This window comes from Amblyraja radiata, chromosome 6, assembly GCF_010909765.2.
Source record: "Amblyraja radiata isolate CabotCenter1 chromosome 6, sAmbRad1.1.pri, whole genome shotgun sequence".
Taxonomy (NCBI): Eukaryota; Metazoa; Chordata; class Chondrichthyes; order Rajiformes; family Rajidae; genus Amblyraja; species Amblyraja radiata.
This window is the reverse complement of record NC_045961.1, coordinates 76,283,774-76,572,131: the sequence shown is the minus strand read 5'-3', so window position 1 is coordinate 76,572,131 and position 288,358 is coordinate 76,283,774. Positions and strand designations below refer to the sequence as shown.

Here is a 288,358-nt window from a genome sequence, read left to right as displayed (position 1 = left end):
AATATCCAAGAACAGCAGTTGACTATGTTTTAAAGCTGGCTATCCTCCTTGGAGGCAAAAACAAGAGTTATTTGCTGCATCAAGTGCTGAGCTAGTCTCGGATATCACTGAAAAGGTGAAAGTATATTTTAGTGACCATACTGTTGGCCTCATGATTTACTGGTTCGTCTAGTTAGCCCAAACATTTTCCCAAACATCTAATAATTTTTCTAAGTGAGTCTACTTGTGTGACAAATGGTGTTGTAAATTTAACTGAAAACCATGCATAGCTGACAGCTCCATTTTAGCTGACACAGTTTATTTAACCCTTATATTACAGCATGACATTATGGATAATATACTGTTTGGATCAATGATGGTAAGAGTGGAAATTAGTGTTGGGATGAGAGACTATGACCAGAGGGTGTTGGAGGAACAGTACTGGGGCAGCAATATTTAACAATCCCCATCAATGGTTGCACAAGGGGATCAAGTATAATGTATCCAACTTAGTTGATGTTACAAAACTAGGTAGCAATGTGGGCTGAGAAGAGGATACTGAAAGGTTTCAGAAATATATTAGCAGTCTAAATAAATGGGCGAGGGTGTCAGATGCAATATAATTTGGATAAATTAGGTGTGACCCAGAAAAATATAGTAAGATTAAGATCTATATACATCACCTGCAGCAGATCACAGACAATCTGTACAACCCTTCATGACGCAAACTCTTCTGTATCCGATTCTGTGGCCGATTAGGAAAAGGGGAGTTTCAACGAGACCTGGGTGTCATGGTACACCAGTCATTGAATGTAGGCATGCGGGTGCGGCAGGCAGTGAAGAAAGCGAATGGTATGTTAGCATTCATAGCAAAAGGAATTGAGTATAGGAGCAGGGAGGTTCTACTGCAGTTGTACAGGGTATTGGTGAGACCACACCTGGAGTATTGCGTACAGTTTTGGTCTCCAAATCTGAGGAAAGACACTCTTGCCATAGAGGGAGTACAGAGAAGGTTCATCAGACTGATTCCTGGGATGTCAGGACTTTCATATGAAGAAAGACTGGATAGACACGGCTTGTACTCGTTAGAATTTAAAAGATTGAGGGGGGATCTTATGGAAACTTACAAAATTCTTAAGGGGTTGGACAGGTTAGATGCAGGAAGATTATTCCCAATGTTGGGGAAGTCCAGGACAAGGGGTCACAGTTTAAGGATAAAGGGGAAATCCTTTAGGACCGAGATGAGAAAAACATTTTTCACACAGGGAGTGGTGAATCTCTGGAACTCTGCCACAGAAGGTAGTTAAGGCCAGTTCATTGGCTATATTTAAGAGGGAGTTAGATGTGGCCCTTGTGGCTAAAGGAATCAGGGTGTATGGAGAGAAGGCAGGTACAGGATACTGAGTTGGATGATCAGCCATGATCATATTGAATGGCGGTGCAGGCTCGAAGGGCCGAATGGCCTACGCCTGCACCTATTTTCTATGTTTCTATGTTTCTATGTATCCTGAGTTCAGAAGGTCATGTCTTGTTCTCTTAGAGTGGCCACTTATATTACAGAAAGGAAAGTGAAAAGAATGTAGTAACTAGTCAGAATTAAATTTATTTTTAGCATTGTACACCAGAAAATGCACTGAAAATCAAATCAATCCTTATACGGATATTTACAAATATTATGGACGGGAAGCAAATACCAGATGTGGTAAATTATATTTTTTGCATCAATAACAAATGCTGTAGAAAATCCAGAAGTAGTCAAGCAACATTTGTAATCTATAACATGTGTGGCTATCAGGAAAATGTGTACAAAGCAACTAAAAAAAAACATGAGCCAGCTAAGATACACTTCAGAAAACAAGAAAAAAATGTAGATGATACTTCCAAGTGCTGTTAGTTTAATAGCACTGATTACAATGATGTGCCAGAAATGTCCTTGAGTTATGGTGCTGACAATTACGCTAAAATTGTACCTGATGTATTACGAGAAATGGGAAAAAGGTGGGTTTGTGAGCATAGGTCATGGATTAATCATAATCTTATTGAAAGGAGGAACATGGCCTGAGGGGCTAATGAGTGTCAACTATTTTCCTCTGTTCTAAAATATTCCCATGCACATGCTGTACTACTCCAGCGATAATCCTCCAACAGTGTCAGTGGGCAGGCAACTGTCTGTCATAGGACTGGGTGTTTGCACGGATGGTGTCTTGTGGTTCCCCAGGAAAGAACTATCACAAAACCCCTTCTGACCTCTCACCCTCTCACATCTCACATCTCTGACCTCTTACCCTCTGACCTCTCACCCTTCTGATCTCTCCACCCATCTGATCTCGAACCATGAGGATCAATACTAACAAATGAAAATTATTACCTCTATTTTCAGAAATCTGGAACCATCTCACCGTGAGGCTACCTGTATCCTTCTTTTCACTTCTTCTTTACACTATTTCCCTGAGGATGGGGAAAGAGGAAGTTAACTTTAAGAATCTCATCCCTCTTAACAATAAGAAATTGCCATTCAACTCTCCCAAAATTGATCTATCATTCAACGAGAACCTGGCTGTTCTATTTACTTCTGTAATACTAACCCTGTATATTTTTATTCCCTGCAACACTAAGCCCATATCCTTTGGATCCCATAATGTTAAGAAATCTGTTGATATTTGACGAATATACTCAGCAACTCAGCATCTGTAGTTTAATGGGTAGAGATTCAATACGTTCGAAGTGAAGAAATGCAATCTTGAAGGCTAATCCTTTCATTTGAGACTGTGACCCACATTTTCACATCCTATATTCCTTAGGACATAGAAAGAGGCCGAATTCAGTCTATCAAGCACACAACTGCTTGCAGGGCAATCTCATTCATCCACTATTTTTACTTATTCTCCCCACATTCCCTTTAACCTCTCCAGATCCTACCACATACTTACATTAGGGGCAAAGTACAATGGTTAATTAAACTTCCAATCCTTACAAACCTGAGATGTGGCGGGAAATTGAGCACCCACAGGTAACTCACACAGTCCAAAATACTAGGTGCAAACTTCTCATGGACAGCACCTTGAGGTGCTGCATTTCTTCTGTCAAGTACCATAAAAATTGTGTATATTTTAATGAGATCTCTCATTTTTGCAAACGTAATGGCCTATCAGCTCAGATTGATTAATCTGTCTTCATATAACAATTTACCCACACCAGGAATCAATCTGCTAAGTCTTTGTTACGCATCATCTTACCCAAGGATATCCTTCCTTAGGTAAGGAGACTGAACCTGCACACTATATCCTACGTGTGCCCTCACCATATAAGGTTCTGTACAATTTCAATACGACAGCTTTATTCTTGTACTCAAGTGCACCATCAATAAAGGACAATAGATCCTTTTCCTTTTTAAATGTTTGTTGATCCTTCATGTTAACTTCCACAGATATGTGTATAAGGTCACCCAGATGCCTCTGAACATCAGCATATTTCCATCTCTCACCTTTTATAAAAATACTTTGATTTTCTACATTTTCTGCCGAAGTGGATGACTGCACTTTTCTCCACAGCTTGTTGTATTTGCCACATTGTCCCGCAGTCATTCAGCCTGTCTATATTGCCTTCTTCCTCTCCCCATCATCTTGCATCAACACCATTTATCTTTCCATAGCTTTATAAGGGAAGATCAGAGAGTTACAAGCTGACCCGCGGTATTCAACTTGGTGATTTCCAAGCATATCTCACGTGATTGGAAATTTTTGCAGACATTGATCACAGTGAGCGAATAAAATCGGTGTGATGTATTTTTGTCCAATTATGAGTTTTTTTGTTGGTCTCTCGCATGTTAAATAAACTGAGTGAAAGTGAATTCTACAGTTGAATAAAGATCTGACTGACCCAATATTTCAATGTTTACAATTGTGGGCTGGAAATTGTAACAAAGCTGCAAAGGTGAGTTAAATTCTGCACAATGTATGGACCTGTGTCAGAATTATTCAAGGCATCCAAAAAACGATGAGCTGTGCCATGACAATTTGTGGCATACGGTGGGCTGTACACAACAAACATGGCCCTTTCCTCGCCAGCACCTACTGTTGCAGAATGTGGGGCTCAACTGAGCAGCAGATGGATGGTAGAAGAGAATAGAAGAGAGTGTTGTGGGGACAGGAAGGCCTTGGCATTGGTGTGGTGACGAGGGGGGGGGGGGGGGGAGATGAGATAATCATGGGACGGGGATATAGACCATTGTGGGGGAGAGATCAAAGGCAAAGATAATCAAAGGGTTGAGTGTGGAGATCACCAGGGAGATGTTCTAGGAAGAGAACCAGGAGGGAGGTGGTAAGAAGATCATTATCATCAAGTAAGGGTGAAGATGGGGGATTAGCTATTCAGAGAATGTGTTTAGAAAGTGTATTGTTAGTGACAGGGTAAAATTCATCGACTGGGAATATTAGTAATGGTATTCGTTTATTTTAATCATGTGCACCAAAATACAGTGAGAAACGTTGTTTCCATTCTATCCAGTTCATACTATGTGAGTACAATCAAACCATACACAAGTGCAACAGGTAGTGTAACAAGAAAAATACCAGCATGCAGAATATAGTGTTGCAAAGTTACAGAGAAGATACAAAAAAAAAAGTCCAAGGGCCACCGTGAGTCAGGTTGGAAGATAGGGAGTTTATCCTTAACTTATGTAGGGATCTTTCAGTGATCTGAAGTGACATGAAGTAATCAGGAAGGACACTGTTCCTGAATCTGGTGGTATGTGCTTCCATAAGGAAGTTCCATTTTGAGATATTCCTGTAGATTTTATAAATTGATTACCCCAGCACATAACTCTGAATTTTCAGGTGAAATGCTATACATCCTACATTATTTTCTTTATTTATCTTTAATGGAGGGAATACTTGTGAGGTTTAGTCACCACTATAGTGATATCAATAGCTAAATCACTGATATACACCAATGCTATAGAAAGAATGAGGATTCATCCACATTTATTCCACTGTGACCATTTGAACCACTTAAGGGGTTGGACAGGCTAGATGCAGGAAGATTGTTCCCGATGTTGGGGAAGTCCAGAACAAGGGGTCACAGTTTAAGGATAAAGGGGAAATCCTTTAGGACCGAGATGAGAAAAACATTTTTCACACAGACAGTGGTAAATCTCTGGAACTCTCTGCCACAGAAGGTAGTTGAGGCCAGTTCATTGGCTATATTTAAGAGGGAGTTAGATGTGGCCCTTGTGGCTAAAGGGATCAGGGGGTATGGAGAGAAGGCAGGTACAGGATACTGAGTTGGATGATCAGCCATGATCATATTGAATGGCGGTGCAGGCTCGAAGGGCCGAATGGCCTACTCCTGCACCTATTTTCTATGTTTCTATGTTTCTATGAATACCTTAACTTGAAGGTGATGAAGGTGAGAAAGAGAAAAGCAACCACAATGACTGTACATTTCTTGAAACACAACATTATGAAAATACGAAGACAGACACAAAAAACTGGTGTAACTTAGCGGGTCAGGCAGCATCTCTGGAGAAAAGGGATAGGTGACGTTTCGGATTGAGACCTTTCTTCACGAAATTACGTTGATCAAACTAGCACAAGATCAGGATGTGTAAAAAAATAATAAACTCTTGGAAATTGAAGATGTAAGCAGGTTACCAAAACATTGTAGGACTTTAGTAAGTACCGAAAAACTTCAAGCAAAGAATTTTACCCACAGGATAGTAGATAAATGTGGAAATCATCTACTGCATATGAAGATCAGTGTGTTTACCATATTCTTTCAAAGCAGTATATTCTGCCCCAATTTATTTCTTTAGAAACCAAAGCAGAGAAACATATCTGTTTCGAAGCAGAGAAGGTAAATGCAGGTGTAGATGATTATTTCGATGCACATGGTCACAATTTTCCTCTGAGTGGTAATTGTGTCAAGCTGCTGGTCAAAGCCGAGTAATGTTATCCTGCCATTCCTTTGCTCCATTAGTTTCATTGTTAATGACTTGTATTTTGTCCTTGAACAAAACAATTGCTCATTGTTCAACGAGTAATTTCTCCCTACTTTATGCAATGTTCAGAGATGAAGTATCTTTTAATACAATGCATGAATGCAGTGATAAATTATTCTCTCTGTTGTTCATAGTTATTTTCAGAATAATATTTGTGAACCATGTTGTGACAATTTAAACAGGCCTTAAAGAGGTCAGTTTCCAAAGAACGGAACATCGGAGTGGGAATAGACCACTCAGTCCCTCGGGTCTGTCCCATTCTTCATTTTGATAAAATCTGTTAACTCTGCCTACCACCTGGAATTTTAAGACAACAGAGTTGTCTTATAATGGCAGAGGAAGGGATGCATTGAGGCTATCACGTCAAGCTGGTGGGATTGTTGATATATATCTAATCTAAATCTTCTCCTGATCTGGCAAGGTTGCAGTCTTTAGTTACATGAAAGCAGAAAAATAATAGAACATAGAACATTAAAGCACAAGAAAAGGCCATTTAGCTCACAACGTCTGTGTTGAATATGAAGCCAAGACTATCATGCATCTGTCTCCACATCACTGATATCCTCCATTTCCTGCATATCCATTAATCTATCCAAAAGTATTTTAAATGCCATGAATGTATCTGCTTCAACCACTACCCCGGCAATGCGTTCCATGTACACACCACCCTCTGTGTAAAAAAACCTGTCCTCACACAGAATCCACTTCAGGGCTATAATTGCCAGTTCAACTTTGATGCAAACCAGTCTTGGTGTCACCAGGTTCCTGTTTTGGTAACCCTGCCAATGAGTTCAACCAAAGAATAACATGATTGACACTGACTGAATGCAGTTATCATTCTACAGACTAGGCAGCATTTTTTCAGACCACGGGCATGGATTGATCCCTCATGGTGATCCCATTTCCTGTTAATATGAGTATCCAATTTAATTTTGTCCCTGTCTGATGAATCAAAATTGGACAGGGAAGAAAAGTCACCCTAGCTCCCAGAAAACTCAGAGCTAGTCTCCTTAGTTGAAGCCTGACTGCTGGGATAATGATCTCGAAAAGATGTCATGGAACTTAACTATGATTTCTTGATTAGTAAGGGTGTTGGGGGTTAAGTGGAGAAGGCAGGAGAGTGGGGTTGAGAGAGAAAGATAGATTGGCCATGATTGAATGGCGGATGAGCCAAATGGCTTAATTCTGCTCCAAGAACTTATGAACAAGAAATTATATCACTCAAATAAAAAACAGCATCTAAGTTTAAAAAAAAAGAAATGCAAACTTTAATTGAGCAAGACTAGACTTAGAAGTAAAATTAAGAAAAACATATAATGTGACTTCTATTAGCAGAAAGAAGCCAAAGTAGTCCTGGACAGAAAACACATTGGAATAAATGTACAAACTGTACTGTCATTGTGGTCCAACATAAAACCTAGTGAGAAATTGATCTGGCCCTGGAAAAAAAGCCCCAAGAGAGGTTGGGGCTCACTTTGCAGATTCCAGCTATTGGACTGTACATTTTAATTGCTGCTTGGTGCGTTATGCTTATTTCAATTAATTACTCAGATATGATTGCCACATTTTCCTTTACATTTTCTATATATACTTTCTTTAATTTCTACACTTGTTCGTCTTTTACTTGTTGTGGAAGGAGCAGGCACAGTGAACTTTGGAGACTGAGCTAAAGTAGTTTCAAGAACCAATGGGATTCAATGGGATGGGTGGGCAAAAGTCTTTTAACCACAGGAGTGGTGATACTTTGGATCTTATTACCGGAAGCAACAGTGAAGACGGAGTCAAACTGATTTGGGAATTGGACGTTAACTTAAGGGATGTAATTAGCAGGAATAACAGGAAAGAACAAAGAATGGGACCAGCTGGATTGCAGCCATGGACTGAATGTGTCAAATGTCCTCCCACTGTGCTGAAGCTATGTGATGATCCAATGATCAGGAAATGCAACCCCTCCCAGGAGATAACAATAGTGAGTCAGGAGGAAGCAATAGTGTGGCTGGGAATGATGGAGTGTGTAATGAATACAAATAAATTGGGCAGGATAGGCCCAATGGATCAGCTGGTACTATTTCAAATGCTTTCCAAGTACATCTTTCACATTGACAAATGTGTTTCTGGTTTTGTGCAACAAATGTGGAACAGAATAATTTGTGCTCTCCATAAATCATTTTCAAAATTTTGCTTTAGTGAAAACTTCCCAAACTAAACCACAATCAGAGCATTGACTCCATTGCACATTTAGTGGGTGTGGCGGTGAATGGATGAGGCTCAGTAATTATTGGGTTATTTCCTGTTTACTATGTTGGGCTGGGTAGAATTTCACGACTATTATTAATAATGTGGTGCTTACTATCACAGGTAGTTATTGATAAAATACAAAGCTGTTAGCAAGTGGATACCAGGGAACAGCAGAAGGAAGATTAGATCAGACTGAAAGGGTGAGATGAAGTTGGAAATTTCTGTGTGGAGGTCCAGTCAATCAAATAGATTCTTTATCAGCTGTTGTTTCCATGAGAATTTACATGAAAAAGAGATGGCGCAGGTGGAGGATGAGGGTACAACTTCGAAAGATTTATTTTGCAGGGATAAACTCTAGTGTCAGTTTACAATTCTGAACAGTTTCATCGTGAACAATACCATTCCCTATTGGGGCAGACAGTGTTATTTGGTTGCACCAAATAAAAACACCAGTGGTATAATGGACTAATTGACTAGCTTCTTTACTAAAACATCAATCCTTTCAATGGAACTTAAATGAATCATTGCTCAAATGATAGAATAGCTTCTGCTCCTGTTTTAACCTGCACCAAATATTAGGTGCCAATATTTTTGCTACAGAGTGTCAAAATCATACAAAAAGGAAACAGGCTCTTTGTTTCAACAAGTTCACATTGACCGTCAACCGCCCATTTATACTAATCCTGCATTATTATTTTCACTTTCCTTTTAGCTCACCACATTCAGCATTCACCTACACACTAGCAGCTACTTACAGTGGCCAATTAACCTACCAACCCGACGCATTTTAGATGTGTGAGGAAACTGGAGCATCTGGAAGAAATCCAGTCATAGAGAGAACATGCAAGCTCCACACTGACAGCACTGGCAGTCAGGAATGAACTCAGGTCCGTGGAGCGACAAAGTTACAGATTTATCAGCTGCAAAACTGTACCGCCCAAGTCTAGAATTTTCTGAGATGTGTTTTATCCTGTTACAACGGAAATAGCAGAGCATAAATCCTAACCATTTTATAGCGGACTTGGATACAAAGCATAAAGATATTTATATAGTACTTCAGAACATCCCAGGGCTCTTCACAGACAATGAAATGTTATGTGAAATGCAGTAACATGGCTACATAGTAAAAGTTGACCATCTTTTGAGAGTTTTGACAGTCAACTTGGGGGCATGGCTTAACCAGGTGTTAAAAAATTACCAAGGGTGAGAATTCTCATCTGCTATTGAGATGCCCTGAACTGACCACAATGGAGACAAGTTTTGATGAGGAGGTTACCATTGGAAGTTCTGCATCAAGTAAGTGGTAAGCGGGTCAAGTAGCTGCTTAATCTATAGTGCAGTACAGTGAAATTCCAGGTCACTTTATCCATTGCTGTACCTCTGTATCGAGAAGGGAAAAACAGCCACAACGGAATACCACACTCTGAGGAATTTATGCTTCTGCAAATGTTCATCCATTTGTGTGCATGTTACATCTATCTGTCACTGCAGCATTTGTAAAAACAAATTGAAATGACTGGGTCATCAGTGACACTGATGTAAATGATGTCCCTTTTGTTTGAGGTTCAGTTCTTCATGGTTTCATTCTTTTTTGTTCCGTTCTCTGTGGAATTGAAAGTTGCAGAGAAACATGCAGGAAAAGGGTGTCGATAACCTCCTTCAGAAAACATGGTATAGGTATGTTGCAAAGCCTACCTGAAGCGTCGCTGAAAATCTGTCGCTGCGGGTGTGCGCGATTTTGGCGCCGTTTAGAGGGGGGCGGGTTTAAAACGCGATTTTCTCTAGGCTGTTCAAATCGAAGATGTTCAGCCTTGTTAATTATTAATGAAAAATCGCTGGAAGACCCCGTCGCAAAAGCTATTATTAGTTTTAAAGGCCTTGGATAATAGTTATAGTAGTTTAAAAATTAATCTCTAAACCCGCGACCACCGACAGCCGTCAGGGTCTCATAGAGCAAACCACAGAAGGTATGTAGCTTATTTTTACATTAAAAAGGGCTTCTTAAGATCCCTTTATACAAAGTTTAATATTGCGAGTAGCTCATTTTGGGCCCATTATATCCCGCAGCATTTTTCTGGGCATTTGAGGGCACAAATCTACCGCAATGTGAACGTTCTAAACCAGCGCGTTCACAGGATCCCACTGGAAAGCTGATTTAAAATGGACTTTAATTTACAGCAATTGAACACTAAATTCCTTCCATTTGGCCTATAAATTAATGTAAATGAGATTTAAAAATCATGTTTTATTGTGAATTATTTATGAATATTATTTGCACACTTAGGCTATTTAAAAATGTTAATCATTTATTAAGAAATGGATAGATGTTTAGATCTAGTAATTGAAGTTTGAAATTAGCTACACTTGGGTAACTAACTAATTATATGCTTTAATTTCAGGTCATCCAAGTAAGATTATTTTATATTTGTTTCAGAATGGTTCAATCTATGACAACTGAAAATTTAATTCAGTTCTCTTAATTTTTAAGAAAGTTATGGGCTTTTGACTGTCCACGATCACAGCTTTTTTGTTATGTCCATAGAAAATCAATAGGGAACAAGATGCTAATTTCCGAGTATTAAAATGGCCATAACTTTTTAAATACATGAGATATGAAAGTGAATTAGGTGTCAAATTAAACTTATTTTTATGCTTTATCTGATGGGATAAATTACAGACTTGATTTTTTAAATCTCAAAATTTTGTAACATTGCTACATGGTATGGCTCTTCAAACATTTCTACATTTAATACGTTGTTTGTAGGTCAGAGGTTTAAGATGTAACAATTTGTTAATTGTGATTCCATTTTTATTTTTCAATCTATATAAAGTGAGCGTACTATTCTGAAAATAAATTCACCAACAAGAAATTCCACAGTTGACAAGATCGCCTGGAATTCATTTATTGTGAAGAATACATTTTCCCTTTAAAGACCGTAATTATGCACAAAATAAATAATTTGTTAAACTATGTTCTGATAAAGACTAGTCCAGGGAACTGATACCAGGGAAGCCTTATTCAGATTTAATAGCTTTCTAAAGGGCCTGTCCCACTTGGCCGTCATTCGCACGCCATTTACGTGACCTGCTAGCGTGTGAGTAGCATGTGGGTAGTGCATGGGTAGCGCGGGACGGGCGCATGGAGTGGTGTGGAGGAGTGTGGAGTGGAGGAGTGTGGACTTCGTCCTGCACAAAATCTTCGCGCGCCTCCGGCCTGTTGCGTAACTGATGGCCATAGTGGGACAGGCTCAACACCCTGGCGCGGCGCAACATCTCACCTCCAACAGCAGAAGAAGCAGGCAAACGATCGCCGAGCGCGGCCTGGGGCTCACGGTCGTTGCGGATCTGAATCCGCCCCCATTCCTACTCCCAGAGCGGGGCCAAGGCGATTGGAGATAGACACAAAATGTTGGAGTAATGGGTGACATTTTGGGTCGAGACCCTTCTTCAGACTGAAGAAGAGTCTCGACCCAAAACCCATCCATTCCTTCTCTCCAGAGATGCTGCCGGTCCCGCTGAGTCACTCTTGCATTTTGTGTCTATCTTCAAATGACGTCACGCGCTCCAGATGGCTGTGCGGACGCATGATGACGCACGCGACCGTCGCGTAAATGACAGCCAAGTGGGACAGGCTCTTAAGGGAAAAAAATCTATTGATACAAAATCTGCTTTGAGACATAGTTGCCTATGTTACTGTTTAAAATCAGTTTCTTCTCTTTTTGGTTATATATTATAGAAACATAGAAACATAGAAAATAGGTGCAGGAGGAGGCCATTCGGCCCTTCGAGCCAGCACCGCCATTCATTGTGATTGTGGCTGATCGTCCCCTATCAATAACCCGTGCCTGCCTTCTCCTCATATGCCTTGATTCCACTAGCCCCTAGAGCTCTATCTAACTCTCTCTTAAATCCATCCAATGACTTGGCCTCCACTGCCCTCTGTGGCAGGGAATTCCATAAATTCACAACTCTCTGGGTGAAAACGTTTTTTCTCAACTCAGTCTTAAATGACCTCCCATTTATTCTAAGACTGTGGCCCCTGGTTCTGGACTCGCCCAACATTAGGAACATTTTTCCTGCATCTAGCTTGTCCAGTCCTTTTATAATTTTATATGTTTCTATAAGATCCTCCTCATCCTTCTAAACTCCAGTGAATACAAGCCTAGTCTTTTCAATCTTTCCTCATATGTCAGTCCCGCCATCCCAGGGATCAATCTCGTGAACCTACGCTGCACTGCTTCAATCACAAGGATGTGTTTCCTCAAATTAGGAGACCAAAACTGTACACAATACTCCAGATGTGGTCTCACCAGAGCCCTATACAACTGCAGTAGAACCTCTTTACTCCTATACTGAAATCCTCTTGTTATGAAGGTCAACATTCCATTAGCTTTCTTCACTGCCTGCTGTACCTGTTAGCCAACTTTCAGTGACCGGTGTACAAGGACGCCCAGGTCTCGCTGCACCTCCCCCTTACCTAACCTAATCCCATTGAGATAATAATCTGCCCCATTGTTTTTGCCGCCAAAGTGGATAACCTCACATTTATCTATATTATACTGCATCTGCCATGCATCTGCCCACTCACTCAACCTGCCCAGGTCACCCTGCAACCTCCTAACATCCTCTTCACAGCTCACACTGCCACCCAGCTTTGTGTCATCCGCAAACTTACTAGTGTTGCTCCCAATTCCCTCTTCCAAATCATTAATATATATGGTAAACAGTTGGGGCCCCAACACCGAGCCTTGAGGCACTCCACTCACCACTGCCTGCCATTCTGAAAAGGACCCGTTCACTCCTACTCTTTGCTTCCGGTCTGCCAACCAATTTTCTATCCATGTCAACACCCTACCCCCAATACCATGTGCTCTAATTTTAGTTACCAGTCTCCCGTGCGGGACTTTATCAAAGGCTTTCTGAAAGTCTAGATACACTACATCCACTGGCATCCCTTCATCCACTTTACTTGTCACATCCTCAAAACATTCCAGAAGATTAGTCAAGCATGATTTCCCTTTCATAAATCCATGTTGACTTGGACTAATCCTTTTACTGCTATCCAAATGCCCCATTATTACCTCTTTAATAATTGACTCCAGCATCTTTCCCACCACCGAAGTCAGGCTAACTGGTCTGTAATTCCCCGTTTTCTCTCTCGCTCCTTTCTTGAAAAGTGGGATAACATTAGCTATCCTCCAATCCACAGGAACTGATCCTGAATCTATTGAACATTAGAAAATGATCACCAATGCATCCACTATTTCTAGAGCCACTTCCCTGAGGACCCTGTGATGCAGACCATCAGGTCCAGGGGATTTATCATCCTTCAGTCCCATTAGCCTACCCAATACTATATCTCGCCTAATGAAAATTTCTTTCAGTTCCTCTACCCCCTTAGATCTTCTGTCCTCCAGTACATCTGGGAGATTGTTTGTGTCTTCCTTAGTGAAGACAGATCCGAAGTACCTATTCAACTCTTCTGCCATTTCCTTGTTGCCCATAATAATTTCACCCGTGTCTGCCTTCAAGGGACCCACATTTGACTGTTCTACTCTTTTTCCCTTAACATATCTAAAGAAGCTTTTACTGTCCTTCTTTATATACCTGGCCAGCTTCCCTTCATACTTCATCTTTTCTGCCCGTATTGCCCGTTTTGTTTCCTTCTGTTGTCCTATGAAAGTTTCCCAATCCTCTGGCTTCCGGCTACTCTTTGGTGTGTTATACATCTTTTCTTTTAGTTTTATTCTATCCCTAACTTCTCTTGTCAGCAACGGTTGCAACCTAATCCCCTTAGAATCTTTCTTCCTTTTGGAATGAAATGATCCTGCGTCTTCCGGATTATTCTTTTGGACTGCCTCCAATACTACCATAAATAGACAAGAGTCACCTGTATTGGCAGATAACCCTAGGGTCTTCACCATAATAGGTAGTGTTGAATAGAACTTGTGTGACAGCACACAAGAAAATTACTTACCTTGTTACACATAATGGAGTTAAACCATGTCACAAACAAGTTCCTGTCAACACAACCAGCACTTCTATTGTATGCTAAATGTAAAATATTATCAGGTGCCTCACATGAGCATTAAGAGGCAAAATGTGGCAACAAGCTAAATGCAGAGATACCTGAATCAAAGTAGTAGTTTTAAGGTAATAAGGTCATCAGGTCACGAGATAGGAATTAGGCCATTTGACCCATTCAAATCATGGCTGATCTATCTCTAACCTCCTAACCCCATTCTCCTCCCTTCTCCCCATAACCACTGACATCCGTACTAAGAATCAAGAATCTATCTATCTCTTAATAGTTATAGAATCTGCCTTAAAAATATCCACTGGCGGCCTCCTCAGCCTTCTGTGGCAAATTCACCACCCTCTGACTAAAACAATTTCTCCTCATCTCCTTCTAAAAAAAACTTTAATTCTGAGGCTATGACCTCTAGTCCTAGGCTCTCCCACTAGTGGAAACATCCTCTCCACATCCACTCTATCCAAGTCTGTATGTTTAAATGAGGACCCCCTCATTCTTCTAAATGAGGGGATCCTCAGGTGTTTAAGGTGTTCTTTAAGGAGCAGAGAGATCTAAAGAGGGTTAGGGATGAAACTCTAGAGCATGGGCTTTAGGGACATGATTGCATGTGATCAGAAATGGAGATATTAAACAGGGCACCCAGAGTCAGTTGAGTTCACAAACCTTTAAAAGACATAGGGCTGGAAGAGGTTACAGAGATGGAAATGGAATTCTTTCTCTCGGAGAGTTGTGAATGCAAAATATCAGGCCAAATAATGTTGGAACATGTTCCAATCTGGACAAGCGGGACATAATGTTCCCACTTACATTTGGTATTGTTTTTAATATTCACTATATCGTGTTTGAACTCTCTTGGTACTAACAGTTCTAAGTGCTCTTGGGGTGGGGTCTCATGATGGTCTTCCTGAGGCCTCGTCATTGGTCTGATCCATTGAGACTCATTATACCTCACAGGTGTGTAGGTCCAACTTGTCCAGGCCTCCGCATCCACAAAAGTAGGTGCAGGTTGAACCATGGGCAGCAAGTCCAGAATGGAACAGTTCCAAGATTATTTGGCCTGATATTTTGCATTCACAACTCTCCGAGTGAAAGAATTCCAATGATTTGCAAACCTCAGTGTAGAAATCCATTTTTATCTTTTTGACTAAGTCCACTGGTTCTAGATTTCCCCATCAGAAGAAACATCCTCTTAGGACCTACCTTGTCAAGGCCCTTCCAGGTCAAAATCTATCCAAATGGATGCACTTCTTGATTGTTTATTCCTCAAAATCTCAAACTGACAGCCCATCAAGAGAGAACATTTACCATAAGGAATGGAGCCATTTAAGAAAGACTGTGGTCTTCCTCAAGGAAGAGCAATTGATTGGAGCGCAGGAGGATGAGGGGTGATCTTAATGCGGTGTATAAAATCGTGAGAGGAATAGATTGGCTAGACGCACAGAGACTCTTGCCCAGAGTAGGGGAATCGAGAATTAGAGGACTAAGGTTGAAGGTGAAGTGAGAAAGTTTTAATAGGAAACTGAGGTAACTTTTTCACACAAAGGATGGTGGGTTTATGGAATGAGCTGCCAGGGGAAGTAGTTGTGGCAGGGACTATTGTTACATTTAAGAAACAATCAGACAGGTACATGGATAGGACAGGTTTGAAGGGATATGGGCCAAATGCAGGCAGGTGTGACTAGTGTAGATGAGACATGTTGGTCAGTGTGGGCAAGTTGGGCTGAAGGGCCTGTTTCCACACTCTATGACTCTATGACTCTTTGACTCTATGATGCATTCACATACAAAGAAATAGCACTGTGGTTACCACACCACATCTGAAATTGGCAACTGCTGGGTGTGGGAAAATCACTGATGGCACTTCCAGAGCTGGTCAGTACTTCAAAGATGTTCCAATATTTTACAGCCAAAGCTCCCTGAGAACGAGATATAAAAGCATTAGCATGGCCAGTTACTGACACAAGAAAGCAGAGGAATAAAATGAAGGTTTTGAAATGTCAGTTGCTGCTCAGATTGATTAAATGTCACCAGGTATAACTAATCAAACACCATATGTTTCAGTTACTTCAGTATTAAAATAATTCTGAAAACATAATATGACCTACAACAACCACTCTTTTTCCCTATTCTTTAGCTCTCTGTTACCATTTTTTGCTGACATACAGTAAGTCACATTTCCCTGCAACATTATTGCAATTCCATTATGTTCACTGAGATTGTGCTGCCTAGCCTAAATCATGCCTGGTATTTTTCCCATAAAGTCAATGATGTGATTATAAATTTCTTTGCACCTTACTTTTAAGCTTAAATTGCTGACATTATTTGCTGAAATATGAACTTCTGACTAATATTTTTACTGAAAAGTCAATATTGTTCAGTAATCTGTTGTGACACTGATGAAATAATACAAGGGACAGCACATTTTTATTCACTTGCTTATATCTTTTATACTCTGTTGAGATCCGCTAAATTTAAGGAGACAGACAACAATCTGTCTGTGCAAGAGATTGCTTGGTATATAATTCTAAACTAATTCTGCTTACTTTGTTATTGCTGGTGTTCATAGGAAACACTGAATTCTTCAAAGACCATTCCTTTACCAAACTATGCTCTACAAACTAATGCGTTTCAGATTTTGAAATTACTCGGGAATGGTGAAATATCGAAACTGATTTGTAAGCAGATATTATAAGATTAGTTCCACATATTCACCTTGATCGGTTGTATGCAATCTAACAGTGAAACTGACTGACCCAGAGCAGATCTGATAAAATCAGATTGAAAATAATTACTAGGCTCCCAATCAGTCTTGTGCTGATAGTACAGGGAGTTCAGAGAGTGACCAATCATAATTTTGGCCTAATTGTTCCAACATTGCAGGCAGAATAGTTACCCTTTATTCAAATCTGATGGTTCAAGAGATAGGTTTTTTGCTAAGACTGAGAATTATTTTCCCTTGAAATTTCTAATGACGAATTATAAACTTTGAGTTTAGCCAAATGTTCATTTTGTAGCTGAACCAAACGATGATTTAAGTTCTAACATTGAAGTGGAGGAGTGAGGGGTGCTGAAAGGGAGTTGTGGAGGAGAAAAGGAAGCGGGAGGAGGGCATTGTAAGAGTTTACCAAAATGTGCAAAATTCAATGTTCAACATTTTGAGTTGAGACTCTTCATCAGAACTACTTCCTTGTGTTGTATCCAGGCATGGTGAAGAGCCAGTATGATGTAATAAATATATGTCTATCTTTAGCACACAATCGTTTCAACAACTGTTTTTCAGGCCAATCTACATCCCAAATCAACAGACAAAGTTGTTAAATCAATTCAAATAGGGATTTCCATGTTTCGAGACTTGATTGAAAATGCAATCTGGTAAAATCCCAATCCAAATCGTCGCCTATGTCCTCCACTGATGCTGCCCAGCCTACTGAGTTACTCCAGCACTTTGTGTTGGAGTAACTCATCTCAAGATTTGAGATGGGTCTACGTTCAATTTGTTAAATTTAATTTGCATTTTTAATCACTATTAATTTTTAATCGCTGACAGGAGGGAACAGACCCCACTGGGGCCGTCATGGGCTAGCTACCCATGATAGCAGTCCCCAACGCTGTTTCAGTTAGTTGGAGACACCCGCTAAATGCTACTAAAAGTAAATTAAAGAGAATACCCCTGCGAGAGCGGGGGCGCAAGATGGCTCACCGATTGATAACACGGTTACAGACCCAGGAACGGAAACGACTACGGACAAGGAGAGCATGGCACATGAGACATCCACAACAGCTGCGGGACACAAACTTCAGGTGTGCATTTGTGGTTGGGAGAAAATTACATCAGTGAAGGGCTTGAAGATCCACCAAGGGAGGAAAAAGTGCTTGAGAGAGCAGAGACATGGGCCTCGGATTGACCAGTACTTCTTACGAAGCAACCAGTCAAATCAGTCGAGTGAAGCACAGCGACAGGACTCAAACCAAAGTTCGCAGAGCATCAGCACCCATGTCACTGAAGAGGATGATACAAGCACAGAAATGCCGGTGGAGGAGCCCACGCAACAACGACAAAGACCTCCATTGGAGGGAAAGATCAAAGGGCACAAACCTGGAGTGAAATGGCCCAAAGCTGTTGAAAAGAAAGAGTGGGAGACGGTCAACAGTCAACAGTGACCTTATACATATCTTGGAGCAACAAGCGGGCACAGCAGTGGAAAAGCTTGAAAGGATGGGCAACACAATCTACAGCTATGGAGAAGAACGGTTTGGGGTGAGTAAAGGGAGAGGTGGAAAGAAATTACCAACACCAATCAAGTCCAGGAGGCAGCAGGAGATCGAGAGGCTAATCAGAGAGAGGAGACAGTTGAAAAAGCAATGGAAAAAAGCAACTGAGGCAGAGAGAGAAGGTCTCATGCTACTCCAAGAGGACATCAAGAGCCGATTGGCAACCTTGCAAAAAGCAGAGAACTTGAGGAAACTTCGCAAGAAGAAAGAACACACAAGAACACGGTTCTACAAAGACCCTTTCAAGTTCATCAAAGACCTCTTCGCAAAGGAAAAAAGTGGAACTTTGAAAACATCAAAACGGGAATTGGAGGAACACCTGGAAAAGGCCCACCAAGACACGAAAAGGCATGAGCAGTTAGTCATCCCACATGACATCCCGCCTATTCAACCACCTGAATTCAACCTGGACACCAGCCCTCCAAGATGGAAAGAGGTAGAGAACACTGTCCGGCGAGCAAGAGCAGCATCAGCTCCGGGGCCAAACGGTGTACCATACAAGCTCTACAAGAACGCACCGGATGTGTTACGCTTTCTATGGAAGCTCATGAGGGTGGTGTGGAAGAAGCAAGCAATACCTAAGGCGTGGCGAAGGGCCTGCGGCGTGCTAATACCTAAAGAAAAGGATGCGTCAGACATCAGCCAATTCCGGCCAATATGTCTCCTCAACGTCGAGGGAAAAATCTTTTTCAGCATTGTATCACAAAGGCTGTCCACCTATCTGGTAACAAACAAGTACATTGATACATCTGTACAGAAAGCAGGAATTCCAGGATTTTCGGGCTGCTTGGAGCATACAAGCATGATCTGGCACCAGATCCAAGCAGCTAAGAAGGAGAAGAGAGACCTACATGTGATCTTCCTCGATCTGGCCAATGCATTTGGTTCAGTTCCCCATGAACTCCTTTGGGAATCTTTTGCCTTTTTCCATGTACCAGAGCTCATCACCACACTGGTCAAGAGCTATTTCCAAGACCTGCAGCTGTGCTTCACAACAGCTGACTTCAGTACAACATGGCAGCGCTTGGAAGTAGGCATCATGGCAGGCTGCACAGTCTCACCCTTGGCCTTTACAATGGCCATGGAAGTCATCATCAGGGCCTCAAAATGGGTGGTGGGCGGTGAACGAACCAGGGCTGGGCTCCGTCTGCCACCCATCAGGGCATACATGGACGACATGACCACACTAACCACTACTGCAGCATGCACCAAGCGGCTACTTGGAAAGCTGCAGGAGAACATCAAGTGGGCCCGAATGAAGATCAAACCAAGTAAATCTCGAAGCATCTCCATAGTCAAGGGGGTGCTTAGAGACACAAGGTTCTGCATCGGTGATGACCCAATACCAACAGTGTCTGAACAGCCAGTTAAAAGCCTGGGCAGATGGTACAACGCAAGTCTCAAGGACAAAGAGCAGGTGCAACAACTAAGGCAAGAAATTGTCAATGGCCTGGAGAACATCAATCAGACCCTACTGCCTGGGAAACTGAAGCTCTGGTGCCTACAGTTTGGACTCCTTCCTCGGACAATGTGGCCACTGACCATTTATGAAGCCCCAATAACAACTGTGGAGAAGATGGAGCGAACCATAACTTCATACGCGAAGAAATGGCTCGGGGTCCCACGATGTCTAACTAACATCGGCCTATATGGCAAAGGGGTCCTGGAACTACCTCTCACTAGTCTAACAGAGGAATACAAGTGTTCTAAAGTAAGACTTCAGATGACACTGAGGGACTCTAGAGACAAGACCATCAGTGCTGTTGCGCCGCCCCTAGTAACTGGCCGGAAGTGGACACCATCTGATGCAGTACAGCAAGCTTCATCAGCCCTGAGACACAAAGACATCGTGGGGCAAGTCCAGCAGGGAAGAGGAGGCTTTGGCCTTACGACAAGTAAACCAACTTGGCGAAAGGCCACAACATCAGAGCGGAGGACATTGGTGGTCGAGGAGGTGCGGCGACAAGAGGAGGCCGCAAGAAGTGCAAAGGCGGTCTCTCTTGCCAAACAGAGGCAATGGATGCAGTGGGAAGGTGTGGAGCGGAGGAAGATCAGCTGGAAAGAACTATGGGAAATGGAAGCAAGCAAGATCAGCTTCATCATCAGAGCGACTTATGACGTGCTTCCATCACCAAAGAACCTCCATCAGTGGTACGGCGAGGATCCAACCTGTGCCCTCTGCCCAACTCCAGCGACCCTCAAACACATCATGGTAGGCTGCAAGACCAGCCTCACGCAAGGGAGATACACGTGGCGGCATAATCAGGTACTAAAAAGCCTGGCATCAGCCCTTGAGAACAGGCGGTGTGCGACCAACTCCTTGCCTCCGAGAGCAAGCAACCCCCTCCCCCTAAGGGCAACAACCTTTGTCCGAGAAGGACAGAAAACATCTAAACATCCTTCCACCAGATCAGAAGAAGGAAACCTATGCAGGGCCCGCGACTGGAGGATGCTGGCGGACATCGGCCGACAACTAGTTTTTCCACCTGAAATTGCTTCCACCAACCTCAGGCCAGACTTGGTGTTCTGGTCCCCTTCACAGAAGACTGCTTACATCATAGAGCTCACAGTTCCATGGGAGAACTCTGTTGAGGAGGCCTATGAGCGTAAGAAGCTGCGTTACGCAGAGCTTGCAGCAGAGGCAACGCAGCGTGGCTGGAACACCAAAGTCTATCCAGTTGAAGTGGGATGCAGAGGATTTGTTGCGTCATCTACCATCAGACTGCTGAAGGAGCTTGGAATCCACGGTCAGGCTCTGCGGAAGACCATAAGATCACTCTCAGAGGCGGCTGAAAGAAGCAGCCGGTGGATTTGGCTCAAGCGGAAAGACCCATGCTGGGCCCCAAGTATTTCAGGGTGAATCTTTGGGACGGTTTGACACGGGACACGCGCTGTGGGCTGATCATCCTGCAGCGGGCCGCCCTTGTGGAGGGTGTATAGTGTTAAAAGGCCGAAACACCCAGTGATGCAAGGGTACACTACTGATGATGTGTCCTGTGCCCAACTGTCCTGAAGGTTACCCAGGCCAAGATATACGTATCCACTCCCCCCCCCCCCCGCCCCCCCACCGATGTTGAGCGTCTACCACTCTCAACAATCAACGAATGTCGTGAAATGCTCCCCACCTATTGGCACAAGGGACTTCTTAACATCTTGTCCTGTGTATTTGATTCTTCTCACTATGACATTGTAACTGTAATAGGAATCAAATACTAAATGCAGGACTAACAGAAGTTCAGAAAATACCGCTGGGGTAATCAATTCAATACTTCTGTCTCATCGTGATATGCATCATATATATAAATTCCCTCCAACTAATTCTTGATCGATATTCAAGGTTCAAGGTTGTTTACTGCAATCCACAGTTATCCTTTTCAGCACCGGAGTTTATTACTGGGGCATTTGTGGAAAATCTAAGACAGCTGTCAGATGTATGCTGAGCGTTAAACAATTTTACCAGATTTTGATTTGAACCCAAGGGGTCATTTTCCTCAGATTATTATATTTCCTGGATTTGAAAGTTTTGTACACTTGTTTCCAATCCAGTAGAATCACACCAACCCTCCACAGCTCTATTGAGGTACTTTTAAACAGTTCACACATTTTACTCCCACATTATTTTGGGTGCCATCTGTGTCTATAAATTTGATCATTTTATCCTAGGTTTCCCTTCATTGATCTCTCCACCTCACGTTCTCTATCTCACTCTCTCTCTCTCTCTCCCCACTTCTTTCAAGTAAAGTCTTTCAGGTAAATCAACCTGTTTCATCAGGCAAAATCACACAAAGTGCCAAAGTGCCGGAGTGACTCAATGGATGAGGCAGCATCTGTGGAGGGAATGGATTGGTGATATTTTGGTTCAGAGCCTTCTGCAGACATTTGTTTCACTTATCCTCATTGTTCACGTGAAATGTTGTTTGATTCAGCGCCTGTGAAGCTCCTTGGTCCATTTTACTATATTGAATAATAATGCAAATACAACATGTTATTACTGATATTTGTAAATTTACATGGATTATTGCCATTGATGGAGGACATTTCATTGCAATCTTCTCTAATGAATAGTTAAAGTTTCAGGACTTGAAAAGTCGAGGCATGTCTTTATTTCTAGTTTTATTTTTGCTTTCTTATTTTCATTATTTTTGACTGGATAAGTGGCATATAGACTTCTTTATAAAACACGTTTGGAGCATGTGGAAGAGTCATATTGAACAGAGGTTCCAGTCACTCATTAGTGCATGTGATGGGAACCTTTCAGCCTCAAATGAAACATTTTGGGGGAAGATCAAACCCAAATTATGTTTTATTACATTGGCTTCTTTTGGATGAACTGAATTCAATCACGATCTTAGAGGTTTGGAATTTAAGCTGTGTATTACTGCATTATTTATGGGATGATTGGAGCTCCAATATCAGGCAACACTTTGAAAGGTTTTCAAAAATCACGATCAGATAACAAGCTCAGTGCTGCAGTTAGTTCTTGTGTCATTCACATTGTACAGCAGTGGTTTTATCATTTTGTTCCAGCAACAATATGCAGTCATAGCAGTGATTAAATTAAGCTGTCAAACAAAGCTGCTGCTTGCCAGATTGTTAACTAACGGAATGAAAACATTCTTCAGACAACTACAACTGAAGGTAGAGAAACAACAGATATTGGATATTGCACCGTTAATAAATGTTCATTCATGAGTGTGAAAGACTGCCTTTGGAAGCTCTGCAGTTCCTGAACCAATTTATATTAGATGTGTTCTGCTTGCCACTTAAAAGTCATTCTGTTGTTTGCAATAAAAAAAGGATAATACTGGAGACACTCAGCAGATCAGGCAGAAGATCTAGAAAGAAAAAACTGAGTAAATATTTCAGGTCAGAGACCCTTTGGCAGAACTGTTTGTAATTACAGGTTGTAAGAAATAAAGTATAGTTTCATAGATATTTTCCTATAAAATGCAGGAACACTGTGATGATCTTAATGTTGTTATATTGGAGTTCCCTGATTGTTTATCCACTGCCTGTCAGAATAATACAAATCCAGGGTTCATTGCTGATATAATGCTGCTACTTTGCCTGAGGGAGAAAATAGTTCTGCAAATGCAGAGACAGTGTGCATCCAAGTGTTTTAATGTTATCAGCAAATCTAGAATTGGATCTGTTAAAACAAACGAACTTCCATTTTTAAATATGGGCTATCACCACATGAAATTCAAGGTGCAATAATCAATCACAGTTTAACAGTGACTGCTCCACATTTGTACTCAGCTCAAAAGCGAGTCAGGGCATTCTGAGGTTATGAAAGGTGCTGTATAAATAAGTATTTCATTCTTTCATCCATTGATCTCGCCATCCAATCATTTCAAATTTAATGATTTTACTTCGGAGTCACGTGAGTGACTACGTGAAGAACCCGCTCAGCGCGCATGCGCGGCATTATGCCAGCAGTGCAACAAGCGGCGGCAGCTGGAGTCAGGCTCTCCAGCTGCAGGTTTAAAAAATGGATCGTTAGGTAAGTACACTGAAGGTGGAAACTAACGGAGAGGAGAGTTGTGTGTGTTCTTTCTATTTTACAGAGATGAGTACACTGAGGAAAAAACTCTCAAAGAGAACTGCCCCCCGCAAAACTCCACCAGAGGAGCGTTCAATCTCAGGGGGACAGCAACAGGCGGCGGGACCGCTCATAGAGCGGTCCACCATCCCTGACACCGTGCCAAGCCCAGTCCCACTAATGCCTGAACAGCGGACTGGGAAAAAATCCGCCAGTAAAACCAACTGTCGGTGGTTTCCGACTCGTCGGACGGGGACACGTCTCCACCTAAACGGAGGAGACACTGCCGCATAAGCCGCATGGAACGGCTCTTGGAGCAAGTACTCCAGCGAGTGCAGGAAAAGCGCTCTCGCGGAGGGAGGTCAGGCACCCCCTCCACAGTGTTCTGTACACTGCCCTCTGCTCCCTCATTACTGGAGGCTAGCATTGGTGACCAGGACTGGGCTGGTCTGCAACAGGGGTTGACGGACGAGATCGGGAGTATGCAGGAGGTGCAGGAGCAGGAAGAGCTGCTGGGTGTGGTGGACCGCTATGTAGCAACCCCACGTGCTGGAAGACCGCTGGAACCGAAATTAGCGACATGCATTAATCAGCTTTCAAATAAGCCCTTGCAGGACAAGGTGCTCTCTGAGGCAATGGATCTCTACAAAACACCAGAGAACTGTGAGGCCCTCAGAGTGCTGACTGTAAACAGCCAAATCTGGGGGCACGTGGGGGCACACATGCGCAACTATGAAGTTAAGCTACAGTGGATCCTAAGGCTCCTGAAGTCGGCCATCACAGCCTTTGCTCGTTCTGTGGAAGACACGGAGATGGATACCTGCCAGCAGGATGTACTGGCATTAAGGTGCAACACGCAGTACGAAATTAACAACTTCCGGCGGGAAATCATAAGACCTGCCCTCAATCCCAAGTTTGCTGGCTTGTGTAAAACCCCAGCCGCAGAGACGGACGCTCTGTTATTCGGGACGGACCTCAACAAAAAGTTGAAGGACATGGAAGAGGCATCAAAAACTTTCAACCTCATGAGGGCAGGCCCCGGGACGAGCAAACCAAGACTTACAATACCCAAGCGGCAGCACCCCACGGCATCCACCAGTCGACGTCCTCAATATGGGACTGGTGAAAGCTCAAGGACCGCATTTTATCCCCAAAGATCTTTTTTAGATCAGGGCCCAGAGCGGACCCCATGGAAAATGCGCCAACCCCCAACATCGCCAACACGTCAGACAAGAAAAATCTTCACGAACACAAGGAAACAGAACAAACGACAATAACCCTGGAGGTAGGTGGGTCTTTACTAACAGGAGGGAGATTACACTTGTTCAAAACAGCATGGGATAATGTCACGAGTGACAAGTATATACTCAACAGCATTAGTGGATATAAAATACAATTCATGTCAGAAAAATCGCGGCCAGTTCAACATTTGCCACAAAGGGTATTTTCTCCCTCCGTCAAAGAGAAACGTGAGGGACAAGCTGAACTGGCGAGACTTATCACAAAGGGGGACATCGAAAAGACCAAACATGAACCTTTGGAATTTGTATCGAATATATTCACTAAAACTAAAAAAGATGGTGGTTGTCGCATCATCATTGACTTAACATCACTAAACAAATTTGTTAAGTATATACATTTCAAAATGGAGACATTTGTTACTGCCAAACAACTGATTTCCAAAGGATACTTCATGGCAAGCATTGATCTTAAAGATGCTTACTATCTAGTACCCATACACAAGGATCATCGCAGATACCTAAAATTTATCTGGATGGGGCTCAGTCCATATGACTGTTACCTTGCCAAAGGCAAAAATGGTTGAATTAGCACAGTCATGCAACAATCTAATGGTCAACGAGCGACCAACTATCCGACAAGTAGCAAGAATAATTGGGGAAATGGTAGCAGCATTTCCGGCTACACAATTCGGACCTTTGCACTATCAAAATTTACAAAGAGCAAAGGTACAGGCACTAAAACGACATAAAGGTCACTATGATCGTATCATGAAATTACCCACTGCAGCAATATCAGAGCTACAGTGGTGGGCAGAAAACGTTTGGCATAGTTTCAGCCCTATCATTATCACTAACCCTACTTTAGTTATTCAAACGGATGCCAGTGCTCAAGGCTGGGGAGCGACTAACTCCATATCCAGCACAGGTGGGAGATGGACTAACATAGAGTCATCATTACTACTCACACTGGGCATTAACTATTTAGAGATGTTGGGCGCCTTTTATGGTTTAAAAGCATATGTATCTAATATGCGGCACTTGCATGTTCGGTTACAAATTGATAATACTACGGCGGTGGCTTACATTAACCATATGGGCGGCATAAAATCATTATCATGCGACAAATTGGTCAATATAATTTGGCATTGGTGTGTCGAAAGACATATTTGGCTATCAGCTACTTACCTACCAGGTAAGCTAAACACGGTGGCCGACACCAGGTCACGCAAATTCAATGATAACATCGAATGGATGTTAAACCCTAAAGTATTTGCGAAAGTTATTAAGCAATATGGAATGCCAGATATTGATTTATTTGCATCAAGGCTAAATCACCAGGTACCTATGTATGTCGCATGGGAACCAGACCCAGAGGCAGCAGCGGTAGCTGCTTTCACTCTGGATTGGGGAAATCTCGTCTTCTATGCTTTCCCTCCCTTCTGCCTCATCAGTCGGGTACTTCGCAAAATACAGATGGACTCTGCTTCAGGTATTTTGATGGAGCCAGACTGGCCTAAACAGCCATGGTTCCCAGTCCTGCATGACATGGTGATTGAATCACCAATGGTTTTTCCCAGTGATCCAGGATTATTAACTCAACCAGTATCAGGCATAAGCCACCCATGCCATGAGAAAATCAATCTCCTGGGTTGCAGGTTTTGAACAGACCTTACCTAGAACTGGGACTGTCCGAACAAACCATCACCACCATGTCAGCATCCCTTCGAACATCCACCAAGAGGCAGTACCTAACCAACATCAAAAAATGGGAGAAGTACTGCCAGGAAACAGGAACAACGTATGCAACAGCCACAGCCACCAATGTACTGGAGTTCCTGGCCCATCTACACCATGATGAAGGGATCAGCTACAGTGCCATCAACACAGCGCGGAGTGCGCTTTCTGCTTATCTCAAGCCACCGCCGGGACAACAGGCGATGGGATCCCATCCACTGGTGGTAAAGCTGATGAGGGGCATTTACAATATCAAGCCCCCTAAGCCTAGGTATACCCACATCTGGGACATCAGTGTGGTCCTGACATACCTCAGGGAATGGCCACCAGCCAGATCCCTCGGCCTCGAGCAAGCTACACTAAAGACACTCATGTTGATGGCACTGGTATCCGCTCAGAGGGTCCAGTCTCTACACATGCTAAGGCTGGACAACATGGTGACCACCCCAGATCAGATTGCATTCAGCATACAGGTTCTGGTGAAACAAAGCAGGCCCGGAACAGCCAATCCAGTAGTGGTATTCTGGGCCTACCCACCAGAGCCACAGTTGTGTGTGGTGACCCATCTACAACATTACATCGACACAACCTATAATATCAGAGGGAGTGAAAAAGCCTTATGGGTCAGCCACAAGAAACCTCATGGCCGGGTAACGAGCCAAACCATTTCAAGATGGCTCAAACAGGTGCTGAAGGCTGCCGGAATAGATACTAATACATTTAAATCTCATTCCACTAGGGCAGCATCTACATCAACGGCAGAGAGAATGGACGTACCGGTTGACCATATTCTGAATACAGCAGGATGGTCGAGGGAAGCGACATTCAGAACTTTTTATAATAAGCCGTTGACGAAACCTGATTTATTTGCAGCCAGAATATTACAAGCTGCAAATATTTAATTTAAGGCCGGGGGAGCAATTATTTTTTGTTATTGTTAATAAATACCTTTTGTTTCTCGAAAAACAGATTCATTGGTTGGTTACGATAACACTTCCTCCCTCAAGAACTTCGGCAGTGACTGAAATAAAACTGTTACACGGTTTGAAATCACAGAGCTTTGAAGTCTTCACGTAGTCACTCAGGTGACTCCGAAGTAAAATAGTAAGATTAAACGAGAACTTACCAGTTTGAAGTTTGATCTGTATTTTATGAGGAGTTACGATGAGGGATTACGTGCCCTCCGCTCCCACCCTCATTATATGGATCAAACTAAATAACTGATGTCTCCTTTTCTTTACTATGTTTACTTCAAATAACTGTGTCTATCTGTGATTCCACACCGCTGCTTGGAAGTATGCCGCGCATGCGCACTGAGCGGCTTCTTCACGTAATCCCTCATCGTAACTCCTCATAAAATACAGATCAAACTTCAAACTGGTAAGTTCTCGTTTAATCTTACTATTTTAGTGCATCCTTATAACTAGCAATTGATTTCTTGAGCGGTCACATTAGGGTTGCCAACTGTCCCATATTAGCTGGGACATCCCGTATAATGGGCTAAATTGGTTTGTCCCATACGGGACCGCCCTTGTCCCGTACTTGACTGCTGCTACTCGGGTTGAGGGGGCTGGTGGGTCGGAGCGCCGCATCTGGCCACACCTCACCAGTCCCGACGTAGTGCAGCCCATGGAGTGCAGCAGCAACGCCTCACCCGTGGCCCCATCGGTCGGCAGCCCGGTCAGCTGTCCGATCTTTGGATCTTCGCTCACCCCTCCTTCTCATGGCCGATCATCGGTTCATGGGTTGGATGGGGTGCTGGACTTTACGCTCGATGTCGCGTGGGCCAAAACTCCTCAGCTGGCCCGCCAGCTGGGCTTTGTGTGCAGTCCAGCACCTGGGCCAACTCATCTTTCACCCAGCCACGGCCGAGTCGGTCAACAAATTGCTGTCGGGAATTTGTCCCTTACTTTGACCTTTTGTCCCTTATTTGGGATTGAGAAAGTTGGCAACCCTAGGTAACATCAAGAGGCGGTGGAATATGCTTCTATACCAACCAGGACTGGTGCAGCGACATCACGGTACTGTCAAACTTCTGCTCTCCCAACCTAGAATCCTTCTTTATAAACTGCAAACCCTTCTATTCTCCGAGGGAATTTAACTCCTTTATTCTTGCTGGAGTTTACATTCCCCCCCCCAAGCCTGCGTACGTGAGGCGCAAATGTAACTCGCTGACCAGGTAATGAGGATAGAGAGTGACTTCCCGGACTTCCCGGTCATTGTTTTGGAGGACTTTAACAAACACGACCTCAGCCGTGACCTTCCAAAGTACATTTCATGTTACCAGCCCCACGATCACTGTTATACGGCAATCAAGAACGCATATCGCTCTGTTCCCCGGGTGGGTCTGGGTCTCTCTGATCATTGTCTAATTCACCTTATTCCGACCTACAGGCAGAAACTAAAAGCTGCTAAGCCTGTGGTCAGAACAACGAAAAGGTGGACAAGCGAAGGCATTGAGAACCTACAATCCTGCTTTGACTGCACGGATTGGAATGTGTTCAGGGAAGCAACCACAATCCTCGATGAGTATACGGACACTGTATCATCATATGTCAGCTTTTGCGAGGACAGTTGCATTCCAACTAAGACCCAGACATGGTTCAACAACAACAAGCCCTGGTTCACTGCAGAACTCAGACAGCTCCGACGATCTAAAGAGGAGGCCAACAGGAGTGGGGATGCAGACCTCTACAGACAGGCTAAGTACAAGCTGAGAAGAGGAATCAGAGCTGCCAAGGAAAGGTACTCTGAGAAGTTGAGGAGCAAGTTCTCAGCTAGTGACTCTTCTTCAGTTTGGAAGGGCTTGCAAGAAATTACCAGCTACAAGTGGAAAGCCCCCCGCTCTTTGGACAATCGTCAGCTGACCAACGACCTGAATGAGTTTTACTGCAGGTTTGAAAATCAGAAACATAACACTGGTACCCCCTACCCCCCTCCCCAACCAATACAGCCAGACCCCAGTGTACGAAGAATGGACCCTGCATCCTCTCCTACCCATTCACCACTTCACACCTACTTAAGGCAAGACTCCAGTATGAAAAGACTGAACCATTTCCCACCCCAACCAACACTTTACACCCACTCACAGCCTGGCCTCAGTCTGCAAAGACTGTGCCATTCTACACCCACCCCCCTCCAATCACCACTTCACACCCAATCACCCACACCCTCCATGCTGCACAACATAACTTATCCAATATCAACAATAAAAAGAGAGGAGGTGGAGAGGCATTTCAGAGGACAAAAGAGCCGGAAATCTCCAGGACCTGACAATGTTGCCTCCTCTACTCTTAAGCTCCATGCCAAACAGCTGGCACCGGTCTATACAAACATTTTTAACCAGTCCCTGCAAACATGTACTGTCCCTGCCTGCTTCAAAGTCTCCATTATTGTCCCTGAACCCAAAAAGGCAAGGATTACTTGTCTTAATGACTACAGGCCTGTCGCACTGACCTCTGTAGTCATGAAGACACTCAAAAGGCTTGTGCTGGCCAAGCTGAAAAATATCACAAACTCCCTGCTGGACCCTCTGCAGTTTGCATATCGGGCCAATAGATCTGTGGATGATGCAGTCAACCTGGGCCTGCACTTCATCCTACAGCACCTAGACCACCAGGGGACCTGTGCGAGGATTCTGTTTGTTGATTTTAGCTCTGCATTCAACACCATTGTGCCAGAGCTACTACACTCCAAACTTTCCGAGTTGACTGTGCCTGAACCCCTCTGTCAGTGGATCACCAACTTCCTGACAGACAGGAAGCAGAATGTGAGGCTGGGAAAGCACATCTCGGACCCGCAAACACTCAGCATAGGAGCACCACAAGGCTGTGTACTCTCTCCTCTACTCTCTCTACACCAACGACTGCACCTCCACAGACACCTCTGTCAAGCTTCTCAAGTTTGCGGACGACACAACCCTGATTGGACTGATCCAGGATAGGGAGGAATCTGCATGCAGACAGGAAGTGTCACAGCTGGCATCCTGGTGCCATCGCAACAACCTAGAGCTCAATGTTCTTAAGACAGTGGAACTGATTGTAGACTTTAGGAGAGCCCCCCTCCCCTCACCCCACTCACCATCAACAACACCACAGTCACATCTGTGGAGTCTTTTAAGTTCCTGGGAACCATCATCTCCAAGGACCTTAAGTGGGGGGCTACCATCGACTCCACAGTAAAAAAGGCACAACAGAGGATGTACTTCCTGCGGCAGCTGAGGAAGCACAATCTGCCACAGGCAATGATGGTCCAATTCTACACGGCCATCGTAGAGTCTGTTCTCACTTTCTCCATCATGGTCTGGTTTGGCTCAGCCACCAAGCACGACACCTGGAGGCTGCAGCGAATCATCCGATCAGCAGAGAAGTTTATTGACTGCAACCTTCCCTCCATTGATGAACTGTACACTGCAAGGGCCAGGAAGCGAGCGGGCAAGATAATCTCTGACCCCTCTCATCCTGGCCACGAATACTTTGAATCACTTCCCTCTGGAAGGCGACTCCGGATTGTCAAAGCTGCCACAGCCAGACATAAAATCATTTTTTATCCACGAGTAGTTGCTCTACTCAATAGCCAAAAATCTGTAGCCTCCCTTTGATCTGGTATTTTGTTGGTTCACATGCTTGATCAATGGTGTTTTATCATTAATGTTTTATTATTATTAATGTTTAGTGTTTCTGAGTCATTCGTAACTGTCACTGTATGTCATGTTGTTACTTGTGGGTGGAGCACCAAGGCAAATTCCTTGTATGTGAATACTTGGCTTACTTACTTACTTACTTACTTACTTACTTACTGACTGACTGACTGACTGACTGACTGACTGACTGACTGACTGACTGACTGACTGACTGACTGACTGACTGACTGACTTACTGACTGACTGACTGACTGACTGACTGACTGACTGACTGACTGACTGACTGACTGACTGACTGACTGACTGACTTACTGACTGACTTACTGACTTACTTACTGACTGACTTACTGACTGACTTACTTACTGATTTACTTACTGACTTACTTACTGACTTACTTACTGACTTACTTACTGACTGACTGTATGAAGAAGGGTCTCAACCCAAAACGTCCCCATTCCTTCTCTCCAGAAGCTGCCTGTCCCGCTGAGCTATTCTAACATTTAGTGTCGGTTATATATATATATACACACACATACACATAAAAACACAGACAATAGTAGTGCAAAAAGACAGATCCAGTGCTCCCAAGTCTATGTAGTTCAGAGCTTATTTGGAGGTTGTAATGTTTAGTAACCTGATGGCTGTCGGGAAGAAGATGTTCCTGAACCTGGCGTTACAGTTTTCAAGCTCCTATATCTTCTTCTCGATGGCAGGAGAAATACACCATAAGAAAGTCTGAACAATTGCACCACAATTCCCAACAGTAAGTCAAAGTGGTACTAAAGTTTTCTATCCCACATAAAGAAACAAGTGGAAATTGGAACATTTTAATTGCCATTACGTAAACATGTAGCTCCTCCAAGGGTAAAAGAAAATGTTCGTTTTTTGTGCGATGTAATCACAAGAAAGAACACTTTTGATAAAACTGCACAAACTGTTCATTATGCCAGCTTTGTAAGCAAGCCACTGCTAGTTAACCACTGTGTATTCCTCTTGTCTCATTGAGCTAGTTGACTGCATCTGTCACAACAAATATATCTTGACACTTATAACAGCACCAACTTTACAGTAACTCTATTCTTTCTTCCCAGCTGTCTTTCTTTTCTTTTAAAGAATTCTTTGTCTTGATAACATACTTAGAAATGAATGAATGGTTGAAATTTGGTTCTGGTCTAATTGACGGGCGATGTTTTGCTGAAAAACTATTGAATTGCTTTTTAGTTGAGACTGAGGATGTGAAAGGCAGTGTTTTGACAGCATAGAAATGCATTTCTCGAAAGGGGTAATTCATTCTAGACTCATACAAGGACGTCACGGCAAGCAAATATGTTGTATTTTCAAAAAGAATTGGTACTTAAAAGCATAAGTAAAATAATCCCAAAGAAAAGGAACTGAAATATAAGTTATAAATGAACATAAAGTGGAACTCAGATTTGGAAACAAGTGAACAAAACTATAATTAACAGTTTATAAAATTGAACTGTAAACACCCTGGGATGGCGGGACTGTCATATGAGGAAAGATTGAAAAGACTAGGCTTGTATTCACTGGAGTTTAGAAGGATGAGGGGGATCTTATAGAAACATATAAAATTATAAAAGGACTGGACAAGCTAGATGCAGGAAAAATGTTCCCAATGTTGGGCGAGTCCAGAACCAGGGGCCACAGTCTTAGAATAAAGGGGAGGTCATTTAAGACTGAGGTGAGAAATAACTTTTTCACCCAGAGAGTTGTGAATTTATGGAATTCCCTGCCACAGAGGGCAGTGGAGGCCAAGTCACTGGATGGATTGAAGAGAGAGCTAGATAGAGCTCTTGGGGCTAGTGGAGTCAAGGGATATGGGGAGAAGGCAGGCACGGGTTATTGATAGGGGACGATCAGCCATGATCACAATGAATGGTGGTGCTGGCTCGAAGGGCCGAATGGCCTCCTCCTGCACCTATTTTCTATGTTTCTATGAGTCTTTCAGGCAGTCTTTTCAGAATGACATCTCAGTTCAAGTGATGTGTGATGTCAAGCATTTTTACTCCTTATGATGTTTTTTTTTAGAAAAGCTAATATTTTGTGGTGGTAGCAGTAACATAGAAAATACCATCGTTTGATAGTCCCATCAAATGTTCTTAAATTTAGTTTATCCCATGATCATGTGACTTGTATGGTGCTTTTAGATGTATCATATTGACACCATACCATAGACAACATAACAAGTAAGAGTATAGAGGAAATGACCAATGAAGTTACCATGGCTGAACAGTTATAGTTATGAAGAACTTCTTGCTAGTTCAGGATTTTGTTTCTAGAATACAGGAGATTGAACAGAAGATAGACACAAAATGCTGGAGTAATTCAGCCGGACAGTCGGCATCTCTGCAGAGAAGGAAGGTGACATTTCGGGACAAGACCTTTCTTAAGACAGTTGAACAGAGATTTGACTGAGATGTATGGAATTATGAAGACAAGGTATGTAGTGAGGACAATAGTTAGAGGGGCTTAGATTTACATTGGAAAAAAACTGCAGATGCTAAAAGTCTGAAATAGAACCAAAATGCTGGAAACAATCAGCAGATCAGGCAGCATCTGTAGATAGAGAAGTAGTATTGATGTTCCAGGTAGACGGCCCTTTGTTGGTTTTAAGTTATTTGGTTCATTCATAAAATGTTATAAATATAATGGACCAAAAGACTAATTGTTTATACTATTCTTATAACAAATGTAAAGCACTTTGGCCAACAAGAGTTGTTTTTTAAATGTGCTATATAAATAAATGTGACTTGACTTGACTTGACTTGGTAATAGGATTTTAAGGTTTAGGATTTAACTAAGGAAATATATTTTCTTCATTAAGGAATGTCTGAAAGGGTGGTGGAGGAAGAAATCTTCAGCGTATTGAAACACTATCTTGATAAGCACTATAACTGCTGCAACCTTCAAGGCCATAAGTGGGATTTCAGAATATATTTTCATGACAAGCGTAGGAGCAATTTTACACAAAGGTTCCCTTGCATGAAAGAAATTCAAACATTCCAACAAACTGGACTCTACACAGGCTCTTCAGTAAAGGTGCACCATTACTACCTGTACTATCATAAAAGCTATAACTTGTAAATAATGCATGTTTACCAATACAAAAACAGGTTGAAAATGTAAAGATTGCATATTACAGATTGCAATATGTTTGTATTGGTATGTCCACTGAACAGAAGAGGGGAGGTTATTCTATTCAGCTCTCAATACATCCAAAATGAGAACATTTGTTTCCAATCAATGGGTTAACTTAAGACAGTTTTTCACATTGGTTTCAGTAAATTTGATGAAGCTGCATTTGCCGCAATGGCTAGCTATCTGTTAATTTCCCCCAAGTATGCAGTTTCATATCAATGTGTACTGCCAATAATTGTTCCTCATTTAAAATATAATTCTTAAAGCAGTTTTCTGATAAGTACCATTTATGATTGGTTTTCTGCCTATAGAAAGTGTATGATGTTAGTTCAAGGATTTCTACTAAATTGTAAAGTAAAACTGCATGAATAGTGAATAGATAATTGGGCAGAGTGAAACTGAAAGCACCTCTAATACAATGGTTATTGGCAATATTAAAGTCAATGCTTAAAAACGCTGCCTCATATAATATCCTTTGTGTTTTTATTTAAAGGAGTTGTTACAGATACGGAATAGGTCAACAGCTGTGGTATTGATTTTATTTTTTTGTTTAAACAGATCTTTCCAGTATAAGTATAACTGTTATGGAAAAGAGTTTTCACGGCAGATCTGAAGGATTTATATTTTAGATGGATAGTACATTGCAAAGTGTTTCCCTCAGGGTACTTCTGTTCTGCTTTTCAGAAATGGTTATGAATCTGAAAGAATTTTACACAGAGGAACATTAATGCATGTCACATAGCACAGTGATCCATCATAAAACTCAGTAAATGGACATTATAAATAAATTAACACACTACTCTCTCTTCAAGACATTTTTGCCAAAAGGGCTCTAAAAATTGCAGAAGCTTTCAGAAATAGTTGCACATACATTTTTATCCCACTCTTAACAAAGCAAGTACTGAGTCTGTCCTCAGCCTATAACACATTAAGAAATGAATAAATGAAAATGATAAATAAATGAAAATGCAAGTCTCCTTGAAATGGAAGATTTGTAAAATATGGAATGTGGTATTTCAATGAAACAGAAATCTTCCATTAATTTGGCTGCATGGCATATTTTTCTGGAATTTTTCAAACCACTTCAGAGACAACAAATTACTTTGAAGTGCAGCAAATGATTGTTATATAGGGTAAAGAAAAGAACTTTTATATGCAGAGCTGCAATCAAAACATCACTTCAAAAGTGATTTCAAGTTGGTGAAGTAGCTGGATCTGCAGTAAACTGTCAGCGTAGAGATTTGTTATACTGGCCAGAGTCCATCAGAGGTGTCATTTCTTGAATGAGGCAATGGGGCAAATCTACCACTGAGCCCCACAATGGATCTGCTGAGGACATGTGCCTACAGCAGGCCATTCGCACGAATTGGCTCTAGTGGAACCCTCCACTCAACAGAACACTGTTTGTGGGTCATCTGCACAGCCTGGCAGACTCCTCATGGGACAACAGGCACCCGGTACAAAAGGCTGAAGATTTTCCAGCTCTCATCCGACCATCCATGCACTGGGACCATGTAATAGTCCTGTCACACTGTATCTAAAAGTTGTAAGTCATCGCTCATTAATCTACAATCATCATTATTAAAAACAGATTATCTACCCATTGTTGCTTAAGGGATCTTATTATGCACAAATTAATTGCTATGTTAACTATATTACAAAAGCTACAGCACTTCAAAAACTTCATTGAATAGAAAGCACTCTTGCTGCATCGTGAAACAGATACACTGATGCAAGCTGTTTTTCTTTAACTATGTAACTCCCTTTTCAAGGGACTACTTTCAAGAGAGAACCTTCCATTCAACGTCTCCAAGTGAAGGAATTTCTCTTTTCTGTGCTGATCTTTTGCTGATCATTTTAAGACGGTGATATATGGTTATTTGCGCATTCAATAGAGGTTAAAACTTTTCCCTCACGTTTTTGTTTTGTAATCATATTATTAAGGAAGCTCAACCTTTTTTTCCATTGAAGATAGACACAAAATGCTGGAGTAACAGCGGGACAGGCAGCATCTCTGGCTAGGGCAGCTTACATCCAGTGGCTAGGGTTGCCACTGCCTGCCGCTGAGTTACTCCAGCATTTTGTGTCTATCTTTGGTGTAAACAAGCATCTGCAGTTCCTTCCTACACTTTTTCCCCCCATTATAACTGATTCTTTCGTCCTTTTGAACCTCTTTGCCTCTTATTTTATGTGGTCCCTGTGACCTAGCTGAGGTCTAACTGGTGATTTACAAAATTCCATCACAATCGCTCTGCTTTTACATTTTATTCCTCCCTTTATTTATTTATTTTTCTTATCAAATGAGTTTAATTTGCATCGAAGGTGAAGAAAAAAATGTCATGAGTCATCATATTTACACTACACATAAACAATTTAAATATTGAAACACAAATCTGAGGTTAAATTTAGATGGTCATTTAAAAAAAGTCTGCAATTATCCAGAGCTGCTGATGTCGTAATTGTGCAAAGGACACACACACAGATGAATGGAAAATGGCAATAGAGCAAGTAAGTTTGGCCAAAAATTCCTCCCTTTATAAATCCAAATAATCTGTCTTACCTGCAAGAAGAAACAAACTATTGGTGAAATTCTACAAGTCGTGTATCATCAAGGAGCCACACCAGCCTGGCTACGCTCTCATTTTATTCATGCCATCGGAAGGAAGGTTTAGGAGCCTGAAAACTGTAATGTTCAGCTTCAAGGACAACTCCCCCACCAGCTGATTATTTCCATATTCTGATATCTTTTTCCGTCAATATCTTCTACTTTCTCAACACTTGCATCATCTGAAAACTCTATAATGCTGCTCCCTGCACTTGAGTTTAGTTCATTCATAAAACTTTATAAATATAATGGACCAAAAGAATAATGAAGCCATTTGGATACTGCTTCAAACTACTACCCAGTCTGAGAAAGGTCTGCACATAATCACTTTTTGCTTCTGGTCAGACGTTAATTTTGCATCACCTCTCCCTTTAATTCTATGGGCTTTCAACTTCTTCAAAAATTCCATGTGTGATACCTTGTCAAAATTCTTCTGAAGGTCCATACTCATAACATCTGCTACGAAATGTTGATCAACCTTCTGTGACCTCATCAAAGAATTTATTCTGATTAGTCAGAAAGCTTTTGCTTTTTAAGATTGGTTGTCAGAGGAACTTTAGTGGTTGCAGGACCAGAGTAGTGGTGGTGGTTTGGTGGTTGGGGGGAAGTGATGACTGGGAGGGAAATTGATCAGCAAAAGGCTTGGATGGAGAGGTCAGACAAGGTTTGCAACCACAAGAGTGCTGGAGGTTGCTCTAAGTTGGAGGAGTATGTCCACATCCAAAAATATGAGGAGTCTAAAGCGAAACCAGTTTTGTATCTAACGTAAGGTTCTTCTTTGGGCTCACAGTGCTGTCTGGGATTTACTACAGCAGTTAATTTGCACAGAAACAGACCCCACAGGCTTGAATGTGTGTTTAGGGAAGTACAATCATACAATTACTACCTCTGATTTACTTTTAATTTCTCATCTAAATTGGTCTGTTGATATAAGCACATGATGCTTATATCAACAGACCAATTTCTGGTCAAATATTTCCTCAGTATGGGCAAGATGAGCTGAAAGGTCTGTTTCCATGATGTATGATTCTATCTGTGTTCAGCAATATATTCATTGGATAACAAAATAAGTTCCAGATTATACCCAGCACCATCAAGAAACAAAACAGATAAATTCCTGCAGTGGAGCAAACATATTCTTCTGATTTTAAATGCAGAAATCCTAAAGGCATATTTTATTGGAGTGAGTTGGATAATATTTTTTTAAGATGTTATCTCAGAAACTTTACCCAGTGCAGCATCTTAAACGTTGGTCTTCCACCGCACTACTGAAGAATTTAAACCTTATCTATCCCCAACATGTTTGGACAGTTTATATTAGGCAGGGATCAACACGGTGGTGCAGCGGTAGAGTTGCTGCTTTACAGTGCTAGAGACCCGGTTTCGATCCTGACTATGGGTGCTTGTCGGTACAGAGTTTGTACAGTGACCTACGTGGGTTTTCCCCGGGAGCTCCGGTTTCCTCCCACACTTTGAAGACATACAGGTTTGCAGGTTAATTGGCTTGGTAAAAGTGTAAATTGTCCCTAGTGTGTGTAGGATAGTGTTAATGTGCAGGGATCACTGGTCGATGTGGACTCGGTGGGCCAAAGGGCCTGTTTCCATGCTGTATCTCTAAACTAAACTAAACTAAAAGCATTTGGCAAAGTCCCACAAAGAGGTCTCAGGATGACTAATTTTGGAAATGAAAAAATATTTACAGATTCAGCTTATTTAAATCCTGGGGAGAAAGTCTCTGGGCTGAAACTTTAGGCTGACCTTTGGTGATCCTCCCTGTGGTACTTGTGGGAAACACCAGGAGGATTCTCCGTGCTGAGTTACTGCATTATACAGTTATCGTCAAGTGGCATCTGATGAACCACCTTAAACTATCACCAACTCCTAACAGAAAAGTCAAAAATCAAGTCATGTTGATTTTCATATGTACAAGTACCATATGGAGGATCGTATGTCCACATCCAAAATACAGAAACAATGAAAAACTTTCTTGCAGAACATAAGTTCATGTTAGTAAGTGATAGGAGCAGAATTAGGCCATTCGGTCCATCAAGTCTACTCCGCCATTCAATCATGGCTGATCTATTTTTCCCTCTCATTCTCCTGCCTTCTCCCTGACACCATACCAATCATGAATCTATCTTTCTCTGCCTCCATTGATTTGGCCTCCACAGCCTTCTGTGGCAATTAATTCCACAGATTCACTACCCTCACAGGCATATAGATGCTGACAACACACAGAACATAAATTATGCATACGTTTCACGTAATATTCTGCAAGACTTTAAAAGGAAAAAAAACTCAGCAAAAACCAATACATTAATGCAAAATACACTTTTGGAAAACAAGTCCATGGTAGTGCAGGAGGCGGTCTATAGTGTTCTGTTGTCAAGGTGGCCTTGAGCAGGTTCATTCAAGAATCTGATGGTTGTAGGGAAGTACCATAATGAGACTTTTGGAAATGCTCCAGTATTTTTAAAGACTTAAAATTTAAAATACTTGAAATACTCAAACACTTTCAAACACTTCCACTTATTAAAATTAATGTGCCATTAAAGATGTGCTTAAGGACTTTTGGAAAGGTTTAAAAGAATACCTTTAATTTTTAGTTTAGTTTAGTTTAGTTTAGAGATACAGTCGACCAGCGATCCCCGCACATTAACACTATCCTACACCCACCAGGGACAATTTTTACATTTACCAAGCCAACTAACCTACAAACCTGTACGTCTTTGGAGTGTGGGAGGAAACCGAAGATCTCGAAGAAAACCCACGCAGGTCACGGGGAGAACGTACAAACTCCGTACAGACAGCACTAGTTTTCTTGTTAATCTAATAACTAACAAGAGAAATTTGTTTAAGCAACAATTTCTCACCCAAGTTTCATGCAGCTGTTGTATTGAAATCAAAGGAGAATATCTCCTCAGTCTTGGCACCGATTGCACCCTTGGCTCCATTCAGTACTTCAGTGAGTGAGCTTATAATATTGCATCTCCCATACTGAACCTCACGCAGGAATGTACAAAGGTATAGACCAGCTGGGGATCTTGCCCCACCCCCATATCCCATGTCAGGGATGTATGTGAATGTGTCCATGTGCATCTAAAATTCCTTTCCAAACGTGCTCAGATTTAAATCCATATGCATGAGGAATCAGAGTGATCGGAGGGAGGGGGAGGGGGAAGGGGAGGGAGGAAGAGTTGTTGGGCATGTGATAGAGAGTAGGTTGCAAGAAAATAAGTGATCCAAGAGCCAAGATAGACTGGATGGGCTGATTGGCCTCTTTCTACCTCTTGAAGAAATACAAGTATGAGCCTGCTGTCCAGCAGTAAATCATTGACCGTAACCTGGATTTCATGCATGCATGTGTGGAAGTTTAGGATGCTGATGCATCCTAAACATTGATTCATTGGTGTTGCTGGTCGACTAGCACGAGAGCTTACAATTCTCTTCATTTCTAATTTCATTTCATGACGCTACATTAGGTCTCCAAAGGGACAATAGCAAAGAAGCACAATTTACTCCTCATTGTAGGTAGACAAAAAATGCTGGAGAAACTCAGCTGGTGACGGAGCATCTATGGAGAGGAGGAATAGGTGACGTTTTGAGTCTAGACCCTTCTTCAGACTGAGTTTCACCCACTGAGTTTTTCCAACAATTTTTGGCTACCTTCGATTGTTCCAGCATCTGCAGTTCTTTCTTAAACATTTCCTCCTCATTGTGCTTTTCACACACATTTTGAGCACATTTACTTGTATACTTCCAATGGTCATAGAATAGCAGTTTAAAATAAATTCACTATCTGAACAAAATCAAGATTTCCAATGTCTTTGCAGCAAACACAATTGAGGGTAGTAGCCTTGGTTTCCATTGTTTGTCTGTACTTTATCAAGTGAGATCATTATCCACTAACTGATCAAAGCGCATTAAGGTGGAATGTAGCAAATCCATGTACTTGAATTCTCTTTTGCTGAGGAGAGAAAGCAAACGCAGCAGTACATAATGTCAGTCTGAAGGAGTGGGAACAAGACAAGACAAAACAACCAAGAGTTCTGACCCGAGACATTACCTATCCATGTTCTCCGGGGATGCTGCCTGACTCGTTGAGTTACTCCAGCACTTTGTGTCTTTTTTCAGCATTACATAATGATAGACCAAAAGACTCTGTGGGAGAATTTATGTGTGCACTCTTTACAGTGTACCACATGAAAATACATCACAACAAGAAGGTCTGAAGAAGGGTTTCGACCCGAAACGTTGCCTATTTCCTTCGCTCCATAGATGCTGCCTCACCCGCTGTGTTTCTCCAGCATTTTTGTCTACCTTCGATTTTCCAGCATCTGCAGTTCCTTCTTAAACATCACAACAAGATGGTCTTTTGCAAAGAAAGCCATTTAAATTATCACCAATTTATTAAATCGGTGGTCAGAATCGACGGATGCATTGCCGTTACTTTCCAAGGTACTCTGACAGCAGTCCTCTCTCCACCCTCCGAACAAGGACAAAGGCAAGATGTGAATGGAATGGCAGCATTTGCAAGATGCCATTGTTCATATCATGCACCATCCTGACTGGGTAATTTATGAGGTTTCAGTGTATATAGCAGCTTTTGTCTTTATTTCCGATTTACATCTAAACTTTTCTTTAATTTTTGGGCACCCATTCACATTAATCCTATACTAATCCTATTCTATTCTGCACATATTTGCAATGTATAAAGAAACTGGAACATCTGGGGGGGAAATCCACGTGGTCATGGAGAACATGCAAACTTCACAGAAAGAGGACAGGAAGTCAGGATCAAACTTAGCTTTACCAGTTGCAGACACAAAATGCTGGAGTAACTCATTGGGTCAGTCAGCATCTCTGGAGTACAAGGATTGGTGATTTTGGGTCGTAAACCTTAAAGGGCAATCAGTCTGAAGAGTTCCGACCCAAAACATCACCTATCCATGTTCTCCAGGGATGCTGTCTGGCCCGCTGAGTTACTCCAACATATTGCGTCCTTCCTTGCTAACCAGCATCTGCAGTTCCTCGTTCCTACCAGTTGCACCACTGTGGCTATCACACAATGGTTCCTGATCTTTTTCTTATGACAAATAAATGAAACAGATGCCAGATTATGAATATTTATATTAACTAAACATTACTATTGGTATTGCTACTGCTATTGGTTTATTATTGTCAGATGTACCGAGATACTGTGAATAATTTTGCACACTTTACAGTTAAATCATGCTACACATGAATACAATCAAGTCATACACAAGTACAGCAGGTACTGCAAAGAGGAAAATATCAGACCTCAAAAGTCAGTGCCCTGGAAAGAATATGAGGGAGGGGATAGATAGATTATTGATTAGTAACGGTATCTGGGGTTTTGCTGAGAAGGCAGGAGAATGGGGTTAGGAGGGAGAGATAGGTCAGCCATGATTGAATTGCAGAGTAGGCTTAATGGGCTGAATGGCCTAATTCTGCTCGTATCACTTATGAACCTGTGAACATGAGATGGGATCATGCATTGACCTTGATATTGACAACAAAATCCTCTTGAACTTCTCTGCTACTTTTAGCATCTTTCAGGGTGCAGTATTGCTCTGGTAGTTTGGTTCCATTCTCAATGATGAAGCCCAGTAAAGAAATGTGAGCCTACGTTCTGCTGTCTTGTAGGATGGCTATGACAGCTGGCAAGAACCTAATTGTCCCTCAGCTCAATGACTGTCAAAACTGTTACTGGAATATAGCAATGTGAATTATCTCTGGCAACTACAAACATTTAGAAATGAAACACCTGGCAATTATTACAAATATATATTTTTAAATAATCTGATAAATATACACATGAAAACAATTAAATACATTAAAATTAACTGAATTAAATCAAATGTAAAGTTTGCTTACTGTTCTCGTGATAGCCATTCAGGCTGCTGTGCCCACACCAAGTGCAGGTCCAATGGACAGGTTTACCAGCTGAGTTGCTTTGTTCTGTGGAATTCCTCATATAATTCAATTAGTGGAGGGGGAGCTGACAACAAAAGTGACATAATGGAAGATACCTTTGACATTTTTGCACAATGCTGAACTTGAATGTGTTTTTTTATTGATTCAAGGGATGCAGGATCCGCTGTGCGGGCCAGCATTTAATTGCCAATTCCTAATTGCCCTTGAGAAGGAAGTGGTGCTCTGCCTTCTTCAACCACTGAAGTCCTTGAGATATACCCAACTTGATGTTGGGCAAGGAGTTCTAGGATTTTGACCCAACGGCAGTGATGGAATGGCCAGTTTGGTGTGTGTTTGGAAAACAACTTCCAGGTGGTGTTGCTCTTATTCTTCTAGCTGGCAGAGGTTGTAGGTTTGGAAGGAGCTCTCTATGGATTCTTGGTGAGTTGACGCATTGTATCCTGTAAATCGTACAAACTGCCGCTACTGTGCGTCAATGGTGGAGTGAATGGATGATTGTGGATGACTGCCTTTCAAACAGGCTGCTACGTCAAAAATGGTGTCGAAAACAAAGAACTGCAGACGCTCGTTTATACCTCAGCAAGTCAGGCAGCATCTCCAGAGAAAAATGTTGGGTGACGTGTTGGGGCCCTTCTTCAGACTGTAGAAGGGTCTGAAGAAGGGTCCTGACCTGAAATGTCACCTATCATTTTTCTCCAAAGGTGCTACCTGACCTGCTGAGTTACTCCAGCACTTTGTGTCGATCTTCGAGCTTTTTGCATGTTGTTGAAACTGCGCTCTTCCAGGCAAGTGCAGAATATTCCATCACACTTCTGATTTGAGTTTAAGTTCTACGAATGTGCTGGCATCCGTATAGAAGACCAAACCTAATATTTCACTCAGCTGGGGGAAAGCTCTTTGCCAGTGTAGTGTCTTTTATAAAGAATAAAAGACAGAGAGATTCATGAAAGGTACAACATACTCTGGCTCTCTCAGCTGGAATTTATCACCCGAGTCCCTTTCTGATTTCGATTTCATACAAGATCATTAGTCACTGCCAAGTCACATCCAAAGCTATCCATTAAGAGAAAAATAAAGTTAAAATCACAGTCCTACATTTCAGCATTAAATTGGGAGTATACTGTCCTTAAGCAGTGTAAAACATCTGCTTTGACAAAGCAATACGTAAGCTTAGATCTTACTAAAGCAATTACTGGTGCAATCCATTGTGTTACCAGATTGGTTATGACCTCTTTGAATTAGACAATTTATTGCCAAGCATTGCAAAAGTGAGTGCAGATACCGTATGTGTTGTAGGCTCATGTCAGTTATTTAGGAGTAAAAGACTTTCCAAAGCAATCTCATTTAAGAGCCTGGCTAGCATTAGGAAGAGCACATTATAGCCCAAATTACCCATGATGGAGCTGATAGTTATGTTAAAATCTTGTCACAGATAGTTTTATCCTGGGTATTGACGGGTAGGCTGGAGAATCATCATCTCCAGCTAAGAAACCCTATCTCTACATCTCACCTCAAGGTATGTTGTTAAGTTTATCAATCAGAATGTTAAAGAAGATCAATATCTCCTTTGCCATGTTCAATTAATGCAAAATTAATAAAATAATTGAAAAAGAAACACAGTTTGATATAGTGAGTTATTAATTATATTGGTCAGTACAGTATTAGTAGGCGTGATTATTTATTCTTCCAAAACGGGCTTTCCAGATGTCCTATGAATGTCCTAATCTTCTTAGCCAGTCGCATGGAATTGAGGATGCGTTACTTCCATTTCAGTTCTGTGAATTCCAAGGTGACACAGCCAATGTGGGAATTGTAGACTCTTCCACAAGTGGTGTAGGAGGCTCGTATGGGGCTGGCAGGTAGATATTTTATGAGTTTGAGCACTTCTTCCATTACTTGCACAAGGCTTCAGTGAATACCTGATGCAAAGATTCAGGGCTTACACTTCCCTCCCGAATGCACCTCACTGTCAACACATGCAACTGGGACTAGCTTAGATGGGGCATTTTGTTTGTCGTGGACAACTTGTGCTGAAAGGCCTGTTTCTGTGCTGTATTACTCGATGACTCCATGACTTTACTCCGCATTGAGTTGTTGTAGGCCAGGAATTCCCAAGAGTTCGTAGGAATATTACATTTCCACTGTCTACCTGATAATCTCTTCTTGAGATAAAACTAAAGTATGCATAGCACAGTGGGAAAAAAGAGAACAGCTCGAGGAACTCAGCAGGTCAGGCAGCGTCTGTTGAGGGAAATGGACATTTTGAGTCGAGGCCCTATATTTAGACTGAAAGTCCAGAAGGGAAGTTGCCAGTGTAAAGAGGTGGGAGGGAAGAGTAGTGTGAGAGCTAGCTAGTGATATGTGGATAGGTGGGGTTGTTTGACAGATAGCATTCAAGTAAGGGAAGGAAGGGTGGATATAGAAACAGAGGCTGGGAAGTGATGGATGGAGAACAAAAGGCTGCTGATTTTGGAATGTGAAAGGAAAGAACTGAATGGGGGGTCATGGCTGATGGAAACAACAGAGAGCCGAGCAATGGAGGGAAAGGGGATCCAGTGGGAGGAATTTGTGGTGGGTGGGGAGAAAGAAGGTGTGATATGGGGCTGGGTGGGTAAGGTGGGAAGATGGGAATGTGAGGGAGGTCCATGTTAGATGGGAAGAGAGGGAAAGGGATAGATGGGGTGTGGCTTACCTGAAACTAGAGAATTCAATGTTCATGCTGTTGTAGCAGACTATCCAGGCGGGATATGAGGTACATTTTTCTAGTTTATTTTTAGCCTCACCCTCCACTATCAGGGGTTTGCATGGATAGCATTTACGGTACTTTGCAGTGACTGCTGTAAGTTTGCTTCTAAGATTATTTTTGTAAATCTTAGGTGCATTTATAAGGAACATATTTACAACTTTGCTACAAAGCTTGCAGTTATAGTCAGAGTCATAGTCATAGAGTGATACAGTGTGGATACAGGTCCTTTGGCACAACTTGCCCACACCGGCCAACAATGTCCCAGCTACACTAGTCCCACTTGCCTGCACTTGGTCCATGTCTCTCCAAACCTGTCCTATCCATGTACTTGTTTAACTGCTTCTTAAATGATGGGATAGTCCCAGCCTCAACTACCTCCTTTGGCAGCTTGTTCCATACACCCATCACCCTTGGTGTGAAACAGTTACCCCTCGGACTCCTATTAAATCTTTTCCCCTTCGCCTTGAACCTATGTCCTTTGGTCTTCGGTTCCCCTACTCTGGGCAAGAGACTCTGTGCATCTACCCAATCTATTCCTATCATGATTTTGTATACCTCTATAAGATCCCCCCTCATCCACCTGCGCTCCATGGAATAGAGACCCAGCCTACTCAATCTCTCCCTTTAGCCCACACCCTCTAGTCCTGGCAACATCCTCGTAAATCTTTTCTGAACCCTTTCATGCTTGATAATATCTTTCCTATAAGATGGTGCCCAGAACTGAACACAATATTCTAAATGCGGTCTCACCAACATCTTATACAACTGCAACATGACCTCCCAACTTTTATACTCAGTACTCTGACAGATGAAAGCCAAAGTGCCAAAAGCCTTTTTGACCACCTTATCTATCTGCGATTCGACCTTCAAGGAATAATTTAGAATAAATAGATTATATATAAATGTGTGGCGGTCCCTGGATATTAAGCCACTACAAATGTAAACTAATATGAAGTTAATCCATTTTGTTAAATAGAAAAGCAGAACATTTTTAAATGGGTCACAAAGTGCTAGAGTAATTCAGCAGATTAGGCAGCATCCCTGCAGAACATGAATAGTTTTGTGTCGGGCCCATTCTTCAGACTGATTGGTTTTCCTCCATCCACAATCTGTCTGAAGAAGGGACCCAACCCAAAACGTCGCCTATCCCTGTTTTCCGAGGATGCTGCCTGACCCTCTGAGTTACTCTAGAACTTTGTCTTTTTTTTGTAAACCAACATCTGTAGTTTCTTGTTTCTACATTTTTAAAAGGGTGACAGACTGAAAATTACAAGTAATCAGGAAAGAAAATTGAATGTATTATAGCAAATGGACTGCAATATAAATTATGTATTTCACAAATATGTAGGGTGCTGTTAAGACTGCACCTGAATTGCAGTTTTTTCACGTAATGAATCGCCTTTGTCACATGACATATTTTATTGATGAGGGCGACACAATGGTGCAGCAGTAGACTTGCTGCCTTATGGCACCTGTGACCCGGGTTCGATCCTGACTACAGGTGCTGTCTGTACAGACTTTATACGTTCCCTCTATGACCACGTGGGTTTTCTCTGGGTCGTCCGGTTTTCTCCCACATTCCAAAGATGTGTGGGTTTATAAGTTAATTGGCTTCTGTAGATTTTCCCTAAGGTGTAGGATAGTACTAGTGTACAGGGCAATTGTTGGTCGGCGTGAACTCGGTGGGCTGAAGAGCCTGTTTCCAGGCTTTATCTCTAAAATACTTAACTAAATTAAACTAAAAGGGAGAATTATCTTTTTCCCTCGAAGAGGAAAGCTTGATTAATTTCTAGGAGGAGAGACTGAGTAGGTGTATACTCGGGAGTTTTGACTGTGATGTGCTATTAAACATATGAAACTTCTAAGTATGCTAGGATATATCTGGCTGGGGAGTCTTGAAGTGGAGGTTGCAGTCACAAAATGAGAATTGTGAGAAAGACAACTTCTTTCACTCAGATGGCTGTGAATAAATATTGTGATTTTCTATCCTCTCCACTGCTTAATCACTTTATTCAAGAAATAATAATGGAGAAAAATGATTTGGAAGGACTAAGTTAAGTGTTATCAGTTTTAGTTAATTTTTAACTAAGTTTATTTAAATGTTTAAATTTTGTTTTATTTTAAATTTATGAACTGCTAAATTGAAATGGTATTGCCAGCAGGTAAAACTGTATTGATGTGGCATAGAGTCATGTCATACTGCATGGAAACAGGTCCATTGACCCACCAAATCTGTGCCGACTATCATGTAACCTTTTACATGAATCCCATTTTAATCTCTCCACATTCTCATCAATTCCCCCTAGATTCTATCACTCACCCACACACTAGGGGCAATTTAGAGTGACCAATCAGTCTACCAACCTTCACATCTTTTGAAATGTTAACTCTATTTCTCTAGATTGCCCAACTGAGTACTTCTAATATTTTCTATTCTTATTGGCACAGCAACAACAACCCACTAAAACATTCAACATTTCGATTGTATTTCTTCATTATCATCATATTTCTTCATTGCCCTATAAAGGGTTTTAGAATAATTGTTTGTTTATGGATAGCAACAACTATCCTAATGGATTGCTTAAAATGTGTTTTGTTGGTCAGAAAGAAAACAAAATAGCTTTAAAACGACATGGATTGAAATGTCGTCTGGCTCAATGCCGTTTTTAATCTTTGGTTCCTTTTATTCAATTTATCACCTGCAGAAGATGTTGATATAAAGAATGATCCATTGTAAATACTTTACAAAGATCTCATGCTGTGAACAGCTGCTTGTTATGCTGAACCATATGTGAAATATTATGACCTGTAATAAAATACAAACACCCAGTCAAATCTATATGCACACGTTAATGTGCGACATAAGCATTTTTTAATGAATTTGTAATCCGATTCTAATTTAGGTAGCATTTGTATGAGGTATGCCTGTTAAATGTCTGATTATAAGCCAGTTTACTTCATCTTGACTGATTCCATGCAATAGGATTTCTTTGTGTGCACATCTGTTAAGAGGAAAAGAAGAGCTCAAATATGCTTGAACAAGAGGCAAGGCTGCCATCACCAGATTGCATTCAGTAGTTCAGCTTTTAATATGTATGTATTTTGGTATAGGACGATGACAAATGAGTTCATACATGTTTCTGACAGACTCAAGAACATTCTGTATGAGCTTTGTAAAAGCTGAATCTGAACTCTTTCAAACTGTTGCAGTGCTAACAGAGTCTTCTCAAGGCAGCACAGGTTGATTGATGAGTGAGTGAGTAAAACAGTTTTAAAAGAGCAATGTTTGACATTTATAAGATTGTAGGCATTGTTCTACTTAATTAAGGATGTAATAAACCTCCCGAATATATAAAACATATGGATTTTTCCATGAAAAGCAATGAATATATATTTGTCAATGTCTCCTCCTGTCACGTAATGTGGTGCTGTTGTGAATATTGACAAAATAACAAGTCTCTCAAACAGGTCTTGCCACATCCTTTTTCCTTGTTCATAATATCACTTGAACTATATTATATATTGACAAACTTTGAGCAAAACCTTGTTGGGGTTTGTGGGTCCCTTTGTAACAGACAAATAAAATATTGCATTTTTGCAGAAATTTAGAGACAGCAAGAGATGTTCAAAACCTTAGGTCATTATTGGACCTTAAATGTTTTGCATCACAGGTAAATCTCAGGTAAAGATATGTCTCTGCCACAGGTAACATCCCTGCACTGATATTCTCATCCAAGTGCTAACCAGGCCTGAATATCCTTAGTTCTTGAGATCAGACCATAGAGGACATAGATTTCAGGTGAGGGGGGAAAGATTTAATAGGAACATGAGAGGTAACATTTTTACACAAAGGGTTATGGTAGTATGGAATGAGCTGTCAGAGGTGGTAGTTGAGACAGGTACTATTGCAACGTTTAAGAAACATTTAGACAGGTACATGGATAGGACAGGCTTAGAGGGATATGGGCCAAATGCAAGCAGGTGGGACTAGTGTAGATGGGACATGCAGGCAGGTGGGACTAGTGTAGATGGGACAAGTTGGGCTGAAGGGGCTATTTCCACGCTGCAAGTGTGACTCTACTCTAGCAGACATCTCCAGATTGGTGTCAATGTCAAAAGACATGGATAAATTACCACACGATGTTAACAGGACAAAAGACACACTATTTAAAGCTATCTGCTCTTTTCTCATCTCTAAATGGTTGTTGCAAAAATGTTCTTCACATATTTAGCATGTGTTTTAATGTAGAAGGTGAATTCATACAGCACATTTTCACATCTCTGATCTTTTCATGTAATAACTTGAAAGTCCAATGAAAACAATACAGTAATTATATGCACATCAAAATTTTGCATGCATGAGATGAATAACGAGCTCATTATTATTTGTTGGTAGTCTTGCAGGAGCAAAAAGTCATTAAAACTGTTGTTCCTTTTCTAATGTTTTTTTGTAGCCTGTCACACTTGGAAGGCTTTTAAGAGTGAGGTGAAAGGTTGGCAAAAATAATCTTTGGGCAGAGGGTTGTCGATGCATGAGGTGCCTTGCTATGGGGCAAAATTGACTCCGTTACCTTTGCATTTTAAATGGTTAATCGTTTGAAACAACAAAGCTAGAGATTTGTTATAGGAAAGGGAGGTAGTTCATTTGCTGTGGACTGATCCAGCAAACATCAAGCTTACATCAGGTGATCTGAATGGAGTATTAAGCTTTGTATGGTTCAGAAGTGAAGAATATCGTTTAACTCACATAAGTGAACAATGTGTCCAGAAATGGCTTTTCCGATATGACATTCAAGTAAACAAGAAGACAAAAGAGATCACTGATGCTGGAATCTGGAATAGATAAAACAGAACGCTGGAAGAATTCAGGTCAAGCAGTATCTGTGGAACAAAAGATGTATGTCAATGTTTGGGGGTCAAGACCTTGCATCAGGAGCCTAGGCAGGGTCCCAATCCAAAACGTTGACTTATACCCTTTGCCTCCATGGATGCTGTTTGACCCGCCAATTTCTACCAGCATTATGGTTTTTTTTTGTGTTTAACTTGTGTGAGCAGCACATTGATTCAGCAGTAGAGTTACAGCCCCAGAGGCCAGGGTTCGATCCCGACGACGGGTGCTGTCTGTACGGAGTTTGTACGCTCTCCCCGTGACCACGTGGGCTTTCTCCAACATCTTCGGTAGCCTCCCACACTCCAAAGACATACAGGTATGTAGGTTCACAAAAATACTGGATAAACTCAGCGGGTGCAGCAGCATCTATGGAGCGAAGGAAATAGGCAACGTTTCGGGCCGAAACCCTTCTTGTTTCGGCCCGTAACGTTGCCTATTTCCTTCGCTCCATAGATGCTGCTGCACCCGCTGAGTTTCTCCAGCATTTTTGTGTACCTTCGATTTTCCAGCATCTGCAGTTCCTTTTTAAACAGGTATGTAGGTTAATTGACTTGCTGTAGATGTAAATTGTCCCTAGTGTGTGTAGGATAGGGTTAGCGTGCATGGATCGGATTGCTGGTCGGCGTGGACTCAATGGGCCGAAGGGCCTGTTTCTGTACTGTATCTCTAAACTAAAATAAACTAAATAAATTGCTGCAACATCTGGAAATGGGAAGTCAGGCAACATCTGTGGTGAGAAGAACATTGTGAACCTTTTGGGTTCAATTATCGTGCACTGGATTCATATGCAGAACTTAATCAAAACAGATTTGAACTGCTTGCAATCTTCTTGCAGAAGGCTGGGGTGGTGAATCTCTGGAATTCTCTACCCCAGGTGCTTGTGAAGGATAAAACATTGCGGGTACTTAATAAGGAAGTAGACAAATCTTTGAATGATCAGGGAATTGAAAGCTACACAGAACCGACACAGAAGAGTAGATGAGGCCGTGGTAGATCAGCCAAGATCATTCTAAATGGAGGGGCAGTCTTGATGGGCCAAGTGGCCTACTGCGGTTCCTATTTTCTCATGTTCTTGTAAACAACTCTTACTTCAGTTCGGTTATGGTATTAAATTCCTCAAATAGAAAATTGAAAACTTCTTTCATCACTATGCCATTGTGACTCTTGCCTATTCCTCCATTCCAAAGCCATTTAAATTCATATGTTCTAAACCCCCTTGGTCCATTTTGAGTCATTGTATTTTAAGTGTATTTTTTTTTCAAACCGAGGCAGATCCACTTCAGTGTCCAAGTCGCACTCGTTTTCACCCAACAGCTAACAATGGCATGTTCCCTTTATCTTGTTACTTTTTTGCATATCTTTCATTCATTGTCCTATATCTCTCTACATCATCGTCTATATCTCTCATTTCCCTTTCCCGTGACGTTCAGTCTGAAGAAGGATCTCGACCCGAAACATCATCCATTCCTTCTCTCCAGAGCTGCTTCCTATCCCACTGAGTTACTCCAGCTTTTTGTGTCTATCTTCAGTTTAAACCAGCATCTGCAGTTCTTTCCTACAAGATCCACTTCAGTGTGCGGTTTACAAAATTGGAAGTAATATCGTTTAGGATCTCCCACGGTGAGAGGGTGAGTCAGGGATGAGAAGGTTACATAAACAAGTTATATAATTTCATTGAGAAAACTGTAAGCTGTGTAGAGCGTGTGGAAGCAGGGGAGGATAGAGGGAATAGAATGCCAATAATTGACAGTAAATTAAGATGCAGTAAATTAGAACGCATTTTAATATGCTTGTGCTATTAATTCTGTTTTGCTGTTGCCATTGCTGTTTTAATAATGAGATTCAAACCAATGTGACATAGGTTTTGTATACCAAATATAATAGGCACGGGCATACATTAAATTGTACATTTGAAAGGTCCAATGAAAACTATTTAAACCTGAAATGTTAACCACATTTTTCTTTCCACTGAAACGATTTCCAGTTCCAGTATCCTTTGGCTTTATTTCAGTTGTTCAGCAAAGATATTTCTGCTTTTAAACTCTGAACAACATACGATGGAAACTCATGAAAGACAATGCAAATACAAAAACAGAACTACTGGAAGTTATGGAACTTTCTCAGACACACTTTGGTCGTGGCCAAATAGGACTCAGCTGCTAACAAAAGCATTCCATTGAATGTATTCAGACATTTCAAGATCATTGTCTTTCATGCAATGAAGCAGAATCTGTAACACCATGTTTTCCTCATATACCATTATTCAAACTGACAACTAACAAAGCATTTTACTGTAAGGACTTATTAGGATCCTATGTTCATCCTCAACAACTTACCATTAATATTTTACATGATGAAAGTAAACAATATACTTGCATGCAGCTTAAACCAACAATACAGGAATTCACACTGATTTTGGCTGACTGGAAAGCTTTATTACAGCAACAAAAACTAATCATCTAAATGCCTTGATGTTTCTGAACAACACAAAGACCCATAGAAAGTCACACAATGAGGTTCCTATTTTGTTCTGATTTTTGTTGCCCTCTAATCAGTTGCACATTGAAAGCACGGATTTATTTTGTGCAGAATGCCATATTGAGTGCACCTTACATGAAAGATATTGAAAACATATAGTGGCGGAAAGAGATACAGGTTATGGATGAAAAGAAAACAAATCAATTTATTTTCAAAAAGATGGTGCCATCATTCAAAATTATGTGTTTGCTAAGGAAACATAAGGTTGCATTTCTTCTGAGTGCAGAACTTTCAAATCTTTTGATAATTTGAGGTTGCAATATGTGAGACCTTACCTGTTCTTTTACCTATAAGTGAAGCTAAAACAGTCAAGTCAAGTCAACTTTATTTGTCACATACACATACAAGATGTGCAGTGGAATGAAAGTGGCAATGCCTGCAGATTGTGCAAAACTACAGAACAGAATAGAACAGAATCAGTATTTACAAGTTAGAATTTTTTTTTTTTTTAAAAGACACAACACAACAGTAAATTAGTACAGTAAATTAGTCCCTGGTGAGATAAGAGTTTACAGTCCTGATGGCCTGTGGGAAGAAACTCCGTTTCATCCTTTCTGTTTTCACAGTATGACAGCGGAGGCGTTTGCCTGACCGTAGCAGCTGGAACAGTCCGTTGCTGGGGTGGTAGGGGTCCCCCATAATGTTGCTGGCTCTGGATTTGCACCTTCTGATGTATAGGTCCTGCAGGGGGGGCGAGTGTAGTTCCCATAGTGCGTTCGGCTGAACGCACTACTCTCTGCAAAGCCTTCCTGCCCTGGGCAGTTCCCAAACCAGATTGTGATGTTGCTGGACAAGATGCTTTCTACAGTCCCAGAGTAGAAGCACTGAAGGATTCTCAGAGAGACTCTGAATTTCCTCAGCTGCCTGAGGTGGTAAAGGTGCTGCCTTGCCTTACTCACCAGTGCGGCAGCGTGTTGTCCATGTCAGATCCTCTGTGATGTGGACTCCCAGGTATTTAAAGCAGCTCACCCTATCCACAGTAGCCCCATTTATCTCCAGTGACGTGTACGTCCTCGGATGTTGTGCCCTTCTAAAGTCCACAATCAGCTCCTTCGTTTTTGTGACATTAAAGAGGAGGCTGTTGTTCTGACAACAGTGCCAGATCAGCCACCTCCTCCCCGTAGGCCTTCTCATCGTTATCGGAGATCAGGCCCACCACCACAGTGTCATCAGCACACTTGATGATTGAGTTGGAGCTGAACCTGGCCACACAGTCATGTGTGTACAGGGAATACAGTGGGGGGCTAAGGACGCAGCCCTGGGGGGGATCCTGGGTTCAGGGTGAGGGTGTGGGATGTATGTCTTCCCATCTTGACTACCTGGGGCCTGGCTGTGAGAAAGTCCAGGACCCAGGCACACATAGCGCGCCCCCCCCCCCCCCCCCCCCCCCCCCCCCCCCCCCTTCTGGCTGTCAAGGTGAGAGAGAGCGGTGTGCAGAACCTGGGAGACCGCATCGTCCGTGGATCTGTTCGGACGGTATGCGAACTGTAGCCGGTCCATGTTGCGAGGGAGGAAGGCGCAGATGTGGTTCTTGATCAGCCTCTCGAAGCATTTCATGACCACCGATGTGAGGGCCAGCGGTCGGTAGTCATTCAAGCAATTGGTACAGGTACAATGATGGATCTTTTGAAGCAGGCACACTAGGGTGCATTTTCAAACAGCAAGAACGATAAAAAGATTTTAGGCTGGGTAACCAATTGATTGGTCAAAGAGATTAAAGGGGTTAAAGAAACATTTTAAATGAAAAACACCAATAGAGATTTATGCAAAGCATTTAAAAGGACAACTGAAGTGTAAATATATGTTCACTAAATGGTTAAAATTATCCATTGCAAATCGAATCTGCTGACAGTGTAAGCCATAGCAATGGACTAGGGCCTGAATATGAAAGTTCCTGCCAGGAAAAAAACACTGCTGTAAACCTTCCATTTTACAGACCTCTGAATAATGGTAATGGCGGACAGAACTACCAAACTTCACTGCCAGGTCGGAATGCCGACGCCATCCCCAGCTGCTTCCTTATCCGCACCTGTCAACGCCGGCACCCCGGTTTCGCAGCTTCCTTAGCCGCGCCTGCTGATGCCGGCCCCCGTCTCCTCCTCATCCATGCCTGCCGCTCCACCCTCGGCTCACACCTTCCTCGGCCATCCTGCCACCACTGCCTGTATTACTGTATTGAGACCTTAGAGCTCTGTAGCTTGGGGGCAAGTAAGGCTTAGCTTTAATGTTTCAGCTGTAAATAGGCACATCTGTCAGTGCAGTTCTTGCTCAGCCTAAATTCTATTGTTGGGACTACAGAAGAAATGCCACATATTACACTTGGTTATAGCAGACAATTAGCAATAACAGACACCATAGCCTGTTGTAAAGAGGGTTTATTGTATCACAATTTGGCAAACAATGATGATTTTCTGCCACCTAGTGGTGTGTCTAAATCTAACATCATGTAAGAGAAACAATAAGGCTCCAAATACAGTAATTATTTGATAGTCTGAACATTCTGCATTGTGTGATCTTCAATAACTGGAAAAAACAAAACCCTACTCCCTAATTTCAGTAAAATTGATATGGCTCCTTTATGAACTCGGTGACTGCCAATCACCCCCCCACCCCCCGGACACTTATTATCACTTATTATTATTTATTCAAATCATTTGCTATGTCGCTCTTCCAGGGAGATGCTAAATGCATTTCGTTGTCTCTGTACTGTACACTGACAATGACAATTAAATTGAATCTGAATCTGAATCTGAATCTGAACTCACCAACACCAAGACCAACTAATGCTACATTCTGCCTGTTTTTTTTTTTACAACTATAAGATGTCTTTGAATCTGATTCATAAAGATTTGGGCTTCATTGTGATGTAGTGGTCCTGAGTTGCAACTGTCTGCAAAATCCAGTCATTTGAACTCAATTAAATCAAATTGCAGAACCAAAGTTTCAACATGGAAGCACTCCAAATCGTAAAAGTACACATCGCGGAAACAGGCCTTTCAGCCCACTTTAACACCCAATTACATTAGTCCTTTTCTCCCTACATTCTACCATTCACTTAGGGCCAATCTGCAGCAACCAATTAATCTACTGACTCGCACATCTTTGGGAAGTTGGAAGATAAGCACGTTGTCACAGGGAGAATGTGTAAACTCCCAAATCTGAGGTCAGGATTGAACCTGGTACCTGGTGCCACTAAGCAGAGACTCAATCAGCTGCATCTCTGTGCCGCTCTCCAATACTTATTGTATCTTTGGCAGATGAGATAAAAAGATAAATTGCTATTCCTGGAGCTGGGCCATTTTAACTATGGCTTTGCCTATTGAATAACCATATAACAATTACAGCACGGAAACAGGCCATCTCGACCCCTCTAGTCCGTGCCGAACACATAATCTCCCCTAGTCCCATATACCTGCGCTCAGACCATAACCCTCCATTCCTTTCCCATCCATATAACTATCCAATTTATTTTTAAATGATAAAAACGAACCTGCCTCCACCACCTTCACTGGAAGCTCATTCCACACAGCTACCACTCTCTGAGTAAAGAAGTTCCCCCTCATGTTACCCCTAAACTTCAGTCCCTTAATTCTCAAGTCAAATACATCCCAGGCTCAGATATTTCTAACTCGAGTGAGACCACTGTGTTCAGTAGAATGTTTTCAACAGCCTCTTGCAGGGCTGTTGTTCTCTTGCAGGGTAAGTATTGCTAAAGACAATTGTAGAATAGATTGCTGAGCTTGGAAGAGAGGATGGGGAAGGGTTGGAGAGAAATGGTGTCAAAGACAAGATCAAGACCAGGGAGAAGAGACAGGATTGAATCCCTCTTTGTGGGTTATTGGTGAGAGAATCAGTGGGCAACAGGGAGGTCTGAGATGGGAGGAGGTAAGGCAAGTGAAAAGGATGTGGGAAGGATTGGAGAGGGCAGCGGGGTGGACACCTGTTGATGATATCAGTATAAAGGTTGTGGGATGATGGATGGAACGTAGTCTTCATGAGAAACGTTAGAGAGGCACCAGGAAGGATGAAAATTAATTCCACTCTCTAGAATAATGGCTTTTTATAATGCTAAAGCAGCACTTAACTGATTAAATCTTGCTTCAGTGTTTTTGAGGCCTAGTGTTTATTGTCTTCATATTACCACCGGGTGGCGCTTCGATGACAGCTTCGTCTGTCCTTTTTGTCTTTTTTTTGTTATTTTTAGTGTGTTTAAAAAGTTTGTGTTAATGTTCTCTGGTTTATTTTATGTGGGGGATGGGCAGCGGAAACATTTTTTCAATCTCTTACCTTGCCGGAGGTGCGATTTTTTTCCGGGTCATATTTCCAGTCACTCTGCGGCCTAACATCATGGAGTTGGAGGCCTTGCTTGGGACTGACTTTGAGCCACACCACGGACTTATCATTGGAGCCAATTCCTTGCCTGATATTGGCGCTCCAACTGCGGCCTGCGGACTTTAACATCAAGGGCTCAGTCTCGGGTTGAGACCGAGTCGGGAGGCTCCAATGACGCAGTAGGTTCGATTAGCCCTGACCCGGGTAGATCGCCCGGCGCGGGGGAGCTGAGATTTCCCCCCCGATGCAGGAACTTGATCGCCGTGACGAAGAGGCCCGCCGCCGGCCACGGGAACAAAATCGCCCTGTCAACGGAAGGTTGGAGATCCACGACTGCTGGAGGACCAAGAAGGGAAGAGATTTAACTTTTTTTCGCCTTCCATCACAATGTGGAATGTGGAGGAGTCACTGTGGTGGATGTTTATGTTAAAATGTATTTTGTGGGTTCTGTTGCTTTTTATTAGTATGACAAATCAAATTCCTCGTATGTTGTAAAACATACTTGGCTAATAAATTAAATATGAGTATGAGTATATGAACTGCAGCAAATGGTGCAAGTGATGTAAACTGTGTTGCACACTACTTGACCCCACTGTGCGACCGGGTGGCCTTTGTGCATTGGCCTGAAAGTGCCAGCCTCAATCTTGGCCTTTTTTTTTTTGCTCGAATGTGAAATTCGCCTTGCATGCAAAAACCACTGCTCTTAATTCATACCTCACAGAAGAAAACCATTTGGTCCAACATACCTATGCTAGCTCTTTGAAAGAGCTAATTAAATTCTGCTACTTTTTCCCAATTACCTGGAAATCTCCTTTTTCAAATATGTTAACAGAGTCCCTTTGAACCTGACAGTGGAATCTACTTCCATCAGGATCTTAAAAACTTACTTCCTCATTCTACCATAACTCCGTCTCAGAATGTTTGACTATAAACCTAAATATGTGAATATTTAAATATGTGAATATTTAAGTCTAAGGAAACAGTTCTCTCTATCCATTTCATCCAAAATCATAATCAAGTTAAACATTTCTATTAATTCTCTCTTTCACCTTTGTGATTTACTAACAAAGCCACTTTCTTTAAGCTTTCCTGTAAATAATTATTTCTGGTACCATTAGGCAAATCTCACAGCTGTCTCTCCAAGATAAACAATGATAAAAGCAATATCATTACCTCATTGTACAGTGAATTTGGTTTCATCCACTTTCCGAGATTTTGGAACGCTGATCTGTTCAATTTAGATTGCAGAAAGCTGAAATAAAATCTAAACAATCCCAGAGTTTATAAAGTTTTACAAAATACCAGGAACCAAGGTTTTATGTTGGTGCCAATGCATATACCAGTCTAACTTTAGTAGTAAAATACCACAACATAGAAACATAGAACATAGAAAATAGGTGCAGGAGTAGGCCATTCGGCCCTTCCAGCCTGCACCACCATTCAATATGATCATGGCTGATAATCCAACTCAGTATCCTCAGTATCCAGCGGTGCAGGTTCGAAGGGCCGAATGGCCTACTCCTGCACCTATTTTCTATGTTTCTATGTACCTGCCTTCTCTCCATACCCCCTGATCCCTTTAGCCACAAGGGCCACATCTAACTCCCTCTTAAATATAGCCAATGAACTGGCCTCAACTACCTTCTGTGGCAGAGAATTCCACAGATTTACCACTCTCTGTGTGAAAAATGTTTTTCTCATCTCGATCCTAAAAGACTTCCCCCTTATCCTTAAACTGTGACCCCTTGTTCTGGACTTCCCCAACATCGGGAACAATCTTCCTGCATCTAGCCTGTCCAATCTCTTAAGAATTTAGTAAGCCTTTGTTAATTTAAACATGATAATAATGATAGATTTTACCTTTACATTTCATTGGGAAACAAGTGGTTCTATTTTTTTCAATATTAATGAATAAATAACCACATTGGATCAGTTTTACCACAAGCACTTCCATACATTTGAACCTTCTATAGTCATAGTCTTATATCCCAGACTGGTCTGCCAATAATACAAACATCCTGCATAACTGATCCAATTCCAATCTTTAAAGTTGTGCCTCCTCCACCATGGCATCCGCTGCCATCAAAATTGTTACTCCAGAAACTCATGGAGGATTCCACCATAAAGAGAATAGGCTGCAAGTTGCTACACCTTCCGTTGGCCGTGTTGGCCTCTTTATCATGGCATAAGGCCAAGGTGCTTTCAACCTCAATCAATAGGTTCTCCTGACAACCCAGACAATGGTTGGGAGAAAACACATACACTGCCCTCCATAATGTTTGGGACAAAGACCCATGATTTATTTATTTGCGCTGCTTGAAGACTGCGATTCATGCACATCACCAGTTGCTGGGTGTCTTCTCTGGTGATGCTCTGCCAGGCCTGTAATGCAACCATCTTGTTTTGGGGGCTAGTCACCTTCAGTTGTCTCTTCAGCATATAAAAGGCATGCTCAATTGGGTTCACATCGGGTGATTGACTTGGCCACTCAAGAATTGACCATCTTTTAGTTTTGAAAAACTCCTTTGTTGCTTTAGCAGTATGTTGGGGTGGAAGATTGCAACCTTTACGTGGTCCGCTCTGTTTCAATGAATGCAATCAACCTGGCATGCACAATCAAATAAGACCACATAGAACAAGTAGGATGTGTCTATACACTTCAGAATTCATTATGTTACCACCATCAGCAGTTGTATCATCAATGAAGATAAGTGAGCCAGTACCTTCAGCAGCCATACATGCCCAGGCCATAACACCCCCACCACCGTGTTTCACAGATGAGGTGGTATGCTTTAGCTCTTGGGCAGTTCCTTCTCTCCTCCATACTTTGCTCTTGCCATCACTGATATGTTAATCTTGGTCTCATCTGTCCACAAGACGTTTTTCCACAACTGTGGTTGCTCTTTTAAGTACTTCTTGGCAAACTGTAACCTGGCCATCCTATTTTTCCAGCTAACCAGTGGTTTGCATCATGCAGTGTAGCCTCTGTATTTCTGTTCATGAAGTCTTATGTCAACAGTGGTCATTCACAAATCCACACTTGATTCCTGAAGAGTGTTTCTGATATGTCGGGCAGGTGTTTGGGGATTTTTCTTCACTATATAGAGAATTCTTCTGTGATCAGCTGTGGAGGTCTTCCTTGGCCTGCCCGTCCCATTGTGATTAGTAAGCTCACCAGTGCTCTTTTTGTTCTTAATGATGTTCCAAACAGTTGATTTTGATAAGCCTAAGGTTTTATTCTTGTTTCTCAGTCTCATAATGGCTTCTTTGACTTTCATTGGCACAGTTTAGATCCGCACGTTGATAAACAGCAATAAAAGTTTCCAAAGGTGATGGAAAGACTGGAGGAAAGACTAGGTGCTGAGAGCTCTCTTATACCTGCATTAAGGAGGCAATTAAACACACCTGAGGAATTACAAACACCTGTGAAGCCATGTGTCCCAAACATTATGGTGCCCTGAAATGGGGGGACTATGTATAAACACAGCTGTAATTTCTACATGGTGATACCAAAATGTATAAAAATACCCTTTAATAAAATTGGACAATGTGCACTTTAACCACATGTGATTTTTTTCCATTACAAAACTCAAATTGTGGAGTACAGCGACAAATAAATAAATGATGGGTCTTTGTCCCAAACATTATGGAGGGCACTGTAGCATGCCACATATAAAAATGAATGATTTTAATTTACTTTTTCAAAATGTAATCTATTTTTAATCACATTTAATTATTTTTTATTAATAATATTTATCGTTCTAAACCAGCAAGCCTACATGAACTGGTTTTAATTGTTTCTATCAAAGATGACTCAGGGTGGGGGGGGGGGGGAAGTTTAATAATTGCAGGGAACTATCAATAGGTCAAGAGGTCATTGTAGACTGATTTTCAAGTCTTAGTCAACCATTGTATGTCCCCAGTTACACATGATACAGGTATATCCAAGGTATGGAGAGTGAGCTCAGATGGTTGTCTATATCTGGAAGAGATTGGCATTGGTGGGCAAGCACTGGGTTTGAGCATTGAGCTGGATCCAGAGCAATGTGATCAGGCTGTCCACAGCCAACTTTCAGCTTTGGGTTGTAAGAACTACATGTGGTCAGTGAGAACACTGTAGCACAGTTCTGTAACTATGCTACACACACAGGTCGCTTGATTTAAAATTCAATATGCATGCAACTTTGACATCCAATTGCACAGAGGTGCAATTTCAGGTGAAATTGCTGTTTACAGCATTATATTTTTTCATGATGCATTCTCTGCAAATTTTTTCATGGTAGGCTGGTAAAATGCTCTTTGATCATTATCAGTGTTATTCCATTTTGCATTCTGAATTAATCATAAGGTACGAATGTTACTATTCACATGGGAAATCAGCATGCAAAACCAATAATTCAAGAAAATCAGTTCATAAACCTCTGCAAAATGTGGCAAGTATTTTTGACATGACATCCGCAAAATGAAAAAGAGCAGAATTTCACATTCTCCCTTCAACTCCAAAGAAATAATGGTCATAATAGTGCCAAATATATTCAGCTAAATAAAAAATGATTACATGTATCAAATCTTTAATGATGGAACTAGTGCACCATATAACACTTTGTAACTGATACATGTTCTTTATTAGCTACTTACAATTGCTAACATATTATCGTTTGTGATATTTAAACTGCAATACAATACATATAATGGAAATGATTCACTAACCGTTTTGCTGAAATACCAGGCAAAAGATAAAATATTTTTCACAAAGTAACATTCAGGAGATAAAGGCTAGAAAAGCGTGGGTGAAAAGAGAATTTTTTTTAGTTGTTAAAAGGCAGTCCATTTTGAGCGATTAAGGTATAGAAGTACTAAACGAAGACTTTGTATGATTTTCACTGGCAAACAATGCTGTATTTACACATTTTGGAGCACCAGATGTTTGATCTTTTTCCTAAGTGTTAGCAGTTGGCCACAGCCTACATTTGTTAGAAAATTACAAAATGCGATTCATGGACATCACCAGTTGCTGGGTGTCTTCTCTGGTGATGCTCTGCCAGACCTGTATTGCAGCCATCTTTAGCTTATGCTTGTTTGGGGGCTAGTCCACCAGTTTTCTCTTCAGCATATAAAAGGCCTGCTCAATTGGGTTCAGATCGGTGATTAACTTGGCCACTCAAGAATTGATCATTTTTTAGCTTTGAAAATCTCCTTTGTTGCTAGAGCAGTATGTTTGGGATCATTGACTTGCTGTAGAATGAACCACCGGCCAATGAGTTTTGAGGCATTTGTTTGAGCAGATAGGATGTGCCTGTACACTTCAGAATTCATTATGCTGCAGTTGTATCATCAATGAAGATAAGTGAGCCAGTACCTTCAGCAGCCATACATGCCCAGGCCATAACGCCCCCACCACCTTGTTTCACAGATGACGTGGTCTGCTTTGGATCTTGGGCAGTTCCTTCTCTCCTCCATACTTTGCTCTTGCCTTCACTCTGATATAAGTTAATCTTTGTCTCAATTGTCCACAAGACCTTTTTCCACAACTGCGGTTGCTATTTTAAGTACTTCTTGGCAAAGTGTAACCCGGCCATCCTGTTTTTGCGGCTAACCAGTGGTTTTCATCTTGTAGTGTAGCCTCTGTATTTATGTTCATGAAGTCTTCTGCAGACAGTGGTAATTGACAAATCCACACCTGACTCCTGAAGAGTGCTTCTGATCTGTTGGATATGTGTCCGGGGATTTATATTTATTATAGAGAGAATTCCTCTGTCATCAGCTGTGGAGGTCTTCCTTTGCCTGCCAGTCCCTTTGCGATTAGTAAGCTCACCGGTGCTCTTTCTTCTTAATGATGGTCCAATCAGTTGATTTTGGTAAGTCAAAGGTTTGGCTGATGTCCCTACCAGTTTTATTCTTGTTTCTCAGTCTCATAATGGCTTATTTGACTTTCATTGGGACAACGTTGGTCCTCATGTTGATAAACAGCAATAAAAGTTTCCAAAGGAGATGGAAAGACTGGAGGAAAGACTAGGTGCCGAGAGCTCTCTTATACCTGCATTAAGGAGGCAATTATTATGCACCTGAGCAATTACAAACACCCGTGAAGCCATATGACCCAAACATTATGGTGCACTGAAATGGGGGGACTATGTATAAACACTGTTGTAATTTCTACATGGTGAAACCAAAATGTATACAAATGGCCTTTATTAAAATCTGCCAATGTGCACTTTAACCACATGTGATTTTTTTTCTATATCAAATCTTAAATTGTGGAGTACAGAGGCAAATAAATAAACGATAGGTCTTTGTCCCAAACATTATGGAGGGCACTGTAATTTCTCCCAGATGCCTATGAAAGCAGCAGCTGGTGGTCTAATGCAGTTAGAAAGTCAATGAGAAATAAAACAACTTACGTTAAACAGACATTTTAACATGCCAGTTCTACATAGATGATGGGGCGACACAGTGGTGAGGTGTGCAAAGGTGACAGCTGTGGGATTGGGGTGGGAGACAGTTAAGCAAAGAATTGTGCTTCTTCGTTATTTTCACATCCAAGTGACACCAATTCCAATTTCTGTCACCCAGTCTACCTTTCCTTTTTCCTTTCCTAGATCTAATCATCTATCCATTTCTTAAGAAAAGGTTAACATTTTTAAATAGCCTAAGTGTCCAAATAACATTCACACAAGAATTCACAATATAACATGATTTTTAAATCTCATTGTCATGAATTTATAGCCCAAATGGAAGGAATTTAATGTTTAATTCCCGTAAATGAATGGCCATTTTAATCATCTTGCGAGTGGGTTTTTGTGGAACGCGATCGATTGGAATGTTGCGGTTGCAGTGAATTTAAACCCCATATCGGCAGGAAAAACACTGCCGGTTCGTATGGGACCAAAATCACATTTTCGCCAAGGAAATGTTGATTAAAGTAACATTTACTCAGAGAGTGGTAGCGGTGTGGAATGAGCTTCCAGTGGAAGTGGTGGCGGCAGGTTCGTTGGTATCATTTAAGAATAAATTGGATAGGCATATGGATGAGAAGGGAATGGAGGGTTATGGTATGAGTGCAGGCAGGTGGGACTAAGGGAAAAAAATTGTTCGGCGCGGACTTGTAGGGCCGAGATGGCCTGTTTCCGTGCTGTAATTGTTATATGGTTATATGGTTAAAGTCATCCTAAGAAGCAAGTTTATATGTAAAATACACGACTTACATTATGTTTAGTCCCCAACGTGAGATCCGTCCCGTTGTCGGCTTTGACAGCATTTTTATTTTACTCCAGCGATTAAATTGACCCGCGATGTTTTTTTTAAACTTCAGAGAACGCAAGTTGGAACGATTTTTCTGCAGCAGCTGGCAGGCCGAGAAAATATCTCGGACAGGCAGGAGAAAACGGCATTTTAATCCCGCCCCCCCCCCCGCAAAGGCGCCAAAGTCGCGCACACGGCAAAAGTACAACATTTTGTAGTTCATCAGTGCAAGCATCAACCATTTTATCAACCTTTCTGCTATATTCAAGGATGATCCAATCTTCTTCAAATACTAGCTATCAGAAAACAGGTATCTTTCCCCCAGATGCATTAGACCAACAGCTGGTGGATTAATGCACAGAAAGTCAATGAGAAATACAGTAAAACAGCTTGAACTGAACAGACATTTTTCCATTCTAGCTTTACATAGATGTAATCAGAAACATTAATCATGGCTTATAATACCTAGCAAATTTGGTTTCTATTACCCAAGGATGTATTCACTTCATCATTTTGGGACTAGAAATGCTATATTTTCAAGACTTATCAAAAATGGTTTTGTGTTTGAAAGTAGAATTTCTGAACTATTATCTTTAGACCTTGACGCCTTAAAGATATTTTGTAAGAGTACAAATTCATATTTATGCATAGAGATGCACCAAATGATATGAAAGCAGAGATTATTATGTTAATAAAATTATCTCTGCCCATTTGAGTGCAAACCATAAATATGTACATCTGGAGCCATGTATGTGTACAAATTATATACTTTATTTCAATCAAAAGCATTTTTAATTGTGTTCTTGACTCTAAGTGCCAAGTGGAGTTGCAGTTCAATGTTTCCTTGGAGATAATGCTGAAACCATACAGAACATGATACATGGCTCAGAGCATCAGAGAACAAAATAAACATTTAAATCTTTAAATATATTTCAAGCTGGAAGCTTCAATTTTGTTTAAAAAAATTGTAATTAATATGTATTTATTGAAGACATCATGAAATACAGATGCTGGTATACAAAAATATCAAACTGCTGGAGTAATTCAGCTGGTGGGGCAGCATCTCTGCAGGACAGGGGGGCCTAGATTAGCAGGAGGGTGGGATCCCGTACAGGACAGAGGCACGAGAGAGGCTGAAGTTGGTATGGAGGGTGGTGTTGGAAAGATTAGTGGACAGAATAGGCAGGTGAAAGGCAGAGAGGAAGGAGGGCTGTTTTAAACTGCATGGATTTTAATGCAAGGGGCCTGACAGGTAAGGTAGATGATATTAGGGCATGGATAGGTACGAGCGACTGGGACGTTGTAACCATGACTGAAATCTGGTTAAGGGAGAGGCACGACTTGCAGCTCAATGTTCCGGGGTACAGGAGCTTCAGAAGAGACAGGGGTGACGGAAAAAAAAGGAGGGGGGGGGGGTGCAAAAAACATTTTTTTTTTGTGTGTTTTAAAACATTGCGGGACCAGGGTTTGTTTTTAGAAAGAAGGTAGACACAAAATGCTGAATTTACTCAGCGGGACAGGCAGCATCCCTGGAGAGAATGAATGGGTGGCGTTTCGGGCCGAGACCCTTCTTCAGACACTTTGTTTTTAGAAAACTGTGTATGACCTACAAAATAAATGCAACACTCCTGTGAAGGGGGAATAAACGGAGATGTGCAAGTGTCGGGATCTCTCTCTCTCTCGCAAACACATCCTGCACATGAATTCGCAGCTTTATCCTGCGCTACTTAATCCAAGGGCGAGCGAACAAGCAGACAGACGGACAAAAGCAACGATCATAGAGCAGAAAAGGTGACATTTCGAGTCGAGACCCTTCTTCAGACTGAGTCAGGGGAAAGAGGAACAAGAGATATAGAGGGTACTAAGGACAAATGAATGGAAGATATGCCGATATCTCCCATTTCCCTTTCCCTTGACCGTCAGTCCGAAGAAGGGTCTCGACCGGAAATGTCACATATTCCGCTCTATGATCGTTGATTTTGTCCGTCTGTCCGCGCGTTCGCACGCTCTTTATGCCAGCGCTTCTCCCCTCACTCTGCCAAACACACACACACACACACAAACACGCACACAGCATGTCCGGCAGATCGGTGCGGGCTGAGACCAGGAGCAGGATGAAGGATGACATCAAACGGGTCATGGCAGCTATCGAAAAAGTACGGAAATGGTAAGGGGGAAATAAAAACCACCCGAAGGAAATCGATGTTTAACAAAAGAAAAGGGGCCGGCGATTGTTCCGTGTCGGAGGGAAGGGAAGGGGGGGGGGAAGGGTAGGATGGCGTGCAGGATTTTCTGGAACTCCTTCGGGAGACTAGGCAGGAATATCAAAATGATCACCTGCAGCTGAGAAACAAAAAGGTGATTTGTGTATGAAGACACCATGACCAAAGGAAAGATACTAGAGCTGAGATGGAAGCAGGTTAAGGAAATGGCGCTAAAGATTACCCATGAACCTATTACGGCTTTTTCATCGAGTGGACTATCTTGCTCCGCTATAGGATCTTTGCTACAGACTCCCGAATAGTCAACGGGCATTAGAAGCACAAATATGTTAGGAGATTGCAAACAGCTGCAGGTCAAATCAGGTTGTTGTAGTAGGGGATTTGAACTTTCCCCAATATAGACCAGGAAAAAAACAGTGTGAAGGGTTAAATGGCGTGCAATTCCTCAAAAGTGTTCAGGAGAGTTTTCTTAAGCAGTATGTAGTGGCCCCCACACGTGAGAGGGCAACGCTGGATCAAGTATTGTGAAATTGGGAAGGGCAAGTTAATGAAGTGTTTGTGGAGGAGCCTTTTTGGGACCAGTGACCACAGTTTGATTAGATTTAAGATAGTTATGGATAAGGATGGAGAGGGTCCACGTGTTAAAATGCTCAACTGGCCATGGAAATTGGAGGAACAGCACTTCATATTCCGCTTGGGGAGTCTGCATCCTGGGGGCATGAACATTGAATTCCCCCAATTTTGTTAGTCCTTGCTGTCTCCTTCCCTTCCTCAGCCCTCCTGCGGTCTCCTCCCATCCCCCAGCCTTCGGGCTCCTCCTCCTTTTCCCTTTCTTCTCCCCACCCCCCCCCCCCACCGCCCATCAGTCTGAAGAAAGGTTTCGGCCCGAAACGTTGCCTATTTCCTTCGCTCCATAGATACTGCTGCACCCGCTGAGTTTCTCCAGCTTTTTTGTGTATCATATCCTTCCATTCTCTGCCTGTCTAAATACCTCTTAAACATCATTATTATTTCTGCTTCTACCTCCACCCCAGCAATGCAGCCCAGATTCCTATCCACGCTGTGAAATAAAACTCAACTCATACTCCTTTCAACTTACCCCCTCTCGCATTGAATCTATGCCTTTTCGTATTTAAAATTTGTATCCTCAGGAGAAAAAAGGACCGTGGTGACCAGAACTGCACACGATATTCACAATGTGACCTAACCAGCTGCAGCATGACATCCTGACTTTTGTACTCAGTGCCTTGTCTGAAGGCTTGCTTGTGTTGTCACCATGAGGGAACAATGAAAATGTGCATCCCAAGATCCATCTGCACATCTGTGCTGTTATGTTGCAGTCATTTACAGTATATATTCCTTACCTCCCTAAGTTGTCTCGATTAAACTCCCATCTGCCATTTCTCCACCCATAATCGATAACTGATTTATATTATTCTGTATCCTGACAACCTTCTTCACAATCCACAACTCACCATTTTTTATGTTGTGTGCAATCTTAATCAGCTCATCTAGATTTTTGTCGAAATTATGTTTTTTTATTATAAACAGGCGATCCCAAATCACAGACTTCTAATCAGTGAAACACCACTCCATACTATCCTTTGCCTTTTAAGGACAAGCCAATTTTGAATCCTATTTACCTAGCTACCATCTTGTTTATAATTTACGCATAAAATGCCTCGGTATTTTTATACGCACCAAATTTCATGGTCTCTTTGAACCCTCCTGATTCGTTATTTGAGATCTTTCCTGTTTTCTTTATATTGCTTTAGGGTTCTGTCCAATTTCAGCTTCCAAACCCTTACATACATGTCCTTTCTCTTTTAGACTAAATCACCCATCATATAAAGTTCCTTGCTATCTATGTCATCCTCACATGCCAGACCTGAAATCTGATCAGTTGTTGGTTTAAGTTGTGTCACGATGTGAACTTGTTCAATAACAGTCGTTTCAAGCTGCTCTCTCCAGCTTTCCTGCCTAAGACTGTTGTAATTTGCATTCCAGCACCAGCACTCCACGGTCCAGATTTATTCTTATGCACAACTACCATAAAACTTAAGAGTTGTGATCACTATTGCCAAAATGCTCTCATACTAAAACCTCACGCACTTGGTTAGACTTGTTTCTCAATGAAATGACGCCTTCCCCAATTTCACTATCTGCACAGTTTCTTGAAGTCACCCTGGAGGTATTTGACATTTGTGCCCCATCTCAGTTCCTCTTACTAAGGATACTGTGGAAATTAAAGACAACCTTGTTGCTTTTGCATATTTCCACAGGCATGTACATACGGAATGAACAAAGGTTCACCTTTGAAACCATTTTTATATTTGCTTTACATTTGAGATGAACAACAAAACTAACTATAAATCAAGCAACATAATGAATGCATTTACAATAAATTGTATCACTTTTACTTCTATTATTAAACTGTAAGTCTTGTACCATATTTTTCATCAGAACTTTAATTCTGGTGAAAAAATGCACCCAAAATTCAAGAATAGGAGGCATTTCAATGTAATGTAACAAAATAAAAAAAAAAAAAATACTAATCACAAATCTAACACACTGTCAATGTTATTAGCTTATCAACAGATGTTTTGTCCCTAAAACTTTAGATCAAATGCAATAACACAATCTGGATTTTGAAATTATAACCTGATATAAATCATTGTATTAGCAACTAACAGTCCAGAATAGCACACATTTTCTAAACTAAATTTTAGAATTGCTTATTTTCAGCAGATTGTGATTGTATTGTTTATAATTCTGGAGGGAGAGACACAATAAATCACATTTTAATATACAACAACAATTGCATTCCAATTATGATTTAGCTGATGTGTAGTACAATAAAAAAGCTCGTAAAGTGGCAGATTCAGTAAAATCTATATTAGTATTGCCATTACATGCCTTGAATAAGAAATATATATTTTAAACTTTCTTTCAGTAGAGAAGATGCATGAGAAAGCATAATTACAATTCATATCAGCTCTGGTCAAATGCAAATTGGCACTTCCAGTCACATAATGAAACTTAAAATATACTGAATCCGGTTTAGGAACTTCTCCCCCTGTAAGAGGTTGGTGTTTTAACACCGTTATTTTTTAAACAAGCATCCCCTGAAAACAATCCACAATAAGCAATACATTTAAAACACGTTAAATTCAGTGTGGTTCTATTTAACAAGTGTTTGCATGTCAACATCAATAAATTATTCCACAATTTACATAATTTAACCTGGAGTAACAATCATTCCTATCTGCTATTGTACAAAACTATGTTTTTGCCAACTTTGTATGTTCATTCATGACAATGATTTTCTGTGTGACCTAGCGTAGATACCCTCCGCAGAAAACTTCATCACCAAGAGGATGTCAACCAGTCATATTCTCTGTAGTCTAGGAAGGAAAAATAATGTCTAAATTGAGTACAGGTTCTGAGGTGTGGTATTTTGACATTACTTTATGGCCCATATTTTTTTTAAATTGCAGCTGGTATGCCAATTCTCACACAGGTTAAGTTAGTGTTTCTGAAGTTGCAGTATTTCTTTAATGAATCCAGATCAAAGAGAAACAGACTTTATTCATGTGAAGTTTAGAAATAGATACCAAGTACTCACTACATTCATTGGCTTAGCAGATGGCATCAATTTTGAACACTTTGATTATATCTTCCATTAACCTCTGTTCACAAACCTATGTAAATGCTTTGCACCTGATGCTACTTTAAAATAATTTGCTAAGATTGGCCTTTTGAAGTTTGACCTCTATTCTTTACTTCATGTCATCTCCAAGTTTAAATAAGTGTTAACTCCCGTTACAGAACATTTTGTTGAAATCAACCATGAACATCACCCATCTAAAAGGTTTGTTTCCATTGATGCATACTATGCTGCCATCCTATATGCAACTCAACCTGTTTTTAAATATTTAATTGCAAAGCTATATCCTTCAGGTTTTCCAATGCAATATCCAAACGTCTAAAGCTAAATTTCAGTATTAACCAAATAATCTGTTTAAACCACCTCCTTACATACAATTGCAAAATAGTAATCATGTCCTCCTTAGTTACTTTAAGACACTGGAGCTCAAGGATATAATTTGGCATGTAACAAAAAGAATTTAAACGTGTATAGAACAGTATATGTATTTGCTAAACTAGCAAATTCCTTAATTCATTAAATCAATCCCAGGATTTCTGTGGTAGACAAAAATGCTATAGAAACTCAGCGGGTGAGGCAGCATCTATGGAGCGAAGGATATAGGCAATGTTTCGGGTCGAGGCCCTTCTTCAGACTGATGTGGGGGTGGGGGCCGGAAGAAGAAAGGAAAAGGCGGAGACAGTGGGCTATGGGAGAGCTAGGATGGGGAGGGGAAAGAAGGAGAAAGCAGGGACTACCCAAGTGAAATTTGAGGTGCTGCTCCTCCAATTTACAGTGGGCCTCACTCTGGCCATGGAGGATGCCCAGGACTGAAAGGTCAGATTTGGGATTGGAGGGGGAGTTGAAGTGCTAAGCCACCATGAGATCAGGTTGGTTATTGCGAACCAAACTGAGGTGTTGGGCGAAGCGATCGCCAAGCCTACGCTTGGTCTCACCGATGTAGAGCAGCTGACACCTAGAGCAGCGGATGCAATAGATGAGGTTGGAGGAGGTGCAGGTGAACCTCTGCCGCACCTGGAAAGACTGCTTGGGTACTTGGATGGAGTCGGGGGGGGGGGGGGGGGGTAAAGTGGCAAGTGTAGCATTTCCTGCGGTTGCAAGGGATAGTGCCAGGTGTGGGGGTGGTTTGGGACAAATTGACCAGGGAGTTACAGAGGGAGCGGTCTCTACGGAAAGCCGAAAGAGGAGGAGATGGGAAGATGTGGCCAGTGGTGGGATCCCGTTGGAAGTGGCGAAAATGTCAGAGGATATTTTTGTTGTATGTGACAGCTGGTAGGGTGGAAGGTGAGGACAAGGGGGATTCTGCCCTAGTTACGAGTGGGGCGGGGGAGATGGGGAGTGAGAGCAGAGTTATGGGGTATAGAAGAGACCCTGGTGACAGCCTCATCTATAGTAGAAGAGGGGAACCCCCATTCCCTAAAGAATGAGGACATCTCCGATGCCCTGGTTTGGAACACCTCATCCTGGGTGCAGATGAGGCGTAAACAGAGGAATTGGGAGTAGGGGATGGAGTCTTTACAGGAAGCAGGGTGGGAAGAAGTGTAGTCCAGATAGCCATGGGAGTCAGTGGGTTTATAGGAGATGTTAGTCAGTAGTCTGTCACCTGCGATGGAGATAGTGAGGTCTAGAAACGGTAGGGATATGTCGGAAATGATCCATAGTTCCTTTGCTTATTCTCTTTTCTAAATAGGGTCCATCACGTGGAATTCAAAATGTAGATTATCCTTGAGCAAAAGATCACTGGGAGGTCGAGATAACCCATTTTCATAGAAACATAGAAAATAGGTGCAGGAGTAGGCCATTCGGCCCTTCGAGCCTGCACCGCCATTCAATATGATCATGGCTGATCATCCAACTCAGTATCCCATCCCTGCCTTCTCTCCATACCCCCTGAACCCTTTAGCCACAAGGGCCACATTTAACTCCCTCTTAAATATAGCCAATGAACTGGCCTCAACTACCTGTGGCAGAGAATTCCACAGATTCACCACTCTCTGTGTAAAAAATGTTTTTCTCATCTCGGTCCTAAAAGACTTCCCTCTTATCCTTAAACTGTGACCCCTAGTTCTGGACTGTCCCCAACATCGGGAATAATCTTCCTGCATCTAGCCTGTCCAACCCCTTAAGAATTTTGTAAGTTTCTATAAGAACACACTATCTTCTATCTATCTAATCTTATCATATATATTACTAAAAGTCTGTTCTTGACCGTTTTTTTGCCATCTGTGCTGCGATTTCCGAGAGAACGCCACCTCCTACGGCCGTCATTTTTGGCCACCTTGCTCAGAGCCCCCCTCTGCCGCATGTGTGCTGAGGATTTTTCCCGTCGATTAAAAATGACAGAGATATTAATGTTTTTACAAAATTCCCAATTCTCTTTGCTGCCCCCGATGGCGGCAGGGACTATAAAACCAGGAAGTGCTGTGCCTCACTCACTCTTCAAGATGGAGGAAGGCAGAGGGTCACGTTTCTCTGAGCTGTGAATAACACTGAACACAGGTCTACTCAAATGTAAGTGCCCTTAGTGGTTCTAAAATGCTTGCAGAATGTGTCTATTGGTTCTAACGCTTGCAAAAAAATGTCTATTGGTTCTAAAGCTTGCAAAAAATGTCTATTGGTTCTAAAGCTTGCAAAAAGTGTCTCTATCGGTTCTAAAGCTTCCAAAAAATGTCTCTATTGGTTCTAAAGCTGGCAAAAAATGTCTCTATTGGTTCTAAAGCTGGCAAGAAATGTCTATTGGTTCTAAAATGGTTCATACTAGCGCTCCAGAAAGCGACCTCCCCTCCCCTCCCCTGGTTGGCTTGGGTGTGTCTTGAAATTGAAAGGCACTACTTACTGCAAATGGTGGCATGAAGTTGAAAGGCACTACTTACTGCAAATGGTGGCTTGGGAGCTTTGGCTTGAAGTTGAAAGGCACTATTACTGCAAATGGTGGCTTGGTTGCTTTGGCTTGAAGTTGAAGGGCACTACTTACTGCAAATGGTGGCTTGGTTGCTTTGGCTTGAAGTTGAAAGGCACTACTTACTGCAAATGGTGGCTTGGATGTGGCATGAAGTTGAAAGGCACTAGTTACTGCAAATGGTGGATTGGTTGCTTTGGCTTGAAGCTGAAAGGCACTACTTACTGCAAATGGTGGCTTGAGTGCTTTAGCTTGAAGTTGAAAGCACTACTTACTGCAAATGGTGGCTTGGGAGCTTTGGTTTGAAGTTGAAAGGCACTATTACTGCAAATGGTGGCTTGGTTGCTTTGGCTTGAAGTTGAAAGGCACTACTTACTGCAAATGGTGGCTTGGGTGTGGCTTGAAGTTGAAAGACACCACTTACTGCAAATGATGGCTTGGGTGTGGCTTGAAGTTGAAATACACCACTTACTGCAAATGGTGGCATGTAGTTGAAAGGCACTACTTACTGCAAATGGTAGCTTGGGTGTGGCTTGAAGTTGAAAGGCACTACTTACTGCAAATGGTGGCTTGGGTGTGGCATGGAGTTGAAAGGCACTACTTACTGCAAATGGTGGATTGGCTGCTTTGGCTTGAAGTTGAAAGGCACTACTTACTGCAAATGGTGGCTTGGGTGTGGCTTGAAGTTGACAGACACCACTTACTGCAAATGGTGGCTTGGGAGCTTTGAAGTTGAAAGGCACTAACTGCAAATGATGGCTTGGGTGTGGCTTGAAGTTGAAAGACACCACTTACTGCAAATGGTGGCATGAAGTTGAAAGGCACTACTTACTGCAAATGGTGACTTGGGAGCTTTGGCTTGCAGTTGAAAGGCACTACTTACTGCAAATGGTGGATTGGTTGCTTTGGCTTGAAGTTGAAAGGCAATATTACTGCGAATGGTGGCTTGGGAGCTTTGGCTTGAAGTTGAAAGGCACTACTTACTGCAAATGGTTGCTTGGGTGTGGCTTGAAGTGGAAAGACACCACACTGCAAATGGTGGCTTGGGAGTTTTGAAGTTGAAAGGCACCACTTACTGCAAATGATGGCTTGGGTGTGGCTTGAAGTTGAAAGACATCACTTACTGCAAATGATGGCTTGGGTGTGGCTTGAAGTTGAAAGACACCACTTACTGCAAATGGTGGCATGGAGTTGAAAGGCACTACTTACTGCAAATGGTAGCTTGGGTGTGGCTTGAAGTTGAAAGACACCACTTACTGCAAATGGTGGCATGAAGTTGAAAGGCACTACTTATTGGGACGACAGATGGCACAATGGGCTAAGTGTTCGGCTGGCGACCGGAAGGTGGCCGGTTCGAATCCCGCTTGGAGTGCATACTGTCGTTGTGTCCTTGGGCAAGACACTTCACCCACCTTTGCCTGTGTGTGAATGTGTGTGAGTGATTGGTGGTGGTCGGAGGGGCCGTAGGCGCAGAATGGCAGCCACGCTTCCGTCAGTCTGCCCCAGGGCAGCTGTGGCTACAGAAGTAGCTTACCACCACTGAGTGTGACTGAGGAGTGAATGAATAATGCGATGTAAAGCGCCTTGAGTATTAGAAAGGCGCTATATAAATCCCATCCATTATTATTATTATTACTGCAAATGGTGGCTTGGGAGCTTTGACTTGAAGTTGAAAGGCACCTCTTACTGCTAATGGTGGCTTGGGTGTGGTTTGAAGTTGAAAGGCACTGCCTACTGCAAATGGTGGCGTGGGTGCATTGGCTTGAAGTTGAAAGGCACTACTGTAAATGCACTTCCTTTTTGCACTGTATATTGATTTTAGATAAAACGCTACCACTTACGGCTGTGAGTTTTGGCCATCTTACTCAGTCCCCCCTCCGCTGAGCAGGTGCAGAGAATTATTCCCATCAATGAAAAATAAAAGTGTTGTTAGTTTAAAAAAAAATGTTGAGAATCTCTCTCCTGTCAATCACTCCATGAAAGCCACACCTTTTCCGGTGGGGTGGGGGGGGAGGGGTTATAAAACCCGGAAATGTGGGTGTGGCTCAGTCTCTGCAAGATGGAGGAGGGAGAGGTCACGACTCGCTGTCTTTAGTGGCTTTGCACCCTACTTCAAATGGTATGAAACTGCACTTGAATTTGGTGGCCTTGCACCCTGCTCGAAGTGGTAAGAAACTGCACTTGAATTTGGTGGCCTTATACCCTGCTTGAAATAGAATTTCAAGGATTAGCCGTGAGTCAACTACCAGCCCACCAGCCGTGAGTTGCCAGCACAACAGGCTTGATTGACTGAGATGCCAGCCCAAAAATCCATTTGGCGCACAATTTGCATACTAGCCCTCTGAAAACCAGTCCCTTCAGCCCACAACACCCATACTAGTGCTCCAGAAAGCCCCCCCCCCCCCCCGACTGGCCACCAATATTAGAATTGGTGGAGAGGTGGAATATTGCGTTGGATGACCAGCCCTCCTGTGTGATGCTGGGACCCAACGGGTCCCACTTAGTCTAGTATATTCTATAATTTTCAGAAGTGGAGGAGAACGCACAACCATTGTATGTGCTTTGGCAACACTAGGTTAAGAGCGCTTTAGACAGGAGAAACCAATTATAAGCATACAGGATCACGTCGCTTTCCCTGCTGCAAAATTCAGACTGCTTATTGCAAACAATATTTTCTTACTTTGAGTGATTCGGTAGCCTTGCGCAGTTCTTTAATAACTGATGCCAAGGCTTCAGGATTGATTCCTTGTTCACAAAGACGGACACAAATCGAGAGGGATTCCATGTCAAGACCAGTATTCAGCAATCTTGAAATTTCAAGCAGGACTAGGAAAGCAAAAAAAAAAAAGTTTTTTTAAGATATTTGACAAATAAGACACTTGCATTTTTAAGGTAACTTCAAAATCATCAGGTGATCCAAAAATAAACACCATTGAATTGTAATAAAAGTCAGTAGAATCTCACACACGATGAGGTCTCATAATCATGTCATTATCTTTATCTTTTGGGGTCAGGACACCAGGGCAATACTATTTCTATAATTATAAAACTCTGATATTGGATGTGGTGTATTTATTTGTGTATTTGTGTGTGTGTTCGTCTGTGATTCACATCTCCTCGAAAACACGACGCGCTAACAGTGAAAGTTTTACGCCATGATGTCAAAAATCGCCTCATCTGAAAATTCACATTATTTCCCGAGTTATTTATGAAAATGTCAACAATTTCAAACAACTTGATAAATAAACGAGATGGTCTCACTGATGACGTCACAATGGCTCTGCCTGCCTGCCTCTGCTCGCGCTGCGAGTGACGTCACCCCTGTTCTGTCTTCTGTACTTCTTGTCTTCTTAACTTTCACTTCTTTAAATTTGTCACTTAGCGTTTTAAAACTGCTGCGCAGGTCGAGCTGCGCGCTCCGCTGGGCTCCTTGAAGTTCTAGAGCATTGAGGCCGCGGCGACAGCACGATGGGAAGTTGATCATGGCGGACATTATTCCCTCTGGGAGAGGCCGTCTATGGAGACCTGCGATTCCTCCGTCGATCGCAGGGACTGGGGGAATCGCAACGCCTTTCCCTCGCTGGAGATCCCGATCACACCTGACCGTCACGGAGGACAACCTCCTCTCTGTCTCCCCCGCCCGATCGTCTGTCAAGCGGGTGGGTGGGCTTCCCCTCGCAGAATCCACGATCTGCCGGCCCTCACTCAGATCCACTACGGCCGCAACCTAGGTCGGGCCCGGCGCCTGGTGGGGAGTCTGCTGCTCTACGACCTGGGTAGGTGCATCTACCCCCTCCCCCTCCCTCTCTAACCCCTCCCCGGGGCAGCAAAAGAGAGAGGGCAGGGGGAGGGAGTGGAAGGGGGGGGGGTTGGAGAGGAGGAGGGCCTCGCTTGGGTCCACGCCCACCCGCAGCCTCGCTCTGGCCCGGAGCCTGGTGGGGAGGCTGCTGGTCTGCGGCCTGCCCCAACCCCCTCCCTCTGTGTTTCCTCCCTTTCTGCAACCCCACTCTCTGCCTCCCCTTTCCTCTCTGCTCCCCCACCCCCCCTCCTCTCTGCCCCCCCCCCCCTTCCTCTCTAGGGAATGGTGAATATCGGGACCTATGGGTGAGTGGTGGAGGATTGCGTTCGGGAACCAGCCCTCCCCTGTGACGCCGCGCCCCCCCCCCCACCAAATCTCTAACCCCCTCCCGCTCAACCCCCCATCTCTAGCCGCGCCTGTGCATTTGGGGGTTATGCGTGAGTGGATAGGGCGAGGGATGCGGTAAAAGGAGCGGATTAATATTTATATATTGTGTGTGTGTGGGGGTGTGTGTGTGTGTGTGACACCGCCCCCCACCCGCATGTTGAGTGGACTGGATCCAACGCGTCCCCCTTGGTCTAGTGGGTTTTTAAATCCACAGAAATGTCAACTGGTATTCAACTGACTGTTTGAAATTTCAAGTTTTGAAATGCACCTGTTCAGGTTCACGCATAATTGTTCATGCATAATTTACCAACTAAGAATACAAAATAGATACTTGTGGATGCCATTTAAAATACTAATGAGTAAACACACCAACACACCAGTTTCGACGGGGGGGGATTTCTGACTCCACAGGATAAATCTCTACCGGAACATGTAAAAAATTAACCGTTAGCGCGTCGTTTTCTCGAGAAGATGTGATTATAGACACACACACACACCCAAGATCAGAGTTTTATAATTATAGAGATGATATCGAAGATAGATGAAGTATTAGGTGTCAGAATTAATACATTGGTCGTTCAAAGGACAAGTCCTCGAAAGATATGATTAAAAGATTTAAAAGAAGCAATAATTCAAAAATATAGAACTTCTTTACAAACACCTACCTGATTATTTGCATTTCTGCGATCAAGAGGGACTGTAGAGTAACATTATTCAAATTTTAATTATTAGTCGCAGGAAAGAAGTGACTAAAGAAATTAGGAACAAGGCCATGCATCTTTTCTTTATGGATGAAGTGCAGTTAAGGAAGAAACAAAGAACTGCAGATGCTGGTTTAAAAAAAAGAGACAAAGCGCTTTAGTAATTAAGCACGTCAGGCAGCATCTCTGGAGAACATCGATACGTGATGTTTTGTGTTGGGATCCTTCTTCAAACTGAAGCGAGCAGTTTGTCTCTTTTTCAATTAATTAAGAGTTTCCTTTGATCTATGTTCACAAAAGTTATTGAACCATTTATGAATGCTAATAATACATGGCTCAATTTTGTTCTTCAGAAACAGCATCTATAACTACTTTTGCAAAGCACTGCCCATCTGAGGCTTTGCAGTCCTGTTAGTTTGTATAGTGTTCTTCATCGAATCATATAGCGCAGAAACAGGCTCTTTGGCCCAAGTTGCCCACGCTGACCAACATGCCCCATCTGCACTAGTACCCACCTGCCTGTGCTTGGCTCGTAACTCTCTCAATTTGTCCATATACCTGTCCAAATGCCTCTTAACTGTAATAATAGTACCTGCCCCAACGACCTCCTCCGGCAGCTCGTTCCATACACCCTCCACCCATTGTGTAAATAAGTCACCCCTCAGGTTCCTATTAAATCTTTCCCCCCCTCATCTTCTGTCCTCTGGTTCTCGATTCCCCCATTCTGGGCAAAAGACTGCATTTACTCGATCTATTCCTCTCACAATCTTGTATTCTATAAGATCACTCCTCATCCCCCTGTGCTCCAAGGAATAAAGTCCCAGCCTGCTCAACCTCTCCACTATAGCTCAGGCCCTTGACTCCTGGCAACATACTTGCAAATCTTCTCTGCACCTTTTCCAACGACGACATCCTTCATATAACATGGCACACAAAACTGAGCACTATATTCCAAATGTGGTCTCACCAATGTCTTATACAAAAGCAACATGACCTGCCTACTTCTGTGCTCAATACTCTGACTGATGAAGGCCAATGTGCCAAAAGCATTATTGATCGCCTTATATGTGATGCCACTTTCAAGGATCTATGCACATTGGTAGTCTTCTTGATGTTGGCACATTTATTCTCTCTACTTCTGATCTCATCATTACGTCTAGGTCAGTCATATTGAGTTGAATACACTTATGTATCTGGTACCTCAGCTAAATGTCAGGAATAACTGGCACATGTAGCTTGGCATTCACTTGTATGGAGTCATCAATCTGGATGAAAAATTGAAGATGATACTTTAATTAATGTTCTAATTAATTGATTGCTCGCTTTTTTAATTTGCTTCAAATATGAAGAAAGATTTGAAAATGTATTTGAAAACCTAAAATGTCAAAAAACGAGGACTGAGAGACAATCTGTGTTCTGCAGATAGTTAATGTGGAAGCAAGGGTGGGTAGTGCAGCGATTGGATTCATGTGGAGTGGAAGTTTGAAGCAACTCATATTTAGAATTAGCATGATCCAACCATTGACAGTTGAAAGCTTCAGCCGATTTGGGTGATGGGTTCAAAATAAAGAACAAGAAACTGAAAGACAATTTAGTGATGCACCTGTAAACACGTTCAACATATAATATCTGGGTATATGCAGGACGTAACCTGCAGCATTTGTCAAATATGGTAGGCAATTTTAGATTAATTAATTTTGGTTTCTATACACAAATAATCTACACTGACATTTTTATCAAAGTGCTTGCAGCAAATGAGATTCCCGAGCCTTTATGACTTGCGGAAAGCCATGTCAAGCACATAAAAAAATTAAGCATTATTATCTGTGCGAATCAAATAATCCTAACCCTAAGCAAATGTAATTTAAAGTTTCAAATGATTGGGCAGTATTTTATGAAACAGACAGTCTTGCCATCGGAGAGTTGGATACAGGTTTCTGGAAAGGTCATGCCATATCAAATGTTTTATTCAGGACAGATAAGGGCAATTATGAAAATAACATATTCTGATGAATGGATTCAATGTCTATTAAAGACCAGCTCAAAACACTGCTCAGTTAGTCACTTTGATTTGTTTATAAAGTTCTGCTGCCAAACAAGTAACAGGACCAACATTATTAATATTATGGTTAGCAATGAATAATACTAGGTGAAAGCTAGATGCAAATTATTAATGCATCTATTCATTGCCAAATAATTCCTACTCATGCCTTGGAGGTTTGGCGTCAACCTATAGGGTGATTTCACGAAAGGTCACTGGAGCGTAGATCCGCACCCACGTGACCGAAAATTTTAACTGGGGGACAAGCGTCACTTCCGGTACATATTAGTGAATGGGAAAACACGCACTTTCACACCCGTTAAAAACATCGAAAACGGCCCGTTTTTGAGCTGCAATTAACTGTTACCAGTCGGGGTGACCGTGAGGCACAGCTACCTAAATTTACAGTCCAAAAAAAAGATAGAAACTAAGGTAAATTCAAGAGGGAGCTGAAGGTGTAAATACAGCGGAAGTTGTTAGCAGACATTTGCCGTGGAGATTTAAAGATCCAAAATATCGGGAATTATCGCGTTTGCTCGCTGCATTTCATCAAAAGTAAGGCATTATTGCCTTTTTATCTTTATTCATTTGTTATATGGAAAGTATTAAAAGTTAAAAATCTGTCAGTAAAATTGCAAAATCGCCCATGGTTCTCAGGTGGGTTTTAACATGCAAAATGAAAATGCTTCTGAAGCTCATTTACCATTTAAATAATCGTAAACTATCAATGCGTTTTGAAATAAATTTTACTGAGATGCAAGCTAAGGAATGTTTAAATGGAATGATGTCAACAATCCTGATTGGGCACCCACTGTGAGCAGGATAGACAATGTGCACAAGAACGCCATCAACTTGCAGAGCTATAGATGCTTGAGCTGCAACCAAATCTGCTTTAATACTCTCTTCTTGTTGCACGTGCATGGCGTTCTTGTGCACATTGTCTATCCTGCTCACAGTGGGTGCCCAATCAGGATTGTTGACATCATTCCATGCTGCAGGCTTGTCTGTTATTAGATGACAAATAAATAAATAAATAAGTAGTTTGGGTGATTGTGCAGGCTTTAAACAAGAAACATTGAGAAATATATTTTAGCAAATAATAAAATGTCCTGCTTTTGTCCAACTAACAGCTGACAATGATCCCATTCCTTAGCTTGCATCTCAGTAAAATTTATTTCAAAACGCATTGATAGTTTACGATTATTTAAATGGTAAATGGAGCTTCAGAAGCATTTTCATTTTGCATGTTAAAACCCACCTGAGAACCATGGGCGATTTTGCAATTTTACTGACGGATTTTTAACTTTTAATACTTTTCATATAACAAATGAATAAAGATAAAAAGTCAACAATGCCTTACTTTTGATGAAATGCAGCGAGCAAACGCGATAATTCCCGATATTTTGGATCTTTAAATCTCCATGGCAAATGTCCGCTAACAACTTCCGCTGTATTTACACCTTCAGCTCCCTCTTGAATTTACCTTAGTTTCTATCTTTTTTTTGGACTGTAAATTTAGGTAGCTGTGCCTCACGGTCACCCAGACTGGTAACAGTTAATTGCAGCTCAAAAACTGGCCGTTTTCGATGTTTTTAACGGGTGTGAAAGTGCGTGTTTTCCCATTCACTAACATGTACCGGAAGTGACGCTTGTCCCCCAGTTAAAATTTTCAGTCACGTGGGTGCGGATCTACGCTCCAGTGACCTTTCGTGAAATCACCCTATATCAGCAGTGACAGAAATTAATTACCATTCAGGAGAGTGTTAGAGCCAGAGTTTAAGTTTGTTCGTGAAACAAAACATCAGGCCTTATTTTGGGTCCATATTTAGTAGGCTGACATAGAAGAGATGGCAGATTTTTGATTAAGTATTTCAAGTAGAGTGGTTTAACATCCAAGAAATTTGTGTACAAGTAATACATTTTAATTCTAATTTATAAAAAAAAAGCTTCTTATACTAAATCTAGAGAGATACATGATTAGAAGTGGGATCAATTTGAAAATTGTTGCAAAATATATAAACATAGCCCAAGTCTGACAGAAAATTCAATCCGTTTATATATAGAAATGACTCTAATTGAAGGAAACAGACCACACGGTTATCAAGGTAGGAAGCAACTACAGATACTCCTCTTTGGAGATGATAACAAGTAACAAAATACTTACTGCTGATGTTTACTTTTTTACTTACTTTTGGATACTTAAAGGGCTTTCTCACGGTGCGACCTGACCCAATACCTAACAAGAGTTTGACACCTGGGAACCTCCTGCGATAACAGTACGGCATTCGTGGACCACCAAGGACCTCCGTGGCGCTATCGTGTAACTTTGTAAGGTCGGGAGAAAATTCAAACATTTTTGAATTTCTCCAAGAGTGACTTGAGCACCTTTTGGTGAACGTTGCAACATTGTATGAAGCAGATGCCAGTGCGATACCCGTGCGATATCCGTAATGACTCTTGCGGGTACCGTGGGAACTCCTGCGAACGGTAAACCCGGAAGCTTGACAGAGGGGACATAAGGTGAGTAATAGGTATTAAAGGGGGCTTGGGGTGTGGAGGAAGGGAAGGGTGGGGGGGGGGGGGGGTGCTCGGGGTGATTACAATGCTCTCTGGGGTGCGGGAAGAAGGGTCTCGAAAAGCAACTCGCCGCTTTGCTCTTAAGACAAATTGCTTCGATTTGAATCTCCCCGCAGTACAAGGAAGTAGAGGCAAGGTTGCGCCGTGTGTTGGATGGAACTGCAGATGCTGCTTTAACCCGAAGATAGACACAAAAAACTGGAGCACTTCATCGGGTCAAGCAGCATCTCTGGAGAGAATGAATAGGTGACGTTTCGGCTCGAGAGTTTCGGGTCTGAAGAAGGGTCTCCCAACCCAAAACGTCACCTATTCATTCTCTCCAGAGATGCTGCTTGACCCGATGAAGTGCTCCAGTTTTTTTGTGTCTATCTTCGGGTTAAAGCAGCATCTGCAGTTCCTTCCAACACACGGCGCAGCCTTGCCTCTACTTTCTTGTACTGCGGGGAGATTCAAATTGAAGCAATTTGTCTTAAGAGCAAAGCGGCGAGTTGCTTTTCGAGAGCCTTCTTCCCGCACCCCAGAGAGCATTGTAATCACCCCGAGCACCCCCCCCCCCTCCCACCCTTCCCTTCCTCCACACCCCAAGCCCCCTTAAATACCTATTACTCACCTTATGTCCCCTCTGTCAAGCTTCCGGGTTTACCGTTCGCAGGAGTTCCCACGGTACCCGCAAGAGTCATTACGGATATCGCACGGGTATCGCACTGGCATCTGCTTCATACAATGTTGCAACGCTCACCAAAAAGTGCTCAAGTCACTCTTGGAGAAATTCAAAAATGTTTGAATTTTCTCCCGACCTTACAAAGTTACACGATAGCGCCACGGAGGTCCTCGGTGGTCCACGAATGCCGTACTGTTATCGCAGGAGGTTCCCAGATGTTAAACTCTTGTTAAGTCTTGGGTCAGGTCGCACCGTGAGAACGGGCCATTACTTTTACTTACTAAAGGATGTTAAAATCTATAACACAAAAATAAGCAAACCATGTAAACAGATTGACCACCCCTTCGCTACCACAAAATAGATCCTACTCACCCTGCACTTGCAGTCAAACTTTAGCTAGGCTAGGGTACTGACGCTGGTGAAGGATCTCTTAATAACGTTCACCAATTGCTCTTTGACGGTGAAGAACCATACTCGGGTACAAGATAAGAGCGAGGATGTGGAGGGCATGGTCACTGGCTCAGATTGTAAGGTCAAGAATTTGAGAAAGATTTCAAGACTTTTTCCTGAATTAACTAATAATAATAATAATAAACTTTATTACGGACTCAAGGTCCAGACAAAGGGCAACATTACATTAAAAATGCATTGCATATCAAATATCATAAATATATATAAAATCATGGTATATCACATAAAAACATCATAATTTATATTTAACAAAAACCCAAATACTTAAGTTAAAAATCCAGATTAAAAGATGATCAATGTCCTACAACGAGACAACGATACCAGTGTCTCCACAACTGGGATTCGTAGCGTGTAGTGCTAACCCTTATGTTTGTCAAGGCCACAATAACACATTTTTATAGTCATTTATCCTGCAAATGAATTTATACAGGTGCACAACCTTTTATCCGAAAGCCTTGGGACCAGACACTTTTTGTAATTTGGAATTTTTCGGCCTGGCTAGAGCATCAAAATTATACAATTTACATTTTAGCAGCTTGTGAAATCAAAGTCTGCTTCACCTTTCTCTTTCTCCACAATTCTGGATGAGGCAAGATAGACCTTAAGTAAGCAGGTAACTGAATCAGTTGGGGAAGGCAGTTTCAGCTGAAACCAAATACAATCTAAATACATATCAGAAAATATATAGCACTGCCAAGGAGTGTGCATTCCCTGGAAACCCACAAAGAGCTGTGGGATTATGTATTGAAAAAGAAAGACATGCATAGGTGTCGTTTCAGATTAGGAACTTTCTTCAGTCTGAAACATCATCTATCCTCGTTTTCCAGAAACATCCACTTATCCTCGTAGGTAAACATAAATGATTTATCACCCTTACTTAAAAAAAAACTGGAAGTTCTTCTTGGTGATCTGGTTATTATCAGGGAGGGGCCTGTTGGAAGCCAGCATTTTATTGCCCACTTCCCATCTTGCAAGGGTGACCAAGTAACATTTATAAAGAGCATTAGACAATCTTAGAACACTCAATGTGCTTTGCAACCCATTTTATCCTCAGATAAAAATATAATGAAACTATAAAAAATATAATGAAATATAATGACTGAAAAAATTCATTCAAATAGCTGTCAAACTCCAAACCATCCTGGGACTCCTGGCCGGCTGCCACTCTGACTGTTCTCTTTTCTCTCCTTTGCCTTCTGAGAGAAGATAGAAGAGTTTGAAGGCATGGATGGCAAGATTATGAAAATGCTTCTTCTCACTGCTATCAGATTTGTGAACAATCATCTGTTTAACACTGCATTCCTGAAGACATTGTCGTACTCATAACTTTACCTCATTGGTTATACTATTATTGTACTTTAAAATTATTTTCAATTACTTAAGTTATGTTTTCACTCCACAATCTTGGACCATTTTCGTATTTTTCCCATGCCATTGTATTGATCATTTCTGTATATATACATATACACACATTGTAGCTCCATGTGCGCAATAAATTTCATTGTACCCTAGTGTATATGTTAATAAACTGATTTTGTAAATACCAATGCATATTAGAAAGATGCAAATATTATCTTAACTCCCAGCAATCCTTTAAAACTTTATCATTACCTACAATATTAAAGGAGCATGATGAGTACTACTCCACCATCTTAGAGGTTCAACACAGCGTGCTTGATAGGCACTGCTTCATATCTTAATATTAATTCTCATGTTATCTATATCACATGGATAAATTTATCTGAGCACCATGTGCACTGCAGTACCTCATTGAACCCTTTACAAAAATACCACAGAATCTCATCTGAAGGACATTCCAAGAGAAACCAGTAAATTAGATGCGTTGCTAATTCCTTCACCATTCCCTCCTGACCCTTTGTGTGAAACTATGCCCCTTTAGCAAAAAAATCTCAAACATTCTCACAACATCCATGATGATGCAGGATTGTTTATATTCCAGTACATCTTTCATTCTTCTAAACATCAGAGCACATGCCCAATTAACTCATCACATGAATTAATTTAGTAATTTATTGATCATGTTTACATCGCAAAGAAGGCAGCCAATTGTCTACATCGGGTCTAGGCCAGCAATCACAAGTCACTTTCCCACTCTCAACACCCCCACCCCATACCACCACAACCTATCCTCTCTCTCGCAAACGCATTTACTCAATTTTTGATCTTTGCAACCAATGTTGTTCCAGAAACCTGAAGTCCCATACCACCAGGTTCAGGAACAGCTACTTTCCTTCAACCATCAGGTCTTGAACCAACATGTATCACCTCCAATCCAACCCCAGCAAGATAACACTATCTCTTGCACTACAATGGACTTGTTTTCCTTAGTGAAGACAGATCCAAAGTACAACGTAAACTGGGAAAATCAGGTTGGTACTGGACCGCAAGAAAGAGAGTTTGTGGAGTGCCTTCAAGATGGATTGTTAGAGCAGCTTGTACTGGAGTCTACCAGGGAGAAAGCAATTCTGGATTTAGTTTTGTGTAATGAACTGGATTTGATAAAGGGGACTCAAGGTGAAGGAGCCATTAGGAGATAGTGATCATAATATAAGTTTTAATCTCCAATTTGAGAGGGAGAAGGGAAAATCGGAAGTGTCAGTATTACAGTTGAGCAAAGGGGACTATGGAGGTATGAGGGAGGAGCTGGCCAAAGTTGACTGGAAAGAGACCCTAGCAGGGATGACAGTGGAACAATGGAAGATATTTCTGGGAATAATACAGAAGGTGCAGGATCAGTTCATTCCGACGAAGAAGAAATATTCTAAGCAGAATAAGATGCAACCGTGGCTGTCAAGGGAAGTCAAGGACAGTATAAAAACAAAAGAGAAGTATAACATAGCAAGGATGAGTGGGTAGCAAGAGGATTGGGAAACTTTTAAAGAGCAATACAATACAATACAATTTATTTGTTATCATTTGAACCTCTTGAGGTTCAAACGAAATTTGGTTTCTGCAGTCATACACACAAGAAAAAGAACCAAGACACAACACAATTTACACAAACATCCATCACAGTGAATCTCCTCCTCACTGTGATGGAAGGCAACGTCTTATCTCTCCCCTGCACTCCTCCCGATGTCAGAATCAAAGTCCCCGGCGGGCGATGGTAAGGGTCCCGCGGACATTAAAGCCGCGCCGGGCGATGCAAAGCCGCGCTCCGGGTCTTGGTGTTGGAGCCCCCGGCGGGCGCTAGCAAGTCCCAAGGCTGTTAAAGCTGCGCCGGACGATGTAAGGCCCTGCTCCAGGTACTTTTCAACCCCGCAACTCGGGCGGGAAAAGTCGCCGTTGCGGAAGCCCCGAAAAGCGGTCTCCCACCAGGGACCCGTGGGCAGTGTCACTGTCCACCAGACCTGCGGTTGGAGCCTCCGAATCTCCGGGGTCGGGCCGCAGCAGCTCGCAACCACAGCTCCTCCCGCTCCGAACTCGGCCAGCTCCGCGATGGTGGATAAGTCCGCGGGCTCCGCAACTGGATCCCCAGGTCGTTCCGGGTGGAGGCCACCCACGGTGCTCGGCCCCAACTACAACGGAGACCCGACAGAGAAAAGGACAGGTTCTCCGTACAGGGAAAAGATTTAAAAGTTTCCCCCACACATACTCAGTTAAAAACCCCCCACTATAACTACATTTAAACGAGATAAAAAATAAAAAAAGACAGACGGACTGCAGATGCCGCTGCGACGTGAGTCGCGCCGCCCACCCGGACCCAATAGAAGATAACTAAAAAGGAAATACGGGGAGAAAATATGAGGTACGAAGGTAAGCTAGCGAAGAATATAAAGGAGGATAGTAAAAGCTTCTTTAGGTATGTGAAGCGGAAAAAAATAGTTAAGACAAATGTGGGTCCCTTGAAGATAGAAACAGGTGAATTTATTATGGGGAACAAGGAAATGGCAGATGAGTTGAACAGGTACTTTGGGTCTGTCGTCACTAAGGAGGACACAAACAATATCCCGGATGTACTAGTGGCCAGAGGACCTTGAGTGACAGAGGAAGTGAAGGAAATTCACATTAGGCAAGAAATGGTGTTGGGTAGACTGATGGGGCAGAAGACTGATAAATCCCCTGGGCCTGATGGTCTGCATCCCAGGGTACTTTAGAAAGTGGCTCTAGAAATTGTGGACGCATTGCTGACCATTTTCCAATGTTCTATAGATTCAGGATCAGTTCCTGTGGATTGGAGGGTCGCTAATGTTATCCCACTTTTTAAAGAAAGGAGAGAGAAAACAGGGAATTATAGACCAGTTAGCATCTCATCAGTGGTGGGGAAGCTGCTGGAGTCAATTATAAAAGATGAAATAGCAGCACATTTGGATAGCAGTAACAGGATCGTTCCGAGTCAGCATGGATTTATAACCATATATAACCATATAACAATTACAGCACGGAAACAGGCCATCTCGGCCCTTCTAGTCCGTGCCGAACACTTATTCTCCCCTAGTCCCATCTACCTGCACTCAGACCATAACCCTCCATTCCTTTCCCGTCCATATACCTATCCAATTTATTTTTAAATGATAAAATCGAACCTGCCTCCACCACTTCCACTGGAAGCTCAGTCCACACAGCTACCACTCTCTGAGTAAAGAAGTTCCCCCCTCATGTTACCGCTAAACTTCTGTCCCTTAATTCTCAAGTCATGTCCTCTTGTTTGAATCTTCCCTACTCTCAATGGGAAAAGCTTATCCACGTCAATGGTGGCCGACTAGGAAAAGGGGAGATGCAGCGAAACCTGGGTGTCATGGTACACCAGTCATTGAAAGTAGGCATGCAGGTGCAGCAGGCAGTGAAGAAAGCGAATGGTATGTTAGCTTTCATAACAAAAGGATTTGAGTATAGGAGCAGGGAGGTTCTACTGCAGTTGTACAGGGTCTTGGTGAGACCACACCTGGAGTATTGCGTACAGTTTTGGTCTCCAAATCTGAGGAAGGACATTATTGCCATAGAGGGAGTGCAGAGAAGGTTCACCAGACCGATTCCTGGGATGTCAGGACTGTCTTATGAAGAAAGACTGGATAGACTTGGTTTATACGCTCTAGAATTTAGGAGATTGAGAGGGGATCTTATAGAAACTTATAAAATTCTTAAGGGGTTGGACAGGCTAGATGCAGGAAGATTGCTCCCGATGTTGGGGAAGCCCAGGACAAGAGGTCACAGCTTAAGGATAAGGGGGAAATCCTTTAAAACCGAGATGAGAAGAACTTTTTTCACACAGAGAGTGGTGAATCTCTGGAACTCTCTGCCACAGAGGGTAGTCGAGGCCAGTTCATTGGCTATATTTAAGAGGGAGTTAGATGTGGCCCTTGTGGCTAAGGGGATCAGAGGGTATGGAGTGAAGGCAGGTACGGGATACTGAGTTGGATGATCAGCCATGATCATATTGAATGGCAGTGCAGGCTCGAAGGGCCGAATGGCCTACTCCTGCACCTAATTTCTATGTTTCTATGTAAACTCTGTCTATCCCTCTCATCATTTTAAAAACCTCTATCAAGTCCCCCCCTTAACCTTCTGCGCTCCAAAGAATAAAGACCTAACTTGTTCAACCTTTCTCTGTAACTTAGTTGCTGAAACCTAGGCAACATTCTAGTAAATCTCCTCTGTACTCTCTCTATTTTGTTGACATCCTTCCTATAATTAGGCGACCAAAATTGTACACCATACTCCAGAATTGGCCTCACCAATGCCTTGTACAATTTTAACATTACATCCCAACTTCTATACTCAATGCTCTGATTTATAAAGGCCAGCACGCCAAAAGCTTTCTTTACCACCCTATCTACATGAGATTCCATCTTCAGGGAACTGTGCAGTTATTTCTAGATCCCTCTGTTCAACTGCATTCTTCAACTCACTACCATTTACCATGATTTGTCCTGCCAAGATGTAGCACCTCACACTTATCAGCATTAAGCTCCATCTGCCATCTTTCAGCCCACTCTTCCAAATGGCCTAAATCTCTCTGTAGACTTTGAAAATCTACGTCATTATCCACAACACCACCTACCTTAGTATCATCTGCATACTTACTAATCCAATTTACCACACCATCATCCAGATCATTGATGTACATGACAAACAACAGTGGACCCAACACAGATCCCTGTGGCACCCCACTAGTCACCGGCCTCCAACCTGACAAACTGCCATCTGCCATTACTCTCTGGCATCTCCCATTCAGCCACTGTTGAATCCATCTTGCTACTCCAACATTAATACCCAACAATTGAACCTTCTTAACCAACCTTCCATGAGGAACCTTGTCAAAGGCTTTACTGAAGTCCATATAGACAACATCCACTGCTTTACCCTCATCAATTACCTCTTCAAAAAATTCAAGATTAGTCAAACATGAGCTTCCAGGCACAAATCCATGTTGACTGTTCCTAATCAGACCCTGTTTATCCAGATGCTTATATATATTATCTTTAAGTATCCTTTCCATTAATTTGCCCACCACTGACGTCAAACTAACAGGTCTATAATTGCTAGGTTTACTCTTAGAACCCTTTTTAAACAATGGAACATGCGCAGAATGCCAATCCTCCGGCACTATTCCCGTTTCTAATGACATTTGAAATATTTCTTTCATAGCCCCTGCTATTTCTACACTAACTTCCCTCAATGTCTTAGGGAATATCCTGTCAGGACCTGGAGACTTATCCACTTTTATATTTTTCAAAAGTGTCAGTACTTCCTCTTCTTTGAATCTCATAGTTTCCATAGCTACTCTACTTGTTTCCCTTACCTCACATAATTCAATATCCTTCTCCTTGGTGAATACCGAAGAAAAGAAATTGTTCAATATCTCCCCCATCTCTTTTGTCTCTGCAGATAGCTGTCCACTCTGACTCTCTAATGGACCAATTTTATCCCTCGTTATCCTTTTGCTATTAATATAGCTGTAGAAACCCTTTGGATTTACTTTCACCTTACTTGCCAAAGCAACCTCATATCTTCTTTTAGCTTTTCTAATTTCTTTCTTAAGATTCTTTTTACATTCTTTATACTCCTCGTGCACCTCATTTACTCCATGCTGCCTATAATTATTGTAGATCTCTCTCTTTTTCCGAAAGAAGTCCAATTTCCCTTGAAAACCATGGCTCTTTCCAATTTTTACTATTTCCTTTCAACCGAACAGGGACATAAAGATTCTGTACTCTTAAAATTTCACCTTTAAATGTCCTCCATTTCTCTTCCACATCCTTCCCATAAAACAAAATGTCCCAATTCACTCCTTTTAAATCCTTCCGCATCTCCTCAGAGTTAGCCTTTCTCCAATCAAAAATCTCAACCCTAGGTCCAGTTCTGACCCTCTCCATAATTATATTGAAACTAATGTTATTGTGATCACTGGACCCGAAGTTTTCCCCAACACATACCTCCGCCACCTGACCTGTCTCATTTCCTAACAGGAGGTCCAGCACTGCCCCTTCTCTAGTAGGTACCTCTATGTATTGCTGCAAAAAACTATCCTGCACACATTTTACAAACTCCAAACCATCCAGCCCATTTACAGAATGTGTTTCCCAGTCTATGTGTGGAAAATTGAAATCTCCCACAATCACTACCTTGTGCTTACTACTAATATCTGCGATTTCCTTACATATTTGCTCTTCCAATTCCAATTAGGCGGTCTATAATACACCCCTATAAGTGTTGCTACACCTTTCCCATTTTTCAGTCCACCCAAATAGCCTCCCTAGACCAGCCCTCTAATCTATCCTGCCAAAGCACTGCTGTAATATCTTCCCCGACAAGCAATGCAACACCTCCACCTCTTGCCCCACCAATTCAATCACACCTGAAGCAATGAAATCCTGGAATATTTAGTTTCCAATCACAGCCCTCCTGCAACCATGTTTCACTGATCGCCACAACATCATACTTCCAGATGTCAATCCAGGCTCTAAGCTCATCCACCTTTCTTACAATGCTCCTAGTATTAAAATATACACATTTAAGAAACCCACCCCCTCTGATTCTCTGTTTATTATCTTTTTCTTCTTTCTCCCCTACATTTTGGGTCCGAGTGCTACCCTTCTCTGCCTCCTGCCTCACACACTGACTACCAGCTTTCCCTATTTTTGTCATTAAACAGAACACATCTTGCAAAACAATGTGGCTACAACATCAGTCTGAAGAAGGGTCTCAACCCGAAACGTCACCCATTCCTCCTCTCCAGAGATGCTGCCTTTCCTGCTGAGTTACTCCAGCATTTTGTGTTTACCTTCGATTTAAACCAGCATCTGCAGTTCTTTCCTACACACTGGCTGCAACATAATTTAATTAATGAATTCATAAACGTTGTTAAGTATAATCTAAGATCCAACTGGGCTTCCATAGTTATGCTGAATACGATGCCCCATCTACATTAGTCCCATCTGTCCACCAATGGCCCATATGCCTCTAAACCTTTCTCGTCCATGTACCTGTCCACGTGCCCTTTAAAAGTTGTTATGTTACCCGCCTTCTCTGGCAGCTCGTTACATATACCCTCCACCGTATCCTTCACCAGTCAGTCCCCCCATGTTGTCTGTCGTTCATCACTGTTTTGCAGAGCAGCGCCAGCTGATCACGTCAGCTCAGGAAGAGGGAGTAAGGGGGAGAGGTGGAGTTGGGGGAGAGGTGGAGTTGGGGGAGAGGTGGAGTTGGGGGAGAGGTGGAGTTGGGGGAGAGATTGAGTTGGGGGAGAGGTGGAGTTGGGGGAGAGGTGGAGTTGGGGGAGAGGTGGAGTTGGGGGAGCGACACATTTGATGGCGGTGCATCCCTCACTGCCCCCACAACAGCCCCTCTCCCTCCGCGCTTTCGATGATCTCCAGCCCGATTCCAGGCGCCGAAGTAGCGCTTCCCGGGCCATAGGAGACTGGACGGCCGGCGCCGAGAGCCGCGAGTGTCCGGGCCGCCGCCGCCGCTGCTGCCTGAAGAAGGAGGCGCACTCACTCACTCACCGTCCATCGTCTCCCGCACCGCGTTCAGATTCGCCGCATTCGCCATCGCTCCGCCCTCTCGCCCGCTGATAGACTCGAGCGGCTCAAACCAAAGACACTAGATGTCGTATCTTTGGCTCAAACCTTCTCAGCCAAGACACTCCGGGGGAGGCAACATGAGGGTCGGGTTGTCTCCGGCCGGTGGGGCAGCAGCGGCGGCAACAGGGAGGAGCTAAGCTAAGATTGTCCAGCTGTTTACTTCCAATAAAGTTTGTTGCGAGGGCGGCGGTTCGGCCAAGGTTTGAATTTGATTGGCCGCGCTCAGGGGCGGCGCTGATTGGCTGTCGCCGCGTTGAAGGAAGTTTGGACGCTAACGACCTGAGAGCGGCTGTGAGGGTGAAGGAGGTGGGTGTGTGGGTACAGGAGGTGTGTGGGGTACAGGAGGTGTGTGGGGTACAGGAGGTGTGTGTGGGGTACAGGAGGTGTGTGTGGGGTACAGGAGGTGTGTGTGTGGGTGGGTGAGGGGTACAGGAGGTGTGTGGGGTACAGGAGGTGTGTGGGGTACAGGAGGTGTGTGTGGGGTACAGGAGGTGTGTGTGTGGGTGGGTGAGGGGTACAGGAGGTGTGTGGGGTACAGGAGGTGTGTGTGGGTGGGTGAGGGGTACAGGAGGTGTGTGTGGGGTACAGGAGGTGTGTGTGGGTGGGTGAGCGGTACAGGAGGTGTGGGTGAGGGGTACAGGAGGGGGTGGGTGTGGGGTACAGGAGGTGTATGGGTGGGTGAGGGGTACAGGAGGTGTGTGGGGTACAGGAGGTGTGTGTGGGGTACAGGAGGTGTGTGGGTGAGGGGTACAGGAGGGGTGAGGGGTACAGGAGGTGTGGGTGGGTGAGGGGTACAGGAGGTGTGTGTGTGGGTGAGGGGTACAGGAGGTGGGTGAGGGGTACAGGAGGGGTGTGGGTGGGTGAGGGGTACAGGAGGTGTGTGGGTGAGGGGTACAGGAGGTGTGTGGGTGAGGGGTACAGGAGGTGTGTGGGTGAGGGGTACAGGAGGGGTGTGTGGGTGAGGGGTACAGGAGGTGGGTGAGGGGTACATGAGGGGTGTGGGTGGGTGAGGGGTACAGGAGGTGTGTGGGTGAGGGGTACAGGAGGTGTGTGGGTGAGGGGTACAGGAGGTGTGGGTGAGGGGTACAGGAGGTGTGTGTGAGGGGTACAGGAGGTGTGTGGGTGTGGGGTACAGGAGGTGTGTGGGTGGGTGAGGGGTACAGGAGGTGTGTGGGTGGGTGAGGGGTACAGGAGGTGTGTGGGTGAGGGGTACAGGAGGTGTGTGGGTGGGTGAGGGGTACAGGAGGTGTGTGGGTGAGGGGTACAGGAGGTGTGTGTGAGGGGTACAGGAGGTGTGTGGGTGTGGGGTACAGGAGGTGTGTGGGTGGGTGAGGGGTACAGGAGGTGTGGGTGAGGGGTACAGGAGGTGTGTGGGTGGGTGAGGGGTACAGGAGGGGTGTGTGTGGGTGGGTGAGGGGTACAGGAGGTGTGTGGGTGAGGGGTACAGGAGGTGTGTGGGTGAGTGAGGGGTACAGGAGGTGTGTGGGGTACAGGAGGTGTGTGGGTGGGTGAGGGGTACAGGAGGTGTGTGGGTGTGGGGTACAGGAGGTGTGTGGGTGGGTGAGGGGTACAGGAGGTGTGGGTGAGGGGTACAGGAGGTGTGTGGGTGAGGGGTACAGGAGGTGTGTGTGGGTGAGGGGTACAGGAGGTGTGTGAGGGGTACAGGAGGTGTGTGGGTGAGGGGTACAGGAGGTGTGTGGGTGGGTGAGGGGTACAGGAGGTGTGTGGGTGGGTGAGGGGTACAGGAGGTGTGTGGGTGAGGGGTACAGGAGGTGTGTGGGTGGGTGAGGGGTACAGGAGGTTTGGGTGAGGGGTACAGGAGGTGTGTGGGTGGGTGAGGGGTACAGGAGGTTTGGGTGAGGGGTACAGGAGGTGTGTGGGTGAGGGGTACAGGAGGTGTGTGGGTGAGGGGTACAGGTGTGTGTGTGAGGGGTACAGGAGGTGTGGGTGAGGGGTGCAGGAGGTGTACAGGAGGTGGGTGAGGGGTACAGGAGGTGTGTGAGGTGAGGGGTACAGGAGGTGTGTGGGTGAGGGGTACAGGAGGGGTGTGGGTGAGGGGTACAGGAGGTGGGTGAGGGGTACAGGAGGTGTGGGTGAGGGGTACAGGAGGTGTGTGGGTGGGTGAGGGGTACAGGAGGGGTGTGGGGTACAGGTGTGTGAAGGGTACAGGAGGTGTGTGAGGGGTACAGGAGGTGTGTGGGTGAGGGGTACAGGAGGTGTGTGAGGGGTGCAGGAGGGGGGTGAGGGGTACAGGAGGTGTGTGGGTGGGTGAGGGGTACAGGAGGTGTACAGGAGGGGTGTGGGTGAGGGGTACAGGAGGTGTGTGGGTGAGGGGTACAGGAGGGGTGTGGGTGAGGTGTACAGGAGGTTTGTGGGTGAGGGGTACAGGAGGTGTACAGGAGGTTTGTGGGTGAGGGGTGCAGGAGGTGTACAGGAGGGGTGTGGGTGAGGGGTACAGGAGGTGGGTGAGGGGTACAGGAGGTGTGGGTGAGGGGTACAGGAGGTGTGTGGGTGGGTGAGGGGTACAGGAGGTGTGTGTGTGAGGGGTACAGGAGGTGGGTGAGGGGTACAGGAGGTGGGTGTGAGAGGTACAGGAGGGTGGGTGAGGGGTACAGGAGGGGGGTGAGGGGTACTGGAGGTGTGTGGGTGAGGGGTACAGGAGGGGGGTGAGGGGTACAGGAGGTGTGTGAGGTGAGGGGTACAGGAGGTGTGTGAGGGATACAGGAGGTGTGTGAGAGGTACAGGAGGGTGGGTGAGGGGTACAGGAGGTGGGTGAGGGGTACAGGAGGTGTGTGAGAGGTACAGGAGGGTGGGTGAGGGGTACAGGAGGTGTGTGAGAGGTACAGGAGGGTGGGTGAGGGGTACAGGAGGTGGGTGAGGGGTACAGGAGGTGGGTGAGGGGTACAGGAGGTGGGTGGGTGAGGGGTACAGGAGGTGGGTGGGTGAGGGATACGGGAGGCGGGTGAGGGGTACGGGAGGCGGGTGAGGGGTACGGGAGGCGGGTGAGGGGTACAGGGGTGTGTGAGGGATACAGGAGGGGGTGAGGGATACAGGAGGAAGGTGAGAGAGGTTCGGGGTACAGGGGGAGAGGGGGCACAGAGAGATGAAGGGTATAGGAGGTGGGTCAGGTGAAGAGGGTAAGAGGTACAGGGGAGAGGGTGGGTATGGAGGGGAGAAGGGTAAGGGGTGAGGGTGAGATAGATAGCGAGAGGTGAGGGGTACATGGAGGAAGGAAATGGGTACAGAAGGGAAAAAGGGGTGAGAGGTGCAGGAGGAAACGAGGGAGGAAGAGATAGATAGATACAGAAGGGAATGCAAGGTGAGGGAGAGAGATAGGGTACAGGCGGGATATAGAGGGGTGCAGGAGGGAGGCAGATAGAGCGGTACAGGAAGGAACGAGAGGTAAACGAGGAGGAAGAGTGATAGAGGCATAGGAGGGAAGTCGATAGAAGGGTACAGGCGGGAATGAAAGGTGAGGTAGAGAAAGAGATAGTGGGGTACAGGAGGGAATGAGAGGTAAAGGAGAGAGATGGAGGTGTACAGGAAAGAACGAGAGGTGCAGGAGGGAGAGATGGATGAGTAAAGGAGGAAGAAATAACGAATAAAGGAGAGAGATTGAGAGAGGTAAAGGAGGACGAGGTTGAGAAGGGTAATGGGGGATGGATGGAGAGGGACTGGCAGGGAGAAGAGGGTATAAAAGGGAGGGAATTACAACAGGAATTCCATTGTTCCCTTGCTGGTACAAATGACAGTCAAACGCACGAGTGAGAGGAGGATAAAGGAGGGAGTGGAATTGAGAGATATTGGGGAGGGACATGGGGGGGGGGGGTAAAATGGGAGAGAGGGATAAAGGGGAGAGATCAGTAGAGGGGGTTAAACGGTTAGAAACATAGAAACATAGAAATTAGGTGCAGGAGTAGGCCATTCGGCCCTTCGAGCCTGCACCGCCATTCAATATGATCATGGCTGATCATCCAACTCAGTATCCCGTACCTGCCTTCTCTCCATACCCTCTGATCCCCTTAGCCACAAGGGCCACATCTAACTCCCTCTTAAATATAGCCAATGAACTGGCCTCGACTACCCTCTGTGGCAGGGAGTTCCAGAGATTCACCACTCTCTGTGTGAAAAAAGTTCTTCTCATCTCGGTTTTAAAGGATTTCCCCCTTATCCTTAAGCTGTGACCCCTTGTCCTGGACTTCCCCAACATCGGGAGCAATCTTCCTGCATCTAGCCTGTCCAACCCCTTAAGAATTTTGTAAGTTTCTATAAGATCCCCTCTCAATCTCCTAAATTCTAGAGAGTATAAAGCAAGTCTATCCAGTCTTTCTTCATAAGACAGTCCTGACATCCCAGGAATCAGTCTGGTGAACCTTCTCTGCACTCCCTCTATGGCAATAATGTCCTTCCTCAGATTTGGAGACCAAAACTGTACGCAATACTCCAGGTGTGGTCTCACCAAGACCCTGTACAACTGCAGTAGAACCTCCCTGCTCCTATACTCAAATCCTTTTGCTATGAAAGCTAACATACCATTCGCTTACTTCACTGCCTGCTGCACCTGCATGCCCACTTTCAATGACTGGTGTACCATGACACCCAGGTCTCGCTGCATCTCCCCTTTTCCTAGTCGGCCACCATTTAGATAATAGTCTGTTTTCCTGTTTTTGCCACCAAAATGAATAACCTCACATTTATCCACATTATACTGCATCTGCCAAACATTTGCCCACTCACCCAGCCTATCCAAGTCACCTTGCAGTCTCCTAGCATCTTCCTCACAGCTAACACTGCCCCCCAGCTTAGTGTCATCCGCAAACTTGGAGATATTGCCTTCAATTCCCTCATCCAGATCATTAATATATATTGTAAATAGCTGGGGTCCCAGCACTGAGCCTTGCGGTACCCCACTAGTCACTGCCTGCCATTGTGAAAAGGACCCGTTTACTCCTACTCTTTGCTTCCTGTTTGCCAGCCAGTTCTCTATCCACATCAATACTGAACCCCCAATGCCGTGTGCTTTAAGTTTGTAAACTAATCTCTTATGTGGGACCTTGTCGAAAGCCTTCTGGAAGTCCAGATACACCACATCCACTGGTTCTCCCCTATCCACGCTACTAGTTACATCCTCGAAAAATTCTATAAGATTCGTCAGACATGATTTACCTTTTGTAAATCCATGCTGACTTTGTCCAATGATTTCACCTCTTTCCAAATGTGCTGCTATCCCATCTTTAATAACTGACTCCAGCAGTTTCCCCACTACCGATGTTAGACTAACTGGTCTGTAATTCCCCGTTTTCTCTCTCCCTCCCTTCTTAAAAAGTGGGGTTACGTTTGCTACCCGCCAATCCTCAGGAACTACTCCAGAATCTAAAGAGTTTTGAAAGATTATTACTAATGCATCCACTATTTCTGGAGCTACTTCCTTAAGTACTCTGGGATGCAGCCTATCTGGCCCTGGGGATTTATCGGCCTTTAATCCATTTAATTTACCCAACACCACTTCCCGGCTAACCTGGATTTCACTCAATTCCTCCAACTCCTTTGACCCGCGGTCCCCTGCTATTTCCGGCAGATTATTTATGTCTTCCTTAGTGAAGACGGAACCAAAGTAGTTATTCAATTGGTCCGCCATATCCTTGTTCCCCATGATCAACTCACCTGTTTCTGACTGCAAGGGACCTACATTTGTTTTAACTAATCTCTTTCTTTTCACATATCTATAAAAACTTTTGCAGTCAGTTTTTATGTTCCCTGCCAGTTTTCTTTCATAATCTATTTTTCCTTTCCTAATTAAGCCCTTTGTCCTCCTCTGCTGGTCTCTGAATTTCTCCCAGTCCTCCGGTATGCTGCTTTTTCTGGCTAATTTGTACGCATCATCCTTCGCTTTGATACTATCCCTGATTTCCCTTGTTATCCACGGATGCACTACCTTCCCTGATTTATTCTTTTGCCAAACTGGGATGAACAATATTTGTAGTTCATCCATGCAGTCTTTAAATGTCTTCCATTGCATTTCCACCGTCAACCCTTTTAGAATTAATTGCCAGTCAATCTTGGCCAATTCACGTCTCATACCCTCAAAGTTACCTTTCTTTAAGTTCAGAACCATTGTTTCTGAATTAACAATGTCACTCTCCATCCTAATGAAGAACTCAACCATATTATGGTCACTCTTGCCCAAGAGATGGGGAAAGGTCGGTGTTAGTAAACGGGGAGAGAGGGGGAAGTAGAAATTCCCACTGTGTATCAGAGATAACGTTTTTTTTTAAAATCTTTCTTCGCACTTTATAATTTGTTTACTTTTAATGTATATGCTTCTGTTTCACCTAAAGCTGATTGAAAGTGGAAAGCTGCTTTTAAAGAATGGGAGAAGTGAAGAATGAGACAAAGTTGCACATAACTCCTGAAACACCAGGGCGGCCTCCTGTTTTGAACCCTTTTGAGAGTCCCAGCGATTATGCAAGACTGCACAAGTCAGTGATTCCCAGCCCTTCTGTCTTCAGACTGGTGAAAAACCCTGATTCTGACGTTAGTCATTTTCATATCCTTAACACTACTGGGCCATACTGTATTTTATATAATTAAAACATAAAATGGTAAAAGTGCTTGACTGGTGGAGGCAAAGATGGAATTTATAGATATTAGTTGATGATTTTGTATCAGAAGTCAATTACATGAAAATGCTTCCTTTGATTGTCTGATGTTTTGTGGCATTTTCTGTTATTATTTCAAATTACCTGCATCGGCTGTTTTTTTGCTGTACAATTACTTTATTTTGTTTGTATTGTAAGGAAATGTTTCTACAATTTAAAAAAAAAAAAAGCCGCCCTAAAAAGGATTTGCTGTTAGCAACTAAAGTTGTTTTCAGCGGTTAGTCAGCAGAGAGAGAAAATGGATAAAAATTAAGGAAGGCTTGGATGTAAAAGTAGGAGGATTGGTTGATAGGTTTTCAGATGTGTCAAAGTATACAGCGGGATATCGATCGGCTACAGAAGTGATGGTATTATCGCTTAATTTGTGCAACTGTGAAATATTGCAATTTGCATGTGAGAGGTAAATATATAGTTAATGGCAAGATGTTTTGCAGTATTGATGTACAGAGGGATATTGGGTTCCAAGAACATTACTCCCTGAAATGGTTACACAGGTAGAGTGGTAAAGAAGGCGTATAGTATGCTCTCTTTCATCAGTCACAACATTGAGTATAAGAATCAGGAAATCATGTTGCAGGTTTATAGAACTTTGATGAGGCCGCATTTGGAGTATTGTATGTAGTTCTGGTAGGCTGCGGAGGCATTGGAGAGGGTGCAAAAGAGATTTACCAGAATGTTCCCCAGCTTAGAGGGTATTAGAAGGTAGACAAAAATGTTGGAGAAACTCAGCGGGTGAGGCAGCACCTATGGAGCGATAGAAATAGGCAACGTTTCGGGTCGAGACCCTTCTTCAGACTGACGCGAGGGTGGGGGGGGACGGGAAGAAGAAAGGAAGAGGCGGAGACAGTGGGCCGAGTGAGAGCTGAGAACGGGAGGAGAAAGCAGGGATTACCTGAAATTGGAGAAGTCAATGTTCACACCGCCGGGGTGTAAACTGCCCAAGCGAAATATGAGGTGCTGCTCCTCCAATTTACGATGGGCCTCACTCTGGCCATGGAGGAGGCCCAGAACAGAAAGGTTGGATTGGAATGGGAGGGGGCGTTGAAGTGCTGAGCCACCGGGAGATCAGGTTGGTTATTGCGAACCGAGTGGAGGTGTTGTGCGAAGCGATCGCCAAGCCTACGCTTGGTCTCACCGATGTAGAGCAGCTGACACATAGAGCAGCGGATGCAATAGATGAGGTTGGAGGAGGTGCAGGTGAACCTCTGCCGCACCTGGAAAGATTGCTTGGGTCCTTGAATGGAGTCAAGGGAGAAGGTAAAGCGACAAGTGTAGCATTTCCTGCGGCTGACAGGGAAAGTGCCAGAAGAGGGGGTAGTTTGGGTGTGAAGGGACAAATTGACCAGGTAGTTACGGAGGGAGCGGTCTCTGCGGAAAGCAGACGGGAGGAGATGGGAAGATGTGGCCAGTGGTGGGATCCCATTGGAGGTGGCGAAAATGTTGGACGATTATTTGTTGTCCATGACGGCTGGTAGGGTGGAAGGTGAGGACAAGGGGGACTAGTGGGGGGGATGGGGAGTGAGAGCAGAGTTACGGGGTATAGAAGAGATAGGTGAGAGCCTCATCTGTAGTAGAAGAAGGGAACCCCTGTTCCCTGAAGAATAAGGACATCTCCGATGCCCGGGTGTGGAACACCTCATCCTGGGTGCAGGTGCAGCGTAAACAGAGGAATTGGGAGTAGGGGATGGAGTCCTTGCAGGAAGCAGGGTGGGAAGAAGTGTAGTCCAGATAGCCATGGGATTATAGTGGATATTGGTCAGTAGTCTATCACCTGCGATTGAAATAGTGAGGTCCAGAAATGGTAGGGAAATGCTCCGGGTGTATTTGAGTGCCGGGTGGAAGTTAGTGGTGAAATGGATGAAGTCAGTGAGTTGTGTATGGGTGCAGGAGGTAGCACCAATGCAGTCGTCGATGTAGCGGAGGTAGAGTTCTGGGATAGAGCCATGGTACGCCTCGAACAAAGACTGTTCGTCCTACCCTACAATGACGGGGATTGGTTGGTTCTGCGGTCGAGAAAGAAATGGAGGGCTTTAAGACCCTCCTGGTGGGGGATGGAGGTGTAGAGTGACTGGAGAGATTGGACAGATTTGGGTTGTTTTCACTGGTTCATGGGAGGCTGAGTGGGGACCCGACTGAAATATAAAATTATGAGAGGCATAGATAGGGTAGTCAGTCCGAACATTTTCCCAGGGTGGAAATGTCAAAGATTAAAGGCATAGCGTTAAAGTGAGAGGGGCAGGATGTAAAGGACATGTGCAGAGAGTTTTTTTACACGGAGTGGTGAGTGCCTGGAACGCAATGACAGGGGTGGTGGTTGAGCTAGATACGATAGTGGTATTTAAGAGATTTTTCGATAGGCACATGGATATACAGGGACTGGAAAGATATGGATCACTTGCATGCAAAAGAGAATAGTTTAACTTGACATCATATTTGGCATGGACTTTGTGGACTGAAGGCCACAATACAGATGTTGTATCAGAGTGCATCTGTACTGATGTTCTATCAGAATTTGCAAATGTTCTTGAATATTTTGATTTTTCTCAGAATTAAAATCCCTTCCATTTGAAAGTTGTCTATTCATCTTAATCCAGATTCTTGACCATGTGGCTGTAAATAGTCCTGAAAACAATTTATAAAATCTAGATTGAACATACTCTACTTTCCTTATTTAGACTCCTGGAAAATTTAAATGGTCCATTGGTGAGCTTGCCATTTTACATCCAATTGATATTGATCCAGAAGATGTTCACCAACAATCAGCATATATGAGCTGCATCAGGTCAGCAGTTTTATCCTGAAAAGATTTACATCAGATGTATTCATTTGATTAAAGTGTGTGTGAGATGATGTTCTCTACTTATGCAATACTGTTAAAATTGTATACTTTTAGTGTGAAAAGACTTTGGAGACATTTTCTTTCTTATTTTCAAATCTGATCAATAGTTCGAGCCTTCTAGTTCCTTCTTCTGAATTAGTATATATTAGTTCATTTAGTCAACCATAGGATTTTCTGTGTAACATTGTACTTGTTTGTTCTGTGGGATTGCGTAATGGATTGGTTGATTTCCATATTATGTTTACAATTTTGAATGTATTTATGCTGTATTCAACAAATACTGTTATTTCCATATTTTAAGATAATAGAATGTTCTAAAGAACACAATATTCTGGAGTAACTCAGTGGGAGAGGCAGCATCTCTGGAGAGAAGGAATGAGTGATGTTTCGGGTCGAGACCCTTCTTCAGACCTGAAACATCACCCATTCCTTCTCTCCAGAGATGCTGCCTGTCCTGCTGAGTTACTCCAGCTTTTTGTGTCAATTTCTGGTTTAAACCAGCATCTGCAGTTCCTTCCTACACATAGAATATTCGAAGTTCAGATATATTCATTTGTATTTTGCACACACAGAAAATATTCTCATTTATTATTTGCAGTGTAAGGGAGTTAAAGTTTCTAATCACATTTGTGACAATAATAGGCAAAATAGAATAATCTGTAGTTCAGAGGTAGGGTTTAAAGGTTTAAAAGAGCACTTAGAATTATTGGATTTTCTATTGAGGAAAAGTTGATTCAAAATCAGCAAACAAATGTTCTTATTCTTTTTGTTTGTGTGTTTAGATTAGATAACGAGATTGAGGCAAAAAACCAAAAAGCCATTGAAGAGGTGAGTACTTGGGTCAAATTGGTGGAGGGGGGGGGGGGTAGTTGAGATTCATAAACAACCGTGTACTATCATTGTTAAAAAATCTTTTATAGTGACCATTTCTAACTGTTAACAGATTCATACTCGCAGTTTATGCACATATGCGGATATTTTGTAAGGCATAACAATTATTTAAAAAAAAATAAGATCCTTTATCAATGAACGTGTATACAGTTCAGTAATCACTTAATATAGATATTTGATTATTCATTTTAGCTGATTTAATATCTTGGCCTTTAGCACGCTCCATGGGAGGAATGTCATTTGAAATCTTAAAATCATAGGAATTTATTCAGTGTTATTGTTTTATTATTATTTCAAACTTGAAAAAAGTTTAATTCTAACATTTGTTCTAAAATTCTGTTTATCTGACTTGAATTTTTCTAGTTTTTTTCTAATAGTGTCATTGTACCTTCTCCTTGGACTCAAACTGAGGGGAAACCAATTCCACAGTTTCATCGAACCAAATGTGAGTTTTTTTGAAAATAGCTATTTTTTTTCTGATTGTGTCCCTGGTATCAAATTAAAATAATATTTAAAAGCTCAGTTTCTACAAAACCAGAGAACATTGGTACTTTGCATAGTGCTCAAAGTACTAATGGATGTCACGCAAATGGAATTTAAACCAAACTACATCATTACGTTTAGAGTGTAAGATGGAACTGCAGAAGCTGGTTTTAACCGAAGCTAGACCAAAAAGCTGAAGTAACTCAGCAGCATCTCTGAAGAGAAGGAATGGGTGACGTTTCGGGTCAAGACCCTTCCTCAGTACTGCTATGTTGGAAGGCTGCAACAAACGCCAACCCTTTCAGCAGCTCTGCTTGAATCTTGGGTGCCAGAACCCTGGCATAAATCTTTCTGCTACTTGCTGTTGAGCAGGAATCTTGTTATGAACTCCTGCCCTACGTTGGTGCCCCTGCAGCAATGAGTTGCTCGATGCAGGGGTAGCATTCGTGAGCTGGTGATGGGCAGGCCATTACATTGGCAGAATCCTTGTAATACCTTAGATTAGCAGTATCCTTGTAATAATGAATCATCGGGATCTTCTTGTCTCTCCTCATCACCTTTTGTTGAATGTTATGGAAGCTGTCTTTCTTATTCTCAGTTCTCCCCAAATGTCTGTTGAGTTTGTACAATGGAGAAAACACCAGGCTGGGGAGAACTGTGCGGCCAAAGAGTGGGGAGGGCAGCACCTTCTGAGCGCCCAAAAGAAGGAGGTGGGAAAACATAGGAGCCAGCCTCTGCACAAAGCTGGGGGGGGTTGTTTTATTCTTGCGGGACTTCTGTTAGGGGTTCATGTCTGATTCCCAGCATAGCAGATTCAAACACCAGGAACTCTCATGATTCAGAGTTTAGTTGTGAGATACAATGTGGACATAGGCCCTTTGGCTCACCAAGCCCGTGCCGACCAGCGATCTGCACTAGCCACTACACACTAGGGACAATTCACAGTGCCCTCCATAATGTTTGGGACAAAGACACATTTATTTATTTGCCTCTGTACATCACAATTTGAGATTTGTAATAGAAAAAAATCACATGTGGTGAAAGTGCACATTGTCAAATTTTATTAAAGGCCATTTTTATACATTTTGATTTCACCATGTAAACATTGCAGCTATGTTTATACATAGTCATCCCATTTCCGGGCACCATAATGTTTGTGACACATGGCTTAACAGGTGTTTGTAATTGCTCAGGTGTATTTAATTGCCTCCTTAATGCAGGTATACAGTAAGAGAGCTCTCAGCACCTAGTCTTTCCATCACCTTTTGAAACTTTTATTGCTGTTTATCAACATGAGGACCAAAGTTGTGCCAATGAAAGTCAAAGAAGCCATTATGAGACTGCGAAACAAGAATAAAATTGTTAGAGACATCAGCCAACCCTTATTTCTATTACAAACCTCAAATTGTGGAGTACAGAGGCAAATAAATAAATGATGGGTCTTTGTCCCAAACATTATGGAGGGCACAGTATATTTTTTTTACCGAAGCCAATTAATCTCCAAACCTATACATCTTTGGAGTGTGAAAGGAAACTGGAGCACCCACGGAAAAACCACACGGTCGTGGGGAGAACGTACAAACTCTGTACAGATAGCCCCCGTAATCAGGATTGGACCATAGACTCTGGTGCTGTAAGGCAGTAACTCTACCGCTGTGCAACCGTGCCGCACCAAATATGTTCTGCAGGGTAATGGCAAGTGGGCTGTCTGTATGATAATTGGGGATCAGAGATGTGACTGGAGCAGCAACTACTGATCAAGGTCTTGAAGTCCAACTATCCCTTGCATCCCCAGATACAGTTCTGCTGAGTCCCACCAGCTGAAGATGACACAAAAAGCTGGAGTAACTCAGCGGGACAGGCAGCATCCCTGGAGAGAAGGAATGGGTGATGTTTCGGGTCGACCTTTCTCACACAGAGTTTTTCCAGCCGTTTGTTCTTTGTTCCAGATTCCATGTGAATAGAGTACTTAAGAATGCTGCTTGCACTGCCCACAAAATTATTTTTGAAGTCACATACTTTGCTTGAGAAATTTTGCCAAAATCAATATTTATCTAAGATTAATAATATATGATATCCAAATGCAAAGGGAAGTTTTTGTGGTAGTAGTTGTGGGATTATTTCCGGAATTTTCAAACAATGTAACGATATATAATGCATAGGTAAAAAAATAAAGTACCTTTTTGCTTCCTTTCAGGCTCATCCTGGAATAGGAATTCTTCAGTTCACTCGAAAGAATCTAATGTGTTACCTGGGAAGCATAATGGTTAGTGGTTATCATGTAATAGCATGGAGTTTGAACACTATTGATTTAAATTGTGTCCAAAAAATCAATTTTTAATTAACGTTCTGATACCTGAATATAATAACGAATTAAGCAATTACTTCATGTTTACATTAAGTTAGTTTCTATTAAACAATGCTAAATGATACTTTTGAGACACAAAACTGCCTATTTTACTTTGGCCCACAATGTAGACTTCTCCTCACTGATAATTATCCCAGATATAATACTATATGAATTTTCTTAATCTTAAAATACGACTATTTATTTTAAGTTTGATGAATCACAAATTTCCACGTGATGAATGTTGTTAGACCATGCACCCGACTAGTGATTCTTAATACATTGGTAAAATAGTAAGCAATGAAAGTGGGATTGAATTATCATGAAGATAGTATATTTTTAATGTATTTTATAACTGAAGTAAAACACCAACCTAAAATTTACAGCACAAAATTTATCATTCTTCAGAAAAGCTACATAGTCTAATCCCACTTTTATTTTATTTAATTTTTTTATTTCAGGTGACTATCTAGGAATTTTTGGACATAACTGCATCAAAGTTTTTTACTTTTCAATTGCTTTATCTTTCTTCACTTGTAATGATCACTTGGCACCCCTAGTTCTCTGTTAATCCACATGCTTCAATTCCTTTATACAAGTGTATACTCCGTTCTTATTCTTACTTCCAGAAATGTATAGCCTAAGAAATTTATTGCATTATACGGCATTTGTTATTAATTTGGCAACTTTTTACCCCTTTTTAGAAAAGTCCGCATACTCCCCATCAAATCATGTAACTTCATAGTAGATTTGGAAGAAAAGTGCATCAGACTTCAAATATGAAATAGACTACTTCAAACTATTTTCCATCCTAAGTAATCCTCAATATTATTCTGTGTTTCTGGTCAATTAACCTGCTTTTGCATCCTTTTTATGTTCTATTTTTTTAAATCTTAGCTGCACAATGTTTGCTGCATTCCCTTTCGCATTCACTCAATTTTTCATTTCAATCAATTTGTAATAATTCTATTGTAGATATCCTTAATCAACTTTCAATGCTCATTAACTTGATTTTGAATTTGACTCCTAATTTGACCACATAAGTAAAAATGTCATTGTTCCGTTTCGGTACATATGACAATAAAACACTCTTGACTCTTTCCTGACTCGTGTTTTTCGTAATCACGTTTAGTCTTGATAAAAAGTTCCTTCATTTCCTATGGTGCAACTACACTTACAGTAAATTCCGCCATCTAGCATCCACGGGGACTGGGGCTGCTGCTTACATGAATATGCAGGTTGAAATAGAATTATTTAAAATACATTACTGTATATCACACACTTGTACTCGTATATATGTATATATATGTGTGCATGTATATGTATTCAGATAAATCGCTGAACAACACCTCCTTACCCGTTTAAATAATAATGTTTTGCACTGCAATTTTATGCTTTAATGCCAAACAATATGAATGTAAAATACAAGGAAAATGAATGACCACTTCACCACATTAAGTGCCAAATCTTTAAAGACGATGTTGCTGATAATCAGTCTACAGCTGCGCTTCCTTGTATATAAAGGCAAATAAATTAACTGTGTATTTTCATGCTTATTTTGTACAACACTTGAAATAAAATTCGCCATTGCACATTTTATGAAAGATCTTATTATTTATGCCAGTTGCATGATAAATATGGATGCATAAATAATGGCTAAACATAAGTTTACCTGAAAAATTGGAAAATTATGTGCCTCTGCAATATGTTCAATTTCTATACAATGAGAATAAAACAAAATTATCTTCCGACTGCAAACACAAAATAAGTACTTGCTGTAAATATGAATAAGCACTTTAATGCAATTCGTTTAATAATCATGTTTCTATTTTCCTTTGCAGCAGCTTGTCAAACCTTATTGTCATTACCTGTGAACTTTGATCTAGAACAAATGATAGGTAATACTTAAAAAAAGCATTAGCTGGTTGTTAACGTGCAGTTTCTAAAATGTGAAGAAATAAGACTCACTTCTTTGATACCACCTTCACTTGAATGTCATTTATACTATCAAATAACCTTGTTCATTGGTCCATTTTATTTGTAAATAAGGTTACATAATTAGTAGCGAATGTCACATATTTCTATTTGCTGATCATTCATAAAAATAATTCACATGGATGGGATAATGCTGTTTAATTACAGCCTTTAAAACATAGTTTTTCATGTGTGAGTTCCTTTATGGAGAAATGAATTTCCATTTAGCATCAAATTTGAGATACTAAAAATAGGTTTGATTCATTGTAAACAAATTAACAAAAAAATATCTCAGTGCTTCCTTATTTCAATATTAAAAGTTTGAAATAGTACATTTAGTTAATCTACTTGCAAACATGGATAAGTTAATAAGGGTGATTTAAAAAAAAAAGAGTTCATATTACATGTATGTGATGAGAAATTGAACGATTTAATTCTGATCATTGAAGTGATAGAAAAGACATTGGGAAAACTGCTTCAATTTGCCAACCACTTAGATTTTGTTCATTGCAATATAATTTTAATGTATTAATACCACATTTCAAAATGAAGTTGGTTTATGAACCTACCTAGAGGTAAATCAGGTCAGATTCCGATTACTTTACATTTTGTTTATGAGAATTGAGCAGCTCTATCATCCATTCTGAAATCGTCACCGTGGTGTTTTAATGATCTATATAGCACGTATTTGCTTCCTGTAATTGGGATTGTTTGGAAGTCCTGTTAGAGAATTTCCTTGATAGTGAAAAGTATGATTGATCACAAGCACTTTTCTTTAATTGTACTGTATGTTTTCAACAATGCTAACTGAAGTTAACTTTCTCTGTGTGCAGGTGAATACTATAAATCAGAAGAGTCTGCTGACCAGTTGCATGAAAGTTTAAGTGCCTCTTCACTTCGAAGGAAACTATTTATAGATGGTGAAAGAAGTTGCTCTGATGGCTCGTTCCTCCCTTCTCCAGAGGAAAGTCATTGTGCTGGTCTTATCCAATCCCATGGACATCTGTGTTCTTTGGAGTCCTCTCCAGTTCTATGTAAGAGTACTATAAAAACTCCTAGTTCTGTAAGTACTTTATTTGCTTCTAACATTATTTTGAAACCAGACTGAAATGTATAAGGGGAAAGTAATATAGAATGTATAGTTATAATATACTGTGTACGAGGTTAGTGGCTATGGTTCTCTAGCTCTGGAGAACCTCCCCACAAGATTTGACAAGGAATAAGTGGTGCGGGTAAACATAGGTTCATTGTTAAATTTCCTCTTGCCAGACATTTATGGAGCAGCATTCGCAATACCATGGTCACATGTTGCCAACCTGCTTCAGGAGCCTTGCAGGTTACATGGAGATAGATTACAAGCTAACTCAAAGATAGCAAATCTAAATTCATTTTAATTATTTTGGAGACTAACTGAGCTTTACTCTTTTTATTAACTGCATAATTCATAGTTTGATTAATGAAATACTAGACAATGCTAGTTATAGATTATTCTTTCAGTAAAAGGGAAGGAAGTAAGAATGCTGGCAAAGTTAGTCTATATCTTAAAGTTAGCTGTTCAGGTATTTTTGCTTTGGTTAAAAACAAATCTTCTCATTATTACTATCAAAATGTACAATTGAATTTGAAATTCATGGGAAGTGCCTCAGAAAATTATCTGAAAGATTTGTTTTTCACTCAAGCTTGTAATTGATTATCGGGGAGGGGAAGGGGCCATGTTTTTTTAAAAATAATAAATTTTGGGTGAAATAAGTGCTCTCGCCCTAGAAAATTGAAGAACATAAATGCAACACAGTTTACATAAACCCACCCTTGTCAATTTTAGGGGCAATTTTCATCAAGTCCTATCCAAGGTGCAGGAAGAGCGTACAGTTTAGGGAGCAATACAAGCCCCATGTTTCCAGAGAAGTTTTCTCCAAATCCTGTAACACCAGCTTTGTCTCCGATTGGACTTCAGTTTGACAGAATACCATTTCCAGGTTTGAACTTAACATTATTTAGAAATTAAAAGTGGTAGACATAAGTGGTAAATATAAGCAACCATTCTAAGTGGCAACATTTGAAATCTGTTCTTGAATACTCCTCCTATTTGCACAAAAATAATCATGAAAACTCATTTATATTATGATAGCAAAATCATTCCGGTGGATTGGTGTGTTTATTTACAATATAACAGTATTTTAATCTGATTTATCTTGGAGCAATCCAGGTTGCTAAAACAGACTTTAGAAACCCATGACAGGCTCATGTTTCCAAGTTTGTTATTTAGATGTTGATCAATTTGGAATCTTTGCCATTACTATTTACTATTGCATTTACAGTAAACCCTCTCAATTACAGACCTTTATATAATGCATTTTGGTTATAGACGCACAGCAAGACGTGCAGCACAGCGGAAAGATGGTGGTGGGGATTGAGCGAGCAATAAAATGCTCTTGATGATTGTTGCATTGGGCATGGGGCTTGCAGCGGCTGCCACAAAGCGAGGTCCTGGGGTGTTGGATGCAGAGGCAGCGTGCACCACTCTTCCTGTGTCGCCTGGCCATGCGCGTTTCAGTCGCCTGGTAATGGCGCGAGGCTTCCATTGTACCGTCCCCCATTTCTGCCAAGTTCCCCAATGAAGTGGTGGCACATGGCTTGCTTCCGGTTGTGGGAGTGGAGAGAGCGAGCAGCAGGAAGGTGGCTTGATTTCCGGGCCCGTCCCCGGTGCATTGCATGTGGGGCGGCAGGCTCTGCGGCTCCCTGCTCTGAATTCCCACTGGTTTATCCCTTTTTCCGACATCGCGCTTCTTCCCACCCAGCCTTGTGGGTAAACATTAATATTTTTCCCCCCCACACCCGGTTATGGCGGACGATCGGCAATAACGGACACCATTCCCCCCTCGTGCATTATTGTGAGGGTTTACTATATTTTGCTCATTTGGAAAGTTAACAATTTCGTAGAAGTTTGTTATTAGTGCAAAGCTCACGGTGCAAACTTGCACTCAGAAATAACACCAAGGAATTTGGCAGCAACATTACACTTGATTGTTTTTTAACTACTAACCACATTTAAAATTTCCATATATTTATAATGTTATATTGTGCCATTTGAGCAATGCATATCTTTCACTTATTCTCTTTGTGGTGTGGATAATTTTCTAAAATACCTTCTGATATTGGCAAATCTTGTTTATCTCCTTTTCTGCAGGAGGGAAGGATTTTGCTTTCATGTCTCCTGTTACTCCTTCTGCAGTGATCTTGGAAGGGAACTTCGACCACTGCACAGCATCTCCTTTCATAGAAGGATGTTCACCCATTAAAACATGCCCTCCTGTGAATCCCAGGCTGCCTATTCTTTGTCACACGCCTCCCGATAAGATAACTTTTCCACATGAATACAGAGTTGAACAGAGAATCCATTCTGCGGCAGAAACTAACAAGCAGCTTGAAATGGATGCAAAGTTATCTTCATTTCTCAAAGCAGACAGTAAAACAAATTGCATTATGTCTCACAAGCTTTTGATCAGTGAAAACACAATGGCCCTTGAAGATGAGAACGAAGATCATACTGTTGATATGGCAGATCTGGGAACAAATGAAGGGATTGATAGCATTTGGATAAAGGAAAACATAGCAAATATTAGTATCCCAATAACTAGTTCAATGACTGGAATTGCATTTAATGTGGATAGCCCTCATCTGTATTCATCACCATTAGCAGAAAGCAGTGCAATTCCTTTTGAGAGCATTAGTATCCAGGTAAGGATAATGTTTTGAGCAGTTTGATTGTAAGCTGTTGCTCAAGAACGGTCTAAAAATAGTTGCACTTTAGTTTTGTTTTATTTTGTCTGGATTTACATGTGATTGGACATTATAAATATGCATGTTACTGAAATTTTCAGGTAGTTAGCAATTTTACTTGTATTAATTTTGTTTTTAAACTCAACAGGCTGATAGTGGATATAATACACAAGCCACTTCTGCGAGTAACATAGCGGATGTTATTGGAACAGATAGCCAGCTTGATAAAGAGCATTTAGAACCACAGACACTAGTTGGAACTTTACCTCTAAATAAGCTTGATCCAAAACCTCTTCTGGTATGTGTTGCTTTGTTTATTTCTATAAATTGCATATGATAAGCGACTGCATGTTACCAAATGAAAGCTTATATTTTGTTTGGTTTTGAGCAAATTTGATAGGTGATCGAAAGGTTGCATGTTTCAAAATATATTAGAGCACCTTATTAATTTCTACGAGCTTCTTGTTTTAAACTCTGGGAAATTAGTGTTACTATACTTTCCAATCTTAAAATGACCCATGTATTACTATATTCAAGTTTATATCTGTTGACCAAACCTCAATCCATGCCAGTATATGCCCGATTCCTATTTGCTCTAATTTTGTTTCATAATCTCTGATGTGACATTTTATAAAAAGCTTTTGGAGATGTTAGCCATTGCTTGCTTAGTGTCATAACTTCTTAATTAAGTTTTAGAATCACGGGCGGAAATCGTTTTTAAAACATGGAGGGGCACAATGAGGCCTAACATCTAGGACAGGGGTCGGCAACATACGGCCCACGGGCTGGATTCGGCCCTTAACCTGAAATCATCTGGCCAGCAAGCATATTTTTTTTCCCATTAGTTTTCGCAGCCAGTCCCGTGGTACGCAGGCGACCTGGGAACTGCATGCAGTCTCGGGGCACGCAGGCGACCTGGGAACTGCAGCCAGTCTCGGGGCACGCAGGCGACCTGGGCGCTACAGCCGGATCTGCCAGCGGACCTGGGCGCTACAGCCAGTCCTGCCAGCCGACCTGGGCGATACAACCAGTCCCGGGGCAGGCAAGCCCACCTGGGCGGTTTTGCTGCAACATGTTTCACAAAACATGGAGGGGAGGGGGGGGGGGGGATTGCCCCTCACCTCTCAAAACATGAGAGGGATAAGTCAATCATGTGGGGGACCAATCAATCTGAAACAACTCAAACCTCAAACTTTTGCAGTTTGATTTGATACATTTTAAAATCTTGGTATCAGGAAGAAATGTCACGTTGTCTTTAAATACAATTCTACGTATAATCATCACTGATCCCTAAAAGTTCCTTAACTATAAGTTGCCCACTGAAATGGGTTTGATTGTATATATTTGTTTTATTAATTAAGCTATCTTGCCACAAATTCTGTATGCATTCAGATAAGTAGCCTTCAAGTTGTCTTTTTAATAACTATCTTCGTTCTCTTACTGTAATTGGAGGTTTACTCTTGTTTGTATGTTGTCCCATTCTGACACACTTTGATTATGATCTATTTTGCCACCCTGACTATATTCCCTTGTCTTTTGTCGATAACGCTGAATTTCCTTTCACCAGCACCTTCATTTGTACTTAAAACCTTGATTCTTTAATGAGTTTATGCCAAGTTATTATCAGAGCTATGCATCCTCTAACTATCTGAAGAAGGGTCTTGACCCAAAACATCACCCATTCAGGGCTCTCACTTAACATTTTTTCACTGATGCCAGCCAGGCAACCTCGGCAGCTTTTTAGGTTGCCAAATGACAGTTTAGGTGATCATTTAAGACTGCTTGCATGACGCGTGCGATAATGTGCTCGGATGAAGTGTGTAGTTTTGGTTCACAAGCCCTGGTTCACTGCGGAACTCAGACAGCTCCGACAGTCTAAGGAGGAGGCCTACAGGAGCGGAGATGCAGACCTTAACAGGCAGGCCAAGTACAAGCTGAGAAGAGGAATCAGAGCTGCCAAGGAAAGATACTCTGAGAAGTTGAGGAGCAAGTTCTCAGCTAGTGACTCTTCTTCAGTTTGGAAGGGCTTGCAAGAAATTACCAGCTACAAGAGGAAAGCCCCCCGCTCTTTGGACAATCGTCAGCTGACTAACGACCTGAATGAGTTTTACTGCAGGTTTGAAAATCAGAAACGTAACCCTAGTACCCCCTCCCCAACCACCACAGACCCTAGTCTACAAAGAATGGACCCTGCACCCTCTACTTCCCATTCACCACTTCACACCTACTTAAGGCAAGACTCCAGTATGAAAAGACTGGACCATTTCCCACCCCACCCATCACTTCACAGCCTGACCTCAGTCTGCAAAGACTGGGTCCTTCTACACCCACCTGCCTCCAATCACCTACACCCTCTGCTGCACAACATCACATATCTAATATCAACAATAAAAATAGAGGAGGTGGAGAAGCTTTTCAGAAGACAAAAAATCCAGAAATCTCCAGGACCTGACAATGTTTCCCCCTCTACTCTTAAGCTCTGTGCCAAACAGCTGGCACCGGTCTATACATACATTTTCCACCAGTCCCTGCAAACATGTACTGTCCCTGCCTGCTTCAAAGTCTCCACTATTGTCCCTGTACCCAAAAAGGCAAGGATTACTTGCTTTAATGATTACAGACCTGTCGCACTGACCTCTGTAGTCATGAAGACACTCGAAAGGCTTGTGCTGGCCAAGCTGAAAAATATCACGATCCCCCTGCTGGATCCTATGCAGTTTGCCAATGGATGTGTGGATGATGCAATCAACCTGAGCCTGCACATCATCCTACAGCACCTAGACTGCCAGGGGACCTATGCGAGGATCCTGTTTGTTGATTTTAGCTCTGCATTCAACACCATTGTGCCAGAGCTACAACACTCCAAACTTTCCGAGTTGACTGTGCCTGAACCCCTCTGTCGGTGGATCACCAGCTTCCTGACAGACAGGAAGCAGCATGTGAGGCTGGGAAAGCACATCTCGGACCCGCAAACACTCAGCATAGGAGCACCGCAAGGCTGCGTACTCTCTCCTCTACTCTCTCTACACCAACGACTGCACCTCCACAGACACCTCTGTCAAGTTTCTCAAGATTGCAGACGACACAACCCTGATTGAACTGATCCAGGATGGGGAGGAATCTGCTTACAGACAGGAAGTGTCACAGCTGGCGTCCTGGTGCCATCGCAACAACCTAGAGCTCAATGCTCTTAAGACAGTGGAATTGATTGTAGACTTTAGGAGAGCTCCCCCTCCCCTCACCCCACTCACCATCAACAACACCACAGTCACATCTGTGGAGTCTTTTAAGTTCCTGGGAACCATCATCTCCATCATCTCCAAGGACTTAAGTGGGGGGGCTACCATCGACTCCACAGTCAAAAAGACACAACTTCCTAAGGCAGCTGAGGAAGCACAATCTGCCACCAGTTGGAATTATGGCCAATGAAGCATTCACATATTATTTCTGCTTCAAATAAAGTCACAAACTAAGCATATTCACCAATCAAGACATGATATATACCACAATGACATGCAGTAAAATTACAATACAGTATCTCAACTCTTTTTACACGTTGCAATGAATACAATTTCCATTATTTCTTTCTACTTCCAAACAAAAATCTGGTTGGATTATTCAGCGTATGATTAACCTCGGTGAGACCAAGTGCAGGTTTGGCGATCGCTTCGCACAACACCTCCACTCAGTTTGCAATAACCAAACTGATCTTCTGGTGGCTCAGCACTTCACCTCCTCCAACCTCATCTATTGCATCAGCTGCTCTAGGTGTCAGCTCCCTCCGTAACTCCCTGATCAATTTGTCCCTTCCCACCCAAACCACCCCCACTCCTGGCACTTTCCCTTGCAACTGCAGGAAATGCTACACTTGTCACTTTACCTCCCCCTTTGACTCCATTCAAGGATCCAAGCAGTCTTTCCAGGTGCAGCAGAGGTTCACCTGCACCTCCTCCAACCTCATCTATTGCATCCGCTGCTCTAGGTGTCAGCTGCTCTACATCGGTGAGACCAAGCGTAGGCTAGGCAATCGCTTCGCCCAACACCTCAGCTCGGTTCACAGTAACCAACCTGATCTCCCGGTGTCTCAGCACTTCAACTCTCTCTCCCATTCCGAACCCGACCTTTCTGTCCTGAGCCTCCTCCATGGCCAGAGTGAGGCCCACTGTACATTGGAGGAACAGCACCTCATATTTCGCTTGGGCAGTTTACACCCCAGCGGTATGAACATTCACTTCTCCAATTTCAGGGAGTCCCTGCTTTCTCCTCCCCTTCCCAGCTGCCTCAGCCCACTTTCTCCGCCTCTTCCTTTCCTCTTCCCGCTCCCCTCACCCTCACATCAGTCTGAAGAAGGGTCTCGACCCGAAACGTCACCTATTTCATTCGCTCCATAGATGCTGCCTCACCAGCTGAGTTTCTCTAGCATTTTTGTCTACCCATTCACACAAGTTCTGTTATCCCACTTTCCTCACCCTCCCTACACATTATGGGCAATTTTACAGAGACAAGTTAACCTACAAAGCCAATGCGTCTTTGGGATGTGGGACGAAAAACCCACATGCTTGCAGGGAGAATGTGCAAATTCAACACAGACAGTGCCCGAGGACAGGATCGAACACAGATCTCTGGTGTGTGAGGCAGCAAGTCCACCAGCTGTGCCACTATATTTTGTTTTCCAACACACAAAATATTATACGTTGATAACTTTGGTTACTAAAAAAAAAGAAACTACCCATTTTCAGTCTTAAATCTCTAAGTGACGCTATGTCCCCCTTTACAGCTACTCTATGTTTTAATTCAGTTCAAGACTATGGGGCAGTACATTGGCCATAAAGTTGCTGCCTAAAAGTGCCAAAGACCCGGAATTGATCCTGAATATGGGTGCTGCCTGTATGGAGTTTGCTCCTTTTCCCTTTGATCGCATGGGTTTTCTCCGGGTGCTCTTGTTTCCTTCCACATTCCAAAGGTGTGCAGGAACCTTTTTCAGACCCAACCCAAAACGTAATATTTTCCTTTTGTCCAGAGATTCTGTCTGACCTGTTGAGTTACTCCAGCTTTTTGTGTCTATCTTCAGTTTAAACCAGCATCTGCAGTTCCATCCTACACACACGATACTATACGATAGAACTTTATTAATCCCAGAAGGGAAATTGTGTGTGTGTGGGTGTATATATAACACACACATGCGTGCGCACACACACTGTTATCTATTCATATATAAATATACATTGTTTTGTTTTCTCATTTATAACATTGTTTACATAGTACTATGTTTACATATTCTGTTGTGCTGCTGCAAGTTAGGATTTCATTGTTTTAACTGGGACGTGAGAGAATAAAACACTCTTGACGCGTCATTAAGGTGTGGGATAGAACTAGTGTACGGGTGATCGGTAGTCGGCGTGGACTCGGTGGGCCGAAGGGCCTGTTTCCACGCTGTATCTGTAAATTAAACTAAAAACACTAAAACCAGAGGAAATCTAAAGAAGGGTCTCTATCCGAAACATCACCCAATTTCTTCTATCCAGAGATGCTGGCTGCTCCATGGCGTTCCCCCGCACAATTAAAGCATGGAATAGTCTTCACCCTACCATAGTTACCCAACCAGACGCAACTAAATGTAAGGTAGCTCTTTTTTCCCCCAAGAACCCTTTTTTGCTTAAGTCAAGAGAGTTTTAGTGTCAAGTGTCCCAGATAGGACAATGAAATTCTTGCTTGCTGCAGCACAACAGAATATGTAAACATAATACAGAACAGGAGATAAAAGTTCAGTGTGTCTATATACCATAGACCATATATATACACAATAAATAAACAGATAAAGTGCAATAGGCTGTCATTTTTCAGAGTTTGGAGTTTGGTGGTGGAGGGTCCACTCCAGTTTAAATTCCATTTGGAATATTTTTGGAGGACCAGGAAACCAAGAAGCAAGAGTTACTCCAGGGAGTTACTGCAGCTCCAGCGAGTGATTCTGATTAATTTCGAGCCCTGCCATTCCTTCTCTCCAGAAATGCTGCCCACCTTGCTGAGTTACTCCAGCATTTTGTGTCTACCTTCGATTTAAACCAGCATCTACAGTTCTTTCCAACACATTGATTCCCAAGAATGCTGGTCTGAGCCCGATTCAAATGAAACACTTGCCAACGGAACATCAGCCCTTTTCCCTAGTATTGACACCAGTATGAAATGAATTAAAATCATTTCTCCCATAACAATTTGTAAGCACGTATTCAACTCTTAAATCTAATTGACCCTCTGCCACTTTCTGCGAGGCTCGGGTAGTAATCCAGAGAATATCACTGAAGAAGGGTCTCAACCTGAAACATCACCCATTCCTTCTCTCTAAGGATGCTGCCTGTCCCGCTGAGTTATGTAGCATTTGTGTCTATCTTTGGTTTAAACCAGTATCTGCAGTTCCTTCCTACACAATATCACTTGTGGTTCAGCTTTACAATTTAAAACTTGTACATTTTGAAGGTGCAAAGCACCTCCCTCTTCTATCTTTGTGTTTGATTCTGAGATTTTATTAAAAAGGCAAAATAATGATACATTCTGTGCTTTCATTCGATTTGAGTATTAGAACTGAAACCAAGCAATTCAATTGCCAGCCTCAAATTTGTTGCTTGACATCAGTAATTTCAATCAGACTGAGGAAAGGAAAGCAGTGTTTAAATCTGTCAATTGATCTGCAGTGCCTTGTGGTGGGAGTTTGGGGAGGGTTACCATTTTGTGATTGTCTAATCTAGTGATCCTTTGGTCTTAGTTTTCTTGCCCATCTCATTGGTGAAAATTTGACACTTTTGTGCCTTTACATACTTTGTATGTCAAATATTCCAAGCCCCCAACAGTTGTTTTCTTTATTGGATAAAAAATGATACAAACTTTGTACAAAGCATTGGTTAAGAGGATTTTACTTTATCAATTAGCAGTTCAAAAACTTAAAAGGCCAAAACAAAAGCTTATCTCCTTTTTTAAAGAAGTATCCTGGATACAGATATAGTATTTTGCAAGATCTTCACATGAATTAGCTTCTATACCTTTTGTAAACACAATTTCTGGACATTTTCCGGGGCTCTTCTGCATTGAATTACTTCTGTGATGTGAAAAAACACATGTAACTACTTGCAAATATTGTCAGATTATCCATTAATATGGTCCTTAATGACGGTTGGCATTATATTTGAGGAACATCGAGAAAATGTTTGACAGTAGACAATAGGTGCAGGAGTAGGCCATTCGGCCCTTCGAGCCAGCACCGCCATTTTAATGTGATCATGGCTGATCATCCCCAATCAGTCCCCTGTTCCTGCCTTTTCCCCATATCCCCTGACTCCGCTATCTTCAAGAGCCCTATCTAGCTCTCTCTTGAAAGTATCCAGAGAACCGGCAGAGAATTCCACTGACTCACAACTCTCTGTGAGAAAAAAGTGTTTCCTCGTCTCCGTTCTAAATGGCTTGCCCCTTATTCTTAAACTGAGGCCCCTGGTTCTGGACTCCCCCAACACCGGGAACATGTTTCCTGCCTCTAGCGTGTCCAAACCCTTAATAATCTTATATGTTTCAATAAGATCTCCTCTCATCCTTCTAAACTCCAGAGTATACAAGCCCAGCCGCTCCATTCTCTCAGCATACGACAGTCCCCACCCCATACCAGGAATTAACCTTGTAAACCTACGCTGCATTCCCTCAATAGCAAGAATGTCCTTCCTCAAATTAGGGGACCAAAACCGCACACAATACTCCAGGTGTGGTCTCCCTGTACAACTGCAGAAGGACCTCTTTGCTCCTATACTGAACTCCTCTTTGCTTCAGCTTGTATCTAAAAGCATGTTATTTTAATGACAAACAGGAAAAGTGAATTCAGAAATTATTTACTTTGATTCATTTAAATCAATTTTAAATAATTTAATTAGCAAAGGTATATAAAGAGAAGATTATCGATCTCCACAAAAGAATAGTTGCGGAGATCTAGAATGTAATTTGGTATGTTACATCTGCAGGAGTCTAATTCACATGAGGGCCTATGTTTTGTCTATGAATCAACTTGTCTGCGTGTTATTTAAAGAATTTAGTCTCCAATTGAAATTACTTTTCTTGGTTAATAAGTAATGCACATTTTTTTTGAATTCCAGGATTTTCCTACCTCGGAGTTTAAAGAGAACAAAGACGTATTAGGAATAAACACATCTACTAATTTAAATAAGGCTTTTCCTGTCAACAGACTGTGTACAACACATGATATTGTGTTAAGCCAAAACATTTGTTACCTGAATACTTGGAAAAATTCTTGTGAACAAACATTAAGTAGAATACTTAAAAAGAATGGTAAGGATCTCTGAGATATAACATTTGAAGTTATAGAGGGATGTAGTTATTAATGTTGAATTGATGACATAGACTACTATTTAGCAACTAGATAGTGTGTGTGTATATGTGACTTGGTGGAATGAGAAACAGTTAAGGTTACCCTCTCTGGACATTTTTATTTCCAATTACTGGTATGATATCAACCATCTTCAGTTCTCCACTCCCCTTACCCACTCTAATCTCTCCCCTCTGAATGTACAACCAATTATTTCCATCATTGTTCTGTGGGTTTTTAGATGATTACGTTCCATGAGGATATCTCACTCTGCCACAGCTGGAGTTTGAAGCATCTGGTGGATGGGTTGATTTATTTGCATTTCAACTCAACATACTTCCGTAGAATAAATCTGGTGGCTTCCTTTGAGCTTAAACCACTTTGACCAGGGACTCCATCAGTTAGTAGATTGTTTTTAGTAAATCCGTGAAGCACTTACTGGGAGGCTAGAGAAGTCATTCGTTTGGACAGAGTTTAGAATAGATTGCTTGCTTCTGGAATCTGGTGTACAGATGATGAAGGGAGAGGAGGGGGCGTCTGCCTCATGGTCAACTCTGCGTGGTGCTCAGACGTGGCACTCCTGTCCAACTCCTGCTCTCCGCACCTGGAACATCTGGCAGTGAAGTGCCGTCCCTTCTACCTCCCAAGGGAATTCACCTCCATTATCCTGACCGCGGTCTACATCCCACCCCAGGCAGATGTCCGTCTAGCACTGGAGGAGCTGCACGCCGTGGTCAACAAACACCAGACGTCTTACCCCGAGGCATTTACCACCATTGCTGGGGACTTCAATAAGGCAAACCTAAAGAAATCATTCCCTAACTTCCACCAACATGTCTCCTGCTGCACCAGAGGACCTAACACCCTCGACCACTGCTACACCACCATCAAGAATGCCTATCGTTCTATCCCTCGCCCTCACTTCGGTAGCGGTGCTGCTTCTTCCTGCCTACAGGCAGCAATTGAAGAGCGCACCCCCAGAAGTGAGGACAGTACAGAGCTGGTCGGGGGGGTGCAGAGGAACAACTCCAGGACTGTTTGGAGTCTGTCGACTGGGCAATGTTCAAGGACTCGGCAACTGACTTGAACGAATACGCCACAGTCGTTACAGACTTCGTAAAGAAATGTGTGGAGGACTGCATCTCTACAAAAACCTTCCGAGTGTTTCCCAATCAGAAACCTTGGATGAACTTTGAGATCCGCACTCTTCTGAAGTCCAGACACAGGGCATTCACGTCCGATGATGCAGTGGCCTACAAGAAGTCAAGATACGACCTTGGTAAGGCCATCAAAAAGGCCAAAAGGGACTTCTGCTCCAAACTGGAGGATGAGACAGATGTTCGGCAGCTGTGGCGGGGCCTGAATGCAATCACCTCCTACAAGGCGAAACCAGGAGGCAGCTCGAATGTCGGCGAAACATCACTCCCTGACGAGCTCAATGCGTTTTACGCATGCTTTGATAGGGAGAATACTGATGTGCCTTCCTGAGCCCCCATCCGCTGTGATGGTATTTCAGCCTGAGTCACAGAGGCCGACGTCAGGAAATCCTTCAGAGGGGTGAACCCCCGAAAAGCGCCTGGACCTGATGGTATACCCGGTCGTGTTCTAAGAACCTGTGCGGACCAACTGGCTGGAGTTTTTACGGACATTTTCAACCTCTCACTTCTGAGGTCTGAGGTCCCCACCTGCTTTAAAAGGGCATCAATTATACCAGTGCCCAAGAAGAGTAAGGTGACGTGCCTCAATGACTATCGACCAGTGGCACTAACGCCAGTGGTGATGAAGTGCTTTGAGAGGTTGATCATGGAGCAAATCAACTCCTACCACGACAAAAACCTGGACCCACTGCAGTTCGCTTACCGCCACAACAGATCAACGGTGGATGCGATCTCACTGGCCCTCCACTACGCTCTGGACCACTTGGACAACAGAAACTCATATGTCAGGCTGTTATTCATTGATTACAGCTCGGCATTTAACACAATCATCCCCTCCAAGCTGGTTACCAAACTCGCAGAACTGGGTCTCTGCACATCCCTCTGCAATTGGATCCTCGACTTCCTCATTCCCAGACCACAGTCTGTTCGTATTGGTGGAAATGTGTCGGCCTCGATAACAATCAGTACAGGAGCACCTCAAGGCTGCGTGCTCAGCCCCCTGCTGTACTCACTCTATACTCATGACTGCGTAGCCAGTCACAGTGCGAACTCCATCATCAAGTTCGCTGACGACACCACTGTTGTGGGACGTATCACTGATGGGGATGAGTCAGAGTATAGAAGAGAGATCGAGCAACTGTCCATATGGTGCCAGTGCAATAACCTGGCCCTCAACACCAGCAAAACCAAGGAACTGATTGTGGACTTTGGACGGAGTAGGAGAGGGACCCACAGCCCCATTTATATGGTTGAAAGAGTCAAGAGCTTCAAATTCCTGGGTGTGCACATCTCTGAAGATCTTTCCTGGTCCGAGAACACTAATGCAATTATCAAGAAAGCTCATCAGCGCCTCTACTTCCTGAGAAGATTACGGAGAGTCGGTTTGTCAAGGAGGACTCTCTCTAACTTCTACAGGTGCACAGTAGAGAGCATGCTGACTGGTTGCATCGTGGCTTGGTTTGGCAATCTGAGCGCCCTGGAGAGGAAAAGACTACAAAAAGTAGTAAACACTGCCCAGTCCATCATCGGCTCTGACCTTCCTTCCATCGACGGGATTTATCGCAGTCGCTGCCTCAAAAAGGCTGGCAGTATCATCAAAGACCCACACCATCCTGGCCACACACTCATCTCCCTGCTACCTTCAGGTAGAAGGTACAGGAGCCTGAAGACTGCAACAACCAGGTTCAAGAATAGCTACTAAACCTGGCTCGGACAAATCTCTGATTACTAATAACCCATTATCTGTTATTTGCACTTTATCAGTTTATTTATTCATGTGTGTATATATTTATATTATGGTATATGGACACACTTATCTGTTTTGTAGTAAATGCCTACTATGTTCTGTGTGCTTAAGCAAAGCAAGAATTTCATTGTCCTATACAGGGACACATGACAATAAACTCACTTGAACTTGATGCTTGGGCATGATCAGTCTTAATGCTGGGGCAGTTGGAGATCTTTTCATAATTGAGACACCCAAAGAAAGCTCTATAGTGGATTACAAAAGTAATGGTACTAGGTAGGGATTTGAAGATGAACTACTGATGTAGATGTGATGCCTATTCAATATCTTGAATCCTTGACAAATTTGAATCCCAGTATAACTACTTGGATACCCATTGACTCTGGCAAGTTTGGATGGGCTATAAAGCAGTCAGGCAGCATTACTGGTGATACTGTGGCCTTCCATGATTAACAATGCATTTTATGCTCGCTTTGAGCAAAAGGCCAACGGGGTGATGACATCCATCCCAGAGGGATCTTGGGGTCCGTTCTGCAATGGTCACAGTTGCAGAAGTAAGATCGGCCTCACCGACGGTGAGCACACGGATGGCAACTGGTCCGGATGTAATCCCTGGCCGCGTCTTTAGGAACTGCACGGTCCAACTAGCGTAATGTTCAGGGACATCTTTAATCTCTTCCTACGCCATTCTGAGGTACCCACCTGCTTCCAGAAGAACATTATCGTGGCTACCATCCAGTGGCCTTGACATCCACGATCATGAAGGGCATCAAGAGGCTGAATATGACTCGCATTAACTCCAACCTCCCAAGCAGACGATGCACTGCAGTTCACCCACTGCTACAACAGGTTCATGGTTGATGCCATCTCCCCGGCCCTACACTCATCCCTGCAACAACTTGATAATAAAGTCACCTAGGTCATATTCCTATTTGTCTACTATAGCTCTGCTTTCAATACTATTATCCCAACCAAGCTCATCTCCAATGTTGGGGAACTTGGAGTCAGCACTTCCCTCTGCAACTGGATTCTCGATTTCCTGACCAACAGACCATAATCAGTGAGGATAGGTGACAAATCATCCTCCTATGATAATTGCCAACACTGGTGCCCTGCAGCGAGACCAAGTGTAGGCTCGGCGATCGTTTCGCTGAACACCTCTGTTCAACCTGCCTAGGCCTATGCGATCTTCCAGTTGTGAAACATTTTAACTCTCCCTCCCATTTCCATATCGACCTTTCTGTCCGGGGTCACCTCCACTGTCAAAGTGAGGCCCAACACAAATTGGAGGAACAGCACCTCATATTTTGCTTGGCCAGCAGTATGAATATTATTTCTCTAACTTCAAGTAACCCTTCTTTCCCTTTCCATCCCTCCCCCACCCTAGTTCTCTGACTAGTTTCACTGTCTTTCTGAATAATTTTACTGATTGTATGCCTCCTTGTCAACTTCTCAGCCAACAATGAACCTTTCTACATTTCCTTATCGTCTGCTTTGATCTGTCGTTTTCACACCTTACCCATTCATATCTCTACTCCTTCTCCCCTGACCCGAAACGTCACCCATTCCTTCTCTCCAGAGATGCTGCCTGTCCCACTGAGTTACTCCAGCATTTTCTTTCGCTGTCAGCCCCGTGCTATACTAAAACACTCACAACTGTGCAGCTATATACCAATCGACAATTTCGCAGGCGACACCACCGTACTGGGCCAGATATTGAATAATGACAAGACGGAGTACTGAAAGGAAATTGAGAATCTTGTACTTTGGTGCCACAAAACCAACCTCCCTCAATATTAGCCAAATGAGATTGTGATTAACCTCAGGAAGCAAAGTAGTACAACACACCCTTATATCATTGATGGTGCTGAAGTAGAGATAGCCAAAAGCTTCAAGTGCCTTGGAATAAATATTATCAGCAATTTGTCCTGGACCAGCCACTTTAAAGCAATGGCCAAGACAACACACCACCTCTACTTCCTTGGCAGGATTAGGAAGTTTGGCATGTCCCCACTAATCTTCACCGACTTCTACAGATTTGCCATGGAAAACATTTTATCGGGAAGCATCACAGCCTGAAACAGCTCCATCCAAGACCGCAAGGAATTGCAGAGTTGTAGACGTAGTCCTGCCCATCACGCAAAGCAACCACCCTTCCATTTACTCCATCTACACTTTACACTGCTTCAGCAAGGCCAACACCACAATCAAGGACCAGTCTCACCCGTCGCTCCCTGTTCTCCCCCCCCCCCCCCCTCCCCTTCCATCAGTCAAGACATACAGAAGTTTGAAAAATGCATACCTCCAGATTCAGGGACAGATTCCTCCCATCTGTTATCAACTGAAAGGTCCTCTCAGCAGTTAGAATGTGGTCCTGACCTCCCATTTACATCATTGGAGGCGTTTGCACTCTTTAATCAGACTTTATCTTACACTAAATGATGTACCCTTTATCCTGATTGTAATGATAGATTGTCTTTTCTGACTGGATAGCATGTAAACAAAAGCTTTTTACTTTGTGACAATAAAAAACAAAATTAATTAAGATTAATTAACAAGATCCTTAATGGCACTGGTGTACAGAGGGATCTTGGAGTTCAATTCCATGACTCGCTAGAAGTGGGAACAAAAATGAAAGAGTGGTAAAGAAGGCATATGGTATGCTTGCCTTCATTGGGGGTGGGGAATTGAATATGAGAGTCAGGAAGTCATGATACAATTTCAATGGACTTTGGTAAGGCCACATTTAGAATATTCTGAACGAGCCCATTAGAGGTGGAGACTTTGGAAAGGGTGCAAGTGTTTTACCAGAATTGATGCCTACATTGGGAGATATTAGCTACAGGAAGAGCTTGGACAGACTTGGATTGTTTTCTGTAGAACGCTGGACCTGATTAAATAAAATGAGAAGCGTAGATAGGGTAGACACAAACCTTTTTCCCAGGATGAAAATATCAAATGCTAGAGCATGTAGCTTTAGGTGAGAGGCAGCAGAGAGAATGTGCAGGATGTTTTTACACACAGATGGTTGTGAGTGCCTGGAGCATGCTATCTGGGGTGATTGCAGAGACTGATATCGGCATTTAAGAGTTTTAGATAGGTACATGGTTTGAAGGGATATGATTATGTGCAGGCAGTGTTGGTCTTGGCATCATATTAGCCCATTGTGTTCCTGTGCTGTACTATTGTGTTCTATGATTTAAAAATTTAAGAATGGAAACCATGCAAAGGCATCCCTATTGGGTTGAAAAACAAAGAATTACAATACAATGATAAAGAATACATCAGAGATAAAGGATGCCACAGGTGAATTCATTCGAGCTAACTTATTATTATGGCTGGGGTGAAAATCCAAGTGGTAGCTAAAGTGTGGATTTGATGAAGAGAATGGATCGCATTGGAGGGACAAAAACTGGAGAACCGAGGTTTTGCAAGTGTAAAGAGAATGTAGTTGAGTTTAAGTGAAGATGTTTTTGAAAGGTATGAAGCAATGTCAGGTCATTAAAGACCCAGCTTCTATTGTGCTATCAGTAGTGTATTCCTCAGTGGGTTCTGTGTACAAGAGAGAATTGAAGGTGTGGATAGGAAAATTAGTACCAGATTTGTGGTAATGACACATGGGGACCTGAGGGAAAGAGGTTTGACTTGTTGGCTAGCTATGTAAAATAAGCAAATGACAGTTTACATTTTCTTAAGACTCCAGATTGAAGATTGCCTCTATGTTGTTTATGAGAGCAGGTTTAAACCGGGAACATTCTTTAATTAAATTTTGTCCAGTGAAAGTGAACTTGTGAATCAGACAAGTGCTGAATCAGAAGGTACACAAAAATGCTGGAGAAACTCAGTGGGTGTAGCAGCATCTATGGAGCGAAAGAAATAGGCAACGTTTCGGGCCAAAACTCTTCTTCAGACTTAAGACTTAAGTGCTGAATCAGACTTGCCAATGAGGCTCCAAGGTGCAGCATGGTCAGTTTATATACTGTTGAGTAATTATTAACCATAAATAAAATCCCAGGCAAGTAGCTGATGCTTGTTTGAAGTCGTAGGGTGCAGGTAGAGCAAATGTCCATGTTTTTAAATTGGCAGATTTAAAGGATTTGAAATGCAAACCAATTTCCTTTAAAACGTTGTTCTTTGTTTGCAGCAAGATTTTCTCCACCTCAGCTACACGAGATGTCATCTTGTTTTTTACGACAACCCCTTGAAATGACAGTGGAGGAACCTGAACCCATTGACGATAGCTCCATGTCTTTATTTTAAAGCAAAAATAGTTTCTAAAGTTAATTTGTTGACTATGAATGTAACATTCATTGTACAGGTCTCAGTCTGGCTCACTCGTAATCTGAAAACATAATCACCAGAACTCCAATCAGCTCTTCTAAAGATATTAATTGCATGTAGCTATTTATAAAGTGCCTGAATTTACTGGTCAGTTGCTCACCCATAAATCATGCACAAAGCAATTCCAATCTTGTATTTTTCATACAATCTGATACATAAGCAATTAGCCCCATTGTTCAACATATTTGTCAACTATGTTCTTATAGCCTAGCATGTATTGTACTTTAATCCAAAAGTTATTATGTATAGAGAAGGAATGAATTGAGAATTATTTAACAATCTAAAATCAGTGGCATCTTGCCATCTTTTCAAACATTAGCCACTGCACCTAAATCACGACTTTAGCACTCTTGAGAAAGATGTTCTTGGAAGCACTGCAAAACAAGTACAATTATGTATACATTTGAACAAAATGGCTTTTCAAAGATTCTAGTCTGAATTTGGCTTCTGATTTCAGTAAATTTTAAATTGCAAAAAATAAATTCAGTGTTTACAATTTAGACCCACAGGTCTATCTATAATGGTCGACCTGCAATATTTTATACTGAAAATTAACTACATGTACTTATAAAAATCTCAATATTGAATAAAGTTTCTAAATATTGTATTTTTTTTATTTTCTGGTTTAATGTAATTTTCATATTGAAGAATTTTGAAGCTTCAGGTTGGCACCAATAGCGTGTTTCCTGCAACACTTTGCTTTGCTGATTGAAACAACAGTTTAAGACAAATAGCAAATTACCATTTTCCAGGAGTTTAAAAGAAGAATTTCAAGTCTGAGCTAGAGCTAAGTTATTCTGGCACCCACTTGCCATTTTGTATTAGCAGATAATCTAATACCGCTTTTAAAAACAGAGAGGTCATTTTATTCCATGCACGATTTTAGGGCTCAGTTCTAAAATTAACCTCTAGCGAAGTATGGACTATAGATCAGAATTTCAGCTCTCAACATGGGGTTACATATTAAATGAATCATAAGAACAGGCCATGCGTTTCAACATCCTGGTATAGACATTCCATTTGAGCCCCCCTCCATTTATTTTATCTATCAAATCATTATTTTCCATTGTGTTTGTTTAACATCCCCTTAATTGTAATTATGGTCTGCTTCACCCACTCCATGTTATTAACAAGTAACACATTTTCAATATTCTTTAATTACAAAAGGTTCTTCTAAATTTCCTATTGAATTCCCTGATGACTTTTATAATGCCCTCTAGCTATGCTTTTCCTAGTGAGAAATGTTTCCACTTATTCACACCCTTCACAATTTAAAAGATCTCTTTTAGATCACCTTGGTTTTAAGAGAAAAACATTCAGGTTCTTCAGTTGTGCTACTTTCAATTACGAGGAGACTTGGCTTACTTATTTGACACTATATCATAAATGAATTCTAAAATTAGCAAGATCACACAATTTTCTTACAGATATTTTAAAATACTTATATGGATGCAGACATAGGATGATGGAGAATATTGTGTTGACTGAGCTGAAGTTCTATTTCAATTCAACAACAGTGTTACTGATCCTGTAGTCAAACAATTGGCAGGGTGGGTTTTAACATGACTTACCGCAGTGTGTTTAAACTAAATCACATTCATTTATTTTTGTTTGGTTTATACTCACGCAGGACCAATTGCACCAAACGCATTCTGTGGACTGAGACAGTCATGCAGGTTTATGATTTCAGTGAGTGATTTTTGGGAATATTCATGAAACTGAACCTTATTTATGCACCTGGAGATTTATTTTAATGTCATCCTTTGTTGTTTTGACTTCAAATTTATCAATGTTTGACACAAAACATGGATCACACCAACCAAAATAAAGTTGGAATTAAGATTTTTAAAAACAATGTGTATAAAAGTTTATTCAAAAGAATGCATGTAATTACAAAAACATCCTACAAATGACTTCCCTCATTACATGTAGTCAATTGCTCCGAAGTAGGCAAAGGCCAATCGGTATTCCAATAAATAACCTTCCTAGATATGCCTGGCTTTCTTCACTTTAGGTTCTTCATTGACTTTGCTTTGCTGTGGAGTAGATCTTGGGATGCTGACTCCAGGAATCTGTCACAAGAAATTAATTTTCAAAGTTTGTACACTGAAGTCTTTCAACTGAGAAACAGGTGACAACAGAAAAAAAATGATTGAAAGAAATTTGAGTTATTTAGTAAAGTTGTCTTTCAAATGAATAACCCTTTAATATTTTGCTAGTAAATAATACATTCTAAAAAAAACCAATTCAGTTGAAAACAAGGAAGTAATTTAAAATAGCAAGAATAAAATATTAAACCACCAGTAAATTGTTCAATCTAGAATGTGAAAAGTACATGAAGTTTGTACAATAATGAAATTGATTGGATGTTATTGAATAGCAGCCATACTAATTAGAGAAATGAACCAAAAATCCCATTTGCTAGGATGCTACCTCACTAAAGATAGACACAAAATGCTGGAGTAACTCAGCAGGTCAGGCAGCATCTCTGGAGAGAAGGAATGGGGGAAGTTTGGGGTCGAGACCCTTCCTCAGACTGATGTCAGGGGAGGGACAAAGATAGAATGTAGTCAGAGACTGTGTCCCACTACATTCTATCTTTGTCCCGCCCCCTCCCCTGACATCAATCTGACGAAGGGTCTTGACCTGAAACGTCACCCATTCCTTCTCCAGAGATGCTGCCTGACCCGCTAAATTACTTCAGCATTTTGTGTCGACGTTCGATTTAAACCAGCATCTGCAGTTTTTTCCTGCACATACTACCTGACCAATTGGGTAACACAATAGAAATTATCTTGAAGAGTTTGTCATCCAACAACTTTGTTTGCCTCAAGCCTTTTCACCAACCAGACTTACTATTTGGAACAAAGCAATTAATACAAGTGCTTGGTAATTATTTTGGGTGTTGAACTGTAGAAGGAGGGAAGATAACGACATTTGTCTTATCCTGTTTAAGCACAGAACTAAATTAAAATAAGCTGAACTGAATGAAGAGCTCTTTCTAAAAACCTAATGGATATGCTTTGAAAGACTACACAGCACAGGGCACAATGGAAAGAGAATTGCATGTTTGTGGAACGTGTGAAAGCATGTTGGAGAGAAGTCTGGTTGGGAAATTTAGCTGGAAACATGATGTTATATTCAAATTTACAGTTTTGATTATTGAAGTGAGACCAAAAAAAACAACCAAGCTGGTTTATTTGGAATAAATACAACGTATACACATAGAAAAGCCTGCTACTTGTAATTTGACCAAAACTCAATGCTTACCACTGGATCAACCAATCCCATTCTGATTTTCTGGTGCTGCATATTTGATGAATCCACTGTGATTGTCACAGTTACCTTGTCAAACATTTTGAATAATGTCCCTTCCACTGTTATAGATGGAATCTGTTAGATCATGAAAAGATTGTTCGTAATTCAAAAATCATTCTTCAACTCACCATCTATTGTTCATACAATTAATTTAATTCACGTTTCCACCCTTTAAACAATTTCTTTTCATTTCATGAAGCAATTTTTAATATGCCCTCTGAGAACTTTATAAACTTCAGAGATCAACTCTCAATCTTCCAAAAGATTATGGGAATATGGGCTTATTTTAGTAAATCTATCATAAAATTGTGCTTTTATCCCTAAATCAATTTAACAAAACAAGTCCTCAGATCCTTTGTAAGAAAGATTTGTGTAAAGTTATATGAGGATAAGAATAAAACAGAACTTCAAGTATTGCACCATGGTTAATTGTAAAAAGATTGGAAAGAAATTCTGTACCTCTTCATTGTACTGCATCTTTAGGGATTGCTTGCCTTTCTCTTCAAAGAAAACTGTTCCCTCCAACCCAAACTTTGGAATGAGCACGACAATAGCATTCTTTTTCACAAAAAGAATGTAACCAATTTCATCAACAATTCCTTTGTTTTTAAAGAATAACTGTAACAACATTGGACAGAACAGGTTTAGTAGTTTGTGGTAAATGCACAACAAAGTAAAACCCAAAACTCACTGGCATATTAATTATATATTCAACATGAGTTGCTTTAAAACTAGAATATTGCCGTAATAGTTCTGATTATTTTAATCACAAATGAAAATTAGCTTCATTGATTCACACAAGCTGTTTGAAAAGTAGTAAAATGAAATTATATGTGGGTCAAGAATAGAAAGGATCTCAATTAAACTGCCAAAGAAAAACACAACTTAGGTATATACTGAGTCTTGGATCACAAAACACATCATTAAAAGTTTGACAAAATGTAATCAAGTTCATGAAACCATCAGATTTATTTGTTAAAAAAAATTACGAGTGAGATAATCTGCTATATTTTGGCGAGACCTCACTTTGGGATGTTATGTATACGTTTTACTTGCATATACAGTGCCCTCCATAAAGACCCATCATATATTTATTTGCCTCTGTACTCCTCAATTTCAGATTTGTAATAGAACAAATCACATGTGGTTAAAGTGCACATTGTCAGATTTTAATAAAGGCCATTTTTATATATTTTGGTTTCACCATGTAGAAATGACAGCAGCGTTTCTGCATAGTCCCCCCCATTTCAGGGCACCATAATGTTTGGGACACATGGCTTCACGGGTGTTTCATTGCTCAGGTGTGTTTAATTGCCTCCTTAATGCAGGTATAAGAGAGCTCTCAGCATCCAGTCTTTCCATCACCTTTGGAAACTTTTATTGCTGTTTATCGACATGAGGACCAAAGTTGTGCCAATGAAAGTTAAAGAAGCCATTATGAGACTGAGAAACAAGAATAAAACTGTTAGAGACATCAGCCAAACCATAGGCTTACCAAAATGTGGAACATCATTAAGAAGAAAGAAAGCACTGGTGAGCTTACTAATCGCATGGGGACTGGCAGGCCAAGGAAAAATGCTGATGACAGAAGAATTCTCTCTATAATAAAGAAAAAAAACCCAAACACCTGTCTGACAGATCAGAAACACTTCAGGAATCAGAAATACAGAGGTTACACTGCAAGATGCAAACCACTGGTTAGCTGCAAAAATAGGATGGCCAGGTTAGTTTGCCAAGAAGTACTTAAAAGAGCAACCACAGTTCTGGAAAAAAGTATTGTAGACAGATGAGATGAAGATTAACTTATATCAGAATGATGGCAAGAGCAAAGTATTGAGGAGAGAAGGAACTGCCCAAGATCCAAAGCATACCACATTGTGAAACACGGTGGTGAGGGTGTTATGGCCTAGGCATTTATAGCTGCTGAAGGTACTGGCTCACTTATCTTCATTGATACAACTGCTGATGGTAGTAGCATAATGAATTCTGAAGTGTATAAACACATCTTATCTGCTCAAGTTCAAACAAATGCCTCACAACTCATTGGCCGGCAGTTCATTCTACAGCAAGACAATGATCCCAAACATACTGCTAAAGCAACAAAGGAGTTTTTCAAAGCTAACAAAATTGTCAATTCTTGAGTGGCCAAGTTAATCACCCGATCTGAACCCAACTGAGCATGTCTTTTATATGCTGAAGAGAAAACTGAAGGGGACTAGTCCCCTAAACTAACATAAGCTAAAGATGGCTGCAAAACAGACCTGGCAGAGCATTTCCAGAGAAGACACCCAGCAACTGGTGATGTCTATAAATCGCAGACTTCAAGCAGTCATTGCATGCAAAGGATATGCAATAAAATACTAAACATTACTACTTTCATTTACATGACATTGCTGTGTCCCAAACATTATGGTCCCTTGAAATGGAGGGGCTATGTATAAACACTGCTGTAATTTCTACATGGTGAAACCAAAATGTATAAAAATGACCTTTATTAAAATCTGACAATGTGCACTTTAACCACATGTGATTTTTTTCTATTACAAATCTCAAACTGTGGAGTACGGAGGCAAATAAATAAATGATGGGTCTTTGTCCCAAACATTATGGAGGGCACTGTAGACACTGAAGAGGATGTATAAAATATTGACAAGGATGGCTGGTACTGGGAGTGTGCGGGTATGGCTACGGGGGACAGGTCAACGGGTTGCCTCTGTTAATATCTTGCCTAATTGTGTAATCAAATGGAGATCTGCTAAATTCTGAAAGGTTTCAGTATAGTGGACACAGAAAACATTCCCAGTTGAATGGAAATGCAAAACTAAAAGGACATCAGTACAAAGTTGTTACGAACAAATCCGGAAAAATAAAACTCTAATAAGATAGGAGGCTTGAATGGATCACAAATTGCATCATGTGCTGCAATTGTCTACATAACTGGATGTGCATGATTAAATAGTAATTCTTGTACATTGCTGTAATACATTAATGGAAGGTTAAGTTTAAACAAAATCCTGAACTTTAGATTGGGAAACAGTGATGGATAAATTCTCCAGTTTCCTAAATGACTTCCTCAGAAGTCATCTTTATTTCAGCTTTGGCTTTACATTACAATGAGGAATTGGGCAAAAGTAGAAGGTAGAACAGAAAAAATACAAACAAAATGTATTGTTTATGTATCCTTGAGTTGCTCAGTAATTAAAAACTTCCTACCCAATGAACAGATGCAAAACAGTGATTCTTTAAATTTATAAAAATGGGTCATTTCTACTATATGAAGCTGTTGAGGATTAAAGAAAAAGGACATATATTAATTATGAAGAGTAAATATTGTGTCGTTATTTTGTTTTACCTGGGTGTGGCATGCCACAGAAGCTCGCTGGGAATATTGTGCCATTTTATGCCGATAATTGAGGTTATTACACAAAGCTTGTTGTTTGTGTTTATCCATGATATCTGGATAGGTGGAGTCAGCATCGATTGCCACAGCTAAGAGGCGATGTACTATTATATCTGAATACCTACAATGAGGCAAAACACAGATAAATAACTCAATGATCAAGCAATATTCATCAAAATGTTGGCCAGAAAATCCAGAAGGAACATTGAAGATCCAAACAACCTCATATATGTGAAATGTAAGGTCCAGATTTTGCAGTATTCTTCTTAGAAACATAGAAAATAGATGTAGGAGTAGGCCATTCGGCCCTTCGAGCCTGCACCGCCATTCAATATGATCATGGCTGATCATCCAACTCAGTATCCTGTACCTGCCTTCTCTCCATATCCCCTGATCCCTTTTGCCACGAGGGCCACATCTAACTCCCTCTTAAATATAGCCAATGAACTGGCCTCAACTACCTTCTGTGGCAGAGAGTTCCAGAGACTCACCACTCTCTGCGTGAAAAATGTTTTTCTCATCATTCTCGGACAGTCTCAGAATCAAGGATGTTTCCACTCCTATTCTGTAGATTGTGAGATGGCTGGAGAGTAATGGCGTACGCACACATCTGCGACAGATAGAGTGAGTGGGCAGATGGCATGAGAGGAGATGCACTCCTGTGGTTTTCATTGGGCTCTCCTATCTCCTTATCAAGCAACACAAGATTTTCAGTGCCATCATAAATATTCCTTTAGAGACACAAGGAGCTGAAGATGCTGGTTTACAAAAAAGCACAAAGTACTGGAGAAACTCAGTGGGTCAGGCAGCATCTCTGTAGGAAATGGATAGCTGACATTTTGAGTCCGGTCCCTTCTTCAGACTGCTGAAGAATGAATGTAGACAAAAGTGCTGGAGAAACTCAGCGGGTGAGGCAGCATCTATGGAGCGAAGGAATAGGTGACGTTTCGGGTCGAGACCCTTCTTCAGACTGATGTGAGGGCGGGAAGAAGAAAGGAAGATGCGGAGACAGTAGGCTGTGGGAGAGCTTGGAAGGGGAGGGGAAGGAGGGAGAAAGCAAGGACTACCTGAAATTGGAGGTCAATGTTCATACCGCTGGGGTGTAAACTACCCAAGCGAAATATGAGGAGCGGCTCCTCCAATTTGCGGTGGGACTCACTCTGGCCATGAAGGAGGCCCAAGACAGAAAGGTCGGATTTGGAATGGGAGGGGGAGTTGAAGTGCTGAGCCACCGGGAGATCAGGTTGGTTAATGCGAACTGGGCGGAGGTGTTGGGCGAAGCGATCGCCAAGCCTGCGCTTGGTCTCACCGATGTAGAGCAGTTGACACCTAGAACAGCGGATGCAATAGAGGTTGGAGGAGGTGCAGGTGAACCTCTGCCTCACCTGGAAAGACTGCTTGGGTCCTTGGATGGAGTCGAGGGGGGAGGTAAAGCGACAAATGTAGCATTTCCTGCGGTTGCAAGGGAAGGTAGCAGGGGAGTGGGTGATTTGGGTGGGAAGGGACAAATTGATCAGGGAATTACTGATTGAGCGGTCTCGGCGGAAAGCCGAAAGAGGAGGAGATGGGAAGATTTGGCCAGTGGTGGGATCTCGTTGGAGGTGGCAAAAATGTCGGAGGATTATCTGTTGTATGTGACGGCTGGTTAGGTGGAAGGTGAGGACAAGAGGGACTCTGTCCTTGTTACGAATGGGGGGGGATGGTGAGTGGGAGAGGGGCTACGGGATATAGAGGAGATCCTGGTGAGAGCCTCATCTATAGTCGAAGAGGGGAATCCCCATTCCCTAAAGAATGAGGACATCTCCGATGCCCTGGTTTGGAACACACCATCCTGGGTATAGAAGCGGCGTAGACGGAGGAATTGAGAGTAGGGGGATAGAGTCCCTACAGGAAGCAGGGGGGGGAAGAAGAGTAGTTAAGATAGCCATGAGAGTCAGTGGGTTTGTAATAGACAAAGATTGTGGTACGCAAAGAATTGCTGAAGAATGAATGTTCTTGTGAAAAGAACAGCAGCATTGGGATTTTCATGTACGTACAGTTTACTTCTAAAACCTTAAGCTACAATCACTGATCCAACATACCTTTTGGGGCTGCAATGTTTACATGCGTTTTTTATAGATGGAAATCAACTGAACAAATGCACTTTTTAAATGATTACAAAATAGCTTCACAATAAAATATTCTGAGTTACATAACGTCTAAGTGAACATTCATGTTACGGAAAATCATAAAATACAGCTTTAGGGATTACCTAGCTCCGAAAACCCCAATTTTGTGTATTTTCCTCGCAAGATTGTAACGGATTTTTTTTCCTAATTTTTAGGTTCATTTACACTACTTCAGTTTTTACTTTGGCAAATATGCGTATTAAACTCTTTATGCAACGCTTAATGTAATGTTCAAAACGTTATTCAAAATGGTTTCCTGTTTGCAAGTGTTCTTCGGGATTGACTGCTCAGTTAGCTGAACGGCATCACAGAACCAGGGTATCAGGGAATTGATATCCAACAGAAGCAATCATCTGATAATGGAAAGTTCCTATGACTGGGATTGTTGGATCTTTATGGGGAGCGTTTTTTATGATGTCATCAGCATTGTTGCTTCTCCTTGGACCAATACAGAAATCAGATTGATATTTATACAGTGAAACATTAAATAAGAAATGCACAGCATTTAGTCAATAGTCTAATTGGATTGAACCTTTTAACAAAAGAACAGCATTACCTACATCCAACTAAATAAACTTTGCAGTTTTAAGAACAAGAATTATACTTCAATATGCTCCACGTTAAATAATTTGAGGAAATACAATTTGTCCTTAAGAATCCATTCCAACAAAAGAGGATAATCATTTTTCCCACAATTATCTTGGTCTGCAGCACACATCTAAGCATTCACATCATAACAAGACTGTTTTCATTAATGCAGTTTTTTCATGAGGTGGACTGATAGTACATGGTCATTTATTTTGCTGCTATACTGAAGATTAAATAAGTGCTTAATAAAAGATGTATACCTTCTGATTGGTGATGTGAAGTGAGTGTAGATGGGTGAAGCCAGACCAAAATGGTGAAAGTCGGTGTCCATTCCTGAGCAAAAGTACACAGCCTGCATCATACAACGCGTGGTCAGGATTCGCAGGAGTGTGTTCAAATATGGGGATCCTGGAACCTCTGCTTGATCCAAAGACTGTGCCAGAGCCTTTGCTGAATCGGTCTGGATGATTAAATTCTAAGAAAAATAGGAAACAGATCAAAAATATTTTGTGTTTAGTTTTTAAAAAGGGTTTATGCTATTTAATACATAATGAGATACAGCAGAAACAGGTCCTTCAGCCACTGATTACGCATTGACCATGATGCACCCATTTTTATATTCATCCTATCCATATTATTCTCGACATTCCCACCGATTCCCCACCACACCCAAGATCCTACGATTCATCTACACATTAGTGGTCAAAAGGACAACTGTAAATGCCACAGTCAGCACTAGAGGTCATAATTGAATTGATAGCTTCACCACTATATAAATAATCAACATTTAGCTAAATACCAACATCTACATTTCAGCTGTCCATTTGTTGAATTTCATTCATCAGATTTATTTCTGTTTTATAGAAATGTATGTGAGCTATTCTTGAATGGCTTCTAACTGTAGATCCTATTCTAGTGGCTGCAACAATTACACAGATTATTTTATTAGAAGGATAGTAAACAGATTACACCAGGTCTATTTAATACTTCCTGAATATAAAACAATGTTTCTTTATCTTAAACAAAACAAACATAAGAAAAAGCGAGGGAACAGGGACCCTATGGATGGAGAGCACCAGACTAGGGTCCTGCTAAGTGTGCCAGAGTTATATCAGAGGACTTCAATGCAGGGTAGTCACCGTGAAATGAAATAAGGAATTTAGAATAAACTTACTGGGTGGATGCCACAATTAGTCAATGATGGGATATTGCTGATGCATTTAACAAGGCTAGCTAATAGTAAGAGGGAAAAGGGATCAGAGATTATTTATAAGAAAATGTAAAAATTCTCCATTCATATTCAGGATTTGTCTTTGCACTTGGTCAAATTTGCTCCAAAGAGGCAGCATCTGAAAAGTGCACTTTATTCAAGTCTCAGGCAATTAAGAACCATTTCAATCAATACGTTACCATGTCCTTTACTCACTTTGGAACTTGCTCCTTTAACAAGGATGTCGTAGTTAGATGGAGGAGGTGCTGGATGCTTTCTGAGGAGTGCACATTCTGAAAATTCTTCATAAATTTTCTGTGCAACTGAGATATTTGCCAGCAACATGAACTCCTCTACCATTGAATTGGTTTCTCTGTTTTCAAAGCAAATAATATATTATCTTAGATTCTAAAACTTATTCTGTTTTTTAACAGTTAAGCAAAAAACTAGTACTTCAGAAAAAAAGATGGGACATATTTTTTTCAATGATGTTGCTTAGACCTGACTTTACTTCCACTTCAATAATGCAATGGAAGCAAAGCAGTCCTTCTCGTACTCATGCATTGACCTTATTTCTATTTTTCAATCAAATTCTGAGAAAAATATCCAAAAGTCAAAGAATGTGTTGAGCTCAGCTGTAATAATACCGATAACTAACCATATTTGAATTGAAAGACATAGAATGAAAGGAAAAACATTCTACGTAATACATGTTATTTACAATTTATAAAGGTTTTATAATGGAAGTTTTATTGCCTTTATACAAAAGTGTAAAAAACTAAAATAACTTTACAATATGGTTTGAAAATAATTTATGGACCAAATGTATTGGATTTACAATATCAATATTCAAGAGTTGTATTAATTAAATAAATTGATCTATAACACCATTTGACAACATCAACAGCTTAAAAATTAAATATAGAATATAATTGTTTTTAAAAGTTGGTCAGCACTAACCATGATAACAGTTGAACAAATAATTCTGCAATAGAGCAGCTACTTGTTCAAGGATACCCTAAATTCAACTTCTGAGGTACATACTTTAATTCTTTGGTTTGCAGATCAATAGGATCATGAGTCTCACTGTCTATATGAAATCGAACTTCTGGAGAAGATAACGTGAGAGCACTGAAAACAAAACAGATTTCATTTAGAGGTCATGTACATATTTATAGCTCAAATACAATACACGAAATACAATAATAAGCAATTAATTAATTCACCAGCCTAATTAATACTTATTTTTGACATCTCAAACAGCCAGTTACATGTTACAAGCCCACACTTTAATAAGGCCGATCAGGCAAGCCTATTTGGGAAAAAAGCTTCTGTGAACTACAAGCCATAAGAACCGATATTTATTTATCCCATATGCTGAGGATGTATTCCCACTACCTTGTTGCAGACCTTGCACATTTTATATCTACACTTTTTCGGTTGACGTAAAGCTATATCCTGCATTGTTACCTTTCTCTTCACACTACCTGTTGAACTTGTGTATGGTTTAATGATACTCTTGTGTGGTTTTATTTGTCTGGATTGCAAGCAAAACAAGGTTTCTTGCTGTATCTCAGTACACCTGACAAAAATAATAAACCAATACCGAACCACCCACTACGAATGCCTTATTCAAGTACGGATCACCAGCCAAAATAATATGCAGATTCAAAATTAATTTAATTCTGTGTCTTTTTGCAAGAATAATGTTGAAATGAATTTGTTTTAGTAATGGGTTCAACTTCCATTCCAGCACAAAATCAAGCAGTCACTTGAAATGTGGTATTGAGGGAGTGTATTTCTGTTAAAAGTACTGTCTTTTAGATGAGATGTAAAATCAAAATGACATCTTATGCTTCCACAATTTGGATGAAATATAACATCAACATTTTGTGTATATTTTTTTTCATTAAAAAGAAACGATATTATCTGTAAGTTGTAGTATACATTTTGTCTTAGTTACTGGGACATCTTTGTTACTTTCCTTCAAATTCTGCTTTGCACATTTTGGAAGCTAAAGACATAATTTTGATTTTATACCTCAACCAAAAGACAGTACTTCTGACAGAAATGAACTCTCTCAGTACAATGTTCAAGTGACTCCTTGATTTTGTGTTGGAATAGAACTTGAACCCATAACTTATGATGAATATCAGGTGACGGAAATAACCCTGAGTTATAGATTTTACTTCAGCTGCAGGTGTTTTATCAATGACTTTAAATCTCACCCTTTGTCAATCCTTTGCTTTTTCAGAATTTTTGCTAGTTTATTTAAGCGTCGAAGTCCTTTTGTTACCTCATCAATCATGTTTTCATCATCAATTCTCATCTGTGCTTCAACATATGTAAGTGACGCCTGTAACATAAATATACCTAGTATTAAACAATTACAAATATCACATGTCCACACAGATGATAACGATGGCTCATAGAATACATCCTTAGGATTCAGAATGAAATCTAATATAGCTCAGAGCTGCCAATGAATGTCATTAAAGTACATGATTAATGCAGTGACAAAGTAATAAAATATTTCTGTAAAACTTTAGTCCTGGATATTGTCAGCCAAAGAATCATTTCCAAATGAAAAATGTCCACAAACCCCCATGCAAGCTACCAGATTGCTCTGGACTGCAGGTCAAACATGTTGATGTATTGGAATCTTTCCTCTCCCCTACGCACAATATCTCTTTTATTTTTTTCCATTATACTTTCCAAAATTGCCTCACAGGTTTTCCCAATTCACTTCTGTTGAGTTGGACACATTCCCCCAACTCCCCTAGGATTGCACATGTAAGTACTGCCGAACATTGATGTCATTTTTTTCCCCGTGATCTACCAAGTTGGTGTACATACGTTTCAAGAAGATATTTCTTGTAAAACTCTAATAGAGAAATGTCTGTTGCATTAAATTTAGATCTTAATAAATCGCTGCACTGCATCTCAATAAGTTCCATTTCTGGTGCGATTTTGATGTCCACGTCAAACGGAGTGGTAAACAGCCTGAATGCGCTTGTGAGTGAGCGAATGTCAGCGAAACGTGAAGAAAACACAGTTTTCAAGTCACGTATCACAGTCACAAATGTGTTGGTGTCTGTCGGTTGGGTCTCCTGGAGTTTAGGGAAATGAGCGTAGCATGATTTCTCAAGCTGGCATTCCCACAGTTGTAGTTTTCTTTCGAAGACGACAATGTGTCCACACATCTCATGTATGAGTTGATTTCTTCCCTGAAGTTGCAAGTTGAGGTTGTTTAAATGAGCTGTTACATCTAACAGAAATGCTAGACTCGAAAGCCATTTAGGATCGCGAAATTCTGAGGCATTCACATTTTTACCTTCGAGGAATGTTGCTACTTCTTACAAGATACAAGATGCATTTATTTGTCACATATGCCAGTTGGCACAGTGAAATGTGATCACCATACAATAAAATAAAGAACACAACATAGAGTTGATAGAGTTCAACATAAAACATCCCCACACAGCAGAATCAAAAGTTTTCCACTGTGAAGGAAGGCACCAAAGTCAGTCATCTCCCTCTGATGTTCACCCGTATGTTGGGGCCTCCAGAGCCCTCCGTGGTCGCCGCTCAGACCCGCTCGCCGGGATGTTGGCTCTCCAACGTCGGGACTGGAGGCCAACCTCAGCAGCTTGGACCTCCAAAACGGCCGCTTCCCACCGGGGTCCGCAGCTACCGACATCCCCAGGCCGCGCCGGGCGGAGACTCCCGCTGGCGGCTCGCGGTAAAGGGCCCCAGGGACTCCGTGATGTCAGTCAGCGCCGACCGTGCTGGGAGCTCCGGGAACCACAGCTCCGCAATGTTGGAGCAGCGGGCCCAACGCTCCGGAGCTTCAAACGGCGATCCAAGTAGGTATCGCCCGCCCCAAGGTGAAACCAGCGCCGCGCTGCCGCTGCAACTCCGGTCCCCGGTCTCCGGTAGGAAAGGCCGCTCCGATCCAGCTGATAGGCCGTGAGGTGGGGGGAGAGGACGCAACTCGGAGAAATAGTCGCATCCTCGCCAGGAAGCGACTGGGAAGCGGTTTCCTCCTTACCCCCCTCCCCTACAGAAAAACGAAAGAATCCCCAAAACAAAACTGTTAGACAAACTAAAATTTAAAAAAAGATAGGGAAAAAATGGACAGGCTGTAGGCCTGTAGGCCGCAGAGCGTATACTCTTTCTAACATTGCACCTCGACTGAGCCACCGAACGTTGCAGAAGTAGAGCAGGTCTCCATACTGGGCCTCTACTTCTGACAAAAGTTGTTGAAACTGGCGATGGTTCAGTCGCCGAAACAATATCAGGTTTACGGCTCTTACCACTACGTTCATCACATCCTTCAAATTTGAAGACTTGGCACACAATGCTTCCTGGTGGATTAGGCAATGTATTTTTTTTTATTTTGTGGTTAATTCCAAGGCCTTTCATGTGGTTTTGAAGCAGAGCCACACCTTTCTTTTCTCCAACCATTGCTGGTGCTCCCATCAGTTGCTACTCATACTAACTTAGATAGATCCAGCTCCATGTTTGTTGTACACTTGAGCAATGATTCAAGAATGTCTGCTCCTGTGGTAGTCCCCTTCATAGGTACCAGTTGAACAAACTCCTCAACAGTGTTGAAAGCTGAATTACTCCACGTACAAACACTGCAAGCTGAGCAGTGTCTTTGGTATCTGTACTCTCATTGAGCGCGATTGAAAAGAACTGGAAATCTTTGCAATAGTCCTTTAAACAGTTTTTTTAACATCTGCTGACATTTCTTCTACTCGTCGTGCAACTGTTCTTGCAGAGAGACTGACATTTGAAAATGAAATCTTTTTCTCAGGACACAGAATGTCCACAACTGCCATCAAACATTAATTCGCAAAATCTCCGTCAGTGAAGGGCTTCATTTTTTCTGCTATAAACTTAGAAACTACATAGCTAGCATGCGTGTTCCTTTCTGATTCTACATTTTGTTTCTTGAACATCAGACTTTGATTTGCCAGGCTCCATTGAAGGTTATGAATTTCATGCTTCCTTGCTTGCCCACTAATTTCACTGAATTTCGGGTGTCTTGTTTCATAGTGCTGTCTGATGTTGAACTCCTTGTTGACACCAACACGTGCGTGGCAGATAGGGCATACCGATCTGCTGTATAAATAAGTACTTTTCTGTCCAAGTGTCTTGGAAGACTCGGCACTCAGCATCCACCTTCCTGCGTTTTGTAGCCATTGAAGAGAATCACTTTCCGCCACTGCCAATCGAAGTTTTGCCGCGCTCACTGTCTGCTGTGTTGCCGCGTTCACTGTTTTATGTCCACCTTTTGGCCTGTTCATGGGATTGCATCAGTTCCAATTTATTTGTATCAGCAAACAGGATTGCTAAGAATGAAAAAAAAACGCATGCTGGCCTGAATGGTTCCGGGGCGTGCTGAGCAAAAAAAAAATACGACTGCGTGCCGGATGCTTGTGGAAAAAAATACGCCTGTGGGCCAAATGATTTCGAGTGTCGGGCAGCATTCGACCCGTGGGCTGTAGGTTGCCGATCCCTGCTGTATGCCTTAACCGACATAATTTTACAACTGACTGAAAGGAATTCCCAGATGACCAATTTATTAAAGTTACTTTACCTTAGAATCAATTATACTTTTTGTAAACGTAGTACGTAGGATTTCAGCATTGTGTGTCATTTCCCAAATGCAAGAAAATGCAAACCTATGAAAGAAAAATATATATCAAATTGTCATAACTTTAAAAAATGAACACATTTAGCAATTTATTTATGATTTATTTTGATGTCCTATTTTCAGGTTGAGGGTGTGTAGGATTTATTCTCTGGCATATCATCATTTTACAGTTCATTTGGTAAAAATGGTGTAGGTTAGATATCAACTAATTTTCGCACTATAATTAATTGGGTGGAGGAGCAAAAAGGAATAACGTGCACTTGTCTTTAAATGAAAGCTTCTCAAGGGTCTAGTTGAAAGGTTAGAAAACAAGCAAGTATGATTTTAGGGCATACATAGAAAACCAAGTTACCTATTCACGTTGGATCTTAAAGAACAAAGATTCGAGCTGAGCAGTTCTGGAACCATGTCAATTCTCTATTACAAAACAGAAATATCTGAATTATTAATAATAGTACAATTCTGTATTACTGCACCCAATGAAATCATAAAAATAGAACAATGCAATCGATTGGACTCCCAGTTTAATCAATGGAGTAGCGCAAATATTGATTCTACCCATGTAGTTAGTTCAATCACACCGCAGTGTTGTATCCGATGTTTGTCTAATAATTAGACCCATGTACGAATCTAGTCCAATGATAGTGCATGCCAAAATTATTTAAAATTAGAATCAGAACTGTAGCATTCATACCTTGTCACAAAGATAAACGGTAGTTCCCCGATTTGCTGACTCTTGATCCATTGCATTTCCTGGGCGAATGAAATGGCTCACATCTGCTATATGTACCCCGACCTGCATGAACAATATTATTCCTAATGTATCAAATTTAAACAAGAGAGCAAAACAATGTTCCGATTTATAAATCACATGTTTGTTGTAGTGATGCGGACCCACAATACCAGAATAGGACTAATGCTTACATTTTATGTTTTACATCCAGCCATACTTACACATTACAAAAATATAACAAATTAATTAGAAATGAAAAAATGATCAGTTATCATATCTGAAGCATTAAGAAATCTATTACTCTGCAGGAACCTACTTATTTTCATATCATTACTCAGTGAATTATTTTGCCACATTCCAAAGCTATTCTATGCTCATAAATCGAAACGCATTAAATTAAATTGCCCCCAGGAGTTCCAATCTGCTCAATATTTAACTTTGAGTCTGGGTTGGAAATAATTTGATGTAAGCAACTGTACACTGCAATGATCAGATGTGAGAGAGATGAAATCTGAAACATTGACGTCCCATTCTGATGCACCAGTGAGTGTAATATAGTAACTAAAACAGGTTCCTGTATAGAATAGTTCTTATTTTAATACTTGCACTTCACTTTCATCTCCAGTTCACCTTGAAATTGAAGATAACCAACTGTTCACATTATTCACATTCAGTACTTCAGTCAATCTGTCAAACCCCCTTAATTCAAAAGACAGTACACAACAAAACTAGTTATTACAGATAACTATTGTTATAACGGACCCTGGAGGAAGAGGGGGAAATGGTGTCTGTTATTGCTGATTGTCTGCTATAACCGAGTAAGGAATTCACTCCAACCAATGAAACAAGTTGTTTTTAAATACAGTTCTTTTTAACAGTTAATAATGTAGTTTTGTTACTACAAGCTAAAACTACTAAAGGCTGTTTGTTACATTGCTTAATGGTGTATCACTGCACGTGTCAACTGAAGCAATTGCTTGTCAATTTTAATGACCTCCCGCAGCCTCTTTTTCTTAAAGAGATAGTGGTGTCTGATTACAGTGGGGCCACTCCATCTGCTACGGTCAAAATCTGTTATAAAGAGGTCTGTAATAATGAGGGTAGGCTGTACATAAAATGTTTGCCATAACTTCATGTTCTGAAAACTTTATGACAGCAGCACTAAATGGGCTCGGGGCATCAAGATACCTCTTTAGGCGCTTTTATTTCTAATTATTTTTCTATTTGGCTGCTGGTATTTTTATACAATTCTTCTGCATCTAAAGTCTCTTCGTAACTTTCTCTTAAAACAAATTGTTTTTTCAAGATTCAAGAAATATTTAAATTTACCTCCAGATTTCCATTCTCTAATTCTCTACAGTGTAGAGCATCATCAATATCAGTACATCCAGGAGGATCCACACTGCAGATATGGAGATGCCTTAGATCCATCCGTTCCTTCAAATCCTGCAATTTAGAACAGCAGATTAGTGGATGGTTTTCATTAATTAAGTAATATGAGATGGAAAAAAATATTGAATTGCAATAATAGTACCACTGAGTACAGTATAGGACACACTACTACGTGGCCTTTGTTGAATTTTATTTACAAATACTGCGCTATGCCTTAGAAACATAGAAACATAGAAAATAATAATAATAATAATAATAATAAATTTTATTTAATGGGCGCCTTTCAAACATCTCAAGGACACCTTACATAGTATATCGGAATAACATATAATCGGAATATAACAATAAGGACATCACAGAGACACAAATTAAAAACAGGATTCAATCCAAAAACAGAAAATCAAAAACACAGTGTGAAGAGGGAGCAGCGGCAACCAAATCGTGCCAGCGTCCACTCTCTCTTCACGGCAGCCATCTTGGACACAGACCTACAAGACTACAAATAGACAAAAAAAATCATTCCCCCACAGTGGATAGCACTGTGGAGGAAGGCACAATGTCCAGTCCCCACCCCATGTTCACCCCAAAGTCAGGCCTATTGAGGCCACCGCAATTGCCTCTACAGAGGCCCGATGTCCCTGGCCGTTCTCACCGGGTGGTCTTGCCCCGGCGTCGGGAGAGTCCTTTCGGCGGCTGGGCCACTTGGAACGGCCGCTTCTTGGTTGGAGCCCGCGGCTGCCGAAGCCGACAAGGCCGCGCCGGTTTGGAGCTCCCAGGCTCCCGTTGTTGAAGTCGGCGCCGCCTCTCCGCTCCGCAAACCCGCAGCCCGGAGTTGTTGCTCTCGGCGGTCCAGCTCGCCAGAGCTCCAGCGCGTCGCTCCAGCGCGGCGACCCAGGCAAGGGATCGCCCGCTCCACTCCGCTCCGCTCCAGCGCTCCAATGCTGTGCCGCCGCCGAGGCCGAGGTGCTGGGCGGTTCCCGCCAGGAAACGGCGCTCCAAGCCCGCAGGTAGGCCACGAGGACGGATCGACGGGCAGCCCGGAGAAGAAGCTGCCTCACCGACCAGATAGGGACCTAGAAATTAAGTTTACACCTACCCCCCACATTAAAAAGACCATATCCCCTACAAACAAAAAACAGGACTCACTAAAAACTATTAAAAAAACGGATTTAAAACGGACGGCTGCTGGCTAGCAGCCGTTCACCAAGATGGCTCCTCCTACACTCGTCCCACTCACCCAGCCTATCCAAGTCACCTTGCAGCCTCCTAGCATCCTCCTCACAGCTAACACTGCCCCCCAGCTTCGTGTCATCCGCAAACTTGGAGATGTTGCATTCAATTCCCTCGTCCAAATCATTAATATATATCGTAAATGGCTGGGGTCCCAGAACTGAGCCTTGCGGTACCCCACTAGTCACTGCCTGCCATTGTGAAAAGGACCCGTTTACTCCTACTCTTTGCTTCCTGTCTGCCAACCAGTTCTCTATCCACATCAATACTGAACCTCCAATACCGTGTGCTTTAAGTTTGTATACTAATCTCTTATGTGGGACCTTGTCGAAAGCCTTCTGAAAGTCCAGATATAACACATCCACTGGTTCTCCCTTATCCACTCTACTAGTTACATCCTCGAAAAGTTCTATAAGATTCGTCAGACATGATTTACCCTTCATAAATCCATGCTGACTTTGTCCAATGATTTCACCACTTTCCAAATGTGCTGCTATTCCATCTTTAATAACTGATTCTAGCAGTTTCCCCACTATCGACGTTAGACTAACTGATCTGTAATTCCCCGTTTTCTCTCTCCCTCCCTTTTTAAAAAGTGGTGTTACATTAGCTACCCTCCAATCCTCAGGAACTACTCCAGAATCTAAAGAGTTTTGAAAAATTATCACTAATGCATCCACTATTTCTGGGGCTACTTCCTTAAGTACTCTGGGATGCAGCCTATCTGGCCCTGGGGATTTATCGGCCTTTAATCCATTCAATTTACCTAACACCACTTCCCAGCTAACCTGGATTTCACTCAGTTCCTCCATCTCATTTGACCCCCGGTCCCTTGCTATTTCCGGCAGATTTTTTATGTCTTCCTTAGTGAAGACAGAACCAAAGTAGTTATTCAATTGGTCTGCCATGTCCTTGTTCCCCATGATCAATTCACCCGTTTCTGACTGCAAGGGACCTACATTGATCTCATATACTAGATTGTAAAGTGTGGAAAGACGGTTAGTATAAAGCTGCTTTAGTATCAAAAGTTGAGATTATAATTTTTAATGAAGCAGACTCCAAGATGGTTTGATTGATACATATAAGAGAAAGGGAACAAATTCTGTTCGGGAAGAAAGGTCCTGACTGCAACTAGGTCAGGAGGTGCAGGCGATGCCATGTTACAAGCATTCAGATTACAGAAATTTGCTCTTACAGAATTCATAAATCTTTCCCTAAATATTTAAGATACAGATAAAATTTGCTCTCACGGAATTTATGTATAAAAAAAAACTTGATTCTCGATTCACACCATTGACATGGCTTTGTGATGCAAAAACTTGCAATACCGACCATTTTCTTAGAACACAAAATCTCCCGATCAAACCAGGGTTGCCTGTAATGGGAGTCAATTTAATTTTGCATGAAGCAAGTTTTAGGCTATATGTCAGGAAGTGGTTCTTTTCGTGGAGAACACAGACCTCTGAAGAGGTAGTTATTTCATGTGAACAATGCCAAATCAATGAATTTCTTTAAGTTACAGGTATACTATTTGACGCAGATATTACCTACAAATGGTAGCTACGTCAGGTAATTTAGTCACAATAATATTCTAGATACCTTTCGATTATTTTGATCAGAAAAAGAAAAAAACTGCACATTTTTCTCCTACAACCCTCACCCTCTTCTGAAGAATTACCCTGGTTATTACCATTTACAACTTTTTTTTAAGGAAATCATCACTCGGGATATGCCAATTAATCAGTTATATAATGCACCAGATGGCTTAATTTTGCGGATCACAGATTGGATTAATCAGGGGGTATTTGTTTACTTGTCCTTTGTAGAAAACAGCTATGGTTCCTTGAAACTATAATTTATCCTTTTTTAAAATTTAATATATTTTATACACGTCACAGAATTACTCAAAAGTTGTTTAGATTTTGTTTTTACATTTACCATTATAAATATTTATAATCTATTGTGTTGAATTTAAGACATTGTATTGAGTTTTCTTTATTCCTGGTTGTAATAACCTTGACCCATTTTAGCCCAACATCCACAACAGTTAGAAAAGCTTCTTAAATTCAACTGAATGAAATTACATGCCTCTATCTATATTTACGTCCAAATGGCAAGATAGCTAAGTTTATGTTCTTTACTTTCAAAATCATTATCTTTAACTTCATAAATAATGTGTAGTGTTTAACACGATACCTGTTCTGTGATTTCCCAAGGCATCTTAGGTAGAAAACTAAGAACAGCCTGTGAGAAAGGCAGATGGGGGACATCATGCTCCAACAGAAGAACTTCAGTTTCCGTTTCTTTACTGCCAGCGATCCCAAGACTTCTGACAAAGTGGCCCTGTAAAAGTTAATCACAGTATAGTTTTCAAATCATACTGTTTTTACCATTTTCTTTTTTCTCTCCTGATTTCAGAATCGAGAGGATAATTCTGATGGGACCAAGGATGTTCTAGTACATGCCACAGGCAGCTATGGTGCAAGCATGCATCTCGATAACAAGTGTCAGAAACCTATTCAGCTATAAGAACTGACAAGCCATATATTTCCTTCCCAATACCTTAACCAGATATACTTTCTGTTGAGGGCTATTGGCCAAGCAAAGGCGTGCTCTAGTTGAATTTTCAGGTTTTAGACAATTCCTGACTCTTATACTCAATGCATTGACTGATGAAGACAAGTATACCATATGTCTTCCTTACCACTCCATCTATTCCTGTTGCCACTTTCAGAATGCTATGGACTTGGACCCCAAGATCTTTCTGTATATGAATAGATTTTGCCATTAACTGCATATTTTCCCCTTACATTCAACCTCTCAAACTGCGGCATCTGACTCTTGCTTGGATTAAACTCTCATTTCTCTGCCCATATCTAGAACTGATTTAAATACGGCTGTACCTTTGACAGCCTTCTTCACTTTCTGTAACTACATTGGGTAAGCTAGTTTGGAATCCCATGCATCTTCATCTTCTGGATCAGCCTGCCAATATCCTTGCGTATAACCTACTTGAACCCCTCCAATCTGGCTTTCGCCCCCTCCATAGCACAGAAACTGTTCTCCTCAAAGTCCTCAACGACCTCCTCACCTCTGCTGACACTGGTTCCCTCAACATCCTCATCCTCCTCGACCTGAGCGCAGCCTTCGATACAGTGAACCATAACATCCTGCTCACCAGACTCAAAGACCTCGGCATTGAAGGCTCTGCACTCAGCTGGCTCCGTTCCTACCTTTCCAACAGATCCCACTTCATCTCTCTCCACAACCACACCTCTGCTACAGCCGCAGTCACTCAAGGCGTTCCCCAAGGCTCCGTACTCGGCCCCCTCCTCCTCATCATCTACATCCTCCCCCTTGGTCAGATACTCCGCCACTTCAATCTGGACTTCCACTGTTACGCTGATGACACCCAGATTTACCTTGGCACCAAATCCCCCCACAACCCCCCCCCTCTTCCATATCAACTCCTGTTTGTCAGCTATAAAAACCTGGATGCAACATAATTTCCTCAAACTCAACAGCGATAAGACAGAATTCCTCCTCATAGGCTCCAAAGCCACACTCAGCAAAATCAATAACCCCACTCTCACCATCGACGGCACCACTGTCTCCCCATCTCCCCAGGCCCGCAACCTTGGCATGATCTTTGATTCCACCCTCTCCCTTGAGCCTCACATCCGCCATGTCATTAAAACCTCCTTCTTTCATCTCCGCAACATCGCCAAACTCAGACCCTCTATCACACCGCCTGCTGCTGAAAGACTCATCCATGCCTTCATCTCCTCCCGACTGGATTATTGCAACTCACTTCTCCTTGGCATCAGCTCCACCTACATCAACCGACTCCAACTGGTCCAGAACGCAGCCGCCCGACTCATCACCCACACCAAATCCTGGCATCACATCACTCCAGTCCTCAAAAAACTTCACTGGCTTCCCATCTCCCACCGGATCACCTACAAAATCCTGGTCCTCACCTACAAAGCCCTCCACCATCTGGCCCCCCCATATCTCACTGACCTCCTCTCCCCCTACCAACCCTCACGGTCCCTCAGATCCACATCAGCCGGTCTCCTCTCCATCCACAAGTCCAACCTCCGCAGTTTTGGGGACAGAGCCTTCTCCAGGGCAGCTCCCAGGCTCTGGAACTCCCTCCCCCAACTGATCCGCAATTCCATGTCCCTCACCATCTTCCAGTCCTGCCTCAAGACCCATCTCTTCACCTCTGCCTATCCTTAGCCCCACGTCCCCGTCCCTTTTCATCTGTGCATTAATTGCCTCATACTGTGTTTTGTATTGAATTCTGTCTTTACTTTGTGTACTAGTCATGTCTCTACTATTTATTTCATTCCCCTTACATGTTTTTCCTCTACATGCTCAATTTTTGTAAGGTGTCCTTGAGACTCTTGAAAGGCGCCCATAAATAAAATTTATTATTATTATTATAATATGGATTTTATCAAATACCTTACTAAAATCCATGTAGTCAAAATCCGCTGCCTTACCCTCATCCATCAACTTTGTTACCATCTCATTTCACACAAACTAGTTAGTCAAGACGTGACCTGCCGCAGACAAAGCCATGCCGACTTTCCCTATTTACTCCATTCGCTTCCAAATGCGTATAAATCTTATCCTGTTGAATCCTCACCAAAAAACAATATAGACAATAGATGCAGTAAGTCATTTGGCCCTTCGAGCCAGCCCATTCCTGCCTTCTCCCCATATCCCTTGACTCTGCTATCTTTAAGAGCTCTAGGTTCCCTATCACTGGGGTGAGGCTCACCATGCCACTTCCCTTCATAAATAAAGGTTGGGAGGTTGTCTCCTGTGTAATCTATAGGGATTGATGCTGGAGTCCAAATTGTTCACAATATTTAACAATAATTTGGTCAAAGGGATCAACTGGAATACATTCAGGTTTGCTGACAATACAAAGCCAGGTGGCAATGTGAGCTGTGAGAAAGATGGAGGAAAGCTACAGCGATATAGATTGGTGAACTGAATGCTCAAGGACACGGCAAATGCTCTACAATGTAATAAAATATGTAGCCATCCATTAACGCAGAATAAATAATAAGGTGGAGCAATTACATCATGGGACCAATTACACTTAGTTGCTGATACTTAATTTTTAAATAATTTTAATTTGTTGTTTCAAACTCACAAGAGCTGATGGTTGGCTAATATAGCTATTGTGAACATAGAACAAAATATTTGCTATTTTAGTTAAATTATAGATATACCGAATCATTACAATTTTCTAAATATGGAGGACTGTACACACTGCTTGAGTTTGAGCCTTAATGTTATTTTGATTACAGCCTATAATCGTTCCTTCTGTAAACAAAACAAAAATGCGAAACCGGTAAACTTACATTGGGATAGCGAGAATTTCTTGGCCAACCATCAATTACAACAATTATTCTCTGCTTCTCAAGTGTCTCGGCCTGTCGCGTTTCTATTCGAATCCTAGGGATCCTGCGGTCTGCCGGTGTGAACAAATGCCTTGTTGACTTGAAATACAGATAAGAATACAGGTAGTAGACATGTATACTTCTATTCAAGAATTACCCTTTATAAAATTAACCAAACTGCTATAGACTCACCTCTTTAATTAATGACTTTGAAATCATGCCACAGAATGGTCTCCAGTTCCTTTTAATTATCCCAACAACTCTACCCGTTGGCTTTGAAAAATTCTTAGTTGTAGCATTCTTCATCTTAAAGAAAGAATACAAACATTTTAAATGCCGCTTTATTAACTTTTAGAATTATGTTCCTGATCAGAACAATTTGATAATTAATTGATTCAAATTATCCAATTAAAATATTTTCATGTAAAAACGTTTTGTAGGCAAATAAACTTTATATTTAAATTTAAGTGTACACATTTTTATCAAATGGGTAATAAGTCAAAAGATAAGATAACGCAATGGTACAGATTGCCAAATTTATTCTGATCTGCTGATTAGAAATTTAACTGGCACCAATCCAATGACAATCACTTTGAAGTTAATAGCAACAATCACCAACATATCCCATAAACCTGAATTAATAGGACTTAGTTAAATATTTTAATTCAAAAAACAAAGTGCTGGAGCAACTCAGTGGGTTAAGGCCCTGTCCCACTTACGCGACCTTTACAGGCCACTGCCAGCACCCGTGATAGGTCGCCGAAACTTTCAACATGTTGAAAAATCAGCGGCGACCAGAAAGACGCTATGACTCTTTGGAGACCTCTCACCACCTTAGGAGACCTCTCACGACCATACAAGCAACCCCTGGCGACATGTCACAGGTGACCTCTCACTACCATAGGAGACCTCTCTCGACCATACAGCCTGTATGGTCGTGAGAGGTCTCCAGAGTCTTTCTGGTCGCCGCTGAATTTTCAACATGTTGAAAATGTCGGCGACCTATCACGGGTGCCAGCAGTCGCCTGTAAAGGTCGTAAAAGTGGGACAGGCCCTTTAGGCAGCATCTGTAGATCAAATGTACAGATAACATTTTGGGTCAGAGTCCTTCTTCAGAAGAAGGGTTTCGGCCCGAAACGTCGCCTATTTCCTTCGCTCCATAGATGTTGCTGCACCCGCTGAGTTTCTCCAGCAATTTTGTGTACCTTCCTTCTTCAGACTGATTGGAGTAGGAGGGGAGGAAGGTGGAAGAGAGACGTGGGGGTGGAACAAGCCTGTGAAGTGATAGGTGGAGGCAGGCGAGGGGGAGAATTGGCAAATGAGTACAGTAAGTGACAATGACTAGAGGTGAAAAGGATACAAACAGATGTCAGATTAGAGAAAAAAAGAGTGAAATGTAAATTCAGAGGGTGGGATATGGGTGACAGAGGACGAGGGGAGCGGAAAGAGGGGGGGGGGGGGGGGGAGATAAAAGAGGTATGTGGACGATGGAAGATAAACATAAAAAAACAGGAAAGGACCAGAGTGACATGATGGTGGGAAATATGTGCACTGGTGCAGGGAAGAGAGAGCTGGGGGGGAAGGAAGGTATTATCATTGGAGAATCCAATGTTCACATCGTTGAGTTGTAAGATACCAAAGTGGAAAATGAGGTGCTGTTCTTTCAGTTTGCATGTTGCCTCATTCTGGCAATAGAGGCCAAAGACAGAAAGCTTAGTATGGGAACGGGAACATGAGTTAACATGGTTAGCAACCAGGCGATCTAACAGAGCTGGCTGACAGAGCATAATTATTCAGTAAAAAATTTGCCTAGTCTGCTTGGTCTCGCTGATGTATGAGGCCATATTGGGAGCACCAAATGCAGTAGAAACGGTGCATGTGGTAAGAGGTGCATGTTAATCTATACCTCACATGGAAAGGCTGCTGGGGTCCCTGGATGGAAGTGAGAGAGGTGATGTCTGGACAAGTGTTATATCTCTTGGAGTTGCAGAGGAAAGTACCTGGGAAAGGTCGTTAAAAGGGAAAGGATGAGTGAAACAAGGAGCTGGTAGGATCAAAACTGACAACTATCAATGAATTCTATCCTTGTGCCGGCTGGAGGTGAGAGCAGAACTACATTATATAGAGGAGATATGGGTGAGGATTCCATCCACAACAGCTGAGGACATCTTAAATGTCCTGGAGTTTAAGGCCTCATTTTGGAAGCAGATGTGACAGAGATAGACAAATTGAGAGCAAACTGATAGCAAGATATGGAGTCCTTGTAAGAGGCATGGTTGGAGGAGGTATAGTCAAGGAAGCTGTGAGAATCAGTGGCTTTGCACAGACGTTAGTTCATAGTCTATTCAATGTCTTGGAGACCGAGAGATCGAGAAAGGGGAGAGAAGTGTCAGAGAGTCCAAGTGAATTTGAGGGCAGGGTGGAAGTTGGCAGTAAAGTTGATGAAATCAATCAGTACTGTGCAGGTGCTGGAGGTGGCCCCGATACAGTCGTCAATGTTGCATGGAGTTGGAGAATGATGCCAGGGTATGTTTGGAACAAGGAGTATGCAAAGTCACATTGTATGGCTGTATGGTGACACGTTTCACTGTGCCAACTGGCACATGTGACAAATAAATGTATCTTGTATCTCTTGTATCACCAACAAAAAAGAATGGCATAGCTGGTGTCCATGCAAATGCCTATGGCTACACTTCTGACTTGAAAATAGGGCGGGGATTCAAAAAAGAGGATATTAAGGGTGAGAGCAAGTTACGCCAAGCAGAGAAGAGTGTTAGTTGAGAGAAAATGATTGTGTCTCTGCTCAAGAAAGAACAGCAGGGCCCCAATACCTGTCTGATAAGGAATGGAAGTGTAAAGGGAGTGAGTGTTCCTGGTAAAGATGGGGTCCTGAATCAAAAGTTATTGAAGTGGTGAGGAGTGTGTAAGGTGTCTTGGATGTAGGTTGGAGGGGACTTCACAAAGGGAGACACAATATAATCAAGGGATTGGAGAGGAGATCGATAGGGCAAGAGCAGGCAGAACAATATGTCTGTCAGGGCAGTCCTGTTCATGGATTTTGCGAAGGAGATTGAAATGGGTAGTGCAGGGTTGGGAAACTATAAGATTAGAGGCTGTGGAGGAGAGATTGCCAGAGGCGTTAAAAACTGCTTGGTTTATTACATCTCATGTGATGCCTATGTCACCAAAGGCTTTTTTTGGTATGGATCAAATCAATTGGATGAGAATTTCGTGAGAACATTTTATTTGTACATCAATCAATGGTGAGTAAGTAGTAAGTGACTTGCTGCTGGTGTTATGGCATCATTATGTCTGGTTCCATCCCCCAAAAATTTAATCTTTTGCCATTTTAAAATGCAGTCTTCAGTCCACTACCTACGCCACAACCCCTCACCAAAAAAAAACAATGCTTACAAAGACAATTACTGACGTTTACATAATAATAATAATTTGGATATTGGTCAATTTGGCCAAATTAAATTCTTGTTATTATGTCTACTTCCTAACATTATACTAGCAATGCAGTAAATGGGCACAGCATTAGATCTTACAAGTCGTTCTTGCTCATCCTCTCCATCTTCTTCAACTTGTCCTTCATCTTGAAGTACAACTGCTGATGGTGCAATCCACATTTCTTTGGGCAGCAATTCTACGGCTACTGTATCTTCATGAACAGCACGATTTAGATGCTTCAGCCCCTGAATAAGGATCTGCAATAAGTCAAATCCAATATTAATTTGTTTTCACCAAGTTTCTAAGTTACTTAGTATAAATAGTAAGTATTGTGTACAGTGCTTTATACATTTATCTATTACATTGGTGATATTCAATTGAAAACACCCTATAGAAGCTACTTAGTGTGATGTGTACATCACATTATTAGTTCTGTGGAATTCTGTGCCTCAGAGATTGATTGATTGATTGATAGAATTTATTGCCTCACAACCAGGGTCGGTGGAATTATGGGTTGTCAGCAGCGGTACAATAATAAAGAACACACAACCACAATAAAAAGATAACACAAACATCCACCACAGCATTCATCACTGTGGTGGAAGGCACAGAGCTTGGCCAGACCTCCTCCATTTCCCCCCGTGGTCGGGACCTCCACCCTCCGCAGCCATTGCTGCGGGCGTCCAGATGGTAAGGGACAAAGTCAAAGGCAAGGTAAGTCCCGGATCGGCTCTTCCCCACCGGAGACCGCGGCTTCAGGCTAGTGTAGGCCGCAGTCCGGCGGTCGAAGATTTAAGGTTCCCGCCGCGCCGCGCCGCAGCCAGAAGCACCGCAGACCGCAGGGCCGGTGGTCGATGCTCCGCTCCAGGGGTGATGGTAAGTCCATGCCGGACCCGCGGTAGAAGTTGGCCGCGGGCCGGCAGTGATGGCTTCTTCTTCCCTGTAGACGCCGCGCCAGCTGGAGCTGTGCAGACCGCGGCTTCAGGCTGCCGGCTGCCCCGGGCCAGTGAAACGGAGCGCTCCCCTCCAGCGATGGCTCACCTGCTCCACGCCGAGAGTCCACGCTGCACCCGCCGCTGAAGCCCCGGGCGCGTCTCCGGGAAAGGCCGCGCCGATCCTTGCTGTTAGGCCACGGGGGAGGCTACCTGGAAAAAGTCGCCTCTCCGTGGAGGAGGCAGCCGAAACGGTTTCCCCCTTACCCCCCCACACCACCCCCCACACAAAACACACCGAGAAACATCAAAAACATACTTTAAAACATACTAAAAAAAATTAAAAAGTTGAAAAAACTAACGCGCTACTGACAGGCTGCTGCCACTGCCTACTCTACCTACCCTAGAGGGGGTGGAGGCCAGTTCTCTGGATACTTTCAAGAGAGAGCTAGATAGAGCTTTTAAAGATAGTGGAGTCAGAGGATATGGGGAGAAGGAACGGGGTATTGATTATGGATGATCAGCCACAATCACAGTGAATGGCGGTGCTGGCTCGAAGGGCCGAATGGCCTACTCCTGCACTTATTGTCTATGGTTGAACTAGAAAAATACTGAATTTGATTAAAAATTTACAAATTTGAGAACATGAGGGATATCCTAATTCGTAGAACATGTAATGGCAAAGGCTTCTTATTTTTTTCCCTAGATTAAGTAATGGACCATCATGCAGTGCTTTACTGGCAATGAAAATTTCATAAGTAACTTAAAAAAATCAGGAAAGATAATTTACACCGTGGGGTTGATAATTTAGATGTGGAGTAACACTGTCAAATCTCATTCATGTTCAACCCTTGTTGCCATAGGAAACAGACTTCCACTGAACCAAATTTAAAGGGATCCAAATTGGAAACCCAAACGATCACAGAATTCCCTCAGAAATTAAAAGTTCCAACACATTTTCTAAACTAAACATCAGATGAAGGGATCCAAAGAAATAAAGATTCACCTCTTTGCTTTTTCCTTCTTCACCATGGACCCAGACTGTAGCTTCCAGATAATTGTCTCTGTTGGCTCGAAAGGTTCCTTGGAGGTAAGAATTAGACTTCAAACCTTGTTGTATTTTGGACAGAGCCAAATGTTCTGTAAAAATCAGCTTACTGCTCTCTATTTCTTTCTACAATAAAAAAAATATTTGTTATTAACACTAAATGAGTCAATCACTACAAGTTCTCAATACTGTGTAAGGTACTTCATATTAAAAGATGTTTTCACTCATTTCCCATTGCAGTTCATCGAACTCGGGCTGTATACGAGAAAGCACCCACCAATGCAAAGCTACAATGATAAATTTACAAAAAACTTCCTATTTGGGAGACGAGGAAAGGGAGGCCTCTATCCACTTGGACTGAAAAGGAGACAAACTACTTTGCAGTTGAAACAAAAATATTCAAGAAAAAAATTTTTTTAATTGCTAAGGTCCTAGTTTGAAAACTGATAAGCAGCTTTTGGACAAGAGGTGTGTGGCTGAGTTTAGCAAAAAGTAAGCTGTGTTAAATCTGGCCGTGTTTAATAGTGTGGAAAATGTGATATCTAATCCGGGCAGTGACTCGGGTACAGGTAAGTTCTGCTATAATATGATAGTTGCATTCCTCAAAAACCATGGATTATAGAAAACCACATTATAAATACAATTATATCAATGAGAGAAAAAAAAGGCATAAAACCCGTCTCACAGTGCGAGTCCACCCACGAGTGACCCCGAGTTTAAAACAACTCAAACTCATGGTAATCACGTCGAATTAACGTAGCGGGAACGTCGGAACTCGTGGACGTAACTTAGCGACTCGTAACGCTAACGGCAGGTACCCGGGAAACTTGTTAACTCATGAAAATCTTTCAACATGATTAAAGATTTTCACGAGTCAAATTTACTCTTGAAGTGAAAATTTTAAACTTTTAAACTCGTTGTAAGAACGTAGTAGCCCGTGAGTTTACCGTAGTGACTCATGAGTCTACCGTGGGTTTGGCCTGAGTGCCAGAAGTGAAATGTTGAAGATTAGTCATCTCCGGAGAAGTTGGATAGGTGACGTTTCGGGTCGGAATCCTTCTTCAAACTTTGGACCCTTCATTCACCCGAAACATCACCTGTCCATGTTCTCCACAGACACTGCCTGACACGTTGAGTTACTCCAGCACTTTGTTTTTTTTCGTAAACCAGTCTGTAGTTCCTTGTGTTCCAAAGTGTAATGCTTTATAAATGTCCAGAGTAGCAGCCTGTCCCGCAGAGTTACTCCAGCACTTTGAATCTGTCTCCCTGGACACCTCGTTTCCCACACATACAATGGCATCTGGTGTTTTGGCAGCAGCAACATAATCTCCCGGTTGGTACACTCAGTGCTGCTGAGGCCTAGTTTATGTAGAGACAAGAAACTGCAGATGCTGGAATCATGATCATAAAACACACACAAAGAAACAGCAATAGTGCCGGAGGATTGGCGTACTGCGCATGTTGTTCCATTGTTTAAAAAGGGGTCTAAGAGTAAACCTAGCAATTATAGACCTGTTAGTTTGACGTCAGTGGTGGGCAAATTAATGGAAAGGATACTTAGAGATAATATATATAAGCATCTGGATAAACAGGGTCTAATTAGGAACAGTCAACATGGATTTGTGCCTGGAAGGTCATGTTTGACTAATCTTCTTGAATTTTTTGAAGAGGTTACTCGGGAAATTGATGAGGGTAAAGCCGTGGATGTTGTATATATGGACTTCAGTAAGGCCTTTGACAAGGTTCCTCACGGAAGGTTGGTTAAGAAGGTTCAATGGTTGGGTATTAATGGTGGAGTAGCAAGATGGATTCAACAGTGGCTGAATGGGAGATGCCAGAGAGTAATGGTGGATGGTTGTTTGTCAGGTTGGAGGCCAGTGACTAGTGGGGTGCCACAGGGATCTGTGTTGGGTCCACTGTTGTTTGTCATGGACATCAATGATCTGGATGATGGTGTGGTAAATTGGATTAGTAAGATCGCAGATGATACTAAGATAGGTGGTGTTGTGGATGATGACGTAGATTTTCAAAGTCTACAGAGAGATTTATGCCGGTTGGAAGAGTGGGCTGAAAGATGGCAGATGGAGTTTAATGCTGATAAGTGTGAGGTGCTACATCTTGGCAGGACAAATCAAAATAGGACGTACATGGTAAATGGTAGGGAATTGAAGAATGCAGGTGAACAGAGGGATCTTGGAATAATTGTGCACAGTTCCCTGAAAGTGGAATCTCATGTAGATAGGGTGGTAAAGAAAGCTTTTGGTGTGCTGGCCTTTATAAATCAGAGCATTGAGTATAGAAGTTGGGATGTAATGTTAAAATTGTACAAGGCATTGGTAAGGCCAATTCTGGAGTATGGTGTACAATTTTGGTCGCCTAATTATAGGAAGGATGTCAACAAAATAGAGAGAGTACAGAGGAGATTTACTAGAATGTTGCTTGGGTTTCAGCAACTAAGTTACAGAGAAAGGTTGAACAAGTTAGGTCTTTATTCTTTGGAGCGCAGAAGGTTAAGGGGGGACTTGATAGAGGTCTTTAAAATGATGAGAGGGATAGACAGAGTTGACGTGGATAAGCTTTTCCCACTGAGAGTAGGGAAGATTCAAACAAGGGGACATGACTTGAGAATTAAGGGACAGAGGTTTAGGGGTAACATGAGGGGGAACTTCTTTACTCAGAGAGTGGTGGCTGTGTGGAATGAGCTTCCAGTGAAGGTGGTGGAGGTAGGTTCGTTTTTATCATTTAAAAATAAATTGGATAGTTATATGGACGGGAAAGGAATGGAGGGTTATGGTCTGAGCGCAGGTATATGGGACTAGGGGAGAATACGTGTTCGGCACGGACTAGAAGGGTCGAGATGGCCTGTTTCCGTGCTGTAATTGTTATATGGTTATATGGTTAAGTGTTGGAGGAACTCACACAGCGCTGGAGTAACTCAGCGGGACAGGCAACATCAGCAGAGGGATTGGACAGACGTTGATTCGGCTCGAAAAGGGACCCGATCCGAAACGTTGCCTATCCATTCCCTCCACAGATGCTGCCTGTCCCGCTGGCTTACTTCGACACTTCGTGAGTTCATGTCATAGGAGCAGAATTAGGCCATTCAGCCCATCGAGTTGCTCCAACACTTTGTGTTTCGCTCAACATGCCAGCATCTGTGGTCCCCACGTCTCCATTGACAGCTGGAAGAACTCAGCGGGTCATGGAGTCTGAAGAAGGACCCTGACCCGAAACCTCGCCTGCTCGTTTCCTTCCACCGATTTCATGTAGTCACTTTTCGATAAAACCCCACCGCCCCAGTTATTCCAAGTCCATTTAATTCCGCGTGTCTCCATTTCATTCATTAAGTCGCCGGTACTGTCACATCGTTTGTTTTCGGTCAATACAACGGAACAGTCTGAAGAAGGGCGACGATAGACACAAAAAGCTGGAGTAACTCAGCGGGACAGGCAGCATCTCTGGAGAGAAGGAATGGGTGATGTTTCAGGTAAAGACTCTTCGACAGACTGGTAAGGGAAACGAAAGATATAGATGATGATGTATTTTAGAGAGATAAAGAACAATGAATGCAAAAAAGTAACGATCATAAAGGAAACAGATGATTGTTCGCTGTTCGTTGGGTAAAAACGAGCAGCTGGTGCGACTTGGGTGGAGCAGGGATAGACAGAGAGGGAATGCCGGGGTTACTTGAAGTGAGAGAAATCAATATTCATACCACTGGGCTGTAAGCTGCCCAAGCGAAATATGAAATGCTGTTCCTCCAATTTGCATTTAGCCTCACTCTGACTGGAGGAGACCTCGGGCAGAAAGGTCAGTGTATGGGAAGTGTTTGGCAACCGGGAGATCAGGTAGGTCCAGGTAGCAACCGGGAGAGTCGCGATCCGAAACGTCACCCATTCCTTCACTCCAGAGATGCTGTCTGACCCTCTGAGTTACTCCAGGTGTCTATCGTCGAGGTAAACCAGCATCTGCAGTTCCTTCCTACACAACAGAACAGTACGAGGAGCGTAATGTTAGAGGCTGCTCACTAACCTCACTATGTTTACATCGTCCTCTCTAGCAATGAATAAATATAATTTGGTTACTGTATTATTGACTACACCCTCCCGTTTAAAATGACTGCTCTTTAATTCTCAACCACTGGATATTTGCCTGGAAACATATTGCATGTTTTCGTTCAGTGAGATCATTCAATTTTAATAGACTGAGGTGTTAAATCCGGCGCCACTTCACAACAAACTAAACAACCTAAAATTTAAATAGAGCATTTAGGATCTATAATAAAATTCCCAAGACTATTTCACATATATAATTCCAGCACCACTTCACACTGAGCTGTCCGTGATGTTTAAAGGGGCTGGCATCTGCCCTGATCCATTGTTTGGATAAAACACTGTTTGAAATAATTTGAAGTTTTGAAATTAATGCTCGCAGCCTAATGTACACTTTGGGCTAAGATTTGATCCCTGCACAAAGCGCAATGTAAACGGAATGGAATCTCTAACATTCTGAGACTTTCTACATAATGGAAGTGATCACATTCGGCCCTTCGAGCCAGCATTGCCATTCAATATGATCATGGCTGATCATCCAAAATCAGTACCCAGTTTCTGCTTTCTCCCCATATCCCTTGATTCCATAACCCTAAGAAATTTAAACATGGGAGGCTTTTTATAGTGGAAAAAAAACTGCATGACATCATTTTTACCATATGATGATTTTTCCACACGTCGGTAGTCGTTGTTGGCTCAAGAGTAACTCGGGAGAGGAACTTGGTACATCGCAGAAATGAGAAGTAAACGGCAAAATTAGACATACACGTGGGAACTCGTTTAAACTCGTGAACATCAACTTGGAATCTCGTAGAAAACCACGAGTTTGATTTTTTCTTTCACTCGGGATCACTCGTGGGTGGGCTCGCACCGTGAGACAGGGGCTTTAGGACTAGGAGGTTTCAGGCTTGCAGTAACAAAAGTTTTTTTCAGCATTATTTTCAAAAATAAAGTCTTTAATAGCTATATGTTTATTTTTGTTACTGCAAGGTATGTTACTTTGTTTTCGTAGTTTCATTGCACAAGTGTCAATAGAAGCAATTGCTTGTCAATTTCAGTAGACACTTGATGTGTAACATCAACATTATGTTCATGTTTATAAATTCTAGGAGCAGAATTAGGCCATTTGGCCCATCAAGTCAGCCATTCAATCATGGCTGATCTATTTTTCCCTCTCAACCCCATTCCCCTGCCACCTCCCCGTAACCCCTAACTCCCTTACTGATTAAAAAGAGGCAATGGTGTCCGATTACTGTTTTATTTCCAAGACATTTTTGCAAGACAGCTCTTCTTTCTGCTTGTCAATTTCCAATTCACAGTATGAAAACACCCATTATAGCAGAACTACCTGTAGTTCCAGTGATTAGGGTCATGTTGTGCTGGGGTCCAAGCATATTGGCCCATCAAATAAATCCCAGTGTGGATGAAAGTGTTGATAATAGTTTATGGATGGCTTCAGTCAGGATAGATTTTCAGTTTGCCAGCTTCTCAATTGAGTTGACAATTTATTAGAAAGGCACGAAGAACAAAAGTTTTTGAATTTTAGAAAGAGTGCAAGAATTTGTATTCAATGAAAGAAAATCTAGTGTGAATTTTAAGGGGAAGGTTAATGTTAGGGTCAATAAAACTAATTGTGTTACTTCTGGTATAAAGAGATTTACCGGAAGGAAAGGGAGCTTAGGAAACTTCAAATGTTTATTATACAGATAGGAAGGGTTTAGGCAAGCGGCTCAGTCAGAACTGCTGAGGTGGGCTATCCCATCAGAATAGAAAATCTAGACCAGGACTTTAAATTTCAACTCATCGTTATCAATAATAAAGCAGATTTCAGTCAATTTAGCATGAGATAGCTCAGACTATTTTTTTTAAATTAAAAAAGATTTTAACGCTACCAAGATTTTAAATGTTATTGAAGGTTTGAAAAATAACTCTGCATCTGGTCTGAACAGCCTAACTCTGAGTGAGGCTTGCAAGATGGATAGCAGTGTTAGCAGATAGCAGTGCTTCAGCCAGGATATTTTCATACAAGATTTACTTCCAAGAGGAGATTAGATAGGCTTGTTTTATTTTCACTGAATCGTAGGATGCTGGGGGGAAACCTTATTGAGGTTTGTAATATTATGAGGGATATAGATAGGGTAAATTGTCAAAGTAATTTTCTTATGATGGAGGTGTCCAAAACTATAGGCCATAGATTTAAGCTTTAAAAATGTTTTGAGGGCAAATTGTTCCATACAGAATATGGCGGTTATATCGAACAAGCCACCAAAGTGGTATTTGGATGAATAAGGGATATATGCCTAATGTGGGCAAATTGGATTAGTATAGATAAACATCAGTCCGTGTGAACAAGTTGAGCTGAAACAACCCATTTCTCTGCTGTACCACTGTATGACTTGAATGCCTTGGATCTTTGAAGGCCCTGTAAATGCTGGAATCACTGTGTTAGTTTACTTCCATTCATTATTATTGTGATTTTGTGTAGAAGATGACAACTTCTGGGCCGATGATAAATTCTATCCTACCATTTCTATCCTTACCAATTTCTGGTGCATCAATGAAAAATAAGGATATATTATGGACAAATAAGCCAGACTGTACATCGGCTGATCTTGATTACTCAGCAAGGACAAACTTGATGATCTGCAACGCCACACTGCTTATAATATTGATTTGATCATTTTCATGTTTCTCAGCAGCCAAATAAGATTTCTTGGGACACTATAAATAATAAGCCCTGTCCCATTAATTCATAATGCAAATCTTTCCAAAGTACTTACAGTAGCATCAGAAATGCAAGCCAGTCTATCAATTAGTTCAGGATTTCCAGCCAAACTTTTGATATATTCATCACCTAAAAGCAAGATGTGGTGGGAAAGAGGTTTCATTATTGAACCATACAGAATCATAAAACAACCCAAGGAAAGATTATCCTCTATGGAACGATCAGAGAACAGAAAGAAGAGTAAGCCATTCAGCCGCTCAAGGCTGCAGACAGGTAGTAAGATCATAGTTGTTCTTCTATCTCAATGCCACTTTCTCACATTATCCCATATCATAAAATCTTAAAACGTACAAGAGTAACTCTGTAGGAACTGCATTGTAAAGTTATAAACAATCTGGTGGAGGAACTCAATGGTTTGAGAAGCAACTGCAAGGAAAAACGAATTGCCAACATTTCAGTCAACGTTGCATCTGGACTGAGAGGGATGAGGGAAGATGGCCAATATAAAGAAGAGGGGGAGGAGTGAGATAGGAGCCAATGGGTCATAGGTGGACCAAGAAGTCCCCTTGCCATTCTCACACTGTCCATCCTTGGCCTTCTCCACTCCCGGGATGAAGCCCAATGCAAACTCGAGGAATAATGCATCATATTCTTCCTGGGTCATCAAAGGGTAGTTAATCTGTGGAACTCATGCGGTAGAGGCCAAATCAGTAGATATTTTTAAGGCAGAGCGAGCCAAATTCTTGATTAGAACAGGTATCAAAGGTTATGGGGAGAAGGCAGGAAAATGGGATTAGGAGGGAGATCATCCATGATTAAATGGCAGAGTGGACTCGATGGGCCGAATGGCCTAATTCTACCCCTGTAACTTATGAACTAGTGGCCCAATTGGCATGAAAATGGAATTTTCCAATTTTAGGTGACCCTCACCTCCGTGATGTCCTCCCGTTACCTCACTTCCCAATTCTCCCATTTTCGTCCCCTTTCTCATACTCCCCTCCAGACCCCAATCACTCTTTGCATTCCCCTCCCCATCCATCTACATTTCATCCACCAACTCCCCTCACCATTACCTGGCAAAAATTTCAAAATGTGTTTGTCAATTTTGATGTGTTGAGCATGTCTAAATATTTGGTACTCTTGGTCTATTTAATGTAAGTGGGATAAACTGTTCACCATTGTTGCCATTTCTGCAAGTACATATCATATTTTATACAGATTTCTATCAGTATTTCAGTGGCTTGCCAACAAATTTTCCTCAGATACAACGTCTCTAATTCCATTCTCATACTTACAAGTAAATGCAGTCAGGCCATCTTCAACAGCACGCTCTTTATTCTTTCTGTCATTTGTCATTAAGATAACCTGAATGTGCACATTGCTGTTTTGTGACTTTTTCAGATGCTCATTATACCATTTCACTGCTACTCGTATTGCTCGATCATTTCTGTCGTTTGCTCCTTCACCTTGTTCTTGTTCTATGTAGGTATCTCTAAGGAGGCAACACATGTTACAGATTTTAAAATAGATTCATATTGAATTCCCAATAACATAGATATAAATGCTTATCAGGTGACAATTTGCACTTGCCAGAACAACATATTTTTCAGAAATAGCGCTGGCTAATTTTCATTGAATGCAGAATAAGAAAATAATGGACCAACAAATTTACAAAGAACGTCATCGATACGCACCCATTGTGTTGAAAATCAGAAGATCAAATTATATATAACAATTTTTTGCACTCTGGAATGTGATGATATTATCACTTAAGAGTGCTTCCCTCCCCCCAAATTTAACATCATGATTCAACAGAGCACAAGGTTTAGTGGAGCTATTTTATTCAGTCTGCAACTGTGGTCTTATTGATATATGATGATACCTGAAATACTGTAATTACTATCATTATGAATTAATTATTATGAAACAATAGTCAGAATTGATTATGGGAGTCTACCACTATTCACTTGTATTTGAGAATTTCTCTTTTGGAAACATGTTGCCAGCAACAATGCTTGGCACAATTACCACACATATCGATCAGATATATTGTTTCCATGGATTATAGACAAAGGCAGAGGGAAAGTAAGGTAAAGGTAAGAGTGAGAGATGAGGGAGGACAGGATCAAACAGACAAGAGTTCTGTCATATTTCCACACAACCATACATTAGTCATTAATTCTAACATGCGCCATTAGCAGAAATCTACAGTGACATTCCCAGTCAATAAATTGGCACAACTGATATGTCACTCCTCAAAACTTCAGCATGCTGGGTTTAATAGTGACCTCCAGAGCTGCCAGTGTGGAAAGACGTACATTTTCCCTGTGACCATGTGGGCTTGCTCTGAGTTTTCCAACATCCCAAAGGTATCCTGATTGGTGGCTAATTGGCTACTGTAAATAATCCTACGTTGGCAGAACAGTCAGGTTACAGAGAAAGCAAGTGGGTAAATGTGATCTCTGTGAGAGGTGGTGGATATTCACTGGGCCGAATGACCCCCATCTATGCAATGAGAAAGATGATACAATATGATACGGCCACATCAAAACACAGTTGAACTGTCATCCTTTTGAGAATAATTAAATTAGGGCCAAATGGGAATAAACTCACCATATATTCTCAAAGACCTATTTAGTAAAGGGAAATGAGTTTTAACATTCCTTCATGCAATTTTATTTATAAAAGGCAAAAAAAGCCTTACTTGTAACAGTCTATTATTTGTGTCTAAATCACAAAAGCTATTTTTATTTTATCTATCGCTTACTTGTGATGTTCATTTGTGAAAGTGTAAAAATGCTTATCAGGGTTGTGAATTACATCCTTGATTCTTTTGTATACTGGAGCACTTCGATGTCTGACTTCTTGCAACACTGTCTGCAGGATTATCACATTCTGAATCGCAGGATCTTCAAGGATATCAATCTAAAAGTAAGTGAATGCAAACATTTTAAAAGAACTGCTGTAAATCATCCAAATATACAAATATGAATTGAAAAGAACAACTCCGGAGCCAAAGATAAGACACAAAAAGCTGGAGCAACTCAGCGAGATAGGCAGCATCTCTCGAGAGAAGGAATGGGTGACGTTTCGGGTTGAGAGCCTTCTTCAGACTTTGGAGCCGTTGTTAGGATATTTTGTTTTCTACAGCAACTGTACATGTTCCTATGAACCAAATGAACAGTAAAATGCAGCAATCCCCACAACCATCCCCCCCTACCCACCTTCCATTAATCTAGTCTAATGGCGTATATAAATTCTCCCTAACAAAATCTTCAAAATATTTGAGATACAGAATAAAAATTAACTCTTACAAAAATTATGATTAAACAAAATTAGCCCTAAACTAACTAGTTTACCAAGGACAATGATCACAGGCTGCTGCTTTTACAGCAGGAAGTCACGCAAGATTTATTTGAAAACTGAAAAGTCAACCTCTTCTATTGAAACTTGTACAATGTTACTTTATCAAAAAATGTAACTGTCATTTCTGGTTAATTAAACGATCTTTTCATTTCTCCCTACAATACAAACATAATTCTAATGGCCTGGAGACAACGCACCCATAGGGATATTACTGTTTACAGTGCAACTTCCCGTAGGAATGCATCTCCACTTATAACATGTGATTCAAAAGGAATATAAGGGTTTGTGTTACGGAAAATCAAAATATTGACAATCGTTTAAGGAATACCACGCTCTATAATGTGTAGTTTATTTAGTTTAGAGCTACAGTACAGAAACAGGCCCTTTGGCTCACCGAGTCCACACCGACCAGTGATACCCGCTTTAACGCTATCCTACACACTGGGAACAATTTTACATTTATAACAGGCCGATTAACCTACAAACTTGTATGTCTGGAGAATATAGACATATTACAGCCATGGAGAATATACAGATATACAGATGAAAAAGTATGTTGGGGGACTAGATGCAGGCAAATGGGACAAACGTGGAAAAGCGTCTTGTCAGTGCAAGGCCCGTTACCATGCTGTGTAATTGTGTGAACCTCAACCCACTATCGACCTCCTTACCACACTACAGCCCACATGAAATTGAAGAGAATTGTGGACGCAGCTCAGACCGTCACACACAAACCAACCTCCCTCCCTCCCATTTGTTCCTTGGCAAGGCTTGAAGCATAATCAAGGATGAGTCGCACCCCGGCCACCCTCTTCTCCCCTCTCCCATTGGACAAAAGGTATAGAAATGTGAAAATGTACACCTCCAGATTAAGGGAGTTTTTTTCCCCGCAGCTGCTATCAGGCAACTGAACCATCTACCACAACTAGAGCAGTCCTGAATTATTATCTACCACTTTGGAGAACCTCGGACCATCTTTGATCGGACTTCACTGGCTTTAACTTGCATTCTTATCATCTATCTGTACACTGTCAATGGCTCGATTGTAATCATACATTGTCTTTCGGTTGACTGGTTAGCACACAGGGCTTTTCACTGTACCTCGGTACACGTGACAACAATAAACTAAACTCCAAAGATAGACACAAAATGCTGGAGTAGTTGTGGGACAGGCAGCATCCCTGATGAGATGGAATGGGTGGCGTTTCAGGTTTCTTCAGAAGAAGTAAACTACCTGGTGAAGTACCACGTTGGTGTCGGGCAGGACGAAGTGGGGTTGTGGGCAGAGCTCGCTGCTGCTGAGGGGCTCGTCGTTGAGGTGGGCCCGGTCAGGGGCCTGGTCCTGGTCCTGGGCCAGAGCCTCGCACTCCTCGCACGGCTGCCAGCCGCACACGATGTCGTCCCGCAGGTAGTGCTCACGGACGATCTTCAGCACTCCTCCCGACCTCGTCTTCTTCACGAAGACTTTGGACTTCAACATTGATTCTTCCAAAATAAAACGAGATATTAAAATCCGCCGCTAGCGACGAGCAGGCATCAGCTAGGAAGGGGGGGGGGGTAAACGTTGGGTCCAGAGGGCTCCGGAAGACGCGGTCCTCCAGCACAGAGGGAGCTGTGGATCGCGGTCCTCCAGCAGAGGGAGCTGTGGATCGCGGTCCTCCAGCACAGAGGGAGCTGTGGATCAAAGATCTATAGATCTTTGCTGTGGATCGCGGTCTACCAGCACGGAGGGCGCTGTGGGTCGTGGTCCTCCAGCACAGAGGGCGCTGTGGATCGTGGTCCTCCAGCACGGAGGGCGCTGTGAGTCGTGGTCCTCCTGGGCGCTGATCGTGGTCCTCCAGCACAGAGGGCGCTGTGGATCGAGGTCCTCCAGCACAGAGGGCGCTGCGGGTCGCGGTCCTCCAGCACAGAGGGCGCTGCGGATCGAGGTCCTCCAGCACAGAGGGCGCTGCGGGTCGCGGTCCTCCAGCATAGAGGGCGCTGCGGGTCGTGGTCCTCCAGCACAGCCGCCGCTGCCTGCTCCACACGGACCTCCAGGCCAGGAGGGAGGCTGTTACGCGGCGGTTGCTGGGGTACTGTCGGTGGCGGGCAAGCGCTGCTTTCCGGCGGCATTTTTAAGTCGCTGCAGTCGGGGAGAGGACAAGTCGCTCGGTAAGTGGACGCCGAGGGTTCGGGAGTGAACGGTGCAACTGCAAGTGAGTTAGGCAGCTGCGGGCCGAGGGTGAACGGTTCCGACCTGGAAGTGGAAGGAACTGTAGATGCTGGTTTACATCGAATATAGACACAATATGCTGGACAGGCAGCATCTCTGGAGAGAAGGAATTGGTGCCGTTTAGGGTCCAAAGAAGGGTCTCTGTCCCTCCACCCATACTCACAACGTCACTTAAACCATAGACATATGTGCTATCCCTTTGGTCTATAGATCAGTATTCATAGCTTGTGTGATATATCCGAAGATAGACACAACATGCTGGGAGCATCTCGACCCTGTTTATCCGACGATAGACACAACAACAGGCAGCATCTCGACCCTGTTTTGGGTCGAGACACCCGAAACGTCACCTCTCCAGAGATGCTGCCTACCCCGCTGAGAGTCAGCATTTCAGCATTTTATGTCTTATCTCCGACCTCGAGAGGCATTCGATACTTGCACTAGATATCATGCAGATCAAAACAGAAACAATAGCAAAGGCTGGAAATAATTGCTTACAAACCAATGAAGGCGAATGAATTGTGGGAGAAATGTCTCAGCTTGGAAAGAGGGAGAAGGCAAACAGTTTTGTTAAATTGTGTAGGAAGGGATTACAAATGTTGGTATACACCGAGATGGTGTAAACTAAGATAAAATGCTGGCGGGCCATAGGGCCTGCCCCACTTGGGCGTCATTTGCGCGTAATTTATGCAACATAATTTTTGCGTGACGCGCAAATGACTCCTAAGTGGGACAGGCCCTTAACTCAGCGGGACAGGCAGCTTCTCTGGAGAGAAGGAATGGGTGACATTTTGGATCGAGACCCTCATAGACTGATACAGTGTGGAAACAGGCCCTTCGGCGCAACTTGCCCACAGCGGCCAACATGCCCCAGTTACACTAGTCCCACCTGCCTGTGCCATATGCACAAGTATGGTGAGATTGTGCCGGCCAATTCACTGGATGTTTTCAAGAGTTAGATATAGCTCTTTGGGCTTATGGAAACAAGGGATATGGGAAGAAAGCAGGAACGGGGAACTAATTTTGGATGATCAGCTATGATCGTATTGAATGGTGGTGCCGGCTAGAAGTGCCGAATGGCCTACACCTGCACCTATTTTCTATGTTTCATTGAGATTCAACCACAATGGATATCTTGCTTGCATCAGTTTCCAGGCGCATGGACACAGGCATAAGCACAAGAACAAATCATACATATTTTAGACAAATTGCACAAGACAATGTAAAGAAAAAGAAGCTGGAGAAAAAAAAAACAAGACATTGAGACAAAAAAAACATAATGAGAAAACAAGTAGAATAATAACATATCAGGGCTCTCACTTAACTTTTTATCCCTGTTGCCAGCCAGGCAACCTTGGCAGCTTTTTAGGTTGCCAAATGACAGTTTAGGCGGTCATTTAAGATGGTTTGCATGACGCGTGCGATAATGTGCTCGGACGAAGTACGTAGTTACCAGTCGGAATTATGCTCAATGAAGCGTTCACATATTATTTCTGCTTCAAATAAAGTCACAAACTAAACATATTCACCAATCAAGACATGATATATACCACAATGACATGCAGCAAAATTATAAATGCAATTTCTGTTAGTTCTTTCCACTACCAAACAAAGATGTGGTTGGATTATTCAGCGTAACCATGCACACTACAGATTGATGCAAGCATGTTTTCTGTGAAGGACCGAAAATTACCATGACATGGCCATAGCATGGGTCATTATTGCTATTGGTACAGGAACACTCTCGCTTCCCACATAATTTATCCATAACAAAATATACAGGTTGCAAGGAAATTTCTAAACGTATTTTATGATAATAGCAGTTAAAACCGACTATACCCATCTGACAGGTTAAACATTACACTAACTGACAAGAGATGGCCAAAGGACATAACTGCAGCAAATGTTCTTTTAGTAATATGTTTAAAGGTGTCAAAACGCCACATTACCAGACATTCCGATTAGATGTATGTGTTGTGAACAGCAATGAAGATACCCAGTTTGTATGCACCAGATTAAAAAAAAATTATTGATAAACGCTGTTTCCATCATTCCCACTTCAGAATTAACGTTAAAATTTCAACTGAAATATCTCCTGACCAAATTTGTGATGTATATGACCGACTGTAGAAGTAAAACCTGGATAAATCCAACATATAGTTGTGAATGTTGCTCATTAAATAACTACAGTACTGATACTCCATATTAAGAGCATTGATTTGCCGTTAAAATGAATTCAATGATAGCAGTGTCAATGATAGCAGTGACAATCGAACACTGCAGTTTTAATGTTTCACGTGTTCACAATTTAATTAATCCCATCTTTATGGACTAAAACAAATAATAACATCGGGAATTAAAACATTTGATTTCATTCCGTTATCAAACATAGTCAATGTTCGCTTTGAAGACATTTCCAGCACAATAGGGTCGGGGGGGGGGGGGGGGGGGGGGGGGGGGTGCGGGCCGAGCGATGCAGCTCAAAGATCCTATAGCTATAGGATCTTTGGTGCAGCTGCTTCAGACGCCGGAAAGAGGCCTTCCCGTCCCTCCCTCCTCCCGGTCTCAGCGTGCGAGATGGTTTGTTTTAAAAGTGCCGTGGGCAGAGTGACAGGCAGCGGCCGCTATCAGGGCGAGCAGGGTGCGGGAGGAGTAGGAGATGGAGCTGCTGCCGCTGTTAGGGACCCGTCATTTGCTTCGACCCTTCGCACCTAATATCTTTGCCCCGCAATACAGCCGTCGCCGACACAAAACGTCACATTCCTTTTCTCCAGAGATGCTGCCTGACCCGCTGAGTTACTCCAATTTTTTGTGTCTACGGTATAAACCAGTAACTGCAGTGCCAAGCCGGGCAAAACAACTCGGTGTTTAGGTTGCCCGGCGGCACTTTGGGTGGTCATTGGCACCCGGGCAACTGTTAATTTCGAGCCCTGCATATGGTATCTGGAGGTAGATTTTGAGGCTATATCAACTATAAGGATAGATGACCAAAATCATGGACAATTAAGTGGGTTTTATTAAGGTTTTTCATTAGATGGACAGAGGTAGAAACAGGAAGAAAGATGATTTTAGACTTGAAACTGAAAGGACATGTGATATTCGTTAATACAGAATGGTGGTTTTCCATTAACCGATCGGATACAATCCTATTGAATGATGGAGTAGGTATGAGGAGCTTACTGACTTACTCCTGTTTCTTATGTTCTATTGCTTACTCCCCAGGCAGCTAAAGGTATAGCTGCCATTAGTGAAGAGAAATCAGAAGCATAAAAAATTGTGTTTGCTTCACGACTAATCTACTGTCTGTGCCGACAACATTCTGCATGATAAGACACAAAGTGCTGAAGCAATTCAGTGGGGCTGGCAGCATTTCTGGAGAACATGAATAGGTGATATCTCAGGATTGGTTCCCGTCTTCAAACACTGCTACATTTTATTTATTTTGCCAGAAACCATTATGCCTTTTTTTCCTCTATGCAAGATAATTTTTCCTCTATTTAAAATCAATTTAGTCAGGGAATTGGATTTATTTTCAGAAGTGCTGGTGTAGAATTGATTGCATTCCTTTGGAGCTGCACTGGTCGGTGAGTCCTCTACGACATGCACGCCTGAGTAAATTTTGGTATGTGGGGGGAAATACAGGATCCAGGGGAAAACGTGTAAACCCCACAGAAACAGCACCAAAGGTCAGGATTAAATCCGGGTCGCACAAGCTGTGAAGAGCTCCATCAGCTATACCAACGTGATCCAATGTCGTATTTGAAATTGAAACTGCACAAAAGCTATACTACTTTGTCTGGTATTAAAGTATCGGCTTGTGATGATATTTCTGTCACACCAGTGCCAAGCAATGAACGAGTATTTGTCAGCCATTCTTTGGCATTAACCATCATCAAATCATTAATTATAAGCATCTTGTTTGTAACCAAAGAACAGAAGTTTACATTTGCCAGGCATATAAATGCTGGTGCGACAAGAGAAGGCAAGTAATTGTTTTGTTGCAATTTTTCAGCTGCCGTTTCTTCAACGGTGCTCCTCTCCCAACTTCAAGGCTGAATAGGAGTGTGTTGGAATACCATTCACTTGTCGGAGGGTGTACCACCAACAACGGTGAACAGTTTGACACCACTATACAGGAAAAAGCAGTGTACGTGTCTGACAAATCACACATCAAATGAAACATTAATTCCCCTGTCGCTGTTGGATTGTACTCTGTAGCAACACACCAAGTTTTCAAAAATAACCCAAATCTTGTTGGATACACAACCTCGAAGGATAAAGGCAGTGTGTACATGTGCAAACTAATATCCACACACGCTATCCTGACTTGGAAAAATAACACAGATCACTCTGCCATCAAGTTAGAAACTATGTTGCTCCTTGCACTATGTTATTTCTTTCACTACACAGTCGTTATCTCTTCACGAAAATACTTCCTGCAGTAATGGGCAAAAATGTTGGTCATGTTGTGTCAATGAATTAACATATTAAAGGATAGATACTTCCGTCGTCTAAAACTCTTGAAAGTTTAGTAATAAATTATGTGAATTTATTATTGATTATTTTAGTTGTTAATTTCCTTTACAAATTGCTGCTTTCTTTAAACCTATGTGCCTTGTTTGTACTTAAATTTCTGGGCAATAAAGAGGATTCGATTGATTTGACTGAATCTAAGTTTTGAGAAAGGGCAGGTCAAAATTCTTTGTTTCATATTTAGATTCCAGCATCTTCGTTCTATAAGTCATCCAAAGGAAGACCATGTCTCGAAAGAAGTGTAAAGATGATAATAAGGCCCATGTTTCCAGCTCCTTTGAGTCTGAGGACATCAGTTTAGAAACAACTGTGCCGACAGATGATGTATCTTCATCAGAAGAGAGGGAAGCTTCTACCAAAGTCACCAAGCAGCTCATCGAGAGGAAGGAGCTTCTTCACAACTTACAGCTGTTGAAGATAGAGTTGTCCCAAAAGAATTTGGTTATTGACAACCTGAAAGTAGAATATCTCACAAAAGTAAGTTTTTGTTTATTAATCAGGATGTTCATGACTTTGGATTGTTTAAGTTGTTTGAATGGAAATGGAAATCAGAAAGCTGCAGATGCTGGTACTCTGAATAAAAAATAAAGAATGCTGGAAATGCTTGCAGCCAATGCTTGCTAGGACTTAGCTGGCTTGGGGAAAGCAGAACCTGCAGCCCTCCTGCACAGGGAAGGACAATGCAACTTCAATAATAAATGGGTCTCTCTAGGCATACCATTGAAACCTTGTCCCCAGAAGAGGCTGCTGTCACAGATGGGAGGCTTTTTAATAGTGTGAAGATTGTCTTCAGTAATTCTTTAACATTCACAATTATTACAACAATTCTAAGAATAAAAATGTATGAAATTGCAAATAAATTATGAAGAATTTAAATACTTTTTCTTCCTAAATTCCAGGCTGGCTCGTGCAGTCTATTCTAATAATATTTGTCAGACTAAAAAAAATATTTATATTATGTAATTGTCATGTTGGAAATCATTTTTTTGTGTGAATTGATTGTAATGACAGGATACCCAGCATGATACACGGAAGGAATCCCAGCAGGAGCAAGGAGACATGTATATGTTCAGATCTTTCTTTCATTCTTGGGAGCAGTTGCATATGAGCAGTCTCCTTCAAAAAAATGGACAAAGCTGTCAATATTTGGCCGCAATGACCAGGATGCATTTTACAGTTGTAAACCTTATTTTATACAGATTAGACTTTTAAAAATTTTACAGAGAAACATTTACTTCAAACCATCCACATTCAACTCTCACCAGCCCAATTCTCAACTCCTCATCCACAAACCCTCATCTTTTTTACTGTTTCTTTGTGATATAGATAGAGGATTTAGAGGAAAGACTGAATGATTCTCTTCACCAGAAGAAATTGCTGCAGGTCCGTTTGGAAAACCAACTGAAAGTTCAACAGGATGATGCCAGGTGAGTTTGCACGCACGCGAGATGATGTGGTTCAAAGTTTGCTGTTCTAACTGGTGAACAAAATTTTAAACTTGCAGTCCATTCTGATATAATCTCTGGTATAATAAAAGAACATTCCAAACGTATAATGAAATGTTGAAAATCACTTTAAGGTCATAAGGAATAGGAGTAGAATTAGGCCATTCGGCCCATCAAGTCTACTCCGCCATTCAATCATGGCTGATCTATCTCTCCCTCCTAACCCCATTCTCCTGCCTTCTCCCCATAACCTCTGACACCCATACTAATCAAGACTATCTATCTCTGCTTTGAAAAATATCCACTGACTTGGCTTCCACAGCATCTGTGGCAAAGAATTCCCCAGATTCATCACTCTCTGACTAAATAAATTTCTCCTCATCTCCTTCCTAAAAGAAAGTCCTTTAATTCTGAGGCTATGACCTCCACGTCTTGCTCCTCCTTGCTCACCTGTTAACTTAGCAGTCACAGGTTTGTACAGCACAGATGATAGAAACTATAGAACTTTATTTATCCCAGGAGGGAAATTAATCTGCCAACAATTATAAAGCACAAGATACATGAAACATTAAATTAAAGTGACGAGTAGAAAGTCCAGAATTGGGGATGTGCAAAATTGGGATGGGGAGGGGTGTCAGTCTACCCCATGACAGAAGGGGGGTGAGTTGTACAGTTTGATAGCCACAGGGGAAAAGGATCCCCTGTTGCATTCTGTCCTGCACCTTGTGAATTCGTTTTTGTAAATTAGTGTGAATGAGGACACATTTCATCCTTATATCATGTGTCCCGTTCTACTGTTTTTGTTTATTGAACGGCTTGATTGTAAACATGCATAGTCCTTTTGCTGGTAGGATTGCGCATAACAAAAAGCATTTCGCTACCTCTGTGACAATAATAAATTAAACTAAAAAAACTAAAAACAACTGAACGGAAGCGATGTAAATCAGAACTATGTTTGCAAGAAATATGCAATTTTGAAGTGTTCCATTTGATAACCAAATCCATTTAATTCCATCAGTGTTAATGTTACCTACTTATCTTCAAGAACAAACTGTATATTTATTTATATAAATAGGGAAGTCTATGCTAATAAATATATTTTTTTATGGAGCAGAAGACGCCAAGATCTAAGAAAGCAGGAAATGGAGACTATTTTAGAAAGGCAGAAACATCTTGAACAGACAAACCTGCAGCTGCAGGAACGAGCAGGTGACATTCGCCGCAGTTTACGAGATCTAGACCTGACACAAGACCAGTACGCGGAACTAAAGGTTAGACCTGAAGACCAGCTTTCCATCCCAGAATACGTATCCGTAAGTACAACTGGAATGCACTGCATTGTAAGGTCATCACTGTAAAGAAAATATTTAACTGCCTATTAATGTAACAGTGTAAATGGATTCCAGTCAACATAGGTGGAAAAATTAAAGATTGAATTTTTCTGCAGTTGTATAGGGCTCTGGTGAGACCGCATCTGGAGTATTGTGTACAGTTTTGGTTTCCTAATTTGAGGAAGGACATCCTTGTGATTGAGGCAGTACAGCGTATGTTCACGAGATTGACCCCTGAGATGGCGGGACTGTCATATGAGGAAAGATTGAAAAGACTAGGCGTATTCACTGGAGTTTGGAAGGATGAGGGGGAATCTTATAGAAACATATAAAATTATAAAAGGACTGGACAAGCTAGATGCAGGAAACATGTTCCCAATGTTGGGTGAGTCCAGAACCAGGGGCCACAGTCTTAGAATAAAGGGGAAGCCATTTAAGACTGAGGTGGGAAAACACTTTTTCACCCAGAGAGTTGTGAATTTATGGAATTCCCTGCCACAGAGGGCAGTGGAGGCCGTCACTGGATGGATTTAAGAGAGAGTTAGATAGAGCTCCAGGGGCTAGTGGAATCAAGGGCTATGGGGAGAAGACAGGCATGGGTTATTGATTGGGGATGATCAGCCATGATCACGATGAATGGCGGTGCTGGCTCGAAGAGTCGAATGGCCTCCTCCTGCACCTATTTTCTATGTTTCTAATTTTGATTGCAAATAATTGGTTGCATCAGACACGATGGTGTAATGGCTTCCAGTTTGTAAATTTCCATGACCCTGTTCTTTCTGTTGTTATGCTGCCCGACTGCAGCTTCTTCTGGAACTCCTAGGAACATTAGTGAATTTCTATTTTGTGTTTTGCAAATCATTTCAAGTCGGGTCATTTGAAGAGCAAAGAGAGCTTGTAAAATTGCAATAGGAACACAAAGACCATCAATAGTAAATACATTTTAATCATGCTTGGATTAGTTCCAATTAAGCATAGAGCTTGATATTCAATAATTCATACCAACAACCCTGCTTGCTCTCCATTGTACCTCTGGGTCTGCTATGATATATTTTCCTCACCAGATGGTGCCATTGTGCATTCAATGTTAGTGGTCTAGATCAGTGCTTCTTAAACTATTTCAGTGTCATTCACGCTTGAGTCTTTATCACAAAATTTAATTCACCCTCGACTAAATGTTCTTATGTTTTTTGGTAATTTTCGTCTTATTCTCCTTTGTGTATAATTTTATATATAATTTATTTTGTCACATGAGCAAAAACATAAATTAACTCATTTCGTAAGTGTTTATTTTGTTTAACGTTATGAACATCATGAAAATATGTAAAGAAAACTAGGAGTGAAAAATAAAGAAATGTAAATACCACTGGAGTTGGAAAATCATTCTATTAGAATGATTTAAAAAAATCCAATGTCTAAACACTGGACTTCAGCCCCATCCTACCCTTTCGGGCTTTGATTATTGCAGTTTTTTTTTTTGGAAAACTAGCTCAAAAAATCATGGAGGTACAGGTATGTGATTTAATATGTTAGTATCCAACTAATATAACTTTCTATAACTCTCCCCGACGAAGGCTCAGAATACCACCAAATATCAACTTTGGTAGCTAAATTGCTACACAAAGTAAAGTTACAGTTCAACAGTTGCCTACGGCGATCCTCCAGTGTTGCCATTTATAAATTTATGATCCCACTAGCTCGTCTGGTCTTCCCTAAAAGGTTATATTACAGTAAATGTGGGAAATATCCTACTACTTTGAAATTAGAAAACCATAGGTAGAGAGAAAAAAACCATCAAATTTCCAGCTCAACCTCCATTAAAACCAATAAGAGCTTATTAACCACTTTAATGACAATGCCTTTTTTAAGTATATAAAAAATATATAAATATCTGAATAAATTGTCATTCACCCCTCTAGTTTCATTTACCCCAAAATAATTTAATTCGCCCATTCACCAGTTTAAGAAGCACTGGTCTAGATCTTCCACTATGTGGGTCCATTGTTTTTTGCTTTACATGTTGGAATGTTAATGAAAGACTGATTGTAATTAATTTGTGCTCTAATGTGCCTTTTTCTAAAGTAAATGTTTCGTCTGAGCATGCCAGGCAAAGAAGTGATTTTAATTGATGTCAAATACATGTTCTGTCATCATGTGCATAGAGTAGTTCTCCAAATAGAGGCCAGTACCTTGCACACTGAAGCAGGTTTGAATTAAAGAGATAAAGCTGGAGGTCTGCGTGGATATAAACTTGAAAACCAATGCAGGGCTATATACTTGTAACATTCTTCATAGCACCTGATCTAACTGCATCTCGATGCTTTGTCAGAAAAGTAGGAAAACTGTTTGTTATGATCATGGACAGAAGAAAGATGTGATTATATTTAAACACATTATCCTGATCCGGATAACGTACTGAACACAAGCTGGGACTGCACTGCTAAACCTACCTAACACATTTTTAACACAGCATGTATCTGATTCAAACCAGGCACCTTTCCAACTGGGTTTGGATTGCATAGCCGGACAATAGTTGGAGATGTTTTGGTGCTATTGGAGCTTCATATTTTTCCAAGTAGGTTCCTATTTAAGTTATCATTTCTATCCAATCCCATTTCCACTACTCCATCAGCCCATGCTCCCCTCACTTACTGCTGATGACCTTGAGTTCAGTGATAGGCAGTGATACGCCTGCAGTTACTTTTCTCCACTCGTCAAAACCTCTAGTATCATCTGAGGATCTATACTTGACCATTTGTATTCCTTGTCTACATGCTGCTCAGCAGCAATGTGATCTGAAAACACAGCAACAGTTTCCATGTACACTGAGAACACTGTTTGCAAGAATGCTTATCTTGCATCCTGTAGTGGAAGAGCAGAAATTTACTGGGATCTGTTGGAAAGAATAAATCCCCTCCATAAATCCCCTTCCCCAGCCACCTGCTTAATTCCTCTACCAACTTTCTGAAACTGAACCGGACTTTTCATAACCGCATATCTTGCTTGTCGCTATGTGCCTACAAGCCTATTTTTAACTCCATAACATCGTCCAATATCATTCCCGCCCATGTGCTGGTGAAAGCTTTAAACACTTGTATTGCTTTTAGATTTGACTGTTTTGATACACTGCTTGGAAGCCTCCCTCATTACTCTCTACAATTTGCAGCCATCTAAAACTCTGCTGCCCATGGCCTAATTTACAACAAGTTACATTCAACCAGCTGTTTGCTGACTTATGTTGGTTCCTGCTCAAGCAAACATGGAAGTCAAAATTCTCACCACGCTATAATTTCTGTTGATATCATTTCTCCAAGCATTTGTCGAGGCAGGAGGATGGTCAATGTTTTGTGTCAAGGTCCTGATGCAGGGCCTCGACCCAAACCATGGACCATCCCTATGCCAACACAGTTGCTGCCTGACCCGGTGAGTTCCACCAGTATGTTTCTTTTGTGCCTGCATTTGTAAATTATAGCACTTAAGCCAAATGAATAAAGAGAATTTTGTTTATAATCATTTATCATTGTTTTGTGTTTCTAGATAAGATTTTATGAAGTGGTCCATCCATTGAGAGAAGATATTGAGGAGCTGCGACAGAAGAAAACTAGTCTTTGGGAAGAGAGCAACTCTCAGAAAAATCAGCTGGATAGCTTGATAGAGGTTGGTAATTTGTGCAGATTCTAAGATAAAATTGCAAGAATCTAGGATGGATTGACATTTTGTGTGTCTTGTTTTAGCTATTTGCTGTTCTGTCATGCCAAGTGGATTTATTCAAAATAATCTTTTAGTGAGTTATTTATTAACTGCACAGCTTTGCACTGTTTACCTCACTACTATTTAAACAATAAATTGCACTTAACAAAACTTTTTTAAAGTTTTGTTTTGCCCCATGCATGTGATAACTAGCTGTTTAAAAACTAATTTGTCACATTTTGGTGTGCATTGATTGTCAGAGCACATTTTGTTCTCTGCATATTCTCTTCTTCCAAACATACCACTTTTACCATCCTAAATCGGATCCACCAAGTGATCTCTCAATTGAAAATTTTCTCACATTGACATTAATGGTGTTCAGAACCCAGTTGTATAACTGTTGTCAATTATTTTTAAATATTTATAGAAATATTAATAGATTGTTGGGTTATATGCTACAGTTACTTATATTTAATAAAGGTAATCATTGTTACTTAAAAAAATAATTATATCCAACATTTAAAATCAGAGAGCCAAATGCTTACAGGCAATGTTATTCATTTTAACAGCTAAAGACCTTGAACATTTTGGTTTAATATTTACCTGCCTATCAAATTGTCCTGCAAATTGAGAATCATTTTTATCCAGATGTTCATTTAGGAAGCATATATAGGAGCAAATTGCTGGTTGACGAATATCTTGGCATATGAGAAGTGAAAAGATGTGTGGAATTTTCTTCTTGACAAACTTTTTACAATGGCCAAAGGAATTTTAGCTAATGGTTTATAAAAGAACAATTGCAGTAAGGTCTTGTTCTATGCTCATTTGGCTCATAGAAAATATTTCCTTTAAACGTTATTTTAAGAAAAGTAAATGGTGACAACAATTTTATTTTTCACAGTCGGCTTGGTTCAGTTTCCCACATGCATCCATTTCTTTCATTAGCAAATTAGGAATTTATTGACATCCTTTTGCTATTGTCAGTTTAAAAATGAAAAAACCCTGAGAAATGCAATTTTGCTAAGATTTTGAAGTTAATCAGCATGAAATGTCTTGTAATAATTATGATAATTCTCACCTCCTTACACAGGGTAATTGTGCGAGCTTACCTGTCATTTAACAGGTTAGATTTCTGATGAAATATAGGCATTATATCCATCATTTACTTTCCTGGGTTTCCTTGCTCTTATTCACTTCCATTTGTTTGTAACTGCCAAAACAGCTAAATAGACCATCTATAGCCAAATATTTTTGAGACCTGCCCACCTGTGTTTGTAGTCTATGGTAGTCTCAGATTGTTGATTGTGAGCCACTTAGAAATGGTAATGATTTTGAAGATGATAGGTGAATGGTTAGGCTCTCTTATAGAAGATAATCATTGCCTGTTTCACTCGCAGTGTGAATGTCACTTGCCATTTATCAACCCAATGTGTACAAGCTATCTAAGTCTTGCAGTATGCGGGCATGGACTGCCTCCCTTCCATAGGTGTTGAAAAGCTAATTATTTATTACTCATCTTTTCCACGTGTAAAATCTTTAGAGCTATGAATCTGAAAGGAAAACTCGCTCTGATCTTGAAGTCCGTTGTCAGCGCCTTGTATTGGAACTAGCAGATAACAAGCAACTTATTCAGCAATCGGACTATAAGAGGGAACATTATGATCGAGTAAAGCAGTAAGTCTGCCCATATTTAATTATAGTTATTATCATGATTTTTGCATTGCTTCTCAAAATATGAAAACAATTAAGATCAGATTCAACTTTGACCCAGACAAATAAAGCAGGTAGCACTATGAGCATAATCCTACATTGTTACAATGGCTAATGAGGACAGAAACTTAAGGTCGGTGTTATCCTTAATTTACATACCTGACACGTTATATAATTTAAAACTTAAACCGTCGCCTAATCAAAATAGAAAGGCATGCAAAATGTTCCCAATAACAGGTGCATATAATAAAAAGGAAGGCATGTATGTGAGTAATTCCCAAATAGCATTGCACATGGTGAGTTGATGGATTTGCTGAGGTGTGATGTCTAAATTACAACATTTACCTAATGTGTGCTATACAGAAGACTTCTAGAATATTACAAAGCGTTGGGAATCAAGCATATACTTCCTTGTGAACAGCCACACACCTATCTGTATATATACACAGCAGGTGATTAGCTGCTAAGTAGCTTAAACGCTTCATTTGGTTCTCTTGAATTACTGTACATCAAGAGTCAAAAATCAATGTCTCTGATGGCTGTCAAAGCTTTCAGAAACAATGATCAACAGGAATGATAACAGTATGTGCAAACTTGGAATTATAATATGTGGACATTGTATTTTGCAGTTAAATCTATTAAGAAAATCTATCAGTAAGCTCGGGTTGATAGAGTAACATTGGCAACAGTAACAACATGCAATTGTACTGAGATCTACACAAAGTTTGCAATAAATATAAAGATTAAGATTTTAAAATGCAGTTATTCATTATCATAAGTTTTTTGGACAAAAATATATTTGAGCTGCTTCTAACTTGACATGGCAGACCCATAACGTGCCTATCTTATTTCATGAGTTTTGTTTCAGAGAGAGAGATGCGTTTGACAAGGAGGCTTCAGAGCTCAGGAAAAGACTGGAATTACTTGAAATCACACACAAAGCACAAACCAAGGAGAAAAATGATTTATCCAAAGAGGTGCTGCTCTTACGATTATTTGAATAACATTATAATGGAGTGTTCAAACTATATCCCATTAACAGAATTTGGATGTTGCTGAACCGATATTTATTACTCGCCTCTGTACTTAAATTATGAGGCTTGCTTATCCATTTCAGGGGTGTTTTAGTCTATCACTTTGGTGGCCTGAAGTCACAAATAGGAAGGTAAGATTTCCTTCCCTAAAGACTTGAACAATATGGGTTTTCATAGTCATTTGACTGAATTTCAAATTTGTTTCATTTTTGAATATAAATGACAGCTTTCAAAATGTGTCTCTTTGTCAATAATTACAGCCACTGGATGGATGTTAGTCTGCTAACAACAGCTATTTAACCATATTTGTTTTTAAGTCTTCAACTGTAATCTAGATTGATGATTGGTGCAGCATTGATATGGAAGGCCATATAGTACTGTGCAAAAATGTGTGGGTGGTGGGTGTCCTGGACAACACTCTCAACCAACATGAACAAAATAATGTACCTGCAATTTAACAACAAATAATTAATTGTTGTTAATCAACTAGGTAATTGCTTTACTCTAGCTTCACCAAAATTGCCGATTTGTCATTGGAAGTAGGTTGATGCTTGCTTTTAGGGAAGATATCGAAAAAGAAAATGATAAGCGGATAAGAGAAAGTATATAATCTGCCGGAAATAGCAGGGGACCGGGGGTCAAATGAGATGGAGGAACTGAGTGAAATCCAGGTTAGCCAGGAAGTGGTGTTAGGTAAATTGAATGGATTAAAGGCCGATAAATCCCCAGGGCCAGATAAGTTGCATCCCAGAGTACTTAAGGAAGTAGCCCCAGAAATAGTGGATGCATTAGTGATAATTTTTCAAAACTCTTTAGATTCTGGAGTAGTTCCTGAGGATTGGAGGGTAGCTAATGTAACCCCACTTTTTAAAAACGGAGGGAGAGAGAAAACGGGGAATTACAGACCAGTTAGTCAACATCGATAGTGGGGAAAATGCTAAAGTCAGTTATTAAAGATGGGAAAGCAGCACATTTGGAAAGTGGTGAATTCATTGGACAAAGTCAGCATGGATTTATGAAAGGTAAATCATGTCTGACGAATCTTATAGAATTTTTCGAGGATGTAACTAGTAGAGTGGATAAGGGAGAACCAGTGGATGTGTTATACTGGACTTTCAGAAGGCTTTCGACAAGGTCCCACATAAGAGATTATGCAAACTTAAAGCACACGGTATTGGGGGTCAGTATTGATGTGGATAGAGAACTGGCTGGCAGACAGGAAGCAAAGTAGGAGTAAACGGGTCATTTTCAGAATAGCAGCCAGTGACTAGTGGGGTACCGCAAGGCTCAGTGCTGGGACCCCAGCTATTTACAATATATATTAATGATCTGGATGAGGGATTTGAATGCAACATCTCCAAGTTTGCGGATGACACGAAGCTGGGGGGCAGTGTTAGCTGTGAGGAGGATGCTAGGAGGCTGCAAGGTGACTTGGATAGGTTGGGTGAGTGGGCGAATGCATGGCAGATGCAGTATAATGTGGATGAATGTGAGGTTATCCACTTTGGTGGCAAAAACAGGAAAGTAGACTATTATCTGAATGGTGGCCGATTAGGAAAAGGGAAGATGCAACGAGACCTGGGTGTCATGGCACACCAGTCATTGAAAGTAGGCATGCAGGTGCAGCAGGCAGTGAAGAAAGCGAATGGTATGTTAGCATTCATAGCAAAAGGATTTGAGTATAAGAGCAGGGAAGTTCTACTGCAGTTGTACAGGGTCTTGGTGAGACCACACCTGGAGTATTGCGTACAGTTTTGGTCTCCTAATTTGAGGAAAGACATTCTTGCCATGGAGGGAGTACAGAGACGGATCACCAGACTGATTCCTGGGATGTCAGAACTTTCATATGAAGAAAGGGGTCACAGTTTAAGGATAAGGGGGAAGTATTTTAGGACCGAAATGAGAAAAACATTTTTTACACAGAGAGTGGTGAATCTGTGGAATTCTCTGCCACAGAAGGTAGTTGAGGCCAGTTCATTGGCTATATTTAAGAGGGAGTTAGATGTGGCCTTTGTGGTTAAAGGGATCTGGAGATATGGCGAGAAGGCAGGTACAGGATACCAAGTTGGATGATCAGCCATGATCATATTGAATGTCAGTGCTGGCTCGAAGGTCCGAATGGCCTTCTCCTGCACCTATTTTCTATGTTTCTATGTATACAAGTAATAAATATTATCTAAAAATTGCAATTTCGGTAAATTAAAAAATAATGCTTAACCTCTGAAATTTGTAAATATTGGAGGATTTGGTTAGTTTGGAATTGAGAAGTTTTGGGAAGAACAAGTTAATATATTCTTAAGGTAGACAAAATGCTGGAGAAACTAAGCATATATTCTTAAACTGGTTTTCTAAATTTCAAACTTTCTGGGTTATAGTCAAATATAGTTATTGATGATCAAACATAAACAAGATATCTATAACTAGTGAGCAGCGTGTGATGTAATTCAAAAGTAAAATTATCATTTGATTTGTACTATCAAGAGAACTAGTAATGTGGAAATGGCGCTGGACTATGGCACTGAAAGAACCACAATACTAGCTTAAGTGATAAGAAAGCGCATTTCACAATTCTACCTATGGTTAAGAATGGAGTACCTACAATGCTAATTTTAATGATAAATGTTATGACTAAATACTTGTAGAATTTGAAATACTTGTGGAACTCAAAATTTAAGTCTAGTTATTGAAAAGTATGATACCTCTGGATTTATCGGAGCCGTGGTAACTATTCCCAGAACCAAATAATGCACTTAAAATTCAGTGACCTATAATAAAACGTAATTATCTGTGTTCTACTTAGGTAGCAGCAATGCAGCAGTCTATTAGCTTGCTGCAAAAAGACAAAGAATACTTGAATCGCCAAAATATGGAACTAAACGTTCGGTGCGCTCATGAAGAAGATCGTATAGAACGCCTCCAAACTCATCTTGAGGAGGCAAAGCGAGCTAGAGAAGAAATGTATGAAAAATATGTGATTTCAAGGTATGTGGTTTTGTCTTAACCTCACATACATCAGATCCCATCGATGCTCATCTCCTTAATTTGTCTTGTGCAATCTGGCATTGATGATCTGATGAAACAGAAGTGAGGTTGCTGTAAGTTTGTTATTACTAGATTCCAGTTCTATGCTATGTTACATCATCACTGGGATAATGTTTTTGTTCCTTATTATGGAAATAATTTTGCTGAACCAAGTGTTTTTTAATGTTGAATATTTGTTTAAAAAAAATGCAAATAGGAATGCAGCTTTTCCATCATCCAAAAACATAGTGGATCCTCCAATTCTACTTTTTTGCCTGATTGCCATTTCTCTGATCCCCTTTTGTATCCAGAAATCAATTGATTGCAGCCTTGAATGTACTTTGAGTGAACATCTACAATCGTCTGAAGTACTGAAATCTGAAGGGTTACAACTGATCTCTGATGCTGTTGATACGGACTTTGTATATTTTACAAAAAATCAGATTTCTAAACTAATTGGACCTTTATTCCAAAACTATCCTCCTTTGTGCTAAAAATTTCACCCTGAGGAAACACCAACCAGCGTCTCCCCTGTCATTTGCCCTCAGCATCATTAATGTTCCAGTGGGATAACATGTGTAAGAAAGAACTGCAGAAGCTGGTTTAAATCGAAGGTAGACAAAATGCTGGAGAAACTTAGCGGGTCAGGCAGCATTTCTGGAGAGAAAGAATGGGTGATGTTTCGGGTCGAGACGTCTCGACCCGAAACGTCACCCATACCTTCTCTCCAGAGATGCTGCCTGACCCGCTGAGTTACTCCAACATTTTGTGTCTACCAGTGGGATAACGTGTCATTCTGTTGTGTTACATAGAAATTAGGTGCAGTTAACTATGCTGCAGCCTTCACAGCACCAACAGTTACACTGTAGAATATTTTCTACCTACTTGTTGAAACAAGGAACTGCAGATGCTGTTTTACAAAAAAAAACAGTTTTGGCATAACTCAGCGGGTCAGGCCGCATCCCTGGAGAACGTGGATGAGTGACCTTTTGGGTCGGGACCCGTTTCAGACTGATACTTGCTGATAGGTAGGAGGTAGAAGGGGGTTGAACTATGACACAAGGGTGTATGAAAGGAAGATCACAAAGACGTCATTGGCTTTTTGGTAGATAATGGTCTCATCTTCAGTGGTATGATAATGATCTGGAGAAAGTTATAAGGAATTCAGCTTATGTGAGGTGGAAGTCACGTTTATCAAACAGCAGCAGCACTGCCATTGTCACATTGCAGGTTTAACAGCAATGTCAAGATTACCCTTAATGAGCAGACTGCTGCACGTTCAGAAGGAGGTAGGTCACAGAGTGCAGTGTAGTACACAATACAGTGGAATAATTGAGAGGTGGTTGTCACATCAGCAATTAAAGATAACAGATCAAGAGAGAGCCAGAGGAAAGAGTTCTTGGTAGATCGTGAAATGTGGAATTGATGTTACTGAAGTTAATAACTGTAATTCTATTTGATAAATTTAAATGATGCAGTAGTTTAAATTTTGGAAGCATCCTTGAAATAAATTTTGAAATGGATTTCACACAAGTGAATTAAACTGTTAGTTGTAAGATTCCTAATTGATCATGTCATAGATTTGTAAAATAAGATATTTTATGTTTCCTTTGATGTGATCAATATTAACGTGTTTGAAATTTATTTTAAAGGGACCATTACAAAAATGAATATGAGGACAAACTTCGACGTGAATTGGAACACATTAGAGTAAAAACCGATCAGGAAATTGAGCATCTTCGATGTGGCTCCAAGGAAATTTATGAGAGGGAAAATAGGTAAGTCTTTATCAATAGAGTCTGTGAAAAAGAGGAATCGAGTCAGTTCCTCATCCTGAATCTTTGCTGATAAGGTCAGCTGCTCCATTCCCTGAATTAGCCATGTCCGAATACAGAAGATCTATTTCGCTAATACTAAGTCATATGGGTGATCCAGAGCACAAACCTCTTAGACCATCTGGAAGCATTTATGTTAAAGTAGGTAGAAAAGTACGTATAGAAATAGAAAAGTAATGTAGCTCACCAACTGATGCTAGTTTATATGTTCAGTAGCCTCCATGGACAAACTAGTCATGTGCTGATAGAAGGAGGTGAGGAGAAGGGGTGGGACATAAAGTAGCAAGTGATATCTGGATCCTTGGCTACTTTTCTATCTGAAATGCTTCCAGAAGGTCTGCGAGGTTTGTGTTCTGGATCACCCATATGACTTGGTATTAGCAAAATTGATCTGCATCTAAACTTCCCAAGTTCAAGTGAATGGAGCAGCCAACCTCATCGGCAAAGGTTTAGGATACAGAACCACTGGAAAACAACACTGGAGAAGTAGTAATGAGGAACAAAGAAATGGCGGATTAACTGAATACATTTTTTTTGAGTCAGTCTTCACATTGGAAGACACCAGCAATGTACCAGAAATTCAAGGGAGTCGGGGCTGAAGTGAGTGCAGTCATTATTACTGAGCAGAAAGTGCTTGAGAAGTTGGAAGGCCTGAAAGTGGATAAGTCACTTGGACCAGTTGGGCCACACCCCAGGGTTCCAAAAGAGGCAGCTGTTGAGATTGTGGAGGCATTGGAAGTGATCTTTCAAGAATTGCTAGTCATGAATGGTTTCGGAGGACTGGAAAATCGCAAATGTAACTCTGCTGTTTAAGAAGGGAGTGTGGCAAAAGAAAATAAATTATACAGCAGTTAGTCTGACTTCTGCGCTGGGTAAATTCCATTATTAGGAATGAGGTTTGGGGGTACTTGGAAGCACATGACAAAATAGGATAAAGAAAGCAAGTTTTTTGTTAAATGAAGATCTTACCTGACAAACCTGTTGGGAGTTTTTTGAGGTAATTGCAGAACAAAGGTGATGTTGTTTACTTGGATTTTCAGAAGGCCAAACATGAGGCTGCAAAACAAGATAAGATCTCATAGTATTGGAGGCAAGGTACTAGCATGGATAGTAGATTGGCTGACTGGCAGAAGGCAAAAAGTAGGAATAAAGGGGCGCTTTTCTGGTTGGCTGCTAGTGGTGTTCTGCAGGGATCGTTGTTGGGTTCGCTACTTTTCACGTTATGTGTTCGTGATCTGGATGAGGGAATTTGTGGCCAGGTTTGCAGGTGATACAAAGATAGATGGAGGGGCAGATAGTGTTGAAGCAGGGAGTCTGCAGAAAGATTAGGTTATGAAAATGGTTAGGAAAAGTGGACAAAGAAGTTGTAAACGGAATACAGCGTAACAAAGTGTACGGTCATACAAGAAGGAATAAAGATGTAGACTACTTTCTAAATTGGGGGACGATTCGGAAATCAGAGGTGCAAAGGGACTTTGGAGCGCTGGTGCAGGATTCCCAAAAGGTTAATTTGTAGATAAGGAAGGCAAATGCAATCTGAGCATTCATTTCAAGTGAAGTAGAATATAAAAGCAAGGTTGTGATGCTGAGGCTTTATCAGGCACTGCTGAAGACATATTTGGAATATTGTCAAAAATTTTGGGCCCCATATGTGAGGACGGGTGTAGTGGCATTCGAGATTGTTTTTTGGCATTTTCTTCCCCCCCCCCACTTTTGTATTCTCCTGTAAATCAGCCTATGTTTCCTTGGAATTTATGACATCAAACACTTTTATTCAAAATGCTTTTAACTGCCTCTAAATCTCGTTTATGGTAATCACACAGGTATAATATCTGGCTTTTGTTGTCAGCATTATTTTTCTCTGTATCATCACTCCTTGGATTAAAATTCCATGGAATATATTTACATACCAAAGCAATTATTTGTTTTTGCAACTGTTACTCTGAAGTTTGTTTGATCACTCGTCGCACCTGCATCATTTTCTCTGAGGTAGATTGTGTTGGTGTATCTTTCATAGCGTGGAAGTTTTATTAACGCTTCAATGCCAATGTGTTACCACACAATTTTTGATGACGGTGGCATATAATTCCTTTGGCGTTGGTGCAGGGTTTTAACTTTAATATAAATATCCTGCCCCCATATAAATAATAGTTCTGAGTAATGACGATAACAATCTAAATTTTTTATCTGATTTGTTGTGCCAAGACATTACTTTAAACTTGTTATTCTATTGCTTGCAGCCAAGCACAAAGAGATGAATAAATATAATATTGCTTCACTTTTTAGAAATATATTGGATACATTTTCTATTTCCAAATCAAGGCACGATTTCTTGCATGGAATCACATGGAATATTAATGAATTAATATGCAGCGCAATAGCAAACCATTTAACTCAACCTGGAGAATTGTCTGAGGAAGGCTCATAACCTGATATATCACCTATTCCATTTCTCCAGAGATGCTGCCTGACCCACTGAGTTACTCCAGCTTTTTGCATCTATCTTCTGTTATTGCCAGTATTTGGCTTTCCTCATATGACTTACTCAATGCTTCCCTGGTCGCTTGTGTGTCTCCCCCCCTGGGTTCATGTATATTATTTGCCTCAATCCCTTTTCCCTGCTATCGGGGAGTATAGAGTTTCACCATTCTCTGAGTTAATAAACTTGTTCTGAATCAGTTTTCTGGTTACAATCTTGTAATGTCCTCTAATTCTGCATATATGTGCAAATACTTTCTATGTCTACATCAAAAACTTTCATAGAAACATAGAAAATAGGTGCAGGAGGAGGCCATTTGGCCCTTTGAGCCCGCACCGCCATTCATTGTGATCATGGCTGATCGTCCCCAATCAATAACCCATGCCTGCCTTCTCCCCATATCCCTTGATTCCACAAGCCCCTAGAGCTCTATCTAACTCTCTTAAATCCATCCAGTGATTTGGCCTTCACCACCCTCTGTGGCAGGGAATTCCACAAATTCACAACTCTATGGGTGAAAAAGTTTTTTCTCACCTTTCATAATATTAAAGTCACTCCTTGCCTTTCTGTTGCCAATAGAAAAGGGAGACATCTTGTTTATGTTTGCATATTCTCTATACTCTATGAAACTATACTCCCCGATAGCAGGGAAAAGGGATTGAGGCAAATAATATACATGAACCCATGCGGAGGAGGAGCCATCTTGGGGAACGGCTGCTAACCAGCAGCCGTCCGTTTAATTCACTTTTTTTTGGGAAGTTTTGAGTAAGTCCTGTGCTTCGTCTGTTGGAGAAATGGACTTTTTAATGTGGGGGGTAGGGGGTAATTATACTTCTAGGTCCCTACCTGGTCGGTGAGGCAGCTTTTTCTCCGGGCTGCCCCGTCGACCCGTCCTCGTGGCCTACCAGCGGGCGTGGAGCGTCGTTTCCTGGCGGGGACTGCCCAGCACCTCGGCTTCGGTGGCGGCACAGCGCTGGAGCGCTATCACGGAGCGGAGCGGGCGATGCCTTGCCTGGGTCGCCGCGCGGGATCGACGCGCTGGAGCTCCGGTGAGCTGTGACCGCCGAGATCAACACCTCCGGGCTGCGGGTCTGTGGAGCGGAGCGGGCGGCGCCGACTCTAACACCGGGAGTCTGGGAGCACCAACCCGGCGCGGCCTTGTCGGCTTCGGAAGCCGCGGTCCCCAGCTAGGAAGCGGCCGTTCCAGGTGGCCCAGCCGCTGAAAGAACTCTCCCGACGCCGGGGCAACACCACCCGGCCAGAACGGCCAGGAACATCAGGCCTCCGTAGAGGCAATAGCGGTGGCCTCAATAAGCCTGACTTTGGGAGAACTGGGGATGGGGACTGGACATTGTGCCTTCCCCCACAGTGGTAACCATTGTGGGGGGATGATTTTTTTGTGTGTAAGTTAATATGTTAGTCTGTGTCCAAGATGGCTGTCGGAAGGGAGAGTGGACGCTGGCGCGCTTTAGCTGCCGCTGCTCTCTCTTCACATTGTGTTTTTTGTCTTTGGAGCGATTTCTGTCTTTAATTTGTGTATTGGTGATGTCCTTATTATTTATTTTACTCCGACTATATGTTTTTTCTCTTTTTGTTAATTTCTGTAAGGTGTCCTTGAGACTTTGAAAGGCGCCCGCAAATAAAATTTATTATTATTATTATTATATTTGGTATTGTCACTTTTGGTCTAAAGTTCAAATCAAGTTACAGAAAGAGTGTTCACAATCAGGAGCAGGGAAAGACCATTTGAGAATGTCCCATCATTCATCAAGATCATGGCTGATCTTCTACATCAAACCCATTTTGTACAATTGTATCTTTGTACAAATTACCTCTTTTTTTTTGATTGAACACGATGACTGAGCTTGTACAACCCTATGAAATTATAAATTCCACAAATTCACCATCCTTTATGTAAAGATATTTATCGATGGCCCATTCCTAAATGAATTACCCCTTATTTGACCCTTGTTTCTAGCCTCCTCAGGCATAGAAAACATCTGACTGCATCCAACTTGTTGTAATTGTATACATTTTGGTGAGATTTTCTTCCATTCTTCCAAATGCTTCAGAATACTCATAGATTACTCAGAACTGCTGTAGTTTTGGGAGCAACAACAGCAGCAGGAGTTAGCAAGAGATACGACTGATTGGCTCTAGCCCAAGTGGGAGGAGAGAAGTGGAAAACAGTTTAAGTACAGGTCAAGGACAGGCAGACTTGACTCAGAACTGCTGTAGCTTTGGGAGCAACAACAGCAGCAGGAGGTCAGCAAGAGATACGACTGATTGGCTCTAGCCCAAGTGGGAGGAGAGAAGTGAAAACAGTTTAAGTACAGGTCAAGGACAGGCAGACTTGACTCAGAACTGCTGTAGCTTTGGGAGCAACAACAGCAGCAAGAGATTAGCAAGAGATACGACTGATTGGCTCTAGCCCAAGTGGGAGGAGAGAAGTGAAAACAGTTTAAGTACAGGTCAAGGACAGGCAGACTTGACTCAGAACTGCTGTAGCTTTGGGAGCAACAACAGCAGCAGGAGTTCAGCAAGAGATACGACTGATTGGCTCTAGCCCAAGTGGGAGGAGAGAAGTGAAAACAGTTTAAGTACAGGTCAAGGACAGGCAGACTTGACTCAGAACTGCTCTAGCTTTGGGAGCAACAACAGCAGCAGGAGATTAGCAAGAGATACGGCTGATTGGCTCTAGCCCAAGTGGGAGGAGAGAAGTGAGTCAGTGCCGGGAAAACAGTTGAAAACTGAGGAATTTGGTTTGTAAATTGGTAAATCAGGCAATTTATCAGTCAATTTAAGCAAGACTGCTCTTAGCGAGCGGCAGTGAGTGAGCGGCCTTGTGAGGGAAGTGCCCTGTGAGAAAAGTGTGAGTCTTTGGCTCGAGAGTCTTCGGCGAGGAGGCTGAGGAGAGGAGACTACGCAAAACTACTGCAGAGGGAGAGACGAAAGAAGGAGATGTCAGGCAAGCTGATTCAGTGTGATGCTTGCAGTATGTGGGAGGTCAAGGACACCGCTGGTGCCTCTGGCTGCTACAAATGCGAAAAGTGCATCCAGGTAGAGCTCCTGAAGGGCCGTGTTGGGGAACTAGAGAAGCAAGTGGATGACCTCCGGTTCGTCCGAGAAACGGAGTCGTTCCTCGACAAGTCCTACAGTACGATTGTTACACCTAAGGTACTGGAAGAGAGAAGGTGGGAGACAGGGAGAACGGGAGGGAAGCATGGAATGCAAACGTCCCCGGGTGTTGTACCTCTTGTGAACAGGTTCACCCACTTAGAAGCTGTCGGGACAGAAGAGGTGTTTACACTGGGCGGCTGACTGGCTTGTGATGCGAATAGGGCTGTTGAGCCGAAACCAAAAAGGCCTAAGGCAGGCAACGCCATTGTAGTAGGAGACTCCATTGTGAGAGGTACGGACAGGGGTTTCTGCGGCAACAGACGGGATGCGAGGATGGTGTGCTGCCTTCCTGGTGCCAGGATCCAGGATGTCACGGACAGAGTGCAGAAAATCCTCAAGGGCGAAGGTGAACATCCGGAAGTGGTAGTGCATGTCGGCACAAACGATGTCGGAAAGAAGGGGATGAATATTCTGCAGCGTGACTTTAGAGAGCTCGGAAAAATGCTGAAAAGCAGGAACTCCAGGGTTGTTATCTCCGGTTTGCTTCCAGTTCCTCGTGCTGGCGAGAGCAGGAACAGGGAGATACGGGACCTGAACGTGTGGCTGAGGAACTGGTGCACGGGGCAGGGATTTAGATTCTTAGATCACTGGGATCTGTTTTGGGGTAAGGGGGAACTGTACAAAAGGGATGGATTGCATCTTAACAGGTGTGGGACCAGCATTCTGGCAGGCAGGTTTGCCACTGCTACACGGGTGGTTTTAAACTGAATAAGGGGGGTGGGGTGTCGAATGGGCTAGTGGAGGATGGAGTTAAAGGGAAAGGGTTTCTTAAATGTGTGAGCGTAGAGACAGAGGGGTGTAAAATGAGGGTAGAAGCAATAGGTAGCAAGGTGAAAAGTAAAAGTGGCAGGCCGGAACATCCAGGGCAAAAATCAAAAAGGGCCACTTTCAACAAAATTGTATAAGGGGTAAGAGTGTTGTAAAAACAAGCCTGAAGGCTTTGTGTCTCAATGCAAGGAGCATTCGTAATAAGGTGGATGAGTTGAATGTGCAGATAGCTATTAATGACTATGATATAGTTGGGATCACGGAGACATGGCTCCAGGGTGACCAAGGCTGGGAGCTGAACATCCAGGGATATTCAATATTCAGGAGGGATAGAGAGAAAGGAAAAGGAGGTGGGGTAGCGTTGCTGATTAGAGAAGAGATTAACGCAATGGAAAGGAAGGACATTAGTTTGCAGGATGTGGAATCGGTATGGGTAGAGCTGCGAAACACTAAGGGGCAGAAAACGCTGGTGGGTGTTGTGTACAGGCCACCTAACAGTAGTAGTGAAGTTGGAGATGGTATCAAACAGGAAATTAGAAATGCGTGCGACAAAGGCAAAAACCGTTATAATGGGTGACTTCAATCTACATATGGATTGGGTGAATCAAATTGGCAGGGGTGCTGAGGAAGAGGATTTTTTGGAATGTATGCGGGATAGTTATCTAAATCAACATGTAGAGGAACCAACGAGCGAGCAGGCTATTTTAGACTAGGTATTGAGTAATGAGGAAGGGTTAGTTAGCAGTCTTGTTGTACGTGCCCCCTTGGGCAAGAGTGACCATAATATGGTTGAGTTCTCATTTAGGATGGAGAGTGACATTGTTAATTCAGAAACAATGGTTCTGAACTTAAAGAAAGGTAACTTTGAGGGTATGAGACGTGAATTGGCCAAGATTTGACTGGCAATTAATTCTTAAAGGGTTGACGGTGGATATGCAATGGAAGACATTTAAAGACTGGCATGGATGAACTACAAAATTGTTCATCCCAGTTTGGCAAAAGAATAAATCAGGGAAGGTAGTGCATCCGTGGATAACAAGGGAAATCAGGGATAGTATCAAAGCGAAGGAGGATGCGTACAAATTAGCCAGAAAAAGCAGCATACCGGAGGACTGGGAGAAATTCAGAGACCAGCAGAGGAGGACAAAGGCTTAATTAGGAAAGGAAAAATAGATTATGAAAGAAAACGGCAGGGAACATAAAAACTGACTGCAAAAGTTTTTATAGATATGTGAAAAGAAAGAGATTAGTTTAAAACAAATGTAGGTCCCTTGCAGTCAGAAACAGGTGAGTTGATCATGGGGAACAAGGAATTGGCGGACCAATTGAATAACTACTTTGTTCCGTCTTCACTAAGGAAGACATAAATAATCTGCCGGAAATAGCAGGGGACTCGCGGGTCAAAGGAGTTGGAGGAATTGAGTGAAATCCAGGTTAAGGCCAGGGAAGTGGTGTTGGGTAAATTAAATGGATTAAAGGCCGTATAAATCCCCAGGGCCAGTAGGCTGCATCCCAGAGTACTTAAGGAAGTAGCTCCAGAAATAGTGGATGCATTAGTAATAATCTTTCAAAACTCTTTAGTTCTGGAGTAGTTTCCTGAGGATTGGCGGGTAGCAAACGTAACCCCACTTTTTAAGAAGGGAGGGAGAGAGAAAACGGGGAATTACAGACCAGTTAGTCTAACATCGGTAGTGGGGAAACTGCTAGAGTCAGTTATTAAAGATGGGATAGCAGCACATTTGGAAAGTGGTGAAATCATTGGACAAAGTCAGCATGGATTTACAAAAGGTAAATCATGTCTGACGAATCTTATAGAATTTTTCGAAGATGTAACTAGTAGCGTGGATAGGGAGACCCAGTTCCCATATAGCCTGTAGTCCTTGTGTAGACAGATCGTCGGTCTGAACCAAAGGTACTACAGAGAGAGACATGGTGCTGGAGTGTAAAGAAGTGTTTTCAACACACTGTGACTTTACTTCTTTTATTCATACTGTGGCATTACAGAGAGCACTAGCTGTACGTGGTCTGTCACGGAAACTAGAGAGAGATATGTGGGTGGGGAGGTTGTAATTATACTTGTGATATGGGGAGTGGTTAGTAGTGATGAGGTAACTATATTAAGGGTCACATGCATATATCATCTACATCTTTCCCCTTGGAAATGAAAGACAAACAAAGTAGTGACAGGGCGACCACGTCTCATGCGCTAGAAATAGTTAAGCAAAATCGCCATAGCGGACAGGCGGTTTGACAACACGTCCCGACCGGGTTCGCATCTCGCCATCTCCCCTCCCTGCAGGAACAAGTGGAGGCAGTACGGCAACAGGTGCAGACGGCCGAACTGGAACAGGGGAGCCGGGAGGGGACGGAGAAGACAAGGGCAGAAGGGCATGAGAGGATGCGGGGCTCGCAGTGGACTGCGCGCGGGCAGGCGAAGGAGGGTGAACCGGAGGGGGATCGGACGGATAGAGCTGGGAGGGTAGAGACCGTGGCATGCGAGGAGCGATGGGCCGAGCATCGCCTGGAGGGTGAAATTGCAGCGGGGGAGCAAAAGGATCTGCTGGTGGTGGTCGCGGCTCGTTGACAAGCCGCAGATGTTGGCGGGACCGGCGGTAGATGGTTCCTGCATGGTCGATGTGATAGGATCGAGGCGACCCAGCAGAGGCGACTATGGTAGCGAGGCGGGAGTGACCGGTGGAGGTCTGCATGCGGACAACTTGACCGGGGAAAAGGCGCGGCAGGGGGGCGGCAGGACTTGTCATGGGAACGTTTCTGGACATCGCGCTTAAAGGCAATGCGCTCCTGAACAGCAGCGGGCTTGAGGACAGAGGGGATGAGTGAGCGCTGGGCCACCGGGATCGGAGGTCTGGTAGTGCGAGACCTGAGCAGGGGAGCCCATGGCAGGTTCACGGGATATGTTGCGAAGGTTGAGGAGGGCTAGAAATAAGTCAGAGTTGGACAAACTACATTGTTCCAGTAAGTTCTTTGCACTGCGAACGGCGCGCTCGGCCAGACCGTTGCTTTGCGGGTACTCAGGGCTGCTGGTGAAATGGCGGAAGTTCCAGCTGGTTGCGAAAACCCTAAACTCGGAGCTTGTGAATTGGCTGCCGTTGTCCGACTGCAGGCTGGCCGGGGTGCCAAAGGTAGAGAAATGGCGGCGCAGCTTATCGACAACGGCCGAAGAGGTCAGGGAATGCAGCTGGTCAACCTCGAACCAGTTGGAGTAGGAGTCGACAAGTACCAGGAAGTGTTTGCCTCGCCACTCGAAAATGTCAGTGGCAACCGCCAGCCAGGGCAGTTCGGGTGCAGGCTGCTGCAGAAGCGGCTGTCGTTGCTGGTGGGGGGCGAGGCTGTTGCAAATGAAACACGAGGAGACCCTCTCCCGGATGTATTGAGCCATACCAGGCCAGTAGAACTGGCTCTAGGCGTGAGACAAGGTGGCTTCGGCCCCAGGATGACCGTTATGAGCAGCCTGAAAATAGTGGTCGTGCAGAGCAGCAGGCACTACCACCTTGTGTCCTTTCACGACCACGCCGTCGTGGAGTATGAGCTCATCACGGACCAGGAAGTAGGGCACGGCGCCAGCCAGCAGAGCGGAACGACGGTCGGGCCAGCCCTGCTGGATGATGGCAGCAAGCTGTTGCAGGGCAGGATCATCGGCAGTGTGCTCGACCAGGGACTTCATCTGCTGTGAAGGGACAATATTGACATTGAGCACCATCAGGTCAGACATTTCATAGGGGTGGCGATCGGTGGATGTTAGCGGGGCGCGGGATAGCGTGTCGGCCACGAACATGTCTTTGCCTTTTCGGAAAACGACGTTGAAAGTGAAACGCTGGAGCTGCAGCATCATGCGCTGCAGGCGGGATGAGGCAACGTGGATCGACTTGTTGAGGATGGTGACAAGCGGCTAGTGATCAGTTTCAATGGTGAAAGTGTTGCATAGTATATTGGAGCATGTAATTTGGAGCAAGCAAACACCACGGCCAGTAGCTCCTTCTCGATCTGTGCGTAGTGCTGTTCGGCAGGGGTCATGGTACGGGACGATTAGGAGACTGGCAGTTGCAGGCCGTCATGGAGCTGTAGACAAGCGGCACCGAGCCCGAACTGAGAGGCGTCGCAGGTGATAATAATGGGACGTTGCAGGTCAAAAAATTTAAGTGTGGGGGTACTGATCAGCTTGGACTTAAGGATGTCAAAAGCTTTTTGGTGTTGAGGGAACCAAGCCCAGGCCGTGTCCTTCTTTATCAAATCCCTCAGGGGAGCACTCTGCTCGCTGAGGTCGGGGATGAACTTCCCCAGGTAGTTTACCATGCCCAGGAAACGTTGCAGGCTGGGCACATCAGTGGGTGATGACATCTCGGAGATGGCAGCCGTTTTCTGTGGGTCGGGTTTCAGCCCCGAGGCGGTGAATACATGTCCAACATATGTGACCTCGGGGACGCGGAATCGGCACTTCTTGGGGTTGAGTTTCAAGTTGATCTTCCGGGCCCGGTCTAGGACTTGGCGGAGGTTGAAATCGTGCTCAGTGACATCCTTACCGTAGACCAGGATGTCGTCAACGATGATGGCACACGGTAGACCGGTAAACAGTTGCTTCATTGTCCGTTGGAACACCTCGCTGGCAGAGTTGATTCCGAATGGCATTCGGAGGAACTTAAATCTGCCGAAGGGGGTGCTGAAAGTTGTCAGGTTGGAGGAATGCTCGTCAAGTGGTATCTGCCAGAAGGAGCTCTTGGCATCGAGGACAGAAAAGATTGTGGCCGGACCAACCTGTGCAGCGACGTCCTCTACTGTTCTCATGGGGTAGTGCGGGCGTTTGATGGCAAGGTTTAGGTCTTTGGGGTTGATGTAAATGCGTATTTCGCTTTTGTCCTTTTTCGCGGCAACAACCATGGTGGAGACCCACTTGGTGGGTTCGCTGACCGCCTTTAGGATGCCCATTTTTACCATGCTGTGCAGCGTCGATTCTACTTTTCTCTTCATGGCGAAGGAGACAGGTTGTGGCGCACGGACCACTGGCTCGACCTTGCGGTCGACGACAATCTTGTAGTTGTAGGGCAGCTTGCCCAGCTCGTCATCAAAGCAGTCAGGATATTCAGCCAACGGGTCCATTAGGGCCTGCACCTTGGGGATGTGGAAGGAGACCAGGCCCAGGTCCTGGCATGCTTGGTTGCCCAACAGGGTAATGCAGTTGGAATTGAGAAGATAGAAAGTGAGGGGCCGAGAGGTCTCCAGTATCTTGCAGCGCAGAGTTGCCTTTCCCACAGGAACAAGAACCCCTCCCCCGTATGCGTGCAAAGTGGAGCGATCAGAAGTAACTTGCTCATTGGACCTAATCTTATTGAAGAGGATTGTTGACATAACATTCGCAACAGCTCCGGTATCTAACTTAGCGGTGAAGGTCGAGTTGTTCACAGTTACACGAACTGAAGGGTCTGTTATCACTGCAGGTGCATCCAACACAGAAAAAATGCTGGTCTCCCCCTGAGAGGAACCAGATTCAGATACAGGGAGTTCTTGAGATGGTACTGGGAACCGAGCTCGCTATCAGTTTGCTCCAAGTTGTTTAACATACGCCTTGGAGCAGCAGGAGGCTTCCCACGGGAACGGCAGGCAGCAGAAAAATGGTTTAGTTTCTTGCAGTAATTGCACGTTTTGCCCAAAGCAGGGCATACATTGTACTGATGAGTGGCAAAGTTACAATTGGGGCACCTTAGCTGGGTACGTCCCCCGGGAGCAGTGCCGGACCTCGGGGATCGTGGCGGGGTAGGGTTCTGCCAAGGGCGGGTAACGCTGGCAAAGTTAATGTCCTGATCAGCCGGAGACACTGCCGAAGTGACGGCTTCGGACAAACGGCAGGCATGCATAGCCTCGTTAAAAGACAGGTCGGGCTTGCGCAAAAGTTCAGCCCTTAGCTTTTCATCGCGGAGACCGTAAACCAGAAGGTCCCTGGTCAGCTCCTCGGGGGTCAGCGTCTCAAGGCGGCACCGTCTGGCCAGGTGTCGCAGTGCAGCAACATAGTTCTCAGCAGATTCACCAGGGTGCTGACGCCGCCCGAACAGTTTGAAACGTTCTAAAATGCAATTAGTCGGAATGTCGCAAATCGCGGTAAACTTAGCCAATAAACATACCGGGTCCCGAACAGATTCACCCGCAGCGTAGACGAAGAAGTCTGACCGAGCCAGGTCATCGGGACCAGCCAGGTTAAGGAGTAGAGAAGCTTGGACGGCAGGAGTAGCGGCAGGATGAGCGATTGTGACATAGTGGTCGAAGTCACGTCTAAAGACATCCCATCGATGGGCAATGTCTGCATCGAAAACGAGCACATCGGGTTTGCGGCAAGAAGTGGCCATAACGAGGAAAAAAGAGGGGGTAACAGAAAACTGGGGCAAAATTAAAGTAACAACCGATAAACATGAGGCGCAAGGGTAAGAGGTTTGACACCATGTAAAGAAGTGTTTTCAACACACTGTGACTTTACTTCTTTTATTCATACTGTGGCATTACAGAGAGCACTAGCTGTACGTGGTCTGTCACGGAAACTAGAGAGAGATATGTGGGTGGGGAGGTTGTAATTATACTTGTGATATGGGGAGTGGTTAGTAGTGATGAGGTAACTATATTAAGGGTCGCATGCATATATCATCTACAGGAGTAACTTAGCAGGTCTGGCAGCATCTCTGGAGGAAAAAGATAGGTGAAGATTCCAGTCGGACCCCTTCTTCAGATACTGTGTTGAGTTTGACTGATCAGGACAACTCCTCCTCCAGTATTGATGTTCATGCCACCCTCTCATCATTCCCATTGAACATCTGTGCAGCTGATCACACAGTTCCCAACTGGGCCTCCCTGCTGTGGCCATCGGCATCGTATTTCTTTGTTGTTATCTTGTCACATAGGGCGAAATTGTCAGACTGTGATGTCAGTTATTTGTTCTTTGGATACATAGGCCATGGAAAGGATTATCATTCCACAGCCCCCCTGTTAATTATATGCTTTCAGTCGGAGGTTTCCTACTCAACAGATTCTACTGTATTCTTGATACAATTTGCAGGTAGCTCTGCTATAACACGAGTTGCATTCCTAAGAAACCTTGTGTCATAGAAAATCGCATTATAAAGAGATGTCAAATCATGTAACGAGGGCACGGTGTTGGAGACTTTCAGATTTGCAATACTCAGTTATTTTGCCTGTAGGAATTTCAAAATTAAAGGTCTTTTCAACAGCAATAAACTTATTTTTGTTGCAGCTAAAAATATGAAAGAATGTATGTTAGTTTGTTTAACGGTATTATTGCACAAGTGTAAATAGAAGCAGTCATGTGTCAATTTCAATTGCCACGTGTGGTTACAGTAACAGCTCTGTTCTTAAGAGACAATGGTGTCTGATTACTGCAGGGAAATATTTATTTCCCCAATGCTGATCCAAGACAACTTTTTCTTCTGCTTGTCAATTTCCAAAGTAACTTTTAAGTGATTCTCTAGTTCCCAGTCAAAATCGCATTATAACCAAACAAATCTGCCTGCATTATGTAAATAGTATTCCTTGATTTATCACTCGCATATATCTAATTTGTGTTTGGAAACACATCATGTTTTACACTTACATTGATTCTGGAGGGTCAGGGAAGACCTGATAGAAGGATATAAAGTAATGAGTGACATAAATAAAACTATAAGAACTTTTTTCCCCATGATGGAAATGTCAAATACTGGTGGGAATAACTTTAAGATGAGAGGGGCAAAGTTTAAAGGAGATGTGTGGTGCAAGGTTTTGTTTACACGGAGATACTGGTGAATGTTGGACGAGGTGCCAGGAGTGGCGATGGAGGCAGATATACACTGTGATCAACTGTGTAAAAGGAAAACCATAGCTGCCCAAATGAAAAATGGAAAGAAAAAACATCATTGATTTACCATTATTGAAATCCTTTAATCCTTTCCATCAACTCCAACATTTGTTAATAAGGCAGACTTTGTTCAATTCATTCCTTGATGTGTCTTGATACTGAAAAGTGGTTTGTTTCAAACTCGTGGATTTTATGTTGCAATTATGCTTCATATCTGTTGGTTGGTTGATAGTTAGTCAGGGTTATTATTATCGTATCATTGTGCAGTCTAGCATTGGAAGGGAAATAGCATATTAAAAGTAAAGTACACCATTAACATGTGTTACAGGGGGACAATAAAATACTCTCATATTCTGTTGGCTTTTATCTATCAGTAGAAATCACATGGGAAGAGAAGCACACAGTGTACATGGTTTGAATATATATAGAGCTCTTTCTTCAGCTCAGCCACCAACAATATGAGAGACGTATTCCCAGCTGCCTGATCCTGTCATTGCATTAATCATTAATTTAGGCATCTGTGAATAATTGTCTCAATTTTCTTCGAGTTTTGTTTTATATGGCTGACTTCTCCACCCAAACTGAGTCCTTGTTATTCACGCGGGATAGGTGAAAGCAGATCCTGCAAATAACAAAACAGGAATACCAATAAGGCTATCGGCCTTGACTCTGAGACTGCATGATATTCAGTGGCCAATGTCTACATGCATATAATAACTTCTACGTAAGTTTTGGTGTGTGAGTGTCAACTTATATGTAAACCTAACATTCTAGCCACCTCCACCCCTTGTGTTCCTAACCCAAGCCCCAGCTGCACAATGCCAGCAGAAGACATTAAATGCAACCCATTTGGGAAGCAAGGCACCACTGGAGAGGACTCAAGAGAAAGGCAAAATACTTTCTAAAATCTCAGTAATAGCCAATCTCACAAGCATGCAGGCCTCTGAATACCAAGTCAACAGATTATGCGGATTTAAGAGTTTTTTTCACATTCATTCAGCTTGGCACTGTTTCTTCTAAGCCATTTATATTATGTGCATGGGAATTCCTTGGATATTTTTAAATGACTTTGATATTCTTATCTGGCTACCATATTAATTTGACCAAAGGCCATTTTTACACCAAGATCGGTTTAATTAAGAGATGTCTGAATATAAATCATTTTATTTTGCTGGCAGAGGGCTTAAATTGGGAGTGATGTATGTATGTGAATTAACTCATCACTGCACATGCACAAATCTTGTGTAGGCATTTTATTTTGGTCTTGATATGGAATAAGAAGAATCTTAGCTAAGGATAACATGTGATCCTTAATGGCATGCAAGTGATACCATAAATAGAAATTAGGAAATGACAGGCTAATGATCATCTACTTGCGTCTTCTCAATTGGGGATGTGGATTATAAAATAAAGATATAAGAAAAATTAAAAATAAATCAAATAAAAGGTACAAAGTACACACTGTCCGAGTAAAACATAATGATGTACATGCTTTACTAATAGTTCAATACTAATTTCTGGTGATTTCCACACCCTGATGTATTAAAATAAGTGCCTGAGGAAATTGTCAATGCAATATTCTGAAGCACTTTTAATCCTGGAATTGTACCTGATTGGAAAACTGCACTGTCAGTCTATTATTCAGAGTGAGGAGACAGAGATTAACTTTACAGTTATAGTCTGTCCAAAGTCAATTGAGGGAAATGTGCTAGGTTCATTTATTAGGGATGGAGTATTCGGAATGTATCATGAGTAACAAATTATTTATTATTGGTAGACAGGGCGTCCGATAAACTTAGTTACATTTTTACGGAAGTAACCAATGTGGTATGTGAATTTAATGTGGTCAAATCAAGAAAGCATTAAACGATCATCTACATAAGAGACAAAAAAAATGCCAGTACCTTAAACTGTAGGCGCCTATTAGAAGGAAATTAGTTTGTAATTTCCAATTGGAGTAAAGAGCATGAATTTAAAATGGCATGGTATTACTATTGTCTGTCTACAGGTCTGTACTGTGGCCGCAGCTTATCACTGTTGGAAAAGGGAATCAATGCCCTCATTATTTAAACACTCTATATTGTATCTTTAGTTAAACATCTTTCTGAAATGATTTCTCACGTTAATCTTTTTGTAACCTTTTAAAATTTGATATTGTAGCTGACCTTAATCATGCCATCATGAAAGTGTGAAATTTCTGTTGTTACTAAGTTTTTTACAGATTAACAGTTTTTCTTTTGATTTGAACCTTTAAAAAAGCTATTTGAACCCCTGACATAATACATAATGTTCTAGGCCTTTAAGAAAGAATAATAATTAGTTTGGCATCGATGGGAAACAAGGTTGAACATGTTTGTTGCAAATAGGGATAGATTGGCACATTTTAGGGTAATATCGACCTGTGCAAACTAATACCAACTCAGGGTATCAGAAAGAAAATCCCTGTGTATAGTCTTGCATTGATTATTATATGTGGTGTTTTGAATCAATGATGCACTGTAATTTATAGTTCAGCCAGACACCATTACTGCCACTCCAGAAAGAATATCGACAACATTTAGGATTGATCTGGTGTGAAAAAAACACAAAAGATAAAAGCTTAAAAATTCTGTATCTCTGCTTTAGGAGCTTTAAATAACGTAACATGGCTGCACTTTTTTTGCTGCATCATTAGAATTTATTTTAATTATGGTCCTGGTGTAATAGCGAAAAGATTTATGATAAGGGAAGTGATATGTGTGACTGCCTCAATTTTGCACAGCTGTTAGAACTTAGTTGTATAATTAACATGCAAGAGTTCAGCCTTTGCAGAAAACCACATCACAGTGCTGTGTGTGATTGACGGAGAAAATTGAGGCTGGGAGGCCAGGAACTTTTATTCCAGATTCATGGACTGATCAAGAGACTGTTTGCTTGGAGCTTGAGGTGGTATATGGAGTTGAAATCACGAAGAATGCCAGACCAATGCTTAAAAATATATTTTGATCAAAATGCTGAAGTTGCTGGAAATCCAAGCAAAAAAATAAAATTTGCTAAAAGCACTCAGTAGGTCAGGCAGCATCAGTGGAGAGAGAAATTGAATCTTTTTTTTGTATTATTGATTCTCAGCCACGATTAGAGAAGTGGGAAAAGAAGCTTATGTTAAGTTGCAAAGTAGGAATGTTTGTGATAGTGATAGAAAGTTGTGACGGTAAAAGCTTCTTTATAAGATGGCAGTTGATGACCGTAAAGAAAAAAAAAATTATTTGAAAGAGAAAGGTACAGATAGATCTTGGGAGAGCGAGGAAAGAAAACAGGTTATTCAATTCAGTATTATGTCCTGAAGGTTGCCAGGTACCCAAACTATTCCTCGATCTTACATTGGGCATCTTGGACTAATGTATTGGACTAAGGCCAAGGAATGAGAGATTCGAGTGGAAGTGGGATGTAGACATTAAGTGACAGGAGACTAGATCAAAAGTTTCAAGTTTTTAGGAGTAAACTAGACTAAGTGGGACACGTTGGGTCCCAGCATCATATGGGAGGGCTGGTTCCCCCAACGCAATATTCCACCTCTCCACCAATTCCAATATTGGTGGCCAGTGGGGTAGGGGGGGGGGGGGCTTTCTGGACCACTAGTATGGGTGTTATGGGACTGGTTCCCAGAGGGCTAGTATGAGCATTGTGGGCCGAATGGATACTTGGGCTGACGGCTCAGTCACCCAAGCCTGTTGTGCTGGCAGCTCACACATGGCTGGTGGGCTGGCAGTTGACTCATGGCTATTCCTTGAAATTCCATTTCAAGCAGGGTGCAAGGCCACCAAATTCAAGTGCAGTTTCTTACCACTTCAAGCAGGGTGCAAGGCTACCAAATTCAAGTGCAGTTTCATATAATTTCAAGCAGGGTGCAGGGCCAGTAAAGACAGCGAGTCGTGACCTCTCCCTCCATCTTGCAGAGACTGAGCCACGCCCACACTTCTTGGTTTTATATTCCCTCCCTCTCCCACCAGAAGGGGCTGGCCTTCATGGTGTGATTGACAGGAGAGAGAATCTCAACATTTTTAAACACTAATAACACTAAAGAATCCTAGGCACCTGATGAGCGTAGGGGGACTGAGTAACATGGCCAAAAATCACAGCCGTACGTGGTAACGTTTTTTCTAAAATCAATATAAAGCGCAAACAGGAAGTGGTCAAGATTAGACTTTGAATTATATAGAAGGCAATGCAATTTTAATTAGGCAAGGCAACTTTAATTAGGCAACACATCTTTAGCATTTCCAAGCCAAAGGCAACACAGCTTTAGCATTTCCAAACTATATTTTCAAACCACATTAAACCACTCACAGTTTAATAGACATGTTATTCGGGAGTGGCCGAAGGGAAGGGGAGTGGCCTTCAGGAGAGAGAATCTCAACATTTTTGAAACACTAATAAATCTTTTATTTTTAATCGATGGGAAAAATCCTCTTGTCCTGCGTAGTGGAGGGGGAATCTGAGTAAAATGGCCAAAAATCACAGCCGTGAGTGGCAGCGTTTTTTCTAAAATCAATATACAGAACAACAGGAAGTGGTCAAGATCTGACTTTTAGTAATATACTAGACTAAGTGGGACCCGTTGGGTCCCAGCATCACACAGGAGGGCTGGTCATCCAACGCAATATTCCACCTCTCCACCAATTCTAATATTGGTGACCAGTTGGGGGGGGGGGGGCTTTCTGGAGCGCTAGTATGGGTGTTGTGGGCTGAAGGGACTGGTTTCCAGAGGGCTAGTATGCAAATTGTGCGCCAAATGGATTCTTGGGCTGGCGTCTCAGTCAATCAAGCCTGTTGTGCTGGCAACTCACTCACGGCTGGTGGGCTGGTAGTTGACTCACGGCTAATCCTTGAAATTCTATTTCAAGCAGGGTATAAGGCCACCAAATTCAAGTGCAGTTTCTTACCACTTCTAGCAGGGTGCAAGGCCACCAAATTCAAGTGACGTCTCCCTCCTCCATCTTGCAGAGACTGAGCCACACCCACATTTTCGGGTTTTATAACCCCTCCCCCCCCCCCCCCCCACCAGAAAAGGTGTGGCTTTCATGGAGTGATTGACAGGAGAGAGATTCTCAACATTTTTTAAAAAACTAATAACTAATAACTAATTTTTCATTGATGGGAAGAATTCTCTGCACCTGCCCAGCGGAGGGGGGACTGAGTAAGATGGCCAAAACTCACAGCCGTAAGTGGTAGCGTTTTATCTAAAATCAATATACAGTGCAAACAGGAAGTAAGTGCATTTACATTAGTGCCTTTCAACTTCAAGCCAATGCACCCACGGCACCATTTGCAGTAAGGAGTGCATTTCAACTTCATGCCACCATTTGCAGTAAGAGGTGCCTTTCAACTTCATGCCACCATTTGCAGTGCCTTTCAACTTAATGGCAAAGCACCCAAGCTACAATTTGCAGTAAGTAGTGCCTTTCAACTAAATGCCAAAACACCCAAGCCACCATTTGCAGTAAGTAGTGCCTTTCAACTTCAAGCCAATGCACCCACGCCCCCATTTGCAGTAAATAATGCATTTTAACTTCAAGCCATTGCACCCAAGCCACCATCTGCAGTAAGTAGTGCCTTTCAACTTCAAGCCACACCCAAGCCACCATTTGCAGTATGTAGTGCCTTTCAACTCCATGCCACCATTTGCAATAAGTGGTGTATTTCAACTTCAAGCCACACCCAAGCTATCATTTGCAGTAAGTAGTGCCTTTCAACTTCATGTCACCATTTGCAGTAAGTGGTGTCTTTCAACTTCAAGCCACACCCAAGCTAACATTTGCAGTAAGTAGTGCCTTTCAACTTCAAGCCAAAACTCCCAAGCCTCCATTTGCAGTAATAGTGCCTTTCAACTTCAAGCCAAAGCAACCAAGCCACCATTTGCAGTAATAGTGCCTTTCAACTTCATGCCAAAGCAACCAAGCCACCATTTGCAGTAATAGTGCCTTCCAACTTCAAACCAAAGCTCCCAAGCCACCATTTGCAGTAAGTAGTGCTTTCAACTTCAAGCCAAAGCACCCAAGCCACCATTTGCAGGAAGTAGTGCCTTTCAACTTCAAGCCAAAACAACCAATCCACCATTTGCAGTAAGTAGTGCATTTCAACTTCATGCCACCATTTGCAGTAAGTGGTGTCTTTCAACTTCAAGCCACACCCAAGCCACCATTTGCAGTAAGTAGTACCTTTCAACTTCAAACCAAAGCAACCAAGCCACCATTTGTAGTAAGAAGTGCCTTTCAACTTCAAGCCAAGGCAACCAAGCCACCATTTGCAGTAAGTAGTGCCTTTCAACTTCAAGCCAAAGCAACCAAGCCACCATTTGCAGTAATAGTGCCTTTCAACTTCAAGCCACCATTTGCAGTAAGTAGTGCCTTTCAACTTCAAGCCAAAGCAACCAATCCACCATTTGCAGTAAGTAGTGCCTTTCAACTTCATGCCACACCCAAGCCACCATTTGCAGTAAGTAGTGCCTTTCAACTTCAAGCCAAAGCAACCAAGCCACCATTTGCAGTAAGTAGTGCCTTTCAACTTCAAGCCAAAGCAACCAAGCCACCATTTGCAGTAATAGTGCCTTTCAACTTCAAGCCAAAGCTCCCAAGCCACCATTTGCAGTAAATAGTGCCTTTCAACCATGCCACCATTTGCAGTAAGTAGTGCCTTTCAATTTCAAGACACACCCAAGCCAAGCCAACCAGGGGAGGGAGGAGGGGAGGGCGCTTACTGGAGCGCTAGTATGAACCATTTTAGAACCAATAGACATTTGTTTTGCAAGCTTTAGAACCAATAGAGACACTTTTTGCAAGCTTTAGAACCAATAGACAATTTTTGCAAGTTTTAGAACCAATAGACATTTTTTTGCAAGCTTTAGAACCAATAGTCATTTTTTTTGCAAGCTTTAGAACTAATAGACATTTTTTTGCAAGCTTTAGAATCAATAGACATTTTTTTGCAAGCTTTAAACCAATAGACATTGTTTTGAAAGCTTTAGAACCAATAGACATTTTTCTGTAAGCTTTAGAACCAATAGACATTTTTTGCAACCTTTAGAACCAATAGAGACACTTTTTGCAAGCTTTAGAACCAATAGACATTTTTTGTAAGCTTTAGAACCAATAGACATTGTTTTTGCAAGCTTTAGAACCATTAGACACATTCTTTTTTTTTCTTCTTTTTTTTTTTTAATTTCTTTTTTTTTTGTTTATTTTATTAGAAGTTAATACAGTACAAAACAGTACAGTGGAACCTAATTTTAGGTGCCAACTATGTCATACCGTAATCCATACTATGTACAACCTCTAGTTTTATGTTATGAGAAGGAAGTAAGCAAGACAAGAAAAAGAAAACAATAGAAAGGGGAAAAAGTGGAAAAATAGATGGTAGAGAGTAGAAAAACGTGAAGTGTGTATATAAAAAATTAAAAAAATAAAAAAGAAAAAGTGGAAAGTAGAAATAGGAGAGAAGGCCCCTTAAAAGAGAATTTTTCAAATCTGTATTCGGAGATGTAGATCTATCCACGTCATGAACTGAAATCAGCAATCCTTATGCATCACATGATTCCAAAAAGTCGATGAAAGGAGACCAACTCCTTAAGAATTGGTCATATTTATCTATCAGTCGGAGTCTCATTTCTTCAAGGCGTGCTATGTCCATCATATTCCTAATCCACATTTTAACAGTTGGTATGGTTGTATTTTTCCAAAATTTAAGTATCAATTTCTTTCCAATTATTAACCCATAATTAAAAAAAACATTTTGGTCTTTATTTAAATAGGTATCTTCTCCTATTATTCCAAATATAATCCATTCCATTTTGGGTTCTATTCTTGACTTGAAAAGCTTTGTAAATATATCAAATATATCACTCCAAAATTTATTCAACTTTGTACATCCTACAAATGAATGTGTTATATTAGCGTTTTGAAACAAACATTTATCGCATCTGGGAGAGACGTTTGGATAAAATGTATTCAACCTCGTTTTTGAATAATATAGTCTTGTAATGATTTGAATTGAATTAAATTATGTCTTGCATTAATAGAACAGTTATGTGTATTCATCAAATACTTTTCCCATCTATCCTTTGAGATCTTTATCATTAGCTCATGTGCCCAATCTTCCCTTAGTGCTTCTGTTGAGGGTGATTCTCATTTAATATATTATTATAAAAGTATGATATTAATTTTTGTGAATCAGCCTAAATATTCATTGCTTCTTCTAAAGGGTCTAAAAATATAGTTTGAAATCTATGTGTATATTTCTTCATAAAGTCACATACCTGTATATATTTAAAATATTGATTATCCTTCAATTTTAATTTTAATTTTAATTGTTGAAATGATAACAGTTTGCCCAATTCATACATATCCCCTACTTTCCTAATCCCCAGTCTATCCCATTGTTGATATGTGTTATCGATGAGAGAAGGTTTGAATGCGGGGTTGTGGTGTTAGTACTGATAAATTATTTAATTTCAAGGATACTTTTATTTGTTTCCAAATTCTTATTATATTGTGAATAATTAGGTTCTTCTTATATGTTATACTATTCAATTTTATCGGTGAGAGCAGGATCGTTCCTATATCGTGCGGATAGCACTCCTCTTTCTCCATTCTTATCCACTCCAACTGCTGAGTGGAACTATCCAGCCAGTACATTATGTTCTTAATATGCACTGCCCAGTAGTAATACATAAAGTTAGGTAATGATAAACCCCCAACTTCTTTAGATTTGCACAAATGCTTTCGTTGAATTCTATGTGTTCTGTAATCCCATATAAAATTAGTGATAGTGGAATCTAGTTTTTTGAAAAAATATTTTGGAATATATATTGGGATCACTTGAAACAAATATATTAATTGTGGTAAGAAAGTCATTTTTATAGCGTTAATTCTACCTATCAATGAGAGCGGAAGCGTTTTCCAAAATTTAATCATATCATTCAGTTTATTTAATAGTGGTATAAAATTGGCACTAAATAATGATTTGTGTCTTCTCGTAATTTATTCAAAGATACCCAGATACTTGAATTTTTCTGTTGCTATTTTGAAGGGGAATTTTAGTAAGTGTAATAGACACATTCTGCAAGCATTTTAGAACCACTAAGGGCACTTACATTTGAGTAGACATGTGTTCAGTGTTATTCACAGCTCAGAGAAACGTGACCCTCTGCCTTCCTCCATCTTGAAGAGTGAGTGAGGCACACCACTTCCTGGTTTTATAGTCCCTCCGCCCTGCCGCCAGTGGGGGCAGCAGAGAGAATGGGGAATTTTGTAAAATCATTAATATCTCTGTCATTTTTAATCGACGGGAAAAATCCTCCGCACACATGCGGCGGAGGGGGGCTCTGAGCAAGGTGGCCAAAAATGACGGCCGTAGGTGGCGGCGTTTTCTCGGAAATCGCAGCACAGATGGCGAAAACCGGTCAAGAACAGACTTTTAGTAATATAGATAGATAGATAGATAAGATATCACTGGGAACTTGTCCTGCACTAGCCATATCGAAGTAATAGCTAAGGAAGAACACCAACTCCTCTACTTCCTTAGTCTGAGGAAATTCAGCATGTCCCCAACAGCTCTCATTAACTTCTACGGATGCGGCATAGAAAGCATTTTATCGAGATGCACCACAGCATGGTTTTGGAACAGCTCCATCCAAGACCGCAATAAATTGCAGAGAGTTGTGGGCATAATCCAGACCATCACGCAGACCAACAAACTGTGCATTGACTCCATCCACACATTACACTGCCTTGGCAAGACCATTGGTATAATCAAGGACGAGTCTCACCCGTGGTCACTCACCATCTCCCATCAGGCAAAAGGTACAGAAGTGTGAAAATGCAAATCTCCAGATTCAGGGACAGGTTCTTCCCAACTTTTATCAGGCAACGGAATCATCCTATCACCAACTAAAGAGCGGTCCTGACTTACCACTTACCTCAGTGAAGACACTCGGACGATCTTTAATCAGATCTTTTTCTTTACCTCAGAACTTGAATCTTTTTCTGGTCTTTATCTTGCGCTAAATATATTCCCTTCATTCTGTATCTGTACACTGTGGACGGCTTAATTGTAGTCATGTATAGTCTTTTTGTTGACTGGATAGCACACAAAAAAAGACTTTTCAGTGTACATCAGTATAGGAAATGTATTAAACTAAACTCGATTGCAGGCAGAAAGGTTGTGTGCTGCAAAGTGGTCACCCATGCTGTATTTGATTTCTCCAATTCAGAGAAAACAACATTGTTTTTTATATTGTATTCAACACTCAATGTTGTTAGAAATATTGTGACTCAACATGGTACAGTGCCCTCCATAATGTTTGGGACAAAGACCCATCATTTATTTATTTGCCTCTGTACTCCACAATTTGAGATTTGTAATAGAAAAAAAATCAACTGTTTGGAACATCATTAAGAAAAAAGAGAGCACTAGTGAGCTTACTAATCGCAAAGGGACTGGCAGGCCAAGGAAGACCTCTGCAGCTGATGACAGAAGAATTATTTCTTAATTATTAATAAAGAAAAATCCCCAAACACCTGTCCGACAGATCCCCAATCACTCTTCAGGAGTCAGGTGTGGATTTGTCAATGACCACTGTCCGCAGAAGACTTTATGAACAGAAATACAGAAGCTACACTACAAGATGCAAGCCACTGGTTAGCCGCAATAATAGGATAGCCAGGTTACAGTTTGCCAAGAAGTACTTAAAAGAGCAACCACAGTTGTGGAAAAAGGTCTTGTGGACAGATGAGACGAAGATTAACTCAGAGTTATCAGAGTTATGGCAAGAGCAAAGTATGGAGGAGCGAGGGAACTGCCCAAGATCCAAAGCATACCACCTCATCTGGAAACACGGTGGTGGGGGTGTTATGTTCTGGGCATGTATGGCTGCTGAAGGTACTGACTCACTTATCTTCATTGATGATACTACTGCTGATGGTAGTAGCATAATGAATTCTGAAGTGTATAGACATATCCTATCTGTTCAAGTTCAAACAAATGCCTCAAAACCTATTAGCTGGCGGTGCATTTGACACCAAAATAATGATCCCAAACATACTGCTAAAGCAACAAAGGAGTTTTTCCAAAGCTAGATATGCTGAAGAGAAAACTGAAGGGGACTAGCCCCTAAAACAAGCATAAGCTAAAGATGTCTGCAATACAGGCCTGGCAGAGCATCACCAGAGAAGACACCCAGCAACTGGTGATGTCCATGAATTGCAGACTTCAAGCAGTCATTGCATGCAAAGGATATGCAACAAAATACGAAATATAACTACTTTCATTTACATGACATTGCTATGTCCCAAACATTATGGAGCCCTGAAATGGGGGGGGGGGTCTTTATTAAATCCCCAGCAGCATAGACAGTTCACATGCTCATGCACACACACAGGTACAAACAAACAAATAAACATTCAGGCATTCACAATTTATTACCCAGTTGAGGCAACAATGCAACAGTCTTACGTTCATAATATAGTTCCATGGAGATTCATTCAAAGCTCTATTAATAACAATCCAGAAGAACATAGTCGTCGTAGAAGAAGAGTGAAATACCATCAAAATATTGCTATTCTTCATAATGAGAAAGCTGACTCCTGCTGAAATAATTCTGTTCCCAGGAAACAACTGGTCACAAAAAGGCAGGAAAATTCAATGTGTCTAATTACCACCCAATAAGCTAATACATTTAGACTTGATTACTGGCAAAGTGACAAGATTTTATCAACAACGCTATCTAGTGGCAATTGCTCCAAAATAATCTGCTTACTTGTACCCAGTTTGGGGCTTGATGCAATCACCATGCTCCAGACTTCACAGTTGCACTCATCTCACCTCCAAAGGTAGTATTTGATGTGAGACATCTAAAAGAAATATGTAAAGCAAATGAGCTATAAAGGGGATCCAGTGTTTAAGGTTCCACTGTACATAAAATAAATTTTTTGTGATTATTGGAGGTCAGTCATCCCAACTCCAGCAGGGACTGCAAGCATTCCTCTGGATAATGTCCTTCGTCCAACCATTTTCATCTGCCTTTGGAATGACTTCCCATCTAGCTGAAGGTTGGAAATTTGTTGGTGATTCCACAGTGTTAAATTCTACTTGGAGTTTGTTAGCAAACAAAGCATGCAGATGGATGTGGCAGCTTTCAGACATTGTCTGATGAGCGGCAAGTAATATTCTTGTTGCAAATGTACCAAGCAGTTTCTTTCTGCAACAGGATGATGTCTAACCAACTACTAATGACATTTAATGCCATTACCATCACAAAGTAATGGTCCATTGAAATCCTGGGGTCGTCACTGATCAGAAACGGAATTGCGATAGACATTCAGTGGCTACAAGAGCAGGTTGGAAGCTGGGCATCCTGTAGAAAATGGCTCACTCCGATGCCACAAAAATCTCACCGCTGTTTATAAAATATTAATCAGAAACTTGATTCAATACTCTTCACATTAGGATGAATGAGGCTCGAAAGCATTTCAGATGTTGGACATCGTCAAGGAACCTGCTCGATTTGCAACTCATCCACCACCTTAAGCATTCATTCCCTCATCACGGTGCACGTGACTACAGTGTGTAACATTCACAAAATGAACGGGAGTCACTCAGCTAACATGCTCCAACAGCACCTCCCAAATCGAGGAGGCCAAAGGGAACAGGCACATTGAAACACCTCCAAATGACACAGCATCCTACTTGGTAAAAATATCACAGTTTCTTTGTTATCATTAGATCTAAATCCTAGAACAGATTACATCTGTACATTCACTTATTCAAAAATATGTGTCGTAAATCTTGCAGTAGTTCTCAGTGTTATTTCTATGTGCGGTAATAAGAAATGAGCTGATATATTGGTGTTGCTGCAGCTCATTGTAACCTTCAACATTTTGAGTCTGAACAACTTTGCATAACCTAGTAATGGTAGAGAAACAGCTGTGATGCACTTCCATTAAGTCAAATAAAATATTTAATTCAATTTCTGAAGAAATTAATGTGAACACTATATTCAGAGTGTCCTTTGGTAAATTGGTGAAATATCTGCCCCAATTAGTGACCCAATTTGAAGTAAATGTGCTGGTTTTTACTTAGAAATAGTGATGAAAAGTTATTTCGCTTAGGGTTCTAAACATTTTCTTTTTGGTTCACAATAAATAGTGTTAGTAAATGTTGTTGATGCAGTTGAAATATAATTTACTGTGAGCTAAGCTATATGCGTGTGTTAATGAATATCATTGGAAGATGACACAACCTCATGCATTTTGGATCCTGATTCACTGATCCCTCTATTAAAACCATTCCATTACATCTGCAGACATTCATGCCCATTAACAACAGATGCCATCAGAGTATTTTCAATCTGGTATTTGGAAGACATCCAAACTGGTAGTTCCTTAACCTCTTCAGCAGATATTTGTGCTGCGAGGCAATACAAGAATTTGTAAGAATGTGTACCGAAATATTTTTAATTATAAGTAATCTAAGACTGACGTTTATATAGATTATTCTGCTGCTGTCACTCAACTTGAACATTTCAACCATAAAAATTGTGTTTCTCTGTTGATCTTGCAAGTTTTACCAAAAATAAATAACCAATACAAGGTTAACAAAAATTCTAAATGTAATAAAAAGTATGCTGGTTTTTGCCAAATAACCAGCATTTGGCATATATATTTGCAGATGCTGGAAGAGAGATACAAACTGCTAGAGTAACTCAGCGGGTTAGGCAGCATCTGTGGAGAACGGTTAGTTTCGGCTCAGGCCCCTTCTTCAAGACCCTTGAAATTGGGTTATCTTGAAGTCAATGATCCATTCCACTCTGGCATTTCTCAAAAGTCGTCGTCCTGCCCGAAATGTGGGTTCTCCTCCACCATAGTGGATGGAGCTCTGTTCTCCATAGTGGAGTGGGGCAGAACCAAGATACAATTCCCCTGTACCCGTCTTCCTGCGCCGTCAGCGTTCAAATTCAATGCATTCTTCACAATTTTCGTCTTCAACATAGTCAAAATACCAGTCACATTTTTGCCTCTCCACCCATTGGAGAAAGAATTACAGATTGTCAATCGCTTTAAGGAATACCAGTTATCAGAACACAGGATAATCCTGAGCTTCCTGTTGTATGCCATTTTAATTTTCAAACCCACTCCTGTTCTGACTCTTCTGTCTGCAGCTTCCACTGCTAGAGTGAGGCCCAATGTAAACTAGAAAAACAACATTGGTTTGGGTACTTTGCAACTCTCGAGACTAAACATAAAATTCTCCAGCTTAAGGTAAACTGCTCTCATTGTTTCTCATTATCATACTTCTGTCCCTTTCCCACTCTTGCTCATACTCATATGCTCAGTACTCATACTCATCATCTGATTTGTCTTAACCTATGACCATGTAAGCATCCGTATTACAACTCATGGCTCTCCTTACTTTGCTTTTAAACTGTAAACCATTGCACTCTGTCCTAAACTACTCCACTCGGCCCTAGTTCAAATGAAGGATCTCTGACCCAAAATCGTGACTGATTTCACTTTCCACGGCTGCCACTTGACTGGCTGAGTTCTTCCAGTGTTTTTGTTTGGAATTCTTGCATCTGCAGTTTAACTTGTTTTTCTTTTAATGGTATGACTATCAAGTGGATGAGAAGATATGGGTCTAGAAAGAGGATAAGCTGGTAGTGGATAAATATCTGATTTACAGCAGGACAGAAACACATTTCAATGGTCAGTTGGTGAGAAATGATTAGAAGAAAGCAAGAGGCACTTCAGAGGGAGGCAGAGCAAGCTATCAAGGATCCAAACTGATGCTAAAACATGTGGCCAAATCTGCTCAATAAGTTTCCTCTCCACTGAACAACATTAACACAGGGGTGGGAGATTGCAACCTTCACGTGGTCCGCCCTATTTCGACTAATGCAATCAACCCGGCATGCACAATCAAATAGAACAAGTTGTCCTACAACTTTAGGCTGTGCACGCCATACGTAAGAAGAAGAACACTAACACAGCTGCCCTCACTTTTCTTCCTTTCCTTTCTGCATTATTTTCCCTTTTTCTTCTCACCCTCCTCCTTGCTTCCTTTGACCACCATACCCCTCCCTACCTTTCCCTCATACCCCCTTCTAGCTAAGGTCACTCCCTATAAACAATACTTGAAGATCCTCATTACAGTAAGTTACTGTAGAAAACATGCCGCTTTATTTGTCAAGAATTCATCTAGCATACAGTTATGTCTATCGGATGCATTTTACCACTTGGCAATCACTAAAGGGCCTGTCCCACGAGCATGCGACTCCATGCGGCAAGCGCGACCTAACGTGGTCGCTTGAGCCTTACGTCCTTGCGGGGCCGGTTGCACCTCGATCGCCGGAGCCGTATGGAGTTGTGTGGAGCTAGTCCCGACATCGCGCGGGGCTCCGGAAAACTGACCGTGTTCAAAAATTCCGCGTGGCAACGGCCTGCCGGCCCGCAGCTGCCTCAACGCCATACGCACCGCCTCAACGGGCGTGCGCAGCGTCTCGACGCCGTAGGTCACGTGCGAACTTCCCGCGGACTTCGCTCGAACTTCACGTCACTCACTCGACCTCCACGCGGCGCCCGCTTCCAATTTGGTCGCGCTCGCCGCATGCAGGTGCATGCTGGTGGGACCGGCCATCTACGGGGATCACTCGACCTCCGCGCGGCCCCCGCTTCCGGTTTGGTCACGCTTGGCGCATGCAGGTCGTATGCTCGTGGGACAGGCCCTTAAATGGTTTGTGAAATACCAGTGTTAAGACTTTTCCTTAAAATGTTTTAAAGGGATAAAGATATAACCCATTAAATTACCATCAATTTAACATTTAAATGTTTGATATGTTGCATTTTCACAAGAAAATGTTTAATAAATCGGTGTTAAGTTTACTTGAAGGTTTGCACCACAAAAAAACATTAAATTCCATTATTTAGAAAAAAAACTTAATTTGCTTTAAGCTATTTGAGTTTGCAACAAGAATCAGATTTTATAAATGCTGTATGGGGTTATCATTAATATTATTTTGAGAAAACTGAAATTCTGGATGGGCTTGCTTCGTGCAGAGGAGCTTTAATAAAAGAAGCTGATGTATGTTTGCAATGTTAATGACTCGAGTAATGTGCTATGCCATACTTGGGCAGCATCAATCTGCATTTTATGCAGTCAACAGTTAGAGGTTATGTTTTTATATGTTATTTCTTTTACACTTTTTCAAATTTTCATGCAGCAGTTCACATGAGCCTAATTATCTTTGAAGTTTGCTATTTTCATGAATTACATAAATTAAACGGTACAGTACTTGCTCTGTTCGCTTTTGATACTAGAGATGTACCATGGTGCAGCAAATACATACTTTGAATGCCATACTTTGAATGCCCCTTGTTACAGTTGTTGAGCATACCCAGAGTTTCAAGCAGGCAAAAAAAAAGATGGCTTACATTCATGCAATCAAAGTTTCTGAGCCAACAACAACAGATGCTGTGATACAGCTGAGATGTAAAATGATTTAGAAAATTACTCGAGCTGCATTTTGTTCAGGTCAAGACGAAAAAAGGAACAACGTTTTTGAGATTCCTTTACTATGTCTGGTGATGAGTACACTGCCATTGCTCGCTGTTTGTGATGGCCACAATTACATATTTTCATTGCAGATTTCGGGAGTATGCAAGTATGTTGTGCTGCAAATATATGGCAGAATAACAAGATTTGTTTTTGCAACCAGACAATACTGTGCCGTTCAGCTGAAAGAAATCAAGTTCAAAGAACCTATTATTTGCACTGGTACACCAAATGAATGGTTGATACATAGTCTGTGGGCCAAAGGGCCTGTTTCATGCTGTATCTCTTTATGACTTTTTAAATAATTTAAAAATTACTAGACCAAGTGGGACCCGTTGGGCCCCGTTCCCCCAATGCAATATTCCACCACTCACCTGTTCCTCCAACGCAATATTCCACCACTCACCCGTTCCCCCATCGCAATATTCCACCACCCGCCCATTGCCTCCAACTGCGCAGGCACAGCTCATTTCCCCTCATCCCCCAGCATTCCCTCCCCCTCCTCTTCATCCTCCCTCTTCTTTCCCCTCTCCTCCCCCCCCCCTCACCTCTCCCTCCCTCTTTTTCCCCCTACCCTCAGCCACTCCCTCCCTCCATCCATAACCCCTCTCCCTTCTCTACCCCCCTTGACATCATTGTGAGGTGGAAGCTGCTGGGTTTTTTTTAATGTAAATGAGATCCCATGGTGATGTCATTGTGGGGTGGAACACTGCTGACGAGCAGTTTTTTTTTAAAGGGACTTTTTTTTAATGTAAATGAGATCCCATTGTGACATCATACACTGCTAACTGCCAGTACAGATGGATGAATTTTTTCTCATAGTGGGGTTTTGTAAAGTTTAAATTGTGAATAACTTGTAAAATATACCATCAATCTGAACAAAACTTGATACACCTCACACACACAGACAATGGTGAATAAGGTGGGCCAAAAAGTGGTAGCGCTATCGTGCACCTGTTTGGTGTAATTTCAGGAGCACAGCCTGAACAAACAGACTTTGAAACAAACAAGATGAGAGTTTTAGTAATATATACTAGTCCCATTGGGTCCCTGTCACACGGGAGGCAAACCGTTCCCACAACGCAATATTCAACCACTCAACCAGGAGGTCAGGTCTCCCAACGCAATATTCCACCACTCACACGTTCCGCCAAAGCAACCTGTTCCCCAACGCAATATTCCACCACTCACCCAAAACCCACAACTGCGCAGGGGTGACTCATTTCCCCTTTGTCACCCTCCCTCTTTTTAAGCTTTAAAAAACACAATTGCACTTGCTGCCAGGACTCAGTGTCCTGGGATTTGCAGCATTGTAGCGGGCAGCACTACAATCCCATTGTGACATCATAGCTGTAACTGCCACTGCAGTGTTCAAGTGATTCTTTCTCAAACTGGATTTTGTAAAGTTAAAAATGTGAATAACGTGTAAGATATAACATCAATGTTAACAAAACTTGATTAAAAAAACACACCACAAGACAATTGTGAGTAAGGTGATCCAAAAATTGTAGCGGTATCATGTACCTTTTTGGCGTAATTCCGGGATCACGCACGCACGCGCACAAAATTACAAACAAGATGAGAGTTTTAATAATATACTAGACCAAGTGCAGACCCGTTGGGTCTGTTCCTCCAACACGAGGTTGCGGGGGGGGGGGGGGGCGGCATGTGGCGTCACACGCACTAACCACCCCTACACATGCTAACTACCCCCTTTGATATTATATTAATATTATTAATTTGCTCCTTTTACACCCTAACCGCCCTATCCACAGACACATAGCCCCCAACTCGCAGGCGCGTCTAGAGAAGGGGGGGGGGTGGTAGAGAGTGAGGGCAGAGAGAGAATGGGGAGAGACAGAGATAGAGGGGCAGAGACAGAAGGGCAAGAGGGAGAGGGGGGTGGAGGAGGAGGAGGCTGGGGAGAGAGAGAGGGGGGCTGGGAAGGCGGTAGGGGAGGGGTAGATGGGGGAAGGGGGTTTAGGGGAGGGAGGGCGGAGGGTTCAGGGGGAGAGAGAGGGGGGTGAGATAGAGAGTGGGAGGGAGAGTGGGGTGAGAGAGGGAGAGAGAGCGAGGAGTGGGGCGGGGCGGCAGGTCGCGGGGGACCCAAGTGAGCCCGGAGAGATCCAAGGACCAAAGATCCTATTGCGAGCTATACGCTCTTTGCTGTGGACTGCCAAAAGCTTCCGCCAGTGATGCAGAGGATCGGGCCCCGGACAGAGAGGAGGTCGTCCCCTGTGACGGGTAGAGAGGAGAGGTGAGAAGGTGAAAAGAGGAGGAGAGGAGGGGGGGCGAGTGGGTGGGCTGCGCTTAACTCTCTGGAAACCGGCAGCTGGGCGGGCGGGGCTTCATGAGCTGCACGGGCAGCGAGAAATCTTCCCTCGCTCTATAATCTTTGCTTTAATGCTGCTAAGGCGAGACGCGTTCGCCCAGGAGCGACCGTTCACAGCAAAGAAGCACTGGCTTCTGACTCTGGAAACCCCACAGCTGGAATGAGCGCCCTCATTCAGAGGGGCGCGCTGGCGGGCGGGGCTTCACGAGCTGCGTCGGCTGTGTGGAGAAAGTAAATGTTAATGTTGAACAATTAGTCCAGGACTGAGTGGGGGGGGAGGGGGGTTGAAAGTGCGATGACAGCATCTGCTTGAATCAAAAGCGGGTGGCGGTGCCGCGAGCGCAAAGCCATTGTGACGTCCGCAGCTCCTGATTTAAAGAAAACAGTAAGTTTTGTGAAGGATTTTATTGAAAATGTGTACAGAAAAATGACCAAATTTAATGAGGAGTGGATATGCGAATGTAAAAGTAAAATCGCTAGTGAAATGGTAAAAATCTCGGCGTTTTTGCGTCTGGTTTTCGCGGAGTAACGAATCAAAGGCAAAATGCCGTACACCCACACACACACACAGAGTTTTAAAAGTAGATAGATAGATATAGATAGATAGATTCCAACTCTTGGAAATCTTCGTAGAAGTCATGAATAATTGGCTTTAGTTATACCTTGCCATCCATATGTAATCCTTTTCAAAGCTAATTTCAGATAGTTAATCCATGTTGAGGAAAATTGAGGAGCGAGAAAGGAAGTTGATCCTTTAACATAATGATCTCATTTTAGATTTTAATAGTTCTGTAAAATCTAATTTAATGTAGCATTTTACTCATTTGTTGCCATGGGATATTCTGGTTGTGAATCAGCTAATAAAATGTTAACATTTTTAACCTTTTTGAATTATTAGAGTTTTTATTTAATCTTTTTTTATTCAATGTTCTCACTACCAGAACATTCTACCATGTATGGCCGTGACTGTACAAAATTATGTTTATGTAAATTGGCTAAACGAGAAATTGCACTTTTTTCATACCTCTCTTGATTTCTAGGTTTAGGCAGCTACAGGTTAACACAGATAGCCGTGTATCTGAACTCATGAACCAGACAAAAGTAAAAACGTTTGAGGCAGAACGAGCTCAGTTGGTACAAGAGGAAACAGCCAAAAATTTAAAGCACTGCCAGGTGGAATGTGATAAATACCAGAAGAAACTTGAGGTAAAGTAATTGATTTTATTTCACAGCAACTAAATGGCAGATGTACTCAAAGAATTTCAAGATGATGGAATGAACTATATTATATGCACTACATCTTGTCGACACCACACTATTTTGCAATGTACATTTTGCTCTATGGCTAAACTGTCTTGCAAAAGGGTACTAATATACCAAAGTGAATTCAAGCAAGGATGAAGGCTGCAATAGGCATTGGAACATATTTCCAGCTGCTTGTTTTCCTTGCCTGCATCCCAAAATTATAAGCAGGATGCTGCTTATAACCATCATTTTCCTATCATGAAGTCATTATAAACAGTATGATTATTTATTGTGTTATCTGTGAGTATTGTGTTTACAGATTTGTTATGCTGCAGCACATAAGAATTTCATTGTTCTGATTTTGGTACATGTGACAATTAAACACACTTGATGTAGTCAGATTTAAATGCCTCTGACTTATTGCACCATGATAACTTCAGAAGCCAAGCACTTCTTTCCCACTGTTAATATTCTGGAGAGGAAAATACAATTTAAAAAAGCTAGAAATACATAGCAGGTAAGGCTTTATGAGGCCAAAGGGCCTGCTACATACTGTAGACCTCTATTACTCAATGACTATAACAAGTAATGTTTGATATCGTTGAATAGTTCTGAAATTTTTGGATCTAGGTTCTTAAAACACCGAATATAATGTAATAAAATTAGTTCTAAATATAGGACATTCACCTGAAACATTAAGTGTTTCTTTCCTTACAGAGAGCTGCTGGGTCTGCTGAGCATTTCCAAAATATTAAGGGTTTTATTTTAAACATTTGGAAATACAAGCCCCTTCCCAACATAGAGAGGGTACTTATCTATCATAAATAAAACCATAATATAAATTTGATAACAGTAATGGGATGACCAATAAGACTAGTAATATGAAGTTCTAGCCTGTCCGGGGCAGAAATTTTAAGTTTTCTAGTCATTTTGCAATCAAAATGTATATCTAATGACATATACTTCATGTAATGTAATTAGTCCCTAAACTAATGAGACCACTTTTTCTGAAGGTAAAAACATTAGCTATGTAAGTTGCATCATAGTACCTATTTACAGACTCGGAAGAAGAACCTAGCATGAAATAATGTGTGCTGAAGTGACATGTTTGATTTGCCCCATTACAGTTTGAGTTTTTACCAAGAAATGCCTACCCTCATTTGAAAGATAACTTTTCTCATACCCATCAGACTAGTCCATGAGCACCATGTACTTAATACTTCATGCTGGAGATTGTACTGGAAGGAAGAAGAGGTAAGGTATAGGAAGATAATAGTGATCTTTTTTCCCCAGGATGTTTATGGATTATTGAGTGGTTTTGATGTCGGAGAATGCAGTCTGAAGGCAATTAATTTGATCTAACAAGATCTGATGATAGATGATTTAACCAGTGGGGCATAGGAGTTTCTATTGAACAGACAACCACAAGACCAAACATTTTATTGGGGACAAGGCCATCAAAAGTAGAGATGAACCTGATCAGTTGAACAGATCAAATACACAAATTAATATGCAGTAGTGTGCTCAAAAAGTCTGTTGGAATGATTTAGTTGAATCGTCACAGACAATTTAGAATATCTTGTAAGTGCGGATAAAATACAAGTCAGCACAGCAATTGAAAATATGATTGGCATTAATATTTATAAAACACGCTGATCAGATTGAATACATCTGAGAGTTCTGAAAATTGTTTCAGATCATTAGACAAAACTGTGGCACCAGAAGTCTGGAAAAGAACAAATGTTATTCCAATCTTTTAATACATCAGAAGCCTGATCCTGGGGGTTATAGACTGTTACCTTGACCACTAGAATTTAAAAAATGAATTTACCTTAAATAAGCTTTTGAGGTTGTCTAATGAGTACAAACAGTGCTTTCCAGAAATAATGAAACTCTCTTTTTTGTATTACACATACACTGAAATTGGTACTTTATTTATAAAAATAACAAATAAAACTTAGCTTTTAAGTTTAAAAAAAAAACAAAGGTTCCTGTGGGAACTATAATTTTTTTGGAAAGCATTATCCTTAATAATGAGGGCCAAAACAATCATTATTTTTTTTTCTTTGAGACGTGTTTAGTCAGCTTGGATTCCAGTGACAATCAATGAGTGGCCTTTTTGTGAATATTGGGAGGCCAGACATTTCACTGCATCTTATTATTTTGAATTTCATCACTAAATGTAATCAAAGTTCATTGTTTGAAATGGATTGTTTAATAAAAAATGTTGCCAAATTATTTTTCAAAGATTAGCAAAACATGCCTTCTGCTAGCCCTAGATCAAAATGGGTAAAAAAAATCTTTCCCTCATCCTTCCTTTTTTAAGATGAACCAAGATAATAGAATGAGAAAATTCTTCATATATTTAGTCTCCTTGCTTGTTAATCTTTGCTATTTCAATCACAGAAATGTATCAGAATTTGCCTTTAGCCAATAATGGCTGTCCTTAAGTGCTCTTCATTTTGTTACTAGCAAAAACAATAACACACTCTAATACACAGGAACAGTACAGGTTCATCTAATTTATGTTTTTTGTGTTCTTGGTATGATTTTGGAAATTCATTGTAAATATTTATAAATAACCCTGCTTTAAAATATGAACCACCTCGGGAGCAACGGATATTCAATGAGGAAGGTAAAAGCAATTAGTGCCAACAGTTTTTTTTCAGTACTAGCTATTCTGTTTTCTTAATCCTCATCTCCAAATTTGAATGCATTCTGAAAATCAGTTCAAGCAAATTTTCAGTACCTAGTTTGCGACTCTTGTGTTCATGTTTTAGCAATCCCTGTGCCTGGCAGTGACTTCTGAGTTTAGGTAAGATGGCTAATTTATCTATTTTCAACATTAGAAATGCCTCAAATTTAAGAAGTCATAATGGAGGTGCACAATATCTGACCACACCCACTCCCCCTATGAGTAGATGACAATATATAATTCCTTGGACAAGCTGATCTTATAAGTATCCTCTATCAAGCTTGTTGCCTTTACACTGAACTTGTTTTCTTATCGTACCCTGCCCCAGTCCCATCTCTTCATTTTTATTATTATTCATTCACATGTCATTGCCAACAATAACAGCATTTATAGTCTACTAGACCAAGTGCAGACCTGTTGGGTCTGTTTCCCCAACGGCGTTTGCGGGGGGGGGGGGGGGGGGTGAGAAGAGGGGAGGGAGGGGAGAGGAGGAGGAGGAAACGGGATAGATTTGGGAGGGAAAGGAGAGCGGGGTAGGGGGTGAGAGATGGGGAGAGAGATGTGGGGGAGGGGGAGGATGGGGGGGGAGGGGAGGAGGGAGGGAGGGGGAGAGGGGTGGGGGAGAGAGGGGAAAGAGTGGGGAGGGAGAGTGGAGGGGGAAGGGGGAGAGGTGGAAGAGTGGGGAGGGAGGTGGAGAGGGGTAGGGGGAGTGATAGAATTTTTTTTGCATCTAGCCCGTCCAACCCCTTAAGAATTTTATACGTTTCTATAAGATACACCCTTAATCTTCTAAAATCTAGCGAGTACAAGGCGAGTCTATCCAGTCTTTCTTCATATGAAAATCCTGACATCCCAGGAATTAGTCTGGTGAACCTTCTCTGTACTCCCTCTCTATGGCAACGATGTCTTTGAGCATTGGGCATTGTAACATCACACGATGGAACGTTCAGCAGGGGCTGGGGCTGGTGCTGATTCTATGGGTGAGAAGCCAGTTTAGTTTTGAAATATTGGGGGGGGTGGGGGGAAGGATTTGATTAAAAACGTGTACTTAAACACGACGAAATGTAATGAGGAGCGGATACTTAGAAAGAAAAGTGAAATCTCTACCGAAATGGAAAAGATGTCGGCGATTCTGCGTCTGGTTTCGGAGTTGCAGGGAATCAAAGGAAGAAATGCGGCCGGAAGCCGTACATGTAAATGGATCCATTCCGATTGGACGTCTGCGAGCGTCGGGCATTGCGATTGGACATCTGCGAGCATCGGGCATTGTGACATCGCACGGCGGGAACGAATCGAAAGGCAGAAAGGGATCCGGACGCCAGCCGGACGGATGGGGCGAGTGTTTTATATATTAACTAGACCAAGTGCAGACCCGTTGGGTCTGTTTCCCCAACGGCATTTTGCGGGGGGAGGGGGGGCTGCGGCATCAAACTCACATTAACCACCCCCCAAACACACAGGTGGGGGGAAGGGGGTTGTGAAGAGGGGAGGGAGGGGAGAGGAGGTGGAGGAAACGACAGATTTGGGAGGGAAAGGAGAGCGGGGTAGGGGGTGAGAGAGGGGAATGGGGGGAAAGAGTGGGGAGGGGGAGAGGTTGAAGAGTGGCAGGGAGGTGGAGAGGGGTAGGGGGAGTGATAGAAGAGGGACGGGTAGGAGGAAGGGGGCGGGTGGAGAGAGGGAAGGGGGTGGCGTAGAGAGGGAAGGGGGGTGGGAGAGTGAGGGATGGGAGGCAGAGGGAGAGGGGTGAGGAGAGGGAAACAGAACCATTGAAATTAAGTGCAGGAGTAGGCCATTTGGCACTTCGAGCCTGCACCACCATTCAATATGATCGTGGCTGATCATCCAACTCAGTATCCTGTACCTGCCTTCTCTCCATACCCCCTGATCCCTTTAGCCACAAGGGCCACATCTAACTCCCTCTTAAATACAGCCAATGAACAGGCCTCAACTACCTTCTGTGCCAGTGAATTCCAGAGATTCACCACTCTCTGTGTGAAAAATGTTTTTCTCATCTCGGTCCTAAAAGATTTACCCCTCTATCCTCAAACTGTGATCCCTTGTCCTGGACTTCCCCAACATCTGGAACAATCTTCCTGCATCTAGCCTGTCCAACCCCTTAAGAATTTTGTACGTTTCTATAAGATACCCCCTCAATCTTCTAAATTCTAGCATGTACAAGCCGAGTCTATCCAGTCTTTCGTCATATGAAAGTCCTGACATCCCAGGAATCAGTCTGGTGAACCTTCTCTGTACTCCCTCTATGGCAACAATGTATTTGAACATTGGGCATTGTGACATCACACAATGGAACGTTCACCAAGTGCTTGTGCTCCTGCAAAGGGATATGTAAATTAATCCATTCCGATTGGACATATGTGAACATTGGGCATTGTGACATCACACGATGGAACGTTCAGCAGGGGCTGGGGCTGGTGCTGATTCCATGGGTGAGAAGCCAGTTTAGTTTTGAAATATCGGGGGGGGGGGGGGGGGAAGGATTTGATTTAAAATGTGTACTTAAACACGACGAAATGTAATGAGTTGCGGATACTTAGAAAGAAAAGTGAAATCTCTACCGAAATTGAAAAGACGTCGGTGATTTGCGTCTGGTTTCGGAATTGCAGGGAATCAAAGGAAGAAATGCGGCCGGAAGCCGTACATGTAAATGGATCCATTCCGATTGGACGTCTGCGAGCTTCGGGCATTGCGATTGGACATCTGCGAGCATTGGGCATTGTGACATCGCACGGCGGGAACGAATCGAAAGGCAGAAAGGGTGGCGGACGCCAGCCGGTCGGATGGGACGAGAGTTTTAAAATATAACTAGACCAAGTGCAGACCCTTTGGGTCTGTTTCCCCAACGGCGTTTTGGGGGGGGGAGGGGGGTCTGTGGCATCAAACTCACATTAACCACCCCCCAAACACACAGGTGGGGGGAGGGGGGATGTGAAGAGGGGAGGGAGGGGAGAGGAGGTCGAGGAAACGGGACAGATTTGGGAGGGAAAGGAGAGCGGGGTAGGGGGTGAGAGAGGGGGATGGGGAGAGAGATGTGGGGGAGGGGGAGGAGGGAGGGAGAGGGGTGGGGGAGAGAGGGGAAAGAGTGGGGAGGGAGAGTGGTGGGGGAAGGGGGAGAGGTGGAAGAGTGGGGAGGGAGGTGGAGAGGGGTAGGGGGAGTGATCGAAGAGGGACAGAGTGGTAGGAGGAAGGGGGCGGGTGGAGAGAGGGAAGGGGGTGGCGTAGAGAGGGAAGGGGGGTGGGGGAGAGAGGGATGGATGGGAGAGGGAGAGGGAGAGGGGTGAGGAGAGGGAAACAGAACCATTGAAATCACGTGCAGGAGTAGGCCATTCAGCCCTTCGAGACTGCACCACCATTCAATATGATCGTGGCTGATCATCCAACTCAGTATCCTGTACCTGCCTTCTCTCCATACCCCCTGATCCCTTTAGCCACAAGGGCCACATCTAACTCCCTCTTAAATACAGCCAATGAACAGGCCTCAACTACCTTCTGTGCCAGTGAATTCCAGAGATTCACCACTCTCTGTGTGAAAAATGTTTTTCTCATCTCGGTCCTAAAAGATTTACCCCATATTTTTAAACTGTGACCCCTTGTTCTGGACGTCCCCAACATCTGGAACAATCTTCCTGCATCTAGCCTGTCCAACCCCTTAAGAATTTTGTACGTTTCTATAAGATACCCCCTCAATCTTCTAAATTCTAGCATGTACAAGCCAAGTCTATCCAGTCTTTCGTCATATGAAAGTCCTGACATCCCAGGAATCAGTCTGGTGAACCTTCTCTGTACTCCCTCTGTGGCAACAATGTATTTGAACATTGGGCATTGTGACATCACACAATGGAACGTTCACCAAGTGCTTGTGCTCCTGCAAAGGCATATGTAAATGGATCCATTCCGATTGGACATCTGTGAGCATCGGGCATTGTGACATCACACGATGGAACGTTCAGCAGGGGCAGGGGTTGGTGCAGCTTATATGGGTGAGAAGCCAGTTTATTTTTGAAATATTGGGGGGGCTGGGGGAAGGATTTGATTAAAAACGTGTACTTAAACACGACGAAATGTAATGAGGTGCGGATACTTAGAAAGAAAAGTGAAATCTCTACCGAAATGGAAAAGACGTCGGCGATTCTGCGTCTGGTTTCGGAGTTGCAGGGAATCAAAGGAAGAAATGCGGCCGGAAGCCGTACATGTAAATGGATCCATTCCGATTGGACGTCTGCGAGCGTCGGGCATTGCGATTGGACGTCTGCGAGCATCGGGCATTGTGACATCGCACGGCAGGGAACGAATCCGAAAGGCAGAAAGGGTGCTGGACGCCAGCCGGACGGATGGGACGAGAGTTTATATATTAACTAGACCAAGTTCAGACCCGTTGGGTCGTTTCCCAACGGGTTTTGCGGGGGGGGGGGGGGGGGGTGAGAAAGGGGAGGGAGGGGATGTGGAGAGGAGGAGGAGGAACGGGATAGATTGGGAGGGAAAGGAGAGCGGGTAGGGGGTGAGAGAGGAGAGATGGGGAGGAGATGTGGGGGAGGGGGAGGGGAGGGGGTGGGGGAGAGAGGGGAAAGAGTGGGGAGGGAGAGAGTGGAAGGGGAGAGGGGGTAAGAGTGGAAGAGGGGGAGGGTAGGTGGTAGAGAGAGGGTACGGGGAGTGATTGGACGAGGGCCAGAGGGGTAGGAGGAAGGAGGAGGGAGAGAGAGGGGAGGTGTCGGGTAAGGGGATAGAAGTGGAAGAGTGGGGAGGGAGGGTTAGGGGGAGTGGTGAAAGAGGGACAGAGGGGTAAGGGGGTGGTGGTAGAGAGGGAAGGGGGGTGGGGGAGAGAGGGATGGGTGGGAGAGGGAGAGGGGTGAGGAGAGGGAAACATAGAAGCATGGAAATTAAATGCAGGAGTAGGCCATTCGGCCCTTCGAGCCTGCACCACCATTCAATATGATCATGGCTGATCATCCAACTCAGTATCCTGTACCTGCCTTCTCTCCGTACCCCCTGATCCCTTTAGCCACAAAGGCCACATCTAACTCCCTCTTAAATATAGCCAATGAACTGACCTCAACTACCTTCTGTGGCAGAGAGTTCCAGAGACTCACCACTCTCTGTGTGAAAAATGTTTTCCTCATCTCAGTACTAAAGGATTTCCCCTTAATCCTTAAACTGTGACCCGCTTGTCCTGGACTTCTCCAACATCGGGAACAATCTTCCTGCATCAGACAAATGCAATTCAGGACTTTTCTCTTCACAAGCAAAGTCAGAATGACGGTTAGTGAAGAATTCGAATATTCGCTGAGCGTTCAGATGCTGCGCGCGCCTCCTGCACCAAAGGGGGGGGGGAGCGTGTGTCGTCACACACAAAGATCTTGTAGCGGAGAGCTCCGCTATAAGATCTTTGGTCACATACTAAGCACGCACCTCCACAAACAGATGAGCGTCTTCTTGAATGGAGAGCGCGTGGCCGCCTCCACAAACAGTCACACACACTGAGGACCCGCCCCCACAAAAAATATTTTGTGAGGAAGGGGAGGAGGAGGGTGGAGAGGGAGAGGGGGAGGGGGGGGGAGAAGTGGATGGGGGAGAGAGGTGAAGGGGGGGGGGGAGGGGTTGGAGCGGGCGTGCATGAGTCGAGAGAAGAGAAAAGGGCAGAGAGAAGAGAGAGGCTGGTACAACAACAAAAAAGCTGGATAAACTCAGCGGGTGCAGCAGCATCTATGGACCGAAGGAAAAGGGCAACGTTTTTGGCCGAAACCCTTCTACCAGGTTTCGGCCAAAAACGTGGACCATTCAATTCGCTCCATAGATGCTGCCGCACCCGCTGAGTTTATCCAGCTTTTTTTATGTCTACCTTCGATTTTCCAGCATCTGTAGTTCCTTCTTAAAGACAGAGACTGTGCACGGTAAGGGAATGAGGAGGGAGAGGGGGAAGATTGTGGAGGGAGGGGGAGAGTGGATTTGGAGAGGGAGAGGGGTGGGGGGAGAGAGAAGTGGAAGAGAGGGGAGGGAGGGAGGGAGGGAGGGGGAGAGGGGTAGCAGGAGTGGTGGAAGAGGGACAGGGGGAGTGGTGGAAGAGGGACAGAGGGGTAGGGGAAGGGGTGGGGGAGAGAGGGGAAGGGAGGGGGGGGTGAGGGAGGGAGAGGGGTGGGGTAAGGGAAGAGAAGTGGGAGAGGGAGGGGTAGGGGGATTGGTGGAAGAGGGACAGAGGGGAAGGGGGCAGGGGAGAGAGGGAAGGGTGTGGGGTATTGAGGGAAGGGGTGGGGGAGAGAGGGATGGAAGAGGGGTGAGGAGAGGGAGAGGGGGAGGAGAGAAGTGGAAGAGTGGGGGGGAGGGAGGGAGGAGTAGCGGGAGTGGTGGAAGAGGGACGGGGGAGTGGTGGAAGAGGGACAGAGGGGTAGGGGAAGGGGTGGGACAGGGAGGGGAAGAGAGAGGGGTGATGGAGGGAGAGGGGTGGGGTAAGGGGAGAGAAGTGGAAGAGTGGGGAGGGAGGGGTAGAGGGACTGGTGGAAGAGGGACAGAGGGGTAGGGGAAGGGGACGGGGGGAGAGAGGGAAGGGGGTGGGGTAGAGAGGGAAGGGGGGTGGGGGAGAGAGTGATGGGTGGGAGAGGGTTGAGGAGAGGGAAACATAGAAACATAGAAATTAAGTGCAGGAGTAGGCCATTCGGCCCTTCTAGCCTGCACCACCATTCAATATGATCATGGCTGATCATCCAACTCGGTATCCTGTACCTGCCTTCTCTCCATACACAAGGGCCACATCTAACTCCCTCTTAAATATAGCCAATGAACTGACCTCAACTACCTTCTGTGGCAGAGAATTCCAGAGATTCACCACTCTCTGTGTGAAAAATGTTTTTCTCATCTCTGTCCTAAAGGATTTCCCCCTTATCCTTAAAGTGTGACCCCTTGTTCTGGTCTTCCCCAACATCCGGAACAATCTTCCTGCATCTAGCCTGTCCAACCCCTTAAGAATGTTATACGTTTCTATAAGATACCCCCTCAATCTTCTAAAATCTAGCGAGTACAAGGCGAGTCTATCCAGTTTTTCTTCATTTGAAAATCCTGACATCCCAGTAATCAGTCTGGTGAACCTTCTCTGTACTCCCTCTATGGCAACAATGTATTTGAGCATTGGGCATTGTGACATCACACGATGGAACGTTCACCGTGGGCTGGGGCTCCTGCAAAGGCATATGTAAATGAATGCATTCCGATTGGACATATGTGAACATTGGGCATTGTGACATCACACGATGGAACGTTCAGCAGGGGCTGGGGCTGGTGCTGATTCCATGGGTGAGAAGCCAGTTTAGTTTTGAAATTTTGGGGGGGGGGTGGGAAGGATTTGATTAAAAACGTGTACTTAAACACGACGAAATGTAATGAGGAGCGGATACTTAGAAAGAAAAGTGAAATCTCTACCGAAATGGAAAAGACGTCGGCGATTCTGCGTCTGGTTTCGGAGTTGCAGGGAATCAAAGGAAGAAATGCGGCCGGAAGCCGTACATGTAAATGGATCCATTCCGATTGGACGTCTGCGAGCGTCGGGCATTGCGATTGGACGTCTGCGAGCATCGGGCATTGTGACATCGCACGGCGGGAACGAATCGAAAGGCAGAAAGGGATCCGGACGCCAGCCGGTCGGATGGGACGAGAGTTTTAATATATAACTAGACCAAGTGCAGACCCGTTGGGTCTGTTTCCCCAACGGCGTTTTGCGGGGGGGGGAGGGGGGGCTGCGGCATCAAACTCACATTAACCACCCCCCAAACACACAGGTGGGGGGAGGGGGCATGTGAAGAGGGGAGGGAGGGGAGAGGAGGTGGAGGAAACGGGACAGATTTGGGAGGGAAAGGAGAGCGGGGTAGGGGGTGAGAGAGGGGGATGGGGAGAGAGATGTGGGGGAGGGGGAGGTAGGGGAGGAGGGAGGGAGGGGGAGAGAGGTGAAAGAGTGGGGAGGTAGAGTGGAGGGGGAGAGGTGGAAAAGTGGGGAGGGAGGTGGAGAGGGGTAGGGGGAGTGATGGAAGAGGGACAGGGGTAGGAGGAAGGGGGTGGGTGGAGAGAGGGAAGGGGGTGGCGTAGAGAGGGAAGGGGGGTGGGGGAGAGAGGGATGGGTGGGAGAGGGAGAGGGGTGAGGAGAGGGAAACATAGAACCATTGAAATTAAGTGCAGCAGTAGGCCATTCGGCCCTTCGAGCCTGCACCACCATTCAATATGATCGTGGCTGATCATCCAACTCAGTATCCTGTACCTGCCTTCTCTCCATACCCCCTGATCCCTTTAGCCACAAGGGCCACATCTAACTCCCTCTTAAATACAGCCAATGAACAGGCCTCAACTACCTTCTGTGCCAGTGAATTCCAGAGATTCACCACTCTCTGTGTGAAAAATGTTTTTCTCATCTCGGTCCTAAAGGATTTACCCCTTATCCTTAAACTGTGACCCCTTGTTCTGGACTTCCCCAACATCTGGAACAATCTTCCTGTATCTAGCCTGTCCAACCCCTTAAGAATTTTGTACGTTTCTATAAGATACCCCCTCAATCTTCTAAATTCTAGCATGTACAAGCCGAGTCTATCCAGTCTTTATTCATATGAAAGTCCTGACATCCCAGGAATCAGTCTGGTGAACCTTCTCTGTACTCCCTCTATGGCAACAATGTATTTGAGCATTGGGCATTGTGACATCACACGATGGAACGTTCACCAAGTGCTTGTGCTCCTGCAAAGGCATATGTAAATGAATCCATTCCGATTGGACATCTGTGAGCATCGGGCATTGTGACATCACACGATGGAACGTTCACCAGGGGCTGGGGCTGGTGCTGATTCTATGGGTGAGAAGCCAGTTTATTTTTGAAATATTGGAGGGGGGGGGTGGGGGGGGAGAAGGATTTGATTAAAAACGTGCACTTAAACACGACAAAATGTAATGAGGTGCGGATATCTATCTATCTTTCCAATTCCAATTTGCTCCACTCATCCCATCCATTTCTAATCCTTATTCTCTCCACTTCGTATTTCTTTTATTCCTTTGTTATTCTGACAATTCCACCTGCCTCTTTGCCCTTCTCCTTCATCTCCTTTTCCATCCTATGCCTAGTTATGCATGTCTTCCAACACAATGACAAGTCTGCTGCAATTGTTTGGGGTTTTTTCATGTACAACTATAGGTGTGTGCAAATTTCATTTTACTGTTAATTCATCCCATAGTTAACCTTATAGTGAGTCCCTGTTAAATAATGCATAGAAATTGTATGTAAGCATGTTATATAGCAGGCTGACAGAATGTTAAGTGTAACAATGTGTATTCAAGTTTTTGAAGTTAGTATGTAAAGGAGGTTTACAATTAATTGTCATTTCTTGCATTGTTGTCTCAACAGGTTTTAACAAAAGAATTTTACAAACTGCAAGCATCAGCAGACAAGCATACCACTGAGCTTCAGACTCAAAACACTGAGCTTCAAGCACGATTGGTGATCTATGAGAAACTAGAACAGGAGCTGGATGGTGTTATAATGCAATCGGCTGAAAGTAAGTTGCATCTGAAGATTAGACTGAGGTTTTCTCACTGTTACTTAACAAAATTATAAACTGGTTAGCAGCAAAAAATCAGGTTGTATGATCTTTTGTTTCACCATCTGCAGAGTACTTATTCTTCAATATTACTCTTACCATTATCGATAGAGGATTAATCTAAATAATCCAGACACATCTAGTAGAGTTTAATGAAGAGTCTGAAGTATGGTGCTTGCACCCATTGATCAAAATGCTGTGCACGTGTACTTAACCCAATACTGGTGAGTACGGGAGTTGAGACGTCACTGGTAAGAAGTTGAAACATGGTACTACAGCTGTAGAAGACATTTGTAAGTTGACATTTGGTTGACAGTTCTGGTTGCCCTGATGTAGGAAGGATGTCATTAAACTGGAAAAGGTGCAAAAAAGATTTATGACGACTGGAGGAATTGAATTATATGGGCAGGCTGAATAGGTGAGGACTTTTATTTCTCCAGAGAGTTAAGGGCCTGTCCCACTGTCTTATTCTCGACTCATTACTGATTAAAAGTCTAAAAAAGTAAAAAGACTTTCAAAATTAAAACAACCAGCTTCAATTGATGAATTCACATTGGCTCGGCTAGCAGCGATCAGCCTCACTGAAGACCAGCTTCAATTGATGACGTCACAATGGTTCGGTTAGCAGTGGCCACTTTGAGAAACATTTCTTCCATCTGCACTTGCAGTTAGCAGCTATGATGTCAATATGGGATCTCATTTACATAAACTGACCATCAGCAGTGTTCCACTGGCAGTTAGCAGCGTATGACGTCACAATAGGATCTCATTTACATAAAATGCCCGTCAACAGTGTTCCACCCAATGCAATGAGAGATTTGTTACATTGTTGTAAGGAGAGGTAGGGAGTGGGGGAGGGGAAGAGGAGAAATGTTATTTAAACATTGTGTTTAATGGCAGAGTGGGATAGGGGAGGGGTGAAGGGGGATAGAGGGAGAGGAGGGGGGTAGGGAGGGAGGGGGTGACTAAGGGTAGTTGAAAGGAGAGGGAGGGAGGTGAGGGAGAAGAGGGAGGGGGAAGAGGAGGGGGACAGAGTGTTGGGGGGTGAGGAGAAATGAGCCACGCCTGCTGAGTTGGCTATGGGTGAGTGGTGGAATATTGGTTTGGGGGAACGTGTTGCGTATGGGGAACTGGTGAGTGATGAAAACGGGTTGCGTTTGGGGAACGTGTGTGATGGAATATTGCGTTGGGGAAACGGCCCAATGGGTCAGGGAGGGGAGAGGGGCTATGCATGGAGGGAGTGACTGAGGATAGGGAGTGACTGAGGGTAGGGGAAAGGAGAGGAAGGGAGAGGTGAGGGAGGGAGAGATGAGGGAGGGAATGGAGGAGGGGAGGAAGAGAGGGGAGAGAAGAGGGAGGGTGAAGAGGAGGGGGAGGGAGTGTTGGGGATGAGGGGAAATGAACCGCACCTGCACAGTTGGGGGCAAAGGGTGAGTGGTGGAATATTGCGTTGGGGGAACGGGTTGCATTGGGGGAACGGGTGAGTGGTGAAATATTGCGTTGGGGAAACGGGGCCCAACGGGTCCACTTGGTCTATTTATTACTAAAACTCTCATCTTGTTTCTATATTTCTATATTTGTTTGCCCGGTTTGTTTGCCCATATTTGCGCAAAAATGGTACACAACAGTGCTACAATTTTTGGCCCACCTTGCTCACCATTGTCCTGTGATGTCAATTAAACAAGTTTTGCTCAGATTTATGCCATATTTTACAGGTTCTTGACATTTTAAACATTACAAAAACAACTTTTAAAAAATGCTTTTCCATTTTGCCTTGCCCGTCAGCAGCGTTGCACCTCACAATGATGTCACAATGAGATTCCAAATTTCATTCACATTAAAAAAAAAATCTCAATTTTCATTGTGGGGGGGTGGGATAGGGGGAGGTTTCATTTTTTTTAAATCGCGATTTTCATTGTGGTGGGTGGGGGTTGGGATGGGGGGAGGTGAGTAGTGGGGGAGCAGGTGGGTAGACAGAGAGGAGGAGGATAGGGACTGGAGAGGGGTTATGGAGGGAGGGAGTGACTGAGGGTAGGGGAAAGGAGAATGAGGGAGAGGTGAGGGAGAGAGTGGGGGAGGGGAAGAGGAGAGGGGAAAGAAATGGGAGGGTGAAGAGGAGGGGGAGGGAGTGCTGGGGATGACGGGGAAGGAAGAGGATAGGGGTAGGAAGAGGGTTGGCGATACGCAGTTGGGAGAAGGTTGCGTGACTCGCGTCACAAAGGGGATCTCTGGCGTCGCAATGGGAAACCCTCAACCGCGCCTGCGCAGTTGGGGGGCTGTGGGTGAGTGCTGGAATATTGCGTTGGGGGAATGGGGCCCTGTACAGTCCCATCTCAAGCCCCGATTTCGGCACTCACTCCAGCTCCAGCCCAGGCTCAGTGTGGGGTTTGTACTGTCCTTCATGACGACCAGCGCTTCAGTTTCATTCCACATGCCAAAGACATGCTGGTTGGTGAATTCATCACTGTAGACTTTTCCTTTGTGCAGCTAAGTATAAAAGAATTAAAGGGTGTAAGAGAGTGTAAGTTGTAAGGTTACAGGGAAATAAGAAGAGGGGAGATAAGACTGAATATACTCTTCTGCTGGTAACTGACATGGACTCTTTGGGCTCAATGGCATCCCTCTAATTGGAATAATATACTCTTAGCTTTTCATGAGGAAGGAACATAGAGTCACCTTGAACTACAGGATTAATAAAGATACTCCCACTATTGTATTGGGTCAAAATTCCAGAATTTTAACCCGGTGACAATGAAGAAATGGCAATTATCTGTCAAGTTGTAAATGCTATTACTGCCTTGCTCCGGGTTTTCTAGGTGGTGATGGTTGCCAAATTAAAATCCGTTGCCAAACAAGACTTTGCAACTTGCTCCTATTTTAGACTTTATGCTCGACAATCTTGATGATTTTTTTGCTGGTGAATTTAATTGAGTTGATTAATATCAATCTAGTGGACTGCTTTGGCCTGGATAATTGGTAGCAAGTGTGTTGCAGCTTTATCCAGTCAAATGAGAGATATTCCACCATACTGGTGTTTTATTGGGGAAGCTTAGAGAAGCTGGAGATGGACCTCTCAGTGTGGAATACAACTGACCTCCGTCCATTCACATATGAAGGGACTGGCCCACTGGATTTCTGGCTAAGTCATTGACAGTCTGGAAATTCACAATGAAAATGGCACTGAGTGTCAGAGCTGGTTTGGCTCTTCTGTGGATATAGTCATTCCCTCGCACTTGCCTGGCATTATTTGCCACCTGTTGGACGATCTGGATATTTCCCATATATTGGAGTGCAGCAAAAAACTGGTTTATTATTTTTTGATTTGATAAGCTAATTTGGGGTCTAATTGGTGTGCCACTTCCATCTAATTTTTGCAATTATAAACCTTTGTAGAGCAATATTCTTCAATATTTCAATGTCAGTAACCCCATATATTTCACATAAAAAGTGATAGAACAGTACAGCATGATAATCAACATGATTTTTTCAATACATGTATGTATCTAATGAATGGTAAATGCAACACATGTGACCTGTAGCATTAATTAGATACATTTAGAAAAAAAATTGCTGATCATCATGCCTTCCAAATCAATTAATAATAAAACATTTTTTTGCTGCACTCCAATATCTGGGAAATATCAGATCGCCCAACAGGTGGCAAATAATATGCCCTGCAAGTGTTAGGGAATGGCTTTGTCCACAGAAGAGGCGAACCAGCTCTGACACTCTGTGCCATTATCATGTTACATTCCTAAACAATGTGTTTTCTGTCGCTTATTGAGCATTATTGAATGATCCATAAGATTACCTCAGTAAGCATTTGATGCATTACTGAATTTTCAGGCTGCAACTCATTAATAAATGTGTATTCAGATTTTTCAAATTCTACTGGCATACATTTATAATAATTTATTTGCTGACTGCAGTGGAAGATGAGGATGATGCTGAACATGTCCTTTTCTCTTATGGTTATGGTGCTAACATTCCCACAACAGCAAAACGGCGCCTGAAGCAGAGGTAAGGGCTTGATATTTGTTCACTTCTTTTTCCAACTACTGAGTGCCGGATGTTGAAATATGATAATCCTAATTCTGGATAAACATAACTTGAAGTGATTTTTGAAGCCGGTGTTCAAATCTTCTCAATTTTTCCTCTTCTTTTGGTTTAGAATTAATACAATATAATATATTGATTAGTACGGGTTATGGGGAGAAGGCAGGAGAATGTGGTTATGAGGGAGAGATAGATCAGCCATGATTGAATGGCAGAGTAGACTTGATGGGCCGAATGGCCTAATTCTACTCCTATCACTTATGATCTATAAATTATTAATTATCTAAAATGGTAAAGGAATATTCCATTAAAGGAAATCGACTACTTTAAACCTGGACAACTTGAATTCTCAGTCCCTTCATAATATAATTTATCCACAGTCATGGAATATTCCTCCAACAAGTATTGAAGTGGCAATTGAAGTAATGGAAATTCTATCATATCATACTCCCGTCTATTGCTTTTCTTTTTTAAATGACAATCCAAATATGAATAGGAGTTAAACTGAAACATTTAATCCTTTTCTCTACATTTCAGCTACAGCGGTTAGGTATGAACTGCACCTGAGAATATTCCGTGTACTTTACTTTTTACTCTAAGATGGATATCTTAGAGTAAAACAAAACTAACCTGCAATGTAATACCTGTCATGGCACAGAAATTCACTGCCAGTGGCCTCTTTTCTGCTAACATGTCCATAGTGCTACCAGTAGTAACTAAATTGTTCATCCAGCATTGTGAAAAGATATTTGATTACATTCTTCACAGAAATTAATGCAGTGTTCACAATGGAGCATGATCAGATGCACACCATTTTCCCAGTCATTTTTGATGATAAATTGGTGATAATACACTGGGTTAGGTTGCAAAGGAACATTTCCATGTCCATTTCATTACCTCTACTAGTTCCTCAAGTATCATGGCCACTTTTATTGACTGTTTATTTTAAATTTGTACAGCTAGAATATTTAATTTAAGACTATTCAATGATTCATCAAACATTTAGTAGGAAATGTGCTGGTGAAATTCTTCTTCTATCCAGTTAAGGTCATCCATTTAAATCTAATGTGCATGGCTGGTATTAGAAAAATGCATAACCATTAATCTTAGATTTCTGACAATTGTTTTTCAACCGTTCTCCCTTGTTTTTATAAAGCTGCTTTAAGCAAAATTACTTGACATCCCAGTAAGCAGACATACTAGATATTTATCCAGAATCAGGTCCTCATTACCATCAGTCATTTTTCAAGCATTTCTGAGATTCCATTCTTATCCTTCAGTTTTACCTCAGGGCGCAAGCATTAAAGAAAACCTTTGAGAATGCAGGCAGTGAAAACATGATTAGCAAGTCTTCACAGTAAATCTAGAAATTGGAAGGCCACTGGGGTGATGAATCTTAACATTAATCTGCAACATACTTTATTACCTTAGTTTACTTTTAGTTTAGTTTATTATTGTCACATGTAGCAAGATGCAGTGAAAAGTTTGTTTAGCATGCTATTCAGTCAAATCAAACTGCACATGAATACAGTTATAAACGAAAGAGTGAAATGATCAGGAACTCCACTTTTGGGACAACACACAATAAGTCACCACGTTCCAGCATCATGTTGCAACGTACAAGTGTCAGGTCTCTGAAAAGTCCAAACTTGGCCAAAAGAGATATGCAATTTAATATTTTCTCACTTGTCCTGGCAGCACTAGACCAATGATCAATTAGAGCAATGCCATCAGCTCCTTTCACCACCTTTCTGTGCAGCTCCATCTGACTTCGTTCGATCTGCTTATGTAAATACACTCTTCTCAAGCTTACCCTCCTAGTCTAGTTCAGTCAAAAACCACTGAGTCAAGCACTGGAACAACTAAACTTTATTTTTAGATTGAACAGCAAATTCCCCTATATGATACCTAAACCACCGCGGGTTCGATCCTTGTCTCTGCCTGGCCAAGCCCTTCAGCCTCGTGCAAGCAGAAACACTCCAAAAGGTCATGCAGTCCCAAGCGCACTTCCAGAAGATCGACCTCGATCTAAGATGGAGCCACCTTTCATAGGTCCACGAACATTGAGGGGCCAAACTCTCTTTACAATCCAATCAAACATATTAATTACATCAATACATTATTGACAGTTCCCCAAACCAATTACAGAGTCTCCCAAACATTGTTTCTCGGAGAAGCTTCTGGAAGGAAGCTAACTTAACTGAATAATGCAATATTTACCTTGGAACTCAAACAAGCCTGCCAGGGCTTAACAATTTGGCCAATCAATAAACAGCAGGGTAACTGTCTCGCAACATTATTTACATTATTTACAATCCTTTTGCAGTAATCCAATCAACTTCATGCATATATACTACTTTGGAGGTCCTCTTCAAAAAGCTCATTCATTCTGTCAATTGAAGAGACACTCATACATTTCTTATCTGCAACATTGATCTGGGACCTGGACTTACTGGCACCATTCAGCTGCTTGTCTTGTTATACACAGAAACACAGACTTGACCAAAATGCCCTGGCAATGCATGAATCCTCTGCTAAGTTTTGGTTTTATTCCTGCTCCTTTTTGGCCAGGATTTACACTTATTCACCCCGTTGCTGTAGGGCCTCCAGCAGTCAACTCCACCAACACTACAATCCGCAGCCACTGCAGGCACGCCATCGTTTCCTCCCCCCTCTCCTCGCAACTACCCCTCTAACATCTTTGTTAGGTAGGGGAGGATTTTGAGGAAAAAGCTATATAAAAATGCATATAAGCTATATATCTATGCATTTGGATAGATGGATTGATTAGGTATAGTCAACATGGTTTTACATGAGGGAGATCCTGACACAAATGTGGTTGTTTTTTGAAGAAGTAACCAAGAAGTTTGACGAGGGCTAGACCGTAGACATTATCCACATTGACATCAGCACGGCATTTGATAAGTTGGTAGGCTGTTCTGGAAGGTTAGATTGCATAACATCATGAAGAGCTAGCTGATTGGAAAATGAATTGGCTTCATGGAAGGAAGCAGGCATTAATGGTGGAAGGTTGTTTTTCAGACTGGAGGCCTGCGACTAGTAATGTGCCTCAGGGATCAGTGCTGGCCACAATGCTATTTGTGTTTTTTAATCAATAATTAGGTTATGAACAGACAAAAAGGTCCCAGTTTTTTGACTACGCAGAAGTATTTTACCAGTAATTACAGAAGAATTACCATTTATTAATTAACATTAATCACCAATTTTATTTTATATTGTGCCTCACATCCCAATCACCAAGAACTAGGTTGAAAATGTCTGAAATCAGTTTATCTAGAGCACCTGATTACACAGAGTCTTCTCTCCATCTGTCTGTACTTAAACCTGCATCCCAAAAAAAGTCAACTTGGAATCCTCATCACTGCAATATCTTTCAGCAGTTTGTTTAAAATGAGCATCAATGCGAGCTTCAAAACATCTAACATTCATACATGTTAAAATGAGCTCAACAGCTGACTTATCGTATTGTTCATTAATGTGGTGTTAACTTGTTTAGATTGTATGGGATCCCAGGAAAGCTTAATGCAGACAAATGTGAGGTGTTGCATTTTGGGAAATCAAACCAGGCCAGGACCTTCACAGTGAATGGTAGGTCTCTGAAGAGCATTATAGAGCACAGAGATCTGAGAGTTAAGGTTTCCATGAAAGTGGCAGGACAGTTAAATATCGTGGTCAAGGATGCTTTTGGTGCATTGGCCTTCATCAGTCAGGGTTTTGAGTATAGAAGTTGTGACATTATGTTATAGTTGTAAAAATAAGTTGGTGAAGCCACATTTGGAGTATTCTGTTCAGTTTTGGTTATCCCTGTTATCGGAAAGATGTTGTTGAGCTGGAAAGAGTACAGAGAAGATTGATGAGGATGTTGCCAGAACTCGATTACCTGAGCTATAGGGGCAAGAAATTGGTCGAGCTATTGGGCTTTATTTCTTGGAGCGCAGGAAGTTAAGGGGTGACCTTATAGAGGTATATAAAATATTGTAGGGAATTGATAGGAGAATCAAGAACCAGAGGGCACAGGTTTAAGGTGAGAGGGGGGAGATTTAATTGGAATTTAAGGGGGAGCATTTTCACTGTAGGTGGGTGTATGGTATGGCCTGCTAGGGGAGGTGGTTGGGGCAGGTATAATAACAGCATTTAGAAGATACTTGGACAGATACATGGATAGGAAAAATTTAGAGGGATATGTGCCAAATGCAAGCACGTGGGACAATCTTAGATGGGGTATCTTGGTCAGCATGAACTAGTTGGGTTGAAGGGCCTGTATGACTCTATAACTTCTTCCGTGCACCATCTTCATGTCCCACTTCCCTCGATTGATCATGGGACTTTAGGACATTTCTGAAGGTGTGGGAGGTGAGCACGCAGGCCATACACTACCACGACTTTCCAAGCACCTATTGAGGCCATCTTTCTGCACTGTTATTCATACAATGATGATTATTTTAACTTTGATCACTATTTATTGCTGCAAGCCTTTAAGGGCAAATATATGCCAAGCTATGTGCCATCTGTATATTACAAAGTATTTTCCATGCTTTCAATGTTTATTTAAAAAAAAGAAAGAATCTGAATTAGAAGACATTCATTTTATTAAAATTACATTTGTTATATTAATTGTATCAATAATACAAGTTATATTAACTACATGAAAACAAACCTCAAGCAGTATTTTTGTCGGTCAGAAGTTTAATGCCAGTAAGTTTGTTGAATGTATTTTTTTGTTATGTTGCATTACTTTGCTATTCCTACTAACATACAATGCATTTTTGAATAAGATTGCTGACTTGACATGTTGTCTGGGAATGTAGTTGTAAATCACTGTTTAGAAGAGTATATATAGGCTGCAGCAGCACCTGTGATGACGTTTGATAAAGCACCCACTAAACTGCTCGTAACTAAGTCACAGGTTTATAGATCTGAAGTTTCATTATGTGACGGGAAAATAAGTGCAGTAACTATTTGAAAATCTTGATGTACTGAATAAAGCAGTTACTTTATCAAAATGTCATCTCCCATTTCTGAACTGCTGATTCTTTTTTGTATTGCTGTAGATGAGATCATAATCTTAATAATGCTGTAAGCTGCCAGGGAAACCCCTAGCCTTTCAATTGCAAATAAATTGCCCTGAACAGCTAACAGGGTGACACAGACCTCCAAGCATTTATTAATGTATTGTAGACTTCTTTGGGTATGTGCTAAGTTCCAGAATATCATAATTTTCTTGTCTATCTGATACCCTGGATGCAAGTCCAAGGGTTCTACCTCATATTTTCTATTTGATTTCCATTATTATACTCATTGTTTTCTTTTTTACACTTTTGCTTCTAATAATTGGGAGATAAGTTACAAGAAAAATACAAATCAACCACCTATCTTGTTTTTCCACTCATTTGAATTGTCCTGGTACCCCCCTGTTTCCATCAAATTTAGTACCCCTATTTTCTGTCAGTCATTGCCCTACGTGCACCCTGATCCTTCATATTTGAAACAAACTAAAGCAGAAAATGCACGGGCAATTGTTTCTCCTAATACTTGCATTGAGTATTTCCTTAATGCTGGATGAGCCATCGGTCAAAATGCAACAATTCGATGTTCTGCAAATCTAGAGAAATTGAAGATGCAAACATTAGCAATACGAGGAAGAAATATCTACTATTTCCAGAAATTCATATATTTTAGTTTAGTTTTAGATTGAGCATAGGCTCCCTTCCTCTTTTCAGATTTGTTTACATGGATTCTGTATCAACTTGCATGCCAAGGGCTTCATAGATAGATAGATAGATATAATTTATTGCCACACAGCCAGGCTGGTGGAAATTTGGGTTGTCTGCAGCGATACAATAGTAAAGAACACACAACCACAATAAAACTGTAACACAAACATCCACCACAGCATTCATCACTGTGGTGGAAGGCACAAAATTTGGCCAGTCCTCCTCCATTTCCCCCCCGTGGTCAGGACCAGAGTCCAGAGTCAGTCCAGGATCGGCTCTTCCTCACCGGAGACCGCGGCTTTAGATTGTTGTAGGCCGCAGGCCGGCGGTCGAGATTTAAAGTCCCCGCCGCAGCCAGAAGCACCGTAGACTGCAGGGCCGGCGGTTGAAGCTCCCCTCCAGGGGTGATGGTAAGTTCATGCCGGCCCCGCGGTAGAAGTTGGCGGTGGGCCGGCAGTGGTGGCTTCTTCTTCCCCCGGGTTCCCAACGTGAGATCCCGGGCTGTAGATGCCGCACCAGCTGGAGCTCTGCAGACGCTTCAGGCTGCGACTTCAGGCTGCCGGCTGCCCCGGGCCAGCGAAACGGAGCGCCCCCCTCCAGCGAGCCCCAGCGAGGGTCGCCCGCTCCACGCCGAGAGTCTACGCTGCGCCCGCCGCTGAAGCCCCGGGCGCGTCTCCGGGAAAGGCCGCGTCGATCCTTGATGTTAGGCCACGGGGGAGGCGACCTGGAAAAACTCGCCTCTCCATGGAGGAGGCGACCAAAGCGGTTTCCCCCTCACCCCCCCCCCACACCACCCCCCACACAAAACACACAAAGAAACATTAAATACAGACTTTAAAACATACTAAAAAAATAAAAAAAGTTGAAAAACTGACGAGCTGCATGACATGGCTGCTGCCAGAGCAGCGCCCCCTACAATGACTGAATCAAACGGCATTCTGTTTAAGCAAAGCCTGCCATTCATCAATCTGGTTCCTCATCCTTTACTATACACAGAAGGTTTGCTATACATATAGAAACAAGGAACTGCAAATGGTGGTTTACAAAAAAAACAAAGTACTGGAGTAACTCAGGAGGTCAGGCTGATTGTGGTGGGGGGAGCGACAGGATCAACTCTGGCAAAAGATGGGTGGATACAGGTGAGGGGGGGGGGGGGGGGGTGATAGGAAAATGGTTGGACAACAGCCAGAGATGAAAAACCAAAAGGTGTGATTATACAGATAGATGAGTTGTGAATTGTGAATCGATTAGAAACAATAGGTGGCCTTTCGAGCCATTCAATATGATCATGGCTGATATTCTAAAATCAGTACCCTGTTCCTGCTTTTTCCCCATATCCCTTGATTCCTTTAGCCCTAAGAGCTAAATCTCTCTCTTGAAAATATCCAGTGAATTGACCTGCACTGCCTTCTGTGGCAGAGAATTCCACAGATTTATAACTCAAATCCTCTCGCAATGAAGGCCAACATGCCATTAGCTTTCTTCACTTTACACCCAGGTCTCGTTGCACCTCCCCTTTTCCTAATCTGACACCATTCAGATGATAATCTGCTTTCCTGTTCTTGCCACCAAAGTGGATAACCTCACATTTATCCACATTATACTGCATCTGTCTTGCATCTGCCAACTCATCCAACCTATCCAAGTCACCCTGCAGCCTCATAACATCCTCATCGCAACTCACACTGCCACCCAACTTTATGTTATCCGCAAACTTACAGATGTCACATTTCATTCCCTCGTCTAAATCATTAATATATATTGTAATTAACTGGGGTCCCAGCATCGAGCCTTGCGGCACCCCACTAGTCACTGCCTTCTATTCTGAAAAGGACACGTTAATTCCTACTCTTTGCTTCCTGTTGGCCAACCAGTTCTCTCTCCATGTCAATACCCTACCCCCAATACCATGTGCTCTAATTCTGCATACTAATGTCTTGTGTGGGTACTTGCCAAAGGCTTTTTGAAAGTCCAAATACATCACATCCACTGACTCTCGCTTATCCATTCTACTTGTTACATCCTCAGAAAATTTCAAAAGATTAGTCAAGCATAATTTCCCATTCATAAATCCATGCTGACCTTGACCGATCCTGTCACTGTTTTCCAAATGCGTTGCTATAACATTTTTAATAATCGACTCAAGCATCCTCCCCACTACCGATGTAAGGCTAACTGGTCTATAATTCCCGTTTTCTCTCTCCCTCCTTTCTTAAAAAGTGGAGTTACATTGTCTACCCTCCAGTCCACAAGAACTGATCCAGAGTCGAGAGAACATTGGAAAATGATCACCAATGCATCCACGATTTCTAGGCCCACCTCCTTCAGTACTCTGGGATGCAGACCATCAGGCTCTGGGGATTTATCTGCCTTCTGTTCCATCAGTTTACCTAACACCATTTCATGACTAATGTGGATTTCCTTCAGTTCCTCCCTCCCACTATATCCTCGGCCCCTTACTATTTCTGGGAGATTGTTTGTGTCATCCTTAGTGAAGACAGAACCAAAGTACTTGTTTCTGTTCTGCCATTTCCTTGTTTCCCATTATAAATTCACCTGTCTCTGCATTTGTCTTCACTAATCTTTTCCCTTTTACATATCTAAATATAAGCTACCCGAGCGGAATATCAGGCGCTGTTTCTCCAGTTTCATTGAAGAATTCAATACCGTTGGGTTGTTAGCTACGCAGGCAAAATTTGAGGTGCTGTTCCTTCAGTTTATTGGAGAATTCAATGTTCAATGCAACGTGCACCTCCTGTACAGCATTCAATGTTCCCAATATGGCTCCCTTCACATCGGCGAGACCAAGGGCAGACTCGGCGAACATTTTGCTGAACACTTGAGCTCAGTCTGCCAAGGCCTACTGGATCGCTCAGTTGCTAACCATTTAAACCCAATTCCTATTCTAAGCATTCCAGGACTTTGTCCTGTGCCTCTTCCATTGACAGATGAGGCCACACACAAACTGGAAGAACAGCACTTATGTTCTACTTAGATAGCTTACAACCCAACAGTATGAATTTTGAACTCTACAATTTTAGCTAACTAACGAAACCACCCCCCCCCCCCTCTTCCTTGTGCCATATGTGGACTCACAGCTATTTTTACCCTCCCCCTCCTATTTTCCTAAATATATTATATGAAAGTAGTATTTTCAGAATTCAACATAATTGAATGCAATACTTGTGAAAAACACATTTATTGAACATAACGACAAAAATACATACCAGACAATTGCTCCTTTTACTTTTGTCTGGATTTGTGGTGCTTGGTATAATCACATTTTATGGAACTTCAAAGACACCTGCATCAGAGGTCAGGAATTAATTTTTTGCATTGAGTAAGAGATACGTCCTTACTTTATAGTGAGATCTATTAATATGTATAAGGCTGTATATTATTTTTTAGTTTTTTAATCCTCATGAGAACATTTTCATTTGGATAGTATATGTTTTTTTTAGCAATCATTGTAAAGCATACTCCATATCTGTAAATAGTGACTCACAAAAATTAAATAAAAGATGAAAGTCAATGAAGCATCATTATATCAAAATATAAATTTGCCTCATGCATGTATTTTTCTGTCTCTAAGCAAAATATTGGCAAATTAAACATGTGCAAAGCGATTTGGTAAATTAAACAATCTCACTATTATCAATGACATGCCAATCAAGTTTTTTCCCCTGCATGCTTTCTTTAATGGCAGACTTCCCAAAATATGACAAGATACTGTGATTTGTTTAGGTTTTTATTCACTAAACCAAGATTGACATGACTGAATGAGATATGAAACTTGATCTCAATCACGGTTAGTTATTTTTAATCTCTGGGACCACATTTACATGTAGAAAGGAATGCCTCTTTTATGCATATACAAAGACTGCCGGAGAAAGAAATTGATATATTTACAAAAATATATTTATTTGCAGTTTGAAACACATTTGTAGCATAGAATTTAACACTTTTTATAGTTGGCTGCAACACACATTTTTTTTTTTAAACTAGTGGATTTATTATGTGTGGGGAAAGACAAATGAGTGTTTTGGATTTGCAATGTTTTAATTAAAACTATATGATCAGGTAGAGAGCTCCCATAGTTAGACCAGGATTGAAAGCTGTTGGAAATCAAGGATTGGAAGAGAGATGTTCTGCAAAGAGGCTTAACCATTAATCTGTTTTAATATACTGTAAGTGAAACTTATCAGACAACAATGCCTGGATATTTAGATTAGTTTATTATTGTCATGTGTACTGAGGTACGGTGCAAAGCTTTTTGTTACTTGCTATCCAGTCAGCAAAAAGACTATACATGATTACAATTAAACCATCCACTGTGTACAGATACAGGATAAAGGGTATAACGTTTAGTGAAGATTAAGTCCGATTAAAGATAGTTCAAATGTCTTAATTTAGGTAGATGGGAGATAAGGACCGCTTGCTAGTTGGTGAGTGGATGGTTCAGTTGCTTGATAACAGCACATCAGAAAGTTCTAAGAATCTGAACAAATTAAAAAATGGCAAATCCAAAACACTAAGGCAAAGTGCACAATTTGTTTGGTACCCTTACCACCACCCCCAGGATACCATCATATGCACCATGACAACATACTGTAGCTGTGTGTACCATCTACAAAATGCACTAATGTTACTCATCTAGCCAACTCCGACATCACTTCTCAAACCAACAATCTCTCCCTGAAAGAGAGCAAGGAAGACAGATGATTTGGAACACCACCACCAAAACCCCCCCCCCCCCCCCCCCCCCCGTGTCATTTGCCATCCTGATCTGGAAATATATTGCGTGTCCTTCAATGTCATTGAATCTGAATCCTAGAACTCTCTTTTCAACAGCATTGTGAGAGCTGCTTCTCATAGTGCAACAGTCATAGAAGATGGCTCGCCACCATCTTCTCGATGGGGCCCTGATCCTGAAAAACTAATAACAAAACACTTCTCCAAGTCTGAAGAAGAGTCCCGACCTGAATTGTCACCTATCCATGTTCTCCAGAGATGCCGCCTGACTCGCTGAGTTACTCCAGCACTTTGTGTCTTCTCCAAGTATAACAGGAAAGCCTGATTGAAATGTTCTGTTCTTTAGCAGATACACGCATTTTAGAATGTTGAAGCTGCTCCTGGGGAAATGTGACTTCCCAATCAATATAATTATATGTTTAATCTCTCACTGGTCTTGGGTGTACTGGTCTTTCAGTTGTAGAAGGTAAGCTTTTTTGCACTTGCCTTTGTGGAGCTATAAGCCAATGTGGAATCCTTGTGGAACTTTTCAAGTTAAATGGACAGCAGTGCTTTGAAACAATTAATGGCCAATTACGTTCTGCCCTTTCAGTGTTCATCTTGCAAGAAGATTGTTACAGATGGAAAGGCAAAATTCACTGCTTCGAAAAGACCTCGAACGACACAAACTCTCTGCCGACGAATTAACTCAGGAGGTAATTTGTTTTTTATTGATTCTCTGTTACTGGTTACACTATACACTAATCGAGTTGAGTATTTCTGTAATTTCTCGGGAATGCATTGTTAGAGTTGAGCCACTAATTCAGGAAGTATTTGGCTTGCATGATTTGATGAATGATTTTATACCTGCCTGGAAACCTGTCTGACATGTTCTTTGGCATAAATCAACATGCTATTCAGCTCTTGGCATACTATACTAAAGATGTTTTGGATACATGCTTTTGATTGATGGTGGATTAACAATTGTCTACCCTTTAATGAATAGGGATCATTATTTCTTTCAACCAGAAAATGCTGCTGTTGTGTTCCCAGTTCTGGGCTTGTATCTGTTTGTGCTAACTTCAGTAATAATTCTGAAGCCATTCACTAGATGGGGCTAAATTAGTGATGTCATGTTTGTATATTGTAGTGCGAGCATCTAGTGATTATGTTCCAGAAACCTGTAAGAAAACCTTTTATTTTAACATTTCAAGGACAACAGGAAAACATAGTTATTTCAAATAGAATTTTCCAATGTAGGGGGTGCCATCGAGTATGGCTGCCCTGCCAGCAGCTGTTAGTCTTTTCACCAATTTTTTTTAATTTTTAGTGAGTTAAAGTGTTTGTTTTGGAGGTCTTTTAGTCTTTTATGTGGTGGGTGGGGGGAGGGGAAGGGGGAAACTTTATTTCCTGGTCCCTACCTGGTCGGAGAGGCAGCTTTCTTCCGAGCTGCTTCTTCGTCCCCCCTCCTCGCGGCCTACCATCGGACTGGGGCGATCTTTCCTGTCGGGACCAGCCAGGACTGCAGCTTCGGCGGCGGCACAGCACGGGGACACCATCACGGAGCGGGCGATGCCTTACAGGGTCGCCGTGCAGAGTGCTGTGGCCGCCGACTTCAACGTCCGAGGAGCTGTGGCTGCGGACGTCCAGCCGCGGGCAGCGCTGGATTTAGAGCACCGCGGAGCCTGGGATTCGAGATCGCCAGAGTCGGAGCTGCAGCCAGCATGGCCTGAGGACTACGGGTGCCGCGGTCGCCAGGGAGGGAGCGGCCGCTCCAGACATTTCCAGGCCGCTGAGGAGTGTTCACCCGACGCCGGATTCCAGCTTTCCGGCAAGAGGGCCTGAAAAACATCAGACTGGCTGCGGAGGCCACAATAGGCCCGACTATGGGTGAACAGGGGATTGGACTGGACTTTGCTGCCTTCCCCCACAGTGGGAACCATTGTGGGGGGATGTTTTTATGTTTATTGTTAAATTCTTTAATGTTGTGTCTTGTCTTTATTCGTGTGCAGCATTGGCATGTCAAATTTCACTACACCATTTGGTGTATGTGATAATAAATGTCCTTTATATCCTTTGTATCCTTTGTTTTGTATCCAATGAGATTCTGTTAATTTGCCAACTTGATGTTAAAGCAAGCTTCAAAAGCGAGAAAGCAAATTCATTCAAAACCACGTCAAAGAACCACACAGTAATATAGATCTTTTGGTAAATCTGAACTATGGCTAAAGTTATTTATTTGAATCCCAAGTCTTGCTGCAGCCTGGGTCTTCAGTGATGATCCAGGCCATGATACAACCAGTCAAAATGCTGTAAAAGTTCCAGAGAACATTTGTTGACATACCAAATCACCTCAATCTTCTAAGGAAGTAGAGGCATTGATCGGCTTTCTTGATGAATGTATCGATGTGCTGGGACTAGCACAAATTTTAGAGATTTGCACACCTACGAGCTTGAAGTTGTTAATTCTTTCCACCACCAACCAAGAAGAGGAAGTTTTGTTGCCAATTCGTACTGATAGCTGTAAATTTCAAGAAATAGATATTCACAGATTCCATAGGCGTATGTGAAGGAAAATCCCATCATCATCCACTCATTACCTTTCATGAGAAGTAAAGAATATTCTTAGAGTTTGTAGGTTCAAGAATGCTCGTTGAAGAAATTAAAGGTTGACCTCCAACTCACATGAAGAGCAACTTAAATAAGCAGTCCTTGTGCTTGAATTTATGGGTGGAGCTGCTCCAGGTTCCTGGAAGCTACTTATATTCGGCAAATATTAATGTATGATGTCAAAATGTGCATCAGGAACAAAAAAAAACAAGAGATCCCTTTTAAAATAAAATCATAAGCACATTGTTTTAAAATCATTTCCGTTTATAGTGTCCCAAATATACAAAGAAAGGTACAAGAATCTGGATAATCAATTAATTAAATTATTGATTTAAAAATAGATCTGTCAGGATCTACTCCCTCTTCACACACGACTGTGTTCCTGCAATCGACACCAACACCATCGTCAAATTTGCAGACGACACAACAGTGATTGGGCTGATCACCAACGGTGATGAAACAAAATACAGAGCGGAGGTGCAGAACCTGGCGGACTGGTGCGCACGTAACAACTTGTCACTAAACACCTCCAAGACCAAGGAGCTGATTATTGACTTCAGGAGGTCACATAATGGAGAATACGCCCCAATCTCCATCTACGGGGACAGTGTGGAGAGAGTGTCCAGCTTTAAGTTTCTGGGCACTCACATTTCAGAGGACCTCACATGGTCCACCAACACCACTGCGCTGGGCAAGAAGGCACAGCAACAACTGTTCTTCCTGAGGACATTAAAAACGACTGGTCTGCCCCAACAGCTGCTGTCAACCTTCTACCGCTGCACCACAGAGAGCATATTAACGTATGGCATCTCTGTGTGGTATCTCAGCTGCACAGAGGCGGAGAGGAGAGCTCTTCAGCGCGTCGTCCACAGAGCACAGAAGATTATTGGGACACAGCTACCAGCCTTGGAGGGCATCTACCACACACGGTGCCTCAGGAAGGCCGTCAGCATCCATAAAGACTCCTCACACCCTTGTAATGGACTGTTCGAACTACTTCCCTCTGGCAGACGTTACAAGGCCTTCTACGCCCGAACCTCCAGACTCAGGAACAGCTTCATTCCCAGAGCTATAGCGGCTGAGTGCCCCCCACCCCCCCTGGACTGTCTCCCTTGGATGGTCACGTTGCACAGACACATCTGCACTTTAGTCTGTTAGAACTGTTTTGACTATTTTACTGTTCTTTTACAATCCATGTTCTCGGGGTATCTAAATCTAAATTTTATTAGTTATTTATGTTATGACATTGGATGGAAGCAGCATACCAAATCTCGTTGCGCTTATGTGCAATGACAATAAAATATATTATTATTATTATTATTATTATCATTATTATTATAATTATTATTAAATATACCAGAATATATAGGAATTTTGAATAAATACCAGCATGATCTTCGTATACATGGTTTGCAATACTTGGGAATTTGCAATTGTGGAAAGACATAGATCAAGGCACCCTGAAGAAGGATCTCAACCCGAAACATCTCTCATTCCTCTCCAGAGATGCTGTCTATCCGGCCTGTTTCCAGCTTTTTATGTCTATCATCTGCAGTGCCTTCTTACACAAAACACTCAACAATGCTTTCATTCTTAGATTAAAGCAATACTTAGATTTTTAATTGCACGTACAATGCCTTGCAGAAATGTGTATCATTTTATTGTTTTGGCCACCTATAATGTTATTCTAACAAGATAATTCTGAATTCCTATATATATATATATTTATCTTGACAGTTCATTTTTCTTATTCTTGTGAGGATTTATCTTTGTGTTTAGAAAGCCAAATTCTGGACAGTTTGTCTACTGAATGATCTCTTGTTACCCACATAAAGAAAAACTGGTTCTGTTAGTATCATGTCACTGAAATGTCAGCCAGCACTTTATAAAAACACATTTAAACAAATATGCCTTTGTAGATGGTTTGAATAACTTGCAGAATCTAATTTTGCTCTTTGTATATTCCAGAAATTGGGGAATCAGTGATGATAGAAATAGCAGGACAGATTGTCATTTCAAAACATATATACAGCAGAAAAGATTGTTTTTTTAGATAAGCTTCTGACAGTACTATTATTAAACTCCTAGTGTTAAAAAAATAGAAGATTTGTAAACATTTCCCACCCTAACGACTCACGTAAAAATGTAACTCCATTTTGACATCTTGACATGAAGTGGTATTGTTGAATTCTGTTTGCATTGTGGGCCTGATATATTTCAGAACAGAAAAGAAAGTGAGGTAACTGAATTTGATTATTTTATAATCTAAGTATTTTCTTTAGTGCAATCACTAAATTCCTCCATTTGTTTTTTATTATAAACAGATTATTTTTCAAATTTCTTGTTTCCATGTGACATCCACCCCTACATTTCTCTGCTGTACTTTAAATCTATGTTTATATCTCTTGGTATTTTTCCTTAAATGTCTGACCATGGGCAGTTTTCCTTTCAACATCTTAGGATTCAATATGTGCTCTTTTAAAAGTGGCTAAATGTAAAGAATCCTTCCATAAGTAAATCTTAAGTTCCAGGGAAACATTTTGCAAAATATGTAAAATTATCCAAGAGCAAAACGTATTTGCGTGAATCCAGAGGCTATCCTACTGACCTAGCTGTAATACTAAGTGTACTGTAAGGTTGGCAGGATTTGGTGTTTTGAGGGTGTGAAAGTGTTAAGGCCTGTTCCACTTGGCGAATTTTTTCGGCGACTGCCAGCATCATTGACTGACGAATCAGGTCACCAAAAAATTTGCGGCATGATGACGTTTGACGCGCGGTGTTTTTTTAAGTGTCGCTACATTTTTTTGTCACCGCTGGATTTTGAAATGTTCAAAATCTTTTGGCTACACTGATATGATGCCGGCAGTTGCCGAAAAAATCGCCAAGTGGAACAGGCCCTTTATGTTTTTGAGTTTTTTTCATTTGTTGCCTTATGCAAAACTGTTCATTCATTTAATGTCAGTGGAAAAAAACAAGTGTTGTGCAATTTTAAAGACGTTAAAATCTAAGTCTTCACTTTTATTTTAAGTGAGGGATTTGGTGTCTTGACACCAATCCAAAATATGTCCCACAATTTAAGGCAGAACATAAAGAAAAGTAATGCATATTTAAGCATTAACAGTTTGAAACTTGCCAATCCTTTCAAATAATCTCAGTTATTCATACCAGCCAAAGGCACACTAAACTAATAGAACATGAATAACTAAAGTCCTATTTGATCATAATCCAAGACGATTTAGAAAGAGTATGTTCCAGAAAGGCTGTCCACAACAAAAACATTATAAAATTAAAACTCTAGAAATTGGGGTTTTTCTTTAATCCCTTGATTCTGGAACACAAAATTACGTGTTCACCTGGGAGTAGTTGTAATGCCTATATCACTAACTGAATTTGAAATATCAAAGCTGAATTCTGAAATATTTTTAATAACATTTGCAAGAAGGCATTACCTAAATCCATTGAATCTTTCCTAAATCGGAAAAGATAACGTTGTGGAGACACCTGGTGGTAGGCCACGGGCAGAGCGAACCCTCGGCTCTGGAGAGAGGAGTTAGGTGTCTCGGTGTGGGGGGCGCAGGCCATGAGGTTGACCCATAAGGGTATTTAAGGTCGGGCAATGCCCGTGCCCATTTGAGGAGTAGGGAGCTGTATCGTACAGAAATAAAACACGTCCCGAGTACACAACTTGTGTCCGCTTAGTTTTTGGCTGGACTCCTGCGTGTCCCCGCTCTACTGGTGACCCCGACGCCCAGGAGTGTAATCCTGGAAGGGAAATTCTGTAAGAAAATACATTCCGCCGCTGTCGCCTACGCGTCCCACGAGGCCGAACTCAGCGCAGTCTCCCTGAAGCTGCCTACATTTTGGATCTGGCAGCCAGGGCTTTGGTTCCAACAGGCCGAGTCCCAATTCTACATCCACGCCGTAACGGCCGACGAGACCCGTTACCACTACGTGGTGAGTGCCCTTAATCAGGAGCCGGCCGGTTGGGTCGTTCTTTACCTCGATAATCCGCCAGCGGTTGGTAAGTACAAAGGGCTCAAGGAGCTGCTGCTCCGGATCTCCGGGCTGAGCCGCATGGAGCGAGCGTGTCGGGTCCTCAACATGGGCGGGCTCGGCGACCGGAAGCCCTCGGCCTTCATGAGCGAGATGCTCACATTCTTGGGCGACCACCAGCCCTGCCCGCTGTTTGAATTTACTTACATGCAGCAGTTGCCGCGCGACATCCGCCAGCAGCACTCGGGGGAGAGCTTCAGGATCCGATCAGACTAGCGGCGCGCGCCGACAAGCTGTGGTTGTCCGACCGGCAGCAAGTGGGCACGCTGGAATCGCTGGACCGGATCGATTCTGGAAGGCACAGTGACCCAGGACCACGCCCATAAGAGGCCCACGCCCACAAGAGCCACAGACCAGACAAGTGGCACAGGAGAGGAGGATGGCTGAGCAGGATCCAGGAAAAAGGGTGTGGTGTTTTTACCACCAACACTGGGGTTCAGCGGCCCGCCAATGCCGCCAGCCATGTTTATTTCCTGGAAACGGGAGTGCCGGCCGCTGATAGTCACTGCAGTGGCCGGCAGGATCCATCGCCTGTACGCCTGGGACCGGCGCTTGGTGCTCAGGTTCTCGGTGGACACTGGGGCGGCGGTCAGCGTTTTGCCCCCCTCCGGTATGGACACGCGTGCTGGTAAGCGGGGTCCCCCCCTTTTAACCTTGCGAACGGCAGTTCCATCCGCACTTATGGCGTCCACTCGATCCCGATCATCTTTGGTGCATGCCACTTCACCTGGCCATTCATTGTTGCGGGCGTGGCCCAGCCATTGCTGGGTCAGATTTCTTGCGGGCGCAATCCCTCCTGGTAAACGTGAGAGGGCAACACCTTGTTCACACTTCGACGTTGGATGAGATCTCCGTGCGCCCTACTGCGTCCGCTGAACCAATCCACAACCCAGTGGCGGCGATGGACAATATATATACACAGATACTGGCCGAGTTTCCGGACATTGTCCCTCTGCAGTTCGACTCGGCCAGCCCGAGACATGGTGTAATGCACCATATTCTTAAATCGGGTCCACTGCTCCACGCCCGCAGGCTTGCCCCCGACAAGCTCCAGATAGAGATTTCGGAAAATGGAGGCCATGAGCATCGTCCAACGTTCCAACAGCCCATGGGCTTCCCCGCTGCACATGGTGCTGAAGGACTCCGGGGGCTGGAGGCCTTGTGGTGACTACCCCCGCCTGAAAGCAGCAACAACCGCCGATCGTTACCCTATTCCCCACATACAGGATTTCCCAGCCCATCTGGCCAGGGCTAAGCTATTTTCCAAAATTGACTTAGCCCGAGGATAAAACCAGATCCCCGTGCGATCGGAGGATGGCCCGAAGACGGCTATTATCACCCCGTTCTGCCTCTTCGAGTTCCTGCGGATGCCCTTTGGCCTCAAGAACGCCGCGCAGGCCTTCCAGCGCCTGATGGATACCGTGGGGCGCGGGCTCGATTTCCTGTTCATTTATTGGCTCGGGTGACAATTGGCCTTGGCTCGGGTGACAATGCTCGTACATCCGCAGGCCGACGCCCCTACAGCCCTTCCCGTGGATGCCTCGAACTCTGCGGTCGGCGGCGTTCTAGAGCAGTCAGTCAACAGCCATTGGCAGCTTCTCGCCTTTTTCAGCCACCAGCTCAAGCCTGTGGAACAGCGCTATAGTGCTTTCGACAGGGAGTTGCTCGCATTGCGGTGTGGCATTTCCGGTATTTCCTGGAGGGCTGGGATTTCGTAGCCTTCACGGACCATAAGCCCCTCACCTTCGCATTCGCCAAGGTCTCAGGTCCGTGTTCTGGCGCCAGCAGCGCCAGCTAACGTCTATTTCGGAGTTTACGACAGACATCCGACACATTGCCGGTAAATCTAACCTGGTTGCAGACGCCTTGTCCGGCCTGGCGATCGCAGCCATTCTCAAAATGGCCTCCGGAATAGACATTACCGCCTTGGCTGCGGCGCAGCTGGGGGACGAAGACATGCCGGCACACCGCACCACGATCTCGATGTGCCGTTGGGTCAATCGGGAACTTCTATCCTGTGCTACGTGTCCACGGGCCAGCTGCGGCCTGTTGTTCCAGCGGCCTCGCACCGTCGCGTGTTCGATGTCATCGACTGGGTTGCTCACCCATCTATCGGGGCCACGGTTGCCATGGTGGCCACGAGGTTTATATGGCACGGGCTGCGTAAGCAAGTCTGACACTGGGCCCCAAGCGTGCATTCCGTGCCAAACATCTAAGGTACATCGACACGTCCTGGCGCCGGTTCAAGATTTTGCGGTGCCACGCCAGCGGTTCGACCACGTGCAAGTGAACATTGTGGGGCCGCTGCCTCCATCCCGGGGTGTTTTGCACCTGCTAACGGTGGTGGGCCTCTTTACGCGGTGGCCGGAGGCCATCCCGCTAATGGACACTTCCACCCGGTCCTGCCCTCGTGCCCTTGTGGCTAATTGGGTGGCCCGCTTCGGGGTTCCTCTGGACATCACATCGGACCGGGGTGCCCAGTTCACTTCTGAACTGTGGTCCACCATGGCCCGCCTGCAGGGGACGCAGCTCCACCATTAGACAGCGTACCATCCCCAGTCGAATGGGTTGGTGGAGCAGTTCCACCGCCGTCTGAAGGATGCCCTGAAGACTCGCCTCACGAGCCCTGAGTGGATGGACGAGTTGCCATGGGTCCTGTTGGGGATTCGGACTGCCCCCAAGGAGGATTTGTCATTGTTCTCGGCGGAACTAGTGTATGGCACTCACCGTGGAGTTTTCCCCGGACGCTTATGGGTCCCGGGAACCGGCGTCATCTGTGTTGGTGCACTTGCGGGAGAGGGTTAGCGCCCTGGCTCGCGTCCCAACGTCTCGTCATGGGGTGGCCCCATCCCATGTGCCATCGGCGTTGGTGGACTGTCCATACGTCTTTCTGCGCCGTGACGCCCACAGGTCGCCCTTGCAAGCGCCCTTATGAAGGTCCCTTTCGGGTGCTGCAGCACGGGCACACGAAATTCGTCTTGGACATGGGAGGCCGGCAGGAAACTGTATCCGTGGCTCGTTTAAAGCCAGCCCATCTGAACCTGAGCAAGCTGAGGTGGCTCAGCCTCCCCATGCGGGCGCCCGCCGTCCCGGGTTCCCTTTAATTCTTCCAGACCGGGCAAGTTTCCTGTGCGAGAGGACGTATCTACGCAATCTGGCCACCTCGTTCGGCGTCCCGTCCGTTTTGGTGCCTCTGGTTCTAGGGGGGGGGTCATGTGGCGGCACCTGGTGGTAGGCCACGGGCAGAGCGAGCCCACGGCTCTGGAAGGAGGAGTTAGGTGTCTCGTTGTGGGAGGCGCAGGTCACGGGGTTGACCGATAGGGGTAGTTAAGGTCGGGCAACGCCCGTGCCCATTTGAGGAGTAGGGAGCTGTATCGTACAGAAATAAAACACGTCCCGAGCACACAACTTGTGTCCGGTTCATTTTTGGCTGTAACGTATAATATATCCAATAACATTTGTATGTTTTCTGGTTAACAGATAATATATTGCCTTTTAATTGCTCATGGGAGACTGATTATTATTTAGAAATGACAATTAACAAATGTCTATTTATGTATCTTGATGCATAGAAAATAACAACCCCCAGAAATTGCACTTTTTAATTCTATTTATTTGTTATTTGAGCCTGACAAATGTTATCAAAAATAAATAAACAGATGTATACTGCAAATACTTACACTATTAGCATTTTGTTGTGGACTGGTCAACATTGGCCACCAAAAGTCAGCATGGACTGATCTCTTGGCCCAGTGTCTTTCTCCAATGATATACAGATGCTCCTGATCTGAGTTTTTCCATAATTTTTATTTCAGACCTGCAATGTATGCAGTTTTGTTTTATTTTCACCATATTAAACAATACTACAACATTGAATGGAATTCTCGCAAAAGTAAACTCATTTTTCAGTATGTAGAACTCTTGGTGTTTGCAGCCAGGAGATGCAGAAATATGTCAAGTTTGGAATACAATGTGATTGTTTTCATGGACTAGTAAACCAGTCCTGAACCAGTGTTCTGGGGACATGTTCAGATCCCACCACTGCAGCCAGAGAATTCACATTCAGTTAATTAATTAAAAGCTAATGGGAATGAAATATTAATAATCCATCCAAAATCACCAATGTCCTTTAAGGAAACAAGTCTGCTGCCTTTACTCCTGTGATTCCAGATCCAGAGTAACATAGTTACTGTAAATCTAAAGAGTCCTCTCAAGTGGGTTAGTGGGATCACTAGTTCAAGTGTAATTAGAGATGGGTAACAAATGGCAGCCTTGCCAGCAGTGTCTGCATTCCAGAAATGAATATTTGAAATAAAAGGAGGAGGAGGAAGGGATGATACTTGAAGTGGAAATGGTTGATCATATAGGCAGGTGGGCTGGGAAGGAGATTTTATAAACCTTTTACAAAAGAGAGGCATTTCCGTTTTTCATTTAGTCCAGTGTTTGAAATTTCTCTTGTTTGAAAATCTTAAACAGTTTTGAAGTACAAGCCATTAATGCCTGATCATGTCATCATAGGTCAATCGCCATGTCAGATACTAAGCCTGCTTATGATGTGTGCGCTGCCAACCAAGAAAAAATAGAGTACTAATTAGGATTGTTTGATGGGCATGTTTTTTGATGCTAGGGCAAGATATTGATATTGTGTTAGCAATGCATGCAAGATGCATCTTTAAAATAGAACTTGCCATTTCTTTAGAATGTTAATTCAAAAGGATGTTTTGTAGATACTCTCAGTGGTTCTTCATCAAACAACCAGTCTGAAAATGGTGATTGTTTCGCTTTTATGTTCAAAGCTGTTGAATTTTAGGTGGTTGATGCGGTGAGCACTTTAGTAAAGGAAATTATAATCAGCATGTTTTTTTTTTTAATTACAGCTTACAAATGCAAAGTCTTTACTTGGTCAAGCTCAACAGCCTTACAGTTATCTTATTGAGACTGTTCGTCAGAGAGACGGTCTGATCCAGACATACAAACAACAGGTTTCACAACTTGAGAATGAAGTCTGGTAAATGTCAAGAATTATTAACGTAACCAGAACTACGGATAATATCTTTGAGTAAATATCCAAGAGGTTGGAAGTTTCAAATTGGTATTCTCTTGTTATGGAAAGTTTTGATTTAATAAATATGTAAAGGTGTTTCCACTTGAAGGGAGGTTTCAAATTAAGGGCCAAACAAGCATGTGACCAACTACCTTTTTTGAAGAAAGGTCACAATCCGAAACATGGCCTTTTTATGTCCCCCAGAGGTGCTGCCAGACCTGCTGAGTTACTCCACCACTTTCTTTTCTTGTAAACCAGCATCTGCAGCCCCCTGCATCTCTCCTTTTCCCAGTAATGTTAAGCATGTTTAACATGCACATTTGTTTAATATATGTATTCTTAATGTGCCTCTTTCCAGAAGTATATTACTTAAAACATCGATATTCACCATGCAGTGTTGGTCAGCTTACCCCACATATGAATAAAATATTAAGTCATATGTTAGTTATTCTATCATTAACTGAACTAATCCACATTTTTTTTAAATTGAGTTTGCACAGTCAACTATGGGATCTTATATAGACAGGTGTGTGCCTTTCCAAATCATGTCCAATCAATTTAATTTACCACTGGTGAACTCCAATCAAGTTGTAGAAACATCCCAAGGATAATCAATGGGACCAGGATGAACCCAAGCTCAATTTTGAGTGTCATAGCAAAGGGTCTGAATACTTATGTAAATGTGATATTTCAGTTATTTATTTTCAATTATTTTGCAAAAATTTCTAAACACCTGTTTTCGTTTCTTCATTCTGGGGTATTGTGTGAAGATTGATTAAAAAAATGAATTTAATCCATTTTGAAATAAGGCTGTAACAAATGTGGAAAAAGTGAAGGGTTCTGAATACTTTCTGAATGCACTGTACATTGTCAACACAAACAGCACAGAAGGGTTAATGACACTCAAAAGTTCATTGTCGGGAGCAAGTCATTAACTTAGCAATAATATTCTCCACCCAAAAAAGGGATCCGTATCGTTTTAGTTATTAAACCTACAACATTTACAAAATGGCTGCCTTTTATGCTTTTGTAGAAGGTCTACACAGCGTTCAGGGGCAGCACAGTAGGGCAGCGGTAAAGCTGCTGCCTCACAGCACCAGAGACCTGGGTTCGATCCTGACCCTGGGTGCTGTCTGTGGGAAGTTTGTACATTCCCCCTTTGACGGCATAGGTTTCCTCTGGGTGCTCCGGTTTCCTCTCACATGCCAAAGATATGCAGGTGTGTAGGTTAATTGTCCTCTATAATTGCTCTCTGTGTCAGATACAGAACAAATGTATGGGTGATCGATGGTCAGCGTAGACTCAGTGAGCTGAAGGGCCTGTTTCCACCCTGTATCTCTAATCTCAACACCTGGAGAAAAGGTGGTAATAACACAGACATGACGGAGGATCAACCTCTCCTGCCTCTCTCTTTTTCGCATGGCAGGACTGGAGACATGGCAGGTGGAAACCCTCAGCAGGTCAGACAGCATCCATGGAAAGAGAAACCGAAACATTTAGATTGAAGATTCTTTGACATCACAGTTGCGACCTGAAACGTCAAATATTTTTTCTCTATCCGCAGCTGTTATCTAATCTACTGAGATTTTGTGGCATTTCTGTTTATTTTGTATTTCCCCGGCATCTGCAGTTTCCTTTTGATTTTTCAAACATTAATGCTTGCTCTTCTACTCGGCCTGATGGCAAACTTTTGTTATCAATCAGGTTAGCTAAATTGTGGAGCTGATTATTTGGGGGTTTTTCATTTATTTCTGCAGGCCCCTCAGTCCTAACTGATGTAGTTATACGCATGACCTTTCAAATGCTGGGCAAATGTAGATATTAGAAAGTGCTGACAAGTAACATGGTGAACAGCAGAAAAAAATGAGTGTTTTCAGCATTTTGATGACAACACTATCAAAAACATTGTCAAGTTAACGTGAATCAGCAGCAAGTACATTCTCCATTAACCTAATTATGAAGAGCTTCACATTCTGCTTCTATACCTTGAGTATTCTCAAACTCCAGCCCCAGCAATGATTTCCAGCAGCTGTAGCATTGGTATTAATAATTAATCATTCTCCAAATGCTTTTTTTCTGTTCGTCAAGATAATCTTTTACTATAAAAATACTTGTAAAGTTAGTGTTCTGTATTAATCCTTGCAGCAATTTAGTGGTCACTGCATGGAATTCCCAGAACATGGTGAACTAACGACATTGAAAAATATCATTTGTTTAATAAATCATGATATCCTTCTGATGCTCAAGAGGTTTGTTTCCTTTTCAGTCAGTTAAAAAAAGAAAAGGCAGCTTTACTTCGCCTGAAGAACCAAATGGCAGCAGATCTAGAGAGACTCTTGAATCAGCGGGAGGTAATATTTCTTTATTACTGCTTAAAATGTTGGCTATGCAGTCACGTTGAAGATTTAAAACATAATAATATGTAAATATAATATATAATAATATAATATGTAAAACATAGTAATAAAATGACAATAAATTGTATCTATCTAATAATCTCTCCACCTCCTTTAAACATGTGCATCGTTCCACAACATTTGAACAAAAGCTACCCAGACTAAAAAGGCTTCCAACACTAAAATGGTGTCATAACTTGGTCTGGTCACCAGTTTCCACAGCCTTTTGATTTACAAATATTTAATCACAATATGTAAATGGTTACAGTACTTCATTTGGAATGGAGGGGAAACTGCATTCATGTTTCCTGACAAAGTAAGGGAACAGTGGAGCTGCCGTAGGAAATTATTTTAGACAATAGGTGCAGGAGTAGGCCATTCAGCCCTTCGAGCCAGCACCGCCATTCAATGTGATCATGGCTGATCATCCACAATCAGTATTATTACTTATTTTATTATTATTTTATTATTTATTATTATTTTATTACTACAATACTGACACTTCCTCAAAAAAATTCTCAATGCACTTCCAGGAAAATAAAAGGTTACATGCATAGGAACAGTTTTGTCAAATGCTTAATTAAGTACATTGGTTTGCAAGCTGTTGAAATCACAGAAATATCACCTTTTGAGGAGTAAATGAGTCTAGCAGGGTTTATCTTAGAAATTACTCTGGAATGTCAGTCTAGATTTTTATGCTCAAGTCACTGCAATGTGATTGAAACCACAACCCCTTAACTCAGAGTGAGAGTGCCACCAACTAAGCCACAACCAACTGTGGATATGTTGCAATAAAATCAGCCTATGAAATTTAAAAAATACATTTATTACTAATACACATAATGGAGTTGGATCAGCTAATACATGAAAATTCTTAATTATTCATTTCTGGATTTCACTTCAGCGTGAAATCTGAGCCTGAGCCATCAAAAGTCTCATGAAATATTTGAATTACTTTGCGGTCATTACTATCTGAAAAAGATTCAGCCAAAGGTCAGGACCAAACTGTTTTTTTCCCAAAATGGACGCTCACTATTTTGAAGGGGGAATAGGTGCCATTCAGCATGTTGGTGCACAGAAAATATATTAATTTAAAATACAGATGAATGGACAAATGAAATTAGTTGTAGGAAATTGATGGGGGCAACCAGTTTGTGTAATTTAAAGATGTTAGCAGAGGTTCTAGCCCAGCCTCTCCAGATGTCTGTGTAATGAGATTCAGCTGGCATGAAATTTGGCAGAAAACACACAGGGCATAATAGGAGTATTTGGCAACTTGATCTTTCTTCCTATTTTTACCTTAACCCACCAAACTGTTCTGTGCTTAGGCCATAAATCTTTTCAAGCCGTTTTAAATAATGTTACTTTGATCATTGGTTTATTTAGTGTGTGAAAATGCATGGTTTATATCGCAACATAATTACTTTTACACATAAAACTTCCCCAATGTATTTCTTTACAGTACTTTTGCATGCTGATCTGATCATCATCATGATCAACTATAGCTGTGGTTCTTAACCTTTTTGGCCCCACGACCCCATCAGACATTCCTGGTCAGTACCTTGACCCCCAAAACAAAATTTGAAAAAATACAGCCCGATTTATTAAAACATGTCTGCCAATACTCAGTCAATGGGATGGCTGAAATTGCTTTGCAGCCATCAGGTGATCAAAACAAGGACAAATGTTCGACAGGCAGCACCTCATGTCACCGTTGATCACAAGCCTATTGCTTGCCTTCATTTTCAGAGTTACCATGGTTGAGAATCCAGCCTCACAGCGATAGGTTGAGGAGGCCTGGACCAATAGGGTCAGAGTCCTGTTCGAAAGAACAGGGCAGTCCTTCACTTTCAGCCAAAATGTGGTGAGCTCTTGGTCCATGAAGTCACTCTTGAGCTGCGCATCTTCACAAATTCGGTAAAATTCAACCTTCGCAGCCACGACAGTATTGCTGATAGCGCCGTCTTCAACGGAAAAGGGTCGGATGATCCACTCATCACGAGAGCGGCCGTCCAGTCCAGGGAAGTAACGTTCGATGGCTTCGCTAATTGCCAGAAGGTGGGTTGAGCTCTCCTCATAGAAGTGGCATTCAGCATCTGGCGTAGCATCCAGGAGAGTCGTCATCGCAGGGAAGATAGTCGTGTCACCGTCCTGAACTCTTCTCTGGTAAAGGTGAATCTTCCTCCTGAATGCTGCCACTTTGTCACGAGCCGTGCGTAGCATTGGGAGGTTTCCTTGAAGTGACAGGTTCAAAGAATTCACCTCTGCGCAAAAGTAAGCCAAGTAACCAACCTTCATCACGAACAGTTCATCCTGCATCTTTTCATGATGCTGATTCACCTTCTCGGTACACCCTCTCTCCAAGAACAGCGCTATTTCCTCTCGGAGTTGAATCACACGATTGAGAACTTTACCACGCGAAAGCCAACGCACCACTGTGGGGAATATCAGAACAGTGAAATCGGCGGCCATTACTTCACACATTGCTCTGATGTTTCTTGAGTTTGTTGCTCTCCCACGGATGTGGTTCATAATCTTCACCACATCTAAAAACACTCCTGGAAGACCAGGGTGGAGAGTCTTCATCGCTAAAGCAATGTGATGTATCATGCAGTGGGTAAAGGAGGCATGGGGAGCGACATCCTTCACAAAGTTTTTGAGGCTGGATCTGCATCCGACGATGGAAGGTTCCCCATCTGTACACACCCCGACAAGTTGTTTCCAGTCAAGCTCATGTTTGATGAGGGCTTCCAGCATTCTGAACACGTCTTCTCCCCAAGTGGTAGTGGCCAATGGCTCAGAGAACAGGTACTCCTCCTTCATGGCTTCTCCATCGAGGTAATGAACGTAGACTAGCGGTTGGGAACATGAGGCAACATCTCTGGATTCATCCAGTTGCAGTGAATGCACTGGACTGCTCTTCACAGCGCTCAGTACTTGCAGCAGAATATCATTACTCATATACGACATTCGACTTTTGACTGTGTCATTCGAAAGAGAAATCTGCCTGAACTTGTTTGACTGCTGTTCCCCCAGCACCAACTTCGCTGTTTCGAGAAGGCGTGGCTTGATAAGCTCTTCACCGATAGTGTGAGGTTTCTTAGTCTGCTTCATTTTGACGAGCGCAGTGACCCGTCGAATCGATGTGGGAACCCTTGAGTGCGGCTTCTTTTCGTTTTTCCACGCCCTTCCCCACCAGGTCGCTGTAACAAGACTCCAAATGGATCTTCAATTTGCTGGGCTTCATGCACTCGTGGCTCAAAACCTTGGCACAGATAACACATTGCCAATGGATTTTTGAACAATGCTTGTGAAGCCGAACTTGTGAAATGCTTCACTATACGTGCGCTTCTTGGCAGACATGGTTCGCAACGCACACAGTTCGTGTGCGTAGACGTACACAAATACGCAAACAAAATACTGTGTGTGGTATGTACCTTTGTTAGGTTCCTAAAAATGGGCTAAACAAATTGATATGTTATTTATAACCCCTTCATGACCCATGGAAAAACCCCAAACGACCCCCAGGTTAAGAACCAGTGAACTACAGAAACATAGTAAAATAGGTGCCCTTCAATCTATTCAATATGATCATGGCTGATCATCTAAAATCAGTACCCCATTCCTGCTTTTTCCCCTATATCCCTTGATTCCTTTAGCCTAAGAGCTAAACTAACTCTCTCTTGAAAACATCCAGTGAATTGGCCTCTACTGCCTTCTGCGGCGGAGAATTCCCCAGATTCACAAATCTCTGGGTGAAGAAGTTTTTCCTCATCTCAGTCTTAAATTGCCTACTTTCTTAAACTGTGACCCCTGGTTCTGGACTACCCCAACATCAGGAACATTTTTCCTGCTAAACTCTTATCAAAGGCTTTTTGAAAGTCCAGGTACTCCACAACCACTGGCTCTACTTGTTGCATCATCAATTGAATATTGATTCTACTTGTTACATCCTCAAACTATTCCAGAATATTAATCAAGCATGATTTCCCCTTCATAAATCGATGCTGTCTTTTTTCTCTCTCCCTTCTTTCTTCAAAAATGGGGTTACATTGGCTACCCCCCAGTACACAGGAACTGATCCAGAGTCGAGAGAATATTGGAAAATAATCACCAATGCATCCACGATTTCTAGGGCCACCTTGAGTACTCTGGGATGCAGGCCATTAGGCCCTGGGGATTTATCTGCCTTCAGTCCCAAAAGTTTACCTAACACCATTTCCTGACTAATGTGGATTTCCTTCAGTTCCTCCCTCCCACTAGATCCTCGGTCCCCTAGTATTTCTGGGAGATTGTTTGTGTGTTCCTTAGTGAAGACAGAACCCAAAGTACTCATTTAACTGTTCTGCCATTTCTTTGTTTCCCATTATAAATGCACCTGTCTCTGATTGTAAGGGACCTACATTTGTCTTCACTAATCTTTTTCTTTTTAACATATCTAAAAAAGCTTTTAAAGTCATTTTTTTTATATTCCCTACAAGCTTTTTTCCATGCTCTTTCCCCCCCCTCTTAATTAACCCCTTTGTTGATTTCTAAATTTTTCCCAGTCTTCCGGTTTGCTGCTTCCACTGGCCAATTTATATGCCTTTTCCTTGGATTTCACACTATCCCTGATTTCCCTCGTTAGCCAGAGAAATCAAGCCTTCCCCGTTTTATTTTTTTGCCAGATAGGGATGAACAATTTTTGGAGTTCATCCATGCGGTCTTTAAATCTTTCTATCTTTAAATCAACTATCTTGCTTTCCAGAACAGCTGCTCTCCACTGACAGCTTTTTATATACCAGTCACTAAATGCCTGGTCACTTAACCAGACCACAGCACTAAACGACCAATTCCTACTTGTCTATTTTAAGCTTTATAATTAATACTTACATTTGAGTGATTGTTATGATGGATGTTTTTCATATAGAAATTATTCTTTTTTTTTTATAACTTTAAGAAAACTTATTTTACTGTTATTTGTTATTAATTAACATATGATGCCCCATAGTCAAAGATATAACCATATTCCCTCTAACAAAAAATACTCCAAATGCTTTTGAGTAAAACTAAGTATTATCTCGCTTTTTCAAAGTAAAGTTGGATTTTTTTAAATAGCGTTAACCCTTTAATTTCCTCCTGGAGGGTATCCAATTCTCAGGAGAGAAATGGCAAGAGAGTCTATTTTGTCAGCTGCCTGTACATTTTGCAAATATGAATGGAAATTAGAGGGAACAAGACTGTTCTCAATTTTGGGTGTAATTTTTTTATCTGAGAGAGAGCTTCGAACCACATATTCATGTCATCAATTCTGGCAAGGTCTTCTTCCACCTCTATTGCAACACCCGAACCACCCTCATTCAAACATTCTGCTGCTAAAGCATTCACCAATGTGTTTGTTCCCTTTCGAATTAACTAAAACAATACATTCTTGGCTGTATACCCTTCCCAATACTATGAGCTTGAGGTCATACTAATTATGCTCCCAGACTCCTAACTTGTAATAGTCATTAGAAACGGGAATAGTACCGGAGGATTGGCGTACTGCGCATGTTGTTCCATTGTTTAAAAAGGGGTCTAAGAGTAAACCTAGCAATCATAGACCTGTTAGTTTGACGTCAGTGGTGGGCAAATTAATGGAAAGGATACTTAGAGATAATATATATAAACATCTGGATAAACAGGGTCTGATTAGGAACAGTCAACATGGATTTGTGCCTGGAAGGTCATGTTTGACTAATCTTCTTGAATTTTTTGAAGAGGTTACTCGGGAAATTGATGAGGGTAAAGCAGTGGATGTTGTATATATGGACTTCAGTAAGGCCTTTGACAAGGTTCCTCATGGAAGGTTGGTTAAGAAGGTTCAATGGTTGGGTATTAATGGTGGAGTAGCAAGATGGATTCAACAGTGGCTGAATGGGAGATGCCAGAGAGTAATGGTGGATGGTTGTTTGTCAGGTTGGACGCCAGTGACTAGTGGGGTGCCACAGGGATCTGTGTTGGGTCCACTGTTGTTTGTCATGTACATCAATGATCTGGATGATGGTGTGGTAAATTGGATTAGTAAGTATGCAGATGATACTAAGATAGGTGGGGTTGTGGATAATGAAGTAGATTTTCAAAGTCTACAGAGAGATTTATGCCAGTTGGAAGAGTGGGCTGAAAGATGGCAGATGGAGTTTAATGCTGATAAGTGTGAGGTGCTACATCTTGGCAGGGCAAATCAAAATTGGACGTACATGGTAAATGGTAGGGAATTGAAGAATGCAGGTGAACAGAGGGATCTGGGAATAACTGTGCACAGTTCCCTGAAAGTGGAATCTCATGTAGATAGGGTGGTAAAGAAAGCTTTTGGTGTGCTGGCCTTTATAAATCAGAGCATTGAGTATAGAAGTTGGGATGTAATGTTAAAATTGTACAAGGCATTGGTGAGGCCAATTCTGGAGTATGGGGTACAATTTTGGTCGCCCAATTATAGGAAGGATGTCAACAAAATAGAGAGAGTACAGAGGAGATTTACTAGAATGTTGCCTGGATTTCAGCAACTAAGTTACAGAGAAAGGGTGAACAAGTTAGGGCTTTATTCTTTGGAGCGCAGAAGGTTAAGGGGGGACTTGATAGAGGTCTTTAAAATGATGAGAGGGATAGACAGAGTTGACGTAGATAAGCTTTTCCCACTGAGAGTAGGGAAGATTCAAACAAGGGGACATGACTTGAGAATTAAGGGACAGAAGTTTAGGGGTAACATGAGGGGGAACTTCTTTACTCAGAGAGTGGTGGCTGTGTGGAATGAGCTTCCAGGGAAGGTGGTGGAGGCAGGTTCGTTTTTATCATTTAAAAATAAATTGGATAGTTTTATGGACGGGAAAGGAATGGAGGGTTATGGTCTGAGCGCAGGTATATGGGACTAGGGGAGAATACGTGTTCGGCACGGACTAGAAGGGTCGAGATGGCCTGTTTCCGTGCTGTAATTGTTATATGGTTATATGTCTCATTCACTATTCACTCTAGTACTTGCTGATCTACATTGGCTGCTGATTAATCAGTGTGTCTTTTTTTAATCATTTGTAATCTCTTATTTTCAAATCACACGATCTTATCCCTTCCTATCTCCAACCTGATACACCTCTATAATCCTCCGATAAATGTCCTCTTCTATTTCTGACTATTAACGGGGTACTGAGTGTGGATGATCAGCCATGTACACAGTGAATGGCGGTGCTGGCTTGAAGGGCCAAATGGTCTTCTCCCGCACCTATTGTCTATTGTCTTGTTTAGAAACGTACAAAATTCTTAAGGGGTTGGACAGGCTAGATGCAGGAAGATTGTTCCCGATGTTGGGGAAGTCCAGAACAAGGGGTCACAGTTTAAGGATAAGGGGGAAATCTTTTAGGACCGAGATGAGAAAAACATTTTTCACACAGAGAGTGGTGAATCTGTGGAATTCTCTGCCACAGAAGGTAGTTGAGGCTAGTTCATTGGCTATATTTAAGAGGGAATTAGATGTGGCCCTTGTGGCTAAAGGGATCAGGGGGTATGGAGAGAAGGCAGGTACAGGATACTGAGTTGGATGATCAGCCATGATCATATTGAATGGCGGTGCAGGCTCGAAGGGCCGAATGGCCTACTCCTGCACCTAATTTGTATGTTTCTATGTCTGCTTATTGCCAAATATAATTGATCCACCTCTGGCAGTCATGTCATTTGTTGCCAAGTTCTTTGACTGTCTCTTCCTTCTTTAAGATTATTTAGTTTCTGTGGTAATATCACTCTAAATTATTTGGTTATATATAGTGTGTCTTATTTAGTAATATTCCTGCACAGCTCTTTGAATGATTTTCATTAGAGTGAATATATAAGTAAGATTAGGGAAAGTTGTTAGATATCACTGGAATTGGGTAATTCTGACCACATGCATTGTCATCTTGGCTCTTGGACATGGCTGCAGGAATTCCTTGGGGATTGGGGAAATATCTATTTCTCAGTAAATAAAAAAAATTGGTAACTTCATTTTGTTCATTTGTTGATAAAGGCCCCAAAACATTCAATCTGTCTATCTGATATCGGTTAATAAAAAATCCAAGGTCTATTTGTTCATTTAATTGCGGAGGCAAAGTGCAGATGTTAATTAGCTGTAACTGGTATAAAACCTCATAGACAGCAGAACCCTTTGTTACCTTACCTGTTTACAACTCATTTTACTATCAAATCCTGTTTTATTTTGCAGGAATTGGCAGTAATGAAGCAAGTTCTGATAACTTTGCGCAACAAGCAGAGTAATGGTGGTTTGCCAGGTTCTCAGCATGAAGGCAAAGTCATTCCTGTTGCCTCAACGTCTAAATTGTCTCGCGGCATTCCCCCAGAAGAGGAAGAAAACATCTACAAACCAAAACCAACAGTTTTTGTAAGTTGTCGTTGTCAGAAACAAATACTTACGATTAAGACTAGCCTAAATATTCAGTTATGCTGGAGAAGTGTGAAATGTAGGAAGACATCTGTTCAAATTAATTCTGACATCCAGTCATCATGCCCATATTTACAACAAATCATTTCCTCAAACCATGCCCTTATCAAACAAAAAACTACTGATCTAAATCTTGAAAATGTTAATAACAATCTTTCGAGTTCCAACTTTCCTGCAGCACCAGTGAGTAACTTGTTATCAAATTCTGAGATCATTTGTCTTGGCTTAATTTAGAGTCAGATTGTATACTTCGGAATCAAACATTTTTCTTGGGGGGATTTTTTTGCTTCATAGAGGCTTTCAATGGGGCTTTGTATTTTTCATAAAGGAATACGTGAGAAATGGAAATAAATCTAACGGTGCAGTGAATGTTTGCTTCTTTATTAAGGACATATTAGCCCTAGCTAGAAGCTATTATCACTGAGCGTTATCATTATGGTCAGTTTCCAACCTTGCCATGCCTTCGAGTTACGTGTGATGTATTTCAGACACTGTCTCCGTAAGAAATTATTGTGCTGCTTCAGACGTTACACAGCCGCTCATAAAGGCTAATAGGATGTCGCCAGACCCACAATTAGAGCACATGAAATAAGTCACATGCCACATGATACAATTTCACATAATTAAGCGTTTTCTTAAACTCTCAACACAAAATGAAATATGTACAAATGTGATCATTTTAACATCAGTCTCTGTTTAATTTGTTGATCATTGATCATTAGTTATATCTTTTAAGGGTGTCAGAATCTAACAATTTGTTTTGCACACACTTTATTGAAAGGTGGGAATATTACACAATTAAGAATAAACAGATTTATTTTAGTAGTTAAAGGATCTGATGATATTCTCTTAACAGGCAGAATATATTTTTGAGCAGTTCCATTCATATTTTGCAGGAATCTCAAGATACTGCACAGAATTTCAGAGTCAAGTAGACTCAAATAATTGAGGAGAACTCTGATGGAAAATATAACTGAACCTGGTTCCTAGATAGCAATGTATTGGTTTACTAGCAGTATCAAGGTAGTTTAATTGAAGGTACCAATCTGACATCCAAATCAAAAGCAAAATACTGTGAATAGTGGCAATCTCACATTAGAACAGAAAATGTTGGAAATACTCAGCAGATGAACAATATCAACAAAATCAGTTATGAATTCAGGCAGAATGACTTTTCCATAGGAAAAAGTTTTCATTTTACTCCAGCCAATCTTTATTATGAAGATATTAATGAAGGCATCGAATAAGTGACATGTCTTATTAGAACTACTTGCTTCTTAGAATTCATGTGTACATATGGTTTAACCTGAAGATTACTTATGTATCTTTAGTCCACATATTAGTCAAAGGATATGAGCTTAGCTATGAAGCCACCATTTCCTGTCCATCTCTAAGGCCCTACCTAGGCTTTATGGAGATGGCTATTTCCATAGCTTTGGGCCCGAGATGTCAGTGCTCCAATCCAATTGCCATTCCCTTCTCCCACTCCCCATTGAGGAGCAACGACTGACAGATGAAGAAGAGCAGCAGTTGTTTCACTGCAAGAGACACAGGCCAGACCAAGTAAAGACGGCATATTTCCTTTGGGTATTTTTTCAACATCCTTATTGAATATTTGTCATATGACTGATTGTTGGTATTCCAAATTAGAGTAATGGAGCTGTACAGCGAGAAAACTGGCTCTTCAGCCCAACTCATCCATGCTGATCACGCACCCAAGCTTGCCCATTTCCCTCCAAATATTTCCTATTCATATACCTGTTCATGTATCTTTTAAATGAAATAATTGTATCTCCCTCTAACACTTCCTCTGGCAGCTCATTCCATGTATACATCACCCACAGTGGGAAAATATCGCCCCTCAGTTCTCTTTTAAATCTTTCATCTCTGACTTTAAATTAGTGCCCTCTAGTTTTAGACTCGCCTATCCTGGAGAAAAGGCAGTGGCCATTCACCTCCTCAGTTTAGTGGTATCCTCTTTCCAAGTACTCTTCCAAATCCTTCCACAGTACTCCAAATGTAGTTTTACTAATGCCTTCTAAAGTTGTAACATGATGTTCCAAATACTCAGTATCCTCACCAAAAAAGATAGGCTTGCCAAAAGCCTTCTTCACCACCCCTGTTTACGCATGTCTCTGTTTTCAAATTTAGACCTGCACCTTTGGGTTTCCCTCTTCTGTTAACATTTATATAATTTAATATGATATAATACAATGTGATCCTTAAAAACAAATTTGGGAACTCCTTGATAATTGGTTGATTACATTTTGTACTTGGGGATCACTTTATAGGAAATGGCTTTTTCTACTGTTCCTTTTTTTAAAATTATTTTTACCTTGCAGACAAACAGAGAATGTCCAGCCTGGTACACGAAGCTGAAGCAGAAGAGTACCTGATCTTTTCATGTACTGTTTAAAGAATTAAAGAATGTACACTTCATTATCGTACTGATTTTCTGTGGCACAACTTGAGTTTTTCAATTTGATTGCTGTGAATCTAATTATGTGTTATTTCTGAACCACTCAAAGCACATTTACAGTAAATGGTCACGTTAACCTGCATTTATGGTATAAATGCATTCTGTATCTGGCGTGAAGGCCTGCTTGAAACCAGAGAGAAGTAAATTGAATGTGGTCTACAATTTCATTTCGCTTCCCAGCTGGTTCAAGCCAGTAACACCCAATTTACACAGCAAGTTTAGCACTGAGGTCTAAATCATTTTGTACTAATGCTATATTTTGTAACGTTCAAGACAAATTATCAAAAATGATTGCAGTAATTTTATTGAAATGGATAACCAAGTTATATTTTGTGATCCTGCACCATATAAGTTTGAAAACAAAATGATGATTTTTTTAAAATAATTTATAATAAATTATTTTACATGTGTGCAGTGCTTTACCAACTAATTTATCTGTGGAGAAATACAGTTAGCATCTCATTGTAATTTAAAGGTATTCTCATCTGTAACAGCTGTGCAGGAGTTCAGTGTTTTACTGGGTGTTCGAAGTTGCATATCATATGTGTGAATTATATTGTACATAGCAGTGTTTAATTTATTAGAGACTTCACATTAAAATTTCATGTTTTTAAATTCAAGCTATCTGCCCGTTTCCTCTTTCAGTTAAATAGTTTGTCTCTTTGCTATCAGTTGCTCTAAACACTTTGCTTACTTCAATGCACACCTTAATCTTCTAATCAATGTAATCATTGAATGAATGAATCAGTCTGATAAACTTCCGCACGTTTGATGTTTGCACCTTTTGAATACCAGAAATTATACGAGTAGTTTTGGAATAAAAACAGAAGTTACTTGACATAGTTGGGTAACATCACAGAGAAAGGGACTGATCACTTTAGATTAAATTTAAGGACATTCTATGCCAGGGATAGGGCCAGACAAAAAACCTAAGAGTTAACAATGTGGGAGGTGGATGAGAATGGATCAGAATGCCTTAAATGTGGCTTGCTGCCCAAACCCACCAACCATGGGGCACTCCTGCCTGCACTAATTTGATCCATGAATGAGGCTGACCACCTGTACCTGAGATGGTAGAACAGGCTCCGTACTTTAAACAGGTCTCAGACACGGTCGTGGAACACCACCTGCCTTTATCAACTCACTGTTGCCAAAGAACTTTGGAACAGATTGTTTTTGTTAAAGAAATTTTAAAACTGTTCAATGGAGTTATAAAATATATAAAATGAAAATTAAATTAAAATCCATCTAAAAATGATAAATAAAATAATCAAACATTTCTCTTTCTTCATTCACTTGGTGACTTGAGTGATGAGCATTGAGTCATAGTTATGCCATTCATTATGAACTTACCTGATCCCACAAGAAATATTTGGAAGCATCATTGCACACTTGTTTCGTCTCAAAGCCATCATTTTATTTTGTCATTCGTAACCAAACAACTGCAATGATTCAGTCATTGACTCTCTGTGATCGATTCACTTTACCATTGTTTTTCTGTAACTACAATGTAGAATTAAGCACTAGCCAGAGGCTCACTTCTTTGAATTACTTCCAGCAGCTGGATTACCAAAGTACCAGTTAGTAGGCTTTGCCACCACCAACACTTTAACCTTTGATATTCTGTACAGGCCGTTGACGAACTCATAGCCAGTTGAATTTCCCATTGCTTAGTCACCGATGTTGGAACAAAATTCTGATCAAGTGTTTAAATGGTCCCCTAGTCCATTTGGACATTATCAGCGTCCATGCATTCATTAATGTCATACTCTACGGTGTTCACACCTATTATTAAACAAAACAAAACACCCTTGCCACTCATGAGGGTGATATCCATTCCCATGTTTGAGGAGTGTCCCTACCAGAATCTCCTTATCTGTGCTGCCCCTTTATACGTCTCAGTTTTCATGTTTTGACCTCAAGCCAAAACTTTCACTTTCCCTACCTAAACTACTGAGAGTTCACAGCGTTTTCTGTTTATCAGCACCTGTATGTTTTGACATGCATTGATAACTTAATTTGTTTCTGCAGGTAACAAATTAGAAATTTGTCCTATTTATTATTACAGCAGTTTATATTAGGGCACAGACAAAATACACATGCCTTGGTTGTCTGAATATGTTTACTGCAAACAGAAGCCACAATTAGACTTGTCTGGAATGTATCCCTGGTAACTATTTGAAGAATCAATCCTGTTACTTGGAAGCAAGCTGTTCTGTAGATTCTATGGAGCCAGAGTAATTTTTTTAGTCTAATGTCCATCAACTGCAGACAAGGTACTATGGTGGATTTGTGTCTATCATCTGTTATTAGATTGTCTGGCTAAATACTGGCATGTTGCACCTTTTGTCTGATAAAAAGCTTCTAAATTTCCAGTAGTGTTCATGGAGAGGGATTGAGCTCGGAACAGTACTCACAAAACAGGAAAATAAATCTAGCCAATTTCCAACAGAGGGGCCATGTGATAAAAATGTCTTGAAGGCTGGTGAAGAAATTAAACTTAATTAATTAAACTTAACCTAATTATAGATATTGGTGTTGTTTCAGAAATAACAGTAGACTTTGAAATCAAATCTTTAATTTTATTTTTGTATATCAAACCAAAAGCTCTGTCGTGAAGTTAAATATGTTCAGTTAATAATTTGTGTATAAAAACAGGAGAATAACCTCTTCCAAGCAAGATGGTGCAGAAAGAGAAGCTTTACTGGCCATTGGGTGTAGATCTAGGGAAGGTGGGACATATCCAAGCCAAAAGGATTGCAAGTAGACAGAGCTAAAATTAAGGTCCTCACGAATGTGAATTGGTGCAGTGTCATGGTTATACAGTATAGAAACAGGCCCTTTGGCTCAACATGTCCATATCCAAATTGACATTCTGGGCGGGTCCCATTTGCCTACATTTGGCACATAGCCCTCTAAAGCCTTCCTATCAATATTCAAATATCTGTCCAAATGTTCTTAGTAAGCCGTAAATTGTATCCTCTGGAGGATGATTTAAACCAAGATGGCAAGGAGATGGACATACAGAGGCAGCAATGAAAGGGAGGGAATAAATAGAAGCAAGACAAGAAATAAATTATTTTGCTCTGGGGGGCAGAGAGGGATGGGGGGGGGCAAAGAGGGAGGGGGGGTCAGAGAGGGAGGGGGGCGGAGAGTGAGGAGGGGGCAGAAAAGGAGGGGACACAGAGGGAGGGGGTAGAGGCAGCACCTACCCAGGTCGTAGAGCAGCAGCCTCCCCACCAGGCGTCGGGCCCGAGCGACGCTGCGGCCGGTGTGGACCCGAGCAAGGCCCGGAGCGATCTGAGGACTGTTAAAAGCAGCACAACAGAATATGTAATCTTAATAAATAATATAACAAAAACTCGGAAAAAAAACAAACAATAACAGTGCAATAATAATAATAACTAGACCAAGTGGGACCCGTTGGGTCCCTGTCACACGGGAGGCCTGGTCCCCGAACGCAACCCGTTCCCCCAATGCAATATTTCACCACTCACCCATAGCTCCCACAGGAGGCCTGGTCCCCCAACGCAACCCGTTCCCCAACATAAGATTCCACCACTCCCTTCCGTCCACTGGAACTGGACTTTAAAAAACATTCCAATTGCACTCCCCCAGCCTCCACCAACACTTCCAATTCCAATTCCACTTCCCCTGGCCCCTCCTCCTCCTGTGCTGCCAGGACCACGACTAAGTGTTCTATGATGGCAACATTGTTGCAAATGGCGGGTGAAGGACAGATTCCATTCAGGTGAAAACTTGGTGGAAGCACAGAGTGTTCCTGGATTGCAACTTTGTATGGAAGTTTGTTGCAAGCTGGGGCAGCAAGGATTTAACAGTAAAACTCTTTTTATAGTTGGCTTTTTAAACCTTTAAATATCAATAACTTGTGAAATGTAACATAAAATCTGAAGGAAACTTGACAAGGGCGATGACGGAAAAAAGCTGAGCAAAGTTGTGCAAAATATTTAGCGCTACCGTGTACCGTTTTGGCGTAGATACGATCACAATCACAGACACACACACACACAAACATAGATAGAAACAAGATGAGAGTCTCCCCCAACGCACCCGTTCCCTACCTGTAGACCTCACGGGAGGTGTGGTTCTCCAACTCAAGCCGTTCTGAACGTAAGATTCCAGCATTCCCCTTGCCTCCCTCAGCATTGATCTTTAATAAAAATTCCAATTGCACTTGCCCTGCGTGTTGCAATAGCAATTCCCCCCCCCCCCCCCCCCCCCCCCCCCCCGCTAGTCTATCCATTGTGACGTCATCAGTTGAAGCTTCCATTGTGATGTCATCAGTTGAAGCTGGTCGTTTAGAAATTGAAGGTATTTTGATTTTGTTTTAAACTTTAATCAGTAAAAAGCCGAGAAATAAAGCATTAAATGTTCAGTGAAAGTGTTCTCTGCCTAGAGGTGGGAAATGTGAATCAGTATATGTAAAAATCGTGAAAGTTGGCATTTTTAAAGCTTTAATCACGAATAGCGTGTCAAATATAGGATGAAATCCTCACTGAGGCTCAGCACTGCTAGCTGAGCCATTGTGACATCATTGTGACGTTTGAAGCTGGTGGTTTTAATTTCAAATTATTTTATTTTAATCAGTAATGAGTCGAGAATGTCGAGAAATGAAGCATGAAATGCTCAGATAATGCTCGACGGGAAAACTATAATCGGAATATGTACTAATGTTAATAATACTGCGTAGTGTTTTTGCGAAGATGTAAAGAGAACCACATATACACACACATATACACACTAACAAGATCAGTTTTAATAAATACTAGACCAAGTGGGACCCATTGGGTCCCGTTCCTCAACGCGCGGTTGCGGGGGTGGGGGGCGGGCTTCGGCGTCACACACACACTAACCACCCCCCACACAAACACACTAACCCCCCTCCCACTTGATATTATATTAATATTATTAATTTGCTCCTTTTACCCCATCCCCCGCCCTATCCACTCACGCATAATACCCAACTGCGCAGGCACGGCTAGAGAGGGAGGGGGGGCAGAGAGGGAGCGGGGTAGAGAGGGAGGGGGAGGGGGTGGAGATTGAGGGGTGGGGGGGGCGCGCGGCGTCACAGAGGAGGGCTGGTTCCCGAATGCAATACTCCACCACTCACCCATAGGTCCCATTATTTACCACTCCCTAGAGGGGGAGGGGGGCAGATAGGGGAGGTCAGAGAGGGAGGGAACCAGAGAGTGAGGAGGGGGCAGAAAAGGGGACACAGAGGGAGGGGGTAGAGGCAGCACCTACCCAGGTCGTAGAGCAGCAGCCTCCCCACCAGGCGTCGGGCCCGAGCGACGCTGCGGCCGGTGTGGACCCGAGCAAGGCCCGGAGCGATCTGAGGACTGTTAAAAGCAGCGGAGGGCCGGCCGATCATGGCTTCCACGAGGGGAAGCCCACCCACCCGCGTGACAGACGATCGGACGGGGGAGACAGAGAGGAGGTCATCTCCCGTGTTGGCCAGAGATCGCCAGGTAGGATCGGGATCACCAGCGAGGAAAAGGTGTCACTATTCCCCGAGTCCCTGTGATCGAAGGAGGAATCGCAGGTCTCCATAGACGGCTCCAGAGGGAGTAATGGCTGCTCCGTGGCTGCGCGGTGATAACGACTGCCACCGCCATGTTCTAGAACTTCGAGGAGCCCAGCGGAGCGCGCAGCACGGCCTGAGCAGCAGTTTATAAATGCTAAGTGACAAATTGACGAAGTGAAAGTTAAGAAGCCATAATATTATATTAATGTTATATTAATATAGAGATAATATAATAGTTTATTGTAGTTCATAGCTTATGAGGTTGTAGTGTTCAATAGGCTGATGGCTGCAGGGAAGAAGCTGTTCCTGAACCTGGACGTTACAGTTCTCAGGCTCCTGTATCTTCTTTCGAATGGCAGTGGTGAGGCTGGTGTGGGTCTTTGATGATGTTGGCTGCCTTTTTGTGGCAGCAACTACGATAGATCCCTTCGATGGTGGAGAGGTCAGTGCCAGTGATGGCCTGGGCAGTGTTTACAACTTTTTGCAGTCTTTTCCACTCCTGGACGTTCAAGTTGCCGAACCAGGCCACGATGCAACCAGTCAGTATGCTCTTTACTGTGCACCTGTAGAAGTTCAAGAGAATCATTTGTGACATATTGAATCTCTGTAATTTTCTCAGGAAATAGAGGTGCTGATGTGCTTTCTTTATGATTGCATCAGTGTGCTGGGTCCAGGAAAGATTGTCAGAAATATGCACGCCCAGGAATTTGAACTTTTTGACTCTCTCCACCATCGTCCCATTGATGTAAACAGGATTGTGGGTCCTCAACCTTCCTCTTCCAAAGTCCACAATCAGTTCTTTGGTTTTGCTGATATTGAGAGCCACGTTGTTGTGCTGGCACCATATGGTCAGTCGGTCGATCTCACCTCTATACTCTGGCTTATCACCATCTGTAACTCATCCCACAATAGTGGTGTCATCAGCGAACTTGAAAATGGAGTTCGCAGTATGTCCGGCTACATATTCATGAGTATAGAGTGAGTAGATGAAAATGATAGGGCAGTTTGTTAAACCCTAGGTTTTATAAAAGGAGTAGTCATAATGGAAGTCATAAGGAAGTCATAAGGAAGTCATAATGAACCTACATTAAATACTGATGTGGCTCCTTTATCCAACATTTTAAGAACGATATAATGATTTTGAGGATGCAAAAGCAGAGTTTCCAATTTGATTCTTGCGAGAAGAAACGTTAGTTACAATGATAGACTAAGGAGATTAGAGATTTTCTCCTTGGAACAGAGAAGTTGTGATGATATCTTACTGATATTACAATCATGCATTGTTAAAGGTTGTATAGGAGTCAGAATGAATTATAATCCAAAGAGGAACTGGTAAGTATCTGAAAAGAAGCAATTTTCAGCACTAATTTGTGAGGCCGGGGATTGGGACTATCTGGATTGGTTTTACATAGGATCAATACAAATTTAAAGGGCAACATTATCTCTTGTGCAACATCAATTCTGAGAGGATTTTGTCACCCTTGGGTTGAAATTGTTCAGTGCTGTGCCCATTTAAACTAGGCAACACAATTATTTTAGACAAGCTCTCTGAGAACTGGAAATGATTCATGTGTACGAAGGAACTGCAGATGCTGGTTTACACCGAAGGTAGACACATAATGCTGGAGCATCACAGCGGGTCAAGCAGCATCTCTTTAGGAAAGGAATAGGTGACGTTCCGGATTGAAACCCTTCTTCGGACTGAGAGTCAGGGGGGGAGGGAAACTAGAGGTATGAAATGTGACAATGGTTGGGTGAGGGGGGGTGGTTTCAGTGGCAATGAATGAGTGAACCAGTGAGTCGCGCAGAATAGAGTCCCCCTAGTCCTCACCTTTCACCCCATCATCCGTCACATACACCACATAACCCTCTGACATTTTCACCACTTCTAACGGGATCCCACCACTCTTCACATCTTCCCATCGCTCCCTTTCCGCTTTCCATGTAGACCATTTGCTGCAAAACTCCCTGGTTCACCCATCGCATCCCACCCAAACCAACCTTTCCCCAGGTACTTTCCCTGCAACCACAGGAGACGAAACACCTGTCCCTATACCTCCTTCCTCATCTCCATCCAGGGACTCCAACAGTATTTTCAGGTTAGGCAAAGGTTTACTTGGACCTCATCCTACATCATCTCTTGTATCCGTTGTTGTTGTTGTTGTGAACTTCTATATATCGGTGAAACTAAGTGCAGACTGGGCGATCGTTTTGCTGAACACCTTCACTCAGTCCGCATTGACCTATGCGATCTCCTAGTTGCCAAGCATTTTAACTCCCTTTCCCATTAAAACACTGATCTTTCTGTCCTCGGCTTCCTCCAATGTCAGAGTGAGGCCAGGCGCTAATTGGAGGAGTAACCCTCATATTTAGCTTGGGCATCTTACAACCCGGTGTTTGATATATACATTATGAAAGCAAGTTCCTCGTCACAAATCCTTCACCTTGCTTGAACTTTCTGCTCCATCAGTGATTAAGTCTTCACATATTCAGAGCACCATGCGATGATAGTTTAAAGGTCCTGTCAAGGTAGGCAGAGCAATAAATATTTCAAGTACTTTGGCCAAATCAGCGTTCCATCCTTTTACATAATTGGCAGAAAGTCCTCTCACCCAACACATCCTCTTTCTTTGGGATATTTTCCACAGATTTTTCATTATTCTATTCTATTCTATTCTATTCTATTTTCCACAGATTTTTCATTATGTTCTAATCCTACAGAAGAAGGAAAACCACAAGTGAGTAGAGCCGCAAGAGTGAGCCACAATCAATTCACAAAATTAATTTGTTCTGTTCATATTTTTGACCTGAGTCATTATTACTGAGTCTGTATCATCAACCTGTATGTGACTTCAACAACGCTTACACTGTGCTTCATTTAAGTGGTTTTGGCCACTTTGGACATTGTGTTTTTTGGCTGCTTATCGACCCACTGTTCGATAAGTGATCCACTGTTCACTGAACTACAAATGGATGGTGGAGACCCTCTGATATCATGAACAACAGACGTCGCCAACAATCAAAATTGTGTCACAAATACTGGACATAACTTCAACCTGATGCTCCTTCAGTAAATAGAGCGGCAGAAACACCACTAGCCTCCATTGTGATAACCCAGATTGTGGCTGCCAAAATACAAACCGTTTTTGAAGACTGTTATTGACTGTCCACTGGGATACAGGAATATGGGGGGACCTCATTGAAACATACAGAATAGTGAAAGGCTTGGATGGAGTGGATGTGGAGAGGATGTTTCCACTAATGGGAGAGTCTAGACCTGGTCATAGGCTCAGAATTAATGGACGTTCTTTTAGGAAGGAGATGAGGAGACATGTCTTTAGTCAGAGGGTAGTGAATCTGAGGAATTATTTGCCACAGAAGGCTGTGGAGGCCAAGTCAGTGGATATTTTTTAAGGCAGAGATACTGTGATAGATTCTTAATTAGTACAGGTGTCAGAGGTTATGGGAAGAAGGTAGGAGAATAGGAGGGAGAGATAGATCAGCCATGATTGTATGGCAGAGTAGACTTGATGGGCTGAGTGGCCTAATTCTACTCCTATCACATGACCTTATGGTTCTGGCACAGAGCTCATAAATCGCATATTCACTAACCATCCGATGTACAGCACGATAAGCACCCCCAGTTATTTGTGCGCTTTAAAATGAATCATGCTTGAGCTCTGAAAGATGTAGTGAGCAGCATTGTGCGAACAATGGCTGTAATTTAAGATTTACAAATTACATTTGCCCAGCCAATTTATTGTATTTTATCCCAATGCATTTGTGTAAATAATAGCGAGACATGCTGGGGCACTCTGCAAATAGCCCTGCATAGTGTTTACATCCAGCACTCTTTTTATTGCACCAAATCTGGAAGTATAATTGTGGTTGTTCACAGCCATGGTGATGTCATTAGATTCATGCAGAATTAGAGTAGTTGATGTAGGCATGGAGTTACCAAAATTCTCATCTTTTCAATTGCAACAATACAATCACATCATAAATTTACTGACAAACTCAAACAGTGCTCCAGCTATTTACAGATGTGTAATACAAACAGGAGTTTATTAAAAAAAATCAGATATAAACTGTAGACTAAAACTTGTTACTTGCAGACTGCTTTAACAATGAAACATCAAAGCTGTGGTAGTAGTTTCTCATTGAATGGAAATTTAGATGGATTTCACGCCAGCTACATTAAATTCAGGAGCACTTTGGTCTTGGACCAGTCACTTGGAAATTCAGCAGTACCTAAGATCCTCAGCTGAAGTTTCACTCTGGCTGTTTTGGGGAAATTTAAGAGCACTGTCTGTGAAGTGATCTATGATTATATAACAAGGTAAGTTTGCTTCCAGTTTAGGCAACACAGCTTTAGGCTGATAACCAGAATGAAATATTGAACCGAAGAATGGAGCAGTACAAAAATTGGGTGGAACATGGAGCAGGAGAAAGAAAGGACATAAATAGTTAAAAAGAATAACAAGGAACCAGTTTGGAACCCCAGGTTAAATCCCAGGTCTATGCTGAATTGTTTGATCTCAATGAGAACAACAACCGTGGCTTGGCCTGAGGACAATATGCTTAGAAGAAGTTTTTTTTAAAAGGCAGATTTCATCTTTTCCAGGACCTTATGCAGTGAGGGTTTGAACATGAAGATTTCCTTTGCCTTTGATGATGGTGAATTTTGTTTAAGTTTGTATCTGACAAAGACCACAGTACTGTTCGACAGCAAATTTCTTTTTGTTAAATTTGCATATAGGTCTAACATAGATCAAGTTACTGAGAGGCCAGAACTTGAGGAAATTTTATGCATTGGATTTGGAATTTGTGTTCTTCCTCAGCAGTAGCACAACCCATGCCACCTTTCTCCCTATCTCCACACCCACATCCGACCTATCTCAATGCAGAGGGTCAAGGAAAAAATTAACACAGTTTACAAGTCCCAAAATATATTGTGAGATTGTTGAACTCCAGTCATAGAGTCGTAGGAATGTGCAACGTCAGCTATTTACACTCATCCTGCATCCCTCAGCAATCCGATTTTGTGATCTCATCAATTTCTCTCCAGATATTACTCACCTGCCCAGTAGAGACAATTTTTTTTTTTTTTTAATTTATTTATTAGAAGTAGACATATTATAAAATGTAGTTACATATTATAGTAAAAAAACCTTTTCATATACATCAGTCATACATTATTAAAATTTTCCATTATCAATTACTTCTGCTTCTAGTGTTTTTATTTTTTATAGCAAGAGGGAGAAAGAGAGGGTAGAAAGTTACAAAGAAAAAAGAAAAAAAAAACACAACAGAAAAACAAGGGAGGTGGAATGGGTTACCTGTAATACGTCAATGGAGATAGGTTCGTAGGTTATAAAGTATAGCTTTTCATCTGATCCTGAGTTCAAGTTTCAGTTGGGTCCTCGTGCTGTGCCAATCTATCCCTTCAGATAGTTAATGAATGGAGCCCAAATTTTATGGAAAAGATCTTGTTTGTCCATTAAGACAAGTCTAATTCTTTCTAAGTATAGGGTCTCTGACATTTCCGTAATCCACATTTTAATTGTGGGGGTTGTAGGGCCTTTCCAAAATTTTAATATTAATTTTTTTCCCGGTTATTATACTGTAGTTGAGGAAATTTCTTTGGTTTGTTGTGAGTGTTAAGCTTTGTTCTGATATTCCAAGTATTATTAATTTTGTGTCTGGGTCCAGTTTTGTATTAATAACTTCTGAAGTTATTTCAAAAATATCAGTCCAGAAATGTTTAAGTTTTATACAGTTTGCAAACGTATGTGTTAAATTAGCCTCTAGATGTAGACATTTATCACAAATAGGAGAGATTTGTGGGAAGATTCTATTTAGTTTTATTTTAGAGTAGTGTAGTCTATGTAAGACCTTGAATTGTATTAAAGTATGTCTGGCATTTAATGAACATTGATGTATTTGTTGTAAACTTTCGTCCCATATATCTTTCGTGATAGGGTGACCTATTTCATTTTCCCATTTGTATCTATATGGTTCGGTCGGTGGTACCTCGTTGTTTAGTAGGGTGTTATAAATATAAGCTATTAGTTTTTCAGTATTAGGATGCTTGTTCAAACATTCATCAAGAATTTCTGATTCCCTATTCCTGTAAACTTGTGTATTAGATTTAACATAATCTCTAATTTGTAGATATCTGAAGAAATTATTTGAGTGCAGTCCATAATTCTGTTGCAACTCTTGAAATGAAAGAAAAGTACCTTTCCCATAAAGATGTCCTATATTTTTGATTCCATAATTTTTCCATTGTGTGAAACCTTTGTCCATAAAGGATGATTTGAATAAAGGATTATTTACAATGGGAAGGCAGAGTGGTATATTATTCAATTTTAAATCTTTTTTTATTTGTTTCCAAATTCGTATTCCACTATGTATTATGGGGTTTTCTTTGTAGGTTTTTTTGTGCAGTTTTGTGGGGGCAAGTATGATCGGTCCAATTTCAAAAGGTAGACAGTCTTCCTTTTCCATCATTAACCAATCTGGTTGTTGCTCCATTTCTTCCAGCCAGGAGTAGGGACAATTTATAATGGCCAGTTAACCTATCAACCCACAGGTTTTAGGCATGGCAAAGGAAACCAGAGCACCTGGAGGAAACCCATATGTTCACGAGTAGAATGTTCAAACTCTCCACAGGGATTGAACTCAGGTCGCTGGGTATTACAAGGCAGCAATTGTACTAGTGGCAGTAGTGTGCCATTGCCTTAATGAGCAGGTTTTATCTAGTTAAATTATCTTAATGTGAGGAGATACTTTCAAGAGAGTGATAAGACCTAGATGATAGTAAAGAGAAAGATTATGCAATCAA

At 42.2% G+C, this 288,358-nt stretch overlaps 4 protein-coding genes and 1 long non-coding RNA gene across 10 annotated transcripts; 3 read left to right on the top strand and 2 right to left on the bottom strand.

Annotated features, from left to right (window-relative positions):
- Positions 1-69,682: 69,682 nt before the first annotated feature.
- On the bottom strand, positions 69,683-93,784 carry mzt1 (mitotic spindle organizing protein 1). The gene is made up of 3 exons (XM_033023028.1): positions 93,544-93,784; positions 76,621-76,766; positions 69,683-70,778 (listed from the first exon to the last, which is right to left on the bottom strand). The coding sequence occupies exons 1-3, from the start codon at positions 93,587-93,589 to the stop codon at positions 70,755-70,757; spliced, it is 216 nt and encodes a 71-aa protein (XP_032878919.1). The 5' UTR covers positions 93,590-93,784; the 3' UTR covers positions 69,683-70,754.
- A 90-nt stretch (positions 93,785-93,874) lies between these two features.
- On the top strand, positions 93,875-130,044 carry bora (BORA aurora kinase A activator). Of its 6 annotated transcripts, none has more exons than XM_033023020.1 (14): positions 93,875-93,927; positions 94,046-94,056; positions 99,960-100,155; positions 102,956-103,062; positions 103,902-103,947; positions 104,374-104,455; positions 106,691-106,759; positions 108,682-108,738; positions 109,648-109,877; positions 110,637-110,790; positions 112,002-112,552; positions 112,743-112,892; positions 120,724-120,916; positions 128,002-130,044. In XM_033023020.1, exons 3-14 carry the CDS (start codon positions 99,991-99,993, stop codon positions 128,115-128,117), a joined length of 1,920 nt encoding a protein of 639 aa, XP_032878911.1. In that variant the 5' UTR covers positions 93,875-93,927; positions 94,046-94,056; positions 99,960-99,990; the 3' UTR covers positions 128,118-130,044. The 6 variants fall into 6 exon arrangements, with proteins under 6 accessions (XP_032878911.1, XP_032878912.1, XP_032878914.1 ...); XM_033023023.1 differs by lacking the exon at positions 94,046-94,056 and adding an exon at positions 96,629-96,640 and having other exon boundaries at positions 93,885-93,927; XM_033023021.1 differs by lacking the exon at positions 94,046-94,056 and having other exon boundaries at positions 93,875-93,924.
- A 6-nt stretch (positions 130,045-130,050) lies between these two features.
- On the bottom strand, positions 130,051-170,558 carry dis3 (DIS3 homolog, exosome endoribonuclease and 3'-5' exoribonuclease). The gene is made up of 21 exons (XM_033023019.1): positions 170,133-170,558; positions 168,300-168,457; positions 166,828-167,024; positions 165,588-165,661; positions 158,714-158,881; positions 156,874-157,032; positions 153,515-153,628; positions 153,284-153,421; positions 150,099-150,245; positions 146,610-146,726; positions 145,242-145,343; positions 144,900-144,964; positions 144,491-144,575; positions 141,111-141,238; positions 139,927-140,013; positions 139,099-139,255; positions 137,933-138,147; positions 134,869-135,037; positions 131,976-132,134; positions 131,469-131,591; positions 130,051-130,270 (listed from the first exon to the last, which is right to left on the bottom strand). Exons 1-21 carry the CDS (start codon positions 170,376-170,378, stop codon positions 130,184-130,186), a joined length of 2,895 nt encoding a protein of 964 aa, XP_032878910.1. The 5' UTR covers positions 170,379-170,558; the 3' UTR covers positions 130,051-130,183.
- A 334-nt stretch (positions 170,559-170,892) lies between these two features.
- On the top strand, positions 170,893-276,590 carry pibf1 (progesterone immunomodulatory binding factor 1). The gene is given in 18 exon segments (XM_033023027.1): positions 170,893-171,093; positions 175,828-176,120; positions 176,970-177,070; positions 178,203-178,401; positions 181,957-182,076; positions 183,650-183,783; positions 184,688-184,796; positions 187,654-187,835; positions 189,527-189,671; positions 190,268-190,350; positions 223,942-224,107; positions 236,227-236,377; positions 240,349-240,439; positions 251,555-251,657; positions 262,482-262,612; positions 264,915-264,999; positions 273,251-273,427; positions 275,830-276,590. Coding segments are annotated over 17 exon segments (2,283 nt in total). The 5' UTR covers positions 170,893-171,093; positions 175,828-175,868; the 3' UTR covers positions 275,884-276,590.
- LOC116974505 lies at positions 200,956-208,566 on the top strand. Its single transcript, XR_004412375.1, has 3 exons — positions 200,956-200,966; positions 208,051-208,112; positions 208,496-208,566. It is a non-coding gene; the product is annotated as an uncharacterized LOC116974505 (long non-coding RNA).
- Positions 276,591-288,358: the final 11,768 nt, after the last annotated feature.

Bases quoted from the DNA above. Each gene is read 5' to 3' on its own strand.
- bora (XM_033023021.1), top strand. From the start codon at position 99,991: ATGGGAGAAGTGAAGAATGAGACAAAGTTGCACATAACTCCTGAAACA. The intron at 103,948-104,373 runs GTGAGTACTTGG...GAATTTTTCTAG, and splicing joins ACCAAAAAGCCATTGAAGAG to TTTTTTTCTAATAGTGTCAT. The intron at 104,456-106,690 runs GTGAGTTTTTTT...GCTTCCTTTCAG, and splicing joins ACAGTTTCATCGAACCAAAT to GCTCATCCTGGAATAGGAAT.
- mzt1 (XM_033023028.1), bottom strand. From the start codon at position 93,589: ATGGCGAATGCGGCGAATCTGAACGCGGTGCGGGAGACGATGGACG. The intron at 76,767-93,543 runs GTGAGTGAGTGA...TTGCTTTCCTAG, and splicing joins GGTGCGGGAGACGATGGACG to TCCTGCTTGAAATTTCAAGA. The intron at 70,779-76,620 runs GTAAGAAAATAT...TTTCCTTCCTAG, and splicing joins AGGCTACCGAATCACTCAAA to ACTACAGAGAATATGACTGG.
- dis3 (XM_033023019.1), bottom strand. From the start codon at position 170,378: ATGTTGAAGTCCAAAGTCTTCGTGAAGAAGACGAGGTCGGGAGGAGTG. The intron at 145,344-146,609 runs GTAAATTTAAAT...TTGTTCATGCAG, and splicing joins TAGAGAATGGAAATCTGGAG to GTCGGGGTACATATAGCAGA. The intron at 141,239-144,490 runs GTAAAGTAACTT...TTTATGTTACAG, and splicing joins AAAGTATAATTGATTCTAAG to GCGTCACTTACATATGTTGA.